At 38.5% G+C, this 277284-nt stretch overlaps 16 protein-coding genes across 16 annotated transcripts; 7 read left to right on the forward strand and 9 right to left on the reverse strand.

Annotated features, from left to right (window-relative positions):
• Nucleotides 1-53149: 53149 nt before the first annotated feature.
• GCK72_003211 (uncharacterized protein) lies at nucleotides 53150-53481 on the forward strand (the record flags this gene model as incomplete). The annotated part of the gene is made up of 2 exons (XM_053723885.1): nucleotides 53150-53323; nucleotides 53389-53481. The coding sequence occupies 2 exons, from the start codon at nucleotides 53150-53152 to the stop codon at nucleotides 53479-53481; spliced, it is 267 nt and encodes an 88-aa protein (XP_053592530.1).
• A 2096-nt stretch (nucleotides 53482-55577) lies between these two features.
• GCK72_003212 (uncharacterized protein) lies at nucleotides 55578-55967 on the forward strand (the record flags this gene model as incomplete). The annotated part of the gene is made up of 2 exons (XM_053723886.1): nucleotides 55578-55645; nucleotides 55772-55967. 2 exons carry the CDS (start codon nucleotides 55578-55580, stop codon nucleotides 55965-55967), a joined length of 264 nt encoding a protein of 87 aa, XP_053592531.1.
• Nucleotides 55968-57202: 1235 nt separating this feature from the next.
• Nucleotides 57203-64112, reverse strand: GCK72_003213 (uncharacterized protein; the record flags this gene model as incomplete). The annotated part of the gene is made up of 9 exons (XM_053723887.1): nucleotides 57203-57441; nucleotides 58137-58323; nucleotides 58379-58473; nucleotides 59321-59389; nucleotides 59494-59664; nucleotides 62306-62490; nucleotides 62548-62595; nucleotides 63125-63253; nucleotides 64012-64112. The coding sequence occupies 9 exons, from the start codon at nucleotides 64110-64112 to the stop codon at nucleotides 57203-57205; spliced, it is 1224 nt and encodes a 407-aa protein (XP_053592532.1).
• Nucleotides 64113-84475: 20363 nt separating this feature from the next.
• GCK72_003214 (uncharacterized protein) lies at nucleotides 84476-88967 on the reverse strand (the record flags this gene model as incomplete). Its single annotated transcript, XM_053723888.1, has 5 exons — nucleotides 84476-84601; nucleotides 85679-86104; nucleotides 86563-86649; nucleotides 86704-86856; nucleotides 88866-88967. The coding sequence occupies 5 exons, from the start codon at nucleotides 88965-88967 to the stop codon at nucleotides 84476-84478; spliced, it is 894 nt and encodes a 297-aa protein (XP_053592533.1).
• A 25337-nt stretch (nucleotides 88968-114304) lies between these two features.
• Nucleotides 114305-119401, forward strand: GCK72_003215 (uncharacterized protein; the record flags this gene model as incomplete). Its single annotated transcript, XM_003092047.2, has 6 exons — nucleotides 114305-114338; nucleotides 114453-114525; nucleotides 115637-115778; nucleotides 116598-117103; nucleotides 118633-118795; nucleotides 119249-119401. 6 exons carry the CDS (start codon nucleotides 114305-114307, stop codon nucleotides 119399-119401), a joined length of 1071 nt encoding a protein of 356 aa, XP_003092095.2.
• A 1008-nt stretch (nucleotides 119402-120409) lies between these two features.
• GCK72_003216 (uncharacterized protein) lies at nucleotides 120410-130494 on the reverse strand (the record flags this gene model as incomplete). Its single annotated transcript, XM_053723889.1, has 8 exons — nucleotides 120410-120598; nucleotides 122084-122242; nucleotides 122500-122659; nucleotides 124968-125691; nucleotides 126845-127065; nucleotides 127855-128084; nucleotides 129260-129500; nucleotides 130469-130494. The coding sequence occupies 8 exons, from the start codon at nucleotides 130492-130494 to the stop codon at nucleotides 120410-120412; spliced, it is 1950 nt and encodes a 649-aa protein (XP_053592534.1).
• Nucleotides 130495-131180: 686 nt separating this feature from the next.
• GCK72_003217 (uncharacterized protein) lies at nucleotides 131181-136247 on the reverse strand (the record flags this gene model as incomplete). Its single annotated transcript, XM_053723890.1, has 7 exons — nucleotides 131181-131359; nucleotides 131848-131998; nucleotides 132043-133085; nucleotides 133403-134319; nucleotides 134373-134587; nucleotides 135416-136036; nucleotides 136092-136247. 7 exons carry the CDS (start codon nucleotides 136245-136247, stop codon nucleotides 131181-131183), a joined length of 3282 nt encoding a protein of 1093 aa, XP_053592535.1.
• On the forward strand, nucleotides 132004-132759 carry GCK72_003218 (uncharacterized protein; the record flags this gene model as incomplete). The annotated part of the gene is made up of 1 exon (XM_053723891.1): nucleotides 132004-132759. One exon carries the CDS (start codon nucleotides 132004-132006, stop codon nucleotides 132757-132759), a length of 756 nt encoding a protein of 251 aa, XP_053592536.1.
• Nucleotides 136248-138324: 2077 nt separating the features above from the next.
• On the reverse strand, nucleotides 138325-149314 carry GCK72_003219 (uncharacterized protein; the record flags this gene model as incomplete). Its single annotated transcript, XM_053723892.1, has 6 exons — nucleotides 138325-138634; nucleotides 140112-140791; nucleotides 142184-143335; nucleotides 146498-146659; nucleotides 147555-147866; nucleotides 149105-149314. 6 exons carry the CDS (start codon nucleotides 149312-149314, stop codon nucleotides 138325-138327), a joined length of 2826 nt encoding a protein of 941 aa, XP_053592537.1.
• Nucleotides 149315-149672: 358 nt separating this feature from the next.
• On the forward strand, nucleotides 149673-157838 carry GCK72_003220 (uncharacterized protein; the record flags this gene model as incomplete). The annotated part of the gene is made up of 7 exons (XM_053723893.1): nucleotides 149673-149756; nucleotides 149957-150224; nucleotides 151664-152028; nucleotides 153009-153797; nucleotides 154804-155090; nucleotides 156016-156148; nucleotides 157209-157838. 7 exons carry the CDS (start codon nucleotides 149673-149675, stop codon nucleotides 157836-157838), a joined length of 2556 nt encoding a protein of 851 aa, XP_053592538.1.
• Nucleotides 157839-162405: 4567 nt separating this feature from the next.
• On the forward strand, nucleotides 162406-168825 carry GCK72_003221 (uncharacterized protein; the record flags this gene model as incomplete). The annotated part of the gene is made up of 5 exons (XM_053723894.1): nucleotides 162406-162563; nucleotides 163240-163343; nucleotides 163614-163933; nucleotides 165471-165911; nucleotides 168676-168825. 5 exons carry the CDS (start codon nucleotides 162406-162408, stop codon nucleotides 168823-168825), a joined length of 1173 nt encoding a protein of 390 aa, XP_053592539.1.
• A 1299-nt stretch (nucleotides 168826-170124) lies between these two features.
• Nucleotides 170125-223148, reverse strand: GCK72_003222 (uncharacterized protein; the record flags this gene model as incomplete). Its single annotated transcript, XM_053723895.1, has 28 exons — nucleotides 170125-170179; nucleotides 171583-172124; nucleotides 173134-173253; nucleotides 173410-173522; nucleotides 175339-175720; nucleotides 176730-177131; nucleotides 178366-179285; nucleotides 180244-181148; nucleotides 182180-182511; nucleotides 183533-186358; nucleotides 190346-190812; nucleotides 191655-192688; nucleotides 193561-195885; nucleotides 197537-197724; nucleotides 198455-198604; nucleotides 199933-205812; nucleotides 207133-207471; nucleotides 210109-210204; nucleotides 210723-211185; nucleotides 211755-211840; nucleotides 211899-212051; nucleotides 212740-213250; nucleotides 214037-215565; nucleotides 216488-216826; nucleotides 216939-217127; nucleotides 218827-218943; nucleotides 219757-219825; nucleotides 222216-223148. The coding sequence occupies 28 exons, from the start codon at nucleotides 223146-223148 to the stop codon at nucleotides 170125-170127; spliced, it is 21465 nt and encodes a 7154-aa protein (XP_053592540.1).
• Nucleotides 170926-172113, forward strand: GCK72_003223 (uncharacterized protein; the record flags this gene model as incomplete). Its single annotated transcript, XM_053723896.1, has 2 exons — nucleotides 170926-170959; nucleotides 171569-172113. The coding sequence occupies 2 exons, from the start codon at nucleotides 170926-170928 to the stop codon at nucleotides 172111-172113; spliced, it is 579 nt and encodes a 192-aa protein (XP_053592541.1).
• A 4060-nt stretch (nucleotides 223149-227208) lies between the features above and the next one.
• On the reverse strand, nucleotides 227209-232491 carry GCK72_003224 (uncharacterized protein; the record flags this gene model as incomplete). Its single annotated transcript, XM_053723897.1, has 5 exons — nucleotides 227209-227487; nucleotides 228982-229059; nucleotides 229120-229209; nucleotides 230546-230607; nucleotides 232119-232491. 5 exons carry the CDS (start codon nucleotides 232489-232491, stop codon nucleotides 227209-227211), a joined length of 882 nt encoding a protein of 293 aa, XP_053592542.1.
• Nucleotides 232492-245374: 12883 nt separating this feature from the next.
• On the reverse strand, nucleotides 245375-247205 carry GCK72_003225 (uncharacterized protein; the record flags this gene model as incomplete). The annotated part of the gene is made up of 2 exons (XM_053723898.1): nucleotides 245375-245564; nucleotides 246958-247205. 2 exons carry the CDS (start codon nucleotides 247203-247205, stop codon nucleotides 245375-245377), a joined length of 438 nt encoding a protein of 145 aa, XP_053592543.1.
• Nucleotides 247206-253482: 6277 nt separating this feature from the next.
• Nucleotides 253483-258263, reverse strand: GCK72_003226 (uncharacterized protein; the record flags this gene model as incomplete). Its single annotated transcript, XM_053723899.1, has 6 exons — nucleotides 253483-253621; nucleotides 253682-253756; nucleotides 253872-253997; nucleotides 254530-254814; nucleotides 256661-256779; nucleotides 258054-258263. 6 exons carry the CDS (start codon nucleotides 258261-258263, stop codon nucleotides 253483-253485), a joined length of 954 nt encoding a protein of 317 aa, XP_053592544.1.
• Between the last annotated feature and the right edge of the window lie 19021 nt (nucleotides 258264-277284).

Raw genomic sequence — 277284 nt, forward strand, 5'->3', positions numbered from 1 at the left:
TCTCGGAAAACATTGCTTCGAAAATCTGCTTTTTTGGAATTTTCCGGAAATTTTCAGAGTTTTCAACAATTTCCACTATAATTTGAAAAAAAGAACGATTTTCAGCCAAAATTTTTGGAATTTAGTTCAGAAAAGATGCATTTTTCGAGTTTTCTTTGATTTTCACACTGAATTATGCAAATTGAATAAGATTCAGCTATTTTAGTCATTTTTTCTGCGAAAAATGTTTGATTTAGACTATATTTTCTATTTAGAGCATTTTCGGTATAAAATTCATAAATTCCCCGGGTACGTTTCTTTGAAATTTGTGCCGTGCCGACAAGTTATTTTTCAAAACTATTTTTACACAATATTTTCAATCATTTACAGTACTGGCCATAAAGATTGCGACACTTGCAGTTTTTAGTTGAAAATGGTCAAGTTTGAGAGTCTAGCACGGCTTCCCTGATAGTCTCACAATACTCATTGTTTATGGACAATACGAAACAAGGGTAGAGCTTCATTTTTGTAGTTGACAACTTTTTTGTACTGATGCATCTGTAGAAGTTACAGGCCAGGCCGTCTATGTAAAAAACTCATAAATTTCTCCTTTTAGCACTGAAACAGGGCAAAAATTGCGAGAAATTACTTTGACTGCCTGTAACTTCTACAGGTTCATCAGTACAAAAAAGTCGTCAACTACAAAAATAGAGCTCTATCTGTGATCTATACACTCCATAAACAATCAATATTGTGAGACCATCAGGGAGGCCGTGCCAGACTCTCAAAGTTGGCCATTTTCAACTAAAAACTGCAGGTGTCGCATTTTTTGTGTACTGTACTTAGATTTTATAAATTTCTCGATCCTCATCTCTTCCCCAAAATACCTACCTCCCCCCCTTCCCTTCCATATCCTCCCTCTTCACCACTTCTTCTTCTTCCCATTCGTTTAGTTGATTTATTTATGGTAAAGAAATCCCCCCTTCTTACCTCAATTCATACGATACGCACCTTTTTCTTCCCCCCTCTTTCTCAACTACCACCAAAATGTGAAGGTTATATGCAAAACGTCTTATCCTCCTCCAAAAGAACGGGTTTTCACTGGGAGAGGAGGAGAATGAGGAGTTGTTTTTTGAATTGTGTACCTTTTTTACCTTTTTTTGGCTTTTTGGGATTCTAGGCCAGAAAATTCTAGGCTTCTAGAATCTGAGATCACCTGGTAACTAGATAGTTCAAATCTTGTACAGTAGGACTCTAAGCTATAATCACGCTTCTTACAATAACGAAAATTTGGTTACCGCAATCAATTTTTGTTTACAGTGTCCAAGATTTTGGTATAGTAACTAAAGTTATGTTACAATGACAGAAAATACGGTCAAGTATCCAAAGTTAGATCATAATGGCCAAGTTTATTGTCAAACAACCAAATTGGTGTCACAGCAGCTAAAATTATGTACAATGACCAACATTTTGGTCACGGTTACCAAAATGGTCACTGTGACATAGTAGTTTTGACGTTCCTAAAAGTTGTATGTATTTTTAGAAAGCTCAAGACGTGAGGATTCTGAACCTGTTTTCAAATTTTGTCTGGGACCAAGTTTAAGCGAGTTACAAGGCCTCAAGCAATTTTCAGGCTAAAAGTTACAATTACCGAAATTTTGGTCACGGTGACCAAAATTGTAACATCTTTTGAACCAGGTTACTACATAGTAGTTTTGACGTATCTGAAAATTGTATGTATTGTTAAAAAGCGGAAGACGTGAGGATTCTGAATCTGTTTTCAAAATTTGTCTAAAACTAAAATGATGCGAGTTACAAAGTCTCAAATCGTTGCAGTTTCCAGGCGAAGAGTCACCGTTACCAAAATTGTCACTGTAATTCCGGATCTCTATCCCTTTCTTTTCCTTTTCAATCCATTTTTTTCCGAAATTGGACAGGTTCCAAAAAAAAAAAGAAGGAGAAAAGGATACTTTCGTCATGGGAATCGGAAGACAAGAGACATGGGGGTTAACGACTTTCACCTCTTTCTCCCACTTCTTTTTTGGCAAACTTTGACTTTTATACCGAATAGTACAGAAACAATTTCTATTTGTGATTATTTTCAGGGCTGGAGAAGTGTTTTTCATTGGAAAAACTCAATTTTCATAGTATTTTGAACTTGACCAAATTTGATATGTTGTTGAATATAGTTTTGGAACTTCCAACTTTCAAACTTTGAAACTCACGGTGCCATTAAAAACGGTTTGATATTTCGGGAAATGCGAAAAGATTCTCGAATGAATACATGATTTCTAGTGATTGGTGTAAATGTTGAAAAACTGCTCAGGAATATTTTATACCGCGCAAAAACTTTGACAGCGGTTCAAATATTACTTTTATCTAAAAACACGGGATTTTTACCTAGTGAATATATTTTTCTAATGTTGATTTTGATGATTTATGGCTTTGTCAAGTTTGAGGCTAACTTTGATATCAGATATGTGCGGCAATCACAATTACATTTTTTCATGTTAATTTTTCCTATTAAAATTACTGTTAAAAAACGTTTTTCAACTGCCGCACAGTTTTCTCGCGCCTCCGCCTCTTTCTCCTCAAACAGTATTTTCCGCTTTTGGGGTTCCCCTTTTAGTTTCTCCGCGATTCGTGGGATCTCAACGAATAACCATCCGGCACGTAGTAGGTCACACACATAGAACTCGTCGAGATCTACATTTTGGTATATTTTTCAGCTCATAATATTGAGTTTGAAGGGAGTTACGAGCGTTCCCTTCATAGTTGTACGGAATGCCATTTTCCGGAAAACCGGAATCCGGAATCCGGAACCGGAATCAAATTTTTCATTTTGCAGAATCCGGAATCCGGAACCGGAATGAAGTTTTTCAAATACCGGAATCCGGAATCCGGAACCGGAATCAAAATATTAAAATTGGAAATTGAAACAATAAACGTGAATTCTGGAAATTTTGGGAATGTGTTTCAAAATATATATAAAAGGAAAAAAATATGGTCCGTGTACTTTCGTCACAGTATTTTGTTCAGTGCAAAACTTAACCCTTCACCCCCTCATCTTTCCACCCTAAGTTCCTTGCTTCCTTTCATGTCACCTCCTCCTAACTCTTTTACCAAAGATCCCTCCAATTTCTAAAAATTCATACAACTTTGTCACCGGACTAGAATGGTTTTTTGACAATTTTCGAGGGGAATTTTTTTTACATTTTTCCGGCCCATAAGTAGGTCACAGACGTAGAACTCGCAGAGATCTACATTTTGGTATATACCGTAAATACTGTATTATAACGGCATGCCGTTATATTTTTCAACCGGCTCCCAGAGAAATTTTGTGGTTTCAGAAACTTATTAAAATTTACCGGAAAAACTTTTTTTGGACGTTCTATTTGTTAATTTAGAAGTTACTAATCACGCTGCTTCTAATCAGAACCAAAAAAGACACCGGGATGATCACATTCATGAATTCTGAATATAGATGGGGTGCCGTTATAATACAGGTGCCGTTCTATTACAGGTACCGTTATAATACAGTATTTATGGTATTTCAGCTCATAAGATTGAGTTTTAGACGATATATATCACCTAACTTCTTAGCCCTTCACCTTCTCATCTTTCCCCCGTTCAAGTTCATTTCTCCCTTTCATGTCGCCTCCTCCTAACTTTTTTACCAAAAATCCTTGTTTCCCTCATCCCATTAATTTCTAAAAACTCATAAAACTTAGTCACCCCTTTTTTCTCCTTTTCACCTGAAACAAAGCGGCCGCCCGTCTTCTGATCATTCGCCACGATAACCGTTTCATCCGAAGACCGTTGGCTTAACGAGGAGGGCGATAATTTATCCGCGAAATGGGTATTTCTCTCTTTTCTTTCGGAGGGTGGGTGGCCTTCTCCGTTGACAGTCCCCCCCTAGTCATCAGAAGAGAATGATGAATGTCTTCCTTCACACTTTTCTCCGTTTATCATTTATCATTTATCACTGTTAGGTTCCCCTCCACTGAAAAACCGGTCTTCATGTCTATTTCGAAAAGATTATTTGACCTCTACACAAGGAATATTTGAAGAAGAAGAAAGCAAAACAGATGGTTGATGTCTGTCAGATTTAGTATTTATGGACTTTTTCAATTTTCTTATATGACTTAGTAGTTAGTTAGTTAGTAATTGTGTAGATATACGAAGAAAGTGGCAGAAATTTCCGGAAAATTTTTTTTATTAGTTTTGGCAAAAACCCTAATTTTACTATTTTCCAAACGTTAGAAATTCTGCTATTCACGATTTTTAGGTTAGTTGTAGATTTACGGGGGCTTCTCATGTCGATTTACGAGAATTTTTAAAGTCACGTTTTTTACTTTTCCTGGGTCAAAAAATAAGGGTTTCCAGTGTTTTTAAACTTGAAATGGCAAAAAAACGGCAAAAAATAACCTAATTTGAGAAATTTCAATTTTCAGTGTAGGTTTACGGGGTTTATTTACAAGATTCTGAAAATTGCGTTTTTTTTGGGTTTTTTTATTGGGAATATAGATTTTTATAGTTAAAAATCACAATTTTATGCATTAATCTTGCATAAAGGTCAGAAACACGTCTTGGAGAGCGGGGTTTTATTACGATTAATATGTAAATTTACGGGGCGTCTCATGTCGATTTACGAGAATTTTTAAAGTCTTTTTGACATTTTTTGATGGAATTCAGAAAGAACCGAAAATTACGATTTTTAACATAAACCACTCCAAAAACCTCATAAATGTAAATTACGGGTGAAATTTTTAATTTAGACGTCAAAAATGGATTTACTTGCTATTTTCACAACTGAATCATTTAAAAAACTACAAAAAATGAACGGTTTTGAACATTTTTGTGTTGTGTGTAGATTTACGGGCGTCTTAAGTCGATTTACGAGATTTTGAATAGTCATGACTTTCATTGTTTTCTAGTTTTTAATTTTTAATTATAGCTACCCTGTTTTGTGTAGATTTTCAATCGTCTCGTTTCAACTTGTTTTTCTGAGAAAATTGCTACATTTTCTGAGTATTTTCCTACATTTTTCTACAGTAAATACTAAATATACACTTTTAATGACCTTTTTAAACCATTTTTGAGTTTATTGGCGCTTTAAAACGTCCCGTGGCACATTAACGAATGTGACTGTGAGACGGCCTCCCTGATGGTATCACAATATTGATTGTTTATGGAGTGCATAGATCACAAATAGAGCTCCATTTTTGTAGTTGACAACTTTTTTGCACGGACATATCCTAAGAAGTTATCAATCGTCAAAGTAATTTTTCACAATTTTCGCCATTTTTTTCTGTGCTAAAAGGGGAAATTTTCGGGCAGTTTGCATTGACTGCCTGTAACTTCTACAGGTTCATCAGTACAAAAAAGTTGTCAACTACAAAAATGAAGCTCTACTTGTGATCTATACACTCCTTAAACAACCGATATTGTGAGACTATCAGGGATACCGTCTCACACTCACAAAGTTGACCATTTTCAACTAAAAACTGCAAGTGTCGCATTCTTTATGGCCAGTACTGTAGAACTCGTCGATATCTACATTTTGGTATATTTTTCAGCTCATAATATTGAGTTTTAAGCGAGTTACGCCTTCTAGCTTTGATCGTCCTAGCTTTCGACCATCCTAACTTTATAAATCTAAAAAAAAACACCAGTGTCAAGTCAGCTAACCGAGTTGTCACGCTTCCTTGTGATCATCACACAGCTGGTTAATACTCACATTTCCGGACCGTTTTTCTCATAAAGACCGGTCGATTATCTCTGTTTCCCACAACAATACCTTTCCGTCAAAGGCGATTATGTCTTGTCTCCCTCTCTCTGATCGCAATACACCCCGAAAAAGGGAAAATCTTGCCAAAAACGGGCGGAGGAGGTCGCACCTTTTTTAATCGAATTATTTGTTTTTTTTTTAATATATGTACTTGATTCGGATTATTTTTTTTTAATTCGAGTAAAAGCCTAATGAGAGAAAAATTACAGAGAGTGGCAAAATTTTAATTTTTAACTTTTGCTGTTTTTCGGCGATTTTTTCACTATTTTTGAGAAGGGAGGCTGAGGCACCTGTGACGTGTTCTCTAACTGGCCTAAAACTGGCCTAAAATCACAAAATTAGGTCAGGAGACTGAAAAATTCAAATTCAGCGTGAAAACAGCTTTGAAATGAGTATAATATCGAAAAAATAAGTTGGTGGCCTAGAAATCCAAATTTGGAAAAAGTTAGTCCCTCGGTCAAAGCTGGTCGGAAATCGTAAAGTTTTTGCTGTTTTTCGACGATTTTTTCACTATTTTTGAGAAGGGAGGCTGTGGCACCTGTGACGTGTTTTTAAAATCGGCAACGCCAGAAACCAAGAAAATCTGGGGCGCCTTCGACGCGTATTCGATTTTTGAAAGTTTTAAGTGAAAAAAACATAGTTTCAGGACTTTCTAGAGTGTATTTTGTGATTTTCATGTAATTATAATACTGAGAACAAGTTTTTAGGTAAGATTTTGTCGATTTTTAACAGTTTCCCAACGAAAATGACAAAAATGTGAATTTTTCTACTTTAAAGGCGCATATCTCAAAAGTGGGCGGAGCTGACAAAAAGTTGTTAATTAGTAAAAGATAGAGAATGTCAAAAAGATTATTTTTGTAATTTCCAATTTTTTATAGCTCCACCCACTTTTGAAATATGCGCCTTTAAAGATTGTTAGCTATTGAACAGAATATGACCGAAAAAACTCGACCCGCGGCACTTTTTGTCCCTGTTTCCGTACCAACATGTCCCAATCTTTAGTCCTTAACCATGGTTTTTTTCTCCTAATTTTCTTGATAGAGTTTTTGACAATTTTTTTTATTTTTTGACTTTAAAGGTCCGAAAGGGATAATATCCAAATTATGGTGGAAAGGAGTTGTGGGCGTGAAATTGGAGATAACTGACTAGGGAAGGTCACTGAGTCAGTGTGGAGTTATTGGTCGTGACCTATATCATTGGAAAGCAGAGAAAACGCTGATTTCAAATATATATTCAGTTTTTGCCCTCGAGGCTTGGTATTCGAGAAAAACGAGGTCAAAGTTTGGACCCCTAACAAGTCATTACCTTACCGACGTGTGTAGGTGGTAGCAGATATGGTCAATGCACAACCACTTTTTGGTTCAATTCCGGCCGGTCACCGAGTCTTTTTTTGGTTTTTTGATTTTCGTTATTTTGGATTGGGAATTGGTTTATTTCAAAGTTCTGTTCAAATAGATGAAAAAGAGCCAAAAAAAGACTTGGTGACCGGCCGGAATTGAACCAAAAAGTGGTTGTGCATTGACCATATCTGCTACCACCTACACACGTCGGTAAGGTAATGACTTGTTAGGGGTCCAAACTTTGACCTCGTTTTTCTCGAATACCAAGCCTCGAGGGCAAAAACTGAATATATATTTGGAATCAGCATTTTCTCTGCTTTCCAATGATATAGGTCACGACCCATAACTCCACACTGACTGGGTGACCTTCCCTAGTCAGTTATCCCCAATTTCACGCCCACAACTCCTTTCCACCATAATTTGGATATTATCCCTGTCCCAAGTATCACCGCCTGTTGCTCTCATAATACCCATGTGAACTATTTGGCCATTTTTGTGTCCTCATCACCAAAGTGTTATCTGGACATATGGCAACCTATATCTTCTCCTCCTACACTATGTAATTGATACCTCTCTTTATAACATCAGTTATCTATGGAAGAACATTTCCAAAATTTTCGAGCTCCCAAAATTTTTCAAAATGTTTTTTTCATGTCTCAGTTCGACTCCAGTCGAACTCTCCGACATATCCATCAATTTCCCAATTTCTCTCAAAAAAACCGAGTCTACATATTTTTTAATGAATTTTAAATGAGGTCGTGAATGTATACCCACTGGTCCCCCTCCCCTTTGGTCACTTTTAGCCAAATTTTCCCCAATTTCCATATCAATTTTGTAAAAGTTTAATTACCGTGTCTCTAAGCTTAATTCCATTTTAATAGTTGACCTACATATACATTCACTGCCCAATCTTTTGTACTTGTTCATTTATAATCCCTCTCCGAAACTTTTGTTGCCTTTAGAGTATTTACAAAGTGTGTGTCTCCTCTCAGGTATAATTGACACGAGAAGTGAGAGAACACCTTGTTAATCCGCTCCGTATATTGCTCTCCATATTATTTATTATTAGGTAGGTAAACAGAGAGAGAGAGTTTTGAAGGAGTGAAGATGGAATTGTGTGCATGATGTTCATTTTTGGATTGTGTGGGAATTGGGTTTGGAGTCTTGAATTTTAAGACTTGTTTAATTAAAAATAGCTGAAAAATCAAAATGTTCAACCTTAGAAACCCAGAAAACCATGTAATCCCCGGTTTTCATGTTCTCTATTTAATCTTACAAATATGTTTAAATTTTTAGTGAAAATAAGATGTTGTGGTTTAAAATAACTTCAAATCAACAAAAATCCTCTCTCAAATCTTTTAATTTAACGTTTTTAGACAAAAACCGTTTTAGTTGTTTTAATATTGAAAATAACTTAAAAACTGCAATTTTCTACACTAGAAACGTCATAATCATAGATTTTTGTGCAAAAATCTCTTTATTGTCTCCATTCCCAAGTACAATTCGTCCCCCAGTGACATCTTCTATTGATTTAGTATTCATGTGAACTTCTTGACTAAACAAATTCCTTCTCATCACCAAAGTGCTACCTGAACATATGGCTGCTAACCTAGTGCTACAGATCGAGATGTAATTGATACCTCTCTCTATGACCGATATGATGATCAGTTATCTAGAGAGTGCGAACATATGACACCCAGAACTTTGGGAATTTGATATGGGAAAGTTAAACGGGGATTAGGAGCTGTGGACCCTGAGCATCAGAATTTTTCTCGCGTCAAGCTCAATATTCGGAGCTGAAAAATATACCAAAATGTAGATCTCAGCGAGTTCTATATCCTTGACCTGCTACGGGTCGGATGTCTATTTGTTAATGTGCCGCGGGTCGCGAAAAAGTGCCGAAAATGAGAAAATGATCAAAAATACAATATTTTCATCGTGTGGAATTGAATTTTAGTTCAAAATTAGTAAAAATTCGGGATTTTGAGAAGGAAATGTTCGGAAATGGTCAAAAATCGGAATTTCGCAAAAAAGTGATTACGGTTCCGAGGGTCGGTGGTTCGATCCCCGTGCTGGCACTAAGATTTTTCGCAAACATTTTTACTCGAGAAAAGTTAATTTCTGATAGATTTTCAAAGTTTCTAGTAACTTTAAAGTAATTTTTAATGGTTTCTATTGATTTTTCACTCTCAAAAACGGGATAAAAAATGGCTAAAATGACCCAAAAATTGGATTTTCGGTAGATTTTTGTGGATTTCAAGCAATTTCAATCAACTTTTCACACTAAAATTGCAAAAAAAACCCAAAATACACTGACAAAAATACACTGACAAAAATACAGTGACCAAGGTACAATGACAAACCGAGTTGAGTGGAATGCGGAAAGCGGAAGAGCCTTATTTTGTGGTAAAAAGTGCTTGGCTTATAACTCGAAAAACCTCAAAAATCACGAAAAACAACTTTAAAAACCTCCAAAACCAAGTTTTCGCCTTCAAAATCACGATTTTAAATGAAAATTGACGTCAGACAAGGGGTGTCAGGATTAGGGTCCGCAAGAAGGGAGATTCAGGATTTCTACCATTTTGAGGGCCTGGGTATTTGGACTATTTTTATTATTTCTCGCTCATTTTCTTCTGTTTTTTTTCTCTTTCCCTCTCACTTCTACCTTCTCATCTGTCCCTAAATCTTTCTTCAGTGTCACATCACAATTGAGTCATTCCACACCACCACTTGCCCTGTGTCCTGTGTCAGTTGTTCTCCTCCCCCTTTACCTAAATTCCCCCCCTCTGTCAAATATTCGGAGACAACTGTTTCTTCGCCCTTTCGAACACACATACACACACTTTCTTCTTCTTTCTTCTATTCCCATTTTCTCTGTTTCTCTAATTCTCTCTCACTCTCTCTCTCTAGATGATTATGAATATGTTATACATGAAAAAGAGACGTAATCAGTGTGTTTCCTTCCGAACGGCGCGAGGACGGGCGGATTTTCGTTTTATAATCGATTTATTTTTATCATTCTTTTTGAGAACTTTTTGGAACCTTTTCCATTCTGTTGGGAATTTTTTTTGAAACTTGGCAACATGACCCGAAAAACACTATTTTCCTGCTATTTTTGACTTTTTGGACTTTTGAAAGTGGTTAAACGGGTCAAAGGAGCGCCAGACGGTCTCAAACATAATTTTTGAGCATTCTGGACGTTTTGAACTCTAAAACGCGTTAAAGATGCGCCAGAATGTCAAGTTTCTTATTTAGAGACATAGATAGTTTTATATTTTCTCGGCATTTTTGATATTTCTCAATTCAGAAAGTGTCCAAGACACGTCTTCCTACCATTTTTTGTGTATTTTTGACGTCCTTTTTAAAGGTTTTTGCAGTAAAGCTATCAGTTTTCACCTGAAAACGAAATTTTACACAAATTTTACCATTTCCAAAGACTTTTTCCAACAAAATATGGCCAATGCCGCATTCCGCTCAACTCTGATATCCCAAACTACCTAAAAACACCAAAATTACGGTAATAAAACACTGTTAGTTGTAAAATGACAGGAGTAGGTCGGCGTTGCGTAAGAGCCTTCTATATTTTTACAGGTTCTCCCTCATTTTATGTAGAAAGTGTGCTCCTATTCAACTCAGTTTATGCTCTTCTTATAGATCAAAACCAGGGCTACATTTTTGTAGTTGGCCATTTTTCTCTAGCTCCGCCCACTTTTGAGATATGCGCCTTTAAAGATTGCAATTTTTTGAAAAATTTGAAAAGTTTAGTTTTTTGTGGCTTTTCGATTCAGTCACACTACCTATTTCTGCTTTATTGTTAAAAAAAATATATTATTCTAGTAGATTTAGAACAGGACTACATTTTTGTAGTTGACAACTTTTTGATAGCTCCGCCCACTTTTGAGATATGCGCTTTTAAAGTAAAAAAATGCAAATTTTTGTCATTTTCGTTGGGAAATTGCTAAAAATTGACGAAACGTTACCAAAAAACTTGTTCTCAGCATTAAAATTACATCAAAATCACAAAAATACACTCTAGATAGCAACAATTTTATCTACTTTTTTGACAGCTTTCAAAAGTCGAATACGCGCCGAAGGCGCCCCAGATTTTCCGGGTTTCTGGCGTTTCAGATTTTAAAAACACGTCACAGGTGCCCCAGCCTCCCTTTTCAAAAATAGTGGAAAAAATCGCCGAAAAACATCATAAACTTTACGATTTGACCGAGGGACTAACTTTTTCAAAACTTGGATTTCTAGGCCACCAACTTATTTTTTGATATTGTACTCATTTCAAAGCTGTTTTCACGCTGAATTTGAATTTTTCAGTCTCCTGGCCTAATTTTGTGATTTTACGCGAGTTTTAGGCCAGTTAGAAAACACGTCACATTGGTGCGTGCCCTAGCCTCCCTACTCAAAAATAGTGAAAAAATGGGTTTCATCTGTTTTTGATGTTGATTTATGTAATTTTCATTCGAAAGTCACCAATTTCATCTCTCTTCATCTATCTGCAGCAGAGAATGATTCATCTCGTAGAAATCATTCACTCTTGTTACATGCCCTCAACTTCTTTTTCGTTCTTATTTGATTAAGAAACCAGTGGTTAGTCATTCTAATTGATTAGTTAGTAATGCGTTCATTATGGCTCGTGGTCACTGTCATTGATAAGAAGAAGTAGGAGAAGACGTGTTCGGTTAGTGATGATTATGTTAGATGATAACATGCAAGTACTAACTTGTGAAGGTTTTTTGTAATTTTCAGAGGTTTTGGCGCGTAAATCGCTTGAAATTTAATATTATGCGCTCAAAAATATACCAAAATGTAGATCACGGGACGGGCGGCTATTTGTTAATGTGTTTTTGCAATTTTAGTATCAAAAATCTATCAAAATCCTTGAAATTGAAAGAAACTATAGAATCCGTTAGTTATTTAAACATTTAATTTGACCGCTCAAACAATGCCTAGCCCTTTCAGTCATCCGGCCCTATCCATAAATGTTGCCGGACTAGAAGGGTTTTTGAAAATCATTTTTGCGTTTTTTGGCACCTTTTTGACATGAAAATGGTCGGAAATGGTGGAAAACGGTCGAAAAGTTTTCAGTGCTTTCTATAGATTATTCGTTCTCAAAAATGGTAAAATCGGTTAAAATTACCTAATTTCGAATGTAGACAGTATATCCGACAAAAAAGGTTATTGGTCAATTTTTGTGGTTTTCAAGCAATTTTGATTGTTTTTCTTAGCAGGTCACAAACAAAAACCACTCCAAAAACCTCAAAAATGTAAATTACGGGTGAAATTTTTAATTCAGACGCAAAAAATGGATTTAATTGCTATTTTCACAACTGAATCATTTTAAAAAACTACAAAAAATGAACGGTTTTGAGCACTTTTGTGTTGTGTGTAGATTTACTGGCGTCTTATGTCGATTTACGAGATTTTGAATAGTCATGACTTTCATAGTTTTCTAGTTTTGAATGTTCAATTATTGTTATCCTGTTTAGTGTAGATTTACGGAGAATGAGGTTTCCGATTTAAAATCGTCTCGTTTCAATTTGTTTTTCTGAGAGAATTGCTACGTTTTCTGAGTATTTTCCTACATTTTTTCTACAGTAAATACTGAATATACACTTTTAGTGGCCTTTTTAAACTATTTTTGCGTTATTTGACATTTTTATCCGGCCCGTATTATATCACCGACAAAGTACTCGTCGAGATCTACATTTTTGTATATTTTTCAGATCATAATATTGAGTTTTAAGCGAGTTACGCGCTGGTTTGCAAGAATGATAATAATTACCCCCAATCATCATCCTCCCGAAACATTTCAATTCCACTTGTTCCCCCTCTCCGTCTTCATTGTCTCTGTCTCATTTCTTATGTCATGTTATCCCATCGTCGAAATGCAACCAACTTACACTCACTGACAAAGACTCATCCGTCATGTTGCCCTTCTGGTCCTCCAGGCGCCCGCCTTTTGTTTCGCCTTCTTAGCGCCCCCGAAAAATGAGCCGCTATTTATCACACATCTTTTTCTCTTTTTTTCTCTCTCATTCTATATACTTTTTTTGCTATTTTTCCCTCATCATCGCCCTCAATCGAACACTCATGGCCCCCTTTTGTGAGTCAGTGGTCCCCGATAGATAAATATATTATACAAAAATAATTAAAGTTCAATGCAGGTATGCGTACACAGAGGTGTGTGTATGCATAGCGTAACCCCTCTTCTGATTTTTTTGTATTTAGGAAAAAAAAGTTTTTTGTTAAATGGAGGAGGCAAAAAGGGCATTCTTTGTTATTTCCCCCCGTCAAGAACCGATTAGACGGAACTGATTGAGGTGTGAATGGGAGGACATTAGGGACATGACTTTTCTGCAACAATATGATGATTTTTTTCTTTTTGTGTTTGTGACATTCAAAAGATGTCAATCACAAATGGTAAAAATTGACTAAAAAATTATCCCAAACTTTCAAATTTTAGTTTTTAACATCTCAGTTTATGCGTCTTTCATGGTTGGGATTTGTATTGAAAATTATAAGACTGTTTAGATCAAAACCAGGGCTTCATTTTTGTAGTTGGCCATTTTTCTCTAGCTCCGCCCACTTTTGAGATATACGTCTTTAAAGATTGCAATTTTTGAAAAATCTGAAAGTTTAGTTTTTTGTGGTTTTTCGTGATTCCGTCACCTACTAATTTCTGGTTTAATTGTTAAAAAATTATACTATTCTAGTAGATCTAGAACAGGACTACATTTTTTCAGTTGACAGTTTTTCTCTAGCTCCGCCCACTTTTGAGATATGCGCCTTTAAAGTTTCTCATGTCATTTTTAACACCAAAATGTGATTTTTACATCAAAATGACCGGAAAAGCCCATTCCTGACGTTAAAAACTATTCAAAACCTAGTTTTCCATGCCGGAAACCACATTTTTAGCAAAATTTTGGACGAGAAGGTCTCTTGGTCAAGATGCACCACTATAATAATGGGTACCAGGGTTCAATCTCGCTTGGGTGTCAATTGTTTGATTTTTCTGTTTTCGCTTATTCTATCTTGTAGATCAAAACTAGGACTTCATTTTTCTAGTTGACAGTTTTTCTCTATCTCCGCCCACTTTTGAGGTATGCTCCTTTAAAGTTGAAAATACAAAATTTAGGCCGTTGTTATGAAAAATTAATATATTTACTGGGAAAAACTAGGTTTCATCGTTTTTTTTTTGAAGCTGTTTTACTTGTTTTCAGCATTAAATTTACGTCAAAATCTCAAAAATACACTTTAAAACCTCGAAATTTTCACTGCCGGCCGGAAATTTTGCTTTTGTGTTTCTAGGCCACGTAAAGTTCTTCCGTCGTCCGCTCTTCAAGTTTTTTCACAATTTTACTTCAATTCTTTCAAAAAATAGTGAAAAATCGTCGAAAATAGCAAAACAGTGAAATTTGGACGGGGGACTAACTTTTTCTTGGATTTCTAGGCCACCAACTTATTTTTTGATATTATACTCATTTCGAAGCTCTTTTCACGCTGAATTCGAATTTTTCACTCCCCTTGACTAGTTTTGGGATTTTAGACCAAAAAAGACACGAAAACAAGCGGCCCCATCACAACTTCCCATTCCCATTATTCTCCTCTCTCCAGATTCTTCTTTTCCAAACTTTTGCGTCTCTCAGTGTTAGAGAAGAGGGGTCAAAAGGCAATAAACACAAAATAGTTTATTCAATGCCCCCCCTCCCCAACGATATTCAAACATTTGGTGTTGCCATCCATCCCATCCACTAAATTGTTGTTTTCATCCATCCCCCCTTCATATGTGCCCCCCTTCATATATGCTGCTGCCACACCTTTTTTCTGACCATCGTTCCCCCCCGTTTTTCGAAAAGAAGATAGCAATTACCCCCTCTCGTCGGATACGGACGGAGGAGGAGGCGACAACGACATATGGAACCAATAGGGAAAAGAAGAGAGTGGGGGACATACCTAATTAACCTTTTATTGTTTTTAATGACGAGGAGGAACGGAGATATGAATAAGAAGAGGGAGAAACATATTTAGTTAGTCGCCGTGGTGAGATTCCCATTTTGTTAGAATTTTGGCATTTCATAGCTCTTTTTTTTTTGTAGTTGACAACTTTTTGATAGCTCCGCCCAATTTTGAGTTATGCGCCTTTAAAGTTACACTGACAAAAATCATACTTGTCAACGGGCCGAAACGGGCCGGCTCGTAACTCGCGTCAAAATGAATATTATGAGCTGAAAAATATACCAAAATGTAGATCTCGACGAGTTCTATGTCCGTGACCCACTACGGGCCGAATGGCTATTCGTTAATGTGCCGCGGGCCGGGCTAGAAAGGCTTTTTGACCATTTTCGCGTTTTTTGGCTCTTTTTCCCGGCCCGCGGCACATTAACCAATGACCATCCGTCCCGTAGTTGGTCATGGACATAGAACTCGTCGAGATCTACATTTTGGTATATTTTTGAGCTCATAATATTGAGTTTGAAGCGAGTTACGCGCCGGCCCGTTTCGGCGCGGTTTGCAAGTATAAATTTAGTTATGCGATTTTCTCGAAAGGGCGCGTTTTCAGAGGATCTTTACTATTAACTAACGCAAACGGCTGTATGTTTGTTTGTGTGTCGCCGATCCTACAGCTCTTCCTACTGGACCGATTTTTTTCGAACTTGGACCAAAAGATCAAAAATTTCCCCCGCATGATGCCCGTCTTTTTCTTTTTTCAAAATTCTCAAAATCACGTCTTCTAGATCAAAAAAACTGAATTTCAAGCCAAATTCGAAGAGAGAGAAGGGGAGGCGGTCGGCAAAACCCGTGAAACGTCGGCTGCTCACTTTCGGCTCCACAGGGTGACACCTTCTCAGTGGGGCGTGGATAGAGGGGAACGCGCCGACCGTCCGATCTGGCAAGTTAAGCAGCGTTGACTAAAGATAGTTGGTTCAACCCCGGGCACGAAATAATAGCGTTTTAAATCATTTTAATTTCATCTCTAATGTAGCCAGCGGCTGCGTAGCCGTCTGGTTTATCTAATAGTCGTGGTGAGATTCCCATTTTTGTTAGAATTTAGACCTATTGAACCGTACTTGACAACCCTCCCCAGACGGCTGCATAGTTCGCTTAAAACGAAATATTATTATAACTTTAACCATTTTCAGGCACTTTTAACCACAAAATAAGGCCAAAATTATCTATGACACTTCATTCCACCTTCCGCCATTTCTAAAATCATGACTTTGTTTTTACATTGGAAATTGCATTTTTTGACATAAAAACCTTCGAAAATCACAAAAATCGCACCTGGAAATCTCAGAAACCAAGTTTTAAACGAAAGTAGGCGTGACCCTAGTTTGGTATTGTTTTTCCAGAAATGTTTTCTGAAAATTCCGTATTTTGAAAATCAAAATTAGAAACCGTTAGTCAGGAGATCCTCAAAAAGGTAAAAATCCTGAATACCCCTTCTAGCGGACTCTATCCCTGACACCCATTGTCTGGAGTTAATTTTTACTTAATATCGCTACCAAAATGTAGATCTAGGCAAGTTCTTTGTTTGTGACTTAAAAATTGTTTTTAAGCCATTATAGCCCGGCCCAACAATAGAAAAACTGTGTCTGGCGCGCCTTAAACGCGTCTACATATTCCTTCTCGTTTTTTCTTTGAATCCTCATAAAGGATGTGCAAAAAAATGTTTCGAACCAAAAAATATATTTCCGACAGTTTTCGAAAAAAGCCGTGATTTTTCGATTTTTCTTGAATGTTTTTTAAAACTTTGTACTGAAAAACAGGTTTCTAGGGATCTACCCTTGAAATACTTTCAGTTTTCATACAAGTTAAAAGAATAATAATAAACACTTTTCTGAAAAGGTTTTCCGCATAGCCCTGATCTTCATCTCTTCCAATCATCTATCTGAAATCCTGATTCCAATTTTTTTTCTTGTTAAATCCTTTCAATTTTCTCCGTTTTTAATGGTTGTACCATCGATTAATGTATAATTATTTTCAGATTTGATTCTACTCAATGTACTCTACCGGCGGGACCTTTTTCTGAAAGTTTGACACCACCTCCTCGATGTTTTCCCTTTTTCAAGTTTTGGCCACTCTTTGACCACACCAACTTTTCCGATTCCTGACCTTTGTCTTCATCCACTAGTCATAAATTTCTGAATCCGCCACTACCCGATAGCCCCCACTATTTCACAAATTAACATTTTCCCCTCCCCCTAGATCGAACACGCCGATAACGAAAAAACTGAAAACAGAGGGATTCTGTAGGTTACGGTAGTTTACAGTACCTATAACATTTATATTCAATCAAAAGCAAATCGAAAAAGTGTCTTTGCGTGAAGAGTACTTGAGAATGACAAGTAGTCCCCCCCCCCTTATCAATCCGTCGTAGCCAGTCCCCCTAAGCTATATCGGGTTACCATATTTGCCCTCTTCCCAACCATTTTTTGTATATCTCTGTGTTGTGTATCTATCTGGTTGGGGATTACTGTAGAAGTGGTTGGAGGGGGGGAAGGATTAGATAAGATTAGGAGTAAGGGGACACAACAATGCGCATGCTTGATGTGCCCCATGGCGCTAGTTATTTCCATTATCGGCGTGTTCGATCTAGTAGGAGAAGGGGAAGACAAGCGATAAAATTTGGATTTGGAGGGGAAAATGTTAATTTGTGAAATAGTGGGGGCTATCGGGTCTGGCGGATTTGAAAATTTATGTCTTGTGGATGAGGAGAAAGGTCAGGATTCAGAAAAGTTGGTGTGATTTTTGTCTGGGGCGCCGTGTGACGCGTTTGTAACGTTCAATTTCAAAAAATGCCACAGATGGTAAAAATTGAAAAAGAACCACTTGATTGCTCATTAACGTCAGTCTTCTCAATTTTGAAAGCAAGAAACGCGTCAAAGGCGCCCCAGACACTTAGATTCTTGACTTTTTGACAGTTTCACATTGTGAAAACCGCGCCAAAGGTGCACCAGACTTTTATTTTTTGAAAAATATAGTTTTTCAAGTATTTTGAACGTTTTTAACAACATATGAAGTTAAAAACGCGCCAAAAGCGCCCCAGACTCGTCTGTTCCCAAAAATTCGTAATTATTGAAGAAAAACTGCGTAATTTAGTCATTTTGCACGCCAAAAAGTGATTTTTACATCAAAATAACCGGACAATTCCATTTCTGACGTTGAAAAATTATTCAAAATCTAATTTTCCATGTCGGAAACCACATTTTTAGAAAAAAATTTGGTTGGCCTAGAAGGCCTTGGTCAAGGTTCACCACTACGGGAATGGGTACCAGGGTTCGATCCCGCTTGGGGTAAATTTTTTGAAATTTTATTTATTTTTCTGTTTTTGATTTATTTTGTCTTGTAGATCAAAACCAGGGCTACATTTTTGTAGTTGACAAATTTCTGTTAGCTCCGCCCACTTTTGAGATATGCGCCTTTAAAGTTTAGCTTCTGGTTTTTTGAAACTGTCTAACATTCTTATTTTTCTACACTCAGAGCCCTCATTTTTTGATTTTTTTCTCAAAACTACCACGCCACACACCTCCCGGGCGATTTGTCACCGATTCATCTTATCCATCCCGTAAATTGTGTGTGTGTGTGTGGTGGTACACCACTACCACCACACATTTCACGGGAAGGATAAGAAGAGTGAAATGGGATAAAGCTAGACGGGAGAGAAGATCTGACAACACATGTGGTATTCGGAAGAGAAGGGGGAGGACACCAAGTGTTCCCTCTTCCCATCTTCTTACCCAGTGGCCCCTTCCCCGGCACCTCTCGGTGAGGAAGGCTGGAGACAATTTATTCATTGAATCTTACCACAGCCACTGGACCACTGGACACCCTTTTTTTGTTCACTTTTTTGCGTTTTGACCACTTCCGAAAACGCGCCGAAGGCTCCCCAGACTTTTCTGTTTTTAAAATTACCGTTTTCTCAAGTTTTTTAAAGCGTTTTTGACAACATTTGAAAGCTAAATACGCGCCGAAGGCGCGCCAGACACACTGATCTTTGAAATTTTGACAATTCCAAGTTGTGAGAAACGCGCCGACGGCGCCCCATTCTGTGAATCTCACCACAGCCACTGAACCACTGGACACCCATTTTTTGTTCACCTTCTTGGTTTTTTTTAGAGTTTCGACCACTTTCTTGCAGACTTTTGAACTTTTATCAGTACAAATTTTTGCAAAAATGTATTTTCTGAAAATATTCCACATTTTTTCTCAAGTATATTCCTTTAAAACCTTTGAAACCTACAAAAAATTAGTCTTGAGAATTTTTTTTCCAAAAAAATCGGAAAATGTCCAAAAAAAAAAGTTGAATGAGTTTGTGGCAAGTCTAGATTTTCTAGTAAGCACCATTTTGCAAAAACGCGCCAAAGGCGCCCCAGATACTTTGACTCTTCAAATTTTGATTACGTCTAACGACTTTTTGACAATATCACATTGTGAAAAACGCGTCCAAGGCGCCCCAGACTCGTCTTTTTCCATATTTGTTTTTTTTCCAAACCTTTTAAAGTTTCCTGGAAGTCAAAAAAAACGATTGATCATCGTTGGGATCTGATCAGATAAAACCCCAATTTTCCGTCCGTTTGACCAATTTTCTTGTCATTCTCTTCACTCCTTCTTCCCCCTTTACACCTATTATGGGATTAATTAGATTAACCTGGGCGGTACCCCCCTTTTTGCATAATGGCATGTCTAGATAGGAGCCTCTGTCATTATTAACTTCGTGGTCTAGAAAACACGCGGTCAATCAAAAATTTATATTCGAAATGTTTTTCCTTGGTTCTCGCGATTATTAAGTATCTTTTGAGGTCAAAATCACTTTTCTAGGTTAAAAATTGAAACAGTTACAGATTTTCAAAACATTTCGAAATTCTTCAAAAAGTAATAACTCACTTAGATCAGACTGGAACTTTTTGAAATTTGTACATTTAGATTCAGCGTGTCAAAACGCGTCGAATGAGTATAATCTTGCCTATATTCGGAATTTTTCCGACTCCGCCCACTTTTTATGACCCCCCGACACAAGAATCCGAAATATGGTATGATTATACTCATTCGACGCGTCTGAACATACTGATTCTGAATATCTAAGTTTTAGAAAGTTTCTGTAGGAGTTACAGTAGTTTTAATGGGATTTGGATTTTCGAAAAGTTTCGAAAATCTCAAACTTTTTGAGTTTTCAACCTAGAAAAGTGATTTTGGGCTCGAAATGTGCGAAATTGAGGGGAGAAATTGAGAAAATTATTTTCAGCCAAAGTATTGACAGGTAATTGGGCCACTGGTCAAAACTCTCTATTTCTTATTTTCCCACCAAGGGTGGGGTCAAATCCCTCATCCACTCAAATAAACTGTATCAAATGAGGACCACCACCACCAGAACCACTCCTTGTCATCTCTTACGTCGTGTGCACAAATCGGGTCAAGTGGTTTTCGAGGAAGCCCCCCCCCCCTAATACCTGTCTCCTCTTGAGAAGGTGTGTCTTCTGGCGGGTTTTCTCTTTGTTCCGACACAAAAAGATCTACAGTAGTCCCCCTTTTTTGTGCTCAAGGACTATTTAGATCGAGATGATACTTAATGAAGTGTTGGAACATCTAAACGGAAAAAAATTAATGTGACGTCGGCAAGATTGTTACACCGTTTACCGGATTAGCACTTTTTTATGAGAGGAAATTGGTTAGCACTTGTTTCAAGGGTCCTGGTTAGCTAGTGGCTAGTATATTCTGGTAGCTGAGTGCTATTGCCACCAAGAAAGTACTTTTCTCAACTTCTTTCCTTAATTCCGCACATTTTGGGCCCAAAATCACTTTTCTAGGTTGAAAACTCAAAAAAATAGAGATTTTCGAAACTTTTCGAAAATCCAAATTTCATTAAAACTACGGTAACTCCTACAGAAACTTTCTGAAACTTAGATATTCAGAATCAGCATGTTCAGACGCGTCGAATGAGTATAATCATGACGTATTTCGGATTCTTGGGTCGGGGGGTCCGAAATGTTCCGAATACCGGCATGATTATAGTCATTCGACGCGTCTGAACATGCTGATTCTAAAAATCTAAGTTTTAGAAGGTTTCTGAAGGAGTTACAGTAGTTTTAATAAAATTCGGATTTTTGAAAAGTTTCGAAATTCTCTAACTTTTTGAGTGTTTAACTTAGAAAAGTGATTTTTGGCTCAAAGTGTGCGGAATTAAAGGGGGACTGCGGTATTCAAAAAATCGAGATTTTTTATTTGGGTCGACTCAGAATTTTGTTGAAAAGAGAAAAGTCTCTTGGAGCCAGGTCCGAAAGTAAGTCTAAAACGAGTTATGAGGCCTCAAAGTGGCAAAAAGGGCCTCTCGCCGTGAAGATTTGTCTTATATTTCAAAGTAAAATTCTGTCGCCGTGAACATGAACAAATTTTGAAATAATAGACAAATATTCACGGCGATAGGCCCTTTTTTGACACTTTGAGGTCTCATAACTCGTTTCAGACGAATTTTCGGACCTGGCTCCAAGAGACTTTTCTCTTTTCTACAAAATTCTGAGTCCATTCATACCAAAAAATCTCTATTTTTGGAATACCGCAGTCCCCCTTTAAGGGAAGAAGTTGAGAAAAGTATTTTCTTCTTGGAAACTGTCTATCTTTCTTGACTAATATCCACGTCAAAATTCTCTAAACCCAATTATAACCCCAAAAACCCCATTTTCGATAAAAAAGATTTTGATTTGAGCCCGTCTCCTATTTTCAGTCTGTTCAATATCGGGAAGCCTACATATCTCTCTCGACGAAACTAATTATCTAGATAACAATCTGTGTCAAATCTCCCACCTGCCCATCCACTATGTCAACTTCTACAGTATCATTGATGACAGTACCCCCCGCCGACAAGGAAAACATATATGTCGAGTAATTAGTGTCTCCAATTATATGCTCTTATGTTATTCTTATAGGAAGAAACGAGTTGACAAGAAAATTGGGTGGAGCAGGTGAGAGATGGTGTACGGTAGATATGTGTAGATCAAAAAATTAGAGGAAGAGAAGTACAAAAATGCGATTTTCAAGGTCACAACTTGGTTTTAGAGGTTTTTAGATTGATTTTTGTGATTTTCGAGGTTAAAAATTGGTTTTAGAGGTTTTTAAGCATGAAAATTGTGAGTTTTACGTATTTTTCACCCTCATAACCTTTCCTGACTCAAAACCATTATTTTTCCCGATTTTTATCTCGCAACTCTGCTACAACTACATTTATTCGAAATCCGTATTTTTCAACTCAAAAACTAAATTTTAGAGGTTTTTAATGTTGATTTTTGTGATTTTCACATTAATTTCATTCTAAACCCCTTATTTTCTATAAAAAACCCTTATTTTTTTCTGATTTCCATGTCAACCCCGCTATTCTGCCACTATTTCTTTAAGACCTGATTTTAAGGGTAAAAACTCGGTTTTGGAGGTTTCCGGGGTCAAAATTTTTGTGATTCTCACGTATTTTTACTCTAATGACCTCTTCTGATTCGGACTTTTTTCTATGATTTACTCCTTATCACTGAGTTTTTTGATAGATTTCGAAAGATTTCGGTGATTTTCGGGTGATTTTATGCGGTTTCTTTCAATTTTTCACTCTCAAAGCTGCTAAAAATTGGTCAAAATTACCTAAAAATGTCGAATTTTGGCAGTTTTTTATTGAAAATGGATGTTTGGTCGATTTTTGTAGATTTCAAGCGATTTTGACACACTTTAACCCGCCCCGCAGCACGTTAACAAATAGTCATCAGTCTCGTAGTTTGTCACGGACATAGATCTTGTCGAGATCTACATTTTCGTATATTTTTCAGCTCATAATATTGAGTTTCAAACGAGAAATGTAGTGATGATGGAACCCAAAATACACTGACAAAAATACAATGACCAAGTTACAATGACAAAGTTACACTGACAAAAATCACATTTTCGCTCATAAACTTCAGGATCGTGGCCTAAGTTTCCCAAGTTTTCTATATTTTTGTGATTTTTGAGGTTTTTATGTCTAAAAATCTTATTTGCTAACCGGGCCGGCACGTAACTGGCATCAAACGCAATATTATGAGCTCAAAAATATACCAAAATGTAGATCTCAACGAGTTATATTTCTGTTACCTACTACGGGACGGGAACAAGTGACAAAAAACGCGAAAATGGCCAAAAAAGCCATTCTAGCCCGGCCCGCGGCACATTAACGAATAGTCATCCGGCCCGTAGCTGGTCAGGAATATAGAACTCGTCAAGATCTACATTTTGGTATATTTTTCAGCTCATAATATTGAGTTTGAAGGGAGTTACGGGCCGGCCCGTTTCGGCCCATTTTGGCCCGGTTTACAAGTATGCTAAAAATGGTCTAAGTAATGGGGTTTTCCTTAAAAATGGTTTAAAACGTCTCTGGTTTTTTCCCCTCACTCTCCCCTCATCTATCTCTCTCATACCTTCCGGAATCCCATATCTCTCTCTCTCTCTTTTTTTTTCTCCCCGCGGGAAGTCTCCTCCTCCCGGATATATATGTATCCATTAACACATTGTGCTCTGCTACCTCCTGGAGGCATTGGCATACAAAATGTGCATACACCTTTCCCCCTCGTGTACCCCCCTCGTGTACACACACACACAAAACAACTGTCACACCTTTTCGTGGTCCCTCTTTGATCTTCTCCGAAGGCCTCTTTGTTACCTTTAAGCTCCGCCTACTTTAGTACCTTTTTCAAAATTTATTAATATTTTTTTCAGATCTCCCTCCTGGTACCACCCGTCATGTCTATAAGTCCCGCCCACTTTTGCACTTTTCCCAAAAACTTTTTTTTTGGCAAAAAGTTGGTTAGTGCAGTCCAGTGGAATCTGATGTTGGCTCTTTTCACTGAAATTTGTTTCCTTATTTCTCTTTTTTATACACACTCAATCATCGAATATTCCATTAGACCCTCTTGCTACGCTTCACTTGACTCGGAGTTATTTTATTTGGAGTCGTTATTTTTATTCTCTCTTTTTGATGGCCTAACTTTCTCTAATCGGGGGGTTTCTAGTCCCCTTTTTTTGATGGCCTAATTTTTAATAATAGGAGTTTTCTAGGCCACCTATGAGAGCCCAATTGTGAGAGCAGATGTTATGGAGCAGTGAACCGTATGGCTCCAATTTTTTGTCGGGGAAATTAATTTGCATAGAATTAATTGGAAGGATTTAGGCATTTTGAGTAATTGATGCGTCTAAACCGATTTTTGGTCAATTAATTTCTCAAAAATCCAATTTTCCGGTCGTTTTTAGGGTTTCTTGTGCAGGAAAAACCTCAAAAAGCATAATTTCACGTTGAAAATCGCATTTTTAAGCAAAAACCCTTCCGTTGACCATTTGTAGACATAAAAACCTTTGAAAATCTCAAAAATCACACCTAGAAATCTTAGAAACCAAGTTTTTACTCTTAATATAGAGTTTTTAAGCGAAAAATCGGCACGGACTCAACCTTTTATTGACATTTTTATCAAAAATGTTCAAAATTTCCAGAATTTCTTCTAATTCTGAATCGTACTCGAAATAGTGACTTTTTCTCAAAGAAATTCAAATACTTCAAAAAATTCGAGAAAAAAAAAAAGAATTTTGACTCCAATTATCCGGGGCTTCGTTAATGTTCCGTGGACCGGTCGAGAATGGTTTTTCGATGATTTTCGGGGGTTTTTGCATTTTTCCGGCCCATAAGTAGGTCACAGACATATAACTCGTCGAGATCTACATTTTCGTATATTTATCAGCTCATAATAATGAATTTTAAGCGAGATCCCGTGGTTTTTTGAGTTAAAAACCTTAAAAAATGCTATTTTCTTCTGAATTCTTCAATTTTTTGGCCGAATTTTCCCAAACATAGTCTCCACCATTTTTCATTTTTCCCATTCAAACCTCTCCCTCCTCCTCCATAATCTGCCAGAAATAGACAATATAATAATAGAATTACGCAATTGCTATGCCAATCTGTTCGTTACACCCATAAAAAATAAGAGGAGAGGTGCTCAAACAAATCGTAAAAATCACAGGTCATATGGTGCATCGGACCTCTGAGATAATTGGCAAAGAGCCCCCACTCAATACGTCATCTCGACACCAATTAGACTGTCAGATTGTGATTTTCTCTCTGCTCTCTCTTTCTCTCTCATCACTTTTTTTTCGCTTTGGAAATGTAATTTTTAATTTTATGGCTGTGCAACACCTGATAAGAGAAATAGGTGTGCTAATTCTAATTTTCAAAATTACTATATTGTGTTTTTCGTTTAGCAAGAGTTTTTGTATAGTTTTTGCTAATTTTTACATTAGAAATCGATAAAATCGACATTTTCCCAATTTTTAGCACTGAACCTTTAAATCATGCACCTTTAAATTCCTACAGTACTCATTTTTTTCGAAAATCTGGATTTCTCAGTGTTTCTTGACTAATTTTTGAAGTTTTTGCTAATTTTCGAAATAAAAATCAATAATTTTAATTTGAAATGCTTGAAACCATCTGAATTATATTAAATTTAGAGAAAAATCAATAAAAACACTTTTTTTCATTAATAAAACTTCTCCGAAAACAGCCATGTGCCTTTAAATTTCTACCGTAACCAAATCGTTCAAAAAATTCGTTTATTTTTATTTTTTCGGTTTTTATTCCGTAAATTTAAACAATTTTTTTAAATTTTGCTATAAAAAAAGTAAAATGACTAAATTACATGTTTTCAATTAAAAATAGCAAAAATTTTTTCCGCAATAAAAAAAAACTTTACAAAAACCGCCCATGCGCCTTTAAACTCCTACAGTAATCCTTTTTCGCCGGGAAATTTGATTTTTGAATTTCATCGATTTCAATCGATTTTCATCAGTTTTTAGTCGTTTTTCCGTGATTTTTCGCGAAAGAATCCACATTTTCTACCCAAAAACTACTAAATAATCGGTTTTTTCGTCGTTTTTTCCACTTTTTTCACCGAAAAAAACTCCATTTTCTACTCAAAAACCACAAAATGATCGGTTTTTTTGTCGTTTTTTTCCTTTTTCACCGAAAAAACCGTGTTTTCTATCCAAATACCAATAAACAATCGGTTTTTCGTTGTTTTTTTTCCTTTTTCACAAAAAAAACCCCCATTTTCTACCCAAAAACCAAAAAATGATCGGTTTTTTTTCGTTTTTTTCGCGATTTTTCACGAAAGATTCCACATTTTCTACCCAAAACTACTAAATAATCGGTTTCTTGTTTTTTTTTGGCGATTTTTCAGCGAAAAACCCGCATTTTCACCTAAAAGACTTATTCGCTCCGTACAGTTTTTACAACTGCGCTCCACCGGAATGCCCTTGAATAATGTCTCTTTTTCTCTGAGTCTCTCAATTTCGCACACAATTTTCTTCGGTTTCGATAGAGCGCGGTTGTAAGAAGAGTGACGTAGGGTTTTTGCTGTTTTTCCGCGATTTTTCACTGAAAAATCCACTTTCTCCAGTTTTCCACCTAAAAACCTCCAAATTTCGTGTCGATTTCCGCGTTTCCGCTCGATTTTCATCATAATATCGCATCTGACACCACACTTCCGGATAATCGTCTCTTTTCCTTCTCTTGTCATCATCATCTTGTTGTCATCGGGTCCTTCTTCATCACTCGTAAAACGACTACTTCCGATTCTTGTCAAGAGTGGGGTCGTATCGGGGCCGACCGACAAGGTCCCCCCTAGCCAAACAGAGCGTGTGCTAATTCGCATAATCATGCACTGATAACAATCATGGGCGGCCGATAGGGTCCGCCCGACATGTGTTTTCCCGGTTAGGCAACACGGTGTTAGTCACTTGGTGGGTCTTACCACGAAAACTGATTTTTCCGGATTTCCGTTATATTAGTTATGTTTGGAATGTGGTAAGCGCGCTCTATCGATAAATTTGAGTAATTGTCGATAGAGCGCGTTAGCCACCGATTTTTCTAGCACTGATAACAATCATGGGCGGCCGATAGGGTCCGCCCGACACTATTTACATGTGTTTTCCCAGTTAGGCAACACGGTGTTAGTCACTAGGAGGGTCTTACCACGAAAACAGGATTTTTCCGTTTTTCCAGCTTTTTAGTGGCCTAAACTTTGACCAGAAACAATCCAGAATTGCGATTTTGGATTTTCTGGCGGATTTTTGAATTTTCGCCGTTGGGTGGTGGGTCTTACCACGAAAACTGACTTTATTCGGATTCCCGGACATTTCCGTTATATTAGTTATGTTTGGAATGTGGTGAGCGCGCTCTATCGATAAATTTGAGTAATTGTCGATAGAGCGCGTTTCCGACCGATTTTTCCGCGAATTTCCGCGGGGTTTTGCCTATTTTTGCCTATTTTCTAGCTATTTAGTGGCCGAAAATTCAAAAAATGATATTTTTTATGTGAAAAACTGCTTTTCGACACAAAAATTCCATTTTTTTACGTTTGAGTTTTTTAGCGTAAAAATGAAATTTTTCTGTCAAAAACTGCAACAAAAAAAACGACTTTTTCACTATTTTCGGTTGAAAATCCGTTTTTTTTGCAGGTTTTTCCATGAAAATTTCCTTTTTTTTCGCTCAAATAAGCGATTTTAGCCTTGAAAACGTGATTTTCAGCAAGAAAACGCGATTTTTGACGCAAAAAACCTGTTTTCAAGCGAAAAACTCGTTTTTTCCAACCGAAAAGAGCAGAAAATCGTCTTTTTTGCACTTTTTTACTTAAAATTTTATTTCTAAGCTCAAAAATCACATTTTTGCAAGTAAAAAACTGCAAAAACTTGATTTTCGACCGAAAAAGTCTCAAAAATACTGAATTTTAGCCCTAAAAATGTCATTTTCCGACCTAAAAACCAATCGTGCGGCTAACTTGCAATTTGCAATTTTGCCGCACAAAAAGTTTTTCAGTGATTTTTTCAAAAAAAATCACCTTAATCATCGAATTGTGCGGCAAAGTTGCAATTTGCAATTTTGCCGCACAAAAAGTTTTTCAGTGATTTTTTCTCAAAAAATCACCATAATTATCAAATCGTGCGGCAAACTTGCAATTTTGCGATTTTGCCGCACACTTTGTTTTTTTTTTTTAGTTTTTTAGTGATTTTTTCTCGAAAAAATCACCATAATCATCAAATCATGCGGCAAAGTTGCAATTTTGCAAATTTGCCGCACACAAAGTTTTTTCAGTGATTTTTTCTCAAAAAATCGCCATAACCATCAACTTGTGCGGCAAAGTTGCAAAACTTGCAATTTTGCCGCACAATTTTTTTTTCCCATTTTTCCTCGTAAAAATGGGCGTGTCCCCCCCCCCCCCTTGGGAGTCCTCCTGTCTGTTCGGGAGGTCCTTCACCCCTCTCTCTTCTAAGCTCCGCCCCCTTAGGCCCCCCGTCTCACCTTCTGTTCCCTCCTCCCTTTCTCTCTCGATATGTTTTGAAGGGTGTGAGTATCCACCCGGTTTACACCATTTGGTCACCCATATCCTATACACCACCTGATCCCTCGACCATTCGAATTAATATATTCGTCCGTTTTCACACATTTTTGCGGTGTCACACCGCCCGTGTGTCTTGTTCAGACAAGACGGACGGTGGCCACCCGGTTTTCGTTTAACCGTTTTGTGGTTTTGTCGACGGATTAGATTATCCTCTCCCCCTCCTCCTTCCTGTAGGCATCCACCCCCTGTCGGAATTGTTACGTAACATGTCTTTGATGTTGAGAATTAGGGGTTTTTACACACAAAAAATTGAGAAAATTAGGTTAGATACGAGTTTTTTGAGGTTTTTATACAAAAAAAAAACGAGAAAATTGACGCAAAGTTAGGTTAGATGAAGTTTTAAGTGTGGTAAACGCGCTCTATTGATAAGCGAAGGAAAATTGTCGATAGAGCGCGCTTACACACAAAATTTTGAATTTTCAGTTTTGTTTTTCTCAACAGAGCGGAATTGCAGTGCAATCGCGCTCTTTTGAGAAGATTTAAAGATTTTAGCAATAGAGCGCACTTTCTCTGTTGCAAAAATAGTGTTTTTTTCACAAAATTTTAAAAATTTTAGCGATAGAGCGCAGTGGCAAAAGTATAGTTTTTTTTCACAAAATCGCGCTCTTTTGAGAAATTGGTAGCGCACTTTCCCTCTGAAGTTTTTCTCAACAGAGCGCGTTTTTTCACAATTTTTTTAAAATCAGTTCAATATGGGTTTCTAGGCCTACACTTTCGTAATTTTCGTAAAATTTGAGTAGATCAAATCGATTTTCCGCGATTTTTTCGTATTTTTTGAAAAAAAAATACGTATTTTTCTCATTTTTGCACTTTACTTCCCCACTTCCCATCCAATTCCCTCCCCGATTTCCTTCCTGGATTTCAAATTTTTCGATTTATTTTTATTTTTCACCTGCTAAGCTTTATACTACTTTTTCGTATATTTCCGGACATTTCCGTCCTATTCGTTATGTTTAGAATGTGGTAAGCGCGCTCTATCGATAAATTTCATGAAAATTGTCAATAGAGCACGTTTGCCATCGATTTTTGTCGAATTTCCTTTTTTTTGCCAAATTTTACCTATTTTTAAACAATTCCTCATTCCAGATCACATGAAAACGAGAGAATGAGGAGGAAAACGTTATTTTTGCGATTATTATTGTTATTAGGCGTATTTTGTCGGTTAACAACACAACAACAAGATGAATGTCCGAAATTGTGAGTTTTTAGTGGAAAAAATGAGTTTTTGAGCCAAAAATAGCGATTTTAAGCCAAAAATTACGATTTTTCCACCTAAAATCAAATTTTTCGCAATCACGCTCTATTGATAACAATATTGATAGCAATAGAGCGCGAATGCGAAAATTTCGACTTTGGGTGGCTTTTTGCCGAAAAAATCGAGTTTTTCGGTTAAAAATAGCAAAAATGGCCCAAAAACCGTCAAAAACCTCATTTTCTCCAAAATTATCAATAGAGCGCACTTTCTGACGCCGAAAATTCAAATTTTCAAAAATTTTCAGTTGCAAATGCGCGCCGGATCCCGTCCAACCGACTGCCAAACTATTATTATGTGATTATTCGTCGAATTCAAGCGTCTCGCCAATTGAGACCAATTATAATAATCAGGTTGCTAATATTAGGTGGGTTTTTGAGTTTTTATTGAAAAATTTGCGAATTTTCGACCGAAAAATCAAAAAAATCGGCGAAAATTGACCCAAAAACTTGGTTTTAACAAAAAAAAACAAAAACGCGTCCAAGGCGCCCCAGACTTTCCCAAAATCCAATTCTGTATCAGAAACGCGCCAAAGGTACGCCGGACTCCAATTTTTATCAAAAATTGAAGTCAATTGGCGTGCCTTTGACGCGTTTTGCGTTTAATTTTGACGTCTGGGGCACCGTCGGCGCGTCTTGAATTTTTGACCAATTTTCGCCGATTTTTAGTCATTTTTCATCGAATTTACTCGAATTTTCGCCATTTTTCCTAATTTTTGGTTATTTTCCCCATTCCAGATCACTATTTATCACTTGCGACGGCCATTTCCGGTTTCCCGACGCCTATTTCAAGTCGTTGACTGCGTTACACCATCTGCGGATAGTGGTGAGTGAACCGACCATCTGCTCGTCGATTTTGAGCCTAAAATCTCGGTTTTTGAGCGGGAATTTGAGGTTTTAGAGGGAAAAAATGAGAAAAATGTTGATTTTTGCAAAAATTTGACCTAAAATGGCCTGAAATAGGCCTAAAATAGCCTAAAATAGGCTTAAAAAGAGACACCTGCAAGACAGCTGCAGCGAATCGTAATTGTTTATGATCTTATCCATATTAATGTCGCGTTTTTATTGGAATTGACTTGAGGGGAGATAGAAGGCAAAAAAAGCCAATTCTTCCAAGAAAATCAGTCTGAAAACCGTTAAAATTAAGAGTTTTTGAGCTGAGAATGTCTTTCCTGGACGAAAAATAAGCTTTTTTGGAGCTAAAAACTCAATTTTTGAGCTCAAAATGTCAAAAAACCATATTTCAGAAGTGCAAAAAAAGTTTTGCCATGGAGAGGAATCGAACCTCGTAGTGATTTGGTGGAAAACGGCTACCTTAACCACTCGGCCAGAAGTTGGCCGAGTGGTTAAGGTGTCACCAAATCACTCCGGGGTTCGATTCCCCTTCGCGACAAAACGTTTTTGCAATATTAAAGTATTGTTTTTTGACCCAAAATAGATATTCTGAGCTCAAAAATCCATATTTTTCTCCCAAAACCACCAATTCTCCCACCTTTCTCCCCGAAATCAATACGTAAGCCTCTTAGTTCTGGCTCATTTGACCTCCTCCCCTCTCTTCACCCATACAAATGACAAAATGACGCAACATGGGACCCCTAATTAGAGACATCCGAGAGGACGGCCGTTCGCCTTCTTTCTAAAGAAATTACGTCGACACACGCACACATAGACACCTTGAGAGAGTGTCATTTTCCATTCTTTTGATGGAAAATTATGGGAAATCAGAATTACAACGAGAAATAAGGGGTATTCTGGGTGAAAAATCGCAGAAAATCCGTCAGGAATGTGATTTTTCGAGCAAAAAACACCTATTTTCGGTGGAAAATGTGGGGTTTTAGGGGTTAAAAGTGTGTTTTTGAGCTCAAAATATCCAAAAACCCAAAAATAAAAATGCAAAAAAAGTTTTGGCGAGGTGAGGAATCGAACCCCGGAGTGATTTGGTGGAAAACGGTCATCTTAACCACTCGGCCAGAAGTTGGCCGAGTGGTTAAGGTGTCACCAAATCACTCCGGGGTTCGATTCCTCACCTCGTCAAAACTTTTTTGCATTTTTGGTTTTGGGTTTTTTGACATTTTGAGTATAAAAATTGAGTTTTTGATGAATTTCAGACCAATTTTCATGGAAAAATTATCTTTTTTAGCCCAGAAATCTCATTTTTGGTGGATTTTCCGCCTTCTGCCATCACGAAAACACTCGTACCACACACCTCCAATCGAGTACCCACTTTATACACATCTGTGTAGGCTGTCCACCAATTCTCAAGTATTGAATATTACATGGCTAATCGGCTTAACCCTCCCCTCTTTCCTCTATTCACGCCTAACACATGTTCTCTTCGAGCAGACTTGTCACGGGCCGGGCCGGGCCGGGCCGGGCCGGGCCGAAATCAGAAAAAAATCTCGGCCCGGCCCGGCCCGGCCCGGCCCGGCCCGGCCCGGCCCGGCCCGGGGGCCCGGCCCGCTCGGCCCGTTTTGAAACATTTTTTCAAAAAATTTCTTGTTTTTCAACTTTTTTTTGGAAATTTTTTGAAATTTTTTGAACTTTTTTGAAAAAAGTATAGTTTTTGAATAAACATTTAAAATTGAATCAAAATGTGAATATGTATGATAATCAAAGCATTTTTACTCTTTTTTTTCGAAAAATTTCAAAAAAAATTGGTAAAAATGGGTACCCATTTTTGAATCCGGGCCGACCGGGCCGGGCCGGGCCAAGAGAAATTTCGGCCCGGCCCGGCCCGGCCAAGAAAAATCTCGGCCCGGCCCGGCCCGGCCCGGCCCGGCCCGGGGGCCCGGCCCGGGCCGGCCCGATTTTTGACAAGTCTGTCTTCGAGGGATATTCAAGAGGCTTGCAGATTGAGAATCGGGGGATTTTCAAGGGAAAATGGGGATTTTTGAGCTGAAAATTGGTCAAAAATCGCGTTTTTAAGACAAAAATCGCTTATTTGAGCAAAATTGAAATTAAGGTTTTTTTTCTAAAAATATAATTTTTATGTTTAAAAAAACTGCAAAAAATATGATTTTTGGCCTAAAATAGCTCAAAAATCATCTTTTTTGCAGTTTATTGACACAACACTTTCATTTTTACGCTAAACAATTTAAACTCAATTTATGCTCAAATTATCATTTAGACTTACAAACGTGATTTTCAGATGAAATTTTTATGTCGAAAAACAGCAAAAAAGCGGATTTTCAACAGAAAATAGATCAAAATTCAAGATTTTAAGCTCAAAAAGCTGATTGAAAGGTATTTTCGGGCTTAAAAATCACCAAAAACCTTTTTTTGCCATTTTCGACTAAAAGTCATAATTTTTGCAGTTCTTCGACGAAAAATCACATTTTTTGCTGAAAAATGAAGTTTCTGTGTCAAAAAATTGCAAAAAAGACGATTTTTAACCGAAAATGGCTCAAAAAAAGAAATTTTCTGTCCCAAAAATCATCAAAATCACTTTTTCCAGGGATGCCATACTTCCCACTTCTCCGTGAAACTATTCGAAGATTTGTCGGCACTTCGAACCCTCGAAATCGCCGAGATTTCCTCGTCCAACGGCTCATTCGAGATGACAGAAGACGTGTTGATGCCGTTGGCTCGTCTCGAGAAGTTCTCACTCACACGATCACACCAAATCGATTTACCACAGAGGCTGTTGTGCTCTTTGCCACATTTACAGGTTGGTTTGGCTCAAAAATTTGAAAAAAAGAAAACAACGCGCGAAATATGGTCTCTTTTGATAATTTTAGGGAAAATGAGATTTTGAGGGTTATCAATAGAGCGCGATTGCGAAATTTTTTTTATTTTGGTGGGAAAATCGGGGTTTTTTCTGCTAAAAATGATAATTTTCCGCTTAAATCCACATTTTGGCGTCATGGGGTTAGAAAGTGCGCTCTTTTGCTAATAATAAGGGTTATCAATAGAGCGCGATTGCGGAAAAGTGAAAGAATCGGGGTTTGTCGACTAGAAATAGCAAAAATCGCTTGGAAATCACAAAAATTGACCAAAAATCCAAAAAAAAAACTGTCAAAATCGACATTTTTGGGTCATTTTTACTGATTTTTAGCACTTTTGAGTATGAAAAAGCGATAGAAACCACCCAAAAATCTCGAAAAACTTTAAAAACCCAGGGATGTGCCTATGGAGGCGCTTTGGGCGCTGAAAGATTTCAAAGTAGGCGAAAATGCGATGAGAGAGAGTGTGTAAAATCGAGAGAGTGTGTCTGCGTCTCTCCATTTCGCACACTCTTTCTCGTCGCATTTTCAAATTTCGGCTGAAAATGCGAGGCGCTCAACGCCACCCGGGCACATACCTGTAAAAACCTATCAAAAATGCACTTTAAAGTTGCAAAAAACTCATAGTCATCCATTTTTTTGAAATTTTACATTAAAAATTTCAATTTTTGATGCATAACTATCGTTTGATTGAATCCTGAAGTATAGTCAAAAATTCGACATTTTTGGGAAAAAAATCAAAAAAATGAGTTTCAAGTAAGTTTCGGCCATTACGATTCCTGAGCTCCCAAAAAAACGCGTCAAGCGTCACGCCAGTAGGATCTGGGGACTCCAAGTATTACTGTACCTCTGAGTCAGAGTTGCGCGGAATTCCGACTTCCGGCTTCCGTTTTAGAAAAAATCACTTCCTCGCAACTCTGCTCTGAGTCTTATGGATCCTATAAACAGATCTTAGCGGACTACTGTAGCCACACGGATCACAGGATCCTAGTCTCGGAACTCCTGAACTCCCAAAAAAAAAGCGTCAAGCGTCACGCCAGCCTTTAAATTCCCCCTCATTTCGACACATTCTCCTTTTTCTCCTTTTCCCGCCCCAATGAAGAGGGGGAATTAGTTGTTTATTAGTTTCGAAACGTATTCATTCCTTCTCAAAGGGCTTTAAAGCTTACAATTCCTCCCTTCCCCTTGTCACCAACCCACCATCTGGTCAGACGGGGGTTCAGTGCCAATTTCGGCGGGAATAGAACAAAAGAGAGAGCGACTTTTCGAATAGAATGAAGAGAGGTCAAATATCAAGCGAATCGGAAGTTGTTGTGCTGTTGCGAAGACTAATGACCAATTGAAAATTTTCAAAAACGGGGGGGGGGGGCGAATGCTGGATCCTGGATCCCAGAGACTACTGTAGCTCGCGTGACTCCGCCGAATCACTGAGAAATTGGAGCTACGGTTGCTCGGGATCCACGGATCCTAAGGGTGCGGGGCGGTTTTGACTGAAAAGTGACAATTTTCTAGTCAAAAACATAGCCTTCCCTTCCAGAAAGCCAATTTCCAGTCCTGAGATATCCGGACATCCGGTCACACAGATAGACAGACCGAGGAGCAAAATTCGTAGAAAAATTGAGTTTTCGCTTAAGATTATAGAGTATGTTTTGTCTATCTGTGCCCTGGTTTGTCCGGCTCCGAAAACTTTGTGTTTTTTCGCACCGCCCGTCGTCGTTGTCATCATAATAATGACAGCTAAACGACTTGACAACGGGGGAGCCCGTTTTAATGTGTCTATCGATGCTTCTCTCTTTCCATCAAGAATAATGTTATGTCGTCGTCGTCGTTATGATGATTGATGGGAGGAAAAGAGAGAAGGGACCCATGAAAACGTTTCGTTCCGTTCCCGTTCCATCATCTCCATTTACATATGAATGGCTTGTTGTTCGTTTCGGGACACCCCTCCCGCCGTTACCTTGACTATACATGTGTATCGGTGTCGCCAAAAAGGGGGACCATACCGCAAGAGGGGGACCGATGACCGACGGCTCATTAGCTAAATGATGCGTGATATTATTGGAAGCCAGGAGGACGGCTACTGGTAGCATCCCCCATCCAGACAGCGAATGGCAACAATACACGGTTAATTATGGGGGGGGGGGGGGGGGGGGATTTGATGGAAGAGGGGGGTGGGGGGGGGGACCCTGAAGTCAATTTACCACAGGTCTAGGATAAAGGGATGAACGAAAAATACCAGAAAAATTGGCGATTTTAGCGATTTCTGAGTATTTTTGATTGCAAGGATCCGTGTGGCTACAGTAGTCCGTTGGATCTGATTATAGGGTCCATAGGATCCAGGGCTACAGTAGTCTCTTTGGTCCAGAATCGAAAATCCGAGATTCCGACTAAAAATTATCAATTTCTATCGATTTCCAGTCAAAACAACAAAAAAAGACTGAAAATCGTAGTTTTTGGCCTCAAAAAACACCAAAAATGCGATTTTTAAGAAAATCCTGAGATAGAATGTGTCAAAGGAGACATCCGGACAAGATAGACGCATAGAAGGACTCTAATCAAGGATTTTCATGCGAAAAGGTCTAAAAACTGATTTTTTGAGCGATTTTTGTGTGAAAAATTCCCGAAAATCGCTAAAATCATCAATTTTCTGTGTTTTCTAGTCTTTCGTTGGACACCCAGACGTTCAGACACAGAGACAGAGTGTAAAGGTGGTAATCTAGGACATCCGGATTGCAAGATCCAGAAGATTACTGTAGCTCTGAACCCACAGAACACCAGAAGCCTGGATCCTAGGGACTACTGTAGCTCGTGTCTCCAAAGCAAAGAGCTCTCTGGATTCTATGGATTCTATGATCAGATCCTACAGTCCTACTACTGTAGCCGATCAAATCCTCCTGACATCCGGACAAACAGAATCAAAAGAAACGAGTCAAAACAATGTATACGTGTCGGTATCTTTTGTCTTGTCTCTCTCTCTTTATACCATCTCCATATCTCACTCACTTCAAAAGAGGATAGAACATCAATCGGGGAGAGGAGATGTTGTTAAAAAGAGACACTCTTTCTCTTTTGAGGAAAGAGAGACCGCCCGTCTCTCTCTCTATGCCTAATTAGTAGTCATCAGAGAGCACCAGGCTAATGAGCTCTCTCTATGACTCTTTATTAATTCCTCTTGTTTCATCTCTCTATTTCTGAAGAACAAGAATGGATGAGCCACATCACTGAGTTCTGTTGAAATTTCGGAGATGAAGAAGATGAATTATTGAACATATTGAGAGCATTTGAGTGGAGGATTAGTGGAGAATCGAGATTTAACTAGATTGAGAAGAATAGAGATTGAATTGGATGATAGTGGAGGAGAGGAGAAGGCTGGCGTCACGCTTGACGCGTTTTTTTTTGGGAGCTCGGGGATTCAGAGACTAGGATCCGTGTAGCTACAGTAGTCCGCTAGGATCTGTTTATAGGATCCATAGGATTCAGAGCTACAGTAATACCTGGAGTCCCCAGATCCTACTGGCTTCTGGCGTGACGCTTGACGCGTTTTTTTGGGAGCTCAGGTATCCAGAGACTAGGATCACAGGATCCATGTGGCTACAGTAGTCCGTAGGATCTGTTTATAGGATCCATAGTATCCAGAGCTACAGTAATACCTGGTGTCCTTGGATCCTACTGGCTTCTGGCGTGGCACAAGTCGTGTTTTTGGGAACTCAGGTATCCAGAGACTAGGATCACAGGATCCGTGTGGCTACAGTAGTCCGCTAGAGTCCGAGGTTTCGATCATAAGATCCATAGGATTCAGAGCTACAATAATACCTGGAGTCCCCAGATCCTACTGGCTTCTGGCGTGACGCTTGACGCGTTTTTTTGGGAGCTCAGGAATCGTACTGGCCGAAACTCGCTTGAAACTCATTATTATGAGCTGCAAAATATACGAAAATGAAGGTATCGGCAAGTTCTTCGTCTGTGACATACTACGGGTCGGTGTCACTCTGTTTTTTGCATTTTTTTTGTGTGAAAATCGATCAAAATCGCATGAAAATCACAAAAATCGACCAAAAATCTACTTGTGCTCGGAAAAACTGCTAAAATTCGGCATTTTCAGGTAATTTTGACCGAATTTTTGCACTTTTGAGGGTGAAAAATCAATAGAAACCGCACAAAATCACTTAAAAGTTTTTAGTGATTTTCGAGTAATTTCAGGCGGTTTTTATCGATTTATCACTATCAAAAGGCCTGAAAATCGTTAAAATGTCCTAAAAATGTCAGATTTTGGCAGTTGCTTCCAGAAAAAGTAGAGTTTTTGTCGGGTTTTGTGCTTTTCAAGCGATTTAGATCGATTTTTTACACTGAAATTGGAAAAAAAAAACACATTAACGAATAGACCCGTAGTAAGTCAGAGACATAGTACTTGCTGAGATCTACATTTTCGTATATTCTCAGATCATCATATTGAGTTTTAAGCGAAAAGGCTGGTGTGACGCTTGCCGCGTTTTTTTGGCGACTCATAAATCTAGATATCCTCAGGATCCATATGGTGTCCGTAGGATCTGACTATAGGATCCACAGAATCCAGAGGTACAGTAATACTTGGCGTCCCCTAGTATCCTGGATTCCGGAAAGAGCTACAGTAATCTTCTGGATCTTGGATCCTGATAACTGTGCGGAATTTAAAGATTCTGCCGCTTTTTGCCGAGATTCTGAATCCACTACTTAAATTAATCGTCCTACTATTTGAAGATGGATGTGGTGTTTTAGGCGCAATTTCTAACTTACTACAGTAACCGCGATCCTGAACTATAGGATTCAAAAAATTGCAAAAATTTCCTCAAATTCTTGTTTTTTCCAGGTGCTAAACCTGTCCTCGAACGGTCTTCCATCACTCCGACGAGAGGAATCGTGTGTGGCACAACAGTTGCTGATTGTCGACTTGTCGAGGAATCAATTGACGAGTATTGAGTGAGTTTAGGCAGGCATGTCCGGGTATGAGGTTACGACCGCACCTCAACTTCGGACTTCTCAACTGAAGGCACGCAACGCGCACGCGACGCACGCAACTACGACGCTCCGAAATTCCGCAGGCGGCCGCGATATTTGAACGGGATAAAGTTAAATAAGACTATTCTACGGGGTTTCTCGTGAATATTATTCATGTTTTTCGCATATTTTCTCAAAAAACAAACGAAAAAAAGATTTATTAATTTTTTTAAACATCATATCACGTTTTGAGTTGAGAATTTATGCGAGAAAAGTGAATGAAACCACTATTACACGAAGAGATTGAAAAATACATAAGAATTCGAACAGATTCGTGTTTTAAAGACAATTATAAAGGTTGATAAGATAATTTTAGATAAAAACATATATAATACACTTTTAAAATAGTGGAAAAACACATATTTTCATAATTAAAATAACGAGTTAACGGAAAAACCCAAAAATTGAACATCGACCAATAAAAGTGGAGTTCAAACTAATGGCGACCAGAAAGTAACGATAACAAAACACGTGTCTTTGCATATTTCGAGGCTCATTTACAAGAGGTTACCTCGTAATTATCTGAAAACTGAACGCTGGTCTTCAAAGTCACTACCTTTCAATTTCTTGGAATATCTGCTAAAATTATACCGCATAGTCACGATCATGTGGACAGATACTCAACCACTACCATACCTTTCACTGCTTTTTCATTATGTCTCATTCCTTACTGATAATAACTCATTGACTACACTCGGCTCTTCAAATACATTTGGTTTATTACCTATAAGTACTAATTGCCTATAACCTAATGACTAATCTCAGATAGAAGGGAAGTTTTGTGAGAGGCAAATAGTGATTTGCAAAGGGAAATTTCTCATAATGAATGCAACATTTTGATATATCTTTAAAATCAAAATGCAAATCTTTTTATACAATATTTTTCGAAGAATTGTAGACACTGATCTTTCTTTAACTAGGAAACGCAGAACTTTTACTATCTCACTTTCCTATATTCATTTTTTTTTTCAATTGGTGTTCTTCCCGCAGGTTAGTGTCAGTTTTTAGTGTTTCACATAAAATAGAATCAGAATCTCAAACAAAAGGATCCCAGCATCCAAACGATTTCATCGCAGAACCCTTTAGGTATAATGAATCTGTATGAAACAATTTTCAGGTGCCTTCTTCTTTCAGGTGGGAGTGATCAGCTTTGACAGTGGGTTACAGGTATGTGCCCGGGTGACGTTGAGCGCATCGAATTTTCAGCCGAAATTTGAAAATGCGACGAGAAAGAGTGTGCGAAATGGAGAGACGCAGACACACTCTCGATTTTACACACTCTCTCTCGTCGCATTTTCGCCCACTTTGAAATCTTTCAGCGCCCAAAGCGCCTCCATAGGCACATCCCTGGTGGGTTATGTCCTGCCGAAGAGTTCTGAAACTTATGAATCGTATTAAACAGAACCAGTGTTGCGCTCTGTAAAACATCGCTGCTGTAAAACATTTGCTCCTAGCAGTATTGTTTTACAATGTGCTCTATTGTCTTCAAGTTTACTTCACTGGTTCTGTTTAATACGATTCATAAGTATCAGAACTCTTCGGCATGACATAACCCACTGTCAAAGCTGACCACTCCCAACTTGAAGAAGGCTCCTGAAAGTTGTTCCATACGAATCCATTATACCTCAAGGTCTTCTGCGATGGTCTCGTTTTGATGCTGGGATCCTTTTGAGATTCGATGTTGTTTTATATAAAATACTAACACACTGACACTAACCTGCGGGAATCTAAATCAAGAACACCAATTGAAAAAAATTTGAAACCCATCAAAATGAATATAGGAAAGTGAGATAGTAAAAGTTCTGCGTTTCCTAGTTAAAGAAAGATCAGTGTCTACAATTCTTCGAAAACTATTGTATAAAAAGATTTGCATTTTGATTTTAAAGATATATCAAAATGTTGCATTCATTATGAGAAATTTCCCTTTGCAAATCACTATTTGCCTCTCACAAAACTTCCCTTCTATCTGAGATTAGTCATTAGGTTATAGGCAATTAGTACTTATAGGTAATAAACCAAATGTATTTGAAGAGCCGAGTGTAGTCAATGAGTTATTATCAGTAAGGAATGAGACATAATGAAAAAGCAGTGAAAGGTATGGTAGTGGTTGAGTATCTGTCCACATGATCGTGACTATGCGGTATAATTTTAGCAGATATTCCAAGAAATTGAAAGGTAGTGACTTTGAAGACCAGCGTTCAGTTTTCAGATAATTACGAGGTAACCTCTTGTAAATGAGCCTCGAAATATGCAAAGACACGTGTTTTGTTATCGTTACTTTCTGGTCGCCATTAGTTTGAACTCCACTTTTATTGGTCGATGTTCAATTTTTGGGTTTTTCCGTTAACTCGTTATTTTAATTATGAAAATATGTGTTTTTCCACTATTTTAAAAGTGTATTATATATGTTTTTATCTAAAATTATCTTATCAACCTTTATAATTGTCTTTAAAACACGAATCTGTTCGAATTCTTATGTATTTTTCAATCTCTTCGTGTAATAGTGGTTTCATTCACTTTTCTCGCATAAATTCTCAACTCAAAACGTGATATGATGTTTAAAAAAATTAATAAATCTTTTTTTCGTTTGTTTTTTGAGAAAATATGCGAAAAACATGAATAATATTCACGAGAAACCCCGTAGAATAGTCTTATTTAACTTTATCCCGTTCAAATATCGCGGCCGCCTGCGGAATTTCGGAGCGTCGTAGTTGCGTGCGTCGCGTGCGCGTTGCGTGCCTTCAGTTGAGAAGTCCGAAGTTGAGAACCGCGGGGAACCGCACCTCCCGGACATGCCTGAGTTTAGGGAATTTTCCGTCTTTCTGTGTGTCTGTTTGTCCAAAAAAAGTTAATTTTTTGCCGAAAATTGTGAATTTTAACAGAAAAATCACAATTTTCCGTCCCTCTGTGTGTCTGTTTGTCCAAAAAAAGTTAATTTTTTGACGAAAATTGTGAATTTTAACAGAAAAATCACAATTTTCCGTCCTTCTGTGTGTCTGTTTGTCCAAAAAAAGTTTATTTTTTGGCGAAAATTGTGAATTTTAACAGAAAAATCACAATTTTCCGTCTTTCTGTGTGTCTGTTTGTCCAAAAAATTCGATTTTTCAGCCGAAAAACTACAATTTTTCAGACAATTCCTGCGCGGAATCCCGGCGATTCGTCAAATCTCTGTGGCTCACAACTCGATTTCTCAATTCGCTGACTCTCTCTCCTCAACCCCATTCCTCCAACAACTCGATGCTGAAAATAATCGAATCGAGACGCTTGGCGCCGTTCCAGATACCGTAGTCCATGTGAATTTGGCTGGAAATTTGCTGAAAATGATTCCGGATGCGGTGGCCGCGTTGCCTCAATTGGTGGCGTTGAATGTGTCAAGGAATGAGATTGAGAATGGAGGAGACAACTTGACGGTGATAGGTGAGGAATCTGAAAATCTGAAAATTTTCAGACAAAAAATTTTCGAAATTTTTTTTTTTCTCTGAAAAAATGGCATTTTTAAGTGAAAAAAACTGGAAAAAAATGCGATTTTCAGCTGAAAAAACGTCTTTCTTGCTGTTCTTTTACATAAAAATGTCATTTTTACGCTCAAAAATGTGGTTTTCTAGCGAAAATTGCTCAAAAATCGTATTTTTTGCAGTTTTTTGACACAAAATTTTCAATTTTACACTCAAAAATTGACGTTTTAAGCGAAAAAACTGAAAAAAAAACGATTTTCATCCGAAAATAACCCTAAAATCGTCTTTCTTGCAGTTCTTTTACATAAAAATGTCATTTTTACGCTCAAAAATGGGGGTTTTATAGCGAAAAGTGTCATTTTTATGCCAAAAAACTGCAAAAAATGCGATTTTCAGCCGAAAAATGCTCAAAAATCGTTTTTTTTTTACATAAAAATGCCATTTTTATGCCAAAAAAATCAAATATTACATATTTTGAGCTTGTAAACGGACTTTTGAGCTCAAAATCTTCATTTTAAGCAACTTTTTATGCAAAAATGTGATTTTCAACCGAAAATTCGAATAAATGCGTCTTTTTTGCAGTTTTTTGATTTAAAATTTTCATTTTTACGCTAAAAACCTCAAACTCAATGTTTGAAAATCTGAAAATTCTGGAATTTTTTTTTTGCTCTAAAAACTGATTTTCAGCATCCGCGGAGCTGGAAATGCTCGATGCCTCATACAACAAATTGAGCACGATTCCCACCGAATGGCTGGAGAAATTCGAGAAACGAATTGCTCACTTGCACTTGGATCACAATCAAATTGAGCAAATTACGGAAGGAGTTCTGAGGAATGCGACGAATTTACAGACGGTGAGTTTTCCCAAAAACTGATCTAAAATCCAAAAATTAGACCAGGAGACTGAAAAATTTGAATTCAGCGCTTTGAAATGAATGTAAAATCAAAAAATAAGTTGGTGGCCTAGAAATCCAAATTTTGAAAAAGTTAGTCCCCCGGCCAAAACTGACCTAAAATCCCAAAGTTAGGTCAGGAAAGGAAAAACTCGAATTCAGCGTTAAGAGAGCTTTGAAATGAGTATAATACCAACAAAAAAAAAAGTTGGTGGCCTAGAAATCCAAATTTTGAAAAAGTTAGTCCCCCGTCTAAATTTCGTTGTTTTTCCTGTTGTTTTTCCGGTTTTTTCAGTTTTTTGATTTTAAAAAAGGTTTCTAACTGTTCTTCCTTCAAAACAGCAAAAAAAAAGTCGTGGGAGACGATGGCCTAGAAATACAATCTATGCAAAAATTAGTCCCCCGGTCAAAACTGGCCTAAAATCCCCAAATAAGGCCGGGAAACTGAAAAATTCGAATTCAGCGTGAAAAGAGCTTTAAAATGAGTATAATATCGAAAAAAAAGTTGGTGGCCTAGAAATCCAAATTTTGAAAAAGTTAGTCCCCCGACCAAATTTCGTTGTTTTTGCTGTTTTTCGGCGATTTTTCACTATTTTTCGATAGATTTTGTACATCCAGATTTTCGGACACACCGACAGACATAGTATAGTCTCCATATTCCCACGCCATCTGTCTCAATTTCTCCACACATATTTTCTCACCTATCATTTTCGGTATCCCCCTCAATTACCGTACCCCAATATGACACCTTCTGGATACGATACGATATTGTTATTATTCTTATTCTCGCGCACACACGCATTTACTCATCGCCTTGTCTCCAGATGACAATAGAATAGCGTGAAGAAGACGTTGACAATACGAGAAATGGAGGGTCACTTACTGTAAACCCTACAATTATACAACCTGTTAGGGGGGACACTTTTGGCAACACTTATATAGATGAACGAGACGAGACCCCCGTAATTAAGTAGTGAAAGAGTAGGGGTACTGTAGGTGTGAAAATGGCGATTTCCTTATTAAATGGGGGATCCCGGGAAATTTGGGAAAATGTATCAAAATGTGTAGAAAACTGGTCTAAAATCGCAAAATTCGACTAGGAGACTGATATATTCGAATTCAGCGCTTCAAAATGAGTATAATATCAAAAAATAAATTGGTGGCCTAGAAATCCAAATTTTGAAAAAGTTAGTCCCCCGGTCAAAACTGTCCTAAAATCACAAAATTATGCCAGGAAACTGAAAAATTCGAATTCAGCGTAAAAATGGCTTTGAAATGAGTATAATATCAAAAAAAATAAATTGGTGGCCTAGAAATCCAAATTTTGAAAAAGTTAGTCCCCCGTCCAAATTTCGTTGTTTTTGCGGTTTTTTCGGCGATTTTTCACTATTTTTCGATATTTTTCTGCACATTTTGAAAAATTTTCTCAATTTCCCCAAATCCAGACAGCTAGGGGTGTACTGTAAACACACCTGGGGATACTGTAAATAGAGTTCAATAGAATTGAGAGGGGGGTCATTGAGTAATTGGGAAGTTTGTTTGTCGACACGCGATCATTGTCTTCTCCTTATTCTACTCATTCAAGAGTTTTGAAGAGATTTGAGGGGGTATCGAGGGATCTAGAGGAAACCAACATCTTGATTTTGCGAAAAACGGAAAAAACGGGAAAAATCGGTCCAAAATGAGCCGAAAATCAGGGAAAATAGGTCCAAAATGAGGTACAGTACCCCCGATCCTAAAATTAGGATCTAGGTACAGTAACCCCGATCCTAAAATTAGGATCTAGGTACAGTAACCCCGGTCCTACAATTTGGATCCAGGTACAGTAATCCGATCCTAAAATTTGGATCCAGCTACAGTAATCCGATCCTAAATTTTGGATCCAGGTACAGTACCCCGGATCCTAAGATTCCTGGCGCTCCTTAGACGCGTTTTGTAAACCGGTCTCCTGGGGACATCTGGAGACATCCAGTCCAGCTGCAAAAAATGAGTCGTCTCGATTGACAGCCGGATGTCTCCTATAATCCCCCGGGGGTGTCAAATTGCTCATAGTGAGCAGGTGCACCACCCGTTTTTGCGTCTCAATCGAATTGGCTTATCGCCGTCTCGAGAACCTTCTCCAAGACCATTTGGATACAAAATAATTACTTTTTTGTCAAGAGATTAGTCACGAGAGCACCACTCTCCAGACACTTCAGAATTGATACAATTCATCGAGGGGGTCAAGAATCGACTTAATTGGTCAATTAACCAATTAGCGCTGCCAGATGTAGGAACAGTACCCATGATCTTAAAATTAGGATCGAGGTACAGTACCCCGATCTTGAAATTAGGATCGAAGTACAATAACCCTGATCCTGAAATTTTAGGTTGAGGTACAGTACTCCCGATCCTATATTTTGGGTTGAGGTACAGTACTCCCGATCCTAAATTTTGGATCTAGGGACAGTAACCTATGGGAAAACTACAGTAATCTGGATCATTGCGTGTCGATATCTAATCCAATTAGTCCATGGAATAAGTATATTGACCTATCTACCTCACTTGAGGTGTACATTCCATATATGTATATTTGCGAAAAACACTTGTCCCCCCCCTCCTTGACACCATCACCACCACGATATTTGCATATCCTATTATTCCTGATGGAGAATGGAGATACGCGCATGTGTGGTACTTGAAGGGTCATTTTGGAGGGGTTTGAGGGGTCGAAAACGGGAAAATCAGGGAAAAAACGGGAAAATCGGTCCAAAATTAGTCGAAAATTAGGGGAAAATGGTAGAGAATGGGGTACAGTAACCCGATCCTAAATTTCGGATGTAAGTACAGTACCCCTGATCCAGGATCCAAAATTTTCCCTTTTTATAATAACCCAATCCTAAATTTTGGATCCAGCTACAGTAACCCCGATCCAGAATTTTAGGATCTAGGTACAGTACCCCCGATCCTATATTGTAAAATTTGGATGTCTGGCGCACCTTAGACGCGTTTAAATTCTACATTTTGCAGCTCGACCTCTCCTCGAACCGTCTCCGTGTCTTTAGCGACTCGATTCTTCCGGAAAATTCGAAAATTGTAAACTTGAGACTCGCCAACAATTCGCTGGAGATTCTGGAGCCAATGAGCTTGGCTGGACTGAAATTGGGTGAGTTTTGACTGGAAACTTTGAGGTACAGTACCCCCTGATCCAAATTTCAGGATCCGGGTTACTGTACCTGGATCCTAATTTTAAGATCGGGGGTACTGTACCTAGATCCAAAATTTAGGATCGGGGATACTGTAACTGGATCCAAAATTTAGGATAAATTTTTGCCTAAAATTTCACTTTTTTCTTGCAGAACACCTCGATTTATCCGCCAATAAGCTCACGGAAATCCCCGCCGCGATCGCCAAAGTGGAACAGATGAAACGAGTGGATTTGAGTAATAATCAGATTGGAAAACTGTATCAATACGTGTTCAACAAGATCAAACAGTTGCATACGGTGGATTTGTCGAAGAATCAGTTGCAAAGTGTACGTTTTTAGGCGAAAATTGGAGGAAAATGATCAAAAAGGACCTTAAATGGGCCTGAAAAACCTAAATTTGCCTTAAAAGCCTGAATTGTTCTAGAAACAAGCCTAAATTTGCCTAAAAGCAAGCCCATATGTGCCTAAAAACAAGCCTAAATGTGCCTAAAAACAAGCCTAAATTTGCCTGAAAACAAGCGAAAATTTGACTGAAAATGCCTAAATTTGCCTAAAAACGAGTTTGAAAAGCCTGAAAGTCCTAAAACGAGCCTAAATTCACCTAAAACAAGCCTAAAATTGTCTAAAAACAGCATAGCTTTGCCTAGAAACAAGCCTAAGTTTGCCTGAAAACGAGACTAAATTTGCCTAAAAACAAGCCTGTAAATTAGCCTAAAAGGGCCTAATTCAGCCAAAACAGGGCCTGAATCAGCCTGAATTGGCCTAAAGCAGCCTATTTTCAGATCGGACCATACATCTTCTCGGACAGTGCTGAACTCCACTCACTGGATGTGTCGAATAATGAGATTTCTCTTCTTTTCAAGGATGCGTTCGCCAGATGCCCGAAATTGCGAAAAATTTCGATGAAAAATAATAGACTGAGTGAGTTTTTGGCTGAAAAACTGGAAAAATCGGTCCAAAATGAGCCCAAAATCAGAAAAATCGGTTGAAAATGAGATAAAACTCATCAAAAAAGCAAAAAATCCTGAAATTAGGATCCAGCTACAGTAACCCGATCCTAAAATTAGGATCCAGGTACAGTAACCCGATCCAAACTTTTGGATCCTGAGGACAGTACCTCCCATCCTGAAATTAAGATCCAGGTACAGTAACCCGATCCTAAAATTAGGATTCAGGTACAGTACCCCCGATCCTAAAATTAGGATCCAGGCACAGTACCCCCGATCCAAACTTTCGGTTCCTAAGTACAGTAACCCCGATCCAAAAATTTGAATCCAGGTACAGTACCCCCGATCCTCAAATTAGGATCCAGGTACAGTACCCCCGATCCTAAAATTTTAGATCCTGGATCTAGGATCAAAAAAACTTTTTTTTTTTCAAATTTCCAATTTTTTATTAAAATTTTCCAGAATCCCTCGACGAAGGCCTCACCGAAGCGTCGGCTCTCCGCCGTCTCGACGTCTCCAACAACCAAATCGTCGTTCTGAAATGGCACTCACTTCCCGAGAGTCTCGAGACTCTTATCGCCGACAACAACGATATCAACCTTCTGACGGCGGCCACGCCCACTTCATCTCATCTGAAAACCGTACAAATCTCCCAGAATCGAGTGACAGTGATCAACGGAGAGCAGATTCCGAATTCCGTCGAGAATCTGGATGTCTCGTTTAATCGATTGGCGAAATTGGGAAAATCGGCGCTGGCCGAGAAATCGCAGCTGAGGAAACTGAATCTGAAGGGGAATCTATTGACGGTGGTGTCATCTGAATCCATGCGGATTCTAGAAGGCGTTCATCCGGTGAAAGTGGAGATCTCCATGAATCCACTGATCTGTGATTGCCAGATGACGTGGTTGTTGGAGGCGGGGCCTGGCGCCAAGCCTAAAGGGATCCAGATCCTAGACCCTCTAACCGCCACATGTAGCCATCCAGTCGATCTCCACGAGATTCCACTCCAGAATCTCCAAAAGAAAGACTTACTCTGCCCCTACCAATCGGTCTGTGAGCCTGACTGCATTTGCTGCCAGTACGGTAACTGTGACTGCAAATCGGTGTGCCCCGCGCAATGCCGCTGCTTCCGCGACGATCAATTCAATATAAATATCGTCCGTTGCGCCGGCAACGCTACCGTAACCCCACGCCGGGAATTTGTGGTCAGCGAGCTACCGGTGTCCGCTACAGAGATCATTCTCTCTGGTGTCACCCTACCGCAACTGAGAACTCATAGCTTTATTGGGAGACTCCGTCTCCAACGGCTCCATATTAATGGGACGGGACTCCGCAGCATTCAACCGAAGGCGTTCCATACGTTGCCTTCGTTGAAGACGTTGGATCTGTCGGATAATGCGTTGCTCAGTCTTAACGGAGAGGAATTCCTAAAGTGTCCAGAGATATCGCAGTTGTTTTTGAATGGCAACAGGTTTTCTCAATTGACACGTGGAATATTCGAGAAACTACCGAATTTGAAGTACCTGACACTTCATAACAACTCGTTTGAAGATGTGCCCCATGTGTTGTCCTCTACGGCTTCACTGGCGAAAGTCTCGTTATCGGGGAACCCGTTACGGTGTGATTGTGCCCGGCATGAGGCTCCGCCCCATCCCGGAGCACCATTTTGGGAGCACGCCGCTGCCGAGTGGTTCGCCGCGCACCGCAATTTGGTGGTCGATTTCGAGAGGGTTGAGTGTTGGGAGAATGTGACGAAGGCGTTCGTGACGAACGATACGACGGTATTGTCGGCGTACCCGCCGAATGTTGGACAAGATGTTTTTGTGATGCCGATTGGGGGTGAGTTTTGACACCTTGACACCGAAAAAATGTGAAAATTCGAGAAAAATTGGACTAGTAATCATCGGATCCTAAAATTTAGGATCGGGGGTACTGTACCTCGATCCTAAATTTTAGGATCAGGGGTACTGTACATCGATCCCAATATTTTGGATCTAGGTACAGTACCCCTGATCCAGGATCCTAAATTTTGGATCGAGGTACAGTACCCCTGATCCAGGATCCAAAAATTTTCTCTTTTTACAGTAACCCGATCCAAATTTCGTAAAAATCAGTCATTATGACTCAAATTTCGTAGTTTTTTAATGAAAAATTGTGCTTTTTGAGCTCAAGTTTGCATTTTTCGCTCAATTTTCACATTTTGGGCTGAAAATGAGTCTGAAAATGTTATTTTTGGACATCTGGACACACAGACACACAGAAAGACATTTACGATTTTTAGATCGAAAAATCTTGAAATGAGCGGTTTCCCGACGGAAAATGTCAAAAGTGACAGTTTCAGTCGATTTTTTGGTTTAAACTACGGTAAAAAGTCGATTTTTTTTATCTAACTACAGTAACCCGATCCTAAATTTTGGATCCAGCCATAGTAATTCGATCCTAACTTTTGGATCCTAAGTACAGTACCCCTGATCCAGGATCCAAAATTTTGAATCCAGCTACAGTAACCCGATAATAAAATTTGGATCAAGGTACAGTAACCCGATCCTAAATTTTGGATCCATCTACAGTAACCCGATCCTAAAATTCCAGGATCCAAGATCCAAATTTTTTTTTTCAAAAATGTAAAATTTTTCCATTTTCCAGAATTCCTTCGCGACTACAACACCTCCATCTGTGTTCCCTTCTCCTCGGGTTTCTTCGGTCAAGACCCCCAAAATAGTATAATATTCGTGATAATCAGTGTGTCGATCGCCGCCTTGCTATGTATTCTCGTGGTTTTGGCGGTTTCCTTTGTCAGGAAATCTCACGACGCAATAAATCAACGGAGGAGATACAAAGCGTCTTCACTGAATTGCTCCACGTCCGCAGGCTCCTCCCCCTTGCCAATTCCATTACTCAGTTATCACGCATTCGTCAGTTATTCGAAAAAAGACGAGAAAATGGTTTTGGATCAATTGTGTCGCCCGTTGGAAGACGAAGACTATCAGTTGTGTCTACTCCATCGCGATGGTCCCACTTATAATTCGAATCTCCATGCGATTTCGGATGAATTGATTGGACAAATGGACTCGTCGCAATGCTTGATTCTTATCTTGACCAAACACTTTTTGGAAAACGAGTGGAAGACGTTGCAGATCAAGGTGAGAAAATTTGCAAAGAAATCTGACATTTTAAGCCGAAAAACCACAAAAATTGGTCCAAAATGAGCCGAAAATCGGAAAAATTGGTAAAATTTGGATCCAGGTACAGTAACCCCGATCCTAAATTTTAGGATCCGGGTTACTGTACCTCGATCCTGGATCTAATTTTTAGGATAGGGGTACTGTACCTCGATCCTAAATTTTGGATCCTGGATCAGGGGTACTGTAGCTATTGAGATCTTATGTTTTGGATCGGGGGTACTGTACCTCGATCCTAAATTTTTTGGATCTAGGTACAGTAAGCCGTATCCTGAATTTTTTGGATCGAGGTACAGTACCCCCGGATCCTAAAATTTGTCGAAAACGCGTCCAAGGCGCGCCAGACTGGAACCCCTCTTGGTGGCCTAGAAAATCATTTTGGAGTTTTCTGGGCCACTAAGCACATGTTCACAATTTCTTGATTTTTTAGGCCAAAGCGGTGGCCGAGAATTCCAATTTTCGAGGTTTCTAGGCCATCGAGGGAAAAAAACTAAAAACTGAAGGAAAAACTAGAAACATCGGTTCAAAATAGGCCAAAAATCAGGGAAATCGGAAAAATTAGGATTGAGGTACAGTACCCCTGATCCTAAAATTTTGGATCCGGGTACAGTACCCCTGATCCTAAAATTAGGATTGAGGTACAGTAACCCCGATCCTGAAATTTGGATCCAGGATCAAAAATTTTCTTTTTTTTTCTAAAAATCTCATTTTGGAGGTTTTTGGGTCGAAAAAACCGAAAAAACGTGTTTTCCAACTAATTTTCCACATATTTCCAGACCTCCCATCAACTATTCGCAAAGAATCGATCGAAACGAGTGATCGCCGTGCTCGGCGACGGTGTCGACGTGAATTTGCTCGACGACGAACTCGGTCAAATCCTTCGAAAACACACTCGAATCGAGATGAGATCTCATCTATTCTGGACACTTTTACACTCGTCACTTCCCTCACGTCTTCCACTTCCGACGACGAATTCAGATGACTCGAATTCACAAATGTATTCGGATATCTATGGAATCGTGCCGTCCGATGTTGTGTAGCCCCTGTTTTGAGCGTGTAGAATTAAGTTTTAGTCAAAATTAGTGAAAAATTCGGGTTTTTTGAGGTGGAAATGGTCGAAAAACGGTCGAAAATGGTCAAAATCGAAATTTTTCGAAAAAGTGGTTATGGTTCCGAGGGTCCGGGGTTCGATCCCCGCGCTGGCATTTGGATTTTTTGCAAAAAATTTTTTTCGAAAAAAGTGAATTTTTGATAGGTTTTTATAGTTTTTAGTGTTTTTGGGTGATTTTATGCGGTTTTTGGCAATTTTTCGAGCGGAAAACCTCAAAAAATTATCAAAAACCATGAAAAATGGCCAAAAATTCACTTTTTTTGCAAATTTGGATCCGAGGATCCGAGGGTCCCGGGTTCGATCCCCGCGCTGGTCAAAACTTTTTTTACAAATTTTTTTTCAAAAAAAGTGAATTTTTGATAGATTTTCATAGTTTTTAGTGGCTTTTGGGTGGTTTTCTGTGGTTTTTCACACTAAAAATTGCAGAAAAACTGTCAAAAATAGTCAAAAATCGACTTTTTTGATGTATTTTTGTTGGTTTTCAGCGTTTTTAATGATTTTTTACCGATTTTTATCGATTTTTCGAGCTAAACAGCTCCAAAAATCACCGCAAACCATAAAAAATGACCAAAAATTGAGGTTTTCCTAGATTTCCCTCGAAGGATCCGAGGGTTCCAGGTTCGATCCACGCTCTGGCACTTAAATTTTTTGCAATTTTTTTTTTCGAAAAAAGTTGATTTTACCGATTTGAACTGATTTCCGACTATTTCAAAGCTGATTTTCACGATTTTCACTCCAAAATACTCCAATTTTCACTAATTTCCGTCTCGTTTTAGTCGATTTTCTGATAGTTTTCTTGTCCCCGCCCCACCTGTTTCATTATTGTTACGAGTACACATTTCCACAGACAAATCGAGGTTTTTCCCCCATTTTTTATACAATTTATGCACAATTTTTGCCATTTTTTGTCCTATGGATCAAACGATTTTCTCCAAATTTTACCGGTTTCAGTGTCCCCCAATTTCTTTGATTTTTTTCCTGTATCTTGCCAATTTTTTGTCAGCAAAAACCCTCTAATAATCGCCTATTTTTGTGTAATAATTTGAAATATTTTTCGGATTTATTGCCCTTTTCCAGTCACTTTTAGCCCTGTGTGTGTCAATTTGTACTATAATAATCGAATTATTTGAACAATTTGCTTATGAAGCTTGTATATTAATTGTTTGTGTGAATTTACATCGAAAAAAAGCACGTTTCAACGAAAAAATACCTGAAAAAGGCGAAAAATTGCAAAAAGAAAAATTTGAATTTAAATCTCCCGCCTTTTTATTCATGGGGGACTAGTTTTCGCTTCCTAGTCCACCTCTCGTGAACTCCTCTCGGACAAGTGGCAGTTACGAATATTTTTTAATTTCAGGCCTATTTTTCCTTGTTTTAAGCAGATTTTCCTAATTTTTTTGCGATTAAGAATCAAATTAGTGATGTATAATTAGTATTAAACAGGAATTTCACCGAAAAATACAAAAAATCGATATTTTCGAAAAAAAAAAGAATTTTCTGCTTTTTTCCTTGTTTTTAGTCGATTTTTCTGATTTTTTGCGATTATGAATTAAATTAAGGATAAATAATTAATATTTAACCGGAATTTCACCGAAAAATTAGAAATTTTCGTACTTTTATCGATTTTTCCAACAAAAAAAATTTCAGGTCTATTTTTCCTTGTTTTCAGTAGATTTTCTTCATTTTTTCGCAATTAAGAATTAAATTAAAGATGTATAATTAATATTCAGCAGGAATTTCACCTCTTTAACGCACTTTTATCGATTTTTATTCTTTTTTTCAGCTTTTAATAAGAAAAAATGGGCAAATTCCGCAATCAAAAGAAGAATTTGGTGAGAAATAAGGTGGCGGTGACAGTGAAAAAAGCGCAACGCATGAAGGCCGAGGTTCGAAACGCGAAAAAAGACGGAGCGATGGAAGTGGAGGCGCCAGAAGACGTGCCACGTGTCAGAGGACTCGCCGTCTCGTCGTTGGTAAGGGTTTTGGCTGAAAATAGTGGAAAATCGGCTGAAAATGATGAAAAAATTGATAATTTCAGAAAAAATTGGCGTCGGGTGAGCTGAAGAATGTGCCGAAAGTCAACGAGAAGAAGATCATCCGCAAGACAGAGTTGCCCGTCAGAGAGGGGTAAAAATTGCAATTTTTCGGATAAAAGCGGTGAAAATCGATGAAAATAGAAGATTTTAACGCAAAAATTGCCAAAAATTGTGATTTTCGGTCAAAAATAGTACATTTTTCAATAAAAGTCAGTGAAAATTGTTGATTTTCCGAGATTTTGATGCAGAAATTGTCGAAAATTATGATTTTTTGCTTAAAATAGCAAATTTTTTAACAAAATTGGTGAAAATAGCCAATTTTTCATAATTTTGATGCGAAAATTGTTGAAATAGATCAGTCTTCGCTGGAAATCATGAAAATTGGAATTTTGAGCCTAAAAATTGCGCTAAATAACATCAAAGTTACAGATGAGGTGTCTGTATGTGTGGCCGGTTGGCCTGATGTCCAAAAGTTCCATTTTCAAGTTAAGAACTAGCGGTTTTTTCTCATTTTTGACGTTTTCAGTTGGAAAATGGGTAAAACTCGACTGGAATTAGTGGGAAAAAACAAAAACTGAAATTGTCATTGTTTTTTGAAACTAAAAACCGTGAAAACTCGAGATATTCAAAGTTAGCCCGAAATGTAAAAATTGAGCACAAAAAATCACGATTTTTCATTAAAAAACTACAAAATTGAGTCAAAATCACAAATTTTTCGCTCAAAATCATAAAAATGGGAATTTTGAGTTGAAAAATTGCGCTAAATAACATCAAAATTACAGAAAAGGTGTCTGTCTGTGTGTCCGGATGTCCGGATGTCCAAAAATCCCAATTACAAGTCAAAAAGTCGGGGTTACTGTACCTAGATCCTAATTTTAGGATCGGGGGTACGGTACCTAGATCCTAATTTTAGGATCGGGCACTATAAAAAGAGAAACATTTTGTAAAGTCTTCAGACCCATTTTCAGCGTATATAAATTTTAGTTCACAATTCACGCTCAAAAGAACTGTGAAAACGAGAATTCGAAGTTTTTAGAGTTCTACCAGAAAAATTGAGCGAAAGACGCTGAAAATGAGAATTTCAGAATTTTTTATGCTGAAAATTGGTCTGAAAAGTTTAGTTTTGGACATCCGGACAATCAGACACAGAGAGAGACCTTCTAACTTGAATATTTGGAGTTTTTATGGTTTTTAAATTTAAAACATCTTGAAAATAGCGATTTCCCGGCGAAAAATGTGAAAAATGACCGTTTCAGTAGGTTTTTGGCCTAAACCATCTCAAAACCATTATTTCCCCCTAATTTCAGTCATTTTGTGCCAATTTTCGCATTAAAAACCTCAAAAATGGCGAAGTAGTGTGGAAAATTCGTTATTTTTAAAGTTTTTATGGCGAAAAACGACTGAAATTAGTGGGAAATGATGGTTTTGAGTAGTTTAAGCCGAATCATCGTCTAAAACTGTAGTTTTTGACATTTTTCGCCGGGGAAATCGCTATTTTCAAGAATTTGAGCTCAAAATTCATGATCAGGACTATGACCACGAGAATTCGAAATTTATAAGAATTGTTACAGAAAAATTGAGCGAAAATCCCTAAAAATATGAATTTCAGCTCAAAAAGCACGATTTTTGAGTCACAATCACTATTTTTTCTCTCGAAATCATGAAAATGGGAATTTTGATTCAAAGACAGCAGCAAACAACAGCAAAATCACAGAATAGGTGTCTGTCTGTGTGTCCGGATGTCCGTTTTTCAAGAACTTTGACTTTTTCGCTAAAAATCGATTTTTTTCCTCATTTTCCCACTAAAAACCTCAAAAAAAAGCCAATTTCCAGAATTCCGATCCTAAATTGCGGGTCTAGGTACAGTAACCCCGATCCAAAAATTCCGAAATTTCGCAATATTATGTCGAAAATGACTGAAAAATGACTGAAAATGTGTGAAAAACCACCTAAACTCAAATTTTCTGCCCGAAAAAAGCGCGCCGACGGCGCCCCAGCCTCGAATTTCTTTTGGTGGCCTAGAAAATCATATTGGAGTTTTCTGGGCCACGGTGTCCTAGAAACCCGAATCCCGATTTTCTCGGTCGTCAGACTCTTTTTTGCTTCTAAAAACTAGCTAAAATAGGTGTTTTTAAGCGGCGGACTAGAATTCCAATTTTCGAGGTTCCTAGCCCACCGAGGGCAAAAACTGATGAAAAACCCTGGAAAAATTGGTCCAAAATCAGCCACCGAAACGCCGATCCTAAATTTTGCATCGAGGTACAGTAACCCGATCCTAAAATTAGGATCTAGCTACAGTACCTCGATCCTAAAATTCAGAAACCGGTTGAAATCTCGAAAATCGCATTTGCCCCTCCCAAAAACTCGAATCATTTCATTTTCCAGAAAGAAGATTCTCGACGCTCCATCGGGAAAACGTGGCACAGTTCCACAATTCGTCACAAAGAAGAAGGCGAAGAAGATGTACAAAAAGATGACACACGATGCGAGAGACAATTTCAGAAAGATGCAGGAAGAGTTGGCTGCTGAAAAAGAAGGAGATGGTGATGATGGAGATGAAGATGTCGAAATGGACGATTAATTCATTGAATTTTATTGTTTTTTGTGGTTTTTTTTTGTTGAAATTGTTATATTGTTCTGAAACAGTTTTTTAGAAATGTTTTTGTTACTCGATTTTCAGATTTTTCAGAGGTTTGTGGTTTTTTTAAAATTATTTTTTGAGGAAAACTAAAATAATTTTATTTAGCTCCGCCCACTTGAGATATGCGCCTTTAAAGATGGCTGCAGCGCTAAAATACGTGATCTGGCGCGCCTCCGGCGCAAAAGTGTCCTGGTATGCCTGCGGAGCTAGAATCGTCTGGGGCGCCTTCGGCGCAAAATTTTTCGTTTGAAATAGGTGATGTTGAGCTATTTTAATGTTCGAAAATGTGGTATAGGCTAAATCAGACGCATTTTAGACTGTTCTAGGCTCGATTTCTGCCCGAGCATTGAATTTTCAAGTTTTTTTTGGGGGAAAATCTTCACAAAAATGGAGAAAAGCGGAAAAAAAAATCGGGTTTTGCTCAATTTTCGACTGAAATAGTGGATTTTAATGCTTTTTAAAGTCCGAAAATGTAGAAAATTGATATTCTGAAAAAAAAAAGGTTAAATATGACTGAAAAATGGGGTAAATTTTGATGAAAATGAGCAGAAACGTTAGAAATAAGCTTAAAATTCGCAAAAAAACTGTCAAATACTACTAAAATTCGCGTAAAAACATGGAAAAAAACCTCATTTTCGCCGTTTTTGAGCGAATTTTGGTAGTATTTGACCGTTTTATGCGAATTTTAGGCATATTTCTGACATTTCTGATCATTTTCATCAAATTTACGCCATTTTTCAGTCATATTTAACAGGTTTTTCAAAACATCTATTTTCCACTTTTATGAACTTTAAAATAGCTCAAAATCGACTATTTCAGTCGAAAATTCGTGCCAAAACCCGATTTTTCGTTTTCAGGCAGTTTTCCACTGAAAAAAAACAAAAAAATTCATTTTGGACCAATTTGGGCTGAAAGCGAGCCTAGAACTGCCTAAAATGAGCATAAGCTGCCTAAATTTGCCTAAAATTTGCCTAGAACAGCCTGAAACAGCCTGAAACAAGGCTAACAGCCTAAAATGAGCCTAAACTCCCTATCCTGTTTAAAATGCACTTGGTAGATCAAAACCAGCTCAAAACTGGAGTTTTAAGGACCTGAAAGGCCTAAAACCAGCCTAAAAATTAGAAAAATATTTATCACAAATCTCAAATTAGGCCACGCCCACAATAGAATTAGAATCACAAGAACTTGTGCACAATCTGTTCGGCAGAATGAGCCAACTGTCTTCCACGTGTCACAATCCGAGCCATCCAGTTCCCACTTGACTCCGCCCCCTCCTGCTCCGCCTGAATTCCATTTCCAGTGGGATACTGTAACTGTTTCAGTATCATTGTCCACAGTTCCGAGATATTCATCTGATATTGGGCGGAGACTTCGATGAAATTGCATTTGTGGATTTTGGCGAGACATGCGCCTTCTGGAAATTCAAGAATGGGGGTACTGTAGGTGGATCCTAAATTTTTGGATCCAGGATCAAGCTACAGTAACCCGGGTCCTATTTTCTAGCTACCGTAACCCCTAGAACCTTCTACTACCGTAATCCTTTACATCCCGATCCCAAAGTTACAGTACCTCCTGGGATACAACTACAGTAACCCGGATCCTGGATCCAAAATTTTTGGATCCGGAGGAAAAAACTCGGTTTTGAGTTTCTAGGCCCCAATTATCACAGATTCTGTCAAAAATAAAGAGGTGGCCTAGAAAACTGCTTATTTGGGTTTCTAGGCCACCAAAAACTGTTGGGGTTACTGTAGATTCGTTCCAGGATCTAGCATTGAAATTGAGATAATACAGTAACCTAGAGAACTACAGTAATCCGGTAGATTTCCTGACCTTCGGCCTACAGTAGCAAATACGTTCTATTGGAAACTACAGTACCCCTAGAAGGCTGTAGGATCAGAGTACAGTAACCCGGCTCCTGGATCCAAAAATTTTCATCTGGAGTTACAGTAACCCTTTTAAAGCTACCGTAACCCCTAGAATCATCAACTACCGTAATCCTTTACATCCTGAACCCAAAGTTACAGAACCCCCCTCCTAGGATCCAACTACAGTAACCCGGATCCTGGATTCAAAAAATTTTTTTGGATCCAAAATTTTTCAAAAACTCACCCATTTTCGAGACTACTGTATTGCGTTTCAAGTCGATTTTGTTGCCAACGATGATAATATTCGGTCCCCTCGCAATTTTTCGATTCAGGAGTCTCGTGACCAAATTAGTCGCCGAAATGAACGATTCGCGGCTATCCACATTGTATACCACTGCGTACATTGTCAAAGAAGAGGCGAATGGAGAGTTCTGGAAATGTCTGTCTGTGTGTCTTCTGTGTCGGTGTGTCCGGATGTCCGCTTACCTCTAGTGTCGACTCTAAGAGCATTTCCAACTCAACTTGCTCGTTGTTTAGCAAGAAATTGAGGGTTTTCGAAGAGGAATCGTCGCCTTCGGTAGCTGCAAAAAGGGTTACTGTAGCCAGACTTGAAACGGAATACGGTAGTCTCGAACATGGGGGAGTTTTTGAAAAAAAAGAAGAAAAAATTGGATCCAGGATCCGGGTTACTGTAGTTGGATCCTATGGGATACTGTAACTTTGGGATCTGGATGTGAAGGATTACGGTAGTTGAGAGGGTTCTAGGGGTTACGATAGCTTGAAATTGAATCTGGGTTACTGTAACTCAGGATGAAAGATTGTGGATCCAGGATTCGGGGTACTGTAGTTGGATCCTAGGGGGTACTGTAACTTTGGGTTCAGGATGTAAAGGATTACGGTAGTTGAGAGGATTCCAGGAGTTACGGTAGCTTTAAAAGTGTTACTGTAACTCTGGATGAAAATTTTCGGATCCAGGGTCCGGGTTACTGTACTCTGATCCTACAGCCTTCTAGGGGTTCTGTAGTTTCCAATAGAGCGTAGATTCATTTGCTACTCTAGACTAGGGTCAAGAAATCCACAGGATTACTGTAGTTCTCTAGGTTACTGTAGATCAATTCCGATCATAGATCCTAGATCCTGAATCGAATCTACAGTAACCCCCAACAGTTTTTGGTGGCCTAGAAACCCAAACTAGCGGGTTTTCTAGGCCACCTCTCCCTTTTGGACAGAATCTGTGATAATTGTGACCTAGAAACTCAAAACTGTGTTTTTTTCCTCCGGATCCAAAAATTTGGGATTGGATCCAAGATCCGGGTTACTGTAGGTGGATCCTATGTGGGTACTGTAACTTTGGGATCAGAATGTAAAGGATTACTGTAGTTGAGTTTTCTAGGGGTTACGGTAGCTAGAAAATTGAAGACCGGTTACTGTAACTCAGAATGAAAAATCCAGGATCCGGGTTACTGTAGTTGGATCCAAGATCCTGGAATTCAGGATCTAAAAGTCTTGGGTCCAGGATCCGGGTTACTGTACTCGGATCCTATTGTCTTCCTACGGGGTACTGTACTTCGCAGTAGAGCGCATTTGCTTCCAAAACTTACACTCATTATTGTATCGGGACACCAACTTGGTGGCGAACTGATTAATGGAATTGAGCAACGTCTTTTTCCCTGAATTCTTGGATCCATAAATTCGAAGGACAATATGTTGCATCGGCACGTTTGATGTCTCTTGGAATAGCCACACTTCTGGACACGTGGCACGACGGTCTTCTGGAAAAAAAATGTAAAAAAAAATTTTTTTGAAAAAAATGGAAACGCGCTCTAGCGCACTTGAGATGCACTCCACTGAACTTTTTTATTTTTCACGATTTTTTCATGTTAGTAGCAACATTTTAAGCTTAAAAACAGCCCAAACGACTGAAAAATTAAAAAGTTACGGATTTTCGAAAATTTTCGAAAATCCCCAAAACTTCTACCTAGCGTAACTTTATTGGTTTCAGCTTGTAGATCATGAAAGTTATATTTTTGAAATCAGCGTGATGAGACCTTTCGAAATAGTATACGCGTGATGCAATCGCGCTCTATTGAGAATAGAGCGCATTTGCATCAAAACAAGTCATGATTATAATCATTTGAAAGGTCTCGTCATCCTGATTCTGGAAATATAAGTTATGAATAATGTAGATCAAAAATAAGTGAGTTACAACAAGTTGAATTTTCAGTGAATTTCGAAAAAAAAATTTAAAATTTCGAAAATCTGTAACTTTGTGAATTTTAATCCGTTCTGGCTGGTTTTTGGCTTAAAATGTAGGTATTTTTATGGAAAATTTTAGATTTTAGTAAAATACAGAAAATCTGTAAAAAGAACATAAAGTTCTCTGCGTCTCGGCGACAAGAGAGACGCGGAATATTTTCAACTTTAAAAGCGCATATCTTAAAAGTGGGCAGAGCTACAGGAAAAACGCCAACTACAAAAATGTAGCCCTGGGTTGATCTACAAAACCAAATAGATCAAAAACAAAAAAGTAAAAATTCACAAAAATTGACCCCAAGCGGGATCGAACCCTGGTACCCATTCTCATAGTTGTCTACCATGACCAACAACCACTAGGCCAAATGTGTTTTTGCTAAAAATGTGATTTCCGACATGAAAAATGAGGTTTTGAGTAGTTTTTAACGTCAGAAATGGAATTTTCCGGTTATTTTGATGTAAAAATCACATTTTGGTGGTCAAAAATGATTAATTTGGACGGTTTTGGCAAATTTCCACCGTTAAAGACGCGTATCTCAAAAATGGGCTGAGCTATTTAAAAATTGTCAACTACAAAAATGTAGCCCTGGTTTTGATCTACATATTTAATTTATTTAATTTATTGACTAAAAAAAATTATCAATACTATACACTAGAGACCTGATCAAGCCCCTCACGAGGCGACAGACCAGGTAGGGGGGGGGGGGAACAAATAAAAAATAAAAAATTGAGAATCATAATGGCAAGATAGGATTGGGGTAGGGATTATAAAACCGAACTGTGAAAGTGGTGGTGGAAGAATTTCGAGAAGGATAAATTAAATTATAGTGACAGACCGTTAAAAATGGGAGAGGCGGGTGAGTGAGCAATATAATACATGGGGGTGGGAGAGAGAGAGAGTTCAAACTTATAATCGATTAATGGATTGTTCAAGAAGGGAGATAAATTTACCGGGGGAGAGAAATTCAGGGCAATTAGATGTGATGGAATTCCAGATGGGGACAGTGGAAGAGAAGAAATCATTTACTTGTGGTCTAATACAAATGAGGGTCATGGGTCGTCGGTTAGAGTTAGACAGTCTGACATAAGAGTGGATTTCAGGAAAGAAAGTGGCGCCGCAAATTATTTTATAGAGGAGTATTAATTGAGATTTAAGACGACGGTGACGGAGGGAGTATAAATCAAGAATCTCAAGACGGTTTAGATAGGAAGTATAGCGAATGTTACATCTCTGAAGAACTTTCCTGGTGAAAGATCGGAGAGGTTTTTCTAGTTTATGAGAGAGAATGCTAGAGGGAGAAGGAGAGTAGACAGCTGAGCAATATTCAAGAACTGGAAGGACGTAGGTGTTGAATAAGTGCTTGTAGAGAGGAAGTGATCGAGATCGGAATGACTTGAGTAGTTGGCTGCAGCGAAGGATAGCTAATGAGGAAGTTTTGGCGATATGGCTATCAAATTTCAAATGAGAGTCTGTTAATAATCCTAAGTCCCGTACTACTGCGGATTCGGTGATGGGGATGGAGTCTATATGGTAATGATGACCCGGGTTTTTAGCACCGAGCCTAAGGAGAGTAGTTTTTGTGTGAGCCAGAGGGAGGGAGTTGGCAGAGGCCCATTCGGAAACAATGTCAATACCAGATTGTAAAAGTATCGAGTCATGAGAATACAGCTTGATATCATCCGCAAAAGCCGCAAAGTGTATGCTAGAAGGGAGAGAAAGGAGGAGATCGTTTATGAAGATTAAAAAAAGGAGAGGGCCGGCTACTGTACCTTGGGGAACTCCAGAGGGTATGGGGGAGATTATACTATCGATAGATCCGTTAACCATGACGGAGAAAGTACGATCCTTCAGAAAGGATTGGAACCAGGAAACGTATTGTAGGGGGACACCAAAACCTTTAAGTTTTTGGAGCAAGAGGGTGTGGTTTACCTTGTCAAATGCTTTCCGAAAATCGAAAAAGACTACGTCAACAGTCTGGTGGTCTTTGAGAATCCTTTTGTAGTTGGACGTAGAGTAAACAAGAGAGCTGGGGCAAGAGCGACGGGGAAGGAACCCATGCTGGTGAACGCTGAACTGGTGGCCTACGTCCAATCTAATTTGACGACAGATTATTCTTTCGAAAAGACATATTTACATAAAAGTTTTCAAAAAAATCTTACTGTAGTTATGGCTAGCAATCGGTTGCGCCGTCTTCTGATTCATATTCTTGTATCCATTATCAGTGACATGTCCATTTTTGATCGCAAAACTTCGAAGTGTCCCTTCTGGTTTTATATCGTCGTCAACGTCTTCTGAATTTGTGGAACTCATAATTGAAGCGGTCGTCTGCAGAGAGTATTGGTATCTGGAAATGAGAGATGTTGGAGGGGGGTCAAAAAAAGGGGTCAAAATGAATATGTACCTTGGCGGGGGCCGCCGCTTTTTCACACGACGAGGCGAGTTTTCCGAGCTGAAAAATGATACTTTTGAGGTGAAGAGACTGAAATTTGATGTTTACAACAAAAAAAAAAATTTCAAAAATTTTTTTTTTTGGAATATTGACCGACTTCCAGACGGCGTCACGGCTTCAGAATCTGTTGAAGTTTTGAAAATTGTATATGACCATGTAGATCAAACCCAGTGCTACATTTTTGCAGTTGACAACTTTTTTCTATCTCTCTTCCCCTTTGAGATACGCGCCATTGAAAAAAGCTATTTGGAAGCGGCGAGAGGAAGAGGGGGGAGAGACGCAGAGAAACGAGACGCCCTCCTCTTTTCGCACGCTCTCTCGCTTCGAATTCTTTAAAGACGCATATCTCAAAAGTGGACGGTGCTATCAAAAAGTTGTCAACTACAAAAATGTAGCCCTGGTTTTGATCTACAAAAAATATAAATTTCAGACAATATGTCAAAAACTGACCCCCGTGACGAGCTCTCAAAATTTGCTCTCTTTTTCTCAATTTTTTTCTTAGAATTCAATAATTTTTCAAATTTTTTACCTCGATGTAGTACTAGTACTCGCACAGTGTTCATCAACATCCGGCAACAAATTATTCAACCGTCTCGGGGATACGGTACGTGGTGTCGACGGTAGACTCCGACGACAGATTGGCGAGGTTGGAAGGGATCTGGAAAATGAGATAAAATTTTTGGGGTTTCGTTATTTTTTCATCAAAATAACCAGAAAATTCCATTTTTGACGTTAGAAATTATTCAAAATCTGATTTTCCATGTCGAAAACTGCTTTTTAAGCAAAAAAATGGCCAAGAAGATTTCGCTCAAGGTTCGATCCCGCCTGGGGTCAATTTTTGAATTTTTATTTATTACGTCTTGTAGATCAAAATTTGGGCTACATTTATGTAGTTGACAACTTTTCGATATCTCCGCCCACTTTTGAGGTACAGGAGCTACAAGAGAGGCGCCTTGGAGTCTCTCGCTCCAATCTTTAAAGGTGCATATCTCGAAAGTGGGCGGAGCTAGAGAAAAACCGTCAACTACAAAAATGTAGCCTTGAATTTGATCTACAAGACATAATAAACCAAAAACAAAAAAAAAATCTAAAATTAAAAAAATTGACCCCAAGCGGGATCGAATCCTGGTGACTATTCTCATCGTAGTCTACCATGACCAATGAGTTCTTGGCCAAATTTTTGCTAAAATATGTTTTCTGACATAGAAAATTAGATGTTGAATAGTTTTTAACATTAGAAATGGAATTTTTTCGGTTATTGATGTAAAAATTACATTTTTGCGTTAAAAATGACTAATTTTTGCAATTTCCAACTATAAAGGCGCGTATCTCAAAAGTGGGCGGAGCTAGAGAAAAACCGTCAACTACAAAAATGTAGTCCTGGTTTTGATCTACACAAATATATAATTAATTTACCTCCGATTACCCGGCGGAGACGGTGACGGCGGTGACAGTCGAGACGGGAATTGTTGGGGAATGGCGAGGGCGACCGGTAGAGACACTCGTCGGTTTGACATTTTTTGAGTTTTTGTGAAGAATCTGAAATTTATGGAACTTTTAGCTGTGTTTCGCAAAACTTTGAAAGAGAATTCTAAGGAAATATATAAAATTTGAAAAAAGAATGAAAAAAGTGAAAATGAAAAAAAAAAGATGAGAGATTATCTTGAAAAGAGGTTTAGAGAGGGCGGATGGTTAGAGAATTAAATAAAATCGTGTAAGGGAAGAGTTGGAAAAGAAGGATTGTAGGATTTGACGACTTCAGAATATTAAAAAATCAAAAAGTCCGAAGAATCCGGATTTTGAAGATTTTGAATGAGGGGAGGAGGAGGAGGGAGGTGCCATTTCACTAATTATGGACATCTGGATTAACAGACATATGCATATAATTTTAAAATTTAGACAAATATATAGCTCACTCTTGCCATGCTAAGAAATGTTTATTTTTGAAAAAAAAACTTTAAAATTTTTTTTCGAAAAACTACCCTCAACTTTGAGAGCTTCTCACACTCTCAATTTCTACTTCCACTACTTCAAATTTGTATTTTTATTGTATATCAAAACCAGGACTACATTTTTGTAGTTGACAACTTTTTGATAGCTCCGCCCACTTTTGAGATACGCGCCTTTAAAGATGGTAGCTATACGGGAATGCTCTCTCGCACCCAAACTTTGAGCGCGTGTATCTCAAAAGTGGGCGGAGCTGTCAAAAAGTTGTCAACTACAAAAATGTAGTGCTGGTTTTGATCTACACAACGAATTAAAAAAAAATTCAAATTCCGACCAGTCTCTGGGCCTAATTCCATACCTTCAAATTTGACCATTTTTCATCATTTTTATCCAATTTTCTCGAACGCTTATCTCTTTCCACGGTATTTTTTGTTTTTGACATTAAAATTGAGTTTTTCAGCTGTTTTTACGTATAAATTGATTATAAAAAAACAAAAAATCGATTTTGATGGTTTTGAGTTTTCAGTACGGAAAAAATCAGCAAAAATTATCTTACAATCATTTTCGACCTCATCTGGCGTGACTTTGGCGCGTTTATAGTTCCCTATTTTCAAAGGCGCATATCTCAAAAGTGGGCGGAGCTACAGAAAAACCGTCAACTACAAAAATGTAGCCCTTGGTTTGATCTATACGGACATTGCAAAAAAAAATCCCAAGAATTAGAAAAAAGAAGACCATGAATACATAAGAAAACTGACTCCGAAAACAAAAAAAAATCTCAAAAATGCAGAAATTCAACCCGAAACTCTATAGAATTTATTTTTTCTCTTCTCCTTTTTTGTTCCCGGAAGCCACGCCCACATTGGAGCAGAACAAAGAAAAAAAGAGAAAAAGGAGACGCTAGGAGACTAAGGGTTGGGGGAGTATCTATTTCCAGTCCAGTGCATATGTTTTCCCGCCTAAAAATAGAGAAAAAGAGAAGAATTTTGCGAAAATTATGAAAACTACGTCATCACCACCTTTCTTTTTTTCTGCTTTTTGCAAAAAAAAACGGAGCAGATTTGAGCGGAATGCAATTTTTGAAATGGCGGAAGGCGGAAGACCGAATAAAACGTCTTTTTTAAAAGACTATTTTGGCCTTGTTTCGATGGGAAAATCCCCTAAAAATGGTTAAATTTTGCTTTGTTTTAATCATACTTGTCACGGGCCGGGCCGGGCCGATTTCTAAATTTTCACCGGCCCGGTCAGCCCCTAGTGAAGTGACTATTTTCGAAAAACATGTTTTTTTCAGCAGTAATTTTTGAAAAAGTGGTTTTTGGAGCATTTTCTGCAAAAATTCGACTAAATTGATGATTTTTATTAGTTTCTATTTTTGGGGTGCAAAAATTTAAAAACATTTTTCACCCGGGCCGGGCCGTCAAATGACAAGTATAGTTTTAATAAAATTGCTGCAAAAAACCTCAAAAAATATCAGTGAAGTCGAGTAGGAGAACACATTTTTGCACGCTGGTATCCTCTAGGCGGTAAAATCTTAAAGTGGCGAAAAGCGGAAGGGAAAAAGCATACTTGCAAACCGGGGCGTAACTCGCTTAAAACTCAATATTATGAGCTGAAAAATATACCAAAATGTACAGTAGCGATCATAGGTGAGTACACCTGCATACTTTCATATGTATCTCAGCTGAAATAAGACCGTTTTGCACAAACTTTTTTTTCAGAGATAGCTGAAACATTCAGCAATACGAAAATCAGTTTTTTGAAATAGTTCCAATTCTGATTTTTTTTGATTATCGATTTTTCCTGATCGTGATTTAAAAATTCGAAAAAAAACTTTTTATTTTTCTCTTGGAGTTATTGAGTTTTTAATGCCAAAATGTTCGAAAACACTCAAATAAACAAAAATTATGTTGAATCGGCATTCTACTTTCTGAGCAAACAAAGAAAGAATGCTGAAATCTGTTTTATTATGTGTGAAAAAACACTTCGTATCCAGTTTGTGAGAGGTATGTTCGTTTTGTAGCCAGAAAATATCGAAAATTCGGAAAAAAATGGGAATCAAAAATTTTTGAGTGAAAAAAATTAGAAAAATTACTTTTTCTAAAAATGAAACTTTCTAATGTTCGTTTCTAGAAAAGCACAAGACACATCTTTTGGTACATGTTTCGACTAATTTGGAGCATTTTTTGATGAGTTATGATGATTTTCCCGAGGACACTACTTTTGACTTCTGGAGCTGTGGCACGATGCTCAGAAAGTAGAATACCGATTCAACATAATTTTTGTTTATTTGAGTGTTTTCCAACATTTTGACATTAAAAACTCAATAACTCCAAGAGAAAAATAAAAAGTTTTTTTTTCGAATTTTTAAATCACGATCAGGAAAAATCAATTATCAAAAAAAAATCAGAATTGGAACTATTTCAAAAAACTGATTTTCGTATTGCTGAATGTTTCAGCTATTTCTGAAAAAAGTTTGTGCAAAACGGTCTTATTTCAGCTGAGATACATATGAAAGTATGCAGGTGTACTCACCTATGATCGCTACTGTAGATCTCGACGAGTTCTATGTCTATGATATAATACGGGCCGGATGGTTATTCGTTAATGTGCCGCGGCCCGGGCTAGAATGACTTTTTTTGCCATTTTCGCGATTTTTGACACTATTTCCCGGCCCGTATTATATCATAGACATAGAACTCGCCGAGATCTACATTTTGGTATATTTTTCAGCTCATAAAATTGAGTTTTAAGCGAGTTACACGCCGGCCCGTTTCGGCCCTGTTTGCAAGTAGAAAAAGTGGCGGACTGCTTAGGCTCGGACACAGAGCAAGATAAAAGGAGAAGAAGAGACCGGGAAGAGGGTAGGTGTCTTACTTGGCTCCGCATAAGAAAGTTTTCCCAGGGGAACCCTTCGGAACACCTTGTTCTGTTGGAAATCGGTTTTGACAAAAAATATAAAGTAGGCGGAACGAAAAAAAGCATTCTTGCAAACCGGCCGGCGCGTAACTCTCTCAATTTTCTTTTTCGTCGGTCTAAAACCGAACATTTTCATTTACTTCAAAATCAAACTATTAATGATGATAAACGATTAAAATTACTGAATTTAGAATACAGTGCCGTTTTCAGTTGGAATCGTCCAACTTTGAGAGTGTGTCATAGTAAAACTAACGGTCCCACAAAATAACTTTTCATAGGATCGCACAGTCCAAAAATAGAGCTCCATTTTTGTAATTGACAACTTTTTTGTACGGACACTCCCTAGAGAGTTATAGTAATTTTAAGTATATAGCTCAAAAAGCGCACTATTTTGCACTGAAAAGAGTCGATTTGAGGGAAAAATGATTACGACGATATGTAACTTACTAGGGAGTGTCCGTAGGAAAAAGTTGTCAACTACAAAAATGAAGCTCTATTTTTGATCTATAAGATCCATTAAAAATCCACTTGATGGGACAATAAGTATTACCACGACACGCTCTTAAAGTTGGACCTTTTCAACCGAAAAAAACCAAAACTTAATATACTTTTGAGCGGTACTATAGAACTCACCGAGATCTACATTTTTGTATATTTTTCAGATCACAAAACTTAGTTTGAAGTGAGTTACGAGGTTTGCAAGTATGTAACACATTAATAGAACAAGAAGGAGGGATATTTCGTATTCCGTTGCACACGAACATGAGAATAAGGAGGTGGGGCGGTGTTCTCCGTTTTCAGTATCATATTCAGATATATGGCTACTATAGTAGTAATAATCTAATTAGTACCCCCCACTAATTAGTCTCCATGGAATTGGAGAAGAAAAAGAAGAGTGGGATCAGATATTTGATAAATAAGCGTATAGATATGTCTGTCTAGAAATATATCTATATCTTGGCTGGCGCGCCTTTGACGCGTTTTCCGGAATTCTGGCGCGCCTTGGACGCGGTTTTTGGGCATCTGGACACACAGACAGACTATTTACTACATCTGAAAAAAATTTCTGTCTGGCGCGCCTTTGGCGCGTTACGAGGGAAAAAAGACGCGTAAAAGGTGCCCCAGCAATTATCTTTCTCTGAAAACACCAATTTTCATGGACATCTGGCGCGCCTTGGACGCGTTTTCCGGATTTTCCTCATTTTCGGAATTCTGGCGCGCCTTAGGCGCGTTACGTGAGGTAAAAGACGCGTCAACGGTGTCCCAGCTATTCTTTTCATCTGAAAAATTGGCTTTCATGAAAATCTGGCGCGCCTTGGACGCGTTACATTTAAAAAATGTTTCTAAAAACGTGATAAATGACGCGTCAAAGGTGCGCCAGACATTCTCTTTCTATAAAAATCGACTTTCACGGTCATCTGGCGCGCCTATAGCGCGTTACGTTTTCAAAAATGAGATAAATGACGCGTCAAAGGTGCACCAGCGTTTTGAAGCATTTAATTTTTAAAATCGGTTCAGAAATTCAGAATAATGTCAATCCTTCAAAAGAATTATTCAAACAAAAGAATATTTAGGCTCCGCCCACTTTTTAGTAGTCTAGACTTCTAGACACCACCACTTCAGATGAGCGGACGGACACCAAGGAGAAAAAAAGAAAAAAGGAGGATTCCCTGAACAACTGACTACTATTATTCAAAAAAATGAAAAAGAGAGGAGGAATTCCTATTTTTTGTTGTTATTCCAGTAAAAAAAAAAAAAAAAGAGAGAACCTGACATCTAATTGGAATTGGAGTATATATATATATATATATATATATATGTAGACTATATTATATTTAGTAGATCAAAAATTATTGAATTTCAAAACATAGACCACGCCCCTTTGTTGGCGCAACATACTCTATTTATTAATTTATGAATGAATGTGTCAGCGGCGGTCTTCCCGGAGAAGAAAATATGGATATAAGAAAGGAGAAGAAGTAATAAGAAAGATGACGTGGAAATGACACATGTCTTCTTTTGAGAGTTGGATCACTTTTTCTTGTGGTCCAATTAGAGTGACAGGAGAGACATCTTTTTGCAGAAGAGAGATGCAAGCGCGCTCTACTGAACTAGCTGGGAACGCTCAGTGTGGAGTTAGTGACCTATATCATTAGAAAGCTGAGAAAACTAGGATTTCAAATATATATTCAGTTTCAGCCCTCGAGGCTTGGTATTCGAAAAAAAATGAGGTCAAAGTTTAGAAGTATGAAGAGTTACACGCAAGACATTTTCAACAATTCTCTTTCGTGTCAGAAAGGCAGTAATTTGCATACGTGTCAACGGGCCGAAACGGGCCGGCTCGTAACTCGCGCCAAAATGAATATTATGAGCTGAAAAATATACCAAAATGTAGATCTCGACGAGTTCTATGCCCGTGACCTACTACGGGCCGGATGCAGGGGTGTGCGGACAGGAAAATTTCGGAATTTCGGAATCTCGGAATTGTCCGAATTTCAAATTTTCGGACTTTCGGAATCTCGGACTATTCCGAATTTCGGATTTTCGGAATTTTTTTTCAACAGACTGTCCCATTTACCCATATCGAATTCTGAAAACCGTTTTTTTGTTTAAAAAAACACTGCGAAAAGACGAAAATTTAAAAAAAAAACCGCCTGAAAACTGCGGAAAAAAATCTGTTCGAGACCCGTCATGAAAAGTGCGCATGCGCCTTTAATACAGTACTTTCTCTTCCATTCGGAATTTTTTTCGGAACTTTCCGATCGGGATTCCATTCCGAAAAATTTTTTTTCGTAATGTTCCGAAAATGAGCCGATTTTCGGAAATTTTCGGAATTCCGAATTCCGTTCCGCACACCCCTGGCCGGATGGCTATTCGTTGATGTGCCGCGGGCCGGGTAAAAGTGCCAAAAAACGAGAAAATGGCCAAAAAAGCCATTCTAGCCCGGCCTGCGGCATATTAACGAATAGACATCCGGCCCGTATTAGGTCACGGACATAGAACTCGTCAAGATCTACATTTTGGTATATTTTTCAGCTCATAATATTCATTTTGACACGAGTTACGAGCCGGCCCGTGTCGGCCCGTTGACAAGTATGGTAATTTGTCTTTTTTCCCAAAATTTGGCCTTATTTTTCTAGAATATAAGACGTCGAGGTGCAAAAACTGAATATATATTTAGAATCAGCGTTTCATCAGCAGTCTAATAATGTACCGTAAAAACTCTATTTGAGGTGCATGCAACTCTATTGTTCAAAGGGTCCGGCGGAGTGCAACTCTATTAGAGGGGCAATTCAAATAGAGGGTGCACCTCTATTTTTCGTCTACGAATTCGCCCGTCCTCGATACCCAACTATCTTTTGAATTTGTTTGATTTCATTAGTTTTTTATGCCGAATTTTTCGAACTTTTACGTAAAAACGGAAAAAAATCCTGAATTTTCATAGCGAACTACGTTTTTAACAACAAAAATTCCGAAATAGTGTTGTGAGAGAACAGTTCGGAGTCAGTTAATGATGATATTAGAGAAAAGTGTAAATCGCTGGAGGGCAACTGTATTAGAGGGGCACCTCAATTAGAGGGTGCACCTCTATTGTTCGAAGGGTCCGTCGGGGGGCACCACTATTAGAGGGGCACTTCAAATAGAGTTTTTACGGTAAGTCACGTCCGATAACTCCACGGTCACGCGGAGGTCTTCTCTAGTAAGACACATAAGTTAGCAATAAAACGCATTTGTATTTGTTAAATGCGTTCTACGGTGAGAACAAACCAAGTGTAGCAAATACGCTCTGGTGGACTTTGTAAGAATAGTAAGAGGTTAGTAAGTGCGCTCTACTGATCAACTAACACACATATGTTAGCAGAAAAGCGCATTTACAAAAGCTTAGAAACCCCTTTAAGCAGGATAATAAGATTTGTCCTCTTTTTCTGCAAGGGCCTCCGTGTTTTTCCTTTTTTTTCTCTCTCTGCAGAAGAGGAAATGGCGTTCGAGGGGTTATTATCAAATTAGAACCAAAAAAAGAGAAGAAAATAAAGAAAAAGTGACGTGAGAGAAAAGAGGAAACCCTCGTCTCTTCCAAAAAACACTCAATTATTCAAATTTTTCCTAGGAAGAAAAACTAAGAAATCTGGCGCGCCTTTAGCGCATTTTCTGTGATTAAAAAAAAAAGATTCGACACCACAAACTCTTAAAAACTCTTTTCTTTTCAAAATTTTTTTAAATCGAACTCCAGGTAGTCCACCAGAGTTACATGGAAGTGAAAATTTCTTATCCGGAAGTCGGAAGTCGGAAGTTGTAAGTCGGAAGTAGGAAGTCGGAAGTGAAAACCGGCCGGAAGTCGGAACTCGGAAGTAGGAAGACGGAAGCGAAAACCGGCCGAAAGTAGGAAATTGGAAGTCGGAAGTCGGAAGTCGGAATTAGATTTTTTTGCAAATATTCCAAAAACTCCAAGAGAAAAATCATGAAATTTGCGAAAATCAGTGGAAAACTAGTTTTTGGCTGAAGAAAATCCTATTTTCTGTCCTTTTAGACCATTTTTCCATGAATTTCTGCGAAATGCACTTTTGAAAATTCCACAGGCATGGAATGACGGAAGTCGGAAGTCGGAATGGAAAAAATGCCCGGAAGTCGGAATTCCATGCAACTCTGGTTTCCACACGTTTCCCTTTTTTATACGTGTCTCTATCTGAAACAACGTCATTAATATAGAAACAAGAAAGGGGTGGAGTTTATTATTCATCGAATTCAGACACCTGAAAAATACATAAATCACGTGCACAGACACTTCTAAATAAATTCTTTTTTTTTTTGTTGCAAAATGCATTAATTTTTAATCTCAATTTCAGCAGTTTCAGATTGGTGTCATGCAGACGTTCCTAGAATAAACAGGTGGAAAAAATGAATGGAAAAAGAGCAGGGGTGTGACAGATGTGGGGGACAGAAATAGAAAATAAAATTGGGAAGTCTGTCGGTGTGTCTGTGAGTCCGGATGTCCACCAGAGTTGCATGGAATTCCGAATTCCGACTTCCGTCATTCCATAACGGTGGAATTTCGGAATAGTAAATTTCGCAGAAATACATGGAAAAATGGTCTAAAAGGACATGTTCTTCAGCCAAAAACATGATTTTTTTCTTGGAGTTTTTGAATATTTGCGAAAAAATCTAATTCCGACTTCCGACTGCCGATTTCTAGGCGTTTTTTCACTTCCGACTTCCGACTTCCGGATAAGAAATTTTCACCATGCAACTCTGGTCTGTCGGTGTGTCTGTGAGTCCGGATGTCCACAGAGCTGTCACAATTTCTCTCGATGAAGAAATTTTTTGGAAGTTAACGCTATGCAAATGCGCCCCACAGAACTTTAATGAAAAAGTTACAGATTTTCGAAAAATTTCAAAAAAATTCGAAATTTTGTAACTTTGTGAATTTTAACCCGTTTTTATTAGTTTCTGGCTAAAATGTAGGCTAAATTGTCACAGAGAAAAAATATAGTAACAATCAAAATGAAAACAGAAATTTTTTCAAAATGCCCCTAGCCCTAACAAGAAAAAAAACACTAAAAATGTAGAAACACTAATAAATCCCTTTGCCCTAGAAACGAGGAGGGATTTATATGTAGATTGGATAAACACAGACCGCCCATATATACATTCTAAACATGTATAAGAAGAGATTAAGAAAGAAAAATTATATCTGCACCTACGGAAAGCAAATTACACTGACAAAACTACACTGACACAATTTTGTCCCGGAATTTCAGCTCAAATTTTTTGTTTTGCTTTGAGAAAACCCTGATGGTTCCAATATTGCTAAAAATTTGAAAATTTTCACGAAAATTTGGATTCTCTAGCTTCTCTGCACCCTCTCTCTCTCTCGTTTTGAGGTAGTGAACTTTAAAGGCGCATATCTCAAAAGTGGGCGGAGCTATCAAAAAGTTGCCAACTACAAAAATGTAGAATATTTTATGCACTTCAGTTTCACGGTTGACAACTTTTTAGTAGCTCCGCCCACATTTGCGGTATATGCCTTTAAAGTTGGAAATTCGCTAAATTAGTCATTTTGAACGCCAAAATGTGATTTTTACATCAAAATAACCGAAAATTGTTATTTCTGACGTTAAAAACTATTTAATCCCCAATTTTCCATGTCGGAAACCACATTTTTAATAAACATTCGGGCGAGAAGGGATGGTGCACCACTATAAGAATAGTCACCAGGGTTCGATCCCGCTCGGGGTCAATTTTTGTAAATTTTTGATTTTTCAAAAATGAATGAATATAAGACAGGCCAAATTTCAAAATTTCAAAATTTGAAAAAAAATTAACGCGTTCAATGGCGAAAACGTGATTTTCTCACAGAAAACCTCAAATCACGTGTTTTCTAAATTATTATAAGATAATTCTCTTAATTTTTTAATCGCTATTTCATTTATTAAAATAGTGAGAGAAATGGTTTTTTGTTCGATTAAATTAAATTAATTTCGTTTTTGTTTCGATTGAAATTATAATTACGTGACCTTCAACATTTCATTTATTCAAAACACATCCACAGAATAGACTCCAGAGGAGAAAATGTGAACAGGAATGAGAAAATAAACAAAATCACAGAAAAGACTCAAGGGTCAATTCTGTGGAAAATTACAAAAAAGTGAAGACGTTTTGAAAAACGTGAACCAGAAAGAATTTTCACAAATTTTCCTCATGAGGGAAATCTGTGAAATTACAAAATCTATTGAAAAGGAAAAATATAACGTGAACTTTGGTATCCGATATTATTAACATCCACGTAGAGCTCATCGGAATTTTCGTATCATCGGAGTCAAAAAATAGATAGGTCGAAATCCTTGATTAATGTCAGACAACTGCATCCTAGTGGTCTAATCTGAAAATTGATAATTGAAATCTGTTGATTTCTTAAATCACTCACTTTTTGTAACTTGGGATATTCAGCTTCCTACCAAATAAAAATATAAAGAATCCACTGGTAAATATAGTTCAAGATAAAGTTACTTCTGAAATCATCTGAAATTTATGCTCCTCGCCTTCTTCTTATCATCTGTCAGACAGAACTGTTAAAATACAAACTCACACTACCAGAAAAAGTTGGAATGGATTCTTAACAACGGACAAAAAGTCACGTAAATTCGAAAAAATGCCCCAAATAATATTTTTCAATCCATTCCAACTTTTTCTGGTAGTGTGAGTTTGTATTTTAACAGTTCTGTCTGACAGATGATAAGAAGAAGGCGAGGAGCATAAATTTCAGATGATTTCAGAAGTAACTTTATCTTGAACTATATTTACCAGTGGATTCTTTATATTTTTATTTGGTAGGAAGCTGAATATCCCAAGTTACAAAAAGTGAGTGATTTAAGAAATCAACAGATTTCAATTATCAATTTTCAGATTAGACCACTAGGATGCAGTTGTCTGACATTAATCAAGGATTTCGACCTATCTATTTTTTGACTCCGATGATACGAAAATTCCGATGAGCTCTACGTGGATGTTATCATTAGAATACCGAAGTTCACGTTATATTTCTCTTTTTCAATGAATTTTTTGTTTTCACAGATTTTCCTCATGAGGAAAATCTGTGAAAATTCTTACTGGTTCACGTTTTTCAAAACGTCTTCACTTTTTTGTAATTTTCCACAGAATTGACCCTTGAGTCTTTTCTGTGATTTTATTTTTTCTTTAATCTTAATAAATAAGGTCACGTAAATATAACTTCAATTTAAAAACAAAACAAGAAGAATTGGAAGAAATAACCATAAAAATAATGTGACTTTTTTTCAGGGGCCGCACGGTTAATTTCACATTTAAAAATTCATGTTTTTTGACGTTAGAAAATCTGTGAAAGCTCATTTTTCAAGCAAAGTTCAACGTATCACGTGAATAAAATAAAATTTTCAAATTTGGCCTGTCTTATATGTACAAGAGGGCCGTACACATACCAGGACAACGGTTGTCTGCTCCCTCTCATTTCGACACACTCTCTCGCTCCTCGATGACGCTTACTTGTGTAAAGATGATTCATCTCGGGGGGCTGCTGCTGTAGGACATTTTTTGGAAGGCTTCTTCACTTTTATTTATATTTGGAAACATTTATGACTTCCTACCGGAATGGAGGTCGATGACAACTATTATTTCTGATTTTTTGAGAATTCTTTTTTTTTTCAATTTTCGTGGACCCGGAATAATTTTTTAGTACAAGAAGTGGATCGAGTTTCATGGAAATCCACCGTCCGGCTCGGTAAGTCTTTGAAATCTCGTTAATTTTCACGTTTACGGCTTACATGGCTATAAGTTACTGGTAGAATATGAAGGCTTGTCCCCTGAAACAAAAAAAAAAGAAATTTCCGGGAATTTTCTGAAAAATTAGCCAACTTTGAACCGGTGTCCTGAACAACGGCATGGTACAAATATGAACAATTTTATATGATTAAAAAAACAAAATCTAGGACTCCATTTTTGTAGTTGACAACTTTTTTATAGCTAAGCCCACTTTTGGGGTATGCACCATAAATACAGATACAGTACTTGCCATAAAGAATGCGACACTTGCAGTTTTTAGTTGAAAATGGTCAACTTTGTGACTGTGACACGGCCTTCCTGATAGTCTCACAATATCGATTGTTTATGGAGTGTGTAGATCACAAACAAAGCTTTATTATTGTAGTTGACAACATTTTTGTACGGGCACATCCTAAGAAGTTACAGGTAGTCAAAGAAATTTCTCGCTTTTGTTACCCTTTTTCAGTACTAAAAGGTGCGATTTTTGAGCTTTTTACTTTGGCTATTGATAACTTCTTAAGATGTGCTTGTACAAAAATGTTGTCAACTACCAAAATGGAGCTCTATCTGTGATCTATACACTCCTTAAACAATCAATATTGTGAGACTATCAGGGAAGCCGTGGCGCAGTCTCAAAGATGCCAATTCTCAACTAAAAACTATAAGTGTCACATTCTTGTACTGTAGATGGGATTCTCGTAAATCAACACAAGCGCCCCGTAAATCAATACAGCAAATTTGAAACATTCATTCTACATATTAAAAAACTGTGAAAAACATCATTTTCATGTCAAAAACGGAAAATTCTGCCTTGAATTCCAGATTAGGGCGGATTTTACCATTTTTCAAGTGAAATATCGCTATTTTCAAAAAAAAAAACAATTCTGAAATTTTCAGTTCCGCACATCTCTGGATGATAGCCTAAGAGACAAGACACTCTCAGTCTCAATCTGCCACACCCCCGGAATGTCTTGGGTGGGGAAAGATGAAGCGCCACAAGAACTCCTTCCATAGAACACAGGACGCCTGCCCTATCTGGCATCACGCTCATCGAAATCGGAAGGAATCCGCTCAGGTAAAATTATGAAATTTCATATTTCTTGTATATAGATTATTTTTCAGTCAAGGTCGCTTCTCGAACGGTTCAATGAGATATTCCCGAATGGAAGCTTCCAGGTAATTTATAGGAGAAATTAGACATGAAAACTTATAAATTTTCAGACCATCCCGCTTCCACCAACACCACATCCAACCACCGCTCCAATTGAACAACCCCCACACCCACCACCACAAGTGCCGGCGTCTCCAATTGACCGATTCCAGGTAATTTATAGGGGTAAATTAGACATTTTCTGTTAACTTACTTGTGAATTTTCAGACCTTGCCCCCACCACCACCACCACCAACGATGGCTCCAACTGGGATGTTCCCACCTCCACCGCAGCCATTTGTTTGGACCTTCTTCATCCCACCACCGCCGCCGCCCATGTTCCAAGCCCCAATCATTCCACCACCAGTAATACAGTGCGTGCAATAAGGATAGGACCACCCCCCATTTTGGGTGTTCCGAGAAAAGTAAAAATGATATGAAAAATCTGTGACTGCCATTCGATTCAGAATACAAAAAAACCCCAGGAGCCAAATTTTGATGTCTCTAGCACTTTCCGTACTCAAGTACCATCCAGAAGTCGCTTTTGCAGGCGTGCAATAAGGATAGGACCACCAGCCATTTTCGATGAAGTGGTGCCTTTTTTTCAATTTTTTTGGGCACAGTGCTCATATTTTAATTTATTTCGCTGTTTTTTTAAATTTTCACTTCAATACCATTGGACTGTGTAGATTTACGGCACTTGTCGATTTACGAGAATCATTTCTAAAGCTTCAGTTAACAATTCAATCATTTATTGACGAAAATGAGAGAAAACACAAAAGAAAACAGAAAAAACGTAAGCGAAATTTAATAACTTGTTTCTCCACCATTGTTCTGGATAACTTCGAACATGCGGTTGAGCATACTGCCGACGAGAGCCCTCAATTCAGCAGCATTGATTGCATTCCACTCGGTCTCAACGGCGTCTTTGAGCTCTTGGATCGTATTGAATTGCCTTCCGTGCTTGTAAACGCGTCGAACCAGCAGTCCCCATAAGTTTTCGATTGGATTGAGGTCTGGGCTGACTGCTGGCCACTCGAGATCCGTGATTTTTTGCGCCTTCAGCCAATTCTGTGTGGAGATGCTCTTGTGGATCGACGCGTTGTCCTGAAAACATGGGTTCGGCGTTTGTTTCGGAAAAATGGAACAATGGCCTTCTGGAGGGTGCTCTGGTAGGAAACATACGTTTCTCGAGTTGTGATGAATTGAAGTTTCATCTTCATTCCGTTGCAGAAGCCTCCCCAGACCATCAGCGATCCGCCACCAAAGTTCCGTCTTGAGAAGAGCTGTGGATCTTTACGGAGATCTCTCCAATAATGCCTGTTTCCGTCCGGGCCGTCAAGATTCCATTTTTTCTCGTCCGAGAGGAGAACCTGGAAAATGTTTTTATGCACGGAAGGCAATTCAATACGATCCAAGAGCTCAAAGACGCCGTTGAGGCCGAGTGGAATGCAATCAATGCTGCTGAATTGAGGGCTCTCGTCGGCAGTATGCTCAACCGCATGTTCGAAGTTATCCAGAACAATGGTGGAGAAACAAGTTATTAAATTTCGCTTACGTTTTTTCTGTTTTCTTTTGTGTTTTCTCTCATTTTCGTCAATAAATGATTGAATTTTTAACTGAAGCTTTAGAAATGATTCTCGTAAATCGACAAGTGCCGTAAATCTACACAGTCCAATGGTATTGAAGTGAAAATTTAAAAAAACAGCGAAATAAATTAAAATATGAGCACTGTGCCCAAACAAATTTGAAAAAAAGGCACCACTTCATCGAAAATGGCTGGTGGTCCTATCCTTATTGCACGCCTGCAAAAGCGACTTCTGGATGGTACTTGAGTACGGAAAGTGCTAGAGACATGAAAATTTGGCTCCTGGGGTTTTTTTGTATTCTGAATCGAATGGCAGTCACAGATTTTTCATATCATTTTTACTTTTCTCAGAACACCCAAAATGGGGGGTGGTCCTATCCTTATTGCACGCACTGTATTCCAACCTCCCCAGAACACTATTGCGACTCCTCCAATGGCCCCATCAATGGATGCCGAACCAAAACAGGAACCAGAAGATTTTTAAATTTTCGCATAATTTTTCAATGGTCCCATGAATAAATTTGGTTATGTTGAAAAATGTTTTCTCCTTAATTTCAGATGTGGGGGGTTTAAGCCACGTTTCCTTGAAGGCGAAAGACACGTATTCCCTCAGAAACGAGGTCCCATGAGAGACACATCCTAAGAAGTTATCAATCCGCAAAGAAATTACTCGCAATTATTGCCCTGTTTCAGTGCTAAAAGGAGAAATTTATGAGTTTTTTCATAGACAGAAAATGCACGTTTTACATGTGTTTGAAGTTTAAAACTCCATATATTAGTACTACCAAACTTTGACGGTCCGGGAGACATGGGTAATGAATCAAAAGTAGTGGTACAGTGGTCAAAAAATGAGAATCAAGTCGTTTTCTACTAAAAATTAAGCATAAACACTTATTACACACTCTATTTTTGATACACCGGTCATGGAAATAAAAATATGTGATTTTTCGATTTTTCGTGATTTTCGAAAATTTCACAAAAAACTTGAAAAAAAAAGATTTTTCACCAAGAATTTCTGAAAAATTAGCCAACTTTGAGCTGGTGTCCTGAACAACGGCATGGTACAAATATGAAAAGTTTTATATAAACTCAGCAAGGAAAACTCAGCAATAAATGTTTTCCCAAAGTTTCAGGTCAATTCGACCAATTTGAAAGAAGTTAGTTCCGAAAAACCAAAACTTCATATCCTATTGAGCGGTACAGTATATAGATAACTTTTATGTCCACGTCACATCTGGAGCGATTCAACGAGATCTTCCCCCCACGGAGAGCGAAACTTGCAGGTAATTTATAAAGGGAAATTAATGCTATTGTCTGAAAACTTACCTGTGGATTTGCAGCATACTTGCAAACCGGGCCGAAACGGGCCGACCCGGGCCGGCCCGTAACTCGGATGGCTATTCGTTAATATGCCGCGGGCCGGGAAAAAGTGCCAATAAACGCGAAAACGGCCAAAAAAGCCATTCTAGCCCGGCCCGCGGCACATTAACGAATAGCCATTCGACCCGTATTATATCAGTGACGTAGAACTCTTCGAGATCTACATTTTGGTATATTTTTCAGCTCATAATATTGACTTTGAAGCGAGTTACGCTTCGGCCCGGGTCGGCCCGTTTCGGCCCGGTTTGCAAGTATGATTTGCAGAGCGTGGTACCACCACCACCACCACCACCATTTGTCTGGGGATTCTTCTTTCCCTCACAGCTCCATTCCTCATTAATAGAGGAAGTCGATGGATGACACATTGAGTTGGTACAATATAAGACAGGCCAAATTTGAAAATTTAATTTTATTCACGTGATACGTTGAACTTTGCTTGAAAAATGAGCTTTCACAGATTTTCTAATGTCAGAAAACATGCATTTTTAAATGTGAACTTAACCGAGCGTCCCCTGAAAAAAGTCAAATTATTTTTATTGCTATTTCTTCCAATTCTTCTTGTTTTGTTTTTAAATTGAAGTTTTATTTAAGTGAACTTATTTATTAAGATTAAAGAAAAAAGAAAATCACAGAAAAAACTCAAGGATCAATTCTGTGGAAAATTACAAAAAAGTAAAGACGTTTTGAAAAACGTGAACCAGAAAGTAGTTTTCACAGATGTTCCTCATGAGGGAAATCTGTGAAAACAAAAAATTCATTGAAAGGGAGAAATATAACGTGAACTTCGGTATTCTAAGTATAACATCCACGTAGAGCTCATCGGAATTTTCTATAATAATTTAGAAAACACGGGATTTGAGGTTTTCTGTGAGGAAATCACGTTTTCGCCATTAAACGCGTTAATTTTTTTTGAAATTTTGAAATTTTGAAGTTTGGCCTGTCTTATATGGTTATATTATTGTATATCTGAAGTTTGTTATATTAGTCATGTTTTATACTCGAATAGACTCGTATTCTTTTAATTAATAACTATTATCTTATTATTCAAGTTTGAGGTATCACTCAACACACCTACCATTCATCACAACAAGCCAGAATCTCCATACACTGGGGAGATTGTTTATGTTTTATAATAATGATGTTTTTACTTTACTATAATGCTTCATATAAAAGCCGACACTAAATATATCAAGTCAGTTTTTTAATCTATTTTATTCTTATGCTTATATATTAAAATGTAGTAATAATCTGTGGTATTCTTGACAAATAGTATGATGACTCAACTTGGATCCAACATTATTCATGTTTTTGTCTTAGTTTTCCTGTTTTTTTAAAAATAAATTATGAATGCTGAAGTCTTTTGAAATATAAAAATAAATAAAAAATAAATTGGGCCACAATTTCGCAATTTTCAACTTTAAATGTGCATATCTCAAAAGTGGGCGGAGCTAGCAAAAAGTTGTCGATTATAAAAATGTAGTCCTAATGTTTATCTACAAGATAAAACTAATTAAAAACAGAAAAAATCAAAAATTCAAAAAATTGACCCCAAGCGGGATCGAACCGAGGAACCCATTCTCGTAGTGGTGTACCATGACCAACAACTACTCGGCCAAAATTTTGCTAAAAATGTAGTTTTCTGACAAAGAAAATTGAGTTTTTAATGGTTTTTAACGTCAGAAATGCGATTTTCCGATTATTTTGAAGTTAAAATCACATTTTGGCGTTAAAAATGACTATTTTTGGCAATTTCCAACTTTAAAGGCGCGTATCTTAAAAGTGGGCGGAGCTAGCGAAGAACCGTCAACTACAAAAATTATGCCTCACTTTTTATCTACACAGTCATCACAACATTTAGTAAAAATTTAAGATCCCCGTGTCAAAACTATCCTTAGTAACTTTTCCAAAATAATTGTTTTTTTTTGAAATAAAAATCACTGTTTGGCGTTAAAATTCACGAATTTAGACAATTGTTCTTCAATTTTTGCGAATTTCCAATTTTAAAGGCGCAAACCGTAGTCGAGACGTCTGCTACAGTATCTTTATTTGAAAATCAACATTACATAACTTGAGACCTCGCAGGTGTCATTTTTCTTAATGCAGTTGCGTAATCACAGCAGGTAGCACATTTTGCGTAACTTACGGCGTAATATCAGCACACACACTAATAGTAAGCCACGCCCCCTTTGGTGGTATAAATACCATCCGGTGGAGCACGGATCACACATAATACTCCCCCTTTAGACTCATCTGTAATGGGTCGTCTTTTTGATTTTTTGTGAATTCTGATAATTATTTTTTATTTGGTTGCTGTGGTGGATGCTTGGTTGGCAAGGTATGTTTAGGGTTGTTAAAAATGCGTTTTACGGAAACCTTCGCCTTTTTCATTCCCGCCGACGCTTCAACTTCAGGCGAAGGTAATTCTTGCCTTTTCATTTCCGGCGGAGGCTGTTTTTAAAACGGCAATTTTTTCCGCGTTTCATTTCCCAGTAGTAAAAAATGCTGTTTTATTTTGAATTTTGTGTAGAAATGAATTTCAAAAAGCGTCAAAAATCGCTTGCCGAAAAAATATGCGAAAATCGACTGTCTTGCAAATGAATGCGATAATTTTCGTCGAATTGGGAAATGAAGAAGGCGCAGCGTGAAGGCGAAGGCGGCCCGCAACATCCCTAGGTATGTTAATTTTCAAACCACGTTTGCGCCGAAGGCACCGCAGCCTATTTTAGCGCCGCAGGAACTCCAGCCCATTCTAGCGCCGCAGACACCCCTGCCGATACGTGATGCGGTTATTCATCACTGATGAAATAAGCATGTGTTCCGCCAAGCTGTTGGGTAAACTTGAAGAGGAAATGACAGTAGTTGGCTATAACATTGTGACATTCGGGGGTTTGTGATAAATTTATTATTTTTACAAAAGAAACCTCAAGGGGTCGCAAGTTTGGAATCGTGCCAAGTTGCTACCAGGTATTAAGGACAGCTTGAATAGGGATATTCCAAATTTTTGTTATATGCTCGTCACTTGCCGCTGTGAAAATCAGTCTCAAAGTTTCACTCCTGTGGTTCAGCCCAGTGAAAGCCCGAAAATGGCTTGCAAAATCAGACGTGAAGACGGTTTTTCTCAGTGGCAACCTATTCTCACTAGGGAAGGATACCGAGTCAAGATGGAGTTACAGGACGAGATATATATCACTAGAACGGAAATTTTGCGCTGATTTCAAATCTGTACTTTAATTTTGCAAAACGATTCCGTGAAAAAAGTTATTTGCGTTTTCGTAGCTTTTCAGTGCAAAAATGAACACTTTCAAGACTCCCAAAAATAAAGTTTTTCTGATTTTTTCAATTTTTTTTCTGCTGTACGTGTATTTACAATTATGAAGATTGTATTGTTTGTGTTGGAACTTTAGAAAATTTTCAAACAAATTTTTTGTAGATGCGGTATTTTTGAAAATTTAAGAAACCCCACAAAAATTTTTCTGAAAATAAATTATGCAATCAAACTATGCCAAAATCATCTTAACATCCGTAATCATACGTACAGCACAAAAAAATTTGAAAAAATGAGAAAAACGTTATTTTTGGGAGTCTTGAAAATGCTCATTTTTGCACTGAGAAGCCACAAAAACGCAAATAACTTTTTCAGAGAATCGTTTTCCAAAATTGAAATACAGACTTGAAATCAGCGCAAAATTTCTGTTCTAGCGATTTATATCTCGACCTGTAACTCCATTTCTACTCGGGATCCTTCCCTAGTCAGCAGCGGCCTATTCAAGCTGTCCTTTATACCTGGTAGCAATTTGGAACGATTCCAAACTTGCGACCCCTTGAGGTTCCCTTCTTACTTCTGGAAGCCACACTTTCAATATGACGAGCTCAGCTCAAATCACCGCCAGCAAACGTTTTCGAGTCGGGAAATCCAAATCAGTTTGCCAGTGGTATTTATGCGGCCCGTACGGCCGCCGCCACATATAACAAAATGGCAGAAGGGCAGGCTCTCATCCAATTGCGAACAGTCATCCATGAGGTCAATGATGAGGTACGAGTTTTTTCTCTTCAAAAACAAATAAACATGCTTCTTTTAGATTTAAAACAAACATTTCCTGATCATCTCGTACCGGTCAACTCGCTTCACTATGCGTTCAATCCCGACCAAGAGAATGAGAAAGGCTCAGATCATAGAAAAGTGAAAAATTGCACTGAATTCCAATGTCATGATAACCCAAATTATCCGAATCTCCGTCTTCGACGATTCGGTCCTCATCGTGCACATGTGTCACCCGTGTAGAGTTTACAAGGAGTACCAAGAAATGGGTAATAGTTTAAACACGTTTTTTTTCGAAATAATAAATTTTTCTTTTTTTCAGCCCTGCGTCTATGCAGTTCAACAAAATTAAACAAAGCAAATTCTTCAAACACGATTTACCATGTGTCAAAAGAAATTCTGCTGAAAAGAAATAAACGATTTTAAATTTTATAATATATAGGTCAAATCTTTATAAAAGATTGAAAAACAAAATACCAGTAAAATTGGTGTTACATCACAACTCGTATAGTACATAATTTTCAAAAAGTCCTAAAATCTCTTTCCAAACTACAGTAATCCACACTTGTTACATAATAAAAGAAGGAGACATCAACTGAATATTCTTTGGATCCTCTGATGGACCTGCATCTTGTCCATTGTGATGTCGAACGTTTGTTAGGGAATGGTACTTGTCGGCACAGCATTGGGTGCTCTGCAAAAATCTTTGGTTGGTTAAATGAAATTTTCCGGTTATTTTGATGTAAAAATCTTTTTTTTTTAAAGACAATTATTCAATTTTCGCGAATTACCAACTTTAAAGGCGCATATCTCAAAAGTGGGCGGAGCTATCGAAAAGTTGTCAACTACAAAATTGTAGCCCTTGTTTTGATCTACACAATGGTATAAAATTTTTTTTAAAAACTTTTTTTTTAAAACTGATACTGCGTCAGGTTCTTTAACTTTATCAGTTTTCCACTCTCGCAAAAAAACCACCATAAGCTTTATTTTTGCGATAACTATAGTTTTCTAGGTGAAAAAACGTGTTTAGTGAATTTTAGTGTTAACAATTGCTCTTTTACGCTCATTTTGATGTAAAAATCCCATTCCAGCAATTAAAATGACTGAAGCTCCAGTGATTTTAGGGTTTTTCAACTTTAAAGACGCGTATCTCAAAAGTGGGCGGAGTTACAGAAAAACCATCAACTACAAAAATATAGCCCTGGTTTTGATCTACAAGATAAAACAAACCGAAATCTGAAAAAATCAAAAAATTTACAAATTTGGCCTCAACCGGAATCGAACCCTGGTACCCACTCTCATAACGGTGCACCTTGACCAACAACTACTCGGCCAAACTTGGTTTTTCTAAAAATGTGGTTTTCGACATGGAAAATTAGAGTTTGAATAGTTTTTAACGTCAGAAATGAATTTTTCCGGTTATTTTGATGTAAAAATCACATATTCGCGTTGAAAATGACTATTTTAGGCAATTTTCAACTTTAAAGACGCATATCTCAAAAGTGGGCGGAGCTACAGAAAAACCGTCAACTACAAAAATGTAGTCCTAGTTTTAATCTACAATTTTGTAATTGATCATTCTTTGTGGCTCCGCCCACTTTTGAGATATGTGGGATTTTAGCGCCGCAGGCACCCTCTCAGCTAACTGTCTTTAAAGGCGCATATCTCAAAAGTGGGCGGAGCCATCTGAATACTGTCAACTTCAAAAATGTAGCTCTGGTTTTGATCTACAAGCTTGTATAAAACTTATTCAAAAATTCTGAAAACTCACTCTCTGATGCCTATAAACACTCTCCTGTCTCGAATATCTCTTTCCACACCCATCACATTCGAATGCTCCATTCGATTCGTGTGTCAAAAGGTGTTGAGATAATCCATGCTTCTGTCGGAACGTCTTATCACAGTCACGACACTGATACGGTCCATTATTGATTGATTCGTGGTGCGCCGCCCGTTTCTTGACGACCGTTTTTTTGGGCGGGGAGGACGTGGAATGTTGTTGGGAGGGGGCGGAGTCGAAAATGAAGTGACCGTTTTCTTGATAGGGATCCGGCTGAAGCTGAGGGGTACTAAAATTCCGTATCCGACCAAGAATCGTTTGTAGATCAAAAGTTTGTTGGAGGTCCGCCTCGAGTTGTTGATTCAGAAGGGGCATGTAGTTGGTGGAGGAGGTTGACGGCAGTTTTAGGGTGAAATCCTGAAAATTTGAGGGTTACTGTAGTTCTGAACCCAAAAATCTAGGTCCGGGATTCAGGATCCGATGGGCTACTGTAGTTTGGATCCCAGCAACCCGATCCTGGATCCACAACTACAGTAACCTATAGAACCCAACTTTGGATTATGAGTACAGTAAGAATGGGACTACTTTAATATAAGGGTACTGTAGTTCTGAACCCGAAATTCCAGATCCAGGATCCTATGGGTTACTGTAGTTTGGATCCTGGATCCACAACTACTACAGTAACCCATAAGATCCTGAATCTAGGGAGTTTTGGATTGTGGGTACTGTAGCTTAAGGGGGGAGGGTGTACTGTAGCTCTGATCCAAAATTTCAGGTCCTGGATCCCATGGGCTACTGTACCTAGGGTTACTGTATCCTAATAGTTCCCGATGGCCTAGAAACCTCCTCGATGGCCTAGAAACCCAAAAACTCACCATCCCATTCTCCCGTCGCATATCTTGCAAATTCACTCCATTCGATAGTGTACTTTTCAATTCTTCCTTCATTTCGCATGTGCATTTCTGAAGAATTCTTACTGTAGGGTTACTGTAACTAGTTACGGTAGAGTCACTTACACTCAACTTCTCCTTGACCAATAGATTCATCGTCTTCTGAGTATTCTGAACGATTTCTATTTTCTCTGCCAATTCTTGTTGTTCCCGAAGAAACTCTTTAACGAGATCCGTGAGTTGGCTGACGCTAGCCAAGTCGTCTGGCACTTTGGGCAACTGGAAAAAATTACTGTAGGTTAGGAGCGGTTACTGTAGGTTGTGGCTTCAATTTGAGCCAGAAAACTATTGAATGAGTTTGAAGGGAGTTATTGACATATCATTAATGTTTTCTGCATCTTTCGTGTGAAAAATTGATCAAAACACTTGAAAATCACAAAAGTTGATCAAAAATCCACTTTCCCTCGAAAAATTACCTAAAATTGACATTTTAACGATTTCAAGCAATTTTAAGAGTGAAAAATCTAAAGAAACCGCATAAAATCACCCTAAAACCACTAAAAACTTTAAAATCTACTAAAAACTTTTGCCAATTTTGGGAAATTCCGGTTATTGCCAGTTTTTGACCATTTCCGTCTTGAAAAACCCCAATTTTTGCTGATATTCAACAAAAATTCAGTTCTACACGACGAACATATTTGTTAACCAGCCTGTCTCCCCCGCCTTCGGCGGTTGAGCCGGCTGGTCTCTCTTCATTCACGTGGTCATTGACTTTCCAATGTGCCCGCATGGCCGAGTGGTCTAAAGCGGCGGTCGTTGTCCAAAGCACGTCAGTTCGGTTTTGCCCGCTGGTTCAGTTTCTCTTCTCTTTCCAAAACCGTTGCGGACAGCGCCTCAGACAACGCCCAATTGTCTTTTATATATAAGAATGATGTGCCGCGGGCTGGACTGGAATAGATTTTTGTTACCATTTTTGCGCTTTTTGCACTTTTTCTCGGCCCACGGCACATTAAAGAATTGCAGTCCGTCCCGAAGTAGGTCAATGACATAGAACTTGTCGAGATCTACATTTCGGTATATTTTTCAGATCATAATATTGAGTTTCAATTGAGATACGCGCCGACCTACAGTACTCGCCATAAAGAATGCGACACTTGCAGTTTTTAGTTGAAAATAATCAACAAAGTTTGGCGTTATAGCTGAAAAAGACGAAACTTATTATACTTTTGAGCGGTGCTGTATGTCGGCTCTGTTGAAAATATGAGAAATAGTCATGATTAAAATACACTGACAAAAATACACTGACCAAGTTACAATGACAAAGGTACAATGACAAACCGGGTTAAGCGGCTCTTTTGTAAGAATAATATCTCTAATTCGGGTTTAAAAAAGTGGTTAATTTTGAGCAAAGTTGCAATAAACTTAAAGAAAAACTAAGCTTTTTACAAAATGTCATATTTTCCACTTTTTTAAACTTGATTACAGGATGTTCTCGTGCTAATTTCCCTCCCCACCAACCATTGTCGCGCCGAAGGTGCCCCAGCCGATTCTAGCGCCGAAGGCGCCCCAGACGATTTTAGCGTCGCAGACACGCCAGCCGATTCTAGCGCCGAAGGCACTCCAGCCGATTCTAGCGCCGAAGGCGCCCCAGACGATTTTAGCGTCGCAGACACGCCAGCCGATTCTAGCGCCGAAGGCCCCCCAGCCGATTTTAGCGCCGCAGGCACCCCAGCCGATTCTAGCGCCGAAGGCACTCCAGCCGATTCTAGCGCCGAAGGCCCCCCCCCAGCCGATTCTAGCGCCGAAGGCACTCCAGCCAATTCTAGCGCCGAAGGCACTCCAGCCGATTCTAGCGCCGAAGGCGCCCCAGACGATTTTAGCGTCGCAGACACGCCAGCCGATTCTAGCGCCGAAGGTGCCCCAGTCGATTTCTGCGCGGCAGGCACCTAAAACTATCATAGATAAGCATTCTAGTGCTGCAGGCATTCCAGGATACTCTTAAAAAGTAAAAGTTGCTAAACACGGAGATTGAACTCGTCGAGATCTACATTTTGGTATATTTTTCAGCTCATAATATTGAGTTTGAAGCGAGTTGCCGGCCGGCCCGGTTTGCAATTATGATGTCTATATTTTTCTACACATTTTGGAACATATTCTCAATTTTTAATATAGTAAATTCATTTTGTGCTGATTGTTTCCAAAATTTTCGATTTTTTATTGAAATTTTCCCGTGTTTCTTTTCTTCTTCTTCTACCCTTATCCAATTTTTTCAAATTAATAAAACTCACATTATTCGCACTCCTCGCCAATAGAATCCTGGTAAACTCTTGAATATAACTAGTCGCCTCCAAGAATTTCCGAAATTCCGCGTCGCCAACGTAACCGCCCATCTTATAGCTTTTTGGGAAGAATACACACTTACTTATGATCTCATAAAATCAATAGGTGTCTGGTGTCGTCAAATCGGGGGTCTAGGTACGCAAACACCGCCCCCTCCGTGTCGTCGCGATGTTGAAAAATAACATGTACACCGAGACGACAAATTGCGGACCGAACGGAGAGAGATTTGCGGGGAGATTATTCCTTTTTTCTTTCTTTTTTTTCTCAAAATTAGTTTTTTTTGTCGTCTGCGTCTCTCTATCTCTCACTATTTTTTTTCGTTAAGGGGATTCTGGGAAGCCATTAAATTGGTGCATGCATGGAATACAAAATGCAGAAAATAATGTTTTTTTTCTTTTTTTTGGCTTTTCCGTTGAAAAAAATATTTTTTAGAAAGAATCGATTTTTTCCTCTGAATTTATATATTTTTATATTATTTTAAACGGTTTTTGTACGTTTTTATATGAATTAACGTTAGAAAAAAAGGCGGCAGAGAATGGCTGGCGCGCCTGTGGCGCGCTGGGGGATTTAGAGGTGGAAAACTTGGTTATAGGGTATTTTAGTGGTAATTTTTGCAATTTTTAGATTATTTTGCACCTAAAATAGGCTAAAATCGTGAAAAAAATTTTTTTTAAAAGTATTTTTTTTCCGTAAAACCTCAGATTTTTTATGGATTTCGAGGTGGAAAACTTGGATATACGGTATTTTGTGCATTTTTCTGTAATTTTCAGGTTATTTTGGACCTAAAATAGCTTAAAAACTGTTAAAATTGCGAAAACCAACTTTTGGACTCCTTCAAAGTTCTCAATCCCCGTCATTACTCGGTCTGACTCAATTTTTGCAAAAATTTCATTTTTGAGGTCTTTTTTTTTTGGTTTTTACGTTGAAAAAGTATGTTTTTTTGAACAGAAAACGAAAAAAATCGATGTTTTGTATTACTTTACACTGTTTTTGTACATTTTAAGCGTTAGCGTTAGGAGCGCCAGGAATTGTCTGGCGTGCCTGCGGCGCGCGCTCCTGGTAGAAAAATCGGTGGTTTAGAGGTGGAAAACTTGGTTATAGGGGATTCTGGTGGTTATTTTTGCGATTTTAAAGTTATTTTAAACCTCAAATTGCCTGAAAACGAGAAAATTATTTAAAAAATTACTCAAATATCGTCAAAACTGACTTTTCTCAGATTTTTATGGATTTCGAGGTGGAAAACTTGGATATAGGGTATTTTGTGCATTTTTCTGTAATTTTTAAGTTATATTGGACCTAAAAACCGTTAAACTTGCAAAAACCCAACTTTTGGACCCCTGGAAAGTTCTCATCCCCCGTCATTACTCGGTCTAACTCAATTTTTGATTAAAATGTTATTTTCGAGGTTGAAATCAGGATTTAGTGGGATTTTGAATCGAATTTTCTGATTTTCATGCTATTAATAGTCTTAGAAGTTTATTTTTTTGCCGAAAATTAGATAAAAATTGAAAATCGAATTTTTTTGAAAAAAGAAATCAACTTTATGAGCCTTACACTGGTTGCGTACATTTTATTGCAATTTTTTTTGAAAAATGCGCTTTTTCTAAAGTTTAAATGAAAATCTGTTTATTCTGTATCAAAAAAATTATTTTTGACCAAAATTTACATTTTCTGTTTCATTAGAGTTTTCCATCCATTGCGTCCATCTGAAAACCTGAAAATACTGGATTTTTAGTGCAAAAAAGAGAAAGAATTAAAACATGAAAAAATCGAAAAATGTACTTGATCTCTCATTTTTCCCTGACGTCACCCTAAACCGTTTTTTGGAAAAATTGCGATCTTTGTCCGAAGGAGAAGATGGTTTCCGATTCAAAACACGCGCGGGACGATCTCCAGATTTGTATCTCATCTTTCTCTTCTTTTTTGGGATTTCAAATCGTTCTAGCTGTTCTGATTTCTGATTTTTCCTTTTTGTATGCTTCAGAGAAAGCGCATGTTTATGAAAAATTTGCAATAAAATGTACTAACGCTGACGCATAATGCACAAAAACATAAATTTAAAAAAAAAATCGATTTGATCTACCAAATTTTTTCAAATTTTTTAAATTCGGATTTTCAATTTTTAAAAAGAATTTTCAGCAAAAAAACAAATTTCTAAGCTTAAAACACCATAAAAATCATGAAATTCGACTCAAAAACCTATTAAAACCTAATTTTTAACCTTGAAAAGGACAATTTTAGCAAAAACTGAGTTAGACCGAGTAATTATGGGGGTTGAGAACTTCCCAGGAGTCCAATTTTTATTTTTTCAAAGTTTTCATATTTTTAGGTTAATTTATGTCTAAAATAACCTAAAAATTGCAATATTTAACACTAAAATACCCTAAAACCAAGCTTTCCACCTCTAAATCCCCCAGGTGCGCGCGCCACAGGCGCGCCAGCCTGTCTCATTTTCACATACCCATATACATACATACATATTATTAATCATGCGGAACCAATTTCCATCCTCTTCTCTCTGCTTCTCAGCGTCTCTCGTGATCTCTCTCTCTCTCTCGCCGTTCTCTGCGAGTGAGTAGTGTAGATCACAAATATATTGTTTACCTGTGTGTGTGTTTTCTTTTTGTATTATATATAGGTATAATGGAGGTGGTACGTGTGGGGGGTCAGATGTAGATCAAAATAATACGGTTTTTTATGACAAAAAAAAGTTGAGAAAAAAACCGATTGGAGGATTTGAAATTTTGCGAAAAAATCGGTCATGTTTAAGAACCCGTCATGACTTCAAATAGATTCATGTCAACTAAATTTTTTAATGACTGTGTAGATCAAATCTAGGGCAATATTTTTGTAGTTGACAATTTTCTGATAGCTCCGCCCACTTTTGAGATACGCGCCTTTAAAGTTGGATATTGCTTAAATTAGTCATTTTTACGCCAAAATGTGATTTTTACATCAAAATAAGCGGAAAATTGCACTTCTGACGTTAAAAACTATTTAAAACCTAATTTTCCATGTCAGAAAACCTATTTTTGGCAAAATCTGAGTTTGGCCGAGTAGTTGCTGGTCAAGGTGCACCACCATGAGAATGGGTACCAGGGTTCGATCCCGCTTGGGGTCAATTTTTGTGAATTTTTCAATTTTTCTGTTTTTGATTTATCTCGTCTTGTAGATGGAAACTAGCTCTATATTTTTGTAGTTGACAATTTTCTGATTGCTCCGCCCACTTTTGAGATATGCGTCTTTAAAGTAGCTAGACTTGAAAGTTGCTAGACTTTAAGTAGCTAGATTTGTTGAAGTGAAAATCGATGAGTTTTTAAAAAAATCTTGAGGTTTTGTAAAAAAAACCAGTAAAATACAATAAGTCTTGTTTAAAAACCAAAAAAAAAACAATTTTAATGTCAAAATTGAAGGTCCTGTCACCTGGAGCAAACTAAAAATTGACAAAGTTTGAAAGCCTCTCACAGGGTCCCCAATGAATGAAGTTGTTTAAATGTTTGTTTTTTATGTAGATCAAAACCAGCGCTGCATTTTTGTTGTTGACAACTTTTTGCTAGCTCCGCCCACTTTTGAGATATGCGCCTTTAAAGATAGGAAGCGAGAGTGAGAGTGCGCAGAGAAGCTACACTTTAAAGGCACACGCGTATCCCAAAAATGGGCGGAGCTATCAAAACGTTGTCAACTACAAAAATGTGTAGAATTTCAAGTAGATTAGTTTTGTAGTTGACAACTTTTCCCTCAGACTACTCTCCGGGGTACTGTACCTAGGTTACTGTACCATACCACCGGCGCTAGCAAGCTAGCGCCGCTGGACTACAGTTTTTTAATCGGTGTAGTATATGTATTCATCATTGTGAAAGGTTTATTATTCGATCCATTTATTTTTCTCTCTCTAACTGTCTCCGTCTCTCCGCTTCCTGTACTCTCTCACCAGAGAGGGCATCAACGGTTTCATACCTTTCCCTACCGCGCTTTTTCCGTCATTCTCTACCCGAAAATGTTCAAAACACAGTTTTATTCTATTCGGTGTAGTTTATTTGGCACAGTGCCAAAAATTTGACAAAAAATTTTTTGAGAAAATTTTTTTGGCACTGTGCCAAGAGACGTACCCCATACCGTATACCGTTCGTTTTTTCCCTTTTTTTTCGTAAAATCGTGATTTTTGATCTACATCTCCTTCTCTCATATCGATTTCCTAATTCCAGAACCAATTAACTTGAAACATCCCAAATGTTGTAAAATGGAGATAATCCCTCTTCACTATGGAGCACAAGTCGGCATCTACGACGAGGAGAGAGAGGTGAGTATTTCTTTTTTTGATCTACTTAACTAAAATTGAGAAAATTTGGTTCAAAAATCATTTTTTGACTGAAAAAAACAATAAAAAGAAGATAAAAATGACGGTTTTTGATAGCCTGTAACTTTTTGATTTTTCAACAAAAATGTATGAAATTTTATTATTTGTGTAGATCAAAAACTGGGCTACATTTTTGCAGTTTACAACTTTTTGATAGCTCCGCCCACTTTTGAGATATGCGCCTTTAAAGTTTGGGGCGAGTGAGCGTGCAAAACGAAGAGCGCGTCTTGCTTCTCTGCGTCTCTCTCCCTCCTCTCCTTCTCGCTGCCTCCAGGTTGTCATCTTTAAAGGCGCATATCTCAAAAGTGGGCGGAGCTATCAAAAAAAATTCAACTAAAAAAATGTAGAGCTAGTTTTGATCTACCAGAAAAATATAAATTTGAACATTTTGAATAAAAAGGAATGCCGTTACGTGATGTCAAAGTTGATCGACTTTTTGTGTTAAAACCTGTTTTTATGAGTGTAAAAATGTTTGGAAGAGTGTGAAAATGCAAATTTTTGATACAACAAAGTTTATACTCTTTTAATCTTTAAAAACCACAATTTTCCATCCGATATTTTCAAACAAACCAGTTTTTTTCTTTTTTCCGCTGAATTTTGAAATTTTTAATACCGCCAACTACTTCCACTATTTTACAACCTCAATTAAAATCAAATGTTGCCATTTTTTTTAGAAAGAAAAATAGTATACTAATTACGGGATTACCGCTTAATTACCCTTGCCTGAAGGGGATGGGTGGTCACACAATCTAAGAAATGAAAAAAAAATGGAAGAAAAAGAAAAAAATGTGTTAAGACATGTGGTTTAGATAAAATGTGGTGGTGGTTAGAACTTAAAACTCTTTTTTCTTCATTTTTTCCGTTTTTTTAATGTTAAACATTGTGGGAAATGATGGGAAATGCGCTTTAATGACAATGAGCGTAAGTAAAAATTTAGTTGCTTTTTTGAGATCCCCGTCACGCCTTTCTTTGTATTTAAAATAATTTATTTTTATATAGTTGTGTAGATCAAAACCAGGGCTACATTTTTGTAGTTGACGGTTTTTTGCTAGCTCCGCCCACTTTTGAGATATGCGCCTTTAAAGTTGGAAAATGCAAATTTTTTGCCTTTTTTGTTAAATATTACTGAATTTACTGGGAGAAACTAGGTTTTTTTGGTTTTTAATGTTTATTTATGTAATTTTCAAATAAATTAAATGCTAGAATTATAGTTTTCTACTTAAAAACATGACTTCAGACCCAGGAACTTCAAAACGTTTTGAAAATTTGCTAAACATTGCAAAAAATAAACGAAACCGTACCAAAAATTTGTTTTCAGCATCAAAATTACAGAAAAATCACAAAAATTCACTCTAGAAACCCCTAAAACCATGTTTTTCCGTTGAAAATTTCGATTTTCAGAAGAAACGAAATGTAGCCAAGATGATCTTGGTCAAGGTGGACAACTATAAGAATGGGTACTAGGGTTCGATCCCGCCTGAGGTCAATTTTTGTCAATTTTTGATTTTTTCTGTTTTTGGTTAATTTTATCTTGTAGATCAAAACCAGGGCTTCATTTTTGTAGTGAACAGATTTTTGGTAGCTCCGCCCACTTTTGAGACATGCGCCCCGAAATTTTTTTTTCAATTTCAAAAATTCGGAATTTTTCCCGTTCTTCTCAAAATTCCTTCAAGTTATTATATTTGATTTTATTAACATCATTTTTATTACTCATAAACTTAATTGGCCAGAAATCCATAATTGGAGTCCTTATTTTTCGTCTTAATTACCCATTTCCGGTATATATATTTTTGTGCTCAGAGCACGCTCAGCAACAACAATTTTTTCTTTTTCTCCTATTTTTTTCTTTATTTCTAAAAATCAAACATCACATTTCAAAAAAGAATATCGAATTTCATAAGCTCCACTAAAAAAGTGTAAAAACATTTTTTTCGAAAAATCCATCAACTTTGACATATTGCCACAGCTCCAGATTTAGTTAGAATAAATTAAAATTGTATTTTTTTTGTAGATCAAAAATAGGGCTTCATTTTTGTAGTTGACAATTTTTCGATAGCTCCGCCCACTTTTGAGATATGCGCCTTTAAAGAAAGGTATCTAGAGCGCGCGCTGTCCTAGATTCCAATTTTTAAAGCCGCACATTTCAAAAGTGGGCGGAGCTAGAAAAAAACCGTCAACTACAAAATTGAAGCACTGCTTTTGATCTACAAGATAAAATAAATCAAAAACAGAAAACACTGAAAAATAACAAAAATTTGACCCCAAGCGGGATCGAACCCTGGTACCTATTCTCATAGTGGTGCACCTTGACCAACATCTTCTCGGCCACCAACTTTTTGCTGAAAATGTGATTTCTGGCATGGAAATTGAAATTTTGAATAGTTTTTAACGTTGGAAATAGAATTTTCCGGTTATTTTGATGTAAAAATCACATTTTGACTTTAAAAATGACATGAGAAACTTTAAAGGCGCATATCACAAAAGTGGGCGGAGCTAGAGAAAAAGTGTCAACTACAAAAATGTAGCCCAGGTTTTGATCTACCGAATTAATATATGTTTGGCTAATTTTGACTACACTAGACTCTAGAACAGGTTCATTGATTATTCGAGTTGTGATCTACCGATCCCTTAGTCACGTTTCAAAGTGTAAAGTTTGTTCTTTTGTTTCATTTTTCTCTGATTTTTTGTTTTGTTTCGAAGAACAAATTAGTCATGTACACACAAAACACGGAATATTCCTCGTCCCCGTCATTTTGTGCTCACCCTTTTTGCAACAGAACATTATTCTCGGTTTGTTAGTCACGGGAAGCGGAAAAACTGATGCAATTTGAGAAAAAATTTATCGACAAAACATTTTTGTCAACATTTTCACAATTTATCGATAATCATAGTTTTTGTCGACAATCAACAAAAATTTTGACACTTTTTTAATCGAAAAGTTATCGATATCGACACTGTCTGAAATTACAATGATCGACACGTTTTTCTCGAAATTTGTCGATAAAATGTCAGGAATTCGCAAAAATTCCATTTTTATCGACAAAAAAGTTTTCGAATTTCCACTTTGTCGACTGGCGCGCCGTTGGCGCGTTTCTAGCTTCCTTTCTTTTAAGACACTGTTTTCTGCGAATTTTCTCAAAAATCCAAGTTTTTCGGGTAGAATTTTCAAATTTTGTCGATAAAATACATTTTTATCGATATTTCCCTTCAAATTGACCCTAATACAGTACCGCTCAAAAGTATATTAAGTTTTGGTTTTTTCAGTTGAAAAGGTCCGACTTTGAGAGTGTGTCATGGTAATACTTATTGTTTCATCAAGTAGATTTTTAATGGATCATATAGATCAAAAGTAGAGCTCCATTTTTGTAGTTGACAACTTTTTTGTACGGACACTCCCTAGCAAGTGACGTATCGACAAAGTAATTTCTCCCTCAAATCGACCCATTTCAAAATAGTGAGGTTCGTCTAAAAATGACCATAACTCTCTAGGGAGTGCCCGTACAAAAAAGTTGTCAACTACAAAAATAGAGTTCTAGCTTTGATCTGTATGATCCATTAAAAATCTACTTGATGTGACAATAAGTATTACCATGACACACTCTCAAAGTTGGTCATTTTCAACTGAAAAAACCAACATTTAATATACTTTTGAGCGGTACTGTATTTTCGTATTTTGACCATTAAAACATCATTTCCTCCTCTTCTTCCTTTTCCTCCTAATCTTCAAAAGAAAAATGAGCCCCCTCCAGAAGAAGTAATAAATCCGTCAAAGATGCCCTCTCTCTCTGAGATATATGTCACCTGTCGTGTGCCCACCCCTGAGAAGAGAAAAGGGGGACTCTTTTCATTTCTTTCTCTCACTCATCACTCTTCAACGACTTTTCCTGTGCTAAGAGCGCTAACTTTGCTCATTTTGTCATTAGTGTTCTTAAATCGAAAAAATATTAAAATTTTCGGTTTTTAGTGTAAACTCGGCAAACTTCGACACCTTGTCACAACGTTCACTTTGATTACTGTGCATTTATTATTGTACCATTGTGTAGATCAAAAGCAGGGCTACATTTTTGTAGTTGAAAACTTTTTGATAGCTCCGCCCACTTTTGAGATTTGCGCCTTTAAAGTTGGGAATTCGCTAAACTAGTCATTTTCAAAGGCTAGTTTTTTTATTTTTACATCAAAATAACCGGAAAATTCCAATTCTGACGTTAAAAAGTATTCAAACCCTAATTTTTCATGTCGAAAACCACATTTTTAGCAAAACCAGTTTTGGCCGAGGAGTCGTTGTCAAGGTGGACCACTGTGAGAATGGGTACCAGGGTTCGATTCCGCTTGGGGTCAATTTTTGTAAATTTTTGATTTTTTCTGTTTTTTATTTATCTTATATTGTAGATCAAAACCAGCGCTACATTTTTGTAGTTGACAACTTTTCGATAGCTCCGCCCACTTTTGAGATATGCGCCTTTAAAGTTTTTGAAATTCCCTATAAATCGGTCATTTTTAACGCGAAAGTTTGATTTTTACATGAAAATAACCGGAAAATTCGATTTCTGACGTTAAAAAATATTAAAAACCTTTATTTTTCATGTCGGAAACCACATTTTTGCGAACTTTTGATTCTCATAGAAACTAGCCAGATTGATCCTACGCGTCGCAAGAAATTTAATTGAATTCCCGAAGAAAATTAGTAAACTGATTTCTAGTTTTCCATCGGAAATCCATTTCCCCCCTATTACCTTCTATGAGAATCGGGTTAATAAGAAATCCATTTCTCAGGGGGCGGAGCTTGCATTAGTTGTGTCTATTTTTTTCAAATTTTAGCTTAGAAACATTCCTTCTTCACCAAGACCTTCTCTGCCAAATTTCTGTTTAAAATGTGGTTTTCGACATGGAAAATTAGGTTTTAAATAGTTTTTCACGTCAGAAATGGAATTTCCCGGTTTATTTTGATGTAAAAATCACATTTTGGCGTTCAAAATGACTAATTTAGCGAATTTCCAACTTTAATGGCATATATCTCAAAAGTGGGCGGAGCTAGCAAAAAGTTGTCAACTACAAAAATGTAGCCCTGTTTTTGGTCAACATTTCTGTAATTGCTCGCTTTTTGTTTGATCCGCCCACTTTTGAAATATGCGTCTTTGAAGATAGCTGTTTCAACAATGTCCTCTCCTCCCTTCCCACCAATGCAACCATTTTTGCGCCGAAGGCGCCCCAGACGATTCTAGCGCCGCAGGCACCCCAGCCGATTCTAGCGCCGCAGGCACCCCAGCCGATTCTAGCGCCGAAGGCACCCCAGCCGATTCTAGCGCCGAAGGCACCCCAGCCGATTCTAGCGCCGAAGGCGCCCCAGCCGATTTTAGCGTCACAGGCACGCCAGCCGATTCTAGCGCCGAAGGCACCCCAGTCGATTTTAGCGCCGAAGGCGCCCCAGCCGATCCTAGCGCCGAAGGCACCCCAGCCGATTTCAGCGCCGCCGGCATCCAAAACTGTCATAGATAAGCATTCTAGAGCCGCAGTCATACCAGGCCAGTTTTGCGCCGGAGGTGCGCCAGATCACATAAATGAGGCCCCTCATAATAGAATCACCAAGTTTGTCCGTACCGCATAGATTTGTTTACTAACTAGGCTATTGCTCTCCTCTCTCATTAGTAATCCGCACACACATATTTGTGTGTGTGTATGTCCCTGCCATCGACCCCCCCCCCCGCCCCTCTCTATTCCTCATGTTCCATGAGAATTTTCCCCAGAAATCTTATTTATCCGGCGGTTGCCCGTGGTGACACACCACTGGGTGAGAAATAATAGGAACATTTTACATTTTTAGTGTAAACTTGGCAAACTTTTGATTTTTGTGGAATTATTATTATACCACTGTGTAGATCAAAACTTGGGCTACATTTTTGTAGTTGACAACTTTTTGATAGCTCCGCCCACTTTTGAGATATGCACCTTTAAAGATTGGTACCTGAGAGAGCGCCCTGCCACCTTTAAAGGCGCATATCTCGAAAGTGGGCGGAGCTAGAGAAAAACTGTCAACTACAAAAATGTAGACCAGGTTTTGATGTACAAGAACAATATACATTTCAAGATTTTTAGAAATTAGAAAAGTTGCTGCAAAAGTTCAAAGTCGTTAGAAACTTTTTCCTCATAACGTCGTAAAACATAACTTTTTATAACACTTTCTCATCATTACCTGCTGATTTTGCTCCCCATTATTTACATTGTGAGGTGATCTTCCTCTCCCTCCATCTACTTCTCTCTTTTGTTTGTATTAGATTTCGAAAAAGTGAAAATGAAAAAAAATTTTGAAAAGAGTAAGAGTTCTGTGCACTTCTGTCTAGGTTGTGGCGAATTTTGACCTAATTTTAGTCTAAAAATAGCGAAAACTAGGATGGAACCTATTCCGAACCCATTATAACTATAAAATAAGGATGCAAAAAAAGTTTGACCCCAAAAAGTTTCGAACCCCCGACTCTCGGAACCAAAAGCAGACTCGTTAGCCACTTGGCCACGCCTTCACCGAAGAAACCAAGTGGCGGAGGGTGTATAGGTGCGCGCGGTTTTTGCCGCTACTTCGGGTCTGGGGCGGTCACAACACCTGTGTATCCGAATGTCCGAATTTTGAATTTTTGAGTTTAGGTTTGATTTTTAGACATTTAATACTCTCAAGATATCCGGAAATAAGGAAATATTTTTTCGTCAGATTACACTTGTCTTATCCCTTAAGACACTTTTCGTATTCCGTCACAACTCATTTCTTTATTTCTTGAACTCCTTCTTTTTTTTCTCCCACTCTGAAAATTTTATCTACGTTTAATTTCTTACTTTTATCTATTTCCCTACAATGCCGTTGCCAGGTACTACACCAATAGCGGGTCGTGAACGGCGGCGGCGGAGCAGAACTAATAGTGTCATGTACTCGAGCTCGGCGAGAAGACCGTTTCGGCGGCTGGTACCGTTGAGAATGGTTAGGTTCTAGTTTTATCATGGAAAAAATAGCTAATTTTGTATAAAAAGTTGAAAAACAAAAAAATAATTTCTCACAAAAAATTTTCAATTCTCAAAAAATTTGTTTTTAATCGATCACCCAGACTCTATAGATCATGAATTGAAACAGCAAAAAAATCAAAAAACTAAATAACCCCAACGGGGATCGAACCAACAACCTTCAGAACCATAGCCAGCAACCTTAACCACTAGGCCACCCTCCTCCATCCCGGATTGCCCCGCTGCCACCGCCTTTTAAAGGCAATCAGGCGTCGCCGCCATCTTCGCTCCTGTGGCCGAGTGGTTAAGGTGGCGGGCTACGGTTCTGAGGGTTGTTGGTTCAATCCCCCTGGCTCTATTTTAGAGTTTTGATTTTTTTGCAATAGTTTAGGATAATCAGGGGAGTCTGGGAAACCCAAAAATATCATAACAATTTACATATTTAGAAAAAAAATTCTTGCAGGCTCACGGTCGAACAGCCACCGACTACTCGGGACAGGACTACGACGAGTGCTATGATCGGTGAGTTTTTGTGTGTGTAACAAACTTTTTTGGTCGATCCGTGTCCCCCTTCCTGGATATAGATAAATCAGGAGCAGCAGCTGCTCTCTCGCAGACTCTGCGTCTCCACCAATCACTATGCTATCTCACCTCCGTCGACATTATGTCTGTGACCTCTCTCTTTAGTAAACTGGACACGGGGAGAAGGCTCATTGCACTTTTATGCTTAAGAGAAATCTGGCGGTGTCGGTTTTCCGCCATCTGGCAATTTCCCCTGGAGGCACTTTTGTTCTTTAGAAGTTGTGTGAGGCCACGCCCACATTTTTTTCGGACATACTTCTTGCAAATTCGAAATTCGCGTTCAAATTATTCGTAAAATGAGATTTTTCGATTTTTAAGCATTTACCAGGTTTTGCGATTTTGAACCCAATTTTTGAGTGTTTACATGATTTTTAGGTAAAATAAACAAAAAAATGTCAATTTTTGACCCCAGAAACCTCTAAATTTGAGTTTTTAACCATAAAATTCATGGTTTTCTGGAGAAGCTGGCTTCCCCTAGCTTCTAACTGTGCCAATTTTAGGTCTTGTCGATTTTTGCCGATTTTTGAGTTTTTTGACCTGAAAACATGTTTTTAGAGTCAAAATTACGTAAAAATTTACGGATTTTATGGTTTTAATGCTTTTTAACGATGTTTTTTTTACCTTGAAGTCACAGTTTTTCAAGTTTTAACCAATTTCAGGGGAAAAAACGTGAAATTCAGAATTTTTACACCGGAAACCTCTCAAATCAAGTTTTTAGCCCTAAAACCATCACTTTCACCATTTCCCTCACTTAGGGACCATTCTGCCCCTCATTCCCTTTAATTAGTGTTTCCGATGTCCCGGGTTTCCATGGTAATGTGCTCATTTTCTCTCAGCTGGAGCATCCCTAGAATATAGGAATAGGCGAACGATGCTCCTCACTGAATTATTCAGTCACCTGCGCTTGCTCATTCTCTGAAAACTCATGACCTAACCGCACATTGAATATTTACAGCTGAAATTTTTTTTGTTTCTTCAAAATAACATTTCCAATCGATCACCCAAGCTTTGTTAGTTATGAATTAGTATTGCAAAAAAATAAAAAAGCCAAATGAGCCAAGAAGAAGTCGAACCAACAACCCTCAGAACCATAGCCAGACACCTTCACCACTCGGCCACCCTCCTTCATCCAAGATCGCCCCGCTGCCACCGCCTTCTATACTCAATCAGATCGCGGCGGCGAGCTCTCACCTGTGGCCGAGTGGTTAACGTGGCGGGCTACGGTTCCGAGGGTCGCGGGTTCGATTCCTTTGGGGGTCAAACTTTTTTTGCATTCTTTTAAGAGGGTCTATAAGGGTTTAGGGTAGACTCGGATCGATTTTTGAGCCACAATGAATGGAAATTGAGCCCTTTGTCCAAGGAAATTGGACCTATTTTCGCGTCTCGCTAGACTATTATACATATTGATCTGTTTTTCTATAGTCTGTGTGTGTAGATCAAATTCTCGGTTTGGTCGTTTCTCGATTAATCCCTTTCTCTCAAAGTGTTAATAGGAGGGGAGAGATCATTCATGGTGACAAATTTTTATACCAATGTTTTTTAGCATTGACATGTGGCCTAACTCGAATTTCTAGGCCACCAATGATACCAATCTCTTCCCACGCCATTTTCAACCCCATATGTAATCGAGACGCCTAATCTTGACACTAATCCCCCCTTGGAAAGTCTCGCACGGAGAGACAAAGAGCCCCCCAGCCGGGGGGCCCGACGGGGGGCTCCACGGACCAAATTTCCACTTTAGAATAGGCAATATATCATTTCTGCCCCCCTAGTATTAGCGGAGTTTGAGTGAAACGGATGTGTCTGGTTTCGCGCGAAAGTTTAAAATTTGCCAATTCGCCAAGTTTGAGTGAGTGTCAGGGTACTATAACCAGCTCAAAACTTTTAAAATGTTATATGAGTGCGTAGATCAAAAATATAGCTATATTTTTGTAGTTGACAACTTTTTGATAGCTCCGCCCACTTTTGAGATATGCGCCTTTAAAGATGGAAATTGCGAAATTTTGGACTTTTTTGTACAAAATAATGAAATTACTAAGAAAAACTAAATTTCATTGGTTTTTCATATTAATTTATGTGTTTTTTCACGTAATTTACATTATAGAATTATAGTTTTCTACTTGAAAAAATGACTTTGACCTGTTTAGACCCAGGAACTTCAAAATTTTTTGAAAAATTGCTAAACATAGCAAAAAATATACGAAACCGTACCAAAAAGCCTGTTTTCCGCATCAAAATTTTGCAAAAATTACGAAAATTCACTTGTGAAACCTTTAAAACCATGTTTTTCCGTTTAAAATTTCGATTTTTGACCAAAACGAAAAGTTGGTCGAATAGTGAGAATAGGTACCAGGGTTCGACCCCCTGGGGTCAAATTTTTCGAACTTTTCTGTTTTTGATGTATTTTATATTGTAGATCAAATCTAGGTCTACATTTTTGTAATTGACGTTTTTTCACTAGCTCCGCCCACTTTTGAGATATGCGCCCTTAAAGTTTCTCATGTCATTTTTACCACCAAAATGTGATTTTTACATCAAAATAACCGGAAAATTCCATTTCTGACGTTAAAAACTATTTAAAATTCAATATTCCATGTCGGAAACCACATTTTTAGCAAAAATTAAGTTTGACCGAGAAGGTCAAGGTGGACAGCTATGAGAATGGGTACCAGGGTTCGATCCCGCTTGGGGACAGTTTTTGTAATTTTTTTATTTTTTCTGTTTTTGGTTTATTTAATCTTGTAGAGCAAGTCTGGGGCTATATTTTTGTGGTTTTCTGGTTGTTCCGCCCACTTTTTTGCAAACTTCCCCATCATCTTATGCCCATTTCTCCGCCCCCTTCTGGACGCGACTACTCAATTTCCGTTTTGAATTCCCTAAAGACGACGTTTTCGTCGTCTTTTTGTCTTCTGAAGGCTGAAAATTGTGAGGAAGAGAGAGAGAGAGAGTGGAGACGCAGACGGTGAGAGAGAGAGAAAGAGAGAAATGTGAAGATGGAAGACAATATTTATGTGTTGTTCCGGACCCCCCGTCTTCTGTCGAGTATTTGATTAGACCTTCGTTGCCTTCTTCACTTTTTTCCTTTTTTGAGAATTCTTGAGCGGTTTTTTGAGGTACATGGGAGGGAAAGGGGCGTGGCTTGGCCAAAAGTATGTCAAAACTTATGTGAACTACAAAAATACGTTCTGAAAATGCAAAAAATGAACTCCTGACCCCTGAAAACCTATATTTCAACCTAAAAAGTCTCATTTTTCAGTATTTTCAAAAAAGCGTTCATATGGTTCAGTGGAATTTTCGCAAGTTTCCACTCGCCAATCTACCAACCAGGGTTCGAATCCCATTGGTGGCAAACCTTCTTTGTTTTTTTTTTGCAAAGTGTAAAATTGCTCAAAACCTTATTATATCACCTTGAGACATGTTAAAACCGAAATTCTGCCTGCTAGGGGCGAAAATCCTCAAAAAACAGCGAAATGGGCTTCAAAATAGGTTAAAAATGCGAAAAACGAGCTCAAAAACCTTAAAAACCTATATCTAGACTATTAATATTTTGATTTTTCGTTTTTTTCGCAGGTTTCAAAAAATGACCAACTGGCTCAGTGGGATTTTCCACTGATCACCATTTTCCCAGAAAACTAACCATGGTTCGACTCCCACCGGTGGTTTTTCTTTTTTGCATTCTGTGAAATGATAGATTTTTATCTCAAAAAGCTAAAAATTAACTTTAAAACTATTAAAACACGAAAATTTTGTGTTCTCGTAAATCCACCCCCGTAAATCTACACCTAGAACTTTAAAACCTTCAATAGTGGGTGTTTTTTGCCATTTTTTGGTTAAAATAGGGGTAAAAAACGGCAAAAAACTCATTTTTAATGTCAAAATCTGAGAATTCGACACGGAAAGCATGATTTTGAAGTAAATTAGGCAGAAAACGGTGTGTAGAAAGACAACAATTCATTTTTTCTTCTTTTGCAATGTCTTACCAATCTCCATACACCCCATCCAGACCGTCCGATAGCATCGGTACGAAAAAATTGTTCGAATCGCGTCCTCCTCCGACAAAATCACACAAAATACGACGTCACTATCCTAGGCGGAAGGAAATTCCCTTTTATCTCTAAATCTCTTTCCGTCTCTCATCTGATTTTTCACAATTGATGCAGAAGATAGAAGAAGACCAGAATAGAGAAATGGGCGGTGGTCTCCTTCTCCGCCACCTCTCTTCTTCCTTCTGCCCCTTTTACTGGTGTGGAGAAAGAGAAAGAAGAAAAGTTTACATAAACAACCAACACACACAGTTTGTATATATACGTTTTACTATTAGTTAGAAATTTAGTGAGATCGGGATGAGTTTTGATTTACTGACCTTTTTAGATGTTTTTGTAGAAATACGTAACCATTTTTAGGCAATTTGGCCCGATTTGTCAGTGTAACTTTGTCATTGTAACTTGGTCAGTGTATTTAAATCATCACTATTTTTCAAATTTTCAAACCCGGGTCGGCCCGTAAAAAAACATTTTCCATTTAAATAACGGTTTGACTGCTTTCAAAATATTTTCTTTTTTTTTACGTGGTCTTATTTTCCCACACCTTGAAAACCTAGTTCACCATATTTTTTATATTTGCAAACTGGACCGGCGCGTAACTCGCTTAAAACTCAGTATTATGAGCTGAAAAATATACCAAAATGTAGATCTCAATGAGTTCTATGTCTGTGACCTACTAAGGACCGGATAGCTACTTGTTAGTGTGTTTTTTTGCAACTTTAGTGTGAAAAATCTATCAAAATCGCTCGAAAACCACAAAAATAAACCAATAATCCACTTTTACTCGAAAAACTGCAAAAATTCTTTTTGAGACCATTTTAACGATTTTCAGCACTTTAGAGAGTAAAAACTCTACCCTGTTTGTCATTGTAACTTTGTCATTGTAACTTGGTCACTGTATTTTTGTCAGTGTATTTAAATCATGACTATTTTTCAAATTATCAAACCCGGGTCGGCCCGTAAAAAACATTTTCCATTTAAATAACGTTTTGACTGCTTTCAAAATTTCAACTCATCTCGTGATTTTTGAGTTTTTAAGATTCACATCTTGTCATATCGTCACTTTATTCCAGTTACTATAATTATAGCCAAGTTTTGATAATTGACGTTTGACTGACATTTGACAATTAAATAGATATGAAATGTCGAGGAAAAGTAGTAATTATGGCATGATAAAAAAAATGTAAAAAAGTTTTATAAAGTTTTGCAATATTTTCTAGCTACTTTGGCTATTAAGATAAAAGCATTTAAAAATAAGGCACCCTGAAAGCAATTATTCGAAACTTGACCTTTAAGCACCTGCTAATATCTTTAGGCCACATCATAGCTTAAAAATCGAGCTGCATTTTTGTAGTTGACAACTTTTTGATAGCTCCGCCCACTTTTGAGATATGCGTCTTTCACCATTCCTTAGTACCCATTCCTCGGTTCAATAAATCACAAGATTTTTGAACTATGGAATTTCCTCTGATTCAATTAGACACATTCGATATACCCAATCTCCAATGATTCGGTGTTTTTTTGGTTCCCCTTATCTCGGGTGATTCGATGATACACTGATCTTGGTTTTTGGCTTCATAGGGTGTGGCTCCCAAATTTTCATCAATTATCTCCGTAAATTTACCCCGACCGTTCGTAAATCTACACCAAAACCAAGAAATGACACTTTCCTGACCTACCTTGTCTAAGCTCACTTTTCGTATTTTGAACTTATTTTGGAGCCCGGATAGGTGGTTTTTGCCGCTAGCCAGGTAGGACTTTGGTTTTAGCATGTCTTAAAGTGATATAATACGTTTTTGAGCAATTTCACACTTTGCAAAAAGAAAAAAAAAATCATTGCCACCAGTGGGATTCGAACCCTGGTTGCTAGATTGACGTGTGGAAACTTGCGAAAATTCCACTGAGCCATATGAACGCTTTTTTGAAAATAACGGAAAATGGCGGTTTTATGGTCGAAATATGGGTTTTTAGGGGTCAGGAACCCATTTTTTGCATTTTCAGGGCGTTATTTAGTGGGGTTTGTGTGTTTTTGCCCCGAACAGGCAGAACTCGGGTTTTAGCATATTTTAGCACGTTTCGGCGTGTCTTAAGGTAATATAATAAGTTTTTGAGCAATATCACACATCGCAAAAAGAAAACAAAAAAGGTTTGTCACCAGTGGGATTCGAACTCTGGTTGGTAGATTGGCGAGTGGAAACTTGCGAAAATTCCACTGAGCCATATGAACGCTTTTTTGAAAATAACGGAAAATGGCGGTTTTATGGTCGAAATATGGGTTTTTAGGGGTCAGGAGCCCATTTTTTGCATTTTCAGGGCGTTATTTAGTGGGGTTTGTGTGTTTTTGCCCCGAACAGGCAGAACTCGGGTTTTAGCATGTTTTAGCACGTTTCGGCGTGTCTTAAGTTAATATAGTAAGTTTTTGAGCAATATCACACATCGCAAAAAGAAAACAAAAAAGGTTTGTCACCAGTGGGATTCGAACTCTGGTTGGTAGATTGGCGAGTGGAAACTTGCGAAAATTCCACTGAGCCATATGAACGCTTTTTTGAAAATAACGGAAAATGGCGGTTTTATGGTCGAAATATGGGTTTTTAGGGGTCAGGAGCCCATTTTTTGCATTTTCAGGGCGTTATTTAGTGGGGTTTGTGTGTTTTTGCCCCGAACAAGCAGAACTCGGGTTTTAGCATATTTTAGCACGTTTCGGCGTGTCTTAAGTTAATATAGTAAGTTTTTGAGCAATATCACACATCGCAAAAAGAAAACAAAAAAGGTTTGTCACCAGTGGGATTCGAACTCTGGTTGCTAGATTGGCGAGTGGAAACTTGCGAAAATTCCACTGAGCCATATGAACGCTTTTTTGAAAATTTGAAAACTGAAATAAGGTGGAAATATAGGTTTTCCGGGGTCAGGAGCCCATTTTTTTGCATTTTTAGGCCACATTTTACCACTTTTTGGACTCCCAGGATTCTTCCACGTGTACTGTATCTATGGTTTTTCTTCATAGCATCCTGTCTTCCTTTTCTTCCGCCACCGTCTCATTTTCATTGTCATCACACACACACACACTTACATACAACACCTCTCCTCCTATTCTCCTAGAAGACACGCTTTTTCACTTCTCTTCTCACCTCTTGACGTCTTCTTTTTTCGAGACACACACAGAAGAGAAGACGTCGAAAAGGAAGGCAAGGGAGAATAATTGTTTCCCGTCGTGTCTGCGTCTCCATTCTATTTGACACTCTTTCTGTCTCTTGAAATTGCTGAATGTCCCCCCTCTCAAGTACTTGGCTGAAAGTGTTTAGGGTAACTACCTGCTATTATATTAGAATAGCAAAAAGATAGAGGTCTTGGACTTGTTTAGTAGATAATGTGGGTTAAAAATGCGAAAAATCGGATCCTGGCCCCTGAAAACCTATATTTCAACCTTTTTCCAGTATTTTCAAAAACGCGTTCATATGGCTCAGTGGAATTTTTGCATGTTTCCACTCGCCAATCTACCAACCAGGGTTCGAACCCCACTGGTGGCAAACCTTTTTTGTTTTTTTTGCAAAGTGCGAAATTGCTCAAAACCTTATTATATCACCTTGAGACATGCTAAAACCGAAATTCTGCCTGCTAGCGACCTCGTTTTGCATATTTTGAGAAAAAATGTTGAAAATTTTTTTATTGAGATTTTTTTTAAGAGCTAAACCTAGAATTTTCTCGTTCAATCATTCCAACACTTTTTCTGTACTTTTGAGCAGCACAATTCAGAGCACAACGTTTACAATCCCAAAGAACTGTTGGAAAATTTTTCTTTTCTCATCGAAAAATGACAATTACTCAATTTTTGCGAATTTCCAGACACCGTCATGTTGCTGTTTTTGTTTAAATATTGTAATCACCATCTAGATCAAACCTAGGGCTGCATTTTTGTAGTTGACAACTTTTTGATAGCTCCGCCCACTTTTGAGATACACGCGCTTAAAGATAAGTACCTAGAGGGCGAGAAAGAGAGAGAGTGTGCTATCTTAAAAGGCGCATATCTCAAAAGTGGGCGGAGCTAACAAAAAGTTGTCAACTGCAAAAATATAGCCCTAGTTTTGATCTACAAGATAAAATATATTAAAAACTGGAAAAGTGACAAATCTACAAATATTGGCCCCGAGGGGGATCGAACCCAGGTACCCATTCTAATGGTGGTGCAACCCCTTTGACCAGAGACCTTCCGGCCAAAGTAGATTTTTGCTAAAAGTGGGTTTTTTTACATGAAAAACTAGGTTTTGATTGATATTCAACGTCAGAAATAGAATTTTCCGGTTATTTTTATGTAAAAATTACATTTTTACGTTAAAAATGACATGAGAGACTTTAAAGACGCATATCTCAATAGTGGGCGGAGCTATCAAAAAGTTGTCAACTACAAAAATGTAGCCCTGGTTTTGATCTATTAGACCGAATAACTTTTCATAGCACCGTATAAAACCAGATATAACCTATTCTCTGTAAGACTCGAGTATGGTCACTGTAGGTTCGGGCCTAGGGCGTGTAAGTTAGCTACATCTTTGAAACTTTCAAAGAACGTTTATGAGGACATGTGCAACACATATGCACAATATTGGGTCGCAGCTCCGCGTTACTGTAGTACGGTAGGTGCTCAAAGGTCAAAAAATGAACTTTTTGAAAATTGATCGGGGAGAGCTGAAATTTTTAGCATATATTGAATAGGAATAGAGTATTCATTTTACAAAGTTTCAGAATTTTCGAAACTTTTTCAACCGAGTTATGGTCAAAAAACACACTTTTTTGACCAATTTTTTGAGAAATACCAAAATTAGGGTACTTAATCGAAATTTCCCCATTCCAAAATTATTATTTTCATATTTGCTATTATTTTCCCTTTTGATCAAAAAACAATTCATTCAAAAAAACCTCGACCAAAGGGTTGAAATCCAATCGAGAAAAAACAAAAAAAATTTTTTTTTAGATTAAAAAAATTTTGTTTTAGAAATGCGTAGTCCTTGTGATTTGCAACATTTTTTGTATTAACACTTATGTTTTTACTCTTCACCATCACATAGAAATCTTGAATATAGTGTAAATCTTCAATTGAGCGGCGTGTGATTTCCAGCTGACGCGTAAGAGCGGCATACACAAAATAAATGTTTTTGTTTGAGTAATTTTATGATTGGGCTTTGTTTGACAATAAACTGCTTACTGTAGAAGACAATTCGGTACGTTGCTCATTCACAAAGTTGTGCATAAATTCAATTAATGTCTCACATGAGAATCTCTTGCATTGGGAACCGCAGATCTTGATTTTTTTTTTTGTTGTAAAAGACATTACTTGCTCTTACTAAGAAACTCCTAAAGTAGTAGCGGCGTTCTCCCAAGTTTTGCTAAAAAAATCGATTTTTTGTTTTTTTGGAAAATTTTTTAGTCGACTCACTTTGGCTCTTCATAACTTCTCACATTTTCAATATTTTTAAAAGATTTTTTTTGCAGATGATTGGTAAAGACATGTTCTTTATTTTTGCTTATTAAATTATAAAGCTAATACCTTGTCGGAATGAGATAATTTAGGAAATACTTTTATTTTGAAAAAAACCTTCTCAAGAGACAGAATCCATTTGATCACTTGTCGGATGATGCAAGTTGGCACACTCAAATGTAGATCATACCAAAAAAATGAGATTTACTTTGAATTTTAGACTCCTTTACAGGCTATTTATGTATTACTACCATACATGTGCTCTACTCAACAGAAGAATCGTTAGATTTGGGTCTTTTTTTTTTAAGATGTCAACATAAAAAGTGTTTAAAATTGAAATGGAAATCAGGCCACTGTGTTCATTTTTCTTTTCCCATCACGTGACCTAAAAATGAAAAACTCAGAAAAAATTAGTTGTAGTTTTTGGGGGGGGGGGGGAGTAATACATAAATAGCCTGTAAAGGAGTCTAAAATTCAAAGTAAATCTCATTTTTTGGTATGATCTACATTTGAGTGTGCCAACTTGCATCATCCGACAAGTGATCAAATGGATTCTGTCTCTTGAGAAGGTTTTTTTCAAAATAAAAGTATTTCCTAAATTATCTCATTCCGACAAGGTATTAGCTTTATAATTTAATAAGCAAAAATAAAGAACATGTCTTTACCAATCATCTGCAAAAAAAATATTTTGAAAATATTGAAAATGTGAGAAGTTATGAAGAGCCAAAGTGAGTCGACTAAAAAATTTTCCAAAAAAACAAAAAATCGATTTTTTTTAGCAAAACTTGGGAGAACGCCGCTACTACTTTAGGAGTTTCTTAGTAAGAGCAAGTAATGTCTTTTACAACAAAAAAAAAAATCAAGATCTGCGGTTCCCAATGCAAGAGATTCTCATGTGAGACATTAATTGAATTTATGCACAACTTTGTGAATGAAAAACGTACCGAATTTTCTTCTACAGCAAGCAGTTTATTGTCAAACAAAGCCCAATCATAAAACTACTCAAACAAAAACATTTATTTTGTGTATGCCGCTCTTACGCGTCAGCTGGAAATCACACGCCGCTCAATTGAAGATTTACACTATATTCAAGATTTCTATGTGATGGTGAAGAGTAAAAACATAAGTGTTAATACAAAAAATGTTGCAAATCACAAGGACTACGCATTTCTAAAACAAAATTTTTTAAATCTAAAAAAAAATTTTTTTTTGTTTTTTCTCGATTGGATTTCAACCCTTTGGTCGAGGTTTTTTTGAATGAATTGTTTTTTGATCAAAAGGGAAAATAATAGCAAATATGAAAATAATAATTTTGGAATGGGGAAATTTCGATTAAGTACCCTAATTTTGGTATTTCTCAAAAAATTGGTCAAAAAATTGTGTTTTTTGAACATAACTCGGTTGAAAAAGTTTCGAAAATTCTGAAACTTTGTAAAATGAATACTCTATTCCTATTCAATATATGCTAAAAATTTCAGCTCTCCCCGATCAATTTTCAAAAAGTTCATTTTTTGACCTTTGAGCACCTACCGTACTACAGTAACCCGGAGCTGCGACCCAATATTGTGCATATGTGTTGCACAACACTCATAGTACAGGATCATATAAAAATCTAAGCCTAGGGCACGCGTTGCTCGAGTCTTACAGAGAACGCGTTATATACCTTAGTATAGTGGCTATACAAATGTCTTCTATTATGTTATGTAGCCATTAAGAAGTGGTGAAAGACAGTAGTAGTAGTAGTTATAATTCGATCATTTAACGACCCTACTTGTTTTTTTTCTTCTTTTTCACCCTGTTAACCATAAACCACCCCGTCAAATTGACCGACTTAGTAGGTTAGTAGTGATAAGAAGACAGATAAGGGACAGATATTGATTAGATGATAACAATGGTTTTATGTTTTTCTTTCTAATTAAATTTTTTATTATATTTTCATATTTGGGGTTTGAAAATTGATTTTTTCTGTTGAAAACTTTCTATGTTTGAAAATGTTTTTCTCCACTTTTAAATCAGTGTAAAAAATCTAGTTTTCAAGAAAATCAAGCATAAAGTAGTGTGTCTGAAGAAAAACGCGTCAAAGGCACTCCAGTCAGTCTTTAAAGGCGCATATCTCAAAAGTGGGCGGAGCTATCAAAAAACCGTCAATTGCAAAAATGAAGCCCTAGTTTTGATCTACAACTTTGTAGTAGGCAATTTTTTGATAGCTCCGCTCACTTTTCATATATGCGTCTTGTTTCAACAATATCCTCTCCTCTTTCCCACCAATGCAATCATTTTTGCGCCGAATGCGCCCCAGACGATTCTAGCGCCGCAGGCACCCCAGACTGTTATATGCAAGCATTCTAGCGCCGCAGGCACACCAGGACACTTTTGCGCCGGATGCGCGCCAGGCTCTAGCGCCGCAGGCTCCCTCTCAGGTACCTAACTTTGAGCGCGTGAATCTCAAAAGTGGGCGGAGCTATCAAAAAACCGTCAACTGCAAAAATGAAGCCCTAGTTTTGATCTACAATTTTGTAATTGACAATTTTTTGATAGCTCCGCCCACTTTTCATTTATGCGTCTTGTTTCAACAGCATCCTCTCCTCCCTTCCCACCAATGCAAGCATTTTTGCGCCGCAGGCACCCCAGACAGTCATAGATAAGCATTTTTTCTCTACTTCTAAATTTTTTTTCTTCTTTTTTGCTGCTTTTCATGATTATTGAAGTGTGACTGTCTAGTTTTTCCTTCTTCTCCCAACACATTGACAATAGGAATCATCGAATCTATTGAAAAAAGAGAGAAAAAGAGATCGATACATTTTTCCCGGTTTTTATTGCGACGGGAAAACATTGTTTTCTTATACCAATAGTTTATTTTTAGTTTTTCATTCTGGCGTGCCTTTGACGCATTTTATACTCCTACCTTTAAAGGCGCATATCTCAAAAGTGGGCGGAGCTAGAGAAAAACTGTCAACTACAAAAATTTAGTCCTGGTTTTGATCTACAAGATAAAATAAACCAAAAACAGAAAAAACCGAAAATTCAAAAAATTGACCACAAGCGGGATCGAACCCTGGTTATCCATTGTGGTGCACCTTGACCAATAACTACTCGGCCAAATTTGGATTTTTCTAAAAATAGGTTCTCCAGTGTGGAAAATCAAGTTTTGAATGGTTTTTAACGTCAGAAATGGGATTTTTCGGTTTTTTTGATGTAAAAATCACATTTTGGTGTCAAAAATACTTGAGAAACTTTAAAGGCGCGTATCCCAAAAATGGGCGGAGCTAGCGAAAAACCGTCAACTACAAAAATGTAGCCCTGGTTATGATCTACACAGTCATTACAAAATTTAGTAAAAAAAATTTAAGACCCCGGTGTTAAAACACCTCCCTAACACCTTGGTTCCAAAATTTTTTTTTGAAATTTATTTTTCCAAATTATTTTCCTATTTTCTTATGATTTTTCGGGTTTTTGTTGTAAGCTCAATACCTGCTAGTCTAACAGAACTGAGGGGACACCTACCTACTTATCCATTCATTCAAAAGTGCCCCCCCCTGCTACCTCGCCCCGCCCCTTTTTGCTCCCTTTTGCTCCAAAGTGTACTCTTCCTATACTCAACGTCGTCTTCCGCTTCACCGCGCCGCTTCAGTATTAGAGAGCATTACTGCTTTTGTTTAGACGGAAAAAATGCAAAAAATTTAGTAAAAATCGTTATTTTTCCAAAAAAAAAATGTGAAAAAAAAGTTTTTTTCGAAATTTTTTTTTCCTCCAAGTGTCGATTTACAAGCTCCTTCCTACCGTATCCTCATATAAGGCCTAACTTTTTTGAATGCTGGTGGCCTAGAAAATTCCTAGTCCCCCTAATTATTTAATTTGAAAAAAAATTATTCCAGGTGCGAACAAGAGTGCGGCGAGGAGGCGTGGCGTATCGCGTGCTGCTCAAGAGTCGGAAAGATCGCTCTGCTCGTGATGTCCATTGTCCTACTGTACTTATTAATATCAGGTATGTAGTCTGATCTTTCAGCAAAAAAAAATTGGGCACAAAAATTTTTTTTGAAAATTTTTTTTTGAAAATTTTTATTTTATTTCATTAGTTAGTTAATAAGATAATTTTCAGCACTCACACCTTCAGAAGCGCACACAAAACTACAAGATGTTAACGAGCCGCGGCCGGGCATCAATTTGACGAGGTAAGAGAGGCAAAAGTGTTGAACACCCAAAAAACTCTTGAAAACCCATAAACCCCACCGAATAACGCTCTGAAAATGCGGAAAATGAGCTCAGCAACCCCGAAAACCTATATCTAGACCCTAAAAACTTTGATTTTTCTTTTTTTCCAGTTTTTGAAAAAATTACCAAATGGCTCAGTGGGATTTTCCACTGCTCACCAATGTCTCAGAAAACTGACCAGGGTTCGAAACCCACCGGTGGTTTTTCTTTTTTGCATAATGTGAAATAATAGATTTTTATCTCAAAACACTAAAAAACGTTTTGAAAATGCGAAGAATGGACTCTTGACCCCTGAAAACCTACATTTCAACCTAAAAAGTCCCATTTTTCAGTTTTTTCAAAAAAGGGTTCATATGGTTCAGTGGAATTTTCGCAAGTTTCCACTCGCCAATCTACCAACCAGGGTTCGAATCCCATTGGTGGCAAACCTTTTTTGTTTTCTTTTTGCAAAGTGTGAAATTGCTCAAAACCTTATTATATCACCTTGAGACATGCTAAAACCAAAATTCTGCCTGCTAGGGGCAGAAATCTTCAAAAAACAGCGAAACGGGCTTCAAAATAGGTTAACAATGCGAAAAATGAGCTCAGAAACCCTGAAAACCTATATCTAGACCCGATTTTCGCAGGTATCAAAAAATGATCAAATGGCTCAGTGGGATTTTCCACGACACCCCATGTCTCAGAAAACTGACCAGGGTTCGACCCCCACCGGTGGTTTTTCTTTTTTGCATAATGTGAAATACCATAAAAAGCAAGAAATTGACATAAAAACTATTAAAAACACGGAAAATTTGGGTTTTCGTAAATCCACCCCCGTAAATCTACACCTAAAACTTGAAAACCTTTAAAAGTCGGTATTTTTGTCATTTTTGGATTCAAATAGGGGTAAAAAACGATGAAAAATTCAATTCTAATGTTAAAAATTAAAAATTCGACTAGGAAAACTTGGTTTTCACCCAATTTTTTTGAAAAACTGAAAAAATGTTAAAAACGCGCCGACGACGCGCCAGCGAGTGGTTTTTACCCTTTTTTTGACTGATGTAGGGGTAAAAATGTTGAAAATTTTTCCAGAGCCAACCAAGTACTCACCTCCCTCTGCGACGCGTACGAACGTGGCGATGTGTCTGGCGACTCGTGTAATCGACTGTGTTACGATAGGAATTGGTTGGTCACCGACTTCTACGAGGGACACAAGACTGTTGTGATAGTCAAGGTAGGAGTTTTTAGGTTTGGCTGTGTAGATCAAAACTAGGGCTACATTTTTGTAGTTGACAGTTTTTTGATAGCTCCGCCCACTTTTGAGAAACATACCGTCTAAGTTATAGCGACAATTTTGTCAGTGTAAATTGTGTAAATTGGGAAAGTAATGTTTGAGATCCCGCCACGGTTTCAGGTGTTGACAGTCGGTTTTGAAATTTAGTTTGTTTTGTAGATCAAAACTAGGGCTCTATTTTTGCAGTTGACAACTTTTTGCTAGCTCCGCCCACTTTTGAGATATGCTCCTTTAAAGATAGCACACTCTCTCTTTCTCGCTCTCTTTGGTACCTATCTTTGAAGGCGCATATCTCAAAAGTGGGCGGAGCTAGAGAGAAACCGTCAACTACAAAAATGCAGCCCTAGGTTTGATCTACAAGGTCCAGTAAACCAAAAACACGAAAAACCAAAAATTTGCAAAAATTGATCTCGGGCGGGATCGAACCCTGGTACCTATTCTCACTGGTCACCTTACCCGTGACCACTGGGTTCCCTTGGTCAAAAACCGAAATTTTCAACGGAAAAACATGGTTTTAAGGGTTTTCTGAGTGAATTTTTGTGATTTTTATGTGATTTTGATGCTGAAAACATGTTTTTTGGTAAGATTTCGTCAGTTTTAGCACTTTTTCCAAAAAGTCAAAATTTTGAAATTTTCTACTTCAAAGATGTTTCTTTAAAGGCGCATATCTCAAAAGTGGGCGGAGCTATCAAAAAGTGGTCAACTACAAAAATGTAGCCCGATTCTTAAGCTATTTAACTTAAAACCTATATTTTCCAGGATGGCGGCCAATCGGCAGTCTACAAATCGACAAAACCATTCATGGAGCAATTCTCGGAGCCAAAAGAGCATCTGACGGATTCCGAATTCTCGGATCGAGTGGTGGATGTGGTGAACGATGAGTTACGGCTCGGATGGCCTAAACACTACAGTAGGCATTTGATGGAGACAGTCTGGCCGACGTTGCTCAGAACAAAAGGCGCCGGGATGTCCGCGGCGGATAGGCGGAGCCTATGGGCACTTTTGAACCAGCCAGAATTCATTCTCTTTCGAGTATTGCCACTGACACGTGTCACACCGAAATTGATAGGCACTTGTGGTCACATGTATCAGACGGAATCGTTGGTCGCTTTTAAAATGAAAGGATATTATACGAATCTCAAAGCGAAGATACTCGTTCACGTGATGGGAACACTCAAATTATTGTACGAGTTCTTGGATGAGCCATTGCAATGGTGTGATGTTAGATTTGATAATTTGGGACTGTCAGCGGATTATCCAAAGAGGTGAGTATGTTTTTCTAGTAGATATAAACAAGGGGTGCCTGCGGCGCTAGAATCGTCTGGGGCGCCTTCAGCGCAAAAATGGTTGCATTGGTGGGAAGGGAGGAGAGGATATTGTTGAAACAGTTGAATCTGAAAAGTGGGCGGAGCAAACAAAAAATTGTCAACTTCAAAGTTGTAGATCAAAACTAGGGCTTCATTTTTGCAGTTGACGGTTTTTTTATAGCTCCGCCCACTTTGGAGTTATGCGTCTTTAAAGATTGTCTGGAGTGCCTTTGACGCGTTTTTCTTAAGCGACACTGAATGCTTGATTTTCTTGATTTTCTTGAAAACTAGGTTTTTTACGCTGAATTTCAAGATTTTGACATTGAAAATGTGCTTTTTTATGATCAAAAACCGTTTTTTTAGTCCCAAAACTTCCCAACACCCAAACTCTGGCGTGCCTTTGGCGCATTTTTAACCAGCTATCTTTAAAGAGGTATATCTCAAAAGTGGGTTGAGCTAATAAAAAACTGTCAATTATAAAAAAAGTAGACAATGAATAGGGCTACATTTTTGTAGTTGACTGTTTTTCGATAGCTCCGCCCACTTTTGAGATATGCGCCTTTAAAGTTGGAAATTGCCTAAATTACTCATTTTTAAGATCAAAATGTGATTTTTACATCAAAATAACCGGAAATTCCATTTCTGACGTTAAAAACTATTCAAAACTTAACTTTCATTGTCGGGTACCACATTTTTAGCAAAAACGCGGTTTTTGTGAACTTGTTTTCCACTAGAATATATGTAAAAACAGCTGAAAAACGCAATTTTTATGTCAAAAGAAAAAAATTCCGTCGAAAATTGAAATTTCTCAAAGTAGGCTTTTTCTGCCACTTTTTTTGTCATTTTGAGTTGTAAAATCACATTTTTTAGACCCAAAAAACCTCTTATTTCAAGCAATATAATTTGTTTTAAAGGTTTTTGCAAATATTCAAAAAAAAATGCAGATTCATGTTATCGAAAAATCTTTTTTTTTCGACGGAATTTTTTAGTTTTAACACTAAAAATGAATTTTACAAAAGAGAAAGTATTGATTTTCCAACCAGAACCAGCAAAATTCGTCTTAAAATCACATTTCTACCTCATCTGGCGCGAGATTGGCGCGTTTTTTGTTGCCCAATTTCAAAGGCGCATATCTCAAAAGTGGGCGGAGCTATCAAAAAGTTGTCAACTACAAAAATGTGGCCCCAGACTTGCTCTACAAGAACAAACAATTCGAAAAACGAAAAAATCAAGCATTCAAAAACATTGACCCCAAGCGAGATTGACCCCGGTACCTATTCTCACTGTTCACCTAACCACTGGGTCAACAGTTCGTTTTGGGCAAAAATCGACATTTTAAACGGGAAATCATGGTTTTAGGGGTTTTTCGTGTAAATTTTCGTAATTTTTGTGAAATTTTGATTTTAAAAACATGTCTCCCCCCCTTTTTTTTCAACAATGTTCTTCAAAAACTGTTTTTTTTGCTAATTTTCAAAAAAATTTTGCAGATTTGTGTTAATGGACGGCGACATGGTGTACACCAAATCGAAGCTAGATTCTTTGCTAAAAGGCCGCCCATGCGAGACGGATGACGACTGTAAAATTGGTGATTGTACGGCGAGATGCACGTCGAGTATGGTGTGCTCGTCGAGGAGTAACGGCAATTTAGAGGTAAGATTACTGTAGTTAGACTCCTGAATCCTGGACCTCTAGTGTTATGGGTTACTGTAGTCAGATCATCTATCCAGGATCCTATGGGTTACTGTAGGTGGATCTTGATTTTGGGATTTTTGGGATCCAGGATCCTATAGGGTTACTGTAATGGGTTACTGTAGCCTTCACCAAGACTACAGTACCCCCGATCCTGGATCCAAGGTTTTCGATCCTATGGGTTACTGTAAAAGGGTTACTGTAGCCTTCACCAAGACATCAAAACCTGGATCCAAGGATTACTGTAGCTTCATTCCTGGATGTATCTGGGTTACTGTAGTCAGATCATCCAACCGGGATCCTATGGGTTACTGTAGGTGGATCTTGACTTTGGGCTTTTTGGGATCCAGGATCCTATAGGGTTACTGTAAGGGGTTACTGTAATGGATTACTGTACCTCCATATTTTTTGCAGGTATTCTGCGATAAGCTCGTCAACAAACTCTTCGCCAATCAGTGGTCGAAAAATAACAAATATCTGGTCGCGTGTCGAGATACCGGTCGAAATATTACGACAAGATTAAACGAATTGCGGTTAACATGGTCATGGAACTTGCCGGATGTTTAGTCGGTTGTTGCAAGTGCGCTCCATTGACAAAAACTCGTTTTTTTGGAAAAACACGTTTTTCTCAAAACTGGGTAAAGCTACCAAAAAATTTTCAACTACAAAAATGATCTACGTAAAATTTCCTATATTTTACTTTTTTAATTTTGATCTACGCTCAAAATGGGCGGAGTTACCAAGTTTGTGATGTCTGCGTCTCTCACTCTCTCACTTTCTGACTTGAAAATGCCGTAACTCCGTCCATTTTGAGCGTAGATCAAATTTTTAAAAACCAAACAAATTTAACGTAGATCATTTTTGTTGTTGACAATTTTTTGGTAACTCCGCCCACTTTTGAGATATCGCTGTTTTTATAGTTTTTGTCAATTGAGCGCAGTTTCTCCACTCCCCATAACTCGAAAATGGGCGGAGCTACCAGAAAATTGTCAACTACAAAAATAATCCACATAAAATTTCCTATATTTCACTTTTTTAATTTTTGATCTACGCTCAAAATGGGCGGAGTTACGACGTGTCTCCGTCTCTTCACACTCTCTGCGATTTGAAAACATCGTAACTCCGCCCATTTTGAGCGTAGATCAAAATTTTTTAAACCAAAATATAGAAAATTTGAAGTAGATAATTTTTGTAATTGACAATTTTTTGGTAACTCCGCCCACTTTTGAGATATAACTGTTTTTGAACCCGGTGCTTACAATTAGCTAATAGGATTTTGCAATTCTTATCCTCTTTTTTTTGCATAATTTTTGAAATTATCGATTGATTTTTTTGGCGGGTTGATCTACTTTTTTTGTTATTTGCTCTCATCTGTACCTCTTTTTATGTTACGGGTTCTTGTTGAGAATATCGATTATTTTTTGATTATTTGAAAAATTATTATTTGAAAAAAAAACAATAAAATTGGAAAATTTTCAAATTTTGAACAGTGGCATCGCTCTAAACACAACTAATTAACCAATTAAGTACTATAATTAGTAGCTAATTACCATAATTAGTATACCCGATAAAAATTTAATAACCGGCCGGCGCCGACTCCTCCCCCTTCCGGAAATCCGAATTCGCGTAGATCTGACCGTCGGCGAGTCGTTCGGCGGCGGTGATTACGGTAAGATTATTGACGGCTTTCATCAAATGACCACGATCGATTAGTGACTTTACGTAGGCTTTGGGGAAGTTCGGCTCGTACCATGTGTAGTTGGGCTGCAAAAAATATCGATTTGGAAAAAAAAATGATGAAAAATGGTCGACTTTGACAGGGTGTAATGGGGTCCAGATAAGTCAAAACCCAAATTTTCTTATATGGTTGTGTAGATCAAAACCAGGGCTTTATTTTTGCAGTTGACAGTTTTTGTCTAGCTCCGCCCACTTTTGAGATATGCGCTTTTAAAGATTGCCTGGAGTGCCTTTGACGCGTTTTTCTTAAGACACACTACTTTATGCAAGATTTTTTTGAAAACTAGGTTTTTTTTTGTTGAATTTTAAGATTTTGACATTGAAAATGTGTTTTTTATGGTCAAAAACCGTTTTAGGCACAAAACTTCGCAACACCTAATCTCTGGCGTGCCTTTTGCGCATTCTTAATCAGCTATTTTTAAAGACGAATATCTAGAAAGTGGGCGGAGCTAATAAAAAAATGTCAATTAAAAAAAATTAGACCATGAATAGGGCTACATTTTTGTAATTGACAGTTTTTTGATAGCTCCGCCCACTTTTGAGATATGCGCCTTTGAAAATGGGCAACAAAAAACGCGTCAACGTCGCGCCAGAAGAGATAGAAATGTGATTTTAAGACGATTTTTGCGGGTTATGGGTAGAACATCACTATATTTTTATATTTGTTAACTTATTTCAATTCAAATAATCATGAAATTTGAAAATTTTTTCGGAAAAAGAATCCCGTAAATCAACCCCACTATCCCCGTAAATCTACACGGAAATCTCAAAACCCATCAAAATCAATATTTTTGTTGGTTTTTAAGCAAATTTTATGTAAAAACAGCTGAAAAGCTCAATTTAATTGTAAAAACCAAAATTTCCGCCAAAAATATGAGTTTTGGGAAAAAAAGTTGAAAAATTAAATAAAAATTATGAAAAATGGTCGAATTGGAAAGGGTGTAATGGGGTTCAGACTGGTTAAAATTAAAGTTTTCTAAATTTATGGTGTAGATTAAAATCAAGGCTACATTTTTGTAGTTGACAGTTTTTCTCTAGCTCCGCCCACTTTTGAGATATGCGCCTTCAAAGATCGTAGTTTACAGACCATATGGATAGGAGACTTAGAGAAGTAATCTTTAAAGGCGCATAGCTCAAAAGTGGGCGGGGCTAAAAAATTTCGTGAACAAAAATGATCTACGAGAAATTCTCAATCTTTCACTAGTTGTTAACTTTTTGCTAGCTCCGCCCACTTTTGAGATATAACGATACTTAAAATGTTTTATGATTTCTCTGCATCTCTCTCCCTGTTCCCTCTGCGGCGCCCATCTTTAAAGCCGCATCTCAAAAGTGGGCGGAGCTATCAAAAACTTGTCAACTACAAAAATGTAGCCCTAGTTTTAGTCTACATAAATATGTACAACTTTTTTTCACATTCCATTTTCTTGTTACATTCTCGAGCTCTCAAACTTGACCAATTTTTGTTTTTCAAAATTCTGTTTTAAAAAGTTTTTTTTTCTCATTAGAGCGCACCTGCAATTGATTATGCATTCTTGGCGCGTCGACAGCTTGCTTAACATCTGCCTTAAGCCATAACGCATGGAGGGCGACACCGGCGACACCTGATATGATGGTGGAGCCACCGGCTCCACCAACAGCCATCAGTTCTGTGCCGTTTGTGTTGTAGATTATCTGAAAATGGACAGAAATTTTAAAAAATTATTTATATCATTGTATAGATCATAACCAGAGCTTTGTTTTTCCAGTTGACAGTTTTTCTCTAGCTCCGCCCACTTTTGAGATATGCGCCTTTAAAGACAGGTAGTGAGCACCCTATCTTTAAAGGCGCATATCTCAAAAGTGGGCGGAGCTAGACAAAAACTGTCAATTTGAAAAATGTAGCCCTAGGTTTGATCTACAAGAATATATAAAATTTAAAATTCTCTTACCAATGGACTCTGACTACTCATCGGTCGTTTTCCAGGTCGAATAAAGTTGGCGGGCGACGGTGGGAATCCAAAAAAGTTGGGGTGTCCAGGTGTGGAGAAATCGTCCATTTCGTTATTCCACAGTATTCCAGTCGATTCAGATGAGACGAGAGCGCCGAGACTAGAAAAATGAGTATTTTCTCTGAAAATATGACTGTTCTGGATCAAAACATGCGATTCTCCAGCGTTTTTGTACCTAAAATAGCAAAAAAATAGTCAAAAACTGCCTGATTTAAGAAATTTCAATTTTCAGTGTAGATTTACGCGGGTGGATTTACGAGATTCTTTAAAATTGCATTTTTCTTGATTTTTTGATGCGAATATAGGTTTTAAAAGTTAAAAATTACGAATTCTTGTTCAAAAATTGCTCAAAACGGTCAGAAACACGTCATATAGGCTCTTGGTGAATTTTTTTTTCAATTTTTATAAAAACTCATAGTTTTCGACAAAATTTTCTGGTTTTAACACTCAAAATGAGTTTTTCAGTGGTTTTCACATATAATTTGTTTTAAAAAACGCGAAAAAAGGCTATATTAACGATTTTTAGGTTATTTGTAGATTTACGGGAGTCTTGGGTCGATTTACGAAAATTTTTAAATAGGGATTTTTTTTCGATGGAATAGTGATTTTAGGATTGAAAATCACGATTTCAAAAAACGCAAGGAAATATCGAAAACAACCTATGTGTCGATTTACGAGGGTCTGGGGTCGATTTACGAAAATTTAAAAAAAAATCTACACAAAACGGTCAGAAACACGCCATACATATACTAAATCCCCAAAAAGAAAAAAGAAAAGATCTGGCGCGCCTTGGACGCTTTTACAGGTGAAAAAAAAACGTTTGTTCGATTTGAAATCTCACTACTTATATACTCTTTGAGGTGTCTAAAAATAGACATGTTTATTTTCGGAAATAAAAGAAATTTGTCACTTTTACGTCACATGACAGGATTTTTCCAACAACAAAAAGCAATTTTTATTTCGTTTGATATTTATATATGAAAATAGGTTTTTTCCACCAATTTTAAGTCGTATTTCACTGAAAACGGTCTAAAACTATCCATCCACTTTTAGACATCTGGTGTGCCTTTGACGCATGTTTCACATCTGTTTTTAAACGAGCGTATCTCAAAAGTGGGCGGAGCTATCAAAAAATTGTCAACTACAAAAATGATCTACGTAAAATTTCCTATATTTTACTTTTTTAATTTTAAATCTACGCTCAAAATGGGCGGAGTTACAAAGTTTGCGATGTCTGCGAGTAGTTTGAGCAAATGCACCATATGGCAATATGGTGCATCGACTCTTTTTTTTGATTTTAGTGGCTCTACACGTAAAAAATGTCCTTAAGTAACAATAAAAAGTGTGAAAATCATAAAAATCCACTCAAAACCCCGTAAAAACCAATTTCCCAACTTTTTGGCAAAAATCGTAGAAATGGCCTAGTGGGATTTTCGAGGTATAACGTCCCCAGCAGAGGTACCAGGGTTCGAGTCCACCTGGTGCTCAAATTTTTTTTGTTTTGTTTTAAGGACACTCCCAGGGTTCCAATAATGCTAGAAATTTGAAAATTTTAAGAAAATTTGGAGTCTCAAGCTTCTCTGTGCCCTCTCTCTCTCTCGTTTTGAGTTAACTATCTTTAAAGGCGCATATCTCAAAAATGGGCGGAGCTATCAAAAAGTTGTCAACTACAAAAATGATTTTCTTGACATTATCTATTTTTTACTAGTTGACAACTTTTTGCTAGCTCCACCCAATTTTTGTGAAAGCTCACTTCAAATTAATAGTGGGCGTGACGAACTTCCGTGGTGCATCAATGCACCGAAGGCGCCCAGCCGATTTTAGCGCCGCAGGCACCCCAGACAGTTACAGATAAGCATTCTAGCGCCGCAAGCATTCCAGGACACTTTTGCGCCGGAGGCACCCCCGTTCTAGCGCCGCCGGCATATTCTCTCAGGTAACTAACTTTGAGCGCGTGGATCTCAAAAGTGGGCGGAGCTATCAAAAAGTTGTTAACACGTAAAAAATAGAGAATTTCAAGAAAATCATTTTTGCAGTTGACAGTTTTTTGAAAGTTTTGCCCACTTTTGAGATATCCGTCTTTAAAGATAGCTGTATATCAAAAAGATGCGCTCCTCAATCCCTAAAGTCAACCATTTTCGCGCCGAAGGCGCCCCAGCCAATTCTAGCGCCGCAGGCACCCCAGACAGTTATAGACAAGCATTCTAGCGCCGCAGGCATACCAGGACAATTTCGCGCCGAAGGCACCCCCGTTCTAGCGCCGCAGGCTCCCTCCCAGGATCCATCTTTGAGCGCGTGGATCTCAAAAGTGGGCGGGGCTATCAAAAAACCGTCAACTACAAAAATGTAGTCCTGGCTTTGATCTGCATGACCAATATAATTATAATTTATAAAAACTAAAGACTCACTACAAATTAATAGTCGAAGTGACGGACACCGCATTCCCTAGTGCATCAATAATCGAAACATGTGTTGTTCCATGATCTACCGGTGGCGCCTCAAACGATCCTCCATAATAATCATCGGGGTGTGTCTCATCGGTGATTTTTGTCCTCACCCAATCCGCCCATCCTTTCGACGTAATATTTCTGGCGATCGCAGTTGCATTCGCCACAAAACTCGGGTCTCCCAACCAACTTCTCGCCGCATACGAGAATTTCGAAGATTCCAGAAAATGGTGGTATAACGTGGCAATGTCTGAGAATGACTTCATATCATACTCGAATCCATCCATCACATTTAATATCGCCTGAGCCACCGCCGAGCCCGAAGGGGGCGGAGCCCCACAAACGGCACGCCCATTTTTCAGTTTTGTGTAGATCACGTTTTCCGTTGAGTGGATTATCGATCGATAGTTTTTAAAGTCCTGGGAAGTAATAATTCCTCCATTTTCCCGGAATTCTTTGACCAGATTCTCCATAATTTTTCCCTCATAAAATTCTTTAATGGGATCCGAGGAATTCGCTAGAAGACGAATGGTTTCTAGTAGATTCTGACGAGTTTTTATCTGTTCCCCCGGTTGGAAGACTCGACCCGTTTCCGGATTGATGAAATTCTTCATTGTTGGCTCCGCACGGATTTGGGCCTCGTTTTGGTTGAGAGCTTTGGCGAGAGCGTGGGATGTGGGGTAGCCTGGAGGAAAATTGAAGATTTTAAGGTGGAAAATCTGGTTTTTTAACCCAAAAAACGCCCAAATCGAGATTTTTGGCATTTTTTAAAGGTTTTTTATTGTTTTACTAGTCGAAATCGTGATTTTCACCCCCAAAAACCTCTCTTCCATTAAAAGAAATTGAAAAATCACGATTTTACGGAAATCCCGTAAATCGACACAAAACCCCCCGTAAATCAACATACCTGGGGTTTTTGACATTTTCCCAAGATTTTCGAGTGTTTTTATGCTCGAAATCGTGTTTTTCAACATCAAAAACTTTTATAAACTAGAAAAAAACAATGAAAATCGAGTTTTTTGGTGTCCCGTAAATCGACACAAGAACTCCGTAAATCGACACATTGCGGGTTTTCGATATTTTCCTAAACTTTTTGGGTGTTTTTATGTTTGAAATCGTGATTTTCACCCCAAAAAACCCAAAAACCACGAAAGAACAAAAAAACCCATGAAAATCGCCATTTTCAAATTCTCGTAAATCGACACAAGACCTCTGTAAATCTACACATCGGTGTTTTTCGATTCTTTCTTGCGTTTTTCAAGGTTTTTAATTTTTAAAATTGTGTTTTTCATCGTCGAAAACCTCTATGAATCAAAAAAAAAACTATAAAAACCGAATTTTTTGGTGTACCGTAAATCGACACTAGTCTTATGTCGATTTACGGGGTTTCGTAAAAACGTGTTTCATTGAGGGAATAGAGGTTTTTAGGGTTGAAAAACACGAGTTTTAGCATAAAAACGTTAAAAAACCTTGGGAAAAAGTCGGAAATCATCGATGTGCAGATTTACGAGGGTCTTGGGTCGATTTACGAAAATTTTTAAAACCGGGATTTTTCCAATTTTTTGGTGGAATAGAGGTTTTTAGGGCTGAAAAACACAATTTTGAACATAAAAACAATAGAAAACCATCGGAAAATGCCAAAAATCACCAATGTGTAGAATTACGAGGGTCTTGTGTCGATTTACGAGAATTTGAAACATCGTGATTTTTTAATTCATTTCGATGGAATCGAGGTTTTTAGGGCTGAAAAACACAATTTTTAGCATAAAAACATTAAAAAACCACGGGAAAATGTCGATTTTTTTTTTCAAAATTTTTAAAGTTTTCAGATTTCTTACCTTCAACCAACAAATCAATAGTCGGTTTCAACAGATGTCTCCACTCGACTTTTCCACTCCCAAATTTCTCAAAAGCCGTCCTCAAACCATGCAACTCTCCCGGCACGGCGATAGCCTTCCATCCGATTCTCGACTGATTCCATTTGTCTCGATACATGTCTTCGGTGGCAGCCAGGGGAGCCACTTCACGTGCATCTATTACGGTACATTGTTTTGTGGTTCTGAAACGGCAAATTTTAAATTTGAAAAAAAATTTTTTTTCAAAAATCGAAATTTTCAGCCAAAATCAGTCAACTTTGACATACTGCCGTTGAGCAAGAAACATACAAACTTTGAATAATTTTATACAAAAATGTAGATCAAAGATAGGGCCACATTTTTGTAGTTGACAACTTTTTGATAGCTCCGCCCACTTTTGAGATACACGCGCTCAAAGATAGGTACCTGAGAGGGCGAGAGAGCATGCGTAACGAGGAGAGTGTCTCGCTTCTCTGCGTCTCTCCTCCTCCTCGTCCTCTCATGCCGGATAGCTACCATCTTTAAAGGCGCATATCTCAAAAGTGGGCGGAGCTATCAAAAAGTTGTCAACTCCAAAAATATAGCTTGAAAATAGGACTACATTTTTGTAGTTGACTATTTTTTGATAGCTCCGCCCACTTTTGAGTTATGCGTCTTTAATGATAGGTAACTGACAGCACTGCAAAGGGGAGAAGGGGGAGAGACGCAGAGAAGCGAGTATCTCAAAAGTGGGCGGAGATATCGAAAAGTTGTCAACTACAAAAATATAGCCCTATTTTTGAGCTATTCAATAATATAAAACTTGTGAGAAAATTTAATCGTCAAGCTGTAAAATGGGCTGCGAAAAATGGTCATGTTTTGAAAATTTCGAAATTTTTCAACTTTTTCAAAAATGCATTTTATCATAACTTTGTTCGATTTTCATCAATTTTCAAGTTTTTTACACGAAAACAATTCTGAAAACTTCTTCTTTTGCTTGTCCACCAACTCACGCATTATAAATAGTCATAAAGTGTCCTCCGCCGATTCCCGCCGAATGGGTGTCCATCACACCGATACAAAACAACGAGCCGATCGCCGAATCCACTGCATTTCCTCCTTTCAGCAAGATGTTTCTCCCAATTTCAGAACAAATCTCGTTATCCGCCGCCACTGCCGCCTTCGAGTACTTTCCAAGGGGAGAGATTGACGGACCCGGCCAACGGGGGAGACGCCCCGAATTCTGCAATTATCTCAAAAGTGGGCGGAGCTAGAAAAAAGTTGTTAACTACAAAAATGATCTACGAGAAATTATGCATGGTTTTGTAGTTGACAGTTTTTATCTAGCTCCGCCCACTTTTCAGATCTGCGTCTTTAAAGATTGCCGTCACCGAAGAGAGCGCTTTCAGTGGCTATATTTAAAGGCGCATATCTCAAAAGTGGGCGGAGCTAGAGAAAAACCGTCAACTACAAAAATATAGCCCTATTTTTGAGCTACAAGAATATATAAAATTCAAAATTTTTTACTATATTCTGAAGCCGTGACGGCATCTAAAAATCGGTAAAAAACTTTTCAACATTTTTTTGTTCACTTTAATGTTTTCATGCGTTATGAGGGGTTTTTAACGATTTTTCAACAATTTCAAATATTTATTTTTGGCGAAAAATACATATTTTTTCCACTGAAAACTAAAAATTATTTTATTTTTATTTTTGGTAAAAATATGAGTTTTCGAGAAAATTGTAAAAAATAAAAAATAATGAAAAATTGTCGAATTTAGAGGGATGTAATTGGTTCCAGACGGGTCAAACTTCTAATTTTCTTAATTGGATGTGTAGATCAAGAAAAAGGTTGCATTTTTGTAGTTGACGGTTTTTTGATAGCTCCGCCCACTTTCGATATATGCTCTTTTAAAGTTGACTCCTATGTGCGCTCTCTCTTTCAGGTGTCTATCTTTAAAGGCGTATATTTCAAAAGTGGGCGGAGCTATCAAAAAGTTGTCAACTACAAAAATGATCTTCTTGAAATTCTCTATCATTTATCAGTTGACAACTTTTTGCTAGCTCCACCCTATTTTTGTGAAAACTCACTTAATAGTGGGCGTGACGGACACCGAGTTCCCTTGTACATCAATGATCGATATTTTTGCGCCGAAGGCGCCCCAGTCGATTCTAGCGCCGCAGGCATACAATACTTTTATATATAACCATTCTAGCGCCGCAGGACCATACCAGGAAACTATTGCGTCGGAGGCGCGCCAGGCTCTAGTGCCGCAGGCTCCCTCCCAGGTATCTATCTTTGAGCGCGTATATATCAAAAGTGGGCGGAGCTATCAAAAAACCGTCAACTACAAAAATGTTCCTTATAAAATTCTCTACAACCCTATATAGTTTATATTGTTTCTAAACCCCTCCTACCTGCATCAACAAATGAAAATAGAGTGAAGCGAATGCAACTGTCGATATCAACAGTGTAAACACCAAGACGGTCAGCCCGACGGCTGTCACCAAAGTCCGAATTTTCATGGGTTGTTCCGGTTCGATGAGTGGTTCAACTTCATCAAATGGACCGTATTCTGGAGGCAAATTCCCGTCTTCTCCATCATATTCTCCTGGTGGAAATGTGTTGTAGTACTGGACAGGGGGCGGAGCATTGCTGCTGAAAAAAAACGAAATTTTATTGATTTTTTTTGAAAATAAGAGACTGAAAGTATTGCTTTCTTCCTGATTTTTGGTTTTTTTTTAATACAAAAAAACTTTTAAAAAATTCTCAAAAAAATTTTTTTTTTAATTTAGATTTTTTCAGTCATGTTCCAGACACTGTCACGTAGCTATTTCAAGTCAAAATGTGAACATTTTTCTACCACCGTGTAGATCAAAGATAGGGCTACATTTTTGTAGTTAAAAATTTTTCTCTAGCTCCGCCCACTTTCAAGATACACTTACTCAAAGATTGGTAGTTTAGATGGCGAGAGAGAGAGAGGAGACGCAGAGAAGTAATCGTTAAAGGCGCATATCTCAAAAGTGGGAGTGGCTATAAAAAAGTTGTCAACCACAAAAATGATCTATGAGAAATTATCTGTCTTTCACTAGTTGACAATTTCTTGCTAGCTCCGCCCACTTTTGAGATATAACGATTCTTAAACTTTTCTCTGGTTTCTCTGCGTCTCTTTCCTTCAGCGGCGCCCATCTTTAAAGGCGCATAACTCAAAAGTGGGTGGAGCCATCTGAAAATTGTTAACTGGAAAGATTTAGCTCTGGTTTTGATCTAAAAGAATATATAAAATACATTATTCGCCGATGAATTCTGAAGCCGTGACGTCGTCTTAAATTCGGTGAAATGAAACTGTCTGTGTGTAAATCCGAGTGTCCAGATGTCCATTTCTGAGCTTTAAGAAAAGCTATCAATGGAGCGCGAATACATTTTCACAGAAAAATTGAGTTTTCGCGCCAAAATCTTGATTTAAATTAAAAGAATTATTGTCAATAGAGCGCGTTTACTTTTTTACACAATTTTTAAAAATTTGCTTTTTTCGCTAAAAGTGGGATTTTTTTCGATTTTCTCAAGACGCTGTGTCCAAAAAAAACCAATTATCGATTTTTCGCACTTCCCCCCGCCCTTCTCACCTCGACGCTTCTCCTTCTGGAGTCATTTAGAATACAATGGGGGGAATCGAGTAGAAAAAGGGTTTTTAGGCCGAAAAATCGGGAAACAAAATGAAATTTGTGTCGCCGATAAGACGGAAAAGTTTGTAACGCGAAATGAAATGAGATAAGGCGGTGGTTTACAGTGCGAAAGAGGGGAGGAGGTGGCGGGGAAAGTGCGCTCTATTGAGAACACACAGAGAGAATTCAGTAGTTCTCTTTTATTGGGGGACACGTCTTCAAAATTTCCAGAAGAACACGGATAAGAATCATTTTGGGATTTCTTTGAGGACTACATGATAGTTTTTGGAAGAACTGGGAAATATCAGAGAGGTTTGGGATGGAGAGGAGGAGTTGGGTAGAGAGGTTGAAATTATTTTCAGATTTTAACAACTAACGGATTTGAAACATAATGACAATATCAACACAACAAAAAGATAGGAAAAATCGATTAAAAATAAGAGAAATTAAACTAAAATAAGGGAAGTTTGGTGGCAAAAAGAGAAAAAACTGATGATGATGATAGGAGAAGATAAGGAAAAAGAAGAAACAAGCGGGTGGTTGTTAACAGAGTCATTTCAGGAAGGGGAAACAAGATTCGATCAAAAAATCGGATGAAAACAGTGTAGTTTTTGAATAAAGTGGTGGGGAAAACGGAGAAATAACCGGGGAAGACACGAATAAGAACAAGAATTTATTGTCCAGTGGTGAGAACTCTTTGAAGGACTCCTTGCAAGTGTTCGTCGATTCCGTCTTGTTGAGCGAATTGTGGGAACGAAGAGTAGATGGTCTTGAGAATTGTGGCGATGCGAGATTTGGTGTGATTACCGTGCTCGTCGTCGTTGAATGCCTCGTTCGCGATTGAGAGCAAGCCTGGAAATTGAAGAAAATTGGGATTTTTAGTTGAAAATAGCTCGAAAAAAGCGGTTTTTTGGTTAAAAAACGAGATTTTCACCCGGAAATTGGGATTTTGAGCTAAACATGCCACGAAAAAGGCATTTTTTTGCTTAAAGTGTGATTTTCATCTGGAAATTGGAATTTTGAGTTAAAAATACCACGAAAAACACCTTTCTGCTTAAAAACCAGATGTTCACATAGAAATAAGGGAAAATTGTGATTTTTGAGTAAAAATAACACGAAAAAGGTGGTATTTTGGCTAAAAAGCGAAATTTTCACATGGAAATGGGGGTTTTGAATTGAAAAATAGCACGAAAAATACGCTTATATGGTCAAAAAAGCGAGATTTTCACTTAGAAATAGGAAAATTGAGGTTTTGAGTTAAAAAAAAAAACCACAAAAAAGGCGTTTTTTCAGTTAAAAAGAGAGATTTTCACCAAATTTAGCTAAGATTCGATACTTACAGACAGTGAAGATTCTCGACAGATTCTGATTCTCTGCTCCGAAGAGAGCTGGATCTTGTTTGTCGAACAATTGAGCCAACGCAGAGTAGATGTATGGACTCTCTTCCGTGTCCGAGTATGTTGGCAACCAGCTGAGGAACTTCTCGACAACCTAAAATGACATTTGATCCAATTCTAATAGAATTTCCAATTTACCTGTCTGTAAACATCATCTGGAAGTGGCACATTAGCAATAATCTTCGCGAATGCAGAAATCGCATTCTCCGTGGCGACAGTGCTCTCCTCCGTAGCTCTCGCGTCCTCTCGTTCGATCATCGCAGCCAACGGTTGCAGACAGCTCAGAATCTCGTTTCTATAATCGTTGATATGCTGATATCTGACAGCCATCACACCGAATCCATAAGCAGCCGCTTGTCTCACTTCCGGATACTCGTCACCCAACAACTTGTACATAATCGGAATGAGTTTCGGGAAACGAGTTGGCAAGTGTCCGACACCGTACTCGATGGCGTCATCGAGAAGACACATTCCCCATTGTCTCTCGAAGTATTGTTTGGATCCCTCGATGAGTTGAACAGCACAATCGAACACGTTGATCATTCCCTCGAAGATGCTCTCCTTGAACTCTTTCATCAGAGAGTGAGTCAAATCGGAGATTGCTCCAAGGCAAGACGCCTCCAACTCCATGAAGTAATCCAACTCCTCCTTAGCCTCAGCATCGTCGTCATCCTCGTCTTCAGCTGGACGATCGTTCATTCTCTTTCCGTAATTCTCGAGTTGTTTCAACAAAACCGAGATGATGAGTTTCACCTCCTCTTCGGCGATTCCCTCAGTCTTCATAACCTCAATACACGATCCGATGGCGGTCATGAACGAGGCGAGAATCTCGACGTCATCCTCCTCTTCCATTGAAGTCGTCAGCGCCTTCAAGAATTCGCACCACAAACGACGTTTGTCAGCGAGCCCTTGCTTCTCAACACAGACCAACAAGAATGGCATAATCTCGGCAGAAGCGGTACGAACACCGTCGTGAAGTCCGAAATCGAGATTTTTGATGGCAAGCTCGTAGACGTCGACGACGTACGGCATGAAAGCCTCCTTCATTTCCTTGGCGAACGCCACAAGCATATCACAGGCGGTTGCCTTCTCCTCGAGACCGCTAGTTCTTATTCCGACAGTCTTCTCGCCACCGATTCCGTGGTATTCGACGCCTTCTTCGGTGTCTTGAATGTCTTCGTCTGGAAAATATGAGAAGTTTAAACAATTATATATAAAATTCATTCTTGCAAGCCGGCGCTTAACTCGCTTCTAACTCAATAATATGAGCTGAAAAACGTACCAAATGTAGATTTCGGCGATATCTATCTTTCTGATATAATACGGCCAGGGAAAGTACCGAAAAACGCGAAAATGGCCAAAAAAGCCACTCCCGTATTACTTCAGAAAGATAGATCTCGTTGAGAACTACATTTGGGTACATTTTTCAGCTCATAAGATTAAGTTTGAAGCGAGTTCCAGCCCGGATTGCAAGTATAATGAAAAATCGTCTCCTCACTATTGAAGATGTTGAAATCTGGACGATAACGAGCGGCACGAAGAACTGGATCCATGACAACAGGAAGGAATGGAGCGAAATCAGCTCCAAGTATCGAGCAGAAACGGGTCCATGAGCTGATCATATAGCTGTATTGTGGATCGTCGATAGCCAAATCCTTCATTCCATCTCCAAGAAGATTCAAAATATCGATGGCTGTAGCGTGAAAGTGTTCTTTTCCAACAGCGTATCCGATGAGTGAGATGCACTCGATAGTCTTTCCTCTCAACTCCTTAAGCTCTCCAACATTCTGAAGAATGTGAACAAGATTTGGAATGAGACGAGCGTGATGCTCCTTGAACAACTCCTCGGCGGCTTCCGCGACAGAGGCGATGGCGGTGACAATGTTCTCAACGACGACTTGATATCTCTTATCGGACAAACGGTTGAACACAGCGGACAGCACGTTCTCAAGCTTCTGGAGAATGTATGGAAGATATTGTCCAATAATGCTCTTCGGGCACTCCTCGGCAAAGTTGACTAATGCAGAAGCAGCGTGAGCACACACACGTGGCACATCAGTTCTATCGAGAGACTCGAGAAGAGCTGGAATGACGGCGGCGTGGCACTTCTTCTGAAGAGTTGGAGCAAAGTCAGAAGACATTTGTCCGATGGCGTTACACGCGGCGTATTGGACACGTGGATGAGCGTCGTTGACGTATCTGGTGATATGAACCATAATTTGCTCTATATGTGGCTCCATGGAACGTTGGCATCCCTCGCCGACGGCAGAGAACGCGCGGAGAGCAGCGTGCTTCATTTTCCAGTCGTCATTAGTCAAAAGCTTCTCGACGAGTGGAAGAAACACTGGGAGCATCGTTTTTCCGTTGATACAACAGGCGACACGATCGATGGCGCTTTCGGCGATGATTGGGATGCTAAAAAGAAAATGGATTTTTTGATATCAATTATATAATTTCTTTCTACTTACTCTTCATAATCATCCTCCTCCTCAATCTCGTTGAGCCACTCTTGGAGCACCTCATCGTCCAACTCGGTCATACAGGCGAGAAGACACTCGAGAATATGAGAAAACGCGTTTGGAGCGTACTTCTTGAGTCCTTTTGGTGCGGATTCCATGTAGGAGCAGATGACTTCGATGGCGTTTTGACGGCACATCTCGTTCTTCTCCTTGTTGGCGGCGAGCTGGAAATTAATGGGTTTTGGGGGGAATAAACGAGATTTTGTAGAGTCTGAACTGGTGGAATTGGCTGGAAATTCTATCATTATCGAGATATGGAAATCAGAAACGCGAGAATTTGATAAAGTGTAACAAGCGAAGATCATGAAGTCAATTTCAGAGATATGGAACGTGACTTATATCATTGGAAAGCAGAGAAAACGCTGATTCCAAATATATATTCAGTTTTTTGCGCTCGCGGTCTGGTATTCGAGAAAAATGAGGTCAAAGTTCTGAAAAATGACAAATTATTCACTTTTCAGAATTTTGACCCATTTTTTCTCGAATACCAGGCCTCGAGGGCAAAAACGGAATATATATTTGAAATAAGTGTTTTCTCAGCTTTTTAATGAAATATGTCACGTCCCTTAACTCCAAACTGACTCCATGATTTTCCACTTCTTTCCCAATGGGTACCAGGTATGTCTCTAGTAAAAAAGCTTTGATTATGAAATCCTCGTGTAATTCACGTGAATGATAGGGTCATCTTTCTGAACAATAAACGCCTTTTTTCCGAAAAGAAATAGGCTAAAAACGATAAAAAATTGAAAATCGAGATCAGAAAATGAACTTTTAAAAAAGTTCAATTTCTGTTCTAAAACACCACATTTTCAGCCAATTTTGACGATTCCAACGATGTCTTCGCCTGCTTTAGTTCAGAAATATCTCTAAAACACAAAATTTATGATTTTTAGCGACTTAAATCTGAAAATTCTTAATTTCTGTTCTAAAACACAACATGTTCAGCCAATTCCAGCCGTATTCAACGATTTCACCGTCGACTCTTTACTAACTTGAAGTGTGACTTGAAGAACTTGAGACAAATGACTGTTCAAACATTTTGGAAGAGAAGAAGCCAACTCGGCGAACTCTCCCAAAGCACCATCAGAATCGTCCTCATCGCTGGTCTCATTGCAGACTTGGAGTACATTTGGAACAAGTGCAGTCATCAGTCTGATCACATCCTTCTCCTCATCGTTATCAACAGCGAAAGCGATGACCGCACGGACAGCTGTCGACTTGATTTGAAGATCTGGTGTGGCCATGCACTTCTCCAGGACTACTTTAAGACTTGGAAGGAAGTGAGCGAGCTTGTTTCCAAAGATAATCGGACATCCGCGAAGAATGAGAAGTGCAATGTAGTTGGCGGTGAGATCGTCGCTTTTCAAGCAATGATCCATCAACTCGAGCACTCCTTGCCATGACATATCTCCTGCGTCGTCGATAAGGTTTGAAGCGATTTCAGAAATCAAATCGGCGATTTTCTTCTTGATCGAGATATCCGTCTCGTGGACTATCATCTCGAGAACTTTCGCGAGAATTCTCTGTTTGTTCTCATCATTCAAATTCTCCCAAATTGCGTCCCAATCTCTGGAGAGCACTCGTCGAAGGAAGACGAGCACAGTGGATCTGACCTGAAACCAATACTAACCGAATAGTTAATTGTTCTTTTAATAAGACATGACGTACCTCAGCACTATTAGCGAACTGATTGTAACACTCGAAAAGGAGCGCCACTTTTGTTGGACCGTCAATCTGTTCATACTGTTCTTCGGCTTTTTTGCGGATCTCGTTGTCTGACGATTGGAGTCGTTGGATAAGCTCAGCGAATTGATTGACGTCCATTCTTGAGTACCCTGTAATAAAAATATTTTGAAGAATTTTGGAGTTTTCGAGAAAAAAACACGATAAACGGAGGAAAACTCAAACTTTTAGCTGAAAAATACCATTTTCCCGCAAAAAATGAGACTAGAAACTTCCAAAAACACATGCTTCGCGGGCAAACACTAAATCACGTGACAGACCGAAAATCGGGGTAAAAAAGCCGAAAAAACACCGCAATTTGCAGGAAATTATGGATTTTATTAGAAAAATGATGAATTTTGAGTGGAAAACCGAGAAAAATCGGTGAAAATCGGCGAAAATCGCAAAATTTGATTTTGAAAAATTGCGAAACTTGGGTAAAAAATCGAGAAAAAACCCGATTTTCTGGCTAAAATCCCCTGAATATTATTGATTTTCCGAGAAAATTCAATTTTAATTCATTTTTCAAAAAATACCGGCGAAAAAACGGGCGGAAAATGTCAAAAATAGGCCCAGAAATATCGAATTTTGGGACAAAACATTTCAGTTCACTCTCTCGGCGCGATTGCCCGTGGAGCGCGTTTGCATTGTCACACGTACTTTACACAATTGTTGGCGGGAAGTTTGAATTTTGAAATTTGTGTCACATGATTTTCACGAGGTTTTACCGGTTTTTCGCTAGTTTTTGCGAGAATTTTCGCAGATTTTTCGCAATATTTCGATGAAAACTGCCTATGAAAGGCTATGAGTCACGATTTCGCAACAGAAATTAATGGATTTCGGGAATAAAATTGCAAATAATGGCGAAACTAAAAAAAATTAGCGAAAAAGAATCTATCTCTTTTTTCTCGCTAATTCCCCGGGCAACCAGGAGATTTTTTTCAGAAAGAGAGAGAGAGAGCGTCTTCTATTATTCAAATCGCGAGGAGGGGCGAGAGAGCACGCGGAATGGAGAGACGCAGAGAATGAGAGACGTTGTTTACTGCGTTTAAAGACCTATTTTCAGCTGAAAAAAAGCAGAAAACAATTGGAAAGAGACTCAGTATTATTTGTGTTTGACTAGTGATAAAAATGATACTAAATTTTTTTTTGCTGGTTAAAAAAATTTTTTTGTTGCTTTTTTGACTGACTGACTGCTAAAAAATGATAGAATTGCAAAATAAGAGAGAAAAAAGACAGGCGGTGCGATCATCCGACCGGAAAGTGCAATTGAAGAACAATAAAAAGATCAAAATACGCAATTTTTGCGTCCAACCAATGGGCGGAGCTTCCCAACCACGGGTGGTCCACTTTTATTGTGCAACATTGCGCAATTATGCAAATAACACAGCTGGTGGCAGATGTTCACTGAGAAAATTCGAAAATTCCCATAAAAATTCCGTTTTGAAATACCGCCAAAAGTTTGGGGTCCGCAATTTTGCGTGGTGGTGTTGTGTGATTGCGTACGTTGCATTTAATTTGCCGCGCAAGTTGGGGGAATGCTGGAAATCGAGTTTTTTGAGTGAAATTATGAATTTTTGGGGCGAAAATCACGAATTTAAGAGTTGAGAACTTATTTAGAAATCGAAAAAAACCGCAAAAAGCTGAAAATTGGCCAGTTTTTAGGTGTTTCGTGCATTTTTGCGTAGCGGTGTACCTCTGCGTACAATGCGCTATACTCTACGCGCAAGTTGAATTTAAGATTTTTTCAGCCTAAAAAATAGGATTTTTGGCCAAATATCGGATTTTTAGTCGAAAAATCAGTGTTTTTAACCAAAAAACCCGAAAATTTTGGTGAAAATCGCAGATGTTTCGACTAAAAAAAACTATTTTTGACCAGAAAACTCTAAATCCAACGAAAATCGCTGAAAACAAGATTTTCACTTGAAAAAAAGTTTAAAAACGGGATTTTCGCAAAAAAAATAGTTTCCTGGCGAGTTTATTCAACTTGTAAATCAAAAATAGGGCAGGTTTTGCATAAAAACAGCGAGAATGAGAGAAAAATTAGGGAGAAGCGGGGCTTCAACAACCGTAAACTAAAATCAGAGATGAATCGGGAGAGAGTGATGGGAGGGAAATTCAAAAAATAGAAAATAGAAAATTAGAAAAAGAAGCGAGTAATAATTGAATAATTAAGGAACTAGGCAGTATTATGAATCGATTGAAGGTAGGTGACAATCTCGGGCGGTACGGCACGCAACGTCTCCGGCACGTTTCCGGGTCCACGAATCAAGACGGCCTGCGCAAAGTACGCTTTGTGATTGGTGATGGTGGCGGCGATGATTGGCTGCTTTGGAGCGTACGATAAACGACAAAACGGATTGACGAACTCTCCTTCGGCGTTGTACATTGACGCTTGTTCCTCTTCTGGTGAGAGAACGGCACGGTCTGAGGCTGACGCTGCCTCCAGAAGCATCGCTGTCTCGTAGGATAGTATTCCGTATTGACCGCTGGAACTTTATGCGTTTTCAGGGGGCGAAATTTCAGAAAATTGGACATTTTTAAGTGATTTTGGAGGGAAAATAGGGAATTTTTAGTGATTTTTCAAGAGAAAATCGGGAATTTTTACAGTTTTTAAGGGAAAATCGGGAATTTTCAGTGTTTTTAACAGAGAATCGCTGCGAAAAACTGTCTGAAAGTATCGTAAAATGGGTTTCAAGACGGGAAAATGAGGGTTTTAAGGTGAAAATTGAACTTTTCGCCCTCGAAATCGGAAAATTGAGTTTTCAGAGCCGGAAAGTCAATTTTTGAGCTAGAAACTCAGTTTTCGGTCTAAAATTAGAGGTTTTCCACTGCCAAAGTCGAATTTTAAGCAAAAATTCGGATTTTAGCGAAATCTTTATCGAAATTGGCTAAAATTGTGTTTCTTATCCAAAAAATTATATCCAGCCTCTAATTTTAGACCGGAAACTAAATTTCTCACTCAAAAATTGACTTTCCGGCTCTGAAAACTAAATTTTCCGATTTTGAGGGCGAAAAGTTCAATTTTCACCATAATAACCCCATTTTCCCGCCTTGAAACCCATTTTACGACACTTTCAGACAGTTTTTCGAGAAAATTCCCAAATTTTCGTGAAAAAAACACTGAAAATTCCTAATTTTCCGTTAAAAACTCTAAAAATTTCCAATTTTCTGAAATTTCAAAAAAAAAAGCAGAAAAATTCGAAATTTGGAGTTTTTGGATCTCAAACTCCGGATTTGGGGCACAAAAAAGAGAAAATTCGAATGAAATTCAAAATTTCAAGCTATTTTTCGCAGTAACTGTGTGATTTTCAGATAAAAATTCCGATTTTGCACCAGGGATGTGCCTATGGAGGCGCTTTGGGCGCTGAAAGATTTCAAAGTGGGCGAAAATGCGACGAGAGAGAGTGTGTAAAATCGAGAGAGTGTGTCTGCGTCTCTCCATTTCGCACACTCTTTCTCGTCGCATTTTCAAATTTCGGCTGAAAATGCGAGGCGCTCAACGCCACCCGGGCACATACCTGTTTTGCACCGAAAAACACTAAAAATTCTCAATTTTTTGTGAAAAACACGGATTCTGAGATTCTGAATGCCTCAGAATGCAGAATCGGAATTTCAGTCAAATTTTCTATTTTTTGAGTTCCAAATCTTGAGTTTCAGCTCCAAATCCTAAATATTGAGCTTCTGGAACCAAAATGTCAAATTCTGGAGCTGAAACTCCGGATTTGGGGCACAAAAAATAGAAAATTCGACTGAAATTCAAATTTTCAAGCTGCCTAATCTGGATTCTGAGGCGTTCAGAATCTCCGAATCAGAAGCCTAAAATTTGGAATTTCAGTCGAATTTTCTCTTTTTTAAGCCCCAAATTCTGAGTTTCAGCTTCAAATCTTGATTTTTTCTTCTTTTTTTCAGTATTCTGAATACCTAGTTTCAGCTCCAGAATACTAGAATTCCTCCCAAACTCACACAAGCTGTTGCGTAGCCTCAGCCAACAAATTGCCCATTCCAATGGCAATAATCCTCTTCTCGGGCGCCGTCGTCGTCTGTTTCAACCCAGGCATCTCAATGCACAGAATCCTTTCAATCAACATTCCAAACATTCCCGTCTGAATATTCTCACAACTTCTCACAAGATCTTGAGCACTTCTGAGAATCGTGAATCGACACAAGAACACAATGAATAATTTGATGAATTTCGGCGTTTTCGACGACTGAATTCGTCGGAACATTGTATTCAAAACGAACGTCATCGCCTGCCCTTCAAAGTGTTCAATAGAGGGAAGAATCGCCGATGCCAACTGAAATCCGTATTGATCCAACGTCTTCGAGCCGAGAAGACGTGATAAATGATTCAAAATCAGCGCGGAATTATCGGCGACAACGCCTCTCGCATTGACTGAAAGGAGCACTTCGAGCACCGAAAGAGCAGCCGGAACATTCGCTGATCGAGCCCAAAGTCTTTCAGAAAGAAGGAATGGAAGAAATGCGGAGAATTGATCGATTGAAGCGTTACGAGAGATACATGACGAGACGAGGACTCCTGTGATTTGGAGAGCGTATGGGATGAGATCTTCCAAGTCTTCACGGAAAATCACTTCGATTAGTGGCAGGAGTTGAGCGTCAAGTGAGGCGCCGATTGTTCGAGTCTGAAAATTGAGAGAGAATTGGGGGTTTTTTAAGTGAAGAAATTAGAGAGTTTATGGCTGAAAATGACTAAAGTCGAGTTTTAAGCCAAAAATCTCACTTTTGAGTGAAAAAAATGGCTGAAAATTGTCTAAAAATGGGTATTTTATGTCACAATTGACTGAAATCGGCTGAAAATGAGGGTTTTATGCCAAAATTTTAGTTTATAGCTGAAAATGACTGAAATTGAAAGTTTTGACCCGAAAAAACTTGTTTTTGAGTGAAAAAATGACTGAAATTGACTGGAATTGAAGGGTTTGAGCCAAAAAACTCGCTTTCTGAATAAAAAATGGCTGAAAATGAGAATTTTATGTCGAAATGTTAGTTATAGCTGTCAAAAACTGGTTTTTTAATGATAAAAAAGGCTGAAAATCGACTAAACATGAGAGTTTTATGTCAAAATTGAATGAAATTGAAGGTTTTGACCGAAAAAAACCTGTTTTTGAGTGGAAAAATGACTGAAATTGATTGAAATTGAGATGTTTGCAGTTTTTTCCCCAATTTCAGCCGATTTTCAGTCATTTTTTTCACTCAAAAGTGGGATTTTTGGCCCAAACTCTCATTTTCAGTATTTTTCAGTGAATTTTGACTTAAAATTCACATTTTTAGTCAATTTCAGTCAATTTTCAGGCTGAAATTGACAAAAAAAATGAGGGGCTTTGAGCAAAAACTTGTTTTTGAAGAAAAAAGGTTGAAAATGGCAGAAATTGAGGGTTTTGAGCCAAAATCGCTTTGGAGTGAAAAATGACTAAAAATGTGAATTTTAAGTCAAAATTTACTGAAAAAGACGACTGAAAATGGGAGATTGGTGCCAAAAAACTCGCTTTTGACTGGAAAAATAGCTGAAAATCGGCTAAAATTGGAGAAAAAACTGCAAACATCTCAATTTCCCTCAATTTCAGTCATTTTTTTCACTCAAAAACAGGTTTTTTTTTGGGTCAAAACTTTCAATTTCGGTCATTTTCAGCTATAAACTTAAATTTTGGCATAAAACCCTCATTTTCAGCCGATTTCAGTCAATTTTGACATAAAATACCCATTTTTAGACAATTTTCAGCCACTTTTTCACTCAAAAGTGAGATTTTTGGCTTCAAACTAGACTTTAGTCATTTTCAGCCATAAACTCTCTAATTTCTAAAATATACTCAATTTCAGCCAATTTTCAGCCATTTTTTCAATCAAAAACAGGTTTTTGTGTCAAAACCCTCAATTTCAGGCATTTTTGATATAAAAAACTCATTTTTCCTCAATTTCAGCCGATTTTCAGTCATTTTTTCACTCAAAAACAGGTTTTTTTGGGCCAAAACCTCATTTTTCCTCCATTTTTTTCTCGAAAAGTTCTCTCCAAACTCTACCTTGGTAACCAACACACAAATAGTCTCAAACAAGAAGTGCGTATGCACCGAATCCGCCGCATTCTTCGTCGCACTCTCAATCAGCTGCGCGAGTTTCGTCGCAATCGCATCAGCGTGTCGAATCGTTTCCTCATCCAAAATCACAATAATCCTCAGAATCGCCTTAATCAAATACGGCGAATTCTGCGCCTTCGGGTCTTTATCGAAAGCGGCGACCAAATTTTGAAGGATTGAAGACACCGGGAGATTGTGCGCCGAGAAAATCTTAGAACTATCAGCAATCAGAATTCGTTCAATAGCATACGCCGCGTATTTATGAAGAATCGGAGTGGACGACGACAGGAGAGCATCAGATGCCTTGATTGCAGTCATCAAATGCTCTGGAGCCAGTTGTTTCCGGAATGTCACAGCGAATTTCAGCGCGTCAGCCTTCAGAATCGGCGTCTGATTAACATCGGAATTCAGATGCCCGGCGACTTGTCCAATAAAAAAGTCATTGATATCAATAAGTGGATTTGTCGCCGTGACACCTGCCTTCGCAGTTTCAGTCTTTACTGCAATCGCTGTCACTAGTGAGTATACAATATCGATTTTTATCCATTCCCCACTAGCCAGAAGGGTTTGGACGATTTCAGAGAGACATGGCAGCATTTTATCCTCAAAACGGCGACAGAGCCCTCGAGCCAAATCGATGGCTCCACGTCTTCTAGTGCCAACATCTGTCCCCTCGATATCTCTCTTCATATAATCCAATGGCTCATCTTCAAACAGTTCCATATCCTGTTGTCTCAACAGAAGATTCTGGACACACACGTTCTCCGCCAACGTCTTCAACACACCGTCCCCTGTGAAATGACTCTCGTAATATTGCCTCTGTGAGACCATTGACAAGAACTCGAGTGCCGCACAGACCATAGTGTCGTAGCGGGTGTCTGGACCAGTTGTCTCCAGAAGACGCCAGACGGCTGAGATGATGTCCGGCACATACGGAGCGATCTCCTCTTCGTATCGCTGTGAGTAGAGAGTGAAGATCTCACAGATCTCGTGTTTCAACTCGTCCAGTGTCGTTGGTTCGCCTGATGCGGAGGTTTGAGAGGGGGCGGAGATTTGGACGAGTTGTAAGAAGTGAGGCATCCAGTCGTTGAGATGGTCCTGAAGAAATTGATGTAAAAATTGGCCATACTTGCAACGGGCCGGGCCGGGCCGTGACGAGAATTTCCACGGCCCGGCTGAAAAATTGGTGCACTAACGCTTTGGAAATTATTCCAGGTTGAAATTATTACTTAAATACTGCCAATAACCCAGTTTATGGCTCAAATTTCAAAATTTCAGGCTGAAAACCCTGTAAATTTTTACTCAAAAGCCCTTTAAAACACTGATTTCTGCTCCCCGACGGCTTATTTGTCTTTGAAATTCCCCAAAAATCTGAAATTTTAGCCCAAAACCCCCATTTTGTAAGATTTCTGATCCTAGGGTTACCGTAGTTCGGATTCTGGATTCTAGACAAAAAACTGTGAAGATTACTGTATTTTCTAACTAGGGAAGGTCATGGACTCGGTCTGGAGTTATAGGTCGTTACTTATATCATTGGAAAGCTGAGAAAACGCTGATTCCAAATATATTTTCAGTTTTTGCCCTCGAGGCCTCGTATTCAAGATAAACAAGGTCAAAGTTCGGAAAAATGACAAATTATTGCCTTTTTAACATGCGAAAATCGCTAGAATGTTTCAAAACATTTTTCGCGTGTTAAAAAGGCAATAATTTGTCATTTTTCCGAACTTTGACCTTGTTTATCTTGAATACGAGGCCTCGAGGGCAAAAACTGAAAATATATTTGGAATCAGCGTTTTCTCAGCTTTCCAATGATATAAGTAACGACCCATAACTCCAGACCGAGTCGAGGGCCTTCCCTAGTAAGTATTCGATCATTAAATATTAGATTTTCGTCCATTTTCACCGTTTACTGCAATTTGAGACCACCAATCTTTACTAATAATATTCAACAGATTCCGTCTGTCCGTTTATGTGTTGCAAGCCATAACTCCCTCTGTAGTGGACCGATTTCTATGAAACCTAGACAGATTGATTGGAAATTTCCCTTAGATGATGCCCGAACTTTTCTTTTTTCGAAAAAGTTGATTTTGACGTCTTCTGGAGACGATGACCATTTCAATGGTTAAAAGCGTTGAGAAAAGGTGTGTCCCGACAGGGTGATAGAAAGCTCAAGACTACTGACTCGGTGTTTCTTATCTGCATTCTCGAAAAAGCTCGGGACGCACGTATTTGGTGTAGCGGTCTACGCAGATGACTCTCACGCACGGGGTGGTGAGTTCGTTCCCGCCAGGTCGGAAATGTTTTTTGGTTTTTTGTTGGAGGTTGTAAATAACGCCGTTACAGTCGAGATTTCGTAGGTTGCGTGGGTATAATCGGGGAAAAAAACTACGGTTTGGAAACTGCGCCGCAAATTTGCGTTCGTCTGTGCACACTATCCCCAATTTTCGTTCCCCGATTAAGAGGCTCTCTCCGATTTTCGTACAGCTCCTAACTTTCAAAATGCTTAAAAATTACAATCCTGCAAACGCCGAGTCAAAAACTGATTTATCCATAAGACTTTCGTCCGCATCTTCTTGGGGAAGGGAGGCGGCATCGCCGCCGATCAGTCAAAAGCTCAGAAAGATTACATTTTTTGTCAAAAGGAAAATATGTTTTGAAGTTTTTGAAAAAAGTTATAACGTTTTTTGCCTATATCACTATTTATGTACATAAAGTGCATTTCTTTGAAGATCTTCAAGAATTCTGCCAACTTTTGTGGTGCACTTTCAGGTAGAAATAAGGATTGGAATCAAAATAGACTGAATAAGAGTGCACTTCTACTTTTAAACTTAGAAGTATGTGAAATAGTTTTGAAGTATTCTAGAGAAAAGACGCGGCATCGCCGCCGAAGAGGTATAAAATGAGAAAGCAGAACTTTTCGGATCAAACCAGACTAAGAAGAAGATTTCCGTGTAAGTATATGGAAAACATTTTTTATACTGACATTCCATATTCCACAGGAAAAAAGTCAGTGAGAAAATTTGTTAAAATATTATCAGAAATACAGAAGTGTTTTAATTGTTCTCTACCGGAAAGGGCTCCTTAGCTAACGAAAACTACCTTACAAGTGAATAAGTTATACGATCCAAGAGTAAAGTAGAAGTCTGAGACCTCGATAGTAGTAATTCTGCATGATCACTCGCCTTTTGAGAAGAAAGAAGAGTTATCAAGTTCACGTTCTTCTGTGAGATTGTTTTGAAATAAGGAAAACATAGGAAGAAAGTTCTAATTGGTAAATTCAAAAACAGCTCATTCTAAATTCCATATTCTATCAAGATAGAAAAAGTCATTGAGAAAGTTTGCAGAGTTTGAGTCTGAAAAGGAGAGATTTTACAATTGTGCTTTGTCGGAACGGACTGTTCCAGCTAAGAAGCGCCGCAGGCGCTGTAAAACTGAGAAGGGTGGTGTAGGGAAGGAGGTTTAGTCGCCGTTAGGCGACGTAAACCGACTGGTTCCAAAGATCCTGGGAGTATTACTGTAGCTGATCTAGATTTATCGAGATGATTATTGTAGTATTCACGTTTTGAATAAAGTTCTCTATTTCAATCTTATTTTTCATAAAATTTTCTCGATTTCCCTTCAATTTCAGCCCAATTTCTTCCTCCCGACCCTAATTATCTCCATTTTCATTGATTTTGACAAGTTTTCCTCTACTAAAAGGAGGCCAAAATCAATGAAAATGGGGTCGGGAGGAAGAAATTGGGGTGATATTGAAGGGAAATCGAGAAAATTTCATGAAAAATAAGATTGAAATAGAGAACTTTATTCAAAATGTGAATACTACAGTAATCATCTCGATAAATCTAGATCAGCTACAGTAATACTCCCAGGATCTGTGGAATTGGTGGTCTCAAATTGCAGTAAACGGTGAAAATGGACGAAAATCTAATATTTAATGATCGAATACTTAGAAAATACAGTAATCTTCACAGTTTTTTGTCTAGAATCCAGAATCCGAACTACGGTAACCCTAGGATCAGAAATCTTACAAAATGGGGGTTTCGGGCTAAAATTTCAGATTTTTGGGGAATTTCAAAGACAAATAAGCCGTTGGGGAGCAGAAATCAGTGTTTTAAAGGGCTTTTGAGTAAAAATTTACAGGGTTTTCAGCCTGAAATTTTGAAATTTGAGCCATAAACTGGAAATCAGTTTTTTTTCACTTGAAAACCCTAGAAAATCGCAATTTTATCCTCAAAATTCATATTTTTGGTCAATTTCTACCTCAAAATACTCTGGAATATCCTGTGAGCACAATGAATGATACACTTTCGCAATCAAATTCAACACTTTCAGCCATTGGGCTGTCTCCTCGGCTCCAAGTGAATCTTTTCGCTGGGCGACTTCCATCATGTTGGCGAGAAGAAGGGTGAGCGGTTCTTGCGTCTGAAAATGCGATTTTTAGAGGGGAAACGAGGGAAAAAAAGCAAAAATTTGAGTGTCTGGGGCGTCTTTAGCGCGTTTTTAGAGTAAAGATCTGAAAATCTGAATACTGGGGTTCCTCAAACGCGTTTTATCTTTGAGATTGCGAAAATTTGAGCGCCTGGGGCGTCTTGGGCGCGCTTTTGAACTACAAAGAGAAAATCTGACATCTGGCGCACCTTCGGCGCAATTTTCGAAACAAAATTGCATAAATTAATGAGTCTGGCGCACCTATGACGCGTTTTCAAACCCAAATCACAAAATCTGGCGCACCTTTGCCGCGTCTGAAAATTTGCAGACGCATTTTTGTGCCAAAATCTCCGATTTTTCTAAATTTCTAAATTTTTCACAGAAATTCAAAAATCTTCAGATTTTTTCGCGATTTTCCAAAATTTCAAACTTAAATTGCACTCTCGAATGGAAGCTGACCGAAGACCGCGAAAAATTTGAGTGCCTGCGGCGTCTTTGGTGCATTTTTCAACCAAAATTGAAAATCCGAAGGCTTGGCGTTCCTTAGACGCATTTTATCTTCAAGACCCCAAAAATTTGAGTGTCTGGGGCGTTTTTGGCGCGTTTCTAAAGTCAAAACTCTGAAAATCTGAATACTGGGGTTCCTTCGGCGCGTGTGTAACTGGAAATTGAAAATTTGAGTGTCTGGGGCGTCTTTGGCGCGTTTTTTGAGTCAAAATTCAGAGAATTCAAGTGTCTGGGTCGTCGTTAGCGCGTTTTTAAAGCCAAAACTTTGAAAATCTAAGAGCTGGGGCGTCTTGAGCGCGTTTCTAAAGTCAAAACTCTGAAAATTTGAGTGTCTGGGGCGTTTTTGGCGCGTTTTTAGAGTCAAAATTGCATAAAAACTGACACTTTGCAAGCACTTGGATAGCTCTTTCCACAACTCGGTGCTCTTTGATTCGTATCGAAATTTGCGGAAGATTTGATCCATTGAAGCCAGCGAGGCGACGAGATGATTCAAATCGTTGGCCGTCAAAAATTTCGATAAATACGGCACCAATTCGGGCCATTTCTCGGGAAAATCACGTTGGGCGATGAGATACAACGCATTTGAGAGAATCTCTTGAACATTTGATTTCGTCGTGTTGAACATTGCGTCGAGCAACATATTACGGAATTGCTCCTCGTCTTCTTGGCTCATTTCCACTTCTGGTGCTTGGCCCTGCAAGAAAATTCGAGAATTTTTGAATTTTTCACTAAAAAATTTGGATTTTTTACTGAAAAATTCAGATTTTTACTAAAAATTTTGATTTTTCACGCAAAAAACTGAATTTTTCAACCAAAAAACTAGATTTTTCACCCAAATGGCTGGGGTTCCTTAGACGCGTTTTATCTTCAAAACCACGAAAATTTGAGTGTCTGGCGCGTCTTTGACGCGTTTTTGAACCAGAAATTGAAAATCCAAATACTGGCGTTCCTCAGGCGCTTTTTTAAGTCTTAAATTCGAAAAATGCGATTCTGGCGCACATTTGGCGCATTTTCTAACTAGAAATTGAAAATCCGACGGCTGGCGTTACTTAGACGCGTTTAATCTTTAAGATCGCGAAAATTTGAGTGGCTGGTGCGTCTCTGGCGCGTCTTTCAACCAAAAATCACAATTTTTCGTCTAAAATGACAGTTTTTCATAGAATTTTCATCGATTTTTAATCTAAATTGAGAGTTGTAGCGTTTTTGGCGCATTTTTAAACTGGAAATCAGCCAATTTACATTGAAAACACATATTAGAACATCTGGATCTCCGAAAGGCGCGAATTCCGGTCATTTTTAGTGAAAACTAGTTGAAAAATCGAATTTTTTGCTCTAAAAACGTCGAAAAACTCTAATTTTATTCAAAAATTATTGAAATTCACAGAATTCGGACATCCGGATCTGCGGTAACACAGATAGACACTAATTTGAGTGGCTGGCGCGTATTGGGCGCGTTTTTGAACTAGAAAGGGAAAATCTGAAAGCTGGCGTTCCTTTGACGCGGTCTATCTTCAGAATCGCGTAAATTTGAGCGCCTGGGGCGTCTTTGACGCGTTTTTTTTGAGTAAAAAATTTGAAAATTAGAAGGCTGGAGCATCTTCGGCGCATTTTTCACCAAAAATTGAAAATCTGAAGGCTGGCGTTCCTCAGACGCGTTTTATATTCAGGACCGCAAAAATTCAAGCGTCTGGGGCGTCTTTGACGCATTTTACAACTAAAAATTGCATTTTTCATTGAAAAAATTAAAAAATTTCATTGAAAATTGCAATTTTTAATTCAAAAATGTCAATTTTCTATTTAAGAAAACCTATTTTCAGTTGAAAAATGACACTTCTGGTGCTAAAAATTTGGATTATAATGCATTTTGAGCGATTTTTTGGATTTTTCACTGAAAAAAACGGTTTTTTTGCTCTAAATTCGATGAAAACCTACCCAATTTCTCTTCACAAAATTTTTGAGTGCCACAGCGGCGGCCATTCGAATCTCGGGCGCCACATTTTGCTGCTCGTTGACGGCGAGTTGCAGAATTTGAATCACATAACCCGGATTTGCTTGTAAAGTGCGTAGAGAGTCCTCTCCGTGTTTTCGGGTCGCCGCGTTTGGTTGGAGTGTCTCTTGGAGTGCCACGCCGATTTGTTCCATCGAAAAAATTGAGATTTTTAGGAGTTTTATGAAGGTTTTTATGGGTTTTGTTAGAAAAAATTGGGTTAAAGTTGATTTTTTTTCGGTTTTTATAGCGAAAAATAAGAAAATGACGAAAAAATGATCAAAATTCCGCCGATTTTCGCGAAAAATTGAAAATTTTCGCGGCGATTCGTTGCGAAAAATAAAAAAATTAATTTTTGAAATTCGGAAAATGTGCATTTTCCCGCCGCCGTGTTTGCGTACAATGTGCGAAACTTTACGCGCAAGAAATTCTGCGAATTTTCCATTTTTTCTCACCGATTTTTATAGGATTTTCAGACGTTTTAAGTGAAATTTTTACAGAAAAATCGCAAACATGGGTGTCGGAGGGAAGAAAAATGCTCAAAAGCAGAAAAAAATCAACCCGTTCGAGCTGAAATTCAACAAATCCAAGCATGATGTGAGTTTTGGTGAAAATAATTTTTTTCTGGAAAATTTGGGCGGTTTTAGACTGAAAATAGTGAATTTTAGTGTTGAAAAACGGATTTTTCAATGCAAAAAACTCGAAATTTCCACAAAAAAACTCGCTTTTTTCAGATTTTTTCCAAAATTTCCCAATTTTCTCCCTAAAATCTCAAATTTTTGCAAATATTTTTACAGATTCTTGGTCGTAAGAAAGGCGCGCAGGTGGGAGCACCTACTGCATCGCGTAAACGTGCTCATGAGCAGCGTGAGAAGACGTTGGGTGTCGAATACGACAGAAAGAACAAAATCAGCAAGATTGTTGATAAACGATTGGGAGAACGAGACGATAAGACGGAGGAGGAGAAGGGAGCGATGAGATTTACGGAGGAAAGAGTCAAAAATTATAAAAGATCGGCGAAATTCAATTTGGCTGATGAGATGGGCGATGGCGATGAGGAAGAGGGTAAGAAGTCGTGAATTTAGGCGATTTCTATTGAAAAAAACTCATTTTTCATGCGAAAATCTCATTTTGGAGTGGTTTTAGGTTAAAAAATCGAGAAAATCAGGTTTTTTTTGCTCTAAAATCGTCGAATTTTGGTAGTTGGCGCTATTTCAGTGGAAAAAACTGAATTTTCCCTCGGAAATCGTTGAAATTTACTGAAAATCAACCAATTTTTGTTGAAAAAAGGTGAAAACTAGCTGAAAAATCGAATTTTTTGCTCTAAAAAACGTCGAATTTTGCAGAATTATCTCTCAAAAGTCATCAAAATTCATGTTTTTCGGTCAAAACTCTGAAAATTTGAATGTCTGGGGCGTCTTGGGCGCATTTTTGAACTAGAAATTGACATACTTGTCAAATCACGGGCCGGGCCGGGCCGGGCCCTCTGAAAATTTCAGGGCCCGGGCCGGCCCGCAGGGCCCGCAGCAAGCTTTTTTTTCAATATTTTGACGGGCCGGCCCGGGCCGGGCCGGAAGATTTTTTTAACGGGCCCGGCCCGGCCCGGCCCGGCCCGTGACAAGTATGGAAATTGACAATCTGAAGGCTGGGGTTCCTTTGACGCGGTCTATCTTCATAATCGCAAAAAATTGAGAGTCTGGGGCTTCTTTGGCGCGTTTTAGGGCCAAAATTCTGAAAATCTGATGGCTGGCGTTCCTCAGCCGCTTTTTATCTTGAAGAACGCGAAAGTTTGAGCGTCTGGCGGACCTTTGACGCGTTTACAAGAGCTGGGGCACCTTTGACGCTCCTGAAAATCTGTAGATTGGCGTGTCTTTGGCGCGTTTTTTTTGTACCCAAGTGTTCGATTTTCAGCAATTTTCAGGGAGTTTTTGCATTTTTTCAACAAAAAATACCCAATTTTCATAATTTTTAGCTAAAAAATTGTAGTTTAAACATATTTTTTGGAATAAAAATGTCATTTTTTAAACGAAATTGCATAAATTTATGTGTCTGGCGCTCCTTCGACGCATTTTTTAACCAGAAAGTGAAAATCCGAAGGCTGGCGTTCCTGAGACGCGTTTTAACTTCGAAACCGCGAAAATTTAAGTGTCTGGGGCGTCTTTGGCGCGTTTTTAGAGTCAAAACTCTGAAAAATTGAGGGCTGGGGCGTCGTTGGCGCATTTTTGAAATAGAAATCGACGCGTTTTCGGACCAAAATCAGAATCTGGCGCACCTTTGACCCTTTTTTGGGCCCAAATCTTCGATTTTCAGCTGTTTTTTTTTCTGGATTTTTCAACAGAAAAAACCTAATTTACATAAATTGTAACTAAAAATGACCGGTCATCTGTAAAATCAGCGTTTTGTATCCAATTTTGCCATTTTTTAAACGAAATTGCCTAAATTAACTAGTCTGGCGCACTTTTGACGCGCTAAAACTATCATTTTTCACATTATTTCCATTCCAGTCCTGACTCACAAAGGAAAATCGCTATCGGACATTGAGAAATACGACAAATCGATGATTTCTGACTCGGACGACGACGAGGAGCCGGGAAATTTGGGCTCTCGAATGGTTCGTATCGCGCATTTCGGTGGCGGAGAGAAGACGGCCGAAGAGTTTGTAAAAGAGAAAATGAGTCGAGAAGATATGATCTCCAACTTAATTGCAAAGACAAAGCTGGCGAGACACGAGAAACAGACACAGAAAGACGAGTTGGAGTTGATGACCGAGTCGTTGGATGCGAAATATGCGAATCTGATGGGAAAAATGAAGGCGTCGTTTCGGCCGACTGGAAGACAACCGATTGAGAAGGATGATTACGATAAATTGGTAGGGAATTGCGGAAATTTGAAGTTTTTAGCGAATTTTTGAACCAGAAATACCAGAAAAAGTGAAAATCCCAATGCTGGCGCGTCTTTAACGCGTTTTTAAAGTCAAAACTCAAAAAATTCGAGGGTTGGCGCTCTTTCGGCGCGTTTTTGACAAGAAATTAAAAATCCGTAGGCTGGCGTTCCTTTGACGCGTTTTTAAAGTCAAAACTCAGAAAATCCGAGGGCTGGCGCTCTTTCGGCGCGTTTTTGACAAGAAATTAAAAATCCGTAGGCTGGCGTTCCTTTGACGCATTTTTAGAGCCAAAACTCGGAAAAGCTGAGTGTCTGGCGTACCTTCGGCGCGTTTTGAACCAATTACTGAAAATCCGAAGGCTGGCGCTCCTTTGACGCGTTTTATCTTCAAGGCCGCGAAAATTTGAGTGTCTGGGGCGTCTTTGGCGCATTTTTAGAGTCAAAACTCTGTAAATCTGATGGCTGGCGCTCCTTTGACGCGGTTTTTATCTGTTTTGGTTTTAAGGCTGGCGCGCTTTTAGCGAATTTTGAAATTTTGAACCAAAAATTTCAAAATCCGAAGACTGGCGTTCCTTAGACGCGTTTTATCTTGCAGATTGCAAAAATCCGAATCTGGCGCAGAGACCGCGAAAATTTGAGTGGCTGGGATGTCTTTGGCGCATTTTTGAACCACAAATTGAAAATCCGAAGGCTGGCGCTCCTTTGACGCATTTTTGAACCAATTATGGAAAATTCGAAATCTGGGGTTCCTTAGACGCGTTTCATCTTGAAAACCGCGCAATTTAAGTGTCTGGGGCGTCTTTGGCTCGTTTTTTGAGTCAAAACTCTGAAAACTCGAAGACTGGTGCTCCTTTGACGCGTTTCTAGCATCAAAATATATTGAAAAATTGACGAATGTGGGGTGCCTTCGACGCGTTTTTGTACCCAAATGTTCGATTTTCAGCCATTTCAAGCGTAATTTTTCAGGCTATCACCCTCCGAATGGAAGCGGACGCTCGTGCGACACCAGCCGATCGTAAACTGACTGAAGAGGAGGAGGCAGCAAAAGAAAAAGAGCGTCTCGAGAGTCTCGAAGCGGCGAGAATCTCGAAATCGAATGCTTCATTCAATTCGAGAAGCCACGTGTCTGCAGACGCCGACGTCGACATTGAAGCGGGCGAAAAGGCGGATTTGAGGAAGTTAAAGGCGAAAAATGCGAGATTTGAAGTGAAATTTGATGGAGATGGTGGGATGATTGACGAGGATGACGTGGAGAAGTCGAGGATTCTGAAGGCGTCGTCGGGAGATTCTGATGAGGATTCAGATGATGACGTTGACGATGAAGAGGAAGAGGAAGATTTGGATGATTTGATGGAGGAGGATTTGGATGAGGATTCTGGGGATTCTGAGGATTCAGAAGGCGAAAATGATGAAGAAGGCGTCAAAAAGAAGGCCAAAAAGACCAAAAAAAGTGAAAAATCGCTGAAAAAAGCTGAAATTTTGGATGAAACAGTGCCATTTACCTTCGAAATGCCGAAAAACTATTCGAAATTCTGCGTTCTCCTTGAAAAATACTCGAAATCGATGGATTTAGTGCTCGAAAGACTTGTGAAATGTCATCATCCGAGTCTTAAAGAGGGAAATAAGAAACGGCTGAATAAGTTGTTTCTAATGTGTCTCCGATGGTTTGATGATATGGCGAAAGAGGAGGAAATTGGAGAGAAGACGATTTGGGAAATGAATTTGGCACAGAAAACTATGTTTGGGCTGATGAAAGTGCGTTTTTTGGTCCGAAAATGAGTTTTTTTAGTTGAAATATACCGAAAAAGTGAGATTTTTTACCAAAAATTGAGGATTTTGAGGTATTTTTGATCAAAAATCGATGATTTTGAGGTGTTTTAAGCTAAAAAATGAGGATTTAGAGGGATTTTTTAGCCCAAAAATGAGTTTTTTTCGGCTGAAATATGCTGAAAAAGCGTAATTTCATCTTTTCATGCTGAAAATTGACTCAAAAATTTGATTTTTTGATTGAAATAGACTGGAATTCGAAGTTTTTCTAGTGAAAATTGAGATTTTCTGTTCGAAAAACACGTTTTTTTCTAAACTCAAAATCCTCAATTTCAGTCAATTTTGGCATAAAATACTCTTTTTTAGTCGATTTCAGTCACTTTTTCAGCTTAAATTGGACTGAAAGTGAGTATTTTATGTCAAAATTGGCTGAAATTGGCGGAAAATTGAGACTATTTGATGAAATCCTCATTTTCGGCCAATTTCAGTCAATTTTGACATAAAATCCTCGTTTTTAAGTCGATTTCAGCCAATTTTCAGCCATTTTTTTCACTCAAAAACTAGTTTTTTAGCTCAAATTTTGACTAAAAACGAGGATTTTAGGTCAAAATTGATTGAAAATGTGAATTTTTGATAAATTCCTCATTGCCAGTAAATTTCAGTCAATTTCGACTTAAAATGCTCATTTTTAGTCGATTTTAAGCCATTCTTTCTCTCAAAAACGAGTTTTTTTGACTCAAAATCCTCAATTTTACTCAATTTTGACGTAAAATACTCATTTTTTGACTATTTCAGCCGATTTTCAGCTTAAATTTTGACTGAAAATGAGTATTTTATGTCAAAATTAACTGAAATTGGCGGAAAATTGAGACTATTTGATAAAATTCTCATTTTCATCGGATTTCAGTCAATTTTGACGTAAAATACTCATTTTTAAGTCCATTTCAGTCAATTTTCAGTCTTTTTTCCATTAAAAATCACCAAAATTTTGCAGTTCGACATTCAATACGGTGTCCGTTGCGTGCGTGCTCTCATCCGTCAACACTGGAAAGCACGTCAAGAGAAACAGACGAAATCTCCAGTTTCATTCGGTTTGATCTCTGCGATTCGCCTGGTTTCCGGTCTCTTTCCAGTCGCTGATCAATGGCATCCTGTCGTCGTTCCCGCATTCTTTTTGGCCACTGAAGCTCTTTGCGCCGCGAAAATTTCGAATTTAACGGTTTTGGCGAAACAAATTCAGTTGGCAAATGCTATTGTGGAATACGTTTCCGATTCGAAGAGGTAGGATCGCTGAAAATGGGAAAAAAATGAGCTGAAAATTGCTGAAAATCGAAAGATTGTGGAATTTTTGTGAAAAATTTCGGAAAATCGAAGATTTGGGTCCAAAAACGCGTCAAAAGCACGCCAGCTTTGGAGTTTTGTGATTTTGGTTCAAAAAACGCACCAAAGATGACCCAGATGCTCAAATTATCGTGATCTTGAAGATAAAACGCGCGTGAGGAACCCCAGCCTTCGGATTTTCAATTTCTGGCTCAAAATGCGCTGAAAGTGCGCCAGCCATCAGATTTTCACGATCATGATGCTAGAAACGCGTCAAAGACGCGCCACCCTTCTGAGTTTCAAGTTCTGGTTGAAAAATGCGCTAAAGACGCCCCAGACACTCAAATTTTCTGAATTTTTACCATGAAAACGCGCCAAAAACGCCCCAGACACTCAAATTTTCGCGGTCTTGAAGTTAAAACGCGTCTAAGAAGCGCCAGACTCCTTGTTTCAAGTTTTTGGTTCAAAAAATGCGCCAAAGACGACCCAGATGCTCATATTTAAGTTTTTGTGAAAAATTTCGGAAAAAAGCTGAAAACCGTAGATTTGGGTACAAAAACGCGATCTACAGATTTTCAGACGCGTTAAAGGTGCGCCAGCTTCCCTGAATTTTTGGTTTGAAAATGCGTCGAAGGTGCGCCAGACTCATTTTAAAAAAATTTATTGTTTCTAAAAATGCGCCGACGGTGCCCCAGCTTCATATTTTTCGAATTTTTTGGTCGAAAGATGCGCCAAAGACGCACCAGCCGCTCAAATGTTCGTGATTTTAACGATAAAACGTGTCGAAAGTGCGCCAGCTTCGGATTTTTTCAGAAAACTTTCCATTTTTACTGGAAAGTTTTTTTTCTGTAATTTTTTAATTGAAATTCTCAATTTTCATTTGCAGATACGTCCCGGAACTCGTCGCATTCGCCAGAAGTGCCATCCTATTGGCTGTAACTGAGAAACCGGAAAAGTTCTCAACAAATGGATTCCCGATTTCGAAACCACACTCGGAAATGTTGTGTGTTACGGAGAAGGTACGGAGGCGATCTTCTACATTTTCTGCTTAAAATTATCACAAATTTATCAATTTTTTATTCAAAAATCGCAGTTTTCGGTTGAAAACTATAATTTTTGCCGAAAAATCGCATTCCTGGACATCGGGACACACAGACGGACATCAATTTCCACCCAAAACTGAAGATTTCGGACATCCGGTCATTCGGACACACTTATAGACCTCGAAATATCGAATATTTTTATATCTGGACATCCGGACATCCAGACACACATGTTTTTGTTAAAAACTTGATATTTTCTCCCCAAAACTCACTGAAACTGACATTTTCTCTCTGAAATCGTCACAAATTGATAGGTTTTTCACTCAAAAGCCACAGTTTCACACTGAAAAATCCAATTTTTGCCAAAAATTATATTTCTGGACATCTGGACAAGCAGACACACCGATGGAAAAAATCTCTCAAATTTCTTGAGTTTTCACTCAGAAATCATAAATTTTCATCGAAAAAATTGAAGATTTTGGACATCCGGACATCCGGACACACTTCTAGACCTCAATTTTTTTGAAATATCTGAAATTTTGCGTCTGTAAGTGTGTCCGGATGTCCGGATGTCCGAAATCTTCAATTTTCGTTGGAAATATAATGTCCACCTGTGTATCTTGTTGTCCGGATGCCTAGAAATACGATTTCCTGTCTCTTAAACGCGCAAAGGGCGCGCCGGACCCCAATTTTCATCAAAAATTGATGTCTGGCGTGCCTTTGACGCGTTTTTCAATAAAAAACCGGATCTCTGACCGATCTATACCGATTTTAAGGAATTTTAGATGTCCAGGAAAAAAGATTTTTCGGCAAATCGATCAGAAATCGATTTTCAGTGAGAAAACCGCGTCAAAGGCACGCCAGACTTTCCCAATTTCCCTTTTTCATTGAGAAAACGCGCTGAAGGCGCGCCGGACTCCAATTTTCATCAAAAATTGATGTTGGGCGTGCCTTTGGCGCGTTTTCTGCCGTTTTCTGTCCAGAAACACTAACTTTTCAGCAAATTTTTGCAATTTCTGTAAATTTTTGTTTTCAGTTCACCGGCACACTCTCTCCAATCTCTCTCAGCGCTCTCTTCTCGACGTCTTCTGCTTCTGAATCGGCAGACTCCGCCTCCATGAAGATTACAGTACTCCGTGCAGTGATTTCACTGATTCAACACCTTCGAGTGATGTATTCCAACCAAAATGAGACATATAACATAGTATTCCATCCATTTCTAAAATCTCTGAAATCAATCAATACCGTATTCCTTCCGAAAGAAGTTCTGGAAGAGTTGGAGACATTAATTGCATCAATGTCGGCTGAAATCGGCGCGAAAAGTCGTTTGACTCATCTGTCATTGGTTAAGACTGAAAAATCGATGCTAAAAATGTTGGAACCGAGATTTGAATGGGATTTCGACCCGGAGAGGCCGCATAAGGGACCGAAAGACGATAAGAAACGGTTGACGAAGAATTTGAGGAACGAGAAGCGAGGCGCCATTAAAGAATTGAGAAAAGACACGGCATTCCTGGCGAGAAAACAGATTTCCAGTGTGAAAACGAAGGATCGAGCGAGAATTGCCGCTACGAAGAGAGTGATGGGCGGTTTGATGCAACAACAAGGAGAATGGAATAAGGAAAAGAGGACGAATGATGTGGAGAAGAAGAAGACTAAGAAATAGACCGATTTTATTCAATTTTTTGTTATATTTTGTTTGGTTTTTAGAGAGAAATTGGGGGTTTTAAAGAGAAAAATGAGTGAAAATGAGCTGAAATTGGCTTTTTTTTTGTTAAAATTGACTGAAATTGGCTGAAAATTAATGATTTTTGATTGAAAATGACTTTTAGAGTAAAAATCTTGTTTTTGAGTGAAAAAATTACCTGAAATCGACTGGAAATGGGGAGTTTATCATAAAATCCACATTTTCAGTCAATTTCAGCGAATTTCAGACAATTTTGACTTAAAATACTCGTTTTTAGACGATTTTTAGCCATTTTTTCACTCAAAAACAAGTTTTTTGGGCTGAAAACCTTCAATTTCTGATGTGGAGAAGAAGAAGACTAAGAAATAGATGAAAATTGGCTGAAATTCTTCAATTTTTGTTATATTTTGTTTGGTTTTTAGAAAAAAAATGGGGTTTTAGAGGGAAAAATGAGTGAAAATGAGCTGAAAAACGTGTTTCTAAGTGAGAAATTGGCTGAAAATCGAGTAAAGATGAGTATTTTATGTCAAAATTGCCAATTTTGACATAAAATCTTCATTTTTAGTCGAAATTTGAGCTAAAAGTTCTTTCGGGTGAAAAAATAGCTGGAAATCGGCTGAAAATGAGGATGTTATGTCAAACTTGACTGAAATTGAGGGCTTTGAACCAAAAAAGACCTGTTTTTGAGTGTAAAAATGAGGATTTCATGGCACATTTGGCTGAAAATGATATATAAACAATCTGAAAATCACAAAATTTTCCATTTTTGAAAAAATTGAAAAAAAAAAAACGTTCTAATTATTTTCATCAATTTTCTGTCATTTTCACTAAAAAAATATTCAATTTCTGCCTATTTTTCACTTTTTTTCTCTTGAATTTCCAATTTTCAGCTCATTTTTTGTTGTTTTTTAAAATTATTTTAATCCTTTTTAAAAATTGTTTTTCCTTTCAAATTATTTTGTTACTGTTGTTGTTCCAACTTTTTTGATTTGTTAATTTTCTATTTCATCCAAAAATGTTTCTCTCGAATTCTCCTTTTTCTCATATTTGATATTGATATACGTTTATTACCGTCATTCGATATTTTTACACTTAATTACCCTCAATTTTGTATCCTAATTAGGTCAGTGACATGAGAGAAATTTGAGCGAATTATCGTCTCATTTTGCTCATTTTACTCTTTTTCTTGCAGTCTTATCGAAAAATCTTTACTATTAACAAACGCAAACGGCTGTATGTTTGTGTGTGTGTCGCCGATCCTACCGCCCTTCCTACTGAACCGATTTTCTTCAAAGTTGGACCAAAAGATCAGAAATTTTCTCTTAATGATGCCCGTCTATTTTTTTTTAGTTAGAATAGGTCTCGACTAGGTCACTAGGTGAAAAAACGTGATTTTCAAGCCTTTCAGTGGTTTTCGTTTCCAAAATAGGGAAATAGGAGTTCACGGGGGAGATAATTATAGAACATTTTCATTCTTCAAATGAATTCATTTCTTCAAATTTTCAACACGGGCGGTGTAGAAAAGGAGGTTGAGCAGCCGGTAGGCTGCGTTAACCGACTGGTAGTGAAGAATCGCCGAAATTCAGCAAAAACAACGAAATTTGGCCGGGGGACTAACTTTTTCAAAATTTGGATTTCTAGGCCACCAACTTATTTTTTGATATTATACTCATTTCAAAGTTTTTTTCACGTTGAATTTCGAATTTTTCAGTCTCCTGACCTAATTTTGGGGATTTTAGGGTAGCTTTGACGGGGGGACTAGTTTTTCATAAGTTGGATTTCTAGGCCATCCTGTCAAAACTGGCTGAAATCCCAAAATTAGGCCAGAAGACTGAAAATTTCGAATTCAGTGTGAAAAGAGCTTTGAAACGAGTATAATATCAGAAAAATAAGTTGGTGGCCTAGAAATCCGAATTTTGAAAAAAACTAGTCCCCCGGTCAAATTTCGTTGTTTTTGCTGTTTTTTCGGCAATTTTTTGCTTTTCAAAAAGTTTTGAGCAGTTTCGGCCTCCAACAATTTGTGGTAGTTTTCCCATCTTATTTCCACCAATTTTCCTCCAGATTTTCAGCTCAAAACAATCAAATCCCTTCCCACAAACCATATTCGCGCCGCAGGCACCCCAGACAGTTATAGATAAGCATTCTAGCGTCGCAGACATGTCTGCGCCAAAGGCGCGCCAGATCATGGATTCTAGCGCCGCAGGAACCTTGTACTGTCATAATATCAACAAAAAAAAATAAGTGGGTGGCCTAGAAATCCAAATTTCCGGAAAACTCCCCCTGTCAAATTGGCCTGAAATCACAAAATTAGGCCGGGAGACTGAAAAATTCGAATTCAGCGTGAAAACAGCTTTTAAATAAGTTTTTTTTTAATAAGTGGGTGGCCTAGAAATCCAAATTTTGAAAAAGTTAGTCCCTCGTCCAAATTTCGTTGTTTTTGTTGGTTTTCGAAGGGTTTTTTCAGTTTTTTGCTTCCAAAAAAGTTTTCCAACTGTTCTTCATTCAAAACAGGAAGTTGGCCTAGAAATACAATCTTTGCAAAAGTTAGTCCCCTGTCAAAACTGGCCTAAAATCACAAAATTAAGCCAGGAGACTGAAAAAGTCGAATTCTGCTAGAAAAGAGCTTTGAAATGAGTATAATATCAAAAAAAATAAGTGGGTGGCCTAGAAATCCAAATTTTGAAAAAGTTAGTCCCTCGTCCAAATTTCGTTAGTTTTGCTGTTTTTCGGCCATTTTTCACTATTTTTCGATGCTCTCTTTCTATTCAGAAGATTAATTATAGAGACCCGAGACCTCAGAATACGGAATCCCATAGAAAGCTCTCCAGAATATTCCATCATTTGGAATATAATATATGTATTCCAAATGATGGAATATGTATCCGGTTGCTATGGAAACTCCCTCCGCATCCTTCCTCTTCCAATATATCTATCTATCGAGAGATGAATATTTTCATTTCCCCCCGCCTCATTCCATATGAAATCCTTAATACCCCAACAGCTGTCGCACACACACGCAATCCCCCACTCCCGTTCGTGTGTCTCTGGAGGAGCATATATGGATCATCTGGTGGTCACACGGGGCAAAAGTAGTCTCGAGAAGACGTGTGTCATACGAGAGCATTTTCGCCCTCTGGGTGTTCGCTTTCTTCACGTGATCATAGTTAGCTCTATTAGTTCGGCACGGTTCTTACAACTGCGCTCCACCGAAATGTCTCTTTTTCTGTCTGAGTCTCTAGACTTCGCACACAATTTTCTGCGGTTTCGGTAGAGCGCGCTGATGTAAGAAGCGTGTCGTGCTAATATATTTCTAAAAGTTTCTGAAATACTTGAAATATTTACAATTTTTATACAAATTAAAGATTTTCGCCTCCGAAAAGCACATGTTTTCATTCAGTTTTCTTTTTATTCCTTTTTGTTCGAATTTTTCCGTCAAAAGTTTTCGAATTTCCTTATTTGGGCATTTTCCCTCCGATTTTCACATGAAAATTGTCTTAAAATCGGTGTTTTTGACACGAAAACAGTCGAAAATTTATGGAAACGACTTCCGGACAGACAGACAGACCTAATTTTGAGCGTTTTTGAAAAGAATTATTGGTTTCGAATCGTTATTTTGAGGTTTTCAGTGAAAAAAATGAGACTTTTGAATTTTTCGGTTTTTTCAGACTATTTTCAGTTCAAAAACTCAATTTTCTCATAGTTTTTCTTGAAATAACGTTTCGATTTTTTTTCAAAACGCTCAAAATTAGGTCTGTCTGTCTGTCCGGATGTACCACGCTTTTTTTTCCACTTCCACCTTTTTTTGAAAAATGTTCAGAAAATTTCGGGTGAATTCGGTGTTTCCAGTACTCAAATCTCAATTTTTCATGTGTTTCGACATTCTGGCGCGCCTCCGGCGCGTTTTTCTTCGATTTCTGCCAATTAAGATTATCTGGCGCGCCTTTGACGCGTTTTCAGAGCTGAAATCTCCATTTTGATGTGTTTTGACATTCTGGCGTTTTTCTTCGATTTCTTACAGTTATAGCTTTCTGGCGCACCTTTGACGCTCTCACGATCTTTTTTCGACGTTTTAGACTGTCTGGCGCGCCTTTGACGTGTTTCCAGTACTTAAGTCTCTATTTTTATGGGTTGTGACATCCTGGGGCGCCACCGGCGCGTTTTAGTTTAATTTCTGCAAATTTTGACTATCTGGCGTGCCTTTGACGCGTATTTATGATTATTTTCCGACATCTCAGTCTGTCTGGCGTGCCTTTGACGCGTTTCTAAAGCTCAAACCTCCATTTCGACGGGTTTTGACGTTCTGGCGCGCCTCAGACGCGTTTTCTTTCGATTTCTGTCAATTTTGACTATCTGGCGTGCCTTTGACGCTCTCACGATCTATTTTTCGACGTTTTAGTCTGTCAGGCGCGCCTTTGACGCGTTTTGATGCGTTTTGACGGTCTGGCGTGCCTTCCACGCGCTTCTGATTTCGTTTTCCCGATCTTTTTACCCAAAATCTCTTATTTTTCAACATCTTTTTTTCCAAATTCTAAATTTTTCAGCCACGATGGCCACGCCCCCCACTCCGACCATCCAAAAATCGCCACTTTTCGATGCGATCGACAAGAATGAAACGGAAAAAGCACTGGATCTATTGAAGACGAGAGAGCAGGCGGCGGAGAGAGACGCCACTGGAATGAGTGTACTCGGATCGGCTGCTTATAGGTAGAAACGACTAATTTTCAGCGTTTTTGAGCTGAAAATTGGATTTTTTAAGTGAAAATCGCGGAATTTTGGCTAAAAAATGAGCTTTTTCAGTCAAAATTGAGCCATTTTAGGCAATTTTGAACAATTTTTAGCCAAAATGTGGACATCCGGACACAGACAGACATACAGACAGAAAAAATTGGCTGAAATTCGTTATTTTCAGCCCAAAATGAGTTTTTCTTTAATTTCAGACAGTTTTGGATAGATTTCACCTCGATTTTCCAGGGTTTCCAGACAAAAAGTATCAGAAAATTGATTTTTGAGCTGAAATGGAGCCGAAATTTTATCAAAACCGAAATTTTCGGCTACGATTCCGCTACTTATGGGTACAAACACTGAAAAAATGCATTTTGGAGCTGAAAAATTGGATTTTTTGCATTTTTTTAGTGGAAAATCGGCTAAAATTGGCCCATTTTAGGCCATTTTAAGCCAAAATGCGGACATCCGGACACTCAGACAGACTCCCTATTTTCAGAGGGGACATCCGGACACTCCTCGTGGTGACACACAGACAGACTTATTCCAATTTGTTTGGACAGAGAGGGGGACATCCGGAAAGGCAGGGGGACAGACAGACAAACGAAAACAAATCGAATTTTTTAGTAGAGAATTGTCTAGATCAATTCTTTTGCAGAGGAAACGTGGCGATTTGCGAGCGAGCGATCGAATTGGGATGTGATGTAAATGATAAGACAGAGGACACTCTCTACACACCTTTGATGTTTGCTGGATTATCAGGTAGGCGGTATGCTATAGCTATCTGGCGCGCTTTTGACGCGTTTCCAGTACATTAATCTCCATTTTTAATAGGTATTTCCATTCTGGCGCGCTTCCGGCGCGTTTTTCTTTGATTTCTGCCAATTATGGCTATCTGGCGCGCCTTTGACGCTGAAGCGTTTTTCGACGTTTTAGTCTGTCAGGCGTGCCTTTGACGCGTTTGACGGTCTGGCGCGCTTTTGACGCGCTTCTCTAATCTCGTTTTCCCGATCTTCTTTTTGCCATTTCCAGGAAATCAAGAAGTGTGCCGGTTGTTGATGGACTCTGGGGCCCGTATGTACTGTGTGAATGGAATCGGAAAAACGGCATCCGAGTTGTCTGCATTCGTTGGACACCACGAATGTGTTGCCATTATCAACAATCATATATCGATTGATTTGATTGAAGAGTTCCTTCGACCGAAAGTGAATGGAGAATACGTTGGAGACGAGGTGTATCCAGATGAACTTCTTGAATTCATTCATTCTCTTTGTGGATCTCATGAAGTTCATCCTGTGAAAATCATCTTTCGATTCAGTAAATATCCAGATTCCATCAAGTATAAGAAGAAGGTAAACACTTTAGATTTTGAGGCTGAAATTAGGCTTGAAAATCTCTGAAAATCGCGAAAAAATGCCTAAATTGACATCCGGATAGATTTTTTAGCTGGAAATAGTTGCAAAATCGATGTTTTTACCACAAAAACGGTCCAAAATTGATGGAAATGACATCCGGACACACCAACCGACAGACAGAACTAATTTTTGCTGAAAATTGATAAAAATCGTCTGAAAATCGCAAAAAAACCCTGTTTTATAGTTTTTAGGCTGAAAATAGTCTCAAAACTATTGTTTTTGACACCAAAACAGTCAAAAATAGCTGGAAATCGGCATTTTTAATGGAGAAGCTACTCAGAAACGATTTTTTTGGGAAAATTGGTACATTTTTAGCCATTTTGAGGCATTTTGAGGCATTTTTCGAAATTTTGGCGCGTTTATGGGTGATTTTGGCTGAAAAGGCTGAAAATCGTCTTTAAATCGATGTTTTTGATACTTAAACAGTCCCAAGACATCCGGACACGCCGACAGACAGACAGATTTAATTTTGAAGCTGAAATTAGGCTTGAAATCCGAAAAATCATCTGAAAAACGCTTAAATTGACATCCGAATAGATTTTTTAGCTGAAAATAGTCTTAAAATCGGTGTTTTTGACACGAAAAGAGTCAAAAATTGATGGAAATGACATCCGGACACACCGATACACAGATAGATCTAATTTTGGGTGGAAAATTGACTATAATTGTCTGAAAATCGCAAAAACCCTGTTTTATAGTTTTTAGGCTGAAAATAGTCTCAAAACTATTGTTTTTGACACCAAAACAGTCCAGAATTGATGGAAATTTTCATTTTTAATGGAGAAGCTACTCAGAAACGATTTTCCCAGAAAAATCGAACCATTTTTAGCCATTTTGAGGCGTATTGCCGAAGTTTTGGACATCCAGACACACCGACAGACTTTTTGGCTGGAAAACATTGCAAAAAACGCTTAAATTGACATCCGAATAGATTTTTAAGCTGGAAATTGTCTTAAAATCGGTGTTTTTGACACCGAAACGGTCCAAAATTGATGGAAATGACATCCGGACAGACCGACACACAGACAGAACTAATTTTGGCTTGAAAATTTGCTGAAAATGGTGAAAAAAAAAACTAATTTTGATAAGATTTGGGCTCAATTTCTATAAAATTGACTGGAAATGGACATCCGGACACTTGGACACCCGGAATGGCAATTTCAGACTGAAAATTTCGGTTTTTTTGAACTTCCAGATGTTATTTTGTTGATTTTTGAGTCATTTTGATAAGATTTTGGCTCAATTCAACTCAAAATTGTCTGAATTGATTGAAAAGACATCCGGACAGACAGACAGACAGAAATACCGAATTTTGAGCGTTTTTTGCAATTTTCAGCCAATTTCCAGCCAAAATCACTTTTTAGCGTTATTTATTAGTGGGAAAATCTATAAAAAGTGCGTTTTTTTTTTGCGTTTTTTACGATTTTCTGCCTATTTTCAGCCAATTTTCCGTACCAAACTCATCCATTTTCAGATTCTGTACGTAATCGATCGTGTATTCGAACGACAACTCCGTTGCAAAGAGAGCAATGAGATAATGTCACTGAAACTGTGGTTGATACTCTTCTTCATGCGAGAAACTTCAAAATTTGTCGAATCGAATTCAGATGATGAGAAGTCTCCAGAAGAGTCGTCACTACAGTATGCCAGAATCATTTCCACGTGGCAAGAAGGCGATGAAATCCGAAAAGCGTTGGATGTTTTATTGAGAAATGCCGTCGCTTCGTTCCCGTATAAACACTCGTTATTACATGAAACACTCGAAAAGGCGTTGAGAAAAACGCCGTGCGGACAGAGACCCACTGCCTACGAGTATATTGTTCAGTCACTTTTTGGACAACGCATTGCGGCTGTATGCCAGTTTTGTTCTGTTTGTGGACATCCGGGTGCCAAGAAGAGGTGTCCCAAGTGTAAAGTAAGGAAGATTTGGCCGAAATTTGGGTGTCCTGGGGTGCCTGCGGCGCTAGAATCCATGATCTGGCGCGCCTTTGGCGCAGACATGTCTGCGACGCTAGAATGCTTTAAAGAGACTACAATCCGGGTGGATTATAGTAATCGGTATGGCTAGACGGTTCAGTGGTATATATTTATTCGGATGCAAAATATAAGTAATATAAGTCAGATACAGCTAACGGGGTTACAGGTAAAGATAGTGGGGAATATAGATGGGGGTACGGTAGATGGGACGGTAGACGGGGGCAGCAGACGATGGGCAGCAGGTGAAGGTGATTGACGGAGGAGATGGTGATTCTCCTTCTCCAGAAGAGGGTATAGAGGAGGCGGCAGGTGTTCTTATATAGTGTTCCGCTTATCCAGTATTCCAGTTTTGCCGGTCGTTAAGGGCTTCGGTAGGTTGGGTAAGAGGCATTGTAGTAGATTGTCGATCAATTAAGCACAGGTATTCGCCATAGAAAGGGAAACACGGCTTGTTCCTTTGTGGGAGATGACGGTGACGTAATCGTGTTCTGGTGATCAGTAATCGCGAGTAATTCCTGGTCGCGATATGCTTATCTATTACTGTCTGGGGTGCCTGCGGCGCTAGAATCGTCTAGGGCGCCTTCGGCGCGAAAATGGACCAATTCTGACTGAAAAACTCGTTTTTGAGTGGTTTTCCTACTAAAAAACCGGAAAATTGGCTGAAAATCGCAAAAAACCGTGTTTTTCACGATTTTTTTCGACTTTTGGAACTCGTTTTGATGTGATTTGAGCTCAAAATTCTTGAAAATGTCTGAAAATGGCTCAATTTCATCTCAAAAATCAATTTTTTCATACTTTTTGAGCTGAAAAAGCTGGAAAATCTATCGAAAATTGTCTGGAAATTAAGAAAAACTCATTTAGGACTGAAAATAACGGATTTCAGCCAATTTTTCTGTCTGTATGTCTGTGTGTCCGGATGTCCAAATTTTGGCTTAAAATGGCCTAAAATGGTCCATTTTTGACTTAAAAAACTCATTTTTGGCCAAAATTCAGCGATTTCAGTCGATTTTCCATTAAAAAATAGAATGATTATCTATTACTGTCTGGTGTGCCATCGGCGCTAAAATCGGCTGGGGCGCCTTCGGCGCGAAGTCGGTAAAACATGTGGTTGTCATGACGAAAAATAGTTAAAAAAAATCGCCAAAAGACAGGAAAACCAACGAAATTTGACCGGGGGACTAACTTTTTTAAAATTTGGATTTCCAGGCCACCAACTTATTTTTCTGATATTATGACAGTACAACGTGCCTGCGGCGCTAAAATCGGCTGGGGCGCCGTCGGCGCGAAAATGGTTGATGGGAAGGGAATTGATTTTTGCAAAAATCTTGCAATTTCGAGAGCCCGTCATGAACTCCAAAATAGGTCGATCTTTCGAAAATGTATATATTCGTGTAGATCAAAACCAGGGCTACATTTTTCTAGTTTATGGTTTTCTGATAGCTCCGCCCACTTTTGAGATATGCGCCTTTAAAGTTTCTCATTTCATTTTTAACGTCAAACTGTGATTTTTACATCAAAATAACCGGAAAATTCCATTTTTTTTACGTTAAAAATCATTCAATTCCAGTTTTGTTCTGTTTGTGGACATCCCGGCGCCAAGAAGAGGTGTCCCAAGTGTAAAGTAAGGAAGATTCGAAATTTGGGTGTCCTGGTGTGCCTGCGGCGCTAGAATCCATGATCTGGCGCGCCTTTGGCGCAGACATGTCTGCGACGCTAGAATGCTTATCTATTACTGTCTGGGGTGCCTGCGGCGCTAGAATCGTCTGGGGCGCCTTCGGCGCGAAAATGGACCAATTTTGTCTGAAAAACTCGTTTTTGAGTGGTTTTTCTACTAAAAATCGGAAAATTGACTGAAAATCGGAAAAAAACTGTTTTTCACGATTTTTTGACTTTTGGAACTCGTTTTGATGTGATTTGAGCTCAAAATTCTTGAAAATGTCTGAAAATGGACATCCGGACGCTCGGACATCCGCAAAGACAATTTCAAACCGCAAACTTCGAATTCAGGATCTGGCGCGCCTTTGGCGCAGACATGTCTGCGACGCTAGAACGCTTATCTATTACTGTCTGGGGTGCCTGCGGCGCGAAAATGGTTGATGGGAAGGGAATTAAGCTGAAAATCTGGAGGAAATTTGGTGGGAAGTAAGCTGGTAAGACTACCGTAAACACTACAAATTGTTAAATGCCGAAAATGCGCAAAACTTTTTGAAAAAGCGAAAAATAGTGAAAAATCGCCGAAAAACAGCAAAAACAACGAAATTTGGACGGGGGACTAACTTTTTCAAAATTTGGATTTCTAGGCCACCAACTTATTTTTTGAGATTATACTCATTTTAAAGCTCTTTTCACGCTGAACTCGAATTTTTCAGTCTCCTGGACTAATTTTTGGATTTTAGGCGAGTTCTGACCGGGGGACTAGTTTTTCATAATTTGGATTTCTAGGCCATCCTGTCAAAACTGGCCTAAAATCCCAAAATTAGGTCAGGAGACTGAAAATTTCAAATTCAGCGTGAAAAGAGCTTTGAAATGAGTATAATATCGAAAAATAAGTTGGTGGCCTAGAAATCCAAATTTTGAAAAAGTTAGTAATTTCGCATTTTTTGAGCTTAAATTCATCAAAATCAAACGGTTTTCAACAATTTTCGTGTAATTTTAAAGCATTTTTAGTCTAAAATACTCCCTATAATCCCCGTTAATTCCAGCTCGCCTACTGCTCGCAAGAATGTCAGAAATTCGACTGGCCAATTCACAAAAAAGTGTGTTCATCGCTGAAAGGAAAACAGGAAACGCCGGCGGAGGACCACATGTCAATGGAGGAATTACAGGAGTCAATCTCTCAAATTGATGCTTAATTTCTGCATTTTTTGATCTACACTCGCAAAACGAAATAATTTAAGAGACAATTATTGAAATCGGTATAAAAAGTAAAATCGTGAAAAATCGCCGAAAAACAGCAAAAACAACGAAATTTGGACGGGGGACTAACTTTTTCAAAATTTGGATATCTAGGCCACCAACTTATTTTTCGATTTTATACTCATTTTAAAGCTCTTTTCACGATGAATTCGAATTTTTCAGTCTCCTGGCCTAATTTTGGGATTTTAGACCAGTTTTGACCGGGGGACTAGTTTTTCATAATTTGGATAATTTTCATAATGCCATCCTGTAAAAACTGGCCTAAAATGCTCAAAATTAGGCCAGGAGACTGAAATATTCGAATTCAGCCTGAAAAGAGCTATGAAATGAGTAAAATATCGAAAAAAAAAGTTGGTGGCCTAGAAATCCAAATTTTAAAAATATTAGTCCCCCGGCCATATTTCGTTATTTTTGCTGATTTTCGGCGATTTTTCTTTTTATACAGATTTCAATAATTGTAGACCTGCATCTTTTCTCAAAATGTTCGTTTTCCAAGTGTAGATCAAACTTTCTATTATTTTGATCTCCCATAATATTGAACCCCAACTATTTGTTTTCCTTCTCTCAGTAATTATAATTCCAGTCATTTCCCTCCGAATTGCCATTTTTTCGCTTTTTTTTTTGCTTTTTTCATTACTGTATTTAATTCCAAATTCTATAATAAATTTATAAATAAGTCGAAAAACATCGTGCTCCATTGACAATTTATAGAAAAGTTATTTCTCAGTAGAGCGCGATTGCATTTTGATTTCGGAGGTTTTTCAAATGAAAAACAAAAACGCGTCAACGGCACGCCAGTCATCTTCCAAATTTCCCCTGAAAAATCTCATTTTCTGAGTAGAAATCTACACTGAACAATTACAATTAAATAAATTATTTCATGTTAAACACAAAAAAACATGGAGAAAGACCACTTAACATTAAAAAAGGGGAAACAGGACATAATTACTTAATAAAGAATAATTTTAAGTGCACTTAGAGAGATAACTGGGATTTATCAAGAGGTGCGGATATTCACAAAAGAGAAATTAATAGAATATACCGGTATTGATTGAAAATCAATTGAATAAATTGTGATTTTCTCAGCGAAAAAACGATTATAAACTACAGTAACCCAAGATGACGGGATGGGGGCGCGCAACTGTAGATCAAACCGAATATTCTTTTGAGAAAATACACATAAACTGGGGTAAAATTAAAAGAAAAAAGTAAAATTAAATAAAATTAAAGAGAAGTTAATTATTTTTTGATTGAGACGAGCATCCGGGAGCGTGCTGTTGTGGAGTGTATCTGAAAAATATTGGAAATTGATCGATTTTTTGTTGATGTGAATTTTCCCTTCAAAAATCACTTCGAATTCTCGTAAATCGACAAGAACCCTCGTAAATCTATGCAAAGCTGGAAAATAGCGAAAATTGGGGGGTTTATCTCTCTTCTCTTAATAAAAATAGGAATTATACAATAGTAATCAAGAAAACGTAAATCCACCCGAAAAACTTTTTTTTTAATTCATTGGTAATCGTGCATTAAATTGCTGGAATGAACTTCCTGAACATGTTTTCCCCGTTAAAATTTCTTCCCGGTGTTTTAAATCTAATATTGCCAAACTAAATCTTACTAAATATCTTACCCTCAATACCCATACCATCTAATTCTGTGACCCGGTCTAATTTGAATCTCACTTAACTCCTCTTCTGAATGTAACGTGTCAGTGACTTGTTCCTTCGTTTCAAATAAAATATAATATAATATCTCTCGTAAATCTACTGCAAAAAAAAAACCAGAAAATTGAGCTTTTCAGTGAAAAATTCAAGAAAATTGGGTTCTTGAGGTTATTTTCAGCTCAAAAACCCAAATTTCTCATACTTTTTCCACCGAAAAACCAGAAAAATCATCGAAAAAAAATAACGATTCGAAGCCGATTTTACTCTTCAAAACGCTCAAAATTAGGTATATCTGTCTGTCGGTCTGTCCGGATGTCTTTTCGGTCAATTCAGACTAATTTTGAGCTGATTTGAGCCATTGTTCTCATCAAAATGACTCAAAAATCAACAAACTGGTATCTGACAGGTCAGAAAAAAAAAACCGGATGTCCATTTTCAGTCATTTTCAAGAAATTTGTGAACAAATCTTATCAAAATGAGTTCCAAAAGTCACAAATTCTCTCAAAATACAAAAAAAACTGGTAACGTAGAGGGCGCTGTCGGTGGTGTTTCTGAGTCGATTTCAGCGTTTTTTTTTTGCAATTTCCAGACGATTTTTATCAATTTTCAGCCAACTTGCCATCCAAAATTAGACCTATCTGTCGGTTAGTGTGTCCGGATGTCATTTCCATCAATTTCGGACTCTTTTGGTGGTAAAACATCGATTTTAAGACTATTTTCAGCTCAAAAATCTATTCGGATGTCAATTTAAGCGTTTTTTGCAATGTTTTCCAGCCGAAAAGTCTGTCAGTGTGTCTGGATGTCCAAAACTTCGAAAAATGCCTCAAAATGGCTAAAAATGGACAAATTTTCCCCAGAAAAATCGTTTCTGAGTAGTTTTTTCCATTAAAAATCCCAATTTTCAGCTATTTTTGACTGTTTTGGTGTCAAAAACAGCGATTTTAAGACTACCTATTTTCAGCTCAAAAATGGTGGATTTTGTGCCCAAATCTAATAAAATCTTTGAAATTTTAAGCCCAAAAACCATACCTCTGCCCCTTTCTTCCTCTCAACGATGGTATTCTCGTCTGTGTCTGCGTCTGCAGCTGCTTGTCTCCAGCCTCAGACGACGCTCTCGAATCTGGCCGTGACGGCGAATCGAATAGAGATCCCTTCGAGTTGGACGTACTTCCCACTCGACTCAATTTTCCAGCCGACATATCAGACGGTGCCCTCGGGATTCGAGACGGGCGGTGGTCTGGAGTAGTGGTTACAGTATACCCAGCAGTTCCACCGAGTCCTCCACTCATCGGAACACTTCGATCAGTTTTCTCTCGTATTTTCATAATTGGTCCGGGTGTTCCAGTCGTCGGAATCTCCTTTGCGTGTCGATTCTTTGTGAATGCTCTCATTGAGTCGAGTGCGTGTGTCGGACGTGATTCTGGGAACATATTGATGTTGAGACGTCCTTTTGCACGACATGGATCATGTTTATGGAGGAATTCGTCCAACGACTCCCATCCACCACCGACACGAACCATTACTGTCGATCGGAGGATTCGAACCATTCGTTTGATATGAGTGTCACCGAACTGCAAAATGGATTTATTCATTGGGCTACTGTAGCGCGCTGGCGCGCCGAGAACGCTATCGTGATATAGCGCCAGAAAATCGAAATTAGTGTCGATTTACGCCGTAAATCTACACTAAAAACTGGTTCAGAGTGTAAATCAAAGAAAACCATCGGTTCTAGTGTAATTTTACGGCGTAAACTCACACTAACATCGAATGTTCGCCATCTGAGATAGCTTTGACTAATTATTTCTCTTTGGAGTACTGTAGGGAATGGAGTACTGTATCGCCCTGGCGCGCCGTTGGCGCTATCTTAACACGGCGATTTACAGCTATTCTAAGGTTGGGTTACGGTGTAAATCGACTTCAAATAGATTTTTTACTCAAAATATCGCGATTTACGCCGTAAATCCACACGGAAATTCGGAAAGTTTCTGTGAAAGATAGCTCTGATTACAGCTTAGCGAAAAATCAAAATTGGTGTCGATTTACGACGTAAATCTACACTAAAAACTGATTCGGAATGAAAATTGAAGAAAACCATAGATTCTTGTGTCGATTTACGGCGTAAATCCACATAAAATCGGATTTTGTTCGAAATTTATCATTTTCAGAGTTTTTTGCCGAAAAATTCCAAAAATCGGTGATAGTGTCGATTTACGGCGTAAATCTACACGAAATCGTAACTTTTATAAAATCGATAGAGTAGAGCGTATTTTCTAGAGATTAATTCTCCTAAACCCCGTGTACTACAGTAAGCTACAGTAATCCGTAAATTTCTCTGAATCCCTCGGATCCAAGGGCTACAGTACCCGAGATTCCCAAGCTACCGTAATCTCTTTAAATTCCAAATCTGGGCTACAGTACTCTCATCAAAACCATTTCTACAGTATGCTACCGTAATCCTACATGATCGCTGTCTTCGCTATCCCCGCTGTTTCAGCCAAAAAACTCGAGTTTTTGTGTCGATTTACGACGTAAATCCACACCAAACTCTCAAGGGATACTGTAATTTCAGCCAAAACTCACTCTATAATGATTCTCTGAAATCTTCTCAATCTGATACGGTGTACAACAACTACACGTCTTCTTCTGTCGTTCGATTTCATGGGTAATCTTCTCAGTGTCGGTTTGTGGCTTCGCGTTTCTCTGCAATTCATATCTGGATTTTCAGGCAAAAAATTTCAGATTTTCAGCCAAAAAAATTTCAGATTTTCAGCCAAAAAACTTCAGATTTTCAGCCAAAAAATTTCAGACTTTTTTCAGCCGAATTTCAGAATTTTTTCAGTCAAATTTCAGACTTACATTAGCCGAATCGAATCGGAGTGCATTTATGAACTCTTTCGCGTTAATCATTCCATCGCCTTTGTCGAACAAATTGGCGACTTTCTCCATTTCAAGTCGGGATGTTGGGAATTCTGAAAATTTCACATTCTGGGGGCGGAAATCCAAAAAAATACATCAAAAATGCACATTTTTACATAAAAACTCATCAAAACCGAGGGAAGAATAGAATAGAGTATAGAAGAGAGAGAGAGATACAGAAAACACTCAAAAAAAATTACGGTAGAGCGCACTTGCATACACAGAGAAATCGAATAGAAATAGAGAGAAGAAGGAGTTGCAAACCAAAAAGAGAGAAAACAACATTCCATAGATTCTTGAAATCGGTATGAAGTGGTGGCCTAGAATCCGACAACCATCGGCCATCGAAGGGAAATTTAAATTTCATTTTTTGGTTCTTTCGGGGAAAAATGATGCTGAAAATCGCTATTGGCTCAGCATTTTTCTCACAACTGCGCTCCATTGCAAACGAGAGAGAATCGGTGAGAGAGAGACGCAGAGTTTTTCTCATTTTTTGGCGTAAAACTCTGCGTCTCTCTTACCGGATACTCTCTAGTTTGCATTGGGGCGTAGTTGTGAGAAAAACGCTGAGCCAATAGCGATTTTCAGCACCATTTTTCCGCGAAAAAAACCCGAAAAATCGCTTAAAAATCATTGAAAAATGAAATAAAATTCAATTTTTCCCCAAAATAGCCGAGTTGTCGGATCCTAGGCCACGCCTACTTTTTATACCGATTTCAACTTTTTTTCATTCCATAAATGAGATATTCCATCTATAACTTACTCGAATAGACGATTGTCGAATTGGGAATTACGTCTAAAATTCAGAGGAAAAGTCGAGAGAAGTGGGGACCCAGAAGTACCGTAACCCGGGGGGAAATAAGCTCCGCCCCTTTTCAGGTTTCAGGGGAAAATCGGAAAAGTACCGTAACCCACGGTAAGCCTACTGTCAAGCAGATATGGGAATTAGTACCGTAACTCAGAAAGGTTTTGAATTTTTCGGAATCATTAAAATTTCAAAAATCTGTTTTTTAATGAAAAAAAAAATCGAATTCGTCAAATTTTAATCAAAACAAATTAAATTTGGTGTCGATTTACGGCGTAAATTCACACAAAATCGGAGGATTTTTTGAGAAAATCTTATTTTTGATCTATTTTCAGTCAATTTCAGTCAATTTTAGCAAAAAAAAAGAGGATTTCATTTCAAAAACTTGAAAATTCTAAAGTAAACGCGCTCTACTGCAAAAAACTGGAAATTTTCGATAGAGCGCGTTTGCAACCTGATTTTGAAAAAATTTCATTTTTTACCGATTTTCAGCCAATTTCAGTCAATTTTAGCTGAAAAATAGTTGGAAAAACTCGCAATTTTCAAGAAAATATCATTTCTGATCAATTTTCAGTCAATTTTAGCTCAAAAACTCACTGGAGCCAATAATACCATCAATGAACATGAAAATGAACAAAAAATCAAATTTGGTGTAGATTTACGACGTAAATTCACATTCAAACTCAATTTTGTTCGAAATTTAGCATTTTCCGAGCATTTTTTAAAAAATTGAACAAAAAAATCGAATTCTGTGTCGATTTACGGCGTAAATTCACACAAAATTGAACTTTTCGATAAAATCGGTAGAGCGCGTTTGCTAGTGCCCAGTTTTTGCACTTTTAAGAAAATCTTGATTTTGAACAATTTTCAGTCAATTTCAGCCAATTTCAGCGGAAAAAAAGCGAAAAAACATAGAAAATTTGCTCGTTTGCTAGAGCTCAGTTTATGCAGCTTTTAAGCATTTTAGAAGTCTAGAATCTCATTTTTGAGCCATTTTCAGTCAATTTCCGTCAGTTTTAACCGCTTTTTGAGCGATTTTCAGTCATTTTCAGCTAAAAACTCACTGGATCCAATAATGCCATCAATGAACACTTGTCTCGGCACATTTCCAGTATGAAGTCTATCAATTCGTCGGAATAAATCGGAGACTCTCGCCTTCGCATGATCATTCCATTCAACATATCTCTCTTTCCAATCCTCCCATTTCCATCCTTCCAATCGTTTCATTTCTTCCAAAAGTGCCTTTTGATTGTCGAGTGACGATTGCAATCCCATCGCATCCAACCACAATTTCTTCCATTCCGTCGACAACATTTCTGCAGCCGCATTCCTGACTCCGCCCTTTTTCGATGCTTTACACGCCGCGTCGACTTCTGGCTGTTGCTCGCGGAGCTCAAAATCGAGTTCGCCGAATTCGCGGAGATTTTGTTCCATTGTTTCGAGATCCTGCAAGAAAAGAAATCGGTGAATTAGGGAGAGAGAGATATGGGGGGGGGCGGAGCTTAGCAGATAGACTCCGCCTATTTTCAAACAATAGTGGGCGGAGACAAGGTTATTTAGCGCCGCCCACTTTTCATGGTCAAAATTGGATAACCCCCGCCCACTTTCGGCAATTTTGTTGAAATTTCAGCTTTTTCTTTATTTTGAGATGAGAAAGTGCCCAAAGTGGGCGTGGCTTAGTCAAGCCCCGCCCACTTTTTCAGCAAATTTTTGGTAAAATTTGTTGAAATTTCAGCTTTTTCCTAACTTTGAAGTGGAAAACTGCCCGAATTGGCTTAAAAAGGGGCGGAGCCTAATTAAGCCCCGCAGCTTTTGCAATTTTGCCGCACATATAGTCTTTGGGCGGATTAAAACGGAATTCATTCAATTTTTCTCAAATTTGAGCCTTAAAGTGACAAAATAGAAAATATGTGAAGCATTTTTAAATCTTGGTCAATAATGGGCGTGGCTTTTGCTATTTCGTTGAAATTTCAGCTCATTTTCCCCATTTTGAGATGGAAAACCGTAAAAATTTGGTTAAAAAGGGGCGAAGCCTAGATAAGCTCCGCCCCTTTTTTGTAGTTAATTTAGACTCATTTTTCAACTTATTTTCAGAGCCGTTTCAAACTAATTTGAAAATGCTTCAAAAGTTAAGCTCCGCCCCCTTTTGCAGTTTTGCCGCACAACCCGTTTTTAGTTAATATAGGCTAATTTCCAACTACGAAAGTGCCAAAACTGGGCGGTGCCTTGTCAAGCCACGCCCACTTTTTTGCAATTTTCAGCGATTCTCAGTCCGTTTCAGCTGTTTCCGGTCATCATACTTTCGCGCCTGTTTCTGATTCGAAAATGCCTTAAGCTCCGCCCCTTTTGCAATTTTGACACACAACTCTCTAATTTTCGCTCAATTTTGAGCTAGTCCCGCCCACTTTTTTGCAATTTAATCCATTTTTCGCGCCTTTTTTCGCGGCGTCCCTACCTGAGCCGGTGGCTTCTCAATCATCTTATTCAACTCCTCTCTCTTCTGAGCCGCGAATTTCGCCAACTTCTGAATCTGTTCATTGTGCTCTTTAGCCTTCTGCTCATCTTCAAGAAGTGCGAATTCTCTCTCATCAACTTTCTCCTTCACTTCTTTCCATCTCGCCTCGACAACTCTCATCCAATTTCTGAGAATTGGTTCAGCCGACGGTTGACACTTTGTCAGAATCTCGTCTCCTTTCTCAAGGCATCCGTCGTATCGTTCTTTCGCTTCGTCCATTTCCGCCTTCACCGTCTCGACGTCATTCAATCCGGCACTCTTCAGCTTTTGCTCTTCGACGGCAAGCCAATCGAGCAGAGCGTGCGTTTTCGCGTCGAATTCTTCAGCCGCTTGTTCGGCTTCCTGCAAAAATGAGTACTGTACCTACAGTAATCCACAAACACAAAAAAAGGTGGATTTTTAGACAAAAAATCGAAAAATTTTCCTTCGAAGTGTCGATTTACGGCGTAAATCCACACCAAATTCAAATTATGTTCGAAATGGAGAATTTTTTGCCAAAAAAAAATCGAAAAAACTGTCTCAGTGTCGATTTACGGCGTAAATTCACACAAAATCGAATTTTTTGATAAAATCGATACGGTAGAGCGCGTTTTTTAGAACTGTATCCTAAACCCCGTGTACTACAGTATGCTACAGTAATCCCCAATTTTTTCTGAATCCCTCGGATCCAAGGGCTACAGTACCCGAGATTCCCAAGCTACCGTAATCTTTTTAAATTACAAATCTAGGCTACAGTACCCTCATCAAAACAATTTCGTGACAGTATGCTACCGTAATCCTACAGAATCGCTATCTCATCCAAAATTCATTGAATCCTGGATCCAAGGTACCGTAACCCATCCAAACAATTTTGTGACCCTATCCTACATTTTCGCTATCCTCGCTATCCTACAGTATGCTACCGTAATCCTACGATATTTTGAATCCAGGATCCAAGGGTTACAGTATCCTCAATCTATGACCCTAGGATCCTGGATCCAAGGGCTACAGTACTCTAATCCTAGGATCCTGGATCCAAATGCCTACAGTATCCTTATCCTAGGATCCAGGATCCAAATAGTTACAGTATCCTAATTCTAGGATCATGGATCCAAATGGCTACAGTATCCTAATCCTAGAATCCCGGATCCAACTGGCTACAGTACTCTAATCCTAGAATCCCGGATCCAAATGCCTACAGTATCCTTATCCTAGGACCCTGGATCCAAATGCCTACAGTATCCAAATCCCAGGATCCTAGATCCAACTGGCTACAGTATCCAAGGCCAAGGATCCAGGATCCAAGGACGACAGTATCCTCATCCAAGGATCCTAGGATCCAGGATCCAACTGGCTACAGAATCCTAACCCAACGATCCTGGAACGAAATGCCTACAGTATGCTAATCCAAGGATCCTGGATCCAAATGGTTACAGTATCCTAATCATAGGATCCTAGAATCCAGGATCCAAATGCCTACAGTACTCTAATCCTAGGATCCTGGCTCCAAATGCCTACAGTATCCGTATCCTAGGATCCAGGATCCAACTGGCTACAGTATCCTAGGATCTAGGATCCAATTTCTACCGTAACCCACCTTAATACTATCCCCTCTCTGTCTAGCAGCCTCCTCCACTTTCTGCCACTTCTCCACAAGTCGTTCCTTCGCCTGCGCTATCGAATCCTTCTCATCAACCCCCGAAGCCAACAACGCGTCCGCCTTCTTCACCACCGTCTTCACCCCATTCTCTTTCGTCTTTCTTTCGGCAGCCCGTCTCGTCTCCTCATCCACCAACTGTCTCACTACATCGATATCTCCGAATACCGGTTGATGCTCCGCCTCCTGATATCTCTGCAACTCCTCATCCACCCACGTCTCCAAATCGTTCATCGACTCCTCGAAGACTCCGCCCTCCAACACCGCTTGCTCCGCCTCCCTGAGTCGATCCCTCAACTTCTTGATCATCTCATTCCATCTCTTGCTCATCTTCTCGTTGCTCATCGCAATCTGCTTATATTCCGATCGTGTCGCCCGTTCCGCCAATCCGATCCCTCGTTTTCTCGTCACATCGAACAGTGTCTGTTTGCCTGTCACATCTCTCTGCGCCTCTTTCACTTCCTCCAATTTCGCCTTCAACTTATCCAACGAACTCGTCGTTCCAGGCTCCACGGCGATTCGCTCGAGCACGTCGGCGACAAAATGCTCCAACTCGTGGAGCCCATCTTGCCACGTCGCCACTTCGTCTCGTGTCGTCGCTAATTGTTTCGCACGTTCGGCACTTCGTCCGGCGATCTTTTCGACGCGATGTTTGAGTGAAACGAGACGATTTTTGATCGGAATTGCGTCCTTTTTCTCACAATAATATTGCATTCGGACGCCCGACGCTTGATGTTGTGTCATTGATGTCTTTCTTCCAGCCACTTCGTCCATCCATGATTCATGTTCAGATAGTTGCTTTTCGATGAGTTCCGGAAGACGTGAGATTGGTGGAAGGTCTGTCAGTTTTCGTTCGGCGTCTGGAAGGAAAAATTTAGAAATTTTAAAGGAAAATTGAGACATTTTTAAAGAAAAAACTGGGAAAAACGTTGTAAAATCAACATTCCTGGAGGGAATTTCAGCTAAAAAAAACATTTTGATACATCTTATGTCCATTTTCAGCCAAAAATCACTTTTCACAGAACTTTCAGCCGAAATTTATCACTTAAGAGTGTTTTAGCTCCAACTTTCAGCCGAAATTTATCACTTAAGAGTGTTTTAGCTCCAATTTTCAGCCTTTTGGCTTAAAACATATGATTTTCGGTTGAAATTCCGTTGTTTTTAAACTATAATTGCAGATTTTCAGCACAAAACCAGTTTTACAGTAAAAATACGTCTAAATCGCAAAACTTTTCACCATTATGTCGATTTTCAGCAATAAAGCAAGTTTTCATCAGAAATTTATCAAAATAGGCTCGAATCCGTATATTAGTTCCGATTTTCTGAGCTTTCATACTAGATTACAGTATCCCTATCCTGGATTGCAGCCTCCTAAGGCTACAGTACCGTTATCCAGGATCATTTGCCAAAAACTCAATTTTCAGGCAGAAAACCGCTTTTTTAGACAAATTTCAGCTGGAAAATCCTGGATTTCTGCCTCCTGGCATTACAGTACCCCTATCCTGGATCACAGTAACCATATCCGGCGCTACAGTACTTCTATCCAAGTGCTTCAATCCTAGACTACAGTACTTCTATCCAAGTGTTCTGATCCTAGATTACAGTAACTCTATCCTGGATTTCTGCCTCCTGAGACTACAGTACCCCTGTCCTGGATCACAGCAAGCAAATCCAGTGCTACAGTACTCCTATCCAAGTGCTCCGATCCTAGATTACAGTACCCCTATCCTGGATTTCTGCCCCCTAGAGTCAACAGTACCCTCTATCATGTGCTCCGATCCTAGATCCGGGACTACAGTACCCCTCAACAAAACTCACCAACAATCCATCCTTCCATATCGTTCAACGCGTTCTCCAACGCGACAGCCTGCTCGTAAGCCAACTGTAACTTCTTCTCTCGATCCACAAGCAACTCTTTCACCTTGCTCCATTTCGTTTTCATCGTCGCATGCGTTTTGGCGAGCCACGTGTCTTCTCCCTGCGTCTCCTCCTCTCTCAAATATCTCTCCGTCGCCGTCAAATGCGTCTCCAATGGCTGTGAATTCGTCTCAACGTCCTGTTTGAGCGCGTTAAACTCATCCAACTGAAATTCGGCAGTCTCCGGCAATCCTCCAGTGGGTTTCGTGGATTGAAGCGCCGCCTCCGTTTCCTCCAACCATCTCTGCCATCTCTCCACTTCTCCGCCCACATTTTCAGCCTCTTTCTTCGATATCTCAATTTCAGAGGCCAACGATTTCAACAACTTCTGAATCTCCTCCCATTTCACATTCATCTCCCCGAGTTTTTCAGAAGTTTCAGCGTCCAATGCTCCAGATGTCCGAATGTATTGTTGAGCGGCGTTATTGACAGTATCCACACTGTGTTGATGCGCGTGAACGTCGTTACTCAACACGACGAGTTTACACTGAGCAATCTCGATATCCCTCAAATTCATCGCTGTTTTCGGTGGAGCAATTTCTCGGAGTGTCGTCTTTGTCTTATCCATCCAAGCGGTGAGTTGAGCAATCGCATCCGCCAATTTTCCCATTTGGAGCATCGAGTTCTCCAATTTGTGCTCTCTTTCAGCGAGTGCCGCATTCAGACGAGTCCATCTTCCGTTCAACTCGGCCACCGGTTGTCTTACGGTAGCTGCCAAATGGGGCGGGGCGTCGGCGGCGAGTTGGAGAGCCGTCGCGACTACTTGCTCTTTTGCCACTCCTCGTTCGTCCACTTCGTCTTTGAATCTGAAAAAAAATGAAACAATTTCAGAAAATCAGTCAAAATCACTTAAATGGGGCGGAGTCTAGACAGGCTCCGCCCTATTTTTTGAAAATTAGTTTTAAAAGTGGACATGTCAATTTAGCATTTTTTCAATCACTTTCTAATTGAAATTAGGCTCCGCCCATTTTCAGTCAGGAGTCCAAAATCTAAGCCCCGCCCAATTTTTCGTTAGCCAACTCTCCTAACTGTCTATCTGTCTGTTTTATCTAAACGTCCGGATGTCCGCCTGATGTCTATCTGTCAATCTGTTTGTCCAGATGTCCGGATATTCGTCTGTCTTTCTGTCCAGATCAGGGCTGTGCGAAAAATTTTTCGGACGAAAAATTTTTTCGGGTTTTTCGGTGGTTTTCGAAAAATTTTGAGGCGAAAAATTTTTCGGGCCAAATTTTCCGAAAAATTTTACGGCGAAAAATTTTTCGGTGCAATCTTTTCGAAAAAGTTTTTCGGACGAAAAATTTTCGGATAATTTTCGAAAAAACCGTTCGAAAAATTTTGGAAATTTCTCCTAAAATTTCAAATATAAGTTACAAAAATAGTGATTTTTCGATTTTTCCTGAAATTCTGTACTCAAAAACAGGTTTCTATCAGTCTTTCTACAAAATACTTACAGTTTTCACACAAATTCAAGATTTTTGGCCCGAAAAACACATTTTGCAGACAATTTTCTGGAAACTTTTTTTTTCGAATTTTTCGGTTTTTTCGGTCCGAAGTTTTCGAAAAAAATAAGTTTTTCGGTTTTTTCGGTACCAAGATTTCGAAAAAAAAGTTTTTCGAAAATTTTTCGGAAACTTTTTTTCGCACAGCCCTGGTCCAGATGCCCCCCTCCCCCGATTTGAATTTTTAAAACACGTCAAAAGCACGCCAGGCTCTTCAAAAAAAAAATTCGGTCATTTTAAACGCGTCAAAGGAACGCCAGACTAGCAGAAAATTGAGAGTTAGGTTATTTTAAACGCGTCAAAAGCACGCCAGGCTCTTCAAAAAACATCAAATTTACCTATGCAACTCATCCAACATGTGTCCAATCTCTGTCATCTGTTTCGCGTGTTCAACGGGTGCCATCTTCAGAAGACGTCCCTCAGCCGTATCCAACCATTTCATAAGTGATTGAAGGTCTCCGTGGAATGCCATCGCCTCCTCCATCGCCGCAATCAAATCTCTCTTTTTCTCAGCAAACAATCCAGTGATCGTCGAGAATCCGCCACGTACATTCGCCACTTGACTCTCGATTACAGCCTTCTCGTCGTCTGGAACGTAGCCGGCGAGTTGTTGGCCAGCGATACTGAGTGCTTCGATTCGAGGACGTGTTCGTTCCATTTCGTTTGCCACCTGGAAGAGAAATGAGTTTTCTAGAGGATTTGGCTGAAATTTGATGAAATTGAGACTGAAAGTTCCGTCAAAATCGTGTTTTGAACGCGTCTAAGGCACCCCAGATTGGCAAAAACGGCGAATTCGGTAATTTAAAACGCGTCAACGGCGCGCCAGAGACCATAAAAATGTGTTTTTCGAGTCTGGTGCACCTTTGACGCGTTTTCAAAAGTAACTCAAAAATTAACGTATATATCCAGATACTGCCAACTACAGTAATCTTAAGATCAGCAGCTGGCGTGTCTTTGACGCGTTCTTATCTTTTTCACTGTCATACGGAATTTGGTTAAATTTAGACGAATTTTGGTATGAAATTCTCAAAAATAACAATTTTTGAAAGTGTAAAAATTAATTTGGGGTCAGAAAATCCAGATTTTCAGTCAAAACTCCAATTTTTGAACTATAAAACTGAACTTTTTACGTCTAAAATATGAATTTTTGTGTCTAAACTGCAATTGTCCATTTTGAGCCAGAAAATGCACTTTTCATTGAATTTTCAGACAAAAATTTACCGAAATAGGCTCAAATTCTGTGTTTTAGGTCTGATTTTCAGCTTTTTAAGCTCAAAAACTATAATTTTAAATCAAAATTGCATGTTTTTAACCATAAAATTGTACTTTTTCGGCTCCAAACTCATTTTTACGTCTAAATTGCAAATTTTTGAAGAATTTTCAACCGAAATTTATCAATATAGGCGGAAATTTCGATTTTTGCTCACAATCAGATATATAGTGTTTTAGGTCCGATTTTCAGTTTTTTCAGTCAAAATTACAATTTTCGAACTGTAAATATGCACTTTTTAATGTAGAAATACGTCTGAATTCCAAATTTTTAAACCAATTTTGTTTTAGTTCCGATTTTCAGCCTTTTCAGCTCAAAAAAACATGATTTTCAGCAAAAAACCTCGAATTTTCAAGCGAAATTTACTGTTTTAGCTCCAATTTTCAGCCTTTTTCAGCTCAAAACCACCCGAATTTCTCACCTGCGCCATAATCTGCTGCTGCTCCTCCAACTGCTCCGGATGTCCCGTGGCGGGCTCAACCAACTCCAGCCGATTCCTCAAATCATCGACAGCCTTCTGACACGAATCAAGTTCACTCCAAAAGTGTTTCGCCTTCTCAAGCACGTCTTCAAGTACGACTCCTCGGTCTAGGGCCTCTCGTTCAATCTCCTTCCACAACTTATCCAACCGATTCAACTTATTCTCCACATCACCTCCAGTGCCTTCTGGCGCCGTCGCAAGCAACTCATTGGCCGTCTGTTTCAACGCATCGTACGCATTCTGCTTATCCTTCAAACTCTCAACAATCGATCGATTCTCGGCTAGCCTCGATTCCAACACACTCGGATCCGCCGATATCCCCTCGTTCTCCTTCAACCGATCAGCTGCTCCTTGCAGATTCGCCACCAACGTCTCCAACCGCTCTCCGAATCCAATCGTCGCTCCCATCATATTATCAATCGCGTGTCCTCTCGCTCTCACCGCCTCCCTCACGTCTTCATATCCTTGTACAAGCTCCCCAGCTACCGATTCCAACAACGGCGATTGATCCTCCGCAAGAATCTCTTCCAGAGCACCGACATCCGACTTGAATCCCTCTATAATCGGTCGATACGCAGCCACACTTCTCGCCAACTCCTCATTATGATCGTGCATCTCTCTCAACTCCGCAGCCGGCGTCGCAGTGGTCACTGACGCTGCTCCTTGAAGTTCTCCATCCATCTGATCCAACCACTTATTCAACTCATCAAACTGAGCCGTAAGTTGCTCCATGAGTGCCAGTGCTCTTTCCAGTGTCTCCGTTCGATCCGCACACAGTGACATCACCTCTTCCACCAACTCCTTCCCCTCGTCTACCGTGTCCGAGATCTTATCGTTCGCCTCATTTCCCTCCATTCCCAACTGTCTCGCCACCTTCTTCGCCTCTCCCGCAACATTTCTGAATTGCACTTTATTGGCGCCGGCTTCCTCGTTTATAATCCTCTGATGCTTCAACTGACTCTTCAAACACTCCAAATCCAACGATGGCAACGCTCCCTCCAGAATCCTCTCCCGTGCCGCACTAAACCACTCTATCAGATACTGTAGATCATCGAGCACAGCTCTCGACTGTTTCGACGCCATCTCAATTCTCTCGGCTCGTCGTGCAACTCTATCCGCCACCGAGTTCACCAACTTATTCATCGCCACCGTATTGGCAAACAACTCATCCGCCTTGTCAGCAGAGCAAAGCGCCTGAAGTTGTGTTGATAATACAGTAAGATCATCAACTCCAGGGCGAATCTTCTGCGAGATGTCTTCTTCCAGAAGGAATATCAATTCTGCCTGGGTATCCGGATCTTCTTCATCTATCGTCTGCAGATCTCTATCCATATCTTCCAGTACTTGCATAACATTGTCAAATCCATCATGGAAACCCTCAGAAAGCGGGATTGCCTTGGCCAGGAGTGCTATCTTCTCATCCGCCGACGTCATCAAATCCGCATATCTAAACTTCAAATCATCCAGTCTTTTCTGTGCAATCAGTGCTTCTTCCGGTTCCCCTTGAATCGCCAACTGTTTCCCCACTTCAAAGATATTCGCCATCATCTCATCCCGATCAGCTATCGAAACAGCGATTTCCGCGAGTATATTCGTCTGCTCCACCAAGTCATCCGGCTCAATCGGCAGCTCATCCAAATCACTCAACTTGATCTCTGTCTCCCCAACGAATCGTGTCATATCCTCCTCATCAAGCGTAAAGTCCTGAATCTGTTGCAAGAAGCTCTCAAGCAACGGTCTCATATTAGTAATCCCGGCATCCAGTGCTCTCGCTCGTGACTCCAACTGTGCCACCTGTCCACTAATCACATTCGCATCCTCCACAGAGACCAACGATGCCAACATCGGCGCCAACTCCAAAATCGAGCTTAAATCATCGGATTTCAAGGCGAGCTCCTCTTGCAGCGCCTCCTGCTCCCCGAGCATCTCTTGCGCCTTTTCTACCGTAATCGGAACTTTTGCAAGTCCCTGAAGTCGTTTTTCAGCGGAAATGAGCCATTGATCAAGGGGAATCGTGAATTCTTGAAGACGTTCAGCCAAGTCCACAGCGTCTAGAAGTTTCCGTTGTCGATCAACAGCAGAATTCAGAAGTTCCTTATAACGATCATCAATCTCTTGATTCTTATTGAGCAACGCTTTCCTGTCAGATCCATCAGCTCCACCTCCCTCCACCATCTTCTCAATCATCGTTTTGAATCCATCGACACTCGGTTTCTTATCCTCAACATGTTTCATCAGAACCTCATACGCATGAAGTTGAGCCTTGGCGACCTTCGCATCAGCAGACGGTTTCTTCTGATTCTCCATCATCTCCTCCGTCTCTTCCAGCCAATTCAACAGAGCTCGATACGCGTCTTCCACTTTTCCTTGTTGCTGAACTGCCGCATCCACTGTCATCTCCTTATCAGAAACCTTGCCGACGACGTCAGAGTAGGCGTCACCGACTCTCTTCAACAGCGAATCCAATTCTTTCGTGTCCGCTTCCGGTCCGGCCGTCTTGATCATCAATTTACAGTCCGAATTGAACGAATCCATTTTCTCGCCGACGGGTTTCAACGATTCCTTCAACTTTCGCACTTTTTCCGCAACTTGTTTCGGGTCTTGAAGCTGTTGAGATGGTGTATTCTGAATCGATTCATCTAATGAGATTGCTCCAAGTGCTCCGACAATTTCATCGGCATCGCCGTGAAGTTTATCGATTTCTGCCTCGGTTTCGACGAGTTTCTTCTCACGTTGAGCCAAACGTTTTCCGGCGCGGGCGGCGAGCTGAAAATATTGAAAATATAGAAATTTGCTGGGTTTCTGCATTAAAATATCTAGATTTTCATATTTTTCAGCATTAAAAGTCTCAAAAATACTCAATTTTGAGAAAATTTGAATCCTTTTAGGCTTATTTCATACTTTAGTCGGTAAACTTTTTCTGAAAAACTGAGATTTTTCATGATTTTCAGCTCGTAAGTAAGCGTTGTTATCAATTTTTTCCGATTTTCAGTCAACAATTCAAGATTTTCACGGTTTTCAGTTTAAAAGAGTTCTATTTTCACTCAAAATTCTTCAGTTTCCGCTTTTTTTGGGCTCAAATCTCAAGAAAAGTCATACAGATTCATTTTTTAACGAACTAAAGTTGCATTCGGCTGAAAAACTTTTTTTTAACTCTGGAAAAGTGCCTAAAACCCCGATTTCCAACCAAATGTCTCAAATTTTTAGCATTTTTCAATGTTTTTGAGCTCAAAAATGCAAGATTTTCAGCGTTTTCAGTCTGGAAAAGTTATAGAAATGCCTAAAAACACAATTTCCATTCAAATGTCTCAAATTTGTAGCATTTTTCAGTGGTTTTTTTCGCTCTAAACTCGAAAAAAACTTTTCAGATACATTTTTGAGCTCGAAATTGCAATTTTCAGTGTTTTCAATTTGGGAAAGTTATAGAAATGCCTAAAACACCAATTTCCAGTCAAAACTTTCCAAGATTTTCAGGGTTTTCAGTTTGAAAACAGTTTTCAAAATTTTCAGTTTTTTTTTTCAATGCCTTTTTCAATGCCTTTTCAATGCCTAAAACCCCGATTTCCAGTCAAATTTCTCTAATTTTAACCCGAATTTCTCGAATTTTATCCCCAATTTGAAGCCGTCAACATGAGTTTTTCCCATCAATTTTTAGCGTTTTTCTTTCGTCTTTCTCTTACCTCATAATAAAAAATGGGTAGCAAAACGACAGGTACCGTAGTCAGCGCGTCATTGAATAAACGACTGGAATTCTCAAAGGAAATGTCAGGAATCATTCATTAAGGATATCAAACGTTGGGAAGGAGATAGAGAAGTAACTTATCGAAGAAGAAGAACGCGCGCTCTCTCCTAGGCTCCGCCCCCTTCAACAGCTGATTCTCTCTGCGTGTCTCTCTCTCTCTCTCTCTCTTTCCTACACTATCTCGTCTCGTTTTAACTTGTTTTGATTACTCGTCGACACAACACGAATATAACAATTAAACGCTTCTCCCCTCTATGTTACACTATCTCTCTCGTAGTGATTATCATAAAAATTTACTACTCGATTTTGATTGGAATGGCGTCTGGCGGTGTATGATACACTTATTTTTGGCTGGAAATCAAGGAAAATAGCTGAAAATCAGCAATTTAGATTTAAAAATTCGCATTTTCCAGATTAAATGATCTAAAAAATCAAGACAACATTATTGACTGAAATTGCTCGGAAATAGCTGAAAATCAGCAATTTAGAGTCAAAAATCCGGCATTTTTCAGCATCAAAAACAGAAAAATGCTCACAATCTTCACTTTTCCGCAAAAAAACCTCAAAATTTCCAGATTTTTCAAGTGATATTGATATGCTATAACAATTTCGGGTGGAATAGACTGGAAACATATATCAAAACCTAGCATTCGGAGTGAAAATACCGAATTTTCGGCTTTTTTGATCGCAAAGTAGTAAAAATTAGCTGAAAAAAGATTTTCAGATTTTTATATAAGGACGGTTCGAAATTCTAGATTTTTCAGAATCTACGGATTCTCAGATCTGAATTTTGCCATTTTTCAGATTTTCCAGATCTATAAGTCTGAAATTCAAAATTTCAGCCCAAAAATTTTGAACATTACCTAAAACTTGCTATTTTCAGCTAAAAATCGCTATTTTTCTCATCTTTTCCCCGGAACTTCCAGTTTTCCTCCCTATTTTATCAGCGAACCCATTATTTTTTCTCCTCTCAATAAATCTCTTCTTTTTTTCTCAAGTACCTAACTAATGACAAACAGATAGACACTGAGATATGTTACATTCTTTTTTTTTCTGCAAATAGACCTTTTTTAAAAGAAAACGACTAGAGGTTAGGGGATAGGTAACTTGATATCGGGGGTCAAAAAAAAAAAAGTATTTTGACGGTGCCAGGGACCTTTGGAACAAGAATTTCAGCAATGTCATGAGGAGGTCAAAACACGTAACGAATTGTGTTAGGATTGTCCAGTAAGCAGAGAAAAACTCAATTTCTGGGTGAAATTCTGGAAAAAATCCGAAAATGGATTCCAAAAATAGGTTTTCATGCCAAAATTAGGGTTTTTTCAGGTAGAAAATGTTAGAAACACAGTTTTTCAACAATTTTCGTGAAAAACTGACTATTTTCGAATGGTTTTTCAGCACAAAACCACATTCTTCGTGATTTTCAGCATTTCAAAGTTAGAAACACGTTTAAGCAAAAACTCAAGTTCTGGCTGAAATTTTGGAACAGTTCCAAAAATAGAGTTCAAATTAGGATTTTTCTCTCGAATTAACAGTATTTTCTGACAAAATCGCTATGTCAGATTCAATTTTAGGTCTTAAATGTTGATTTTTACAGTTTTTTTCGGCGATTTTCGTGAAAAATGGGCTATTTTGGACAAGTTTTCAGTAAAAAACCACATTTTTCAAGATTTTCAGTATTTCGAAGCTAGGAACACATCTAACAAGGGAAGGATCCCGAGTCAAGATGGAGTTACAGGTCGAGACATATATCACTAGAACGGAAATTTTGCGCTAATTTCAAATCTGTATTTCAATTTTGCTGAGCGATCTCGTGAAAAAAGTTATTCACGATTTTGTGGCTTTTCGGTGCAAAAATTAGCATTTTCAAGACTCCCAAAATTAACGTTTTTTTCATTTTTTTAAAATATTTTTTTGTTTTGTACGTATGAGTACGGATAGAAAGATGATTTTTGCATAGTTTGATTTCAGAATATATTTTCAGAAAAAATTTTGTGGAGTTTCTTAAATTTTCAAAAATGACGCATCTACAAAAAATTTGTCTGAAAATTTTCTACAGTTCCAACACAAACAATGCAATCTTCATAATTGGAAATACACGTACAACACAAAAAAATTTGAAAAAAATCAGAAAAACGTTAATTTCGGGTGTCTTGAAAATGTTTATTTTTGCACCGAAAAGCCACAAAATCGTGAATAACTTTTTGCACGAGATCGCTCAGCAAAATTGAAATACAGATTTGAAATTAGCGCAAAATTTCCGTTCTAGTGATATATATCTCGACCTGTAACTCCATCTCGACTCGGGATCCTTCCCTAGTTAGAGGCTGTTTGACTCGAAGACAGGTATGTGCCCGGGTGGCGTTGAGCGCCTCTCATTTTCAGCCGAAATTTGAAAATGCGACGAGAAAGAGTGTGCGAAATGGAGAGACGCAGGCACACTCTCTCGATTTCACACACTATCTCTCGTCGCATTTTCGCCCACTTTGAAATCTTTCAGCGCCCAAAGCGCCTCCATAGGCACATCCCTGCTCGAAGACTACCGTAACCCAATCCAAATCAAAATGTCTCAAAATTTTCAGAGAAAAACTTAATTTCTGGTAGAAATTCTGGAAAAGAAACTCCAAAAATTGATTCCAAATGAAGATTTTTCTCTCGAATTCGAGACTGAAATCCCGATTTGCAGCAATTCAGACAAAAATTGCAAAGCCAGATTCAATTTCAGGTCTATAATGTTAGAAACACTTGAATTTTCATGTTTAGAATTGATTTTCACAGTTTTTTCGGCGATTTTTGTGACAAATTGGAAAAAAAACACACATTTTTCGGGATTTTCAGCATTTCAAAGCTAGAAACACCTCTCAGAATGCTTATTTTTCAGTAATTTTGCCCGAAATATTCAGTATTTCCAGTTTTTGTTCCGAAAATCTCTTAAAATCTGTAGAATAAATACATTTTTCTCATAGATTTTCGATTTTTTAAATATCTGGCGCGCCTTTCACGCGTCTCACCTTATTCAACTCATCGGCATTCGCTCGATTCGTTTCGAAAGCGGGTTGCGTGACAATTCCAGCACCCAACGCCGCTTCCCACTCAGCTCCGAGCTCTATCACTTTCGTCTGTGCCGAATCGAGATCTCCATTCAGATTCAGAATCTCCTCCTTCTGTTTTCGAAGCTCTTCACGACTCCGTCCGATCGGATCCAAATCTGCGATTTCTGCGACGAGCGAATTGATTTTCGCAGACGCTTTCTGAGATTCCGCCTGAATTTGATCCGCCGCCTCTTTCTTCTCAGCCAATCGATCACTTTGTGAATGGAGAATCGCGAGAAGCTCATCAATTCCCGATTGGAGATCGCCAATTTTTTGATCTACGTTTTGAGCGTCATCCGGGGAGCAGCCGTCCTTTTTGATCTCGTCGCCGACTGCTTTGAGTTCACGCGATTTCAGCGACCAGAAGTCTTCGATCTCGTTGAGTTCTGAAACTTTTCCAAAGGATTATTTCAGAAAATCAGCAAATTTAGGATCCGGGTTACTGTATCTTGATCAAACAATTTTTAGGATCGGGTTACTGTAGCTGGATTCTAAAAATTTAGGGTCAGGTTACTGTAGTTAGATCATAGATCCTTAGGTATGGCTACTGTAACTTTCTGAAGTGGGCGTGGCCTAATAAAAACTGAAAGTGGGCGTGGTTTGATTAAGCTCCGCCCACTATTCCAGAGCTAATTTGGGTGTCTTTGACGCGTCAAAACTCAAGATTCTTATTTTTTCCAACAAAATATTTGTGACTTAAAAATGCTGAAAAAGTGGGCGTGGCACTAATTAAGCTCCGCCCACTAATTAACTTTTATGACTACCGTAAACCTACAGGTCCAAAAAGTGGGCGTGGCCTAACTGAGCTCCGCCCACTTGTTCAGATCTAGCTGGGGCGTCTTTGACGCGCTGAAAGTCAATATTCTCTTTTTTCCAAAACATATTTGTGATTTGAGAATGCTGAAAAAGTGGGCGTGGCCTAATTAAGCTCCGCCCACATCAAAAAGGGGGAGGAGCCTAACTACCGTTTTCCTACAGATTCCAAAAAGTGGGCGTGGCCTAAGTCTGAGCTGCACCCACAAATTGAGATTTACTTTCAGAGTGAAATTAGGCTCCGCCCATTTCCAACAATATAAAGGAGAGTGGGCGTGGCCTAATTAAGCTCCGCCCACTAATCCAGATCTATCTGACGCGTTTTTGCACTTAGTTGCTATGACTCTGGCGCGCCCTCAACGAGTTTTTACTTCGATTATATCGATCTGGCGCGCCTTTGACGCGTTTTACTCACTCGACTGTACTCTCTCGCCATTCATCTGATCCTTCTCAACGGCTTCTTCAATTTTAGCCTTCTGATTCTCCGAAAACTGCCGAATCTCGTCAACAAGTCGTTCGAATTTCGCAGAGAAGTCGTGTTTTCTCTGAGCAGCCGCAGCCGCCGTCCTCGCCTTCTTCGCCATCGATTTGACGTCATCAGCGAGTTTCTCGGCACGTCTTCTGAGTCGATTGGCGTCCGGTCCGGGCGCCGCCGCCTCGATTCGATTCATGATCGCGTTAAGGGCATCAACGTCAGCCAGACGACGAGCCATCGTCATCTCCACCAATTTCAGCGCGTCACACGCTTCCGGGTCTTCTGAATTCAAAAGTCCATCGAGTTCTTGTTGATCTCCTTGAAGACGTTGCTCCAAAGCGTGCTCCGACTCCCCAAATTGTTTCACCAACTCCCCGGCTTTCGTGAGTAAATCCTTGCGATCTCTGGCTGCTCCGAGAGCTTTCGGCCACTTCGAATTCAACAATTCCAGTTTTTTCTTCAACTCGGCGTCTGGTTTCTTCTTGAGCTCCTCGGCGACTTTTGCTCTTAACAGGGAAACATCGCCTTCGTGATCTATAAGCTGCTGGAACAGAGCCTCCGCTCTTTTGGAGTCTTCCAGAAGCTTCTGCGAGTCCGCTGCTATCGGCGCCGCTTGCTCCAACTCATTTTCAGCGGAACTAACGACTCCGATGAGCTCGTCGAGCCTCTTTTCCAACTCCATTCCCTCATTTTGAGCGTTTAACGCCGCCTTCTTCACATTCTCAATCTTCCTCTCCAACTCGTCGGCCTTCTTCTGCGTCGACTCGAGTTGCTCTTGAATTTCAGCTCGATTCGTTGCATCCACTTCCAGATCTTCCGTTGCCTCTAGAATTGTTTTCAGCTTGCCGAGCGCTTTGTCGACACCGCCGAAACGCGATTTGAGCGAATCGAGAGTGGCGAGTTGGTCACCGATATCGTTTGGAGACATGCGAGACGCTTTTTCCACATTCGACTCGAGTTCGTTGAGCTCTTTTCTGAAATTATAATGAATTTGAAAAATTGAAAAAATATTACAACAATTTCCATTTTTTGCTGAAAACAACCTTCTGAAACTATAAAAATCGATTTTTTCAGCTAAAAACTTTTTTTTCGACTCTTTTTCGAATTCTCTTATTATCAGAAACGACAAGAGCCATTTTCATCCAAAATTTCAAAAAAATCAGGTTTTTGGATTGAAAATCAACTTTTTACCCGATTTTCAACAAAAATTTTTTTTTTCAAACATAGTTTCCCACCGAAAACTTCAGATTTTCTCAGTTTTCAGATAAAAAATGTCGAAATTTCCCAATTTTTCGACAGAAAATTCGACTTTTGGACTGAATATTTCCAAAAGTCGCCCATTTTCCTGATTCAAAATGATCTAATCTATTTTTTCCCCATTACTCTTTGGTAATTATACTTTTTGGCATGAAATTCCTAAATTTTTGCATATTTTTGCATTTTTCTAAGAGAAAATGTCACAATTTCCAACTTTTTCGACCGAAAAACTCCAAATGTTCTAATTTTCCTGATTAAAAATATAAATTTTCAAAAATCGATGAAATCACTAAATTTTTGCAGAATTTCGACATTTTCTGACATAAAATGTCTACATTTTCCTAGTTTTTCAATATAAAACCGTAATAGTTTAAAATCATGATTTTCAGACAAAAATATTGAAATTTGATTATATTGAATAAGGAAAATGAGCAATTTTTGATGATTTTCGGTTGAAAAGTCAAAAGCTATAATATTTTTTGTTGAAAAAAAAACTGAAAATTTCAGCCAGAATTGCGTCGAAAAACTCAACTTTTATAGTTTCAGACTGCGTTTTCGTTATTTTTTCCCGAATTTTCGTCAACATTACCTCAACTCCTTCTGAATCTCCCTCAACTCTCGTCCCAATTTCGCAGCCTCTTCAACTCTCTCCGCCTTCTCATCCAATCCACTCTCCAACGAGTGCCATCTCCGATTCAACGCATCCATCTTCCCCATCAACTCCTCCACACTCTGCTTATCGGCCGCCCGTGACATCAGCTCATTCGCTAACGTGTTCACCGCTTCCAACGTCGTCTTTTCGCCCTCCGTCTCCGCTTTCATCAGTTGAATCTGTCCATTCTGCGACTTGGCCACCGCTTGATCAGTACTCGGTGCTCCGATCGCTTCGACCATTTTCTTCTTGGCTCCAATCCACTTCTCAATCTGTGCACACTCATCCAACACCTTCTCCGCATTCCTCGTTCTCTCTCTTGCCTCATCGAACGCATCCGCAAGCTCATCCCATCGATCCGTCAGATTCTTCTCCTTCGTCGCCATCTCCATTGCCTCCGTATCAATCGACGCCTCTCTTCCCAATTCTCTCGCTGACAATCTCGTCTCCTCAACACGTCTTTGCTCTCCCCGTCCACTCTTATCCATCCGTTCCAAATCCATCAACTGCGATTTCACACCTTCCTTCGTCACCGGCACTGGGAGCCCCTCGAGTTGCTCTTTTCTCTTCTCCATATACTCCAACACCGCGCGCTCCGAGTCGACAAAAGCAGTTGCCTTCCCGTCCAACTTATTAATCTTATCACCTCGAGCCTTGAGCTCCGATGCCTGTCGTTGAAGTCGTCCGGAGAGCTCCGAAACCTGTCGTTGTGCATTTCCAGCTTTGTTCTCATCAGATGCTCCACTAATTTTCATCGCAATCGCCTCCAAATCGTCCAATTTGGAGTGTCCCTCCTGCTGTCTATCCGCCAGTTCCTGAATCTCTTTCCGTTGCTCCGCGAGCTTCTCCCGGTTGATAGACACCTTTTCAAGCGCCTTCATCTCTTCATCCAACGCTCCAATCCAACTCGTCAACTGATTCTTGGCACCTTCAAAGTCCGCATCAAGAGATTCCAGCTCCGCAGCCTTTCCCTTCTTCGCCTCCAACTCCTGGGCACATGAATCCACACGTCTTCGGAGATCTCTCGTCTTCTGAATCACCGGCTCCGTCTGAGTGACATTCGGGATATCACAGAGATTCTTCGTGATCTTCTCGAGATTCTCTGCTTGATTCTGAAGCTGTCCAACTTCTGTCTCCGCTTCCGGCAGTCTTGAATTCCGAATCTTCGCTCCAGCAGCGTCCACACATCTCGCCAACTTCTCCGCCTCACTATTCACCGTCTGTAATCCATTGATCGCATCGAATATATTGTCTCGATGTCCCTTCAAATCCGAATTACTCCTCTTCAACTGTCTCTTCACCTCATGCAACTCCCCGAGTGATTCTGAATCCCCGACATCTTCTGCCTTCTTCTCCAACTCCTCAGCAAGTGCCAGCCGATTCTCAATCTCTCCGTGAAGCACTTGTTCATCGCGTCGCGCTTCATGCAATGCGATCTCTGTCAGTGGCAGCTCTACAGGTCGTTTCGTCTTCTCCGACGTCTTCTGACTCCACGCCTTCAAATTCGCCACCGCCTGTTTGACACCTTCAGCGGCTGCTTTCCGGGACGCCGCTTCCATCATATTCTGCTGGAGACGATCGATCACTCCCTGATGACGTTCTCTTCTAGAATTCGCCAACTGCTCGTGTCTCTTTCGGACGTCATCCGCCACATTAGTGCCTTCCAGTGCATTCAGAAGACGTCTGGATGCGGATTCCGCTTCGTCCAACTGCGACGATCCTCCTGCCGCCATTCGATTCAACTCCTCGATTCGCTGAATTCGATCGTCATCTGGAATCCGTTGAGTCTCCACGTCTTCTACCTCTTTCTGAAGCGTCTGAAGCCATTCGTCCGCTCGTCTCGCTTGCTCCGAGTGCTCGTCGTTCATCGCGTGAACTCGATTCTGGAATTGAATCAAATCTTGACATTGACGAAGAAGTTGAGAATAGTCGTCTTCCACACGTCGTCTCGTCTCATGCACTTCGTCAACTGAGATTCCACTCGGCACGTCATCTGATCCACTCGCTCGCACGTCATCATACATCGCAGCGATTTCTTGTTCAATGCGGAGAACCGAGGCGCCGATCGTTTTGAGACGAGACTCCTCTCGAATCACTTCTTCCATCAGAGACTTCGCTTCGAATCTGGCGTCGTCAGACTTCTGAGAATCCCCTGATTTGTGACGAATGTCACCGGCGAGACGTGTTCTATCAGTCATCCATGATTGCATTGATGATGTGAGGGAGGAGAATTCGATGAGTAGAGATGAGAGGATGTTGAGTCTGAAAATGAGAATTTTTGACTGGTAAAGAGAGAAAAGCAGGAAAAGAGGAATCTGAGAATCTGAAAATTTGTTCAAGTTTCAGAACTAAACTAGATTTTCAAAATGCACAAAAATTATAGTTTTAGGCTGAAAAATGGCTGAAATTTGTCATTTTTTGAATATTTGAGCTGAAAATTGAGATTTTTGAGACTGAAATCTGTCAAAAATTCGGAAGAATTCACTATGGAAATGTCGAAAGTATACATCGATTCAAAGAGGTACAAATCCTTCAAGAACCGCTACAGTAACCCCCAGCAACCCAAAATCTCCATTTTAAGCAAATCTATTCTAAAATAAAGTGATTAACTCTCTTTTACACATTTTTAATGCTCAAAAAGCCCTAAAATCCATCAAAATCTTCTCAGAAACCATCATTTTCAGCTTAAAAATGTAATTTTTAAACTATTTTGAGCTTAAAAATGGGATTTTATGATCATTTTCAGCTTAAAAAAAAATGAATTTCTTCGACTATGTTAAGCTTAAAATTGTGATTTTTCGACATTTTGCACATTTCTAATGCTCAAAGAGCCCTAAAATCCATCAAAATCTTCCAAAAAACCGCCCAAAAAACCCGAATTTTCCATAATAACACGAGTATGCCAACAAATAAACGATGCGCACACATTCATATACCTCTACATGTATCAATAAATGCATATGTATATTATCTATGCACGGCAATCTTGAACACCTCTTCACTCACTTATCTCTCGCCTATTCTACATATATGATCTATCTCTCTCTCTCTCTAAATGTCTATAATAGAAATAAAATACAAAACCGTCAGGAAACCGGTGAGAGAGAGATAGAAATGGATGGGAAAGTGATGGGAAAACGGGGGAAAAGTGGACGAAATTTCCATATTTTCCCACGCGATTTTATTTGCATATCATATAGCGATTCATCGATTTATAGATGGAAAATCGGGGAAATTCAAGTTAAATTATTGAAAATTTGACCGAAAACCTCTTTTTTGGGCTCAAAAAGACAAAACCTCGAATTTAAGCTAAAAATTTCATTTTTTAACTTAAAAAGTCAACTTTCAGTCAGAAGTCCCATTTTTCAGTATTCAAAATGAGTTTTTGAACCTAAAAACATAATTTTTTGGCTCAAAGTGACATTTTCGACTCATTTTTTGGGCTGAAAAAGACAAAAAAGCTCAACTTAAGCTAAAATCTTCATTTTTAAACTCAAAAAGTCAATTTTGCGGCAGAAATCTCATTTTTTAGTCCTAAAAACTCGAATTTTCGGCTCGGAAAGCTGTTTTTTTTGGCTCAAAATTATACTTTTGACTGATCTTTTGGGCTCAAAAAGACAAAAAATCTAATTTAGGCTGAAAATTTCGTTTTTAAACTCAAAAAGTCCATTTTGCACTAGATATCTCATTTTTTAGTCTAAGAATGCGTTTTTGAACCTAAAAACTCGAATTTTCGGCTCAAAAACTAATTTTGTGGTCAAAAACTAAAATTTCCAACTGGAATACTTACTTTTTGCCTGCTAAATTCAAATTAAGACTAAGAAACAGATTTTGAGGTCAGAAACATTATAAGATACAATTTTCGAATTCAGAAACCAAATTTCAGCTTTTCTCCTCAAAAATCGTCTCTCACGTCGTATGAATTCCCTCGACCGTTCGCAGCACAGTCTCATACTCATCAGCCAACTGTCTTCTCATTTCTCGAAGTGCTTGATATTGTTCGGGAGTCATCGAATCGCCTTCTTCACGACACAACTGGTCGATTGCGTCGAGTCGTTCCTTGATTTTGTCACGCCACGAGTCAAGCGATTCTTTCATTTTCTGTAATTTTCAGATTTTTAGGTGTGAAAAAGTTGAGAGATTTTGATATGAATAGATTCATAAAGCTATAAAAAAGACAGAATTCCCTGGAGCCATGTCTGAAAATCAGTCTGAAACGAGTTATGTGACCTCAAAGTGCCAAAAATCGCCCCTCGCTTCTGGAAAATTTGGTTTTTAAACCGAGATCATTGGATTTTCCAGCAAAAACTTTTTGGTATTAGAGCTGATTATACCGTTTTGTACTTCAAATTCAGTTTTTTTGAGCTGTATTTTGAGTTTATGAGCCAAAAAGTGAGTCTTTCAGTTGGAAATGTTTAAAAAAATTGATAATAGTTGGCTCAGAAGCTCAATTTCCGGCTCAAAACACTGATTTTGGAGTCAAAACCACAAAACTCAGCTCAGAAACCAAATTTCCAGCTGGAAGGCTCACTTTTTGGCTCACAAACTCTAATTACAGATTTTGAGATTGAAAAAATATCATAATCAGCCCAAATACCAACAAGTTTGAGCTGAAAGACACAATTTTCGGTTCAGAAACCAAATTTCCATCTGAAAAAAACTTAATTTTCCAGAATCAAGACCGATTTTTAACACTTTGAGACCTCATAACTCGTTTCAGACACTGATTTTAAGACATTCCCTGGATTTCTGAATCGATTCATATAAAAACAAATCTTAAATTCACAATTTTCCCATGCTTTCTCTCCTGATTCATAGATTCCACGCCTACCTGAACATTCTTGCTAGCCGCATCGACTGATTGAGTATTCGGATTGAATGTGAGATGAGTTGTGAATATTTCCTGTCGAAAACGTGTCAAATCGCCCATCATATCGTTAACTTCGGCTTCACGGAACGAGACGACTTGCGTCACATTTTCCTGTAGAGAAATTGCAAAATTTCAAGATTTTATATTTTCAGACGTGTTTTGGGGCCTAATATTTGTGATTATAGACTGAAAAATGATGAGAATGCACTTTCAAACGTCCTAAACTCATAACTCATAGTTTTACATCTGAAAAAGCAAAATTTTCACATTTTCAGACGTTTTGTGGTCTAAAATTTGAGATTCCAGACTGAAAAATGATACGAATGCACTTTCAGACACTGTAAACTCCAAAAACCATAGTTTTACTTCTGAAAACATTGGAAAATTTGCCCAGACTTCTGAAATTTCAATTTCCAGCTCAAAGCATGAAAAATTGAATCAAATTGCATTAAAACTACTCTGAAAATCGTCCAAAGCCCAAATTTTCAGACAATTTCAAATTCTTGACTCAAATTTTCTGATTAGATCAATTTTCAGCTCAGAATCTTCAAAATCACTGAAAACATCATTTTTCAAGTTCTTTTCAGCACAATATCTCTCAGAAAGCGTCATTTGTCAGTATTTATTTATTTTCAGAACTGAAAAACGACATGTCTGAGCTGAAAAAAAGTGCCGAAAACTATAATTTTTACTCATAGTTTTCATATTTTAATCAGTTTCAGCCCTGAAAAAACCTGGAAAACCCTCTATAACATCTGAAAAACTCTGAAAATGCACCATCTATCTCTGAAAAACCTGAAAAATCGTTAATTTTCTTAATTTTTTTTGTTTTTTATTGAATAAAAAGTGAAAATGACGGGACGGAGGTATTCAATATTTCGATGGGAAAAAAAGTATAATCACAGAGAATAATAATACAAAAATCACAATAATTGAGCATTCACAAAAAATGGACAAAAAAAGGAAAAAAAATCTACATGGCATATATGTATGGCTCTGAAAATCTTTTCAGAACCCCCAAATAGGCTCCGCCCCCTTAAAAAAGTCCGTTCAAGAAAAGGAGTCCTCTCGGAGAATTTACGAAAGATGGAATTGGGGCGCGCGAAAATTCTCCAAAAGGAATACTTTCTAGATCCGGATATTTTTGAGGGGGCGGAGCCTAAAAGGGGACCCTAAAAAGCTGAAAATGAGCACAAATGAGCACAATTAAGGGGGGAAAGAGAAGCGGAGTGTAGGAGGTGTAGAATGGAACAATTTGGCACTGGGAATTATGAATTTTGCAAAAAGTATGCATCAATGGGAAAAATTACAAAAAAAAGGAGAAAAATTGGCAGTGAGGTACATGAAAAATGGGCGTGGTTTGGGGTTAGCTGGGTTTTTGGGGGCGGGGCTTACTGCTTACGAGCCCATGACGGCGCGTCTTCAGACGATTCCGTCACATTTGAGGTGACAGAAGTGTACGGAGCGAGCGGATCGGTTTTCGAGTTTCTGAGTTCGGACGGTTGACCGTGCCAGTTGATGGTTCGGGTGTATTCGCGAGTCGTCGTTCCGGCTCCAGCGGCTCCAGAAGATGACGTTCCCGGCTGATGGGAGGATACAGAAGCGGTGGCGAATACTGGAGAATGAGCCGAGTGAGTGGATGAGGTGATTGTCTGGGTGGCGTATCCGATCTCCTCAACGGGGACGTTCAATTGCTCCATTAGTCGTTTCGCGGCGTCTCCACCGACGAGTTTCATATGGACGGCACGTGGGATCGAGTAGCGTCGTCCGTTGTCTGGATGAACAATTTCTCCGGTTTGGACGTCGAGAAGACCGGTTTCCGCTGCTTCACGAACCGAAACACGTTGTCCGGTTTGTGGATTCTCGATGACTCGGGCGTCAGTGTCGAATTGGGCGGCCTCCAGGCTCGAGAGGAAGTCCTGTTGAATTTCAGCGAGTTGAGATGGGTCTTCGATGAATTTGCTGGCGCGATCTCCGATAGAAGTGGTGCTTTGACGCATTCTCACCGACAATCCTGGATCGTTGTAATGTGGTGTCAACTTGGTTACGGTAGTGGTTTCACGGAATTTTGGAGCCGATTGACGTTGGTTTTGAGCGTCTTCGTACTCGGTGATCTTGAATTTGTATCCTTCGGCGTCACGTCGCTTCACACCTTCGGTCACCGCTTGCACGGCTTCTGATGGTGACGCGATGACGGTAAGTCTTCCGGATTTGACGGCGTCGCTGATCTTGATACGGGACCCTCCGTCGACAAACTTTCCGTTCGAATCAATCTTATTCTGATGGAGAGCGTCACGAAGAGTGAGAAGGTCTCCAGAAGCTTGAAGATGAAGAAGCGAGTCTCCGTCGATGACTCCACGATGGACGGCGTCAGCGAATGTCAAGTGAAGGCTCGACTTCTTGTCGTAAATTCTTCCAGAATTCTCATCAAAGTCGGACGATTCGAGAACATTGAAAAGGTTGCTCTCATCATTTCCTTCGATTCCTTGAACACTTCCAGTATCGATGAAACCTTCCTGGATAGCCTGAGCAATGCTCATCTGTCTTCCAGTGTCTGGATCTGTGAACACGTTCTGCTTCGAGTCGATGAGACCTTTTCCGAGAGCTTCAGCAAAGTTGAGCTTGTCAACTCTGCGAAGTTTCTCTCCAATTTCCAGAGGAATTCTTCCATCTTGCACAGCCTTGGCGATCGGCACAATGGATTGACGGGAAAGTTGAATGGTTCGGTTCTTTGGGTCGATGAGTCTCTCACGAACAGCTTCCACCAAATTCAACTTTCGATTCGATCGATAATCGGTGAAGAATGGCTTAGTGATGGTCTCATAGGTGGATCTATCGATGAGTCCTCGATCAGCAGCCTCATTGAGTGGCACATCTTCTCCGGTGATCGTATTTTTGTAGTTTCCAGTTCCAGCATTGATGAGCCCATCGTTCAGCGCAGAAGTAACTGGTACATGGTGTCCTTTCGTTGGATCAAAGACTCCATCAGTGGCGATAGCCTGGTAGACTGGCTTCAGAATATCCAACCAAGTGATTCTCTCGTTGCTTCTTGGATCTCTCACTTCTCCAGTTCTTGCGTCGATTATTCTCAACTCGATTCCTCTCTTGATATCGATTCGTTCTCCAGTTCCCGGATGGATGATTCCCTTGGGGAGAACTTCGGAGAGAGTGACATCAATGAGTCCACGATTCGCTGCTTGCGTCAAATCGATAGCTCCATCCTTTGGATGACGGTAGGTCAGTGAGCGGATATCGACAATTCCAGCACGGATCGCATCTTCGAGAGAGAGTTTCTCGTCGTTCGAATCTTTGACTCCGTTGTTAACAGCATTTTGGATGTTGGATCGGAAGACTTGGTAGGTTCTCGTCATCTGCTTTCCTTTCTTGTCAACCTTGGCGATTCCGAGTTTGCGAGCCTCCTCAAGAGTCATAACTCGGTTATTTCTCTTATCTCTGACTCGATCGATTCCAACAAACTCGGCATGTGGCTCAAGCTCCACAGAGTGCACTTGCGAAGTCGACTTGACACTGGTCTTTGTCTCAGTTACCACTGGATCTCCATGCATTTGAATAGTGAACTTCATTCCAGAGTTTGGATCGATGTACTCTCCCTTCTCGACTCCTCCTTCACCACGAACAACTTTCACTTGGACTTGTTGTCCTCCTCCAAGATCAACGAGTTCGTGACGTCCATCACGGCTTCTGACTCCGTTATTACTTGGAGCAAAAGGGGTGAGTTGAAGGCGTTGCTCGACGAGTCTTTGCTGATTTCCTGATGTTGGACGCCCGCCGGCTCCAGATGATGTGAGGTGTCCGGTGGTGAGAGCTTGCGAGAAGCTAGTGGAATCGTTTCCTCCTCCATGAATCAGTCCTCTGTCCGGATCGACGATTCTTCTCTCAACGGCTTCATGGTAAGAGTATTGGTGTCCGGTTGATGGATCACGCACTGACACGGAGCTCTGATCAACGTAGTTTCGGTTGATAGCCTCATGAATTGGCATGCTGCCACCTCCAGATGGCCGGGTGTAGTTTCCAGTTCCAAGGTCCAATCTTCCAGAGAACAAGCTAGAATCGAGGGTGTCTCCAAAATTCTTTCCCTTGACAAGTCCAAGATTTCCAGCTTCCAACAGATTGTGAGTCTTTCCGGTTTGAGTATCCTTGACAGTTCCAGCAGTGTCATCCACAATTCCTTCATGGATAGCTTCCAACAAAGAGAGCTCTTTTCCAGATCTTTTATCAACGATAGTGGTATCATATGGGTTGAAGAGTCCCTTAATGATAGCTTCCTTCAATGTCATCTTCTTCTGGGTATCCGGATGAGTGAATGTTCCAGCCGATCCATCGTACCATCCAAGAGCCAACGCCTTTCCGAGAGTGTCATCGGAGAGTGGAAGTCCAGATGACAGCGCTTCCTTCTTGGCGACAGCGGTACGCGTTTGCACTTTGACAGTGGTGTGAACAGCGTCAGAGGCGTTCTCTGGAACTCCTCCATTTGGATACATGTAGTGCTGTTGGGCGGCTTCGGTGAAACTCATTCTCTTGTTTTGAGCCTTATCCACGAAATAGCGGTTCTTCGAATCAATGATTCCCCACTTCTCGGCTTCCTCGAATGTCATTTCACGTCCGGTGAGTCCGTCACGAATCGAAATGTCTTCTGGAGCAAGTTTTCCAGTCGCCAGTGCTCTTTCCAACGTGAGCTTCTCTCCAGTCAAGTTATCGATCAAAACTCCTTGCTGGCTATCGAACTCCCACGATTGAGTGGATTCTTCGATGATTGGTTGTCCAACTTGACGGAAACTGATGATTGGTCCGTTGCCTGGTGGGATTTGGATGATGTTCTTGGATTGGTTGTTGTATGGGACGAGTGGCTCGGCGTCGATGATGATGATCTTCGACTCGATAGCTTTCTCGATGTTGCGTCCAGCAACCGATCCATCAGACTCCATGATCTTCTTCTCAAGGGCTTCCTTCACAGACATATTTCTTCCAGATGATGAAACCTGGATCGTCGTGGCATCAATGATTCCGAGCTCGATTCCTTCAGCAAAGCTCAACACTCTTTCAACATTTGGAGCAGAAATCTTTCCATTAGTCAAATCAATCAATCCTTTTCTTTCAGCCTCATAGATATGATATCCTCTGGATGGCACCTCGAGAGCTCCCTTTCCTCCAGTGATCGATCGGTAGACCGATACACCTCCAGGTCCTCCGAGAGCTGTCGTCTCCGTAGTTCTGACTCTCTTTACAGTAGTCACCGACTCCTCAATATTCTTGTCTGGGAAGTACTTTGGAGCAAGTTGTTGTCCGGTCTCTGTCATCGTCTCGGTGGTCTTCTCCTCGATGGTCGGTCCGACTCCCTTACTACGATCTGGCATGATCCATTCGCTGGCCGGGTCGATGAGTCCACGGCTCAACGCTTCATCCAACGAGACGTTGATGTCTCCTTGACGGTAACGTTGAGTTCTCGAGTCGATGAGTCCTTGCTTCATAGCCTCGGCGATGGTCACCTTGACTTGGTTCTCTCCAACTTCGAGTCCTCCTGCTCCTGGACGTCCGATACGCTTCTTGCGGTCGATCTTTTTCGATGGAGTAATCAATGCGGGTGGAACATTGAGAAGTCCAAAGACCTTGAGTGCACCACGAAGAGTGATGAGTCCATGTTCGTAAGCTTCCTTGGTAGACAACTCGTGTTTGGTGTTCTTGTTGAAGAAAACTCCCTTGACTGGATCGATGATTCCACTGGAGACAGCGCGAATCAGATTGAGCTCGAACGCTCCTCGCTCGTTCTTGATACCGACTGGAGTGGTGAGAAGCTCGTGGAGAGCATCCTCGATCAAGTACTTGGCTTGAGCATCGCTGATCAAGTACGACTTCTGGGTGCGGAGATCCACAACTCTCTCGGCGTTTGGAACAATGATTCCTGCTTCGACAGCTTCATTGAAACTGACTTGTTCCTCCGTCTCAGTGTTTCGGATTCCTCGGATATTGAAGATCGAGTGACGGACTCTTTTGGTGAGAAGTCCTTCGTGAACCGCTTCCGGAATTGTGAATTCCTTCTCTTGCTTCACCAAACAAATATTTCCGTTCGGCAAGAGGAGTCCTCTCTCCATAGCCTCCGAAATCGAGATCACATCATTCTCATCCGGATCAACAATATGGCGGACTTCCGCATCGATGAGTCGTGCGACGATAGCCTCCAGAAGCGTGTATCGTCGTCCTTGGATTCCTCGATCCACAAAGTGTCCAGTAGAATCAACGAGTCCTTTGCGTGCGGCTTCTTCAAGTGTCATCGCCTTTCCGATCAGATCGTCTTGATGAGCCTCCTTCAACGATATACTTTTGCGATCCGTCAAGTGAGTGAGAGTGTACTTTCCATCTTTCACGCCGATAACATTTCTGACCAGCGCGAGACCAAGTGACACTCTGGCGCCCTCTGAGGTATTCACCACTTCAACGGTATCGTTGTTGATGAGTACATTGCGTCCATCCTTTTTGGCAACCGCCTGACGGAAAGTGAACTTGTCGTCGGTGTTACGATCGACGAACTCCGCGTTGTTCGCATTGATGAATCCGTTCTCAATGGTGTCCGTCAACGAGATTCCGACGGATGTCACGTGTTCTGGATTCTCAATCGACAGGTAGCCGTGGTAGATGGCGGCCCATAGCTCCAACTCCATATCGGTATGTCTTCCCTTGAAAATTCCAGTCACAGGGTTCAACATTCCCTTCTCCAAAGCGGATGAGAGTGAAGTTGGTGGCAACTTCATAATCTTCTCCTTAATCAACTTCATCACAGTCTCCATATTGGCGATTCCCTTCGACATCAACTCGGATTGCGACAACACTTCTCCGGTCTTAATATCACGGAACTGTCGGACAGTTGGGTCATACAATCTGATGTTGATTGCCTCCGACAGTGTGATCGGTGCTCCAGTCTCCGGATGATGGATTCCCCAGCGTGTTCCGAGTACTGTAGCGAGATCCTTCTCAACCAATCCATACTTTGCGGCTTCCTCCAGCGACATGATGGATGCTGATGGAACGTCAAAGTATTCTCCAGCGGCTGTCAGATTTCCTTGACGAATTGCTTCGAAGAAAGTGAGCACTTCACCGGTCTTCTTGTTCAAGTTGCCTTCCATTTCGTAGAATTGAGTGCTCGTGATCGTTTCCTCGGCGAATGTCTGCATTTCGTCTTCGACTTCACTGATTTTCGCACGGTCACCGATTGGGTCCACAATTTCCCATTCATCTCCGTGTGAGGTGACGATTGGCTCGAGATTGATCGTGGGCTTCTGGATTTTGAGGTCAATGACGGGTTTCTGAAAGAAAATGAGATTAATTTGGGGGCGGGGACTGAAAATGAATAAAGGGATAGAAATCTGAAGAGAAAGATACCGACACCACTAGAAATATGAAAAACCAGCCTCTTTTCCCCGCCTTCGGCGGGTTCAATCGGCTGGCCTCTTCTCATTTACGTGGCAACCCTTTTTCAAACGTGCACGCATGGCCGAGTGGTCTAAAGCGGCGGTCTTGTTCAAAGCACGCTAATTCGGTTTTGCCCGTTGGTTTTGCCCGTTAGTGTCTCTTCTCTTTCCAAAATCGTTGCGGACAGCGCCTCAGACAACGCCCAATTGTCTTTTATATATAAGAATGATTGGGAAACGTGAATGGAAAAAACTGAAATTTTCTGATTTTTTCATTGAAAATCAGTTTTTTGAAAGTTTCATTTCAGACCAATGTTTGGTCCAAAATCTCGCTTTTCACATCGAAAATGCACAAAAATTGCGGTATATTCAGAAAAAGATGCCTCAAACACTGGAAATTTCGATTTTTGACTAATTTTTGGTCCAAAACCTTCAGAAGGCACAAAAACTTAAATTTTCAGATTTTCTCATTGAAAATCACATTTGAAACCTGGTAAATGGCAATTGTGGTCAATTGCTCTTCGAAAATTTCAATTCATATCAATTTTTGGTACAAAATTTCATTATTCACTTCGAAAACGGCCAAAAATTGCGGAATTTCCAGAAAAAGAAGCCAAAATAAGAGTCATAAACGCTGGAATTTTCGATTTTGAACCGACTTTTTTTTCCAAAAGCACAATTTTCAGTCAAATTTCATATCAATTTTTTGTCCAGAATCTTATTTTCACATCGAAAATGGCCAAAAATTATGGAATATCCAGAAAAAGAAGCATCAAACGCTGGAAAATTGGATTTAGAACAGACAGACTTTTTGGTCCAAAATCACAATTTTCAGTTTAATTTCAGAGCAATTTTGCACCTAAATTTCATTTTTCTCTCCGAAAATAGAGGAATTTCAGAAAAAACAAGCCTCAAACGCTGGACATTTCGATTTTGAACTGATTTTTTGGTCTAAAAACTCAAATTTCAGCTCAAAATCGCCAAAGAAACGTAATTTTATAGCCTATTTTCCATTCACATTATCCAATAATTCCTTTCAAAACCATGCGATTCTACCTATCTAATCCCAAGAGGTAAAACAGTTCACTTCAAAGATAATCTATAAAAAAAAGGGGAGAATAAAGAATGATTAGATGAGATGTTAGTGTAAGAGATATCACTGCAATCATCACTTCACACTCAAAATCAAAAAAAAAAGGGCTGAAAATCTGTTACCTTTCTCCTCTCCTCCTCCTCTCGACGTCTCCGTTCTTCTTCTTCCCGACGTCTTCTATCCTCTTCATCCTGCCGTCTCTTCCTCTCTTCAGCCTCTCTCCGTCTCCTTTCCTCCTCTTCACGACGTCTTCGCTCCGCCTCTTCGGCTTCACGACGCGCACGTTCGGCCTCTTCGGCGAGGCGACGTGCCCGATCGGCGTCATCTTTTTGGCGACGACGAGCCTCGGCGTCTTCACGATCACGACGAAGACGTTCGGCTTCTTCGAGAGCCTTCAGACGTGCCACTTCAAACGCACGTCGTTTCTCTTCTTCTTCGGCACGACGACGGTCTTCTTCTTCCTTGAAACCAGAATTGGGTAATGAGAGATAAATAAGAAGATTTGGCTTAAAATCTGATGGTGATGGGGGTTATATCATGACTATCACTACAAACAGGATTAGTCACAGGTTGTCGAGACCGAGTTCGTGGAGATGGAAACGCGCTCTATTGATAATTTCAGTCATTTTCATCCAAAATTAGTTGTTTTCAGCTTAAAAATTTCTATTTCTACCAATTTTTTATCATTTTCAGACAAGATTAGCTCAGAATTTTTCGTCTTTAACTGGAATTAGTTCAGAATTTGTCATTTTTGACTGAAATCAGCTCAAAATTTGTCAAATTTGACTGAAATTAGCACAGAAATGTGTCATTTTTGACCGAAATTAGCTCCGAATTTGTCATTTTTGATTGAAGTTAGCTCAAAACGTGTTATTTTTGACTGAAATTAGCACGAAATTAGTCATTTTTGACTGAAATCAGCTCAAAATTTGTCATTTTTGACTGAAATTTGTTCAGAATTTGTCATTTTTGATTGAAATTAGCTCAGAATTTGTCATTTTTTGACTGAAATTGGCACGAAATTTGTCATTTTTGATTGAAATTAGCTCAAAACGTGTTATTTTTGAATGAAATTAGTCATTTTTCTTCGATTTTTTCCGTTGTTTCCATCACCACAAATCCATCTCGAAACCTGAACTGAAATAGAAAAGAAAACCACACTCACACACACAACATATAGAAAAGAAGACAGTTGGGTTACTGTATATAGAGACACATAATGAGCCAAGAAATGGCTCATTTAAGCTACGGGGGGTTAGAGACAGAGATCACAACGACTAGAGGTATAGAGACATAAAGAAATAGAGAATTTCAGAATTTCAGAAAAATGCTTTTTGAGTGGAAAAAATCGAATTCAAAGAACATGTGAGTCAGCGAGAAATTGAGAAAACGGGGACAAGAGGGGGGTTTTTAATTTGGAAAAGAAGGAAAAGGACAAAGAATGAAAATAAAGACATACAGGCCAAATTAAAGCGGGCGGAATATCTGGAATTGGGTGGAAAATTCGGGGTTTTTTGACAAAAAAATATCGAAATTTGAAGTTTTGAGTCGAAAAATCGGTTTTTAGGTCAGAAAATTACAGGAAAATTAAATTTTACAACAGAAAAACGGTTTCTAGACCTAAAAATCGGGATATGAGTAGAAAAGATTTCATTTTTCAAAGTTTTCCAGCGAAAATGAACTGTTTCAGACTAAATATCAGTTTTGACTGTGTATAGGTTTCTGAGTTCAAAATTTGAAATTTTGAGTCGAAAAATCGGTTTTTAAGTCAGAAAAATCGAGTTTTGAATATAAAATTACATTTTTCAGCAGAAAAAAAACGGGTTCTAGACTTAAAAATCGGGATAGACCGATTTTCAGTAAAAACTTGGCTTTGAACAAGTGATAATGAACTTTCAGATCGATTTTTGTGATTAAAAACATAGAATTCTCGATTTTAGAGTCTGAAATTCAGTTTTTATGGTAAAAATATCCGAATTTTCCCTCCATTTTCCAGATTTTCCAGATGAGTGCGTGAATGTGTGTGTGTGAGCGTAAAAAAGCCAAACTTTGATTAGGATTCAAAAATCAGGAAACATTTCAGACACATTAAGAAAACCTAGGGAATCAACAAAACAACAAAAGTCAATAATTACAGCACAAAAACCTTATTAATTAATCAATTAAATGCTGAAAATTCAGATTATTCACTTCACACAGTTATTAAGATATTCCAAATTCGGTATATTTGGTATATAATACATAAATTATCTGAAAAGGGGCGGGGCTTGGAGACATTACCTGGAATTCTGACGCTTCTGAATCCTTCCGACGACGTGACGACGATTTTTTAGTTAATTTTTCAGTTTTTTACACTTTTTCAGACAATTTTTTCGAGACAGATGGTGCATTTTCAGAGTTTTTTCATCGATTATATTGGTTTTTGGATTTCCAGGGGGAGATGTTTTCAGCCAATTTTCAGCCAATAAAAACTCAAAAAAGCGTGTAAATTTTGCAGTGAGTTTGGCTGTGTGGCAGTGAGCACACATATAAAAACTGAAAGAGAAGAGCTGAAACTGATTAAAACAGGCGGGGATGGGTACTGTAACTCAAAAAATGATATTTTGTGGTGCTAATTGAGGCGAAAACTGAGGATAATTGGTTGAGTTAATTAGGGTAATTATAGGTAATTATGTTGGATGGGGTGCTCTGAATTCGATTTTTTGTGAGAGAAAAAGAGATAATGATTTAAAAAATGAAATATGGAGAGAGGACACTATATTGGATTACTGTAGGACTACTGTAGGACATGAAACGAATTCTATCACCTTTCTATTACCCGAGAGAGATATAAAGCTGTGCTAGTGGATATGGAAAATACGATAAATTCGGGAGGTTGGGGTCGATTTACGGGGCGTAAATCGATTTACGCTCGTAAATTCACACCAAATGTCGATTTACGCCCGTAAATCCACCCCAAACTCTCAAATTTTTCGCTTTTTCCTGTTAAAACTATCACCAACGGCCTAAACGGAGAGACTACTAATTGGACTTGGGACACCCGTGTGTGTGTAAGATTGAGGAAGAAAATGAATATTTTCAGATCAAAATGAACTAACCTCCTTCTGACGTTTCCAATTCTGAATGAGCACTTGCATTGTGTTGCGACGTTCAAGAATCAGCGAGCTGAGTTGAGCAAAGCGACGGTTTAGGAGCTAAAAATTTACAGATTTTTCTAGAAATCGCTAAAATCGGGGGGTTTTTGCTTATTTTTGAAGAGTTTTTCATCAAAAAATTAGTTGTTGTCTTGGAAAGTCGATATTTATTTAAAAATGCGGATTTTTCGGTCAAAAAATCATAATTTTGGATCAAAATATGACAAAAATGACAGTTTTCTGGTTAAAAATAACTCAAAAATCGGTTTTTGGTGGCAAAAAACACAATTTTCAAGCCAAATTGTCGATTTATAGCTCAAAAGATGTCTTTTTGATACTGAAAATATAATTTTTAACTCAACAACCCGACTTTTTGGGGTAAAAATATGATTTTCAAGCCAAAATGTAGAGTTTAGCTCGAAAACCTGACTTATTGAAGTAAAAAAAAGAGTTTTGGGTAAAAAACGAGATTTTGAGTCAAAAATGCCCGTTTTGTGCCTTAAAAATAGCCCAAAAATCCATTTTTTGAGGTCAAGAATATGATTTTTATCGTAAAAAACCCGAATTTTTGCTCTCACCTCCAACTCCTCGGTGACAATTTGTGCTCCATTCTTGGGCTGTGGTTTGGATCGTCGGAAGAGTCCACGAACATCGACTCCATGAATTCCAACGATAGTATCCGAGTAGTGTCCGAGTTTCGCATCGAATATCTTTGCCTCATGAATGAATCTGCCTCCTTCTTTATTCACATTTTCAATATTTTGAGTGTGTTCTTGAAGGTGTGAATACATTCCGATGAGTTGATCCAACTGTTTTTGATACTCTTCTGGGCGGAGCTCATCTGGTTTACGGAGTCGATTAATCGTCTCCTCGACATCGTCGAGCCATTTCATTTCAGTCTCGTACTCCGATCGATAGACCATTTGGATTTGGAGAGCACGTTCCACGGCAAGAAGACGTTCCGCGATTTGAGAATTCACGTTCTCCCATCGGACGTTCAGTCGTTGCACTTCGTCTTCGATTGCGTCCACGTCGGGGTGGCTGAAAATTTGAATTTGAAAAATTTGAAAATTTCAGCAAAACTAGCGGAAATCGTGCTGAAAATCGCTAAAAACTCAGAAAAAAAAATATCTTAAATTGGTCATTTTTTTCAAGTTTGCGGCAAAAATAACCCAAAAATCGCATTAAAATAGATTTTTTAGTCTGAAAATCACAAATTCGCTTCAGAATTCTCCGATTTTTTATGTTGAGATTTTCAGTCAAAATTAGCGGAAATCGTGCTGAAAATCGCTAAAAACTCAGAAAAAATATCTTAAATTCGGCTTCAAGTTTGCGGCAAAAGTAACCCAAAAATCGCATTAAAATATATTTTTTAGTCCGAAAACCACAAATTCGCTTCAGAATTCTTCGAATTTTTAGAGATTTTCAGTCAAAAATTTCCATTTATCAGCAAAAAGGGAAGAATCATGCTGAAAACCGCAAATTTTGAAAAAATAACTCCAAAATTCGCCTTAAAAATGACCTTTTGCTTCAGAATTCTCCGATTTTTTTTTGAGATTTTCAGTCAAAATTCGCAAATTTTCAGCCAAAATCTTAAAAAAATCACTCACTGTCCCTCGTTGATACGAGTTCTGGCGACGTGTTGACGGAGAAGTGCCACATTTCTGTTGAGTTGATCGATGACAGTTTGTTGTTGCTGAAAATCATCGAGTTCATGAAATGTCTTAAAATGGGGGCGGAGCTAGAGGACAAACCTTGAGGACCATGTTGATCTCGAGCAATTGCGAATGATGTCCGCGTAATTTGTCGAGCGCAGCCGGCAGATCGTCGAATGAGTTCAACGTTATCTCGTGCTGCTTCACGATGTCAGCGACTTCGACCTTTCCGTTCAGAACCGACTCCAATACCTGAAAGAAATTGGGGTTTTTCAGATAAAAATAGAGATTTTCAGCTTGAAAATGAGCATTTTTGAGTGTCTTTTAGATAAAAATGAAGATTTTCAACCAAAAAAAGCTCAAAAACTATCTATTTTCAACGGATTACTGTGTTTACTAAACTCTGCTGAAATTTTGCTGAAAAATAACCTCATTTTTTCAAAAGTCTAAAAATTTCAGGCAAGTCTTTGCTTCTTAGGAATGACTCATATTGTCTGAAAAATGACCAAACTTTGCTGAGACTGTTTCAGACTCAATTTCCACAATTTCAGCTCCAAAAAAAAGCAGTCTTTTACTGGAAAAGTTGAGTTTTTCGGACAAAAATGGGGGTTTTCAATAAAAAATGGAAATTTTCAGGTCGAAAATGAGATTTTCCAACCAAAAAAAAACACTTCAAATCTATCTGAAAATTTCAGATATGACCTAACTTTGCTGAAATTCGCTAAACAGTTTCAGACAAATTCTAGCAAGAAGTCTAAAACTTTTTAAAATCTTGCTGTAACATTACCTAACATTTTTCAGACTGTTTCAGATTCGAAAATGAAGTTTTTTGATTAAAAATGAAAGTTTTCAGCTCGAAAATTAGATTTTCTGATTGAAAATGAGCTTTTTCAACCAAAATTTTTTGCCTTTTCAGCTTAAAAAATTGCATTATTCTTACCTTGATTCGCTCGACGTACATCCTCGACAAATCCCACAAATCATCCCATAATCCATTCAAACGATCATGATTGACTCTCTGAGTTGGTGTCGGATTCGGCAATTGACGGAACAGCTCCTTGACGTTGGCGACGTCTCCATCGAGCGCCTGAAGTGCGTCTTCGAATCGTTTGTGCTCATGAATGACACGTTCCAAGTCTTCTGGAGTGTTGGAGATTGGCTTTCCGACGGCGTCATTCAGCCGACGCCACGCTTCTTCAAGTTTTCTCAACAATTCGGACATTTTCTGATCGTATTGAGATGCCCAATCGGGCTCTGGTGGCTTCTGTGAGGCGTTGAGAAGATTCCAGAAGTGTTCGTTCGTTTTGCGGAGTTCTTCACGGAGACGAAGAGCCAATGGATCGTTTGGATCCAACTCGCTGAGCAATTTTGAGGCGTCGTCGTTGAGAGCCTTCATGATGGCGTCACGTTGATCCGGATCGATTGAGTTGAATGTGTCAAGATCCCATCCTCTGGAAAAAAATTAGTTGAATTTTCAGAGATTTTTTCAGCTATAACTGTTTTTAAAGACGCAAATCTCAAAAGTGGGCGGAGCTTTCAAAAAATGAGTTTTTTTTTGTGGTTTTTTGGGTGAAAATAGAGCTAAAATTCCGTTTTTCGGCAATTTTCAGTCAAAAAAAGAGGGAGCGACATGAAATTTTTCCAGAAATCGATTTATTCAGACCAAAATCGATGTTTTTGTCAAATACTGGTTTTTGAGCTGAAATACAGATTTTTACTGGTTTTTAAGTGGACATTCGGAAATTTTCAGCAGAAATCGATATATGTTCAAAATTAGCTGAAACTTCCGATTTTGAATTTAAAAAAAACCGAATTTTGTTCATTTTCAGCCACTTTTCGAGCTAAAAATTGGATTTTTCTGCTGAAAATGTCATTGCAGGTCAAAAAAAAACTGGCTGAAAATCACAAAAACTGTTTTCAGCCAATGCCAGTGCAAAAATTACGGCTTCTCCGCAATTGTCATACCAAAATCGTAGTTTTTCGTCAAATAATTCCTAAAATCTTGATATTGAGCTGGAATTCGGCGATTTTCAGACGAAAAAAGATGGATTGAAGTGAAAATTTCAGCATAAACTTTCACATTTTGAATGAAAATTTTGAATTTTGTACATTTTCAGCCAATTGTCCAGCTGAAAATTGGACAAAACTGGCTGAAATTCGCTATTTTTAGCCGATTTTCACAATTTTCAGACCAAAATTGCATTATTTCTCTCAAATAATTCAAAAAAAAAACCCACTGAATAGTTCTCATGGTGTTCAGAACCATATTGAATCGAACCATTCGATGCTTCTTCTCCCACAACTTTTTCAACTTCTCAAATTGTTGAAGTAGCCGATTGAGGAACGCCGTGAGCCGAGCATCCGGTGGTGGAATTCTGAATACGACGGACGGAACTTGTCCCTCGACTCCCGACAAATCACGAACAGTCCATTTGATCAAATCAGAATTGTCGAGTAGAACGACATCATCTCCGGCTTTGATAGTGATATTCTGATCCGCATAATCACAGAGAGCCGTCACATTCATCGGATGCGGAATCCGTTCTCCTCGCTGCCAGAGCGGAGAAATCGAAGCGCATCTCTCTGTAAGCGCCATCAGCACTTGATGATACTTATTCAGAATCTCCTTAATCTCATCAAGTTCTCTCAAGAATCGTTCTCCTTCCTCCAGCGAGAAATCCGTCCGATTATAGTTATTCTCCAGTCTTGCGCTCTGCTCCTCAATCCACGCCTCCGCATCGGCCGCCTCCTCCATAAACGACTTCAAATTCAACGCATCCCGCAGATGCTCCTCAAGACATTTGCTCAGCGCCAACAGCCAATCCCATTGAGTTTGCATCGTTTTGAGATAAATCTCAATGACTCGAACCGCCGGGTGTCCTTGATTCAGAAGAGCCGCTCCTTGATTATGCACATCGTTGTATTGCTTCTCGCGGAGCTCCATTTCGTGGAGAAGTTGCTTGTAGTAATTGGTGAGCATTGGCAGATCGAGTTGCTTGATGTCACTCCAATTACGAGTCACCTCGATTCTCTCCCTCTCTGAAACCCAAATGAGTTCCAGTTGAGCAGCTCTTACGAATGCAATAAGTGAGTCCAAATCAAGCATTCTTCCAGCCGATAAATCTCTCAATTGTTGATATTCACTCTCCAACACTCTCAACAGCTCACAATACTCATAAGTGTCCTCAGCGGAGACTTCAGCTTGACGGGCGATGCATTCATCAACATTCTGTCTGAAATCTTGAATATCTCGATTGTCCAATTTGTGTTGCTCGAAGACGTGCTCCAACGTCTCCAAATCCTCCAAAAACTCCATCGTCGTCAACTTCTCCATTCTCACACGAACCCATTCGATGCACTCTTCGACACGACTGAACGACGTCTGTCGCATGTTCTCCAGACGTTGTTGATTCTCTTTATGCAACGTGTCGGTTCTGACGCCAAGGCGGACAAGAATCTGATTCGTCAACCTATCCAAATAGGCGGTTCGTCGTTGATGGAGTCCGTAGACCCGACGATAGAAGTCGTTCGCTTCTGGATGTTGCATCGTCTTCAGCTCTTCGACGTCCTCGAAGAATCCAGCGATCGGCGCTTCGAGAGCGTTCAAATCGTCGACAATCTCGGTGACGGTACGCTCGACGGCTGCTGGTGGTGATGTGTCGACACGTGCCTCGACGTCTTCGATTCTCTTCAGATTCAAGTCGAGCTTCTCGTTGACGATTCCGATGCCTCTCTCCAGACGACTGATGATGTCGTTGGAGTTTCCCTGCAAATGGGCGGAGTTTAGAGTATGAAAAGGATGATTTGGGGGGAAAATAGGGGTAATTTCTGGGCAGTGCGTGTGTTTTTCAGATTTTGTTTTATATTTTTGAGTTTTGAGCCAATTTTGGAGGATTTTGAGTATTTTCAGCCAAATATTGTGCGTTTCCGCTAAAATTTTCAGATTTTTCGGTATAATATCTATAAATCAAACTAAAAACTTGGAAAAGTCGGAATTTAAGTCCAAAAACCGCAAATTTAAGACTAAATGCAGTTTTCTCAGAATTTTACGAATATACTATAAATTTTCAGCTTTTGCTATGCTATAACTTCTCAAATTTAAGATTTTGATAACAAAATTTGTAAATACCAAATTTTCAGATTTTCCAGTGTAAAAATGATATAATCAGCTGGAAAAAGGATTTCTAGTTTAGAAAACGGAACTTTTTGGGGTTTTTCGAATTAAAAATCGCGAAAAACACAATTTTTCAGCTCAAAAACTGCAATTTTTTACTTTAAAAAAGTAATTTTACGGTATTTTCACATTTTTTTCTTTAAAAAACTTCAGAAAACACGATGTTCAATGAAATAACTCCAAAAATATTCAAATTTTCAGCCCAAAAATACTGAATTTGCAAATTTTTTGATCAATGAAACCTCTGAAAATGGAAAATTTTCAGCTTTTTCCTATGCTATAACTTCTAAAATATTTAATTTTCAGCTCAAAAACTGCAATTTTTGGCCGGAAAAATCACTTTTTCAGATTTTTTCGTTAAAAAAACCTCTGAAATATCTAATTTTCAGCCCAAAAGCTGCAATTTTCAAGTTTTTGGACCAGTTTCTCTCTATTTTTCAGTGTAAATCATGCGGTATGTTAGTACGAACAAGGACAAGTGATTAATATTCTCATTCCCAACAACAACAACTACCTCCTGTACCCGATGCCTTTCCAGCACATCGAATCGTCGATCAATCGACTGGAGCAATTCCATCCAAACTTTGTGCAATTCCGGTGCGCTGAGCTCATGAGGAATCGCGAATAGCTCAGTGGATCTCATCATTTTCTCAAGATGCTCATAAACGAGCACCAGTCGTCTCTTTTGCTCATCTCGCGGCGGTAAATCGTCATCTTTGAATCGTTGTAATTCATAAATTAATTCTGAAGCCGTCCCTTGAAGAAGACGATCGTCAACCAATTGAATCGCTCGAACCACCCATTCCCTCCATTCGTACGCTTCTTCGATGTATTCTTCTTGCACTTTTTGCAGCTAAAACAGACAGTTAGGACATATAGACAGACAGAAACAGACACATAGTGGTTATTACATATATATAGCAAGTCTGAAATTTTCAGCCAAAAAAAAAGAAGGGAAAACTCACTCTATTCAGCTCTGGCAGATGGGGAAGAGCATTGTAGAGAGACGAGACGTAGGTGATGATCGATTTCTCGTCTGGATTGTTCGTGTCGACGTCTTCGGCATCGAGAAGACGTGAAACGCCGAATTCACGTTCGGCTGTGGCGAACGCGTTGTCGAGACGTTCACGGTTTGAAACCGATTCGTCGCTGATCTACAAATTAGAGATTTTGATGCATTTTTGGGTATTTTTAGTCTAATTTCAACTATTTTTCAGCCAAAAGAGTTTTCTGGATTTATAGTATCTAGGAGACGATATAAGTTAAAATGAGTTCCTGCGGAAAACTCTGTCGAAAATGAGATTTAAAACTCAGAAATGGAGATTTAACTAGAAGTTAAGTTAAAAAACCTCGCTAAGTGCTCGAAAATGAGCTCTAGCCTCTCAGAAAACTGAAATTGGATGAAAATTTTGAGACAGTTGTCAAAAAATGAATATAAACAGCGGAAGGTAGATCTCAAATCTGTAGCTTCGAGAAAAATTGAGCAAAATGAGCAGAGGGGCGTCAAACTTGTCAAAAAATTCACCAAAAGCGTTATAAAAGACGGAATATATCAGAATTTTTGTGATTTTCCATCTGAAAATTCTATAAGTATAAAATTAGAGCGTTTCCAGTCAAAATCCTGATTATCGAGAACGTCCTGATTCAATTTCTAGCGTTTTTAAACTATTTTTGAGACATTTTTAGTTTAAAAACCGCTAGAAATTGAACCCAGCTCTCAGGAAACGCTCTAATTTTATACTTAATGCATTTTCAGATGACACATCACAAAAATTCTGAATTATTCCATCTATTACAGCGCTTCTGGGCTCATTTTTCGCGATATTACAGATTTGAGATGTTACTTTCGCAGTTTTTATACATTTTTTGATGATTGTCTCAACGTTTTCATTCAATTTCAGCGTTTTTGAGGTTTAGATCTCATTTTCGAACACTTAGCGTGGTATTTAACAAAATTTTCAGCCAATTTGGGATCTCTAAGCCATTGTACCTATTTTTTCTTAATTTTCAGTTAAATCTCCATTTCTGAGTCTTAAATCTTATTTCCAAGCATTTGAGGCCATTTTTGACGGAACTTTTTGGGCAATTTCAGCCTCATCTAACATCCAATTCCAGAGTTTTTGAGGTCTAGAACTCAATTTCAGTCAAATCTCCATTTCTGAGCCATTTTTACGGAATTTTCAGCCGATTTAAGTCTCAAACTCAAACTTGGTCCCTCATACCTCAAAAATTCAAATCTAATTCCAGTTCCGCCGCCTAGTCAAAGCAGACCACTTGAAAATCACCTATAATCTGTCCACTTTCACCGCCGACATCCCACTTTTTTTCTTCCCTAAATGCAATTTACCGCAATTTCCAAATAGAGGGGGGGACGCACCCTTTCAACTCTCTCCTCTAACAAACATTTCTGTATACATACAGATTCTCTGCGTCTCTTTGTGTATCTCACTCTCTCTCGTCTCTCTCTACAGGTCGCATTTTAACGCGAAGAATAAGAAGAAGAAGAAGACCATGATGATCAACAGGAAATTCGAAAAAAGAAGAGAAAGACGTCTTCAGAATTTCTCTCTGCGTCTCTCATAGATGCTACACTATTTCTCTCGCTACTAATCACTTTATCATTCATGTTTATATCACAATTCTTGGAGAAACGAAGAAGAAGACAACAATTATTACACTAAATACTAAAAGCATCTTCTTCATCTTCGCCTTCTTCTGAATTCTAGAATTCTGGTTTTTCTTTTTTCTAAATGGTGGCGGTGATAAATTCATCACTTCACCGCCTTTTTTGTAGGTCAAAAACTATCAAAAACTATCCAAAAAAACCGGCTGAAAAAAAAAGAGAATACTCACCTTATTCCAATCGACAGCATTCGGTCTGTATCGATGGAGAATTGCGTTGAAGGCGAGTCCGTCACGCCACGAGCTCGAGAAGTTGTTCACATTCACACGAGGATAACCGGCGGTCACCTGGAAAGAGAATTGAGGGTACCGTAACCTATGTAATACTGTAGTTTTGTAGCCCAGGATAGCTGGATCACTAAATCCAAAAATACAGTAATCCGTGTGTAATACTGTAGTTTTAGGAAAATTAAAACTTCTTATTTTGGTCACAGCTCTAATGCCTATAATTACACTATCTCTACAGTAATCTCAAAATGAGTACAGTAGCCCAGGATCGCTGGATTACTAAATCCTAGCTATACAGTTACAGTAACCTAGACCATTTTCGGCTGAAAAATTGATTTTTACGGAATTTTTTAGATTTTTTGGTTAAAAAAAACCTCTAAAACGTGAATTTTTCAGCTTTTTGCTATGTTATCTTACGATTTTTGGCCGAAAAAGTCAATCAGAAAGATCTACAGTAAGATACAGTATCCCTAGATCACTGCATTGTAGTTATAGCCTACAGTAACCTATCCAGACTGCCGTATCTACAGTAATCCAACTTTAGCTATAGTAACCAAGGGGTACTGTAGATCTGAAAAATATCTCTTAACTAATCCTAGGGTTACTGTAGTTCCGAAAATCGGATTCAGGATCCAAAATTTCGGAATTTTACTATTTTTTGGATTCTTTTTCAGGTTAAAAACCATATTTTCATCAAAATAGGTTACTGTACATCTGAAAATTAGATCCAGGATCCAAAAACGCTCGTTTATTCGACTATTTTTCAAGAGCGAATACTCATCCTAGGATTACTGTACATCTAAAAATTGAATCCAGGATCCAAAAATTTGGAAATTTTCAGTTTTTTTCACACCAAATTCCTCTTCTTCTCACCTTTCGCGCCCATTGAAGCAGTGCGTCGCGCGCCGATGTCGCATCGCTTCCATGTAACGCTTCGGAGACCTGCAAATAGATGGATTAAATGGGGGTCATTCATTCATTCAATTGGTATAGGTTCAGCAGTGTGTGTTTCCATGTTATTTTTCGACTGAAATTTTCAAATTTTCAGTCTGAAAATCGGGTTGTTAGAAGCTGAAAATTCACTCAATTTTTCCAGATTTTTTCCAGTTTCTCTATAACAATTCCCCCCGTGTCTTTCGTGATTCATGTCAATGCCGGTGTGCGCAGGCATGTATCTCGGCTGTGCATACAGACAAAAAGGTTCTCTGTCTCTATTGTGTCATTTTTCCGCCTCCTCTCTTGGAACTAAACAACAGAAGAGGAAATGCGCGACGGGTAAAACGACCGACGATGGGTGCGGTTGCTGCCAATAGGAAGAAAAAAACCACTGGAAACTAGTCATCGCAGGGAGAAAAGTGAAATTTGATCGTTTAATTTTTATGGAGAAAAAGGAGTCTAGGAATATGAAAATGTGCTAAAAACGGTCTAAAATGGTCTAAAATGGTATAAAATGCTCTAGAATAGTCATAAAATAGCCTAACATGGTCTAAAAATGGACTGAAATGGGCTGAAAATAGTCTAAAATGGACTAAAAATGAGCTAAAATAATGCAAAATAGACTTAAAGTGTTCTGAAATGGTCTAAAATGGACCAAAAATAGTCAAAATGACTCGAAAAACGCCAGAATTTTCAAAAAATTCAAACATTTTCAGACAATTCTAATAAAATGGGCTGAAAGTTGTCAAAAATTTCCAATTTTTCAACTAAAAAGGAGGAAATATCACTAAGTTTGGATTTTCAGAAAATTTCAGTCATGCAGTAGGTTCACTTTTTTGGGATTTTCAGAAAAAGTAAACCTGCTGCATGATTGAAATTTTGGTTGAAAAAATCTGAAATTTTGGACTACTTTCAGCCCATTTTTATCCCACTATTGGAATTGTCTGACAATTTCGGAGATTTTCCAGTTATTTAGACTATTTTCAGCCCATTTTCATCGCCTAGCGTTCCTTTCTCCTAGACAATACAACACTTTGTCTAGAACATGGCTATACCTAACTGTCCAAATCCCCTTTACCAGCGTTCCAATTCCCGATTCTTCTAAATTTCCTAATTCCAAAAATCACGTCTTCTTGCCCCAAAACTTTGTTTGTGTCATCATATTCGTCCTCTCTTCTCTCCTTTCATTATCATCAGTATACAACATATCAATATCAATCTCGAAAATTCCTTTCTTCTACTCGCAAAACAACAAAATGCGAGAAGAAGAAGAAGACGTTGGGTGTGGTTCTCAATTTCTTCTCTCAAACTTTTTTTTAAGAGAAGAAGAAAAAGGAATCGAGAACTTGGTTCTCCTCCATCACATTATCAATCAGAAAAGTGTGTGTGATGGGGCTGGAAATTCCAGAGGAAGGTGGAGGACAAAGGGAGTCGGAACCAGTTTCAGACTGAAACTTTCAGTCTCGAGAACTGTAATTCCATCTAGAATTCCAGAAGTACCTCTAGATGCTCCTGGCTTGAAACCAAGATTTTCGGGCTTCTGGAGCATCTGGTTGACTCAGAAGGCTTGACGTCTTTTCAGAAGTCGTTGAGCTATAAGAGGTCTGAAACATTTTCAGAATTCTCAGAATCCCTCTTGTACGTCTCCAGGTGCTTTTCAGAGTCTTAGAATCCGTCTAGTCTTCTGCACTCTCTCTCTTCGGCCATAAATCCCCCACAGCCATTTTTTCTCTCTCGTCAAGTGTCAAAACCGTTCTGAAGACGAAGAAGACGTCAAAAGCAATTGAAGCGTATCCGCGACGAGAAAACGCGTATTGTTCGAATATCTCATAAACCGTCTCCTCTCCTTCTCAACTTTTCCATCGTCGCGACGAGAATTCCGAATTCTGAATCAATTCGTCGTCTCCCTCCAGCCACCAACATTAAGTTGAAGGCGTTGGCAAGGTTATCTCTCTCCTCTCCATATACCAACTATACTGATGAATTCATTAGAAGACGTCAGAGACATAACGGAGATGAATCGAACAGATATTATGCACTCGCCGGGAGAAAAGACGTCGTCTAATTGCGGAAGGAAAGTCATAAACAATCGGTGTGTGTGGGAGAGAAAGATAAGGAAACGGAGAAAGGGAGGTCAAATGGAAACGTTTAGAGGGAAAGGATCAATAGGGACTGATATGTAGATCAAAACTGGAAATCCAGAAATTGGGGATTTTTGCATTAAAAAGTGCAAAAACTGTCATTTCTAGATGGAAAAAAGAAACAGAAGCAGAGATCGCTTAGGGAATGTTGAAAACTCGAAATTTGAAGATTATAGTGAATTTCAGATGGAAAAAATGGAATTTTTGCATAAAAAAGTGCAAAATTTCAGCTTTTTCAGCCGAAAAACTCCTTACCTCGTCTCTCCTCATTGATCTGGAACGTTCTCTCTCTCCGCGTGTCTTCTTCACTCGTTGCACTTTTCTCTCAAAGTGCTCACGAGTCTCATAGCTCGAGCTCTCCGAGAAACCGCCATGATGTGTCTGAACGGCATTCGACAGATGTCGATTATCGGCATGATGTATCATTTGGCCATTTGATCCGACGACATGTCCGTTACCGTATCCTCCAGCAGCTCCTCCATTCCGCGAGTACTCCTCATAATAGCTGGAATTCTGTCCACCGCCGGCTCCACCACCGATCGCCTGCTGACTCGACGAGTGTTGTTGTGAGATCGACGAGTGTTGGCCACCTTGTTGAGCCGCCGCTCGGGAGCTTTCGGATTTCCGTTCCGACTTTTTCGAATAGTTTCGCACCACTTTAAGCATGGTTAGCGTGGTGGCGAGTCCGAAGAGGATGAGTGATGTTGTGGCTAGACACGATGTCGCATGCCACACGTACGAATCGCAGTGATCGCACGGATGGGAAGAACTGGAAGTAGAAGATGTTGGAGATTTCAACGAGGAAAGTAACGGTGAAGAAGATGTCAAAAAAGAAGAAGATCGTTGTTGTGGTAAAAGAAATGATGAAGGAAATGAAAACGAACAAGAAGACGCAGAAGTTGAAGGCAACAACGTTGAAGAAGAAGACTGTCCGCCGTCTCCACCTTCACTCCTCCATGAGATGGGCGGCGCTTCGTAGGTGGGGTCGTTGCTGCTACCGCCTGCAGCAGTGAGACCGTGGTAATAAGTCGTCTCCTCGGCTGCGGAGGGGGCGTCTCCTCCGAATAATGCTATTTCGACAGTCTGTTGAGTGTGTTGAGACGGAGAAGAAGAACAACTGATGCCAATTGTGAAGCAGAGCACGTTGTGAGCCCAGTAGAGGAGGTATTCCAGGAGCAGTACGTACATTTTTGGGCTTTTTCAGCAAAAAAGTCGAAAATTCGCGATTTTTGCTGGAAACCGGTCTCGCAGAGCTCTACTTTCAGCAAAATGTCTGAAATTGCTTCAGTTTGCTCTGAGACGGTTATGAGAGCTCCGACTCAAACAAAACTGCTCCAATCAGCTCGAAATCGTCAGAAGTTGACTCGAAATTGATCTGACGGCTCCAAACCGATCTGATCTTGCTCAGTATGCTCCAAATGCTCGTATCTTGCTCTGAGACTGTTTTGAGAGCTCCGACTGTTCCAATCGGCTCTAATTCGTTAGAAATCGACCAAAATTGCCTCAAAATCGTCTTGAGAAGCTCAGAATGCTCCAAACTTGCTCCAGAATCTCCAGTGTTGCTCAGAATACTCCAGAATTTCCAGTGCTCCGGATTTTTCGATTCAAAATCCACCGGAACAGTAATAAATAGGTAATACCAGATATCAGGAATAGCAAAATAAGCCAACACACACCGGTTTCGGCTTCTACCTGTGTTGCTTGCGTATCTTTCCGTGTGTGTGTGCGTATATAGCGTCCCCTCCGATGTGTGTGTGCAGTGCATTTTATTATATGCATATAAATTCATATATTTATGATCTATTAAAATCGATTGTTCCTCTCTTTCTCGTACTTTTTTCTCGAAAAAAGTACTTTTTCGTTCCCATATGAGACTGTGTGTGGCGGAAAAGAAGAAGAGCATCTTTCTGCCAATTGTTTGCACTTTAGCTTCATCATCTTCGGCTTGCTATGTGTTTCTTTTTCGATTTCTTTCGAATGGAATTTCTAAACGAAACAACTTTTTTTGTTTATTTTTTGCCACAGAACATCATGAAGGGGACCTTCTGAACTGGAAAATAGCTTAAAATCTATATTTTCAGAGTTCTCGGTAAATCAAACCGATATCTTCATTTTGGTAATTGATAACTTCCAGATCGCTCCGCCCACTATTGAGATTTGCGACTTTAAAGATGGATAATGACGAAAAACTACCTAAAGTAGCCCTTTTCATAGTGAAATATGATGATTTTTACATCAAAACTATCAGATTTTTACTAAAAACCTCTTTTTTTTCAGTTTAGATGATGCAGCCGTTGTCCGATTGCAAAAATCACATTTTTTCCGTCTCCGGACATTCTGAGATCCCGATTTTGACTGAAAATTCGTTATTTTCAGCTAGAGAATCAATCACCGAATTTCAGCTGAATTCGAGCTGAAACTTGGAGTTTCAGACTCCAAATCTCTCAAAACGATCATAGTTTGACTGAAAATTTCCGATTTGTCCGTTCAAGATGCCAATTTTGACATTTTCAGCCAGCTTCAGTTGGAACTTCCAAGTTCAAATTCTCCTCATCTTCTCCACAAATAGCCATTTTTCTCTTCACTTCTTTGGCATAAGAAAAATGAGACACACCCATTGGGTTTGTGTTATTCACAGGGCGTGAACCCTTCTTTTCCCTCTCTGTTTCTCTCTCTCCATGTGATCACAAACACACAACAATAGCTGTGAGTAGGAAGAGATGAGGACATCGAAACTTGTCAAATTGATTGATTCATACACGGATGAAAACGGCGGAGAGAGAAACAGATTTAAATCATTTATAGGTGAAATCCGCATCCATTTATCCAAATTAGGGGCGCACTCGGTATAGAAAACACTATGATTATCCATAAATAGGTAATCGTCAAGCAACCGTGACCCCCTAGCTGGGAACAAGTAGGGTCAGGTTACTGTAGGGTTACTGTAGGGTTACACCGGACAATACCAAATGAGTCATACGCGTCAACGACACGCCAGCCTGACTATTTGCCATGTAATTCCTCCAAAATATTGACCTTATTCGGATTCGATTCGAATCGGAATGGGTGTGCGCCTTGTTTACTCTATGTCTCTATGTCAGTGGCGTCCAAATTTCGTTTTTTTTTGCAATAGACAACAGCTGACTGTAATTGCAGATGGCTGGTGAGACTAATCGGAAGTGTTTCAGACAGAATGATGATTCAGAAAAAGTGAAATTTGCTGAGTAGCGACTTAGAGTAAGGGGTTTGGCACAGCGCCAAGTGCTACAATTTCAGACTTTTCGGAGTTTCAGATATTCGAAACTCAGGGATTCAGAATCCGAAGAATTCTGAAATCGTTGAAACCGTTTTTATAGCGTTTGATTCCCAATGAGATTTCAGGCCTCTTGAGAGCCAGAATTTCAGACTTTTTCGAGTTTCAGATAATCGAAAGTCAGGGATTCAGAATTATATTAATTCTGAAACTGATTTCAGCTGAACAAGAGTTTCAGGTGTCTGGAAGCTCCAGATTCTCGAATTTTCGGATATTCATGTGGATTCGTCCATCTTTCCTGGACGTCAGGCGATTAAAAGCCAGGATTCAGGGATTCGGAATCTAATGAGTTCTGAATCCGTTGAAACCGGTTTTTTCAGCGTAAAAACTAGTTTGCGGATTCAGAAGCTCCGAATTCTCGACTTGAGAAACCAAAAAACTGAAATTGTGGCTTTTTCCAGCTGAAACCGTCGAAAAACCAGCGTGATTTTTCAGATTTTCAGACTCTCGAAGCTATAATTCCAGAATTTCCAGATCTCGACGCAATTTTCCAATCTTTGATCACCTCAAAAAACCCAAAAAAGTCTCCGGAAATGACGCCCATTTTTAGGGCGTCAAACCATCTCTCAATTGTTTCATCCACCCCCTCCTTTTCTTCTTTCAAATGATTAGAAATCACTCGAACCTCCTTTTGGTATAGAAGACGTTAGAAAGAAGAAAAAAAAACGGTGGGGATGGCAGAAGAGAAGAGAGAAGAAGATTGGGCCCCGGCCACACCCAAAAATTCCAAAACACTTCTTCTTCGTCGCTGAGAAGAGAATTCTCGATGACTGAAGAAAGATGAAGGCGTTGGGGTTAGAAGACGTGAAATCATCTCTTCCAGACTATAAATTTCGCTAATTTCAATTGTGTGGAGAGAGAGAAAAAACCACACCTTCTTAATGAATGATGATTACGAGAACGGTGGTGGTCGCGAATTTCATAATTTTGTGGGGGGAAAATTGAGAACTAAAATTTCGAAAGTTTTTGGGTGTGGTTTTTTGATCTACGCATAACAACTTTGGTACGGAAAAAGAAAATTTGGAAGGAAGTGGAGGGACGGTGGGCGAATAGGACGTCGAATTCATTTTCTTCAGATTCAGATTCTGAATTTCAGAAGACGTGCGCGGTCGGATTACCAAAGATTCATAGAACTGGAGCGTCAAAACGCGTCAAAGGTGCGCCAGGAACTAAAATTAGAGTTTTTACTCCTAAAACGCGGCAAAGGCGAGCCAGTGTGTTTTTAACTGGCGCAATGTTGACGCGTTTTTAGAACCGCAAACACCATTTTTAACGTTTTTGATCAACTGGGGCGCCTTTGACGCGTTTTAGCCAAAATTTCACCTCTTCTGATCAAGATCGACCAAAAATCTGTTTTTAAGCGAAAAAATATCGTTTTCATAGCAACAAATCATCGTATTGTAGCAAATATCATCAAAAGCGTCTAAGACGCGCCAGATTTCCTGTTCCGGAAATCGCGCTAAAGACACGCCAGTCGACTTTAACGCTTTTTGAGGATGTGAAGTGCAAATTCTTGAAGACTCCATTCCATAAAACGCCCAAGGCGCACCAGACAGGTGTCAAAAAATCAATTTTTGAGTTTTCCTGTTCGAAAAACGCGTCAAAAGAACGCCAGATAGGTAAAATTGCCGATTTTTCATACATTTTCCAGCGTTTTTAGTCCAATTTTTTGTATTTTTCGTGTTAGAACGCAATAATGAGAACCAAAAAAGCGGCACACATACACACTAAGCAGAGAATTGGGGGATAACTGATAATTAAAGCCATGAGGGGAGGAAACGTTGTCATTTTTTCAGCTTCTTACCTCATTTTGGGGATTTTCAGACTAAAAATAAAGACGATTTTTGCATATTTTCGCAATTTTCAGAGAGAAAATGTCGAAATTTCCAACTTTTCGACTGAAAATTGGATTTTTGCATAAAAAATTTCGAATTCTTAATATTTTTTTGAATAAAAATATCCGAAATATCTCAATTTTTGCACACTGCTGAACCCCTTCTGAAATTTGAATGGAGACATGTTAATAGCGTAAAACGGGACCTGTGAGTTGGACGTGTGTGCACCACCACTCATTTGCTCGTGTTGTGACTCCATCAGAAGACGTTGTCGGATAACTGAGACCTGGAAGTTGAGGATGATCGTCCAGATGAGGCCGAGTGTCAGTTTTCCGTTGCCTTCGACAATGTCCTCCGGTCGGATGTTCACTAATTTGATCTGTAAAATTAATAATGAGATTATTTTGATGTTTTTAATTCCACAGTTGTCACGGCTTCAAAAAATGACTCTTTTTTCCAAATTTTTTCAATTTTTCATCGAAAATGTTACCATTTTTGACTGTCATTCAGAATTAGAAGAAAATCTGAAAAATAGTCAAAAATGGTCACATTTTCGATGAAAAATTGGGGAAAAGGATCATTTTTTGAAGCCGGGCCTTGACAACTACCGTAAAAACTGTAATATAGGCGCATGCGCCTCTATTTTTCAACCTCCTTCTGAAAGTGCGCCTCTATTACAGGGGCGCCTCTAATAGAGGGTGCGCCTCTATTTTTCAACCTGCTCGTCTGGCTATTTTTTAACCTTTCAAGTCATCAAATTTTCAACAAAACTAACATTTTCTCTGACAAAATTACACGAAAACCCCAAAATTTGCAGTATTTTGAACGAAAAAGTTGAGTTTTAGTTGTGTTTTTTCATTAACTTTGAAAAAGAATTGTTGAAAACCAGTAGAAATATTTCAAACGTAATGAGGGTGCGCCTCTATTACAGGGTGCGCCACTATTATTCAAACCGCTATTTAGGGTGCGCCTCTAATAAAGGGGCGCTTCTATTACAGTTTTTACGGTATGTTTTTTTTCAAATTTTTAGATTTCTAGGCCTTATTCAAGGTATTTTCACTCTAAAAACGTGTTAAAATCGCACATTTCAACAGGTTTTAATGGAAAAGAGCGAGTTTGAGCATATAAGGACATACAGACTAGTTTTCCGAAATTCTGGGTTTCTAGGCCACCAATTCCAATTTTAATGTTTTCGATACGCAGCTTAATCGAGCACTTTTTGAGCCGATTTATGTCACTTTTCCCGCATTTTCGATCAGTATTTCTACCGAAATTTTCAGCATTATTAGGGTTTTAATAGGTCGAAAAATAGTTCTTGGGGGAAAATCGGTTCAAAATGAGCTAAAACTTATTTAAAAAAGACTTGGAGGTCTAGAAAATTCCAAAGTATCTGATAGCGGGGCTTAAAACCTGGATCGAGGTACAGTAACCACCGATCCTAAAATTTGGATCGAAGTACAGTAACCCGATCCTAAAATTTGGATCGAGGTACAGTAACCCGATCCTAAAGTTTCAAAAATTTTCAGCATTATGCCGTCGAAAATGACTGAAAATGAGCATAAAATCGAGTTTTTTCTTGAAAGGACTATTTATGGCATTTAAGACAATTGTTTGAACCTAGAATTTCTAGGCTAGAAAACCAAAATTTCAGCAATTTTCTGTATAAAAAGAGATGATGGACTAATTTTTCAAATCCAGAGTTTTCTATGCCATCTAGCTAATCAATCCTATTTTCAGCGGCTTTTTCGTCGCCTAGAGTCCATAAATTTCGGATTTTCAAGCTGAAAATCTTTCTTTTTTCAAGAATTTCAAAAAACAAGTGAAACTCCGCCCACTTCTAGACCACGCCCCCCTAATCCCGCCAAAAACTCACATTTTTCTTCTTCAAAAAGTCGAGACAATACTGCACATTTTGGATACGATGAAATCGTGTGTAGCCGTTCTCTTTTTGCTGAAAAAATGAACAGATTAGGGGAAATCAATTTTTTAAAAAAAAGGAGTGAATACTTACAATTCGCTCGCCGGTCAATGCTTCCAACAGTGCAATCAGTGCATATCCATCACGAAGATCAACGAATAGATCGTCCACTTTGAGACCCGTCTGAAAATGAGCAAAAATTCCAATTTTACATGATTTTTGGGTATTTTATGTGAAAAATTGACGTTTTTATAATGGTTTTCCACTCAAAAAGTGACGTTTTTTTCTAAACTTCGAATTCTTGCAAATCAGACCAAAAAATCGCATCTTTTTCAAAAAAATTGCGGTGAAAACACACAAAAATTCAACATTTCCAGCTAAATTTTTATTGGCCACGCCCCTTTTTTGACGCGTAATTCGGTGGCCGAGTTTTCCAACTTTTGGATTTTCTAGGCCACCTTTTTTCCGATTTTTCTCAAATTTTCAGTTCAAATAGCACCTAGAATTGTTGATGGCCGAGTTTTCCAACATTCTTGTGTTTCTAGGCCATCTAGATCAATTTTCATCAATTTTCCCCCAAAAAATCCCTCAAATTCCACCATTTTTTTTCAAAACTATATACCAGAAGCCTTACTTTCTTCTTGTCTCAAAACTGAACCAAATCCAAAAAATAAATATTTACAGAAGTGATTACATATCTGATTACTTATGTTGCATACCGCACTTTCAAACAGTGCAAATACCGATAAAAAAACTTGTATTAGAAGGGCATAAACTCATTTTTTGGAATGAATTCGGATTCCGCGTGAAAAGTGCTGCGAAAAGAGTACAAAATCTAAAATTAAGTTGGTGGCCTAGAAATCCAAATTGTGAAAAAGTTAGTCCCCCGTCCAAATTTCGTTGTTTTAGCTATTTTTCTAAGGGTTTTTGAGTTTTTTTTGCTTTAAAAAAAGTTGTCTAACTGTTCTTCAAAACAGCAAAAAAAAAGTCGTGGGAGATGGTCTAGAAATCCAAATTTTGAAAAAGTTAGTCCCTCGGTCAAAACTTGCTTAAAATCACAAATTTAGGCTAGGGGACTGAAAATTCGGATTCAGTGTGAAAAGAGCTTTGAAATGAGTATCATATCAAAAAATAAGTTGGTGGCCTAGAAATCCAAATTTCGAAAAACTAGTCCTCCGCTCAAAACTGGCCTAAAATCATAAAAGTAGGCTAGGAAACTGAAAGATTCGAATTCAGCGTGAAAAGAGCTTTGAATTGAGTACAGTATCAAAAAACAGGTTGGTGGCCTAGAAATCCACATTTTGAAAAAGTTAGTCCCCCGTCCAAATTTCGTTGTTTTTGCTGTTTTTTCGGCCGATTTTTCACAATTTCTCGTCTTTTCAAAAAGGTTTGAGCATTTTCGGGCGGAAAATTCGCCTTTAAAGGTAGTTTTTGAGTATTATCATAGGAATTTCCATATTTTTTCTGAAAATAATTCTCAAATTCCCAAATTTTCCCATTAAAATGTGGAAAAGATTACCTTTGATAAGTGCTTGTTGACCCATTTCGTGAACGTCTTCTTCTGCACAGTGTCTCGTTCGTCTGGAATAATTGTGAAAATGAGATTTTAGTGATTTTTGATATAAAAATGTGATTTCCCATAGCTTTTTCCCGGATTTTTAAAACTTTTTGATGATTTTTATACACTTAACCAGCCTGTCTGCCCGCCTTCGGCGGTTCATCCAGCTGGTCCCTCCTCATTTACGTGGCCACCACTTTTCAAAAGTGCCCGCATGGCCGAGTGGTCTAAAGCGGTGGTGGTGTCCAAAGCAAGCGAGTTCCGTTTTGCTCGCTGGTTCAGTTTCCCTCCTCTTCCAAAACCCTTGCGGACAGCGCCTCAGACAACGCCCAATTGTCTTTTATATATAAGAATGATTTGCATTTTTGGTACCCTGGATGTTGATTTTCACCATAATTGTGTCTTATTGCCGTCAGTTTCATAGTGTCTGGCCACTCAATCGCAATTTACATTCTGAATTCGATTTAGAGTAACCCAGGATCTTAAACCCAGAATAATACAGTAACCCATAAGAATAGAGATCCAGGATCACAAAGTACAGTAACCCATAGGATCAAAACTCTTAGATCCAGGAACGGGAGTACTGTAGTTTTCTCACAAATCTTGGATCCAGGATCTGGAGTACTGTAGTTAGGACAGCTCTCTGGTCCCCCCATCCATCCTTTCTACTTGTCCATTTCTTCACTCCACCGCCAAAAACTCCCCAAAAATGTCTCATATTTCTTCCTATTCATGCTTTCAACACTAACAAACACCTCTTTTTTCAACACAATAGTGTATGTGTGTGATTCTGATTGTTTGTATGTATGCGAGTGAGTGTAAGCATGCTCATATTTGCTCTGCTTCTTCTTAAAGCGAATTGCACAAAAAAAAGTGTGTGTGCATGCGGTCAACCTTTTTCGCAACTTTTCTCTTCCGTCTTCCACCGTAGGAAGGCGAGAGAGGAGAGACGCAGAGAGATAATTCGTCCACCCGGTGGGGGGATTACTGTGAAGGCCACCACTAACACTGTCAAGTGTTCCCCCATATCACATTAGGCGAGTAGGAGATTAATCTACTTGACAGTTTTATGTCAAGTTGACAACAACTCAGGTGGTGGCCTAGGATAAACTCGGTCATCAGGAAACCGTGAGAGCGGAAGTGTTGTAGATTTACGGCGTAAATCCAACAAAAAACCAAAGTCGTCAAAAACGCTGTCTCGAACTGAAACTTCGTGGCTCCAATGCCGAGAAGTCGTTCTAATGTCGATTTACGCCGTAAATCGACACCAAATTCCCGATTTCCAGGATTATCCGATTTCTAGACGTTTTAGACAGGTCTGATGATGGCAAAAGCATCGTTCATCTCTCAAAGCCATTTTGTGTGAATTTACAGCGTAAATCGACACCAAAAGCTCTGTCTGGAGCTAAAATTTCGATTCTGAAGGCTCCTAAGTCGTTCTTATGTGAATTTACGCCGTAAATCGACATGAAATTTCAAGGGTTTCAGCTTTGAAACGCCTAATCTGTGCGGATCCGTTGAGATGTCAATTTACAGCGTAAACCGACATCAAAGTCAGATTTCTCTGTTTTCCAACAATCTGATGATGCCAAAAGAAGGATTAGAGCAGTTCTGCGTTGATTTACGGCGTAAATCGACACCGAACTCCCGCTTTCCAGGTTAGGCGAGTCTGATGATGACAAAAGCAGCTTCAAAGCTGTTTTGTGTGGATTTACGGCGTAAATCGACACCACGTCATCAAAATCCCTCCAGTTTTCGCACTTTTTCATGCGTTCTCTGCCAATCTTCTCTTCTTCTTCACCGAGAGTGCTATTAATCCTCTCTCCTCGGCAATTATCCACCCCGAAGACATCCAAGTAAAAAGTGTCTCTAACCCAATCCTTTTGCGTGTCGTTAATGAAGCGCATGCGATTCATTTCGGCACACTTAAAAAGGAGGGAAAAGAAGGGGTTGGAGGAGAGGGAAATTGGGTCATCAGGAGACTTGTTTCGAATGGAAAGAGAAGGAGGAACTCATTTTCCGTCATTTTTAGATTCTCGTGCGTCAGAAAACTCAAAATTTCGAATCTGACGAGAAATTTTGAGCCGGAAGTCGGAATTCCATACAACTCTGGTTGGGAGGCTTCGAGAAATAAGCTTCCGAGTTTTGGCACCGTGCCAAGAACTCATTTTCGGTCATTTTTGGGTTTTCGATCCCAGAAAACTCAAAATTTCATGGAAAACCAATTTTGAAGTACAAAAATCGATAACTAGCGTCATTTCCAGGAAATCAGAATGGCGAACTTCTGGAAATCCGAAAATCATTCCAGAAAATGTGTTTTCCGGTTTTTACAATCCGAAAAGAGCAACAGCTCTAACGACATCGTATCAGTGGAGTTGAGAGTCGCTACGGAGCCAAATAGTCAAAATATGCTCTGAGTCTCGAAATTGAGCTCATGGAGCCCAAAACCTTGGCTAAAAATCCGAAAATAGCGAAACCACGCTCCTCTTACAGTAATCTGGAGCTACAGAATCCAAAAAATCAGATTCAAAACCTCAAAAAATCGAGTGAACTGTGAAAACAAGGATTTTCCAAAAAAAAAATCTTCTCGGAACTTTCATTTTTTCACAATAAACTTGATTTTCTGAGGTCTTGAAGTTGAATTTCGCTTCCAGATCTCCAGATTACTGTAGGAGGAATATCGTCGTTTTCGCTATTTCGGGTTTTCAGCCAAGTTTTTGGGCTCCATGAGCATCAAACTCCAACAACAGGATGAAATCGGTCCCCAACCCCCAAATTCCGTCCCTTACACTATCTTGGTCCCTTTTTCCCTCTATTTCCACCCCTAAAACATGCAATACCCTCATAAAACTGTGTCTGACCCCCCGAAATCTGACCGTCCGGTCACATTTACCCCCTCTATAGTTATATTTGTGTTAGTTTTGTCATATTTCTCGTTTATTTGTCTTGACCCCCTATTCCTTTAGCGATTGAAATCGTTCTTTCTCTCAGAAATTGCAACGGTTTTTCCCATTCTAAAAGATTCAAATCTGTCACCATTCTTTTTTCGAATGGAGACCTTGAAATTAGGGGAGAAATCAGTGTCGAAATCTTATTGACACTGATGAATTGGTAGTCGTTGGATGGAGACAAAGAGTGACAAACAGGCGGATAATCGGGAAGGGAATACTACGAGAAGACTACGCGAGAGAGAGAGAAATAGAGAGAATTGGCACAGTGCCAGGTTTTCGGAACAAAAACTCAAAATTTCGAATCTAACGAGATTTTCACCCAAATTGGGTCTCAAAAATCGGATTTTTACACTGAAAAATGCAAATTTTCGCTCAGAAACTCGCTTCATTTTCAACAAATTAGAATGGCGATCATCTGGAAACCAGAAGATCATTCCAGAAAATGAGATTACCCCGGTTTTTCAAAATTAGAAAATAGCAACAGCTCTAACGACTCCGTATCAGTGGAGCCGAGTCGCCACGAAGCTGATGCCGTGTTCAAAAAACTTGGCATCGTGCCAAGATATCGGAAATTAGAGTTTTCTGTGGATTTTTAGGGTTAAAACTAAGATTTTTCTCGAAAATTCAAAATTTTACCGATAAAATTTTACCGAGCTTAATTTACCCCTAATTTAACCCTAATCCTCTAATTACCCCCAAATTAGACCCATTTACAACCCAAACTCCCAATTTCAGTTACAATGCTTTTAGCACCAAGATTTTTACGAAAATCTGGAAAAAAAACTGCCCAAAACTCAAAAATAAGAGCCACAAAATGAGTTTTTACCCAATTTTAACTCAAAAAGCGGTATTTTAGCCTAAATTTCAATTTTTACTCAAAAAATCGGTGATTTCAGCGCCAAAATGCAGTTTTTACTCAATTTAAACTGATGAATAGGGAATTTTCAGCGCCAAAATTCAGTTTTCACTCAATTTTGACCAAAAAATCGGCATTTTCAGCGCCAAAATTTAGTTTTTACTCAATCTTGACTGAAAAAATCGGAGAATTTTCAGAACCTTACCATTATACTTCTCTCGATTCAACTCATAATGATCGAGAACTTCTTTTTCGAACGCGTCCGACGGATCGGCGGTCTTCTGTTGCTGACTACGATACCTCTCGCCTACCATTTCAGTGACATATGATAACAACTACTTATAGATCCAGTTGATATGATATATATGTATAGATGTGTTGGCTATATCACTGAAAAGTGAATTTGGAGGTGAATGGATTAAGAAAAAGAGAGAAAAGTCATTTAAAAAACGGGGTAAAAATCGCAAGAAAATGAGATTTTTGACATCAAAATGAGATTTTCAGACCTAAAACTGTTAAAAAACTATTCTTTAAAATAAATTTCAGCGGTTTTCATCGAGAGAAATGACTAAAAATTGACAAAATTGGCACCTTGGACACAAATTTTAACAACATTTCCAGGTTTTCAGACGAAAAAACTGATTTTTTACATTAAAAATGCGTTTTTGAACTTGAAAATATGCAATTTTTGGTTTCAAAAACGAGATTTTGAGAAGAAAATCACCTCAAAAACCCAAAAATCAAAAAAAAAAGCTCGAAATCCGAGTTTAAGTTTTTTTTTCCTACCGAAACCGCGAATTTCTATGCCAGGTTGAGAGAATTAACGCTTAAAACCTCTCTGTGAAGAAAATCGTGAAAACGACGAAAATTCCCACTTTTTGTACAAAAAATATTCACATTTCACTAAAAACCCTCTATTTTTCATGGTAAAGTCTCTATAAAATCTCGAAAATCTTGGAAAATCGAGAAAATTACAATTTTTCGCTCAAAACCCTTGAAAAATCATCGAAAACCTAGTTTTTTTTCTATCAAAGTCTTGAAAATTAGAAAACTCAAAAAATGGGCGATTTCTCACAAATTAATAGTTTTTTCTCCAAATTTTCCGTCAAAAAACCCGCTAAAACCACTTTACTGAGGTTTTCAGCAAAATCCCGCCCAAAAAACGAGGAGATTTAGGGCAAAACCAACTCAAAAAACGCTGAAAATGGCATTTTTCGCTCAAAAACTTCAATTTTTCACAGATTTCCAACAAAAAACCCCTCTTTTCCATTAAAACGTTCAAATTTCATTGCCAGAATACGAAAATTAATGCTTAAAACCTCTTTTTCTAAGGTTTCCAGTCAAAACTCCGCCTTAAACCTTTGAAACTCTCAAGATTTCCCACAAAACCAGAAGAAAAATGGGCGGGAAAACTAAGAAATTCAAAATCTCTTTTTCGAATTGCGCAACAAAAACACAAAACTGAGAGAAAAAGAGAAAGAGAAATGACCTGACCACGGTTTTCTCTCTTTGGTACGTTGTGAACGGCTGTTGCTGGTGAGAGAGAGAGACGCAGAGAAAGAGAGCGAGAGAGTGTTTTGATATGAGAGACGCAGAGAGCTTCAGATGGAACACGACGTAGATCAAATGAAGGTGCGCGGAGGCGCTTTTGTTGCAAACATTTTAATGGAAAACGAGAGAGAGAGAGAGCGGTTTTTTGAGACGGAAAATTCGGAGAAAAAACTTTTTTTGTTGTAAAAAATTGAGATTTTGTGCAAAAATTGTCATTTTCAGCAAATTTTTAGTCGATTAAAGCGTTTTTATTCATTTAGTCTTGTGAGATGTTCAGAGATTTTCAAGTTTAAAGCGAGAGTTGTCAAAAAATAGGGCTGAAAAAGCTCAAAAACCGAGTTTTTCCGACTTTTTCCTGAGAAAAACTCCAGAAAATGACAGTTTTAGCTGAAAAACCTCAATTTTTCACTATTTTCTCCGAATTTTCTGTCAAAAAAACCGCTTAAAACCACTGAAAAAGCACAAAAACTGAGTTTTTCGACTTTTTCACTACCAAAACCCCCTATTTCATTGTAAGAATACATTTTCAGCGTTTTTTCGAGCTATTTTTTGCTCTAAATCTACTTGTTTTGTGTGATAAATATCTATTGCTGAGAATCTCAGAGTTAGTGATTTGAGCGGTTTTTTGACGGAAAATTTGGAAAAATCGAGGTTTTTGAGCGAAAAGTGCTATTTTCAGCTAGTTTCTGGTTGTTTTAAGCATTTTTTTTGAAATTTGTGTGGTATCTAGTGATTTTCAGAGATTTTAGGCGGATTTTAGTTGAAAATCGCGGAAACAGTGGTTTTAAGCAGTTTTTTCGACAGAAAATGTGGAGAAAATAGTGAAAATAGAGGTTTTTCAGCTAAAACTGCCATTTTCAGCAGTTTTTTCAGGAAAAAGTCGAAAAAGTCGGTTTTTGAGCTTTGTCAGCCCTATTTTTTGACAAAACTCCCAAATTTTCAAGTTTTCTGATAGTTAGGGTGGAATTTTCAGAGTTTTCTTGCTGAAAACGCCCATTTCTATTAGTTTTTGAGCTTTTTAGGTTTTTTTTTTCCAATTTTCGAGAATTTGATATTAAAAAAACTTGGTTTTGAATGATTTTTCGAGGTTTTTGAGCGAAAAATTGGCATTTTCAAAATGTTCAGTAATTTTTTGAGGTTTCATCACGTCTTTTTCATGAAAGTGGAGGGTTTTGAGTGAAACTTGACAATCTTTCGTACAAAAAGTGGAGATTTTCGTAATTTTACCAGTTTTTTGACAGAAAATCGAGGTTTTCTATTATTTTTGTTGATTTTCCGAATATTGAACAAAAAATGTAGAAAAAATCGGACTTTTACAGAAAGAAAATCATAATTTTCCTAGTTTCAGCAACAAAAATCAGCTGAAAATTGATTTTTTTTGAGCTTTTTACCAAAAATGACCGAAAATTTTCAATTTTTGCACGGAAATTCAAATTTATCGACGATTTCCACAATTTCTGAGCAATTTCGCAACCAGCAAACACACATGTGAATGACAGATGTTGTCCGATGAGTCAGTTTTCCAAAAAATAAAATTGAAAAACAATTTTTTTTCGAAAAATAAATAAAAATTTTGTTAGAAAGAAAATTCTAAGTCATCGGGATAATCTGAAGATGTTTATGAGTTTTTCATGCGATTTTTCTTGAGAAAACACCGATATTTAGTGAAAATTTAGTGAAAATCGTTAAAAAAATTCTAGTGATAAAAAATTGCAAAAACAATCAATTTTCATGATTTTTGGAGCATTTTTCGCATGAAAAGCACTTTAAAAACCTCAAAAATCAATTTTTATCACTGAAAAAACCACAAAAATCCGCAAAAATCCAAAAAATCCGAAATAAAAAATGCCACGTGTCCATTTCCAAAAGTACGCAATTTGGCGTGACGGTGTTTGCGGACTTGAGGAAAAATACAGTAACCCGAAGTAAAAATATCAGCGAGACGATTTTCAGTCATTTCTATGGGAATTCAAGCAAAAATTGGGGAAAATAAATCTGTACAAAGTTTTTTGAGACCTTTTCCAGTCGAACGATACCAAATATGGCTAGAAAATTTGGAGATTTCAATGAAGCGTGATTGCATACTCGAAAAGTTAGAAATTCTGTGAAACATCGGTGAAACTCGTGAATTTCTACGTGAAAATCAATGAAAATAACAGCAAAATCATCGAAAAACCAGTCGAAAATCTCAAAACACACAATTTTTGCAATTTTCGTCGGAGTAGATCAAATCGAAATGTCGAAAAATCAATGCTTTCGACACAAAAAAGAGTGTTCTGGTGTCAGTTGTCATCATTAAACTAAATTACGAGAATAAGAGAAAGGCGGGTGGTCAAAATGATGGGAGGAGGGGGGAGATATTGAACAAAGAATGAGAAAAATGAGCTAATAGCGGTGCAAAAATGCAAAAATGAGCGGCTAGAATAGATCAAAAAATCTATTAGCGATGTAGATCAAAACAAAAAATGTCAAAAAAATTGGCCTACAATTTGATTTTTTTTAAATTTCTCACCAATTTCCACTATTATTAAACTTTAAAGGCGCATATCTCAAAATTGGGCGGAGCTATCAAAAAGTTGTCAACTACAAAAATGTAGCCCTTGATTTGATCTACAAGATAAAATAAACCAAAAACATAAAAAATGAAAAATTCACAGAAATTTACCCCAAGCGGGATCGAACCCTGGTACCCATTCTCATGGTTATCCACCTACAACTACTCGGCCAAATTTCGTTTCTGCTGAAAATCGAAATTTTCAACGGAAAAACATGATTTTAGGGGTTTCTAGAGTGAACTTTTGTGATTTTTTCTGTAATTTTGATGCTTAAAACAGGTTTTTTGGTACGGTTTCGTATATTTTTTGCAATGTTTAGCAATTTTTCAAAAAAATGTTGAAGTTCCTGGGTCTAAACATGTCAAAGTCATTTTTTCAAGTAGAAAACTATAATTTTAGCATTCAAATTACGTGAAAATTACATAAATCAACAGTAAAAACCAAAAAAACCTAGTTTCTTCTAGTAAATTCAGTAAAATTTCACAAAAAGGCAGAAAATTTGCATTTTTCAACTTTAAAGGTGCATATCTCAAAAGTGGGCGGAGCTATCAAAAAGTTGTCAACATGAAAAATGTAGCCCTTAACTTGATCTACAAGATAAAATAAATCAAAAATAGAAAAAATTCAAAATTCAAAAATTGACCCCAAGCGGGATCGAACCCTGGTACCTATTCTCATAGTTGTCCACCTTAAACTACAACTACTCGGCCAAACTCAGATTTTGTCAAAAAACGGTTTTCTGACATGGAAAATTAGGTTTTGAGTAGTTTTTAACCTCAGAAATAGAATTTTCCGATTATTTTGATGTAAAAATCACATTTGGGAGTTTCAAATGACTAATTTCGGTAATTTTCAACTTTAAAGGCGCATATCTCAAAAATGGGCGGAGCTATCAAAAGACGTCAACTACAAAAATGTAGCCTTTTTCATGATCTACAAGACCAACACAATTTCAAAACAATCACCCTAAATCGAAGAAAGTTATACCGTGTCAAAGCGTGCCTCCCTCCTGGGTGGGGGAAGGGGATGCTAGTACTGTAGCTACTAAATCGGGGTAAAGTGTGGTGGTGGTGGTGAAAGGTGCGAAACTGGGCAGTATAAATAAATAATCAGAAACAAATCTCTCTCTCTCTGTCTCTACTCACCCAAATAGTATAAACAAGAGGAAATTCTATGAGGCGGAGGGGGGGGGGGGGGGGGGGAAGGTCAAGCTGTCTCTTCCCTCCGTTCCGTTCGGAACGGGATGACGAGAAGAGGAGGAAAGAGAGGCGATAATCCGTTTAGACACGTGAAAAGATGACGACACAAAAGTTATGAATAAATTACAAAGTTCCCCCATCCCCCACACCATGGGAAAGGTCAAATACATGTGTAGATCAAATCAAAACTTTGAAAGCACGCAACTGATGCAACAGGTTGGCATCACACTTGCTCAAATTTTGTGTAGTCTTGTAGATTAAAACCAGGGCTATATTTTTGTAGTTGACGGTTTTTTGATAGCTCCGCCCACTTTTGAGATATGCGCTTTTAAAGTTGGAAATTTGGAAAAACTGCCTAAATTAGCAGTTTTTCACGAGAAAATCTGATTTTAACATTAAAATAACCGGAAAATTCCATTTCTGACGTTAAAAACTACTCAAAACCTAATTTTTCATGTCGGAAATCACATTTTTAGCGAAACCAAGTTTGGCCGAGTAGTTGTTGGTTAAGGTGGACCACTATAAGAATGGGTACCAGGGTTCGATCCCGCTTGGGGTCAATTTTTGTAAAATTTTTATTTTTTCTGTTTTTGATTTATTTTATCTTGTAGATCAAAAGAAGAGCTATATTTTTGCAGTTGATCGTTTTTTGATAGCTCCGCCCACTTATGAGATATGCGCCTAAAAGTAAGATCAATGCCGATTTCTACACTAAACATTATGTTTCAATAGAAAAAAACTAGGAAACCTCCTTATTTTTCAAATTTCTACATTATAACAATGTGTTTCAAAAGCCCTGAAACTCAAAACCATAGAAAATTGATAAAAACATTTTTCGACCAATTAAAAAAATTTCAGTTAAAAACAGTAACCAAACTCCCATTGGCTATAACTCCCCAGGGAAAAGACCTATCAAAAAATGATCTACTACAAAAATGTAGCCCTTGTTGGGATCTACAAGATAAAATAAACCAAAAACAGAAAAAATAAAAATTGACCCCAAGCGGGATCGAACCCCGGTACCCATTCTCATAGTTGTCCACCTTGACCTACAACTACTCGGCCAAACTCAAATTTTGCTAAAAAGATGGTTTCCGACATGGAAATATCAGTTTTTATAGTTTTTAACGTCAGAAACGGAGTTTTCCGGTTATTTTGAGGTAAAAATCACATTTTGACGTAAAAATGACATGAGAAACTTTAAAGGCGCATATCTCCAAAGTGGGCGGAGCTATCAAAAAGTTGTCAACTACAAAAATGAAGCTCTCGTTTTGATCTACACGCTTATATAAAAATTGGATAGAAAAAATCCCATTGGGACCCCCATTACAGGTAGACAATTTGGTAATAAAAAAAGGTACAAGCTTCTTCTTGAAAAACTAACTAAATTTCTTTTCTCGTAGAGTAGAAATTTTTCGACACAAAAAAAAAACGATGTGTGTGGCGTCAGAATCAGAATCTCGGAAACTTTTCTCCCGTTTCTCTGCGTCTCTCCGATTCCAGTGCTCTCTCGCCTCGCTAACTGTGTGTCGTACGGATTATTTTCGCGCGGTTTTTACGGGAAATGGCTGACTAGGAAGCTCTTCCCGACTGCACCTGCGACTAGAAACATTCCATGCATGTGTATTTTTACGTTGGAGGAGAAGAATCAGTGATCAACTATCTCTTTTTGTTAAAAAAAAACGAAAGTTTGGAGGCAAAAATGAGTTTTTTGAGGGAAAAACTGGAAAACTCGCAAGCAGTCACGCTGCGAGTACTCGCAGCGTAAATTACTCGCAAGCTACCTATGTGATTGCTTGAAAAAGTGAAAACTCGCAAGCAGTCACGCAGCGTAAATTACTCGCAAGCTTAAAAACTCGCAGACAAAATCACTGTGCTGCTCACAGCGTTATACGCAGCATGCGTCAAAACTCGCAGGGAATCACGCAGCGTGAATTGCTCGCAACCATCAAAACTCTCAAGCTGTCACGCTGCGAATACTCGCAGTGAGGCATGCATCATTACTAACAATCAGGCAGCCTGCGTGAAAACTCGCAAGCAGCAAAGGGGATGCTTGCAGCCAGAGTAAAACTGACAGCGTTATTGAGAAATTACGCTGCGTCACTACTCGCAAGCGAGACGACTATACAGAGCGTGGTAACTCGCAGCGAGTCACGCAGCGGGATTGCTCTTGATAGTGAGTTTTACAAAAAAAATCTCGCAAGCAACGCTACTGCGAGTACTCGCAGCAAGTCACGCAGCGTGAATTATGCACCCTGCGTCAAAACTCGCAGGAAATCACGAAACCGGCGTCAAAGTTCACTAGAAATTACGCTGCGAGTACTCGCAGGGAATTCCTCGCAACCTTGAAAACTCGCAAGCAGCAATACCTGCGAGCTCACTAGTGAGTGTTAACTGCCGTGAGATTCGCAGAGTGAAATGGCGAAAAATCACTCTGCGTAGACTACTCGCTTGTGAGTTTTACAAAAAACTCGCAAGCAACGCCACAGCGAGTACGCTGGCTCACTAGCAAACTCGCAGCAGCGAGTTTGCATAAATCGACACAAAGACCCGTAAATCTACAAAGGCTCTGAAAAGTTTTAAACACAAATATCTCGTAAATCTACACCGACTCCCCGTAAATCCACATAACACTCCCCGTAAATCGACACAAGGCCCCCCGTAAATCGACACAAGGCCCCGTAAATAGAACCAGCTCAGCGTAAATATACATAACACTCCCGTAAATCGACACCAGGTCCCCGTAAATCCACACATGATTTTTCCCCATTTTTCCCACTTTTCTGACCAAAATCTCTCTTTTTTTTCTCTTTTTTTTCTCCCCTTTTTCCAATTTTTTCCAAAAAATGACGCAGGTGCGTGCTCGCAGCGTTTTTTTTTACCGCTGCTTACCAACTATACTGTGCAACGAGTATGACGATAGTCGTTGATGTGGCGAGATGCCTGTCGACGACTGCTGACTACTGTATCGTTGAAACGTGTCATGGGCGAGTGAGTAGCGTGAGTAGGAGGAGGAGGAGGCGGAGCCACCATTTCCTACCATTTGGTGGATTGGGATTTCTCGCTGGAATTAAGACAAAAAACCGTAAAAATTGCAATTTTCGGTGAATTTGAAGCTGTACCACGTTGTCAGTTTTTGTCAAAGAAAAATAAAATATAGTTTATTTGGTAGATCAAAACCAGGGCTACATTTTTGTAGTTGACAGTTTTTCTCTAGCTCCGCCCACTTTTGAGATATGCTCCTTTAAAGATGACAGCTATGGAGAGTACAGCTCTCCGGGCCTACTTTAAAGGCGCATAACTCGAAAGTGGGCGGAGCTAGAGGAAAACTGTCAACTACAGAAATGTAGCCCTGGTTTTGATCTACAAGAAAAATATAATTTTGTTAGTTTTGAATAAAAAACAAAAAAATTATGAATTGTTGAAATTTAAGAAAATTGAAAATTTTTGACTGATTTTTTTTTCAAAAATTTATTTTTTTGAAGTTTTTATAGAAATTATATAAAAAGAAATAAGAATCTTTGTGTGGCAGCTGCTTTTTAGAGTAAAAATTGTCCAAATTTTTCGAAACCCGGATAAAAAACACTGTTTTCCTTGGTTTTTTCTTCCTATTTTCAGTCAAAAATGGGAAATATTAAATTTTAGTCAACATTTTTCTTCGAAACTTAGTGACGGCTATACAGTGCGCGTCATAAGTTTATGCCACCCCCTAAATCAGGGGTTTCTGTAAAATCAAAAAGTTTTCAAAAAAAATGGTTTATACCATTGAATTCAGCGCCTAAAAAAACCTAGGTTACCAAATTTTCAGACATGTGCCACCATTATTACGGCCCCACCACCGAAAAGTCACTTTTTAGGCCGCGTCAAAAGTTTATGCCACCTCCGAAAAAACGAGTGAACCTCGGATTTTTTTCTCGTTTTTTCACTTTTATCAACTTTTTTTGTTGTTTTTCTCCGTTTTATGATGTTTTTAGTTAATATCGTTTATTTTTACAACATTTTTAGCAATTTTCCAGTTGGTATTATTCTGGTTTTTGAACTTTTGTGGCTTTGTGGTGAAAAACTTGAAAAATTGATAGAACGACTATTAGAAATTCATTATTAGACATTGGGATCAACATGAACCGTTCATTTATGTTGGAAAAAGAAGAAAAAACTGTTCTTGGCTGGTTCTCCGAATCTTTGGATTGCTTGGAACTCATGTTTCCGCATACTGTCAGTGACGCTTCAACGGTAGCTTGGCTGAATTACATCTTACGTGTCCAGAATCGCATTTTTCAGCTGAGCAACAGAAGAAAACGGTCAACCTTGACAGTAAACAACCTTTTCATGAAGTTTGTAAACATTTCTAATCGAAGTCAAAACCGGGAGAACTCTCGGAACAACCCATGTGCTTGATCCTCTTGTTCAAATGCAAGCTCACCGTCGCCTTGATGTTAACGACATGTAAAATAAACTAGGATGACCATCAGAGAACATTGTATGGAGGAATAATTTTATTTACGGCCAGACGGTTCCGGGAAGTACCAACAGGCAACCCGAGAAGATCCAGCACGATGAACTGGTTGTTGAACAAGAGGATCAAGCACATGGGTTGTTCCGAGAGTTCTCCCGGTTTTGACTTCGATTAGAAATGTTTACAAACTTCATGAAAAGGTTGTTTACTGTCAAGGTTGACCGTTTTCTTCTGTTGCTCAGCTGAAAAATGCGATTCTGGACACGTAAGATGTAATTCAGCCAAGCTACCGTTGAAGCGTCACTGACAGTATGCGGAAACATGAGTTCCAAGCAATCCAAAGATTCGGAGAACCAGCCAAGAACAGTTTTTTCTTCTTTTTCCAACATAAATGAACGGTTCATGTTGATCCCAATGTCTAATAATGAATTTCTAATAGTCGTTCTATCAATTTTTCAAGTTTTTCACCACAAAGCCACAAAAGTTCAAAAACCAGAATAATACCAACTGGAAAATTGCTAAAAATGTTGTAAAAATAAACGATATCAACTAAAAACATCATAAAACGGAGAAAAACAACAAAAAAAGTTGATAAAAGTGAAAAAACGAGAAAAAAAATCCGAGGTTCACTCGTTTTTTCGGAGGTGGCATAAACTTTTGACGCGGCCTAAAAAGTGACTTTTCGGTGGTGGGGCCGTAATAATGGTGGCACATGTCTGAAAATTTGGTAACCTAGGTTTTTTTAGGCGCTGAATTCAATGGTATAAACCATTTTTTTTGAAAACTTTTTGATTTTACAGAAACCCCTGATTTAGGGGGTGGCATAAACTTATGACGCGCACTGTATTTTCGTGCAGACACAAAATTTTTTTAATTTTTCTTGTGGATCAAAACCTGTGCTACATTTTTGTAGTTGACACTTTTTGATAGCTCCGCCCACTTTTGAGATATGCGCCTTTAAAGTTGAAAGTTGGGAAAAAATGAAGAAAAATGGTAATTTTAACGTAAAAATGAGATTTTTACATCAAAATAACCGGAAAATTCCATTTCTGACTTTAAAAACTTTAAAAAACTGATATTTTCATGTCAAAAACCACATTTTTGATGTTAAAATTACATGTGGGCGTAAAAATGACTAATTTAGGCAATTTTCAACTTTAAAGGCGCATATCTCAAAAGTGGGCGGAGCTATCTGAAAACTGTCAACTGCAAAAATGTAGTTCTAGTTTTGATCTACAAAACTAATTAAGTTAATTACCTGCACGGGTTGTTGTTGTTGTTGATCCGACGGCGGCAAGTCTCTAGCCGAGTGCTCAAGCTCTACAGTAGTATGACGGGCTCCAGTGCTGCTCACACGTCGTGTCACGTAGTGAAACTGATAGGTGGAAGCGGTACGTGTCGCACTTATGGGTCTAGAGATAGGTAGAAATGTGATTTAGAAAAAAAAGAGAAGAAAATTACAATAAAACTGAAAAAAATCAGAGGAAAAGTTAGATTTTTTGTTAGTTTTTTTTAGTCAAAGGGTCATCTTTGAGACCCCGTCACGATACCTGGTTTCGATTTTTCAATTTAAAAATTACATTTGTTTTATATATCAAAACTAGAGCTACATTTTCATAGTTGACAATTTTTTGATAGCTCCGCCCACTTTTGAGATATGCGTCTTTAAAGTTGAAAAGTCACAAAATTTTGGATTTTTTGTGAAAAATAGTAAAAATAGACGAAATATTACCGAAAAATTTGTTTTCAGCATCAGAATTTCACAAAAATCACAAAAATTTACGCTAGAAATCCCGAAAACCATGTTTTTCAGTTGAAAATTTAGATTTTCGACGAAAATGAAAAGTTGACCCGGTGGTTACAGTGAGAATAGGTATCAGGGTTCGATCCTGGTTGGGGTCAATTTTTGGAATTTTTGGTTTTTCGTGTTTTTGATTTATTTGATCTTGTAGATCAAATCTGAAGTTTTGTTTTTGTAGTTGACCATTTTTTGATAGCTCCGCCCACTTTTGAGATATGCGTCATCACCTTATTTTGTCGAAAATTGGGTTTTTGGTGGGAAAAATGAGTTTCTACAGGTTAAAAAAGTATAAATTCAGGAATTGTGAAGTTTTTTTGTATAAAAATCATTTTTTTAAGGTGAAAACTGCTATTTTTTGAGATTTTCATATTTTAAACCATATCGCACCCAGGTACCTTTCTTTAAAATTGTATATCTCAAAAATGGGCGGAGCTATCAAACAGTTGTCAACTATAAAAATGTAGCTCTGGGGTTGATCTATAAGATAAAATAAATCAAAAATAGAAAAAATCAAAATTTCAAAAAATTGACCCCAAGCGGGATCGAACCGTGGTACCCATTCTCATAGTGGTGCACCTTGACCAAGGCAAAATTTTTGGTAAAGATATGGTTTTTGACATGTAAAATTAGGTTTTGAATAGTTTTTATCGTCAGAAATAGAATTTTCCAGATATTTTGATGTAAAGATCACATTTTCGCGTTAAAAATGATTAATTTAAGCAATTTCCAACTTTAAAGACACATATCTCAAAAGTGGGCGGAGCTATCAAAAAGTTGTCAATTACAAAAATGTAGCTCTGGTTTTGATCTACAAAAAAACTATAAATTTGAAATGTTTAAAACAAAAATTTAAGTCGTGACGGGGCTCTACACTCTACACTGTCAAAAAATGGTACACTGACCATTTTTGGTCAGTGTAGGTATCGACCGATTTTGGATTAATTTGAAGTGAATAATGTAAGTGCGCTCTATTGCCCTCTCTGCAGCAGAGCGCGTTTACATACGTGGTTGGCAACTCTCTAAACGCTGTCCTCGTCTCCATTCCATTACTCATCGCTCTTCCTCCACCAGTCCCTCGGCTGAAAAGTGTCATCGGACGAGGCGTCGTCGAATAACTTTCAGATCTTCGACTGGAATTGTTGTTCTCTATGAAATTCCATGTCGATGAACGGAATTCCGCGTCGTCGTCATCGTCATCAGAATCCGCGGTGAAGACGTCGTCGGTGAGACGACGACGGTGTGGGGTGGTCATGCCGAGTTAGTGGTTGTTGAGATGGTGTTAAACTGTGAGAAAAATTCGGATTTTGGATGTGTCAGAGAAATAGATAATTGACGGAGTATTTTGAGATTTATTGAGGAAAAAAAAAATGAACAAATAAATTTTTTTTTGGAATTTTTTTTTTGAAAAAAATAAGATTTCAAAATGAAATTTCTCTGAGATTTATAGATTAAAAGTGCTGAAAATTGGCTGAAATACTAATTGAGACATGCTTAACCAGAATTTTTAAAAGTTAACAAATTTTGTCAGCAAGTTTATCGAAAATTGGCAGTCGAAAGTTACACTGACAAAAAGTTACAGTGACCAAATATTAATTTTCTCGAAATCTTGCTAATTGAAATTGCTGAAAATTGGCTGAAATACTAATTGAGACATGCTAAATAAGAATATGTTAAAATATTGGCCAAAAAATTTACGGAAATTTGAGATTTACTGAGGTAAAAATGTTGAATTTGAAAAATGTTGTAATTTTTTGAAAAAATTCAAAATGAAAATTCTCTGACATTTATAGGTTAAAAATGCTGAAAATTGGCTGGAATACCAAATAAAACATGCTGAATAAGAAAATATAAAAAATTACTCATTTATGGTACTGAGGCTCTATGATATCAGCACTAAATCCGATAAAATTTATAAATTTTGATGAAAATCCATTTTTTAGCCAAATTTCGAAAAATGTGAAAAATGTTGAAAACTGGCTGAAATACTGATCAAAAAACGTCTAATTAAAAATTATAGTTATATCCATAAGTTCGTAATTTGAATTTCGCGATACTGTACTTCTCACAAAAAAGTTAAAAAAAATGTTTTTTTGGAAAAATGCAAAATAAAATTTCTCTGATATTTATAGGTTGAATGTGCTGAAAATTGGCTGGAATACCAAATAAAACATGCTAAATAAGAATATGTAAATAATTTTGAGAATTGAGTCGGTCGGGACTGAGATAAACAGCAATGTGTACAAAAATACACTGACCAATTTAAAGCGATTTTTCATAAAAACTTTTTGATCAAAATTGGAGAAAATAGGCTGAAACACTAAGTACGACATGCTAAATAAGAATATTTCAAAATTTCTTCGACCAGCTAGTTCATCTTTTGAATATCAGAGAAATTGGGCTGTCAAAACTTACACTGACCAATTTATACTAAAATTGAGTTTTCTCAAAAAATTAAAAGTCGAAATTGCTGAAAATTGGTGGGGATACTAATTAAGGCATGCTTAACCAGAATATTTAAAAATTTACAAGTTTTGTAAGCAAGTTTATCGAAAATTGGCAGTCAGAACTTGCACTGACAAAAGTTACACTGACAAAAAGTTACAGTGACCAAAAGTGATTTTTCTCAAAGTATTGCTTATTGAAATTGCTGAAAATTGACTGAAATACTAATTAAGACATGCTTAACAAGAATATAACAAAATTAATAAAAGTTTGTTGTCTAAGTTTTGAGATTTCGAGATTTTAGGGAGTAGTCTTACCAAAATTTAACAAATTATGACAAAAAGTGTCATTTTTCGAAAACTTATCGTCCAAAATTGCTGAAAATCGGCTGAAATACTAATTCAGACATGCTGATTAAGAATATATTGAAAAATTTACCTATTTTTGTTTCTAAGGCTTCGAGATATGTCAAATTATAGAAAATTGTTTTAAACTTTCAAAATTCCGAAGAAGATAACAAGAAAAAACAATCAATTAAAGTATTTTTATTTTGAAAATTTTTCCACAGAATACGAGAAAAAGAGAAAAGGGGGACCACCTGGGTCCCCCCATTTCCTCCAAACTCTTTTTTTCCGTATGGGAGGTGTATTTCACTGAAAATGTCACTGACAATGACAATTTCAGTCGGAAAGGAGGAAAATAAATTATGACGGAAGAGCGGAGTGTCTTATTACTTTAATCCTATCAGTTGGAAACACAAAAATGTGATTTCCGACATGGAAAATTAGGTTTTGACGACAAAAAAAGTGTTTTTCCGGTTATTTTGATGTGAAAAATCACATTTTGACGTTAAAAATGACAAAAATTCAACTTTAAAACCGCATATCTCAAAAGTGGGCGGAGCTATCAAAAACCCGTCAACTACAAAAATGTAGCCCTAGTTTTGATCTATTAAAAAAATATAAAATATTTTATGGTTGAACAAAAATGAAGCCGTCATTAAGCTTCGAAAAAAAGAGTTGACTAAAATTCAAAATTTATCAGTTTTGGCTTAAAATAGGAAGTAAAAACCAGGGAAATCAAAACTTTCCTTTTTTGATTTTTAATAAAATTAGAACAATTTTCATTTTGAAAAACAGAGCTGGCGCAAAACAATTTCATATTTTTTTAATGTTAATTTTGATAAAAACTTTAAAAAAATATAATTTCAAAAATAATTGGTAAAAAAATTTCAATTTCTTCAAATTCAAAGGTTCATAACTTTTGTATTTTTTACCTGAAATTAACAAAGTTATATTTTTCTTGTAGATCAAAACCCAAGCTACATTCTTGTAATTGACGTCTTTCTTTTAGCTCCGCCCACTTTCGAGATATGTGCTTTTAAAGATGGCAGCAATGAAGAGTGGATGTGCGCGCTCTCCACCAAGTGTCATCTTCAAAGACGCATATCTCAAAAGTGGGAGGAGCTAAAAGAAAACTGTCAACTACAAAAATGTAGCCCTGGTCTTGATCTACAAGAATAATATGACATTGGATTGTTTTAATAAAAATGGGAACATAATTATACTGAAAAGTGTTGCCAAAATCACGAAAAATACAAAAATTCCAGACATTTTTGTGTAAAAATGCAACAAAATAAATGATGGAGAAGGGGTGTGCCCTCTCTCCAATTCACATTTTTCCTCCAAAAACGCTAAAAATGTGTACACAACCTGACTTTTTTTTAGAGGGGAGGGAGTGACGACACTACAGTCAGTTCTTATCAATTAATATATATGCACACACATGTATTGATGGGTATACAGCATTTATGTTTGTATGTATGTATGTATACAATGGCGGAGACTTAAATTGGTTTTTATAATATAAGCTTTTGGAGAAAAAAAAATTTCCAAAAATTTTTTTTCAAAATTTTTTTTTGTATGATTTTGAAGTACAGTACCTCAAAATTATAAATGAATGTTTTCAAAAATGAGTATTTCAGTTAATTTTCAGCCAGTTGTCAGCCAATTTTCAGCACTTATTACCAATAAATTTAGGTAGAACATTGATTTTCAGATTTTCAACAAAATTTAGAAATTTTACCGATTTCAGTGCTGATATCATAGCGCCTTGGTACCCAAATTAGGAAATTTGTGAAATATTCTTATTTAGCATGTCCTAATTACTATTTTAGCCAACTTTCAGCAATTTCAATTAGCAAGATTTTGAGAAAATTAGTATGTATAAGCTTTTGGAGAAAACAATTTTTTTTTTGAAAAAATTTCAAACATTTTTTTTTTTGTAATTCATAAGTACAGTACCTCAAAATTATAAATGAATATGCTTATTGAGCATGATTTAAGTAGTATTTCAGCCAATTTTCAGAATTTTTAACCTACAAATGTCAGATGCGTTACATTTTGAAAAAAATTCCAATTTTTTTCATTTTCAAGTTTTTTTTCCTCAAAATCTCAAACTTCCGTAAATTTTCCGTATTTTTCAACCAATTTTCAACGATTTTCAGCAATTTCAACAGGCTAGATTTGGTGAAACATGGATTTTCAGCAATTGTTTTTTAATTCTACCAATATTAGTGCTGATATCTCAAAGTTTTAGTACGAAAACTAGGAAAATTCTTAGAAATTCTTATTCTCCATGCTTTATTTACTAGTTAGTACAATTTTCAGCAATTTAAACCAAGAAGTATCAGAAAAATTTCATTTTGAAGACGAAAAAAAAAAAAAAAAAAAAAAAAAAAAAATTCAAACTTTTTTTAAAACTATCGATTTTTAGAACTAACGTTAGTAAATTTTTGCAATTTCAGAACCATTTTTTCCCGAAAATTCCAAATTTTCAATCTAAAACCTTTCAAATAACCGTCATAACTGTCCAAAAATAAAACGAAAAAGGGAAGTGAGTGACCAGTGGGCCGGTGGAGGACAGTGTGTGTGATCTACTGATTAACACTCGTTACTCTCTGTTTTAGTGTGTTGTGAGTAAATATTAACAACTTTTAGGGAATGGGGACAAAACACGACACATTATGTGATAGAAGAGTACAGTAGAAAAGAACAAAGGAATCAATTATGCGAAGAAAATAGGAAAAATGAATAACTTTTAGAGCCCAAATGTATTTTTTCTTGTAGATCAAAACCAGGGCTACATTTTTGTAGTTGACAGTTTTTCGGAAGCTCCGCCCACTTTTGATATACGCGCCTTTAAAGTTGGCAGCTATAGAGAGCGAGATCCCCACGTGCAATCTTTAAAGGCGCATATCTCAAAAGTGGGCGGAGCTATCAAAAAACCGTCAACTACAAAAATGTAGCCCTGGTTTTGATCTACAAGACAAAATAAATCAAAAACTAAAAAATAAAAAACTCAAAAAATTGGCCGCAAGCGGAATCGAACCCTGGTACCTACTCTTCTAGTGGTGCACCTTTACCAACAACTACTCGGCCAAACTTGGACTTTGCTAAAAATGTGGTTTCCAACACAAAAAAAATAGTTTTTAACGTCAAAAATGAAATTTTCCGGTAACTTTGAACTAACAATCACATTTTTGCGTTAAAAAATACTAATTTTGGCAATTTTCAACTTTAAAGGCGCATATATCAAAAGTGGGCGGAGCTATCGAAAAGTTGTCAACTACAAAAATGTAGCGCTGGTTTTGATCTACAAGAAAACATCAAATTCAAGTAAGGAGAACTATTCAAAAGTAAAAAAATTGTTTCCCGATTTTAAGTTATAACTTGGCTGAAAGGCCGCTTGGCTATTGAAAAATTGTTAGAAAAAAAACTATTGGATTCACAACAAAAAAAACGTCAGAAATTGTAAGTTAAGCTGTTTTGATGCAACCGCGCTCCACCGAACCTACGAAAAATTGGAATAGTTGATGGTGGAGCGCGTTTTCAAAAGTTTTTTCAGCTTCCAGAATTTTGAAGTTTTTGCTAAAAATGTGGTTTTTTCACATAGAAAATTAAGTTTTGAGTAGTTTTTTAACGTCAGAAATTGAATTTTCCTGTTATTTTGATGTAAAAATCTCATTTTTGACGTAAAAATGACTAATTTAGACAGTTTGATCTACAATAAAAATAAAAAAACTGAAAAATGCTTAAAATGACATCATCATGATCATCACTTCTCACCACCAAATCCCACCGAGAGCAACCAAAAAAAAAACGCCAAAAAACTGGTTAACAAGATATATACGACATACACAAGAGATAACTCAACATGTCTCGTTTTCTCTGCGTCTCTCCTCCTCACACACTATTTCTCGATATTTGCTCTGATCGGCGGACCCCGGGGGGATCCCCATTCAAAGGGGGGTTGCACAGTATGTAGTTGTAGTAGCAGAGGAATGATAAAAGAGAGATTTTATGGCAATATAGAGACAGAAAGAGAAATAGAGAAAGAGAGATTTCGGTCAGTTTTTGAGCAATTTTTTTTTTGAAAAAAAAACCATATTTTTTACCTTCCTGATTAAGCCTAAGCCTAAGGAAGCCACGCCCCCCAGAAACGCGCCAAACGGCGCCCCAGATCATTTTTTTGAAAACTTTGGGTTAAGCCTGAGCCTAAACCACACCCTTGACCGAATTTTTCCAAATTTTCAACATTTTTTACCCGACTGCTTAAGCCTAAGCCTCAGTAGGACTGTACGCCTGAGCCTAAGGAAGCCACGCCCCCAAAACGCGTCAAATGACGCCCCAGACTCCGAGTTGACCCTAAGCCTAAATCACGTCCACAAACTGAGCCCAACCATTTTTTTGACCTCTTAACACGATTTTTCAAAAAAATTTTAATTTTAAAAATTTAATTTTTTTTTGAAAAAAATCCATATTTTACTTTAAGCCTAAGCTTAACCCTCATCCGTTAAGCCTAAGCCTAAGGAGGCCACGCCCCGAAAAACGCGCCGAACGACGCCCCTGACTCCATTATTTGAATATTTCAGGTGCCTTCGGGTTAAGCCTAAGCCACGCCCCCAAAGTCCCTCAAATATTTTTTGTCCCAATTTTCACAAATCTTGTTAAGCCTAAGCCTAAGTTCTCACTTAAGCCTAAGCCTAAACAAGCCACGCCCCCTTCATTTCAAAAACGCGCCCAACGTCACGCCAGCGTACCTAAGACCTCCGAGACGTCCGCTTGCTCCTGAGCACTTTGCGTTTTTCGAATCATCGTCACGACTGCTCCGTTTCCAGATGGAGCACGCTTCTTGCTTTGCCAGGTTTCGAGTTGTTCACGTTTTCTGGAATTTTTGGAGGTACAGTACCCCCATTGTGTCGATTTACGAAGCATAAAAACTCACGTTGTCTCCTCGAAATCGTAGAGAAGCGTCTCCGATTGATACCGGTATTCGACTCGTCGCTCTGAGGCGTTTACTCTGAAAATAAGGGAATACAGTAATCCCCGTAAATCTACACACCACCGTAAATTTACACACCACCGTAATTCACGCCCAGTAAATCCACACCACCGTAAATCTACACCAGACTCACTTATACTGATATGTAACCTTGCCTGGCGGTTGACTTCGGCTCGCCGCCATCGTTTGTCCCGATTTCGAGTCACGGACCACACTTTTGCCAGAAATGTCTTGTAGTTGACGGGTTAGAGAACCGGTGCTGAAAAAAAAAATTTTATGGGAAAAAAAATGGAAAAAAAAATTGCAAAATTTTTTTTTTCAAAAATTTTGTCAACTTCCAGAAAACGAGATATCTTAAAATTTATACCAACCGATAGATCAAAACTAGGACTACATTTTTGTAGTTGACGGTTTTCAGATAGCTCCGCCCACTTTTGAGATAAACGTCTTGAAATATAGGAAGCTGACTACTTCGGCTGCTATCTTTAAAGGCGCATATCTCAAAAGTGGGCGGAGCTATCAAAAAGTTGCCAACTACAAAAATGTAGTCCTATTTTTGATCTACAATAATATATAAAAATTGTAACAAAATTTATATTTAAAATTGTATAAAGAGCTCCCAAAAATTGTCATTTTTCAAAAATTTCGAAAAATTTTAAAAATTCATTTTATCATAATTTTGCTCAATTTTTATCAATTTCCAAGTTTTTTACACCAAAATAACTTTGAAAACTTTATCTTTTACATTACATGCCTATTTCCAAAAAAAAATTTCTAAAATTCCAACTCACACGACATGACTCGTCTCGACTCTCGACGGTGGTCGTCTCGCCGGTACCCTCACTATCGGTACCGTATCCGTCGCTCGAATCATATGATTTTTGACACGTGGGAGCGTCAACGACACGCCAGCCGTCGAATTTGAAGCCTTCATTTGTCCAGCAGCAGCGCCCTCGGATCGTACCGACACCCGTACAGTACTATCGCGTCGACGTCCTGCTAAGACGGCTTCCGGATCCTGGGATACACTTCGAGATGGTACGTACACTTCGTGTGTTTCATATTCGTCGAGCAGTCTGGAAATAATTAAATTTTGATAGACGAAAAAAAAAATTATAGAAAAAATTTTCCAATTTTTTTGTTTCCTACCGTACCTCTTTCGGACCTTGCAGCTCGATGGCGCACAACACTTGGCGCCCATAATTGGATTCGTTTAAAAGCTAATTAATCGAGTAATTAGACATGGTAGATAAATCCTCGAGAGGATTTTTGATATCAATTTTTTCGCTTCGATTCCCCCGTGGACTAGAGGGGCGGGGGAGGCGTCTAGAAGGCAAGTTTAGAGTACTTGAAGATAAAAGAGAAGTACAAACATACACGGAGAGAGTAAAGACACAAAAAAAAAGCGGCGCATCCCTCATAGGAGATCACTATTTGCTCTTATCACTCGAATAAAACAATGCAAAAGAGAATTCGCAGTCAGCAGGATTCGAACCTACGCGGGCAGAGCCCAATTGATTTCGAGTCAATCTCCTTAACCACTCGGACATGACTGCACACCGAGAAGACGCGGCCGGAGGGTGTATAAGAATGGGGTAGGCGGCGAGAGGGGGAGAGTGGGGAGCGGTGGAGAAGAAGAGGAGTTGAGAGTAGGAGAAGAGACTGAATTTCAGAATTTCAGATTTCAGAAGAAAATAGGAGATTCTAGAAGATTCTAGGTTGAATTCAATAGAAAAATAGAGAAAATTTATCCCTGAAACCCCTAAAACTTGGGAAATCCCATTTATTTTCTGTTTAAAGGTTCAAAAAGTCAGGGTTTTGTGTGAAAAACATATTAAAAATGAATAAATCTTCTGGAAATCATAAAAACTTTGAAATTATTAAAGTTTTGGAAGTTTCACTCCCTGAAACCTTGAAAAAATTTTCCACATTTTTCACTCAAAATTTTTTTCTCAACTTTCATACTCCGGCACACTCTCACGGCTTACGTCTTTGTTTCAACATTTTGAATTTATATTTTTCCTGTAGATCAAAACCAGGACTATATTTTTCCAATTGACTGTTTTTTGTTAGCTCCGCCCACTTTTGAGATATGCCCCTTTAAAGTTGGAAATTAGAAAAACTGCCAAAATTAGTCATTTTTACTTTAAAAAATGTGATTTTTACATCAAAATAACCGGAAAATTCAATTTCTGACGTTTAAAACTACTTAAAATTCAATTTTCCATGTAGGAAACCACATTTTTAGCAAAAACCATGTTTGGCCGAGTGGTCAAGGTGGACAACCATGAGAATGGGTACCAGGGTTCGATCCCGCTTGGGGTCAATTTTTTGAATTTTTCATTTTTTCTGTTTTTAGTTTATTTAATATTGTAGATCAAATCCAGTGCTACATTTTTGCCGTTAACAGTTTTTCTCTAGCTCCGCCCACTTTTGAGATATGCACCTTTAAAGGAAGATACCTCAGAACGCGTCTTTAAAGGTGCATATCTCAAAAGTGGGCGGAGCTAGAGAAAAACTGTTAACAGCAAAAATGGAGCCCTGGTTTTGATCTACCTAACACCTATACTTTAAAATATGTTTAAAGCAAAAACGTAAGCCGTGACGGGGCGTCAAAACAAAAAAACCAGGAATTTGCATTAAAATGTCGAAAAAAAGGAATCTATTATGATGATGAAATCCGACTCCATCGGTTTGCTTAGTTAAACCCGAATGTCTCTCTATCTTCTTTTTCCTTCACGAACTTTACAAAAAATTAGGGGTCCTCTCACTCTCTCTCTTTCTCTGCGTCTCTTCAGAAATCTCTCTCTCTCTCTGTCTCCCCAGAAGATAACTTTCATCGGACATTCATTTTAACAACCTTTTCATTTATTTTATGATCTACGTTAAGATTTCACGCCCAAGATTACGATAAAATCTCACCTTTGGGGTTTCGTGACTACTGTATAAAACGTCCGTTGGATTTCTTGACGGACGTCTCGAGTGTGCTCGTTGCCACGTGCTTGGGACACGGAATACGTGCCGGATGAGGAGGACATTGGCTGAAATGAAAAGGGGATAAGGGAATCCTGAAGGGGGCAGGGGGATGCTGGAGGAAATTTGATACTTTTCATTTAAAACAAGGACTTTTGAGTAAAACATGACAGGAAACAGTAGAAAAATCGGGATTTTTTGACAAAAATTTTGTCAATTTCCAGTAAACGAGATGTCTTGAAACTTATATTAATCTATAGATCAAAACGAGGACTACATCTTCCTGTTGACGGTTTTTCTCTAGCTCCCCCCACTTTTGAGATATGCGTCTTCAAAGTTTCTCATGTCATTTTTAACGCAAAGACGTGATTTTTACATCAAAATAACCGGAAACTTCCATTTTTGACGTTAAAAACTACTAAAAACCTTATTTTCCATGTCAGAAAACCTGATTTTAGCAAAAATTAATTTTGGCCGAGTAGTTGTTGGTCAAAGTGCGCCACCATGAGAATGGGTACCAGGGTTCGATCCCGCTTGGGGTCAATTTTTTGAATTTTTGATTTTTTCTGTTTTTAGTTTATTTGATGTTGTAGATCAAAACTAGAGCTCAATTTTTGTAGTTAACAACTTTTTGATAGCTCCGCCCACTTTTGAGATATGCGTCTTTAAAGATAGGATGCTCCCCACCCGCGTTCTGAGGTTGCTGTCTTTAAAGGCGCATATCTCAAAAGTGGGCGGAGCTATCGAAAAAGTTTCAACTGCAAAAATGTAGCTGTGAACAAGATTCATACAACCATTTTAAACATTATACAGTATTCTAAAAGAGAAAACTGCCACGGTGCTCTGAAAATTGAGAAGTTTTCGCAAAAAACCGAAAATTGGAAAATAGTTTTCTCGTCGTGACTTGGCTGAAAATTTACCAATTTTTTCGGGTTTTAGTTCAAAATAACGCTAAAACTACTGGTCACAAATTTCCTCCTAAAATAATATTTAAAAGTTCAAAAGTTCCAAAAAATCCTCAATATTTCAGTCAAAAGGAAACTTCTAAGAATAAGATAAAAATAGAGTAAAGATTCAAAATTTTTGAGTTAAAAAATGGTTAAAAAATAAGATTTTGGAACAAAAGGCAACAATATAAGGACTTTGAGTAAAAATTGACCGGAAAATGCAGAAAAATAGCGAATTTTGGAGAAAAAAACCAGATTTTCCAGTGGAAAACAGCAAATTTCCAAAAATCTCTTCTGATGGTATTGTAGAGAATTTTCTGGGCTTTCCAACAATATATAATTTGAATTATTTCCTATCGTACATAATTTTTTATTTCAAAAGCAAGACACCCTACCTTCTGCTCCTCATCCATCCTCCCATCAATCAACGTCTCCTTTCCACGCCACGTGGCACGTGCCGTCGCGGCTCTTCCATGAGTCGTCGTCCCACCGCCGTTTTGATCTACAGAATCATTCCTCCAGAATTTCACGTCACACGTCGCAAATTTATACGAATTTTCAGATTTCGGATTTCGGAGGGAACTACGAGCCGAGTTTGAGTGCATTTCTATTCTAGAGCATAATCTGACAGTCTGAAAATAGAGGAAATTGAAGGAAAATTCTATAGAATTTTATATCAGTGTGTAGATCAAAAATAGAGCTTCATTTTTATAGTTAACAGTTTTTTGATAGCTCCGCCCACTTTTGAGATATGCGCCTTTAAAGATAAGCGCGTTTGAGGGAGGCTATCTTTAAAGGCGCATATCTCAAAAGTGGGCGGAGCTAGGGAAAAGTTGTCAACTACAAAAATGTAGCCCGATTTTTGATCTACTAGAAAACACCAATTTAAAACCTTGAAACAACTAAAAACGTTCTATGAGAGGGTGTCAAAGATGAGGAATTCTTTTTTTTTTAAACATTGGAAAATAAAAAATAAATGAATACGGTCACAGATCGAGAGAATATGTATGTATTAAAAATTTAATTATGAGGTAATAGATAAAATTTTGATAAGCATACAATTCTCAAAAAAACATTACGAAAAAAAAAGAAAAAAAAAATTCAAAATGTTTTTTCAACAATAAACATTTCTGACAATCTCAGGTGTCAGTTATATAAGTGCGCTCTGATGCTAATATTAAAAAGAAGGTTTTCAATCGTTTTTAACGTCAAAAATAAAATTTTCCGGTTATTTTGGTGTAAAAACCACATTTTGGCGTTAAAAATGACTAATTTTTACAAATTTCCAAATTCAAAGGCGCATATCTCAAAAGTGGGCGGAGCTATCAAAAAGTTGTCAACTACGAAAATGAAGCCCTTGTTTTGATCTACACAATGATGATAAATAGAAAACACTGAAGAAACACAATTTTCGGTGACGGGCTCTTAAAATTAGACATTTTTGACTTAACACGAAAATGTGAAGTTTAGTGTTGTCCATCATAACTTTGCTCAAACTGAATCAATTTTCATGAATTTCATTTTAAAATTTTAGCTATAAATAGGGGTGTTTAGGTCAAAAACAACAAAACAATCATATTCTAGAAGGAAACTGGCTATTTTTAAAGGCACAGGAATATCTCAAAAGTGGGTGGAGCTAGAGGAAAACTTTCAACTACAAAAATGTAGCCCTTTTCTTGATCAATAAGATAAAACAAATCAAAAACAGAAAAAACCAAAAATTCAAAAAAATCGACCCCAAGCGGGATCGAACCCTGGTACCTTTTCTCATAGTTGTCTACCTTGGCCAAGACTTTCTTGGTCTCAGATTTTGCTAGAAATGTGGTTTCCGACATGAAAAATTAGGTTTTAAATAGTTTTTAACGTCAGAAATAGAATTTTCCGGTCATTTTCATATAAAAATCACATTTTGGCGTTTAAAATGACATGAGAAACTTTAAAGGTGCATATCTCAAAAGTGGGCGGAGCTAGGGGGAAAAAAAAAACAGAATAACATTTTAAACCGTAACGGGCTCTTAAAAGCACAAAATGCACCAAAAAATCCCAATTTGCTCCAAACACTTTCCCCTATTTGTGCATTTTGATGCTATTTTTTCCCAAATTTTTGTGAAGAAGATGACTACGAGAGGAGGAGAAGTTTGTTTAGCACACACATATCGTAACGGGGACTGTTGTATGTCAATGTGTGAGAAGATCGGCTTATACGGGGAGGAGGAGATGGGGGAGTGTATGAATAGGGAGGGATGAGTAGCATAAAAGTAGGTCAAACAAGTCAAAACTTGGTAGATCAAAAGCTGAGGAGCGGAGCGTTGTTGGAGAATAAAAAGCATCAAAAATATATGAAAAGAAACATGAAAAGGAATATGTTTTTATTTTGCCAAGCAACGCGTGGAAGCCAACGAAATAAAAGAAAACAATTGAAATAGGCCACAAATATGGGATTTTTACCTTAAAATAGCCGGAAAATTCTATTTCTGACGTTAAAATCTATTCAAAACCTCATTTTCCATGCCGGAAACTACATTTTTTATCAAAAATTTGATGAAGAAACTCGTGGTTAAGAGAAAAATACCCTTACTATTGAAAAAACAGGTCTACCAACTTTGAAAACCTGCTACGATGCTATACCGAATAATTTCTTTGTTCAGTCTACATTTTTCTTGTAGATCAAAACCAGGGCTATATTTTTCCAGTAAACAGTTTTTTGATAGCTCCGCCCACTTTTGAGATATGCGCCTTCAAAGTCAGCGACTAAAAAACAAGATTGACCAAAAAATTGACCAAAAATGAGCAAAAGCCGGTTAAAATTAATGGAAACCATTAAAAATCCAATTTGAAACAGTCCAAAATCACTAAAGCTCCCATTTTTGGCTATTTTCAAAAAAAGTGACCGGATGGCTCAGTGGGATGTTCGACTGAACATGTCCACCCTGGAGTACCAGGGTTCGAGTCCACCCGGTGGCAAATCGTTTTTGTTTTTTTGAAAGTGAGTTTTTTACATTTCTAATAGTCAAGAAATGTATAAAACTTTAAAGATGGCCTCACGAGAAGGAAGGGCGCGTGCTCAGATATCTTTAAAGGCGCATATCTTAAAAGTGGGCGGAGCTAGAAAAAAGTTGTCAACTACAAAAATGAAGAACTGGTTTTGGTCTACAAGATAAAACAAATCAAAAACAGGAAAAAACAAAAATTCAAAAAATTGACCCCAAGCGGGATCGAACCCTGGTCCCCATTCTCATAGTTGTCCACCTTGACCAACTAATACTCGGCCAAACTTGGTTTTGCTAAAAATGTGGTTTTTGACATGGAAAATTAGAGTTCGAATAGTTTTTAACGTCAAAAATGGAATTTTCCTGTTATTTTGATGTAAAAACCACGTTTTTGCGTAAAAAATGAACGTTTTTCCTCAATTTTTGCTAATTTCCAACTTTAAAGGACCATATCTTAAAAGTGTGCGGAGCTACAGAAAAAGTGTCAACTACAAAAATGTAGCGCTGGTTTTGATCTACAAGAAAAATGCCGTAATGCGCTATCAATCTAGAAACCATATCCACAATAACCATTTTTGGTCAGTGTAGCAATCTTTCAATATAAAATAAACTGAAAACAGGAAAAAAAAGAATCTCAAGCTGAATCGAACCCTGGTACCCCGCTCACTAAATTCGCCTCTCTCTCCAACTTTAATAACTTCGATTCGAATTGTCATTCTCTCTGACTGTCTGCGTCTCTCTTATTCCCTATCTCTCTCCGACACCCAACTTACTCATCACACACATAGAGAATGAATTCAAGCGTATACACTTTTGAAGCGGAGGGAATAAGTTCCAAGTTTTATGGTTTAGGAGCTTTTTTTGCTGAAAAAAACACACGGAGAGACACATGTTTTGAGTACACTTTTGAACACTTTTATTCGTGGTGGTGAATTTTCTAGACTTCAGCTTAGAGGACTCTACTAGATCAAAGAATTTTGCGTCAAATGTATAATTTTCCTGTAGATCAAAAATATGGCTTCATTTTTGTTGTTGACGGTTTTCCTCTAGCTCCGCCCATTTTTGAGATATGCGATTTTAAAGTTGGAAATTGCATATTTCGGCTCAAAATGATGAATTTACTATTAAAAACTAGGTTTCATCGATTTTTGATGTTGATTTATGTGATGCTGGAAATCAATTACATGCTGGAATCAATAAAAATGGTTTTCCACTTGCAAAAATGACTTTGGCAAAGTTGGAACTTTAAACTTTTTGAAAAATTGACGAAATCTCACCAACAAACGTGTTTTCAACATTGAAATTACATAAAAATAACAAAAATTTACTCTGGAAACTTCTAAAACCATGTTTTTCTATTGAAAATTTCGATTTTTGACCGAAACGAAAAGTTGACCCAGTGGTTAGGGAAAGGTGAACAGTGGGAATAGGGACCAGGGTTCGATCCCGCTTGGGGTCAATTTTTTGAATTTTTGGTTCTTTTTGATTTAAATCTATTTCATCTTGTAGATCAAAACCAGGGCTTCATTTTTGTAGTTGACAATTTTTTGATAGCTCCGCCCACTTTTGAGATATGCGCCATTAAAGTTGGAAAATTTCAAAAATTGAGGAAAAGCGTTCATTTTTTGCGCAAAAACGTGATTTTTACATCAAAATAACCTGAATATTCTATTTCTGACGGTAAAAACTATGCAAAACCTAATTTTTCGTGTCGGAAACCACATTTTTAGCAAAAATCAAGTCTGGCCGAGTAGTTGTTGGTCAAGGTGGACAACTATGAGAATTGGTACCAGGGTTCGATCCCGATTGGGGTCAATTTTCGATTTGTTTATTTTTTCTGTTTTTGATTTATTTCCCCTTGTAGATCAAAACCAGCACTTCATTTTTGTAGTTGACCGTTTTTCTCTAGCTCCGCCCACTTTTGAGATATGCGTCTTGGAAAATAGGGAGCTGCCTACCTCGCGTGCTGAGGTTGCTATCTTTAATATTGTAACAACATTTACAGCAAAATTGTATATTGGGCTCCCAAAAACTATCATTTTTTAAAATTTTATCTTGTAAATCAATAAAATGACGACATTTTTGTAGTTGACAACTTTTTGAAAGCTCCGCCCACTTTTGAGATATGCGTCTTTAAAGTTTCTTATGTCATTTTTAGCGCCAAAATGAGGTATGTATATCAAAATAACCGGGAAATTCTATTTCTGACGTTGAAAACTATTCAAAACTCAATTTCCGTGTCAAAAAGCTACAGAAATCAAGCTTTTAAAAAAAAATTAGCAAAATATCGCTAGGAAGAGAAAAATGATGGTAGAAAACTAGTCGTAAATCTATGATGATGTGAAAAAGGTTGGAATATGTCTCTCTCTCTCCATGACCACCCTTCCAATATACAGACAATTGCCCTGACCACCCTCACCCGGTTATTACCGGCTTTGCAGAGTAGATTTCGACCGGGAAAGGGGGGGGGGGGGAGGGCAAAAGAAGAAGAAGATGAGAGAATGAGGAAAAGGAATCGAGGGAACTATGCCTTCTTTAAGTATAATTAGGTATAACCCCCACCACGCCTTATGTATGTACAAGTTATGGGGGGATGATGACAGTTAGGGTTATGAGTAATTACTAAATGGTTAGGGAAAAGGAAGAAAGGTTTTAGGGAAATAGGGAAATTAAATGTCTAAAATGACAAAAAACACTTAACTAGGGAGACAGAGTTGTGCGGAAGTGATTTTTTCTAAAACGGAAGTCGGAAGTCGGAAGTCGGAAGTGAAAATCCAAAAACGGAAGTCCGAAGTAAAGTTTTGAAAGCGGAAGTCGGAAGTCGGAAGTCGGAAGTCGGAAGTAGATTTTTTCGCAAACATTCAAAAACTCCTAGAAAAAGTTCATAAAACTCGCTAAAATCATTGGAAAATTGGTTTTTGGCTGTCGAAAAGCCTATTTTCTGTCCTTTTAGACCATTTTTTTCGTGTATTTCTGCGAAATGTAGTCTTCCTAAATTTTACAGTGTTGGAATGACTGAAGTCGGAAGTAAAATTTTCAAAACGAAAGTCGGAAGTCGGAATCCGGAATTCCGTGCAACTCTGCTAGGAAGTATCGTATTAAAAAAAAACGCTCCTGAGACATCACTGATTTTTTAGATGTTTTACAGATTTTGAGATGACGTCACGGCTTCAGAATCTATCGGAGATTTCGGAATTTTATATATTCTTGTAGATCAAAACAAGGGCTACATTTTTTTAGTTGACAACTTTTTGATAGCTCCACCCACTTTTGAGATATGCGCCTTTAAATATAGCAACCGCAGACCTGGAGAAGAGGATTTTTGGGAGCGCGCTCAGTTATAGACATGCAATTTTCTCAACAACTTGGCCAATTTCGCAAAAAATTGGTTTTTTCGCATGAAAAAAAAAATAGTTTTAAGGAAATTTCAATGTCAAAAATCTCTTTTTACGGTCATTTTGATGTAAAATTACGTTTCAGCGATAAAAATGGGTTCAGGGGGGGGGGGGGGGTTGGGTTTCAACTTTAAAGGCGCATATCTCAAAAGTGGGCGGAGCCTTCAAAAAACGGTCAACTACAAAATTATACCGAATTTTTTGATCTACAAGAACGAATAAATCAAAAACACGAAAAACCAAAAATTTGCAAAAATTGTCCCCAAGCGGGATCGAACCCTGGTACCCATTCTCACTGTTCACCTTACCCTTAACCCCTGGGTCAACTTTTCGTTTCAATCAAAAGTCGAAATTTTCAACGGAAAAACATGGTTTTAGGGGTTTCTAGAGTAAATTTTCGCAATTTTTGTGTAATTTTGATGCTGAAAACACGTTTTTTGGTATGGTTTCATCAATTTTTCGGATGTTTTCAAAAAATTTAATGTTTCTGCTTGTCATGTCGATTGAACTTTGTTTTGCAAGTAGAAAACTATGATTCTAGCATGTAAATTACGTGAAAATGACATAAATCAACATTAAAAACTGATAAAACTTAGTTTTCCCAGTAAATTCATTAGTTTTTCATAAAAAGAGCCAAAATTTTGCTGTTTTCAACTTCAGAGTCGCATATCTCAAAAGTGGGCGGAGCTAGAGAAAAACCGTCAACTACAAAAATGTAGCCCTTTTCTTGATTTACAAGATCAAATAAATCAAAAACAGAAAAAATCAAAAATTCACAAAAATTGACCCCAACCGGGATCGAACCCTGGTACCCATTTTTATAGTGATGCACCTTGACCAACTGCGAAATGTGGTTTTTTGCTAAAAATGTGGTTTCCGACATGGAAAATTAGGTTTTGAGTAGTTTTTAACGTCAAAAAGTTAAGTTTATCCTGTTATTTTGATGTAAAAATCACATTTTGCCGTAAAAATAGCAGTTTTTCCAAAATTTTTACAAATTTTCAACTTTAAAGGCGCATACTTCAAAAGTGGGCGGAGCCAATGGAAAGTTGTCACCGGACAAAATGGAGATCTGGGTTTAATCTACACGCTAATATAAATATTTATTAAAAATAAATGGATGGGAAGTTAGAATTATGTGTGGCGGTTTCTCAATCAATAAAAAACTTAAAATTCTTGTTTTCGCAATAACTTGCTTCAAACGCAACCAAATTTTATCGTTAATACTTAAAAAAAAGCGATTTTTAGAATCTTTTCGAAAATTAAAAGCAAAATCAACAAAAAATCAGGTAAATTACAATTTAGAGAAGCGAAAGAGACCGACTGTTAAAAAATTGTAAAATCACTAAAATTCTGGAATAAAGATTGCCGATTATTAGTGTAATTTTGTGAATGTTTGGAGGTGAAGAAACACATTTTCTAGATACGAAACAATAATGAGATAGAGATAAAGAGAAAAAGTGCACAGGGGGGGGGACAGCTGTCACAGAGAGCCGGGGGACACTGATCGAGAGAGCAATCATCTAGAGGAGGACATCAGTGACCAGACGGGTGAGAATTTTAATTTTTAGCGCTAAAAATCAAATTTATTACAAAAAATTTGAAAAAAAAGAAGGTTGAAATTGAAAAAAAAGGTAACTTTTTTTTTTTGAATTTTTTGCAAAAAATTGTGCAACTTTGAGAGCCCGTCATGAGCTCCGAAATAGATTCATTTTTTCAAAATGTATATATTCTTGTAGATCAAACCTAGGGCTTCATTCTTGTAGGTGACAACGTATTGCTAGCTCCGCCCCCTTTTGAGTTATGCGCTTTTGAAAATAGAGTACTCCCTGCCCCGCTTTCTGAGGTTGCCATCTTCAATGGCGCATATCTCAAAAGTGGGCGGGGCTATCAAAAAGTTGTCAACTACAAAAATGTAGGTCTAGATTTGATCTACAAAAATATATACATTTCGAAAAAAAGGGAATCAGTGAGAGCACCGTGACGGGCTCTCACTGATTAGTCCCTGGCATTGTCGATGGAGCACGATTTCAAAATAGTGTAACTATGTATATAAATTTATTATAGAATCTGGAATTACAGCAAAAAAAAACAAAATAAACCAAAAAATTGACGAAAAATGGAAATTTGGAGGGGAAATGACTGGAATCAATATTACTGAGAAAAAAAAGTTATGGGAGATCAAAAATAATAAATTTGATCTACTCTCATTTAAAAAAATTGAGAAAAGAAGCAAGTCTACAATTATTTGAAATCGGTAAAAAAAAGAGGGTCCTATCGACAAAATAGTGAAAATAGGGCCGGGGGACTAACTTTTTCAAGATTTGGATTTCTAGGCCACCAACTTATTTTTCTGATATTATACTCATTTCAAAGCTCATTTCACGCTGAATTCAAATTTTTCAGTTTCCTTGCCTAATTTTTTGTTTTTAGGCCAGCTTTTGGCTTAGAATCCGTCAACTCGGTCATCGTGGTACCGCACCTGACGTCGACACAGCTGAAACCGGATGATACCGTAATATTTTGAGAGAGTTATTCAATTTTTTAATTTTCAAGCGATTTTGTCTTCTCGTAATCGAAAATTGTGAAAAAATGATTTAAAAACAATAATTATTGTGGGTAATATGAAATAATTTATATAATTGTAATCCGCAACCGATTACTACGTTAAAATGTTCAGTAGTGTACTCTCAAATACTCTAGTTGTTAGAACAAATTAAAATTAAGAGAAAAAACAAAAATTGATTCCATATTCAACGACTTCTGAGTTCCCTCCATTTGTCTGGAAAGCAGGTAGCCATGACGACAATTGCAATGAATCCGACAATTAAAAAAGCAACAAATAGGGCGATGAAGCCGGATGTGAGATACCAGCATACCCTGATGTTACGGACACTTGTCGATTGGGACACTGGTTGGGACGGCGATGGAAGTTGGGGGCCATTGGATGGGGACGGAGGGCTGGGACGAATGTATTTCGGCCAACGGATCTGGAATTTGGATTTTTGGGGAAGTGTGAGGAAAATGCAATTGACAAGATTCACAGATCGGCAAAGATCATTTCAGATTCCGGAATTCCGGGTTTTTTTTTCGGAAATTCCGGTTCCGGATCCGGTTTCCGGTTTTTTGAGTTTCCTTTTTCTTGAATCCACAAGTGGAAATGTTAAAATTTTTTTTGAGTTTAAAAGACAAGTACTTCTTTTTCGGCTTTGATCCTCAAAAGTAGTTTTAAACTTTATATATCATTAAAAACACTCGAAAAAAAAAGACTTTTGGTTTTGCAAATTTATCGAATCATTCCGAATTCCGGATTTCGAATTTCCGGAATTCCGGGGTTTTCCGTCATTCCGGATTCCGGAAAATCGAAAAATTTCGTTCCGTACAACTATGATACCTAGGCTAACTACGGTAGTTAATGGAGTCAATTTCAGAGATATGGAACGTTACCTATTTCATTGGAAAGCTGAGAAAACGCTGATTCCGAAAATATATTTCGTTTTTGACTCTGAAGCATGGAACTTGTAAAACACATGATCATTAATAATTATTACCTGTTTAGGCTTAAGGCATGAGGTCTGAGGCTCCAAGTACCTTAAAACGTAGTTTATATGAAAACCAAGTCAAGAGCTTCAAAATTATTTTATAACCTTAACATTTGGTTGAGTTTTTGAGTATTTGAAAGTGTTTGAAAAAAAACTCTGAAATTGTTGATTTTTTTCAAAAAGTTTTGCAATAAAATTTTCAGCCTAACGCTGTATCAAACGCAGAGTTGAGCGGAATTCCGCCTTCCGCCTTCCGCCACTTTTCTTTTTCCGCCTTTCGCTTTCCGCCGAAAAATGTTTTATTCCGCCTTCCGCTTTCCGCTTTCCGCCGAAAATTTTCCTACTTCCGCTTTCCGCCTTCCGCATTCCGCTGTTTGAAGATTTTTTACTCAGCTTGAAAAATTTGATCACCTATTCCAATTTACTGATATTTTTGAGGTATTTTGCAGCAAAGCTATCAGTGTTTACCGAAAAAACAAAATTTAACACAAATTTAACCATTTTAGTGTTTTTTACTACAAAATAAGGCCAAAATTGTTTTTTTGGATGGCGACATTGTATTTCGCCTTCCGCCTTTTGGCATTTTTTCCATTCCGCTTTCCGCCTTCCGCCTTCCGCCAAACAATTTTCGCTTCCGCCTTCCGCTCTCCGCTTTCCGCCGATATTTTTTCAATTCCGCCTTCCGCCGTCCGCCTTCCGCCATTTCAAAATCCGCATTCCGCTCAACTCTGATCAAAAGCACAAGTTTTGTGTCTATCTGTCTTTTGGTGTGTCCGAATGTCTGAATGTCCAAAAATTCCGAAATTTGGTTATGTTTCAAGAAAGTTACAAAGATTTGAAAAATGCAAAAATATATTTTTAAAAAAATCATTTTTTATTTTTAAAACCCCTTCTGAAAGTGCGCTTCTAATAGAGGGGGCCAAAAAGTGTTCGATTAAGCTGCGTATCAAAATGTCACAACGAAACAGTGAATCGAAATTTTAAATTTTGAATTTTGAATTTGCCTCCAAGTCTAGTGAAGCGCGGTTACTTTCAGTACTTGAGTGATTCTCAACCACTTTATCCCTCTCCGTAACGCTATTCTGTGTCTTTATCAGTGGAGCGCCTTTTCTTCTCCCCCAAAATGTAATCTAATTAACCCCAGACGTACCTTCATATTTTCTCTCCGATTCTTCTTCTTCTTCCCAAAATAATCCGGCGTCAAGCAGTAAATCAATTTGAGACGAGAAAGTAGTCACCTGACTTATGAATAATCCAGAATAATAACATCAAAAATAAGACAAAAAGGTTGAGAGAATCCTCAAGGGGATTTCAGAATTATCTAGTTTACTCGGAAAAATGAAAATAAGTTTTTTTCTTTTCTTCGCGGGTGTACATCGATAAGAAATGAATAATCGGATGAGTGACGTTTCGAAACTATGATATTTCGAAACGGGCATTTTCTGTTCAATTTTGGGTGAAAAATAAGTTTCAAAACGTCGCAGTTGCGAAACGTCTGGTTTCAAAATGTCTCGGGTTATTCGGGTTTCAGAGTTGCGCGGAATTCCGACTTCCGGGCTTTTTTTTTACTTCCGACTTCCGGCTTCCGACTTCCGGATAAGGAGTTTGACATCCGAAATTTATATTCTTTTCTCTTGGAGTTTTTGAATCTTTGCGAAAAATTTACTTCCGACTTCCGACTTCCGAATTCCGAGTTTTTCCACTTCCGACTTCCGGCTTCCGACTTCCGTTTTGAAAATTTCACTTCCGGCTTCCGTTTTTTGGATTTTCACTTCCGACTTCCGGTTTAGAAAAATCACTTCCGTGCAACTCTGTCGGGTATCTTTCTGTTGAACAAATGCGCTCTGCTGACAAAAATTTGATGTCCAGTGAGAAAAACCGCGACGCGACCGCAGCGCCTCTCAAAATTAATAGCGGAGTCATTTTCTGTTGAAAACGCGCTCCACTGCACAAACTAAGTTTTGAAGCATACTTTATCGGTTCGCTATGACGGTTTGGTCACTGTAATTTTCACAATGCCTTTTGAAACAACAAAAAAAAGTTTTTTCAAAAATTTGAGGATTTTCGGGTAAACACAGTCGGGAATAAGATTCAGGTGATTTTGAAACCAGAAATTTTGAAAAAAAACCCCTATTTTCCAGAATTCGGCATGTCCGGATGTCCGGAAATCCAAAATTTAAAAAAAACCGAACTTTTAGTCAGAAATTATACATTTCTCGCAAGTACAGTACCGGACAAAAGTGTATCAACTTTTGGTTTTTTCAGTTGAAAATGGCCAACTTTGAGAGTGTGTCATGGTAAAACCAACGGTCCCACAAAATAACTTTTTATGAGATCGAATAGACCAAGAATAGTACTCTATTTTTGTAGTTGACAAGTTTTTTGTACGGGCACTCCCTAGAGAGTTACATATAGTCGAAGTAATTTCTCCCTCAAATCTACCAATTTCAGTGCAAAATAGTGCGATTTTTGAGCTATCGTCTTAAAATGGCCATAACTTTCTAGGGAATGCTCGTACAAAAAAGTTGTCAACTACAAAAATGGAGCTCTACCTTTGTTCTGTAAGATTTCATAAAAAGTTATTTTGTAAAACAGGTAGTTTTACTATGACACACTCTCAAAGTTGGCCATTTTCAACTGAAAAAACCAAAAGTTGATAACTTTTTGTCCGGTACTATATATCATCTTTTCTGATGTCTGTCTGTGTGCCCAAAAATCCGGATGTCCGTAAAGCGAATTCTTCATTCTCCTGGTCTGTAAGTGTTTGCAGAAGTCCGAACGTCAAGAATTTCAATTTTTGTTCAATTTTTAGAGTTTATAAGAAATAGTATGCAATCATTGGTATCCCACAGTAACCTTTTGCATTTTCAGACAGTGTTGAGTTTTTTTGGGCATTGTACCCTGCCTGAGATATTGTTTGACACCATATTTTGTTCATAACAGAAGAAGCTTCTGGAAAAAGGTAAATGTACTTTAGGGTATCTAAAAGTGCACAATTTGTAAGCTTCCATCTTTTCCCCACGGGTTCCTGTTGTTGTGCAATATTTCGAAATTTTGAATTCTACGAAAATATTAAAAAAAATCAAAAAGACAAATTAAGATTCCTCTGAGACTCTCTCTCTCTCTTCTCACATTTTTCTATGATTTGTGACGGAAGTATTCAATTCAATGGAGTTTGGGATGGAGATCTTAAATTTGAAGAAATTTCAACAGAAATTGCCAAAAAAATAGAGAAAAATCACGATTTTCTCCGGAAATCCGCGCTTTTTCAGTGAAAAAAACCGTAGTTTTAAGCCCTTTCCAAAAACGCGCCAATGTCACCTCAGCCATTCCCAAATCAGAACTTTCCATGAGGGGCGGAGCTTATTAGCTGGCCCAAAGATCCATATGTTGCTCAGTGACCAATTTATTGTTGCAAAAAAAGAGAAAAAAAAAGTAATTATTTGGTTTAGAAGAATAGAGATGTAAGAATCACGGAGAATATGAATGAGAGGGTCACGAAAAGCAATATAAATAGTTGTCATTCACCAATGGAGATCATGGTCAAGTTGTGAAGTTTCCTAGCTTCTCGGCATGTTCGTTGTAGGCGATGATGCCGACGCTGATGAGGAAGGCGCCCAAGACGAAGAGGAGTAGAAGGACGAGGCAGTCCATGAGGGATGGCATCTGGAAAATTTGGGTTATCAGCGGAGCGAACTTGCTGGGAATTTGTCAGTGTAATTACTAGCACAGCACGCATTTAACAGCCTTCTTACAAACTGAAAAAAACTGTGTGCGAAAGTGAGAGACTCAGAGAAAAAGAGACATTTTTCAAGGGCATTTCGGTGGAGCGCAGTTGTGAGAACTGCACCGAGCTAGTGCGTACAGTGACAATTTTTTGTCAGTGTAAGTTACACTAACCAAACTTTTAAACTCACTTTTTGTTCAGCTTTCCACATCGATATTGCCCGAAGTAGAGACTTGTGCAGCGGTAATAGGTTGTATGAGCCGGCACGGCAGCCGTGTGTGTGTGTCTATAGGTTCCGCCCCTTTTCCTCCTCCATATTCTTTGAATCAGAATTCCTGAGGGATGTCTTCTAATTACAGAGACTCTATTTTTTTGAGAATCTGCATGAAATGAGTGATATAAGCGGGAGATCGAATGAACAACTAATTGGAAGAGATCGGAAGAGCAGAGGTGTTTTGTATAATGCGAAAACCTTAAAAAACCCCTGAAACCCCAGTGAAATTCGACATTTTTGGAAAAATTCCAACTTGTCCACGTGGAGTACACGGTTTACACTCGCTGAAGGCCAGACTGATAACAGACAGGCTATTAGAGGAATCTTGCATACATTGGAAAGTTTTGTCAGTGTAACTTACAGTGACAATTATTGTCAGTTACACTGACAAAACTTTTTCCATGCTAAATATAGTTTTTTTCTCAGTTTTCTTTTGTTTATGTAGTTTGATTTCCCATCTAAGGTAATGTGACTCGTGTACTCCACGTGGAAAAGTTGGAGTTTTTCAAAAAATTTCTAATTTTATTGATTTTATTCAGGGGCTGGGGTGCCTGCGGCGCTAGAATAGACTGGAGTGCCTGCGGCGCTAGAATCGGCTGGGGTGCCTGCGGCGCAAGAATCGACTGGGGTGCCTGCGGCGCTAGAATCAGCTGGGGTGCCTGCGGCGCAAGAATTGGCTGGGGTGCCTGCAGCGCTAGAATCGGCTGGGGTGCCTGCGGCGTTAGAATCGTCAGGGGTTTTTTCGGCGCTACAAGCGGCTGGGGTGCCTGCGGCGCTAGAATCAGCAGAGGTGCCTGCGGCACTAAAATCGGCTGGGCTGCCTGCGGCGCTAGAATGGAGCGCTCCATTGGGAATCACGGGGTTCCGAATATTGGCACGGTAGCAAGTCTTCGATATCGAAAACCTGTTGTAAGATGGTTACTGTAATTTGGTCATTGGAAACCGTCCGCCCTTTTTGAGTTAACTTTGCAAATAACATAACAGTACACATAAGTTTCTCATTGACCCATTTATTGTATCAAAAAAAAGAAAAAAGAGAGGTTACGGTATGGTATGGTAAGGGGAATGGCTAAATGATCATTGTGAACAATTACAGCAGGAAAAGAGAAATCATATAATTCGGAAGGAGGGGTAGATACATAGGTGTGGGTCAGTGTAAGCAGAGATTGTGAGGGTGGGTACGAGAAATAACAGGAGAATTTCAAGAAATCATCCAATAAGATACCACGTTGCGTTGTTAGTACGCTCTGGTAGTTCTTCTGGGTACCATATTGCTAGGACCGTAGTCAAGACGAGACCACCAAAAAAGGCGATGAGGGCGATGAGGAGCATGATGTAAAATATCCACACACTGAGAGACCACATCTGGAAATTTAGTGAGAATCAGTAATTATTATTGATTTCATTGTAGAAGAGCCACAACTAATTGAGGTATCATAAATGGCTTATGCTTCACCAATTAGTCGTGGTTGGTGCTCATTGTCAGTAGAGTGTCCTTTAAGATGAGAAAAATTGTGTCACTGTTACTTTGTCACTGTAGTTTTTGTCAGTGTAACTAATACTCATCTTTAATACGGCATATCTCAAAATCGGGCGAAGTTATCAAAAAGTTGTCAACTACAAAAATGAAGCTCAACAAATTTCTAACATTTTCCTTGTTTATAGCAAAAATTGAAGCCGCAGGCACCCCAGCCGATTCAAGCGCCGCAGGCACCCCAGACGGTTCTAGCGCCGCAGGCACCCCAGACGATTCTAGCGCCGCAGGCACCCCAGACGATTCTAGCGCCGCAGGCATCCCAGACGATTCTAGCGCCGCAGGCATCCCAGACGATTCTAGCGCCGCAGGCATACCAAGACAATTTTGCGCCGGAAGCGCCCCCGACGATTTTATATAACGATAAGCGCCGCAGCCACTCGAATCTCAAACTCTTACTAGTTTTTACTCACCTTCACTTGATTAGATTGATCCAGAAAGACACGAAACTTTTAGAGCACAGAAAGCTATCGACAATAGACGAGAGGTAGAATGAGCCTCCTCCGATTTGAGACGAGAAATGGAGAATGAGAGATTTCAGACAACAGCAGCCGTGGTGTGTGTAGGCTCCACTATTCTTCGAAACTATAAAGAATCAAAAAGACAAATTAAGATTCCTTGGAGACTCTCTTTGTGTGATTTGTGACAAAAAATTTCGAATGAACACGGATCTGGCACGTAGCCAACTGTCTATAGTTTCACCTGAACGAATAATAACTGAGGAAAAGCGGAAACCGAATAATCTAGACCTAAGAAGTAGTAGTTTGAATAGTTTTCAACGTGAGGAACAAAATTTTCCGGTTATTTTGATGTAAAAATCACATTTTGGCGTTAGAAATAACTAATTTAGGCAGTTTTTCTTCAATTTTTGCGAGTTTCCAACTTTTAAGGCACAGGCCAGAGTTGCGCGGAATTCCGACTTCCGACTTCCGTTTTGAAAATTTCACTTCCGACTTCCGACTTCCGACTACCGTTTTCGGATGTTTTTCCGACTTCCGTTATTCCATAATTGTGGAATTTCCGAAAAGTATATTTCGCAGAAATACAAGAAAAAATGGTCTAAAAAGACAGAAAAAGAGCTTTTCTTCAGCCAAAAACTAATTTTTCACTGATTTTCACTGAATTTTATGAACTTTTTCTAGGAGTTTTTGAATCTTTGCGAAAAAATCTACTTCCGACTTCCGACTTCCGGCTTCCAACTTCCGTTTTCAAAATTTTACTTCCTACTTCCTACTTCCGACTTCCGACTTCCGCTTTAGAAAAAATCACTTCCGCGCAACTCTGGCACAGGCATATCTCAAAAGTGGGCGGAGCTATCGAAAAACTGTCAACTACAAAAATGAAGTCGAAGACATTTTCTATTAAATGGAATAACATTACTGACTATCTGGACTCAACATAACCCGAAAAACCTTTTGGAAAGTTTTGGTCATTGTAACTTGGTCACTGTAACTTCGCTACCGCTTAGTTTGAAAATTTTCTTGAAATCAATCATATAATTACCGAACTAAAATGTAGCCCTGGTTTTGATAATTGGGATAATAGGAAGGTCGTGACGGGATCTTAAATTTGGCGAGGTTCCAGCCAAAACTGTCAAAAAATAGGAGAATCGCAATTTTTGCGCTTTTCCAGTCAAAAACGCTCCAAAGCATGAAACATACGCTCAATCTCTCCCTTCGTTTCCAAAAACGCGTCAATAAAACCCCAGCCATTCCTTAATAACTCCCCCCGTTAATATTTTTCTGATTTTCCAGAACTTTCCATGATAGGGCGGAGCTTAGCCAGTTCAAAGTTGTTTGTCATTGTAGTTGGTCATTGTAACTTTGTCACTGTAAACCGTCCGCCCTTTTTGTTACGATGCTGACGAATTAAGCTTTCAATAAATAACAAAACAGTACACATATCATAGTTGTACGGAATGCCATTTTCCGAAAAACCGGAATCCGGAATACGGAACCGGAATGAAGTTTTTCAAATACCGGAATCCGGAATCCGGAACCGGAATCAAAATTTTAATTTTTCGGAACCCGGAATCCGGAACCGGAATGACGAAAAAACCCGGAATTCCGGAATTTCTCGGAATCCGGAATCCGGAATGACTCGATAAAATTGCAAGGCCAAGTCATTTTTTTGAGTGTTTTTAATGATATATAAAGTTTAAAACTACTTTTGAGGTTCAAAACCGAAAAAGAAGTAATGCAGTTGTCTTTTAAAACTCAAAAAAATTTTTAAAATTTAAACTTCAGGATTCCGGAAAAAAAATTCAAAAAACCGGAATCCGGAATCCGGAATCGGAATGAAAAATTTCGTTTTCCGGAATCCGGAATCCGGAACCGGAATGAAAATTTTCATTTTCCGGAATCCGGAACCGGAACCGGAATGCCAAAAAAACCCGGAATTCCGGAATCCGGAATTTCCGGAATCCGGATTCCGGACAACTATGACACATATGTTCCTCAGTGACGCATTTATTGTATCCAAAAAAAGAAAAAGGTTATAGAATTATGTAATTATATGGTTTAGAAGAATAGGTATTACAAAATTAAAAAAAATTGAAGATGAGTGGGTCACTGAAGGTCAGGGCCATAAAATTCAATACCTCCAATGACAATCGGGTATTTAACAGCGCCTGTCGGCCAGCTTTCCGGGAAGAACACCTTCATGAAGATGCAGATGGCGGCGACCAAGATTATTGTGGAGAGATACAAGAGGACGAGCGTCAAACAGATGTTTTCGCATCGAGGCATCTGCAAATTATCATTGGAACGGATTTTGATTAGATCCAACTAGACCCCAGTCGATTCTAGCGCCGCAGGCACCCCAGCCGATTCTAGCGCTCCAGGCACCCCAGCCGATTCTAGCGCCGCAGGCACCCCAGCCGATTCTAGCGCCGAAAAAAACCCCAGCCGATTCTAGCGCTCCAGGCACCCCAGCCGATTCTAGCGCCGCAGGCACCCCAGCCGATTCTAGCGCCGCAGGCACCCCAGCCGGTTCTAGCGCTCCAGGCACCCCAGCCGATTCTAGCGCCGAAAAAACCCCTGACGATTCTAGCGCCGCAGGCACCCCAGCCGATTCTAGCGCCGCAGATACCCCAGTCGATTCTAGCGCCGCAGGCACCCCAGCCGATTCCTAGGACGTAGCGTATATCATTGAAAAGCTGAGAAAACGCTCATTTCAAATATATATTCAGTTTTTGTCCACGAGGTCTGGTATTCGAGAAAAATGAGGTCAAAACTTCAAGAAAATTTTTTTAAACTCACTTCAGATGTCTTTTCCAAAAAGTCGAAGAGCAGAGAGTCGAAGGTATGGAAAAGTGGAATGAGAGAGTATGAGCCGTCGGCAGCCTGAGTGTCTCTATAGACTCCGCCCCTTTTCCATTCCATATTCTTTGAATTAAAGAACTCCAGAGGGACGCCTTCTAATTACTTGGTTTTCTCGAGAATCTAGGTTGTTGTTTGTGTGATACTAATGAGAGATTGAATGAACAACTAATTGAAAGAGATTGGGAGATCACAGGTGTTATGCATAATGGGAAAACTTTTATAACCCGGAAAACACCGACAAAAACCGCTAAAAACCGAGTAAAATTCGAATTTTTTGAAAAAGTTTTGTCAGTGTAAGTTACAGTGACAATTTTTGTCAGTGTAACTTTTTACACTGACAAAATATTTATCTATGCTAAATATAATTGTTTCTCACTTTTCACTGTTTGGTAACAGTTCGTCAATTTCAAATTATTATGTAGTTAAACTTTCCATCTAAGCGAATGTGAGTCGTCTACTCCACGTGGACAAGTTGGAGCAAATTTCAGCAAATTTTTGCAATTTGTAGGTCTAACCTAGCCAATGGTGACTCAGAATTGTTGCAAATTCAAAACTTTCACCGAGAAGTGCAATAGGTACTTATGTACTCCCCGTGGATAAGTCGAATTAGCTTCTTAGCTTAAAATCATCTGGGGTGCCGGCGGCGCTAGAATCGGCTGGGGTACCTGTGGCGCTAGAATCGACTGGGGTGCCTGCGGCGCTAGAATCGACTGGGGAGCCTGCGGCGCTAGAATCGACTGGGGTGCCTGCGGCGCTAAAATCGGCTGGGGTGCCTGCGGCGCTAAAATCGGCTGGGGTGCCTGGGGCGCTAGAATCGGCTGGGGTACCTGTGGCGCTAGAA

This window comes from Caenorhabditis remanei, chromosome I, assembly GCF_010183535.1.
Source record: "Caenorhabditis remanei strain PX506 chromosome I, whole genome shotgun sequence".
Taxonomy (NCBI): domain Eukaryota; kingdom Metazoa; phylum Nematoda; class Chromadorea; order Rhabditida; family Rhabditidae; genus Caenorhabditis; species Caenorhabditis remanei.